This window comes from Topomyia yanbarensis, chromosome 1, assembly GCF_030247195.1.
Source record: "Topomyia yanbarensis strain Yona2022 chromosome 1, ASM3024719v1, whole genome shotgun sequence".
Lineage (NCBI taxonomy): Eukaryota > Metazoa > Arthropoda > Insecta > Diptera > Culicidae > Topomyia > Topomyia yanbarensis.
The window spans coordinates 151,244,298-151,509,152 of NC_080670.1; the positions used below are offsets into that span (position 1 = coordinate 151,244,298).

Below are 264,855 nucleotides of genomic sequence, written 5' to 3' on the forward strand. Positions count from 1 at the left end.
ATTTTAGTGTAGAATTCGGTCACTATAATAAGGAGATTGTTTTTATTAAGTTTTCCGTGGTTTATCGCTTGGTTACACAATTAGAAAAATGCTATTAATGTTGCCGGTAGATTGAAATCTGCATGTGTTACAGCAAATACGCGCGAGGAACGCATGGTTGTTTGAAACAAAAGTTCAACGCGGCAACAGATATTGCGGAAGACTACACACCAAAAAATAATGAAATTTACACGACCTGTAAATCAATACGAATGTAAACATACAAAGCTTGAATAAAAAATTTGTTTGAAAAATAAATTGAATTTGATGCACTCAATGGGAGCATCAAAAAGCATATGATTTTACACTTTCGTTCATCTGATAATACATGCTATTTGTTTTACAGCAATATTGGATTAAAATACATTAAAGAGCCATTTCCATTTAACGAAACTGTAATTTTCAATCAACGTTTAAAATTATAATCAAATTCGTTGAAGAAAGCACGACAAGTTGTGTGCATTTGTGGTTGAACTTAATTTTACATTTATATTAATGCTCCAAATATGTGCATGAAAATAAATTTAAAACTGCACAATATTCTTTTCTGTGTATTCTAGAGGTTCAATACTAACAATAAAGCGAATAAAAAATATTTCTTTTTTTACAAATTACACTAGATGCCTCCCTCAATTTTGAAAGATGGTCACTTTTCCCAGGAACGTCTTGGTGGTCAATGTAGTCAACACGACTTCGATGGAGCGTCAGCAACCTAGAACTACAAATGCAAAATGTTTGGCTCCTATTTTAGCAAAAAAAATCCTTTTTGTATTCGTCGCGGTATCGGTTTGAATAGGAGTTTTCTATGTGACCACACTCCTCAACCCATAACTCCGCAACCGGAAGTCGGATCGAAATGGCCTTTAATAACAGTTTTTGAGGATGCAACACCGTTCATTTGAGACTAAGTTTGGTCAAATCGGTCCAGTCATCACTGAGAAATCAATATATCTGTTATTCTGAATTTGGATATTTCCGCCGAGGCTTCCGGAACCGTCGATAGTGGCTAATGTGGCCAGATACTTTGAATGACTATTAGTGACCTAGAACTACAAATCCAAGCAGTTGTGGTCACATTTTCGAAAAACTTTCACCTTTTCACATTCATCGCAGTATACGTTGAAATCGGGATTTGATGTGAATTCGTATTCAACATCCTGTAACTCCGGAACCGGAAGTAGGATCAGTTAGAAATTAAATAGCAGCTGATGGGAACGTTGGACCTTTCATTTTAGACCAAGTTTATAAAAATCGGTAAATAATTCGCTGAGAAATAGGTATGACATTAACGAAAGGATTTAGCAAGTTCCCAGGGGCATCAAGAACCGTCATAGGTGGCCAATGTGATCAAGGTGACTTCGATGGGTCAATAGTGATGAAGACATGCAAATCCAAGTATTTTTGTGCACATTTTGATATGTATTGCATCATTTGAACATCATGTTGGTACCATTTTATATGGGAATTTGCTGTGTGATCGCACTCTTCAACCCGTAACTCCGGAACCAGAAGTCCGATCAATAAAAAAAATCAATGGCGACCTATGGGAAGGTTGCACTTTCATTTCAGACTAAGTTTTTTTCGGTTCAGCCGTCACTGAGAAAAACCGGTGAGATTGTTACATACATACATACATACACACACATACAGACTTTTCCGATCTCGACAAACTGAGTCAAATGGTATGAGAGATTCGGCCCTGCGGGCCTCGGTTAAAAAGTCGAAATTCCGACCGATTGCATAACCTTTTTATATGAAAAAGGTAAAAACATTTTAGTTGATTTCAATATAACAAACATGGGGATCCCCATATTGTTATAAATTTGGTATGTAGACTAGAACTAACTAGAAAAGTTTTATCCAAATTTTATCCATGTATGTGTAAATGGATGGGCTTGGATACTTTACTGATACAATAGCGAAGCGATTTTGAGCTTCTGTTCTGTACGAGATGAGAAGGTAAACTGAATGCCTAAAGTACAAAAGGTTGATACCCACATTTTTGTTTTTTTACACATAAAAAACATCCCCAACCCCAAATCAACAAACGTTTTCATTGTACGATAGTGGATTGAAAATTTCCTGGCCCCTAAATGAATAAAATAGGCACACAGACAAATTATAATTTATTTTCCAATATTCTTGCCTCTCAATACATTTAATCCTGTTTTGTCATCATCAAATATTAAAATAACGCTGTTTTTTAATTATTTTGTGATATCCGGAAATAAGCGTTGAGTACACAGAAATTATTCAAAAGAAACGGACGCTTTAAAATGTTAAGTTTGGAAGTTTAACGATTAATTAGACTGACCCATGTTCATCATCTTGGATTGTTGTTCTGATCATTTCTTTGTTATCAGATTGAATGACAATTAGTACACAAAGTTGAACGACCTTCTGTTCACGCCGAAGTTCTAATATGCTTGACGTCATTGCAATATACAGGAACTGAGTAATTTGGGATTTGAAAACAGAACTAATCTGTTTCGATAAACTATTGGAATAATTGTGATCTTTTCTTTTAAATGGATCTCGACGCAAACGGTTGGCAACATTGAGCGAAACCTCGTGAATAGATACTAGAAAAAAAACGCAACTTTCGTACCCATTCCAACCCAATGGATCTGATTCAACTACACCAAATGATTTATAATTAATTGCTATCATCGAAATAACTTCGCTATACTTGCAGGCTATATAATTACTGAGGGTTCGGCACATATCATAACCTACAAGACTAAAAAAAACCGATCGCCTGTCACGCGTGGTTTGTTCGTATGTAGTGATACATACGATAAGTCTGTTCGCAAATAAACCAGAGAATAAAATCGAGAAAAAAACTGAAACAAAAAGCATAAATGAAATGAAATGGAAAAACCGATGCCAACATAAACTAAGAATAGCATAGCAGCAATTGCAATCATTTGCATCAAACAATTACTAATAAACCATTGAAATTATCGCTAGCAAAGAGGGTTAGGTAGTTCAAAACTCAGGAAACCTGTTTCAAATGAGTAAAAAGCACCCTTAATTTAAAAATTATCTCAAAAACTCAACGTAGGGATTAGGTATTTAAAAAGTTAATCGATTAAGTAGTTTTTGAATAGCAATTAACACCGCAAATCGTGTTTTTCCAGAAGCGTTCTACAAAAAGCTTCATCACCGAGTCGCTTGTCGATATATTTGCATGAAAAAATTACAAAATGTTATTAAAATGATGCATTATAATACACAAAAGCTTTGGTCAATTCGCTTGACCCAAAGTTATAAAATTTCTAATGCGCGAAAGAGTGATTTTTTTCTTGCTGAATCCCTTACCCCCCTTAATTTGATTTCTACATCTAACCTCCGTCGACACTACATCGAACTATCGAATAGCATGAGTAATAATTTAGCCATTGTTAGTTGATTGTTGTTTAATTTTGTCAAATGTGCAGGGCCGGCGGATCACGCGGGTAGCATGGGTAGTACTAACCACTCGATAATAACCGAGGGGGGAATTACCCACCTGAAAATTTTGACAAACCAACACCTGAGATTAACCAATTTAAAATTATTTTTTTTTACAATATGAGATAATAATTAGGATTGGTTTGAAGTTTGAAATTATTTTTACTAATGGGAAAATATTTTGACACAGCTACATATTAGAACAAGGAATTCAAATCAATATACATAAATTAATAATGCAATTTTATTCACACTAAAAGATGCAGAAAGAAATATTTTTAAAGATTAGATAAGAGAACCTGGGGCTATTAAGGCAGTGGGGGTAATTCGGACCCCCTCGATTCCTCAGAAAATAGCAAGACTTTCTGACTATCGTACATATTCGTAGAACCGCTATTCTGAAACATTAATTTTGAGAGCTGAAGTTGATTCTTTGTTCATTGTAGAAAGGAGATACAACGTGTTTCGTTGTTTTGCAATTCTCAAAACAAAAATCATTATAATGGAAAAACCGTGTTTCAAGCAACAAATAAAAGTTAAAAAAAATAAAAGGTAAGGTGTTTTGGAACGCTTGTGGCTCTTATTTTATGGAATGATTTTTGTTTGGATGAAAATAGAGATATTTTCGAAACGCTCACCACTTTTGTGCGATATGAGCGTAGGCGTATGAGGGGCTATTCGGACTCCCTATTCCGTCAACCACCGTTCAGCGGCTTGCGACTGCGCACACCATTGCACACGCCAGAGCAAAGAAAATACATGGGCCGCCAATCGACAGCTGTGGCATACCAGATTAAGTTTTTGTAAAGCAATTTTTGTTTTTGCTTTTTAAGGAATGTCTCTTGTAACTAATTCATAGGTAAACATAATTCCATTATAAAAAAATTAAAGAAAACTGACGGTCTGAATTACCCCGTAGGGAGGTCCGAATTACCCCTACATTGTAAAAGGATGGAAAAACGTAGAGGTTTGCAAATCGTCACCCAGCGCTGCCATTGAGGAATGCAAATGAACCTTTCATGGCACCAAAATGTAGCTGAGGTGTCAAACTAACAATTGGGACTTTTCACCGATAACTTTTTTCACATCTATCCCCCTAAAATGGCGATTTGCTTAAGTAGGTCCGAATAGCCCAGGGTTCCCCTATACAATTTCAAAATTTTTAATAAGAACTATTATTTGATTAACAATTGAAAAATTGAGATATGCCTTTTTATTAGGAAGGCAAAAGACATATACAACCGGGACTGATTCCAACATCAGAGTAGCAGAGTTCGTTTCACGGAAAGTGAAGAGATAAAAGACGACAATGTCAGGGAGCACAAGAAATTAAGCTTGCAGCTTTTTGGCAAAAGGAAGACCATTGTCAGGACATCATGCGCCGAAACGCCGACTGGCCTCTCTGAATCTGGTTGGAACTCTCTTTGCAGGTAGCTGTTAACATATCAACCAAAAGAAAAGGGATAACTGAATTTGAATATTTATCGAGTTTAAAAATATATAGGAGAGACATATATGGTAGATCGAAGCTAGCCAGCACATCTCTGACTGGAACGAGGCTTAATGGGTTCGACTAAAAGAGATCTGGCGCTAGAACACTAAGCGCACGACCAGACAACATGTTTAATGTCACGATAACCGTCACTACAAGCGCAAACCGCCTCCGCGACCTCATTACGCCAGAGGTGGGTATTCAACGTATAATAACAAGAGATATCACCCGAAGTCACGACCCTCATCCATCCCCTTATACGAAGGTTTGTTGTTACCTTTGGGATTCCTAAACTTCCACCGTTTCCTCAAAATTTGCCAATTTTTTAGCGTCCTCTGACAAGAAATGTTGAAAAATGCTTTGAAGTTACGCGATCTTAAATATGACTATTAAGTGTCTAAAGTGTCCGCATTCTCATTACCACTCTATTTTAAGTGTCCGTCTTTCCATAACCCGGAATGGAGCAATGCGAAAGAACCAAGGAATGCTTTCTATGCTCCATTGAACGGACAGCCTCCTTTGAGCTGTATCGATATGGGCATGGTCGGTCGTTAATAGGTAAATCTAAAACCATCAGTTTAGTGGGGAGAATGTTGGCAGCACAGCTCTTTTATGATTACCCTCACCACAACTATCATAATAATTAGTATAGAAGTGATGCATAACTGTCATCATCTGACGAACGTTACGATGATATGAACACTATTATGCTTTGTGAGCATCTTTGCTGTCAGAAACGTCTACTGTTATAATGTGGATCTACATGAAATACTGCTGTCGCAGAAAAAGGATTCCTAGCTCCGTGTATTCCGATCAAAAGTGGAATCGAACACACAACGGAGGCCCTAGCCACCAGACGAAACATTGTGTCTCTCATTAATCCATCGACGAACCGGTGTGAATAATTGCGTTTTTCAGCTTTCATAATTTTTTTAATTTACGTTTCTAGCGTCACGTATATTCGGAAAAATTGGACTATCCAACGTTCAAAAAGTCCCTACAGGATCTTTTCGCATACGATTCTGAGCAATCTCTGTACACCACTGCAGTACCGTCTTTACTCATGGGCACACTGGACCCAGGCCAGGGGCCCGGGATTTTAGGGCGCCGTGATGAGGATAGGATGCAAAAAATCATACTGACTGTCTGCACTATTGGTACCATGAAAACTTCAAAAGAGAATAGCGGCCCAATCTTTATTTGTTTCAAAAATTTTTCGATGAATCTTGTTGGATTATTATATCGATCACAAGTAACATATTCCTGAGCTGCAGATTTCAGTTTCGGTTAAAACAGAATAAGGTCAAAGTCAAACTCGACCAACCAAAGAATCGTTATTCCTTATCCTTCAGTAAGAAACGCGAGGCTCAAAAAAAATCATCCTGATTCTAAAACTCTGGCTTTTCTGAAGCCACATTATATCCAGTTTCATCACAGGAGCGTGGTACTGCTCACGTTCAATATGTTAAGAATAACACTTTTGTAACCCCCCTAGTTTAAAAATATAAATCAATAAAAATTGATAGATTCGCTAAAAAACTTCGTGTTGAAATCGTAACCAAAGTATAATTTTAACAGTTGAGTTTTATTGGCATATTGTTACTTGGTTTTCGTAGATTGTCATAGTGTTATATCTGCCCTATAATTATGCATGGTCAAGCGAAACAGACAAACATATCCTTGGTACATGCACTTCTGATTTCAGCTAGCTCCGTTCGAAGTAAAACGCACCAAACTGAGTAGTATTGATGTAGTTTATATCATGTGTACCGTAAACCGGGGTGACTTTGATCATCGGGGTGACTGTGATCACTCGAAACTTTTTTCGTAGATCGCTTATTAAACCAGAATAGTCTACCGAATCATTGTAATTTGAAATGATTTTTACTCTAAACTTATAAAATACTGATTTGTTATACATTTTGAGTATATTTCTACATCAAAAGCATGGCTTGTAACAACTGCTCGAAAGTGGTTAATGATTCTGATCGAATCACATGTCGTGGATACTGCGGAAATTCGTTCCACATGATATGCGTCAAGATGGATTATGATGTTCGTGACGTCCTGGGAACCCACCCACGGAATCTATTCTGGATGTGCAATGGCTGTGCTGATTTATTCTCGAATGATAATTTCCGTAGAATGGCTTCGCGTTGTTGCGACATAGTGCCTGACGACAATTCTCTGAAATCTATAAAGAACGACATAGCTGATTTGAAAGATGTCGTCAAAGCTCTCTCGGTTAAAGTTGACTCTAAACCGCTATCCCCAACTATAACGCCTTGGAATCGAATTGCTGAATATAATCCAGTTTCAAACACGCCTAAGCGCAAACGCGAAGATGATTCGCCCAAAACAAAAATTCCTAATATTCGTGGATCCAAGGCTGCGTTTGAAACAATAAAAACAATTTCACCACCTGAGGAGCTGTTATGGGTTTACTTGTCAGCATTCGATCCCAGCACGACGGATGATGAAGTTTCTACCCTTGTGAAAGATTGTCTGGGGGAGAATCTGCAACCGAGAATAGTTCGTCTAGTTCCTAAGGACAAGGATCTCTCATCTTTGAGCTTCATTACTTTCAAAGTTGGCGTTAGCAAATCATACAGGGATAAGGCTCTGTCCAAAGATTCTTGGCCGGAGAACATCTACTTCCGTGAATGTGTGACCAATTCAAAAATCCAACGACCTATCATCAGGATTGCGGCGGAGAAGAATTCATCTGGTGGTGGACAGTAGCGCCAAGCTGTTCCCAATAAACTCATCTGTCCAACTTCTTGTATCCCGGCGAGCGATTTAGGTCTACCTGGCGAATCGGCGACTTCTTCTGTGTCAGGTAAAGCCAAGAAGGGTATATGTCCTTCCGAAGCAATACAAGATGCTGCACGCCCTCAATGCAAATTTCACTTACAGTCTGCTGATGAGCACAACTCTACCGCCGCTGTGAATCTTCAATGTCAAAAACAAAATTTGGATCCCATCGTAACGAGCTCGTCTCTTCACAGCACATTCGGCTCTACAACGATCACAGAAGGACTAAGCACTCTATGCTATGCTTGTATGACTCATCGCACCCTGGGACGCACTGCAGCTAGCACTATGGAAGCCCTTGATCCCCCTGCCACAATCGAGCCATTGCAGCCAGCGTTCACCAGTCGTCACGGTCCTGTGTGCAGGAGTGGTGAAGGGGTCTTCCAAATCGATACCAACGGCAATCAATCGCGGCACTCAAACCTACAAATATATTACCAGAATGCCGGTGGTATGAATTCAGTAATCGAAGATTATCTGGTAGCAAGTTCGGATGAATGCTTCGACATAATCGCCCTCACAGAGACGTGGCTTAGCGATAGCACTCTGTCAGTGCAAGCATTTGGTGCCAACTACGATGTTTTCCGAACTGATCGCAGCTCACGCAACAGTCTCAAGGCTACCGGTGGCGGGGTACTTGTGGCTATCCATCGTCGATTGAAAACGCAACTGATTGACGATACTTTGGGGGTCTCTGTCGAGCAGGTGTGGGTGCGAATCAAACTGGCTGGCTACGCACTTTATCTTTGCGTGGTTTATCTTCCACCGGACCGCACTCGCGATTCGACATTGATTGAGTCACATACTGAGTCACTGGAACGGATTTCCGCTCAAGCAAGCCCGGTTGATGAGATCCTGATTGTTGGTGATTTCAATTTCTCCGGATTAAAATGGCGCTCTGCTTCTGACGGATTTATGTTCGCTGATCCCGAACTGTCATCTTTTCATGCTGGTATCACCAGTTTGCTTGACTGCTACAGTATAAATCTGCTGCGCCAAACGAATAATGTGGTGAACGAGAACAACAGAATCCTTGATCTCTGGTTTTCGAGCAAATCTGACTACGCGCCAAAAGTTACCGCAGCACCGTTCCCCCTGGTAAAGACTGTTAGACACCACCCTCCCCTGCATATATTGCTTGAAGCGATTCGAGTGAAGCATGACTGCAATGCTTCTGACACCGTCAGCTATAATTTAAGAAAAGCCAACTATAATAGCATTATTGACTTCCTGTCGAATATCCACTGGACTGAAATTCTCGACAATGATGATGTCAACGTTGCAGTGCAGACCTTCTCCAATGTTATGAGCTATGCTATCGATCGCTATGTACCCAAAAGAAGTGGCCTTCAATCTAAGCACCCAGCGTGGCACACTGCCGAGCTGAGACGGTTAAAAGCGACTAAAAGAGCCGCTCTGAAGAAGTACTCCAAGTTTGGGGGCTACGTGCTGCGACAACACTACGTTCATGTTAACCAAGTCTATAAAAAGACATCGAAGCGTTGCCATGCCGATTTCTTGCGAAACGTGCAACGTAAGTTGAAGTCCGAACCTAAAACATTCTGGAAGCATGTAAACGAGCAAAGAAAGGAATCCGGGTTGCCTTCAACGATGAGCTATGGAGGACGTATGAGCTCTAGTTTACAGGAGATCTGCCAACTACTCTCTGAAAAGTTCGGGAGTGTTTTCTCCAACGAGAAGCTGACACCGACCCAGGCTTCACACGCGGCTCTCAATGTACCTCAATCATACCAATCTTTGAACTCTATCAATATCGACAATAATATGGTACAACTGGCGGTTAGGAAAATGAAGGCTTCAACCTCGGCAGGCCCAGATGGTATACCAACTATTATTCTAAAAAAATGCTCTGCCGGTCTAGTTGAACCTCTTTGTCATCTGTTTCAATTGTCGCTAACAACCGGAGTATTTCCCGAACTCTGGAAATCCTCCTTCATGTTTCCAGTTCACAAAAAAGGTGATAAAATGGTAGTTGACAACTACCGTGGTATTACAACGCTAAGCGCAGTTCCTAAGCTGTTTGAAATGGCTGTGTTGGAACCCATCTCCAGCCACTGCAAACAGTATATCTCCGAGACTCAGCATGGATTTATGCCGAAACGTTCAACATCTACGAATCTTCTGTCGTTCACAACATATGTTACAGATGCTATGTCGGACGGCCTTCAAACTGACGTTATCTACACGGACCTTTCAGCTGCTTTTGACAAGATAAATCACGCTATTGCAGTGGCAAAATTGGATAGACTCGGCTTTGGTACTAATATTCTCCGTTGGATGCAATCGTATCTCAGTGATCGTCGTCTAGCAGTCAAGATAGGTGATTGTGTATCCGAAGAGTTCTTTGCTTCATCTGATATTCCGCAAGGCAGCCATCTCGGTCCATTGATTTTTCTTCTGTATTTCAACGACGTTAACTTTTGTTTAGAAGGACCACGGTTGTCTTTCGCCGACGACCTCAAGTTATACCATAGAATCCGGAATACTGATGATGCAGCTTTCCTTCAACGCCAACTGGAAACCTTTGCGGAATGGTGCGAGATCAACCGAATGACCCTAAACCCCAAGAAATGTACAGTCATTACGTTCTCGAGGAAAAAAAACGCCAATTCGATTCGATTACTGTCTAGCTGAATCCACAATTGACAGAGCGAATTGCGTCAAAGATCTCGGAGTTTTTCTCGATGAACAACTGACGTTTAAACAGCATATCAGCTATATTGTCGCAAAGGTATCACGCTGTTTGGGGTTCATAATGAGAATATCTAAGCCCTTTTCAGATATTTACTGCTTGAAATCTCTCTACTGCTCACTCGTTCGATCAACTCTGGAATATTGTTCAGTTGTGTGGAACCCTCATTATCTCAACGGTGTCCATCGAATTGAGGCAGTACAGCGCAGATTTGTTCGGTTTGCCCTTCGTCGATTGCCATGGAGCAACCCTCATCAGCTGCCAAGTTATGAAAGCCGGGGTTTGCTTATTGGACTCGATACATTGCAAGTGCGACGGGATCTATTCCGTGCTATGACGATTTCGGATATTTTGCAAGATCGAATTGACTGCCCCGAGCTTCTCAGTGCGATAAACATGAACGTTCGCCCTCGCGCCCTTCGCAATAATTTATTCCTCCGATTACCTCTTCGCCGGACTAACTATGGAGTAAACGGTGCCATCATCGGTTTGCAGCGGACCTTCAACAGAGTTTCATCCGAGTTCGATCTTCACATTCCACGTAGCAGATTACAATTTGACTTTTTAAATAGATTAAGAAAATATCATTAGGGCCACACTGTGTCTGTTGATATTAATTAATTATAAATAAATAAATAAATAAATATTGTTCGATTTTTGGGTACAAAAACTACAAAAAACCGAAATTTGACTTTACCTTTTTTACGAAGCTTCGTAAAGTATCTATTTTTTATAAAACAAATAAATCTCAGATTTGAGCAAGAGTATTAAATTACAAGTTAGTTTTTATTTTCCTTTAAAGTTGGATGTGCCAAATTTATTTTTAAGACTTTGCTTATTTTAAATACAATTTTTTGTGAAACTAGTTGACAATTATTTCAAGCTAAAATTCGCAATAGTTTTTTTTTTGTTCTCTAGTCTAACGTGTTAAAATGGATGAAACTTTTTGTGCATTGATAAAGCACTGAAATAAAACAATTTTAGCAGTTTTAAAGGTTTCCAGAAGCTTTTAATCTAGTTGGACACAAACTATACGAATTTTGGTTACTCGAATCTTACAGTATTAAATATACTTTGTATAATACCAATTAACATCTATTTTATAATGAGTATCTTTCCAGAATTAGTTTAAACAAACACTTGAATGAAAAACATTGACATCAATAACTTAATGTGGGTGAACATGCAGGTTATCAAAGTCACCCCGGAATACGAAAACGGACTTCAATTTAAAATCATTTTTGGACAAATAGCTAGAGGCGGAGAATTTTAGGTAAAACCATCCAATCTTGTTCTCCATACATCAGTACATGGTTTAAAAATATTAAATATGAAAAAAAAAAAAAGTGTTGCGTCTAAAAATATGTAATGATTACTGCGAAAAGTGATCAATATCACCCCGGTTTACGGTACTTCTAGTATATTAGATATATTTTTGTTTCACAACCAATGGTTGTCCACGAAATTATTGCACTACGTAGAAATAGTGGGCAAAAATGGATTCGTTTTCTCAATCAGGAAAAATATTCAGTTTGTGATATGTAATATTTAAAAACAGTTTTGAATGGCACTCACAAATTTTTACGCAGTAGTACCTGTAACTTCTTTCCCAGCTAACTTCTACTTTCATAACATTTTCATTTCATTTTTAGCAGCATCGGATTTTTAGCTGCTGCTTCGTAATTGCCCAGTATCTTTCTATTTACTGATGTTTCGGGTAGTGTCACGTATTGCAGTCCTTGGACACAACATTTATTTTGATGACTCTATACAATTCTAGAACTGATTTTGCATAACAGCACGAAGTCAATTCAGGCCAAACACCGGAGAAAATTGTCTTGCCTAAAAGAGGTAGTCGACGTTTGTGAAGGCACTCTTTATAGTATGTTCCTTATCCTGGTTCATAATCCCGGTTGTAACATAAATCTAACCTCGTTTACTCCAACTGCAGGTCGCTTGCCAGACCTAACAATCCTGACAAATTTCAAATTATTGTTTGTTTGTATTTTTCAACGATAATAAATCTATCTCTGGTGGTAAATATCGGGCACTCTCAAAACTGTGGCGTTCACTACCCAGGCCCGTAGCCAGGAGTTTATTTCGGGAGGGGCTTAAAAATTATTGTATAAAGCTTTTTTATTTCGATTATACAGGTTTTAACCTTATGGTTATTCGCCTCTTTTTGGGTTAGAAAATTTCTTTAGAAAAATTTCTAACCCTACATGTGCGGGATTGATGAACGAACCGTGATGAGCTGCGTAAAAGGTAATCAATTTACCAACTACGCTTTACCCGCCCCTGCATAAAGCTTTTAGTTCTAATTACTTCATATTGTCACTAGAAACTAAACGAAATTTTGAAAAGTTCTTAATGAAAACAAAGCCAAATCTAAGACAATCCATGTTCTTTGTCACAAGAAAGGCTATAGTACATCAACGAATTATTGATGTTTAATTTGATTTTTATTATTTATTTTTATTCACAAGTTACAATTTACTCTCGTTGCAACAATGGATATTCTAGAGTTCTCAGTATTTATGACGCTAAATCGAAATGAGTAGAAAAATATCCATAAAATGTTCGATCGAAGAGAATGTCGAAATTTGCACAAAATCTTCTGATTTAGCAAACGAATTGTAGATGGTTCAACTTCTATTTTCTTGATCTGGCGTCCTAAAACTATTACCAGTTCTAATGCATCATGCTAACATAATTTTTTGGCATACCCCAGTTAGGAAGGAGGATCTTTGGTGATCAATAGGATCAAAATATATGGGTCATTCCACGTCTGATTTACAATCAAAATTTGAATTCCTTCCATTTTTTTTCTTTCATTCATTAGTTAAAGTAATTGACACGTATTTTTTATTTTGGCTAAATATGATTTTTTTTTCAAGTTATTAGTTTTTGAACTTTTGAAGTTTATAACATTGAACATTTTTCAATCACTTATAACTCGGAAACGATTCGATATATGGAAAAAAATATTAAATAAAAAAGTTGTGAGCTTACTGAAAAAATAGCAATTTCTTTTTGTTATATAACTTATGAAATTTGCAATTGTTTGAAACAAATTGAATTTTTTAAAGTTGGATTAATTTTTTACTTATTATTTTCTTTAAATATTAAAAATCATGTTAAAATAATTGTGCAAAAATTTGGGAGTGGATATCAAAAGACTTTGCGAGATATTACAATTATAAACTTAAAACAAGGCAATTTTACACCAAACGCCTAGTGATAGGCCTATTGTAATTGAAATATCTCGTAAAATACTTCGAATTTCTTTCTGAAATTTGTACACAATCTTCTCGATGTAATTATAAATTATTTGAAAAAGCTAAAAAGATTTTTTTGGCTCCACCCTGAAAAAAATTTGCTACTAATATTTGCATAATACATAAATTATTTAACAAAAACAAATATTACAAAAAAAAATCCGCCGAGATCTTCCGAAAACGCAGCTTTTATTATTTAATGCTTTTTTCCAGAAATCTAATAGTTTCTCAGTTATGAGGGAATGAAAAATGTCCAATTCTATTAAATTTATAAAACTTTAAAAAATCACTATATTATTAAAAGTCGATATTTGTATGTATGTGATTTATGGACTCCCAAACGGCTTAACCAATTGCCGTAAAAATTTATACATAGTAGGAATTTGTTATGGAGCGTGTTTGTGTGCTATTGGTGGGGATTATCTGCCTACAAGAAGGCGCTTCGGAACAAATTATGGTTTCCTCCTATTTCGTTGAAAGTCGCATCAACGTGCGATGGGTATTAGCTAGTACTTTATAAAGTTCAAAAACTCATAACTTGAAAAAAAAAAGTCAAATTCAGCCAAAGTAAAAAAATCGTGTCTATAATTTTCAGCTAAAGAGTGCCAAAAAATTGAAGGGAACTAAAATTATAGTTGTAAATCGTGGAATGACTCGCATTCTGCAAATTTAAGACTTTTTTGGGGGTATTCTCATGTCAAAAGCAAATATTTTCTAAAGTCCCCCGAAATCAAATTTATTTTGATTACATAACTATATTAAGAAGATTATGTGAAAAATTCAGAATGGAACTCGAAGTGTTACGAGACATTTCAGTTATAACAGGCCTTTCGCTGGGCGTTTAGTGTAAAATTGCCATGTTTTATGTTTATAATTGTAATATCTCGCAAAGAATTCCACTGCCAAATTTTTACACAATCTTTTTAACACGATTTTAATACTTAAAGAAAATAATAAATAAAAAATTTGGTCCAGCCTTAAAAAAATTCAATTTGTTTCAAGTAATTGCACATTTCATAAGTTATATAACAAAAAAATTGTGATTTTTTTTGGTAAGCTTATTTGAAAACGCAACTTTTTTATTTAATATTTTTTTCCATATATCGAGTCGTTTCCGAGTTATCAGTGATTGAAAAATGTTCAATTTTATAGACTTCAAAAGTTCAAAAGCGAATAACTTGAAAAAATATAATATTTAGCCAAACCAAAAAATACGTGTCAATTATTTTTAGCTAAAGAATGTAAGAAAACAGTTTGGAAGATGCTTGACGTTTATATTAAGCGCACATTGCTCTAATCTATTACAGAAATTCAATTTGCGTATGATTTAACTAACTTTCTTTATTCAGGCCAATATCTAGCATAAAATGAGTTTTGTTAGATACCATTACTAGCGATAAATGTTAATTTTGGGACAGTTTTTGTACTCAGTTTTCTATGAAACTTCTAATTTTTTATTATACAATTCGTTTACTTGAGTCGGTTCAATGCATTAGCTAAATGAAGCCTTGAGTCTTTAATATATTTCCACGATGTAAACAATGAAAATGATAAAACGCTAATGGTTGTCCAACAGATCTCGTGCGATTGACCTGTTTACTGATTGAGAAATATTTTTCATAACCAACCGCGTCTTGGTGGTCGTTCATATCTATCTTGTACACTTCCGTATTATTATCGTGGTAACTGCTATGGACATGGTAGTTCGCGAATATCTGATTTCATTTTTGTTTTGTCCCCTTACGGGCCACCAGTGTCGACTTCCTCAATGATGATGCTGACTGTTAATTTTGAGATACTAGACGCAGTTTTTGCCGTCAATATTATATGAACAGCAGCCACAAATTTGGCAATTGTTTGTTTTTCAGGTAATCGTATTGGAGACTATGGATGTGCAAAGATGTAACGTGTATGATGATATTATCGCATTGCGTTTTGTGCGTGCAGGGTCAGCTAGGACGAAATCCTAGCTGACCCTACCCGTCTAATTCCTAGATGAGTCCTTTATAATAAATTACATTTTTTTCCAAATGTGACAGGAATCTTTTAATGGCCACGGTTCAAAGAAGTTAAGTTTGTTTATTGGGGCTTTAACCTTCTGGTCGTTCGCCCGCGGTTCAAGTAAGAGGTATCAGATCTTGTAGACGAACATTGATTTTCTCATCATCCATATATATGAGAATCAACCACGTATTACAAGTTGCAAAATGACTGGTTTCGCCTAGGCTAATTTGTTGAGTAACATAAGTACTGAATGCCTGACAAGGTAGAACTCGTTAAAGGCGATGTTCGTAAGCATAACCTCTATTTTCATCTTCAGCAAATATTCCCCATCATGAAATTCGGTTATGCAAAAATTCCAGAAGTCAATAGCCTCCACGTTTGGCTGGAGCACCATTTCTTGCTTCTACGATTCAATCATCCGACGGATCACCCCAGCAAGAATTAAAGTAACAGTTTCTTTTGTTCTTCCGACGAGTCACACAATATGAAAGGAAGTGTGTTATCAGACTCGGCATACTGAGTAGATATCGTGACCGATGTCTTCGGTGGCTCGAAATAGCAATCTTCCTCACCATTCTCCCATTAATTTGTTGAAACCAAACAAGATACAATTTTTTTACGAGTTACCGAAAAACATGTTACTTCTTAAATTTATTTTTGAAAAGTTTCGGGGGGGGCTTTAGCCCCCTAGCCCCCCCTCTGGCTACGTGCCTGTCACTACCCCGAGTTGTTTCGAAGTTCGTGATAGGATCATATAGAATTCATGCGAAGTGCGTGCTGAATTTTCTAAAGTTCACTTGCATAAATTTTCTGGTTATGCTAATTTGTAGAAAGAACACTCGCTAAATTTCTCAAGCTTTTCAGAGATATTTCACCAAGTCTACGGAACATGAACAATATACGTTCAACTGTATTTCAACTAAATAAGGTTATTCTGAGTCGTTCGGACAAAGACTTATGGTGCAATATTTTCGTGGATAGCATTAAGAGTGGGAAACCCAAAAAATCTAACCAACAAAAAACAAATAGAGAATTATGAATTGTTCCAGTATTTTGTCCGTATTTTATGTATCAAACAATCTTATACTTCAACGGTAGATTTCTAAACTAATAATGTTCGCTCATCTATCAATGAAGATTGGCATCTATTGACATATATTAGCATATATAATAGATTTTTTTATTATTCATTTCGTTTATTTGATAGGCACAAATGTGTTAGCTTGGCGGTGTCAAATTCTTTTGTTTTTACTTTTTGGATATTTTAAAACTACGAGGTTACAATGTTGAAATATTTTTCTTAAAAGAGAAAAATTTTACAGCTATCTTAAGACTAGAAATAAGATTCTATACAAAAGAGAGGAGCAAAAGATTTTTTTTATGAAAAATTTTAAAACAAGGAATTCAATAGTAATAGTTTTTTAGGAAATATTTGCAGTTATCTTAAAACTAACAATATAGTTTGGTACACAAAAGGGGGAACAGATATTTATGAAAAATTTTACAGGTGTTTTAAAACTAGGGATACAAATCTATTTACAAGATGGGGGAAAATAGTTTTAACAAAGAGGTAAAATTACAACTATCTTAAAACTAGGAATACGGAATACAAATTTAAACTTTTTTACCGGAGACTTATGCTTGGTCAAGATATTCAGAGGGGGGCTTATTTCCTACCATATATAATAGATGTTGCAATATTTACGCAATTATAGATAGGCAAGCGCATTGTTTACGAAAACAGCCTTAAACGCATCATGAAGTACGAAGAATTCCGTTCAACTATAAGGGCCCCTTCGTCCAATAGTGCCCAGGGGCCCCGAGTGGTCTTAAGACGGCCATGTACCACGAAGTGGAGTGGTTTCGTCTGACCTTTAATCGCAGTGCAAATGCAATGTGTAAAACCTGAAAAAATGCAGAGACTGAAATGTAGGGATGGTTTTACAAGTCCCATTTGCGAATTCCTGCTAGTTGCTAAAATTTCCGAGACCAGGAACCAGCACCCTTCCATGGGCAACCTCAGGCCTTCACGAGGAAGCTTAAGAGAGAAAATTTCCTCTTTCGAAAATTTAGAGGCACATTGGAAGATGTTCCCACAATAGGATGGTCAGACTATCGCTCTTCAGTGAACAAGGAAGCGTAGAAATTAATCGTGGCTGGTGGAGTAGCCCTCTTTTGCATTTCTGCTCGGAGGCTTCCTTAAAAAAGTACCTCAATAATATATATGCGGGATATGTCGAGAGATCATGCGAAGTCTCTTCACATTTTCATTTAGTTTCACATTAGCTGTTGGCCCACTTGTTTGCAACGACAGCGGTTCATGCCAGCGTCACAAAAAGGCGAATAAGTCATTCAAAAGAATAAAATTTGGAAGGCAGATCCGGCGATGGGCTCAAAATTAGGCTGATGGAAAATAAGTTGTTTTCTTATACTCCTCGATTTTTACTAAACGAAATTGCTTGCAAGCCAGAATTTTTACTGACCAAAGCAAAGGATTCTTGAAGGAGCACACGCCGTACTTCGCGATTAAGGCCCCTGACGGAGACAACACACAGAGTCTCTACTTCCTGGGCAGGTACGTGAACAAAATACTTCTTCATACACGGCCGAGTGTTATTTAGTTAGATTATGCATATAGCGATGATATTAAATGGCTTATCTAATGTCCGGAAGTGGACCATCCACGGGCCGAATGGATGTAATTCGAATCGAAGAGGAGACTTATCGACATTATTGTTGCCATCAGATATCCAAATCGACCTCCATTGAGCCTGAGGGGATGTCGGTCGTTAGAAATACCTTCCCGTGCTATCATGCGAGCTTCAGCACCCGCGAAAAGAAGGTTTTATCGGAAAATTAATGCAACGAAATTTAAAAGAATGCAGTAATTGGTAACATTTGTAGTATCAGTAATCAACAAACATATTTTCGCTTAGCTGTCGCTCATATAGCCTGTGAACAAAATGTGTTTCCAAATAACCACCAGGTATTATCCGGAGAGTTTCATTTTCACTTACATACGCCATGTCTGAGCTTTCGTCACTACGGGTGGAAATCACTTCAAATCTTACTACCCACTCGGGAAATAGTTTTCCGCTGGCCCTGCAAATGTGCACCTATTACACAAGTTAAATAAAAATAGCGATTCATCATAATTTTATATGAATTTGGTAATATGACATTTTCGCATAAATTATATTGAATTTTGCAACTTCCCCAGATATCAAATAAACGAGAACAAAAAGTGAATGCAATCTATCAGATTCCCGACCCTTCCTGGCGGCGCTAATATTGAGAAGTGCATAAACGGTTCGTGTTTTGTAAATGTCAAGGATTTCAGAAACGAGCAAAAACTCGAAGACCAGTGGGTTTTTGACTTATTCCTTCGAAGTAGTACAGAACTGTATACTAAAATCACCAGTCGCGTGGCTCGTGATTTCAACCAAAATATAAACAAGTTCCTGGAGCGCTGCTCTCCGTACACGCGCTAAAAGCAGCATCGATCATGTGATATAGGTGTGGTAATGAAAGCCTGATTCTCTCATGAGTTCTGGTTCGTTTGAAATACAGGTTCCATCTAAAAAGTGGATCTACGGCTTATTCGAGAGGTATAGAGTATGTGTTCCAATTTTCGGATAAATCCTACAAAATCAATCATCTATATCTCATTGAAAATTAGTGTTTTTCTCTCGTAATTACAGTTCTTCGTAAAAAAATGCTTTGTTGCAAATCTTAGTACGAAAAAAGCATATTAGGATATTTACACAAACTAGAACAAAAAACGGGTCAAATATCCCTCATATTTTGTCGCATAATGCAGCTGATATTGAACCGATGCATTCTCACATACCACTCGCCTGAACTCTATATTGAATTATACGGATATAAGTTCTTGTTAAGTTCCGAGTCTTAATACGTTCGAAAGCTGTTCTTGCTCCGCGCACAGATGGGTCTTATAATATTGGAAGGATGGTGACATTGAACAATATCTCGTTGCAAGTCTGGTACGTAATATTTACTTCATGGTTACAGTTTCGCTACAGTTTGTGGAGAGAAAGATGATTACTGTCCAAGTTCAAGTAAAACATCAGTTGCCGTATAATATTGTAGTATTACTCGAACTGTGTACATTGTACACATTCCACTTCTATTATAACTAATATAGGACATGCATGACATACAATTATACCAAATAGCTTTCAATTAATACAGTATTTTCTAATCAATGGTCGCACGAAACAAAGATAATAAAAACAAACAAAGCTGGAGTAACGGATACGGAATCAACAAAGGCTAAATAAAAAAGCTGTTGAATTAACATAGTTGTACTGACACCTGTCATATTAAAGAAATGCGTACTGATAATTGTCAACTAGATAGTACAAACAAAATTACTTTCAGTATCAAATTATAAAGAAAACCAACCATTGGCAATATTGGGAATTGGTCGTTTCAACAGCATGCTTTTGCCTACTTCTACACCGTAGTATCTATTTTCTAGTTGAACAGGTTTTGCTTACCAGACACTGTTTTACTACGTCCAGACAGCAACTGGTATGGTTCAGTGGAACGGTATGTAATAAGTAATGGTTAACAGTTGCCGGGTCATATGGAACACTGGTGAAATTCCTCAAATTAAATAAAAAACAAGCAAACACATAGTTGCAATTAGCGAGGTTAACTACCCAAGCGCAAGCTAACAATAACAGCCATTCCAATAACAGAGAAGTTAACAAACGCGTGCTTCAATGTGAGCGGGATGCTCAATCCCGTAAATAAGTAGAGTTGGATTTTTGCCAACAAATCAAACATAAGCGCCCATAAGCGCGGAAGTCCATGGACACTTCCTTTTCCGTATGGCGTACAATGGACCGGGCTGAAAAATATGTTCGCTGCTTTACACTCCACCCATACCGGCCAAACAAGCATATCAAGTTTGCTGATTTCTTCACCGCGGTAGATTGATTGCATGCTGTGCAAACAGGTATTTTTTACTTTCAACTCAGGAATAGGAACCAGAGAACAAGTACCTACTAATTTCATTGATTTTAGATCGGTCGCATTTGGAAACTAGCCGCAGAAAACTGATCTTGCCCAAGGACACTTGTCCCCGATTAGACGTGTTAATGACTCAGTGATACATACATATGGGGCGGCAGCTCGTGTACCTAAACAGAGTGGTTACTCTATGGCAGATTTGTTTGCAGCAACTGTGGTATGTGGATGACTATACTTCTATGGAACCGGTTTTCGAAGTCACAAAGTACCTTTTCCTGAGAGACGCTTGCCAACCCATAGTCTATTTTTGGTCACGTTGCTTCCGCCATCAGTCAGAAAGGCACTCTTTAGTGGCATATTGGCAGTTTCGGGATTAATTTCCATTCTCTTCATGCGTCGCTAGTGTATTTATCGGAACGTTCCGATCGGATCTGATCCGTACTATACCTTGTACACTGTTATTTCAGGTGATGCATCTACATGAAGCGACAAAACTGTTGGTTTGAATTACTCTTCGTTGACTGTGTACATTAGCTGCAATTTACAGCTGCACATGAAAATTTCGGAGGAAAAAAAACAACAGACAAGAGATCATCATCTGTAAGAGGGTCTTTATTTGCTCTACATATTATACTTTTTCAGCGTTCGAGATTTAATAAAGCATTGGGTTTGGAAGTGCAAAAGGGAACTATCTCTCTAGCTGTGCATCGAAAATACAGCACTAAGCGTTCTGCTTCAGCGAACTTCAATGAGGGAATATTCTGTGCATGTGAAGGGAACCATACTAGAGGGAAGCTTTGAATGAACGAAGCCAGCTAGTTTCTGATCTTTTGGCAATGGAATCAACACCAAATGTTGAATTTTTTAAAGTCGCACGAAACAAACCTGACGAAAAGTTATAGGAAAGGTGATGATATTTGTGGGACGTACGGACATCCGTATACCTACCTATCGCAAGAAGGAGTGCAGCCCGAAGGTTTGTTCAAGCTGACACTAACGAAGATTTAAGATGAATAATTTGTAGACTTCGAGTATATGATTAAGTGTCTGCCTCGAATGAAAAAACTAAAATATTAGGCGTTTTTAAGGATCATTTGCTTTTACATCTAATCCGCAGTAAAATATACCAGCTCGTTGAACCCTTCCATGCCCAACTTTTTGCCTCTCTCAATAGAAAGAAATAGCTGCTATGAAAATCGACGTATTCACCAAGATCTGAAGGGCCGTGTGTAATATACCATTCGATTCAGTTCGTCGAGTACTACAAATATCTGTGTGTATGTGGGTCTGTGTGTATATGCCCGAAAAATGTCACTCACTTTTCACATAGATGACTAAGTTGATCTTCACAAATTTTGTCTCAAATGAAGGTACAACGTTCCCAATGTCTGCTATTAAATTTCTGATTGATCCGACTTCCGGTTCCGGAATTACAGGCTGATGAGTATGATGACGCAGTATTTCCGATTTTAACGAATTCCTCGTTGCATGTGGAAGGTGAAAAAATTTCCAAAATGTGACCATAACTGCTTAGATTTGTAGGATTAGATCAACAGCCATTCATTTTAACTTTTTGCTAAAATTAAATGACTTAGCCCATCAATACGTTTGCAAAGTTGTTGTACATTGCAAGCCCTTTTTGTTTAAATAGAAACTAGGGTGATTCCAATTTTAGCAATATTTAAAATTGAACTTTATAATGGTTCGAGATAGAGCTTGACTGTCTTCGATGAAATTGGAGAGCAGCATATTTTAGACGAATTTGCTGAAGACACTTTATACTTTCCACTGTACGAGAAATCCAAATGAAAGCTTTAGGGTATTCTTTAAAAAAACTGTTTTATTTCTACAACTACTAAAGTTTTTATTTTATACTAAAGTATCCATTGGATAACTTGAAGATTATTTAAGGCACCTAATTTGCTTTGAAACTTAACTACTAAACTTTCAAACAGCATTATCTTCGATTAGGGCACTTAACATTAAATGCCGTTGCTGTCATATGAAATAGCATGCTTTGTAGTACAGATCACCAAAAAATGATAAAAACGCTTTTCTAACGAAAGAAGCTAGAGGTTCGGTATATTGAGACGAATTATTCTCCTTTGAAAATATCTGATAGTATTTCTAAAGTGATCTTAATGAAAAATCAAAACTGCAAAAGTTATATAAAGAAAACCATTTTTAAAGAAACACCATCATTTTTTTGGCAAATTTGTTGTAAAATGAAAAGTACACGAACTATCTATAACTATAGTACACACTATCCAGTATATAAAAAATAGATTTTTTAAGTCAATTTCATGAAATTTAAAAAAAAACATCGTATTTGCCATATCACACTCTTATCAAGACCTAATTTATAATTGAAAAAGAATTAGTTTTTGTTTGCCCCAATGAGTGATATTGTTATTCCAAAGAACCCCTTTTTTGGCGAAAATGTGTGCATAATTTTTCAACGAAAATAGTTAGATATGTGCCATGAAACAAATTATACGCCTTGAAACAATCAAGTTATCTGAAGAAGTCTAATTTTAAATCAACACCGCAAAAGATTTTTAAATAAAACGGTTTTTTTTAAGAAACATCCTAACCTTTGATTTCAAATTTGTTGTGAAATGAAAAGTATGAAAGATAGGGCTTACAAGTGTTCAGCAAACTTTTCCAAAATATGTCGTTGTACAACTTCGCTAAGGGTCGCTAGAATGAATAAAATGTTAATTTTTTAATCTCGGTAAAATTAGAACCACCCTCACTGTTATTTTAACGAAAAGAAGGGGCTCACAAACTACGAAAACTTTTTCAAAGACTTAATATGGCTTAGCTGTTTAGTTTTAGTAAAATCTCAAAATTCCTGCTAAATTTTCATTCTGGACCACTGGGCATTGGCCACCATCTGCGGTTTCGGAAGCCCCGGCGGAAATATCCTAATTCATAATAACACTCTCATCGGTTTCTCGGAGATAGCTTGCCCAATTTGACAAAAACTTTATCTGAAATGAAAGGTATTTGACTATTAAATTTCATCCCGACCCGACTTCCGGCTTCGGAGTTACGGTTTGTGGCGTGTGATCACATAGGAAAACTGATACCGCGATGAATGCAAAATGGTTAAAATTTCGCCAAAATTATTGTCAAACAACTTGCATTAATTCCTAAATGGGAATTCGTTACAGTTCTAAGCCACCGACGGTCACCCGAAGTCTCACAAGTTTTCCGGTGAAAAAAATATCATTCACATATTTTTTTGCCTTTACGAAAAATGTCTAGTCGGTCAATTTGTGTACAATAGTAAAACATTTGAACAATATTTTCTCCAAATTTTCATTGCCAAATATTGAGAATTTGGCGAGTTACAGTGAATTCAAAATATAAATTCGTAAATATAATGAAAATGATCGTGCATTGTACGAGTTCATTCGTCGTTTTCTGCAACGAAGTATTTTCGCGCATTGTAAATTTTCGTTTATTTCACGAACTGAATAATGAACGCTTGGTGAACGAAAGTTTTCGTAAATTTTACTTATTTGGGGTAGATTGCACGAATATTATCGTTAACAACAAAATTATTTTAGTGAATGAAACGAAATGTTTCGTTTATTTTAACAAATGTTTGTGTACATTACGAACGATTTCGTTGGTCGCACGAAATCATTTTCGTTCATCTTAGAAAAGTTTTTTATGTTTATTACTATATTTGCTCCGGCTGAATATGGATCGAGCTCGGTTTCTTTGTAAATTTTCCCGGAAGACAGAAAAACTCAAACTTATTCATACAAAACCAACGAACAGTTCGCGATGGCGCAAATGAAACCGATCGAATCCGTACTGCTCCGGAATCTGGATCCACTGGAAGTGAAATTTTCCTGAAACCAGAGGACACGGATACGATTATTGACTATTTGACCGTCATGATGATCAACAATTATCTGATGTATAGCAACAACACCATATTCTACCTCTATTGAAGCTCGTTTGATGTTGACGGTTTGACGAATGGTGCTCGTAAGTATTATAAAGACTTTCGTATACATCAGCGAACATTTCTTTTGCCTAATGAAGCCGATTCGTAATAAGCCAACGAAAGTCGTTTCATGGTTTTTACGAAAAACTCATATTAAAAAATAAAAGTTTTTCAATTGAACTACGAATGATTTATCATATATTCGAAAAATTCGAATATTTTATGAAAATTGTCTGTACAAAGCTAATTCGTACCTATTCACGAATATATTCTCTCAGTGTGAGTCTGCAGAAAGCACTTCCGAAAAATGCGGTGTGCACCCTAACTGAAAACTGGACTACTCGCTTTGAAATTTCGCACATTTCTTCTTCACATCATTGCCCTGGTAACTCACAAATTTATTTTCATTATTTTTTTTATAAAAACATTTTAACTAATTTTTTAGCTTCAAAATGCTATAAAAATTTTAAAATCGAGAGAAAAATAAAAAACTTACTTGAGAAACATTGTGAAGAAGAACTGTGAGAAAATATTGTTCGAATGTGTCATTTTTACATGGAAATTTAATGAATGTACCATAATAATTTTTTATAAGCCCCCTTCTCCTTAAGAAAACCATCCTAATTACCAGCTAAGAAAATAATACTTGTGTGACTTGCAATTTAATAGGATAGTGACATATGCATATCAGTGATATTTAACATGTATTTAGTACATGTTCGAAGTTTACAAAAACTTTTTCAAAGAAAACAAGAGAATTAAAATGGTTAATGCCTGAGGGATGTTGTGCGGCCTCTCTATATGGACTTTTTGAACGGTCGACTCCCTAGCATCCGTAGTTTTCATCTAAAACAAGAATAATCAATTGATCCTCAATTGATAAGCCTACGGTTCGAGTTAAAGACGATGTTTCGAATATAAAGGCACGCGGACAGAAAAACAGTAAATTTGGCTGCACGGTTTACTAAGTTATTTTGTCTGCTAGTTTTGGCAACCAAGAGTTTTTGTGTAAACATTGAGTGTCTTCTAGTTTTAATGAATATTTGACAATTTCCTTTTCTGTTGTATTTCTTAAAATACACAATCATGAAACTCGGAAACAGATTGATGTAGGTTACTGAGCCTCTATACAGGTTTTTCGTTGCACTAGAAAGAATATATCGAGAATACGGTTGATGAATAAAAGCAGTATTGCCGCACAGTTAGCCACTTTGCTGGTGCCATACAAAACTAATATTTATGAAGAATGTTAGGAGAGTCTAGTCGATAAGTTTATAATGTTCAGACTTTGCATCTACCAGCCATATTGAATGAAATACTGAAAGTCGATCAATAGCTTTGTAATTTTTAATGTGTTTCAAATTACTCGTATTTTATTTCTATCACAAAACTTATTTAGTATATATGTGAATAAAGTTTCACTCTTTGCATGTAACCATAATTAAATGCATTGCTTTTTAATTAAATCTCAATACTCCCCACGTGTTACTTCAAATCTGCCATATTTATTATTCGCTTCAGTGCTCAATTGGAACCGTTGTTTTGGGTTCGATTGGGTCTTTTGGCTTCAGTCTTCGCGCATCTCTATAAAAGCACCATCTTTTGTTTGAGTGTGACGCTACCATACCATAAGGAGTGATAAATTTAGCAAATAAATCGTGCTTTAAAAAAACGGTTGGATTTTTAATCATTTTTGACCTTTTATTTTCAAAAAAAAAATTTTTTTCTGAAAGTGCAACTCCGTAAGATCTGAGCAATAGATCGGAAGTTACTGCACTTCAAACCGCGCCTCGTCTACCAATGGTAGCTTCAAATTCCAAACTCGATTTATTCGAGATGTTGTTTTTCCAAAAATGGATTTTCCGTGAACACGATTACCAACCCATCTTCTCTTTTCGATATTCTCATTGTTCGTAATAAATTTTTTTCGCGCCGCTTTCCACTCAACTTTGTATATAGCCCCTTAAACGTCAACATTGTAATAAATAGCAGAACGAGTATTGCCACTTAAACGGAGGGCCGGGAAAAAATATGGGATTTTCCTCCAAAATTTTAAAATCCCGATTTAGTACAACACTGCGTAAATCCATTCAACCTCAAACTTTCATTAAGGGAGTCAGGTATCTGTGCTCGATGAAAAAAAAACTTCCTTATCTATTCTTTTTACGATACAGATAATGTTAATATATTCATTCAATTTCCATGTGATAATGTTACAACTGTCACTCGTTCAGTTTTCAATATTTCTCAATGAAAAATTGATTAAATATTGTTCAATAATTGAACAATTATTGTTGGATTTTCATATGGAATAGAAATGGATATCATAGCACTCTCTGTATCGCCAAATCGATTATTTTTTACCGAATCAAACTTACTCCTAGTCGCAGAAATGTTTCTATGCTAAATCGCCAATATCCAAAATAATTAAATTTTACATTCCAACTACGAGACTTCTTCAAAACAAACATTTCCATCACTGATACGAGGTTCCTATCCGAAGCGGTGCCTAATCGCCCTCAGCTGCCATTACCGGCTTATGGTGTACGATTCCAATCCATCATTTCAATTTAGAAGGAGGGGTTCCGCGTGAAATTGTTACGCTCTTCACATTAGACGGATTATAGAAACAGGATATTCGGCATGAATTGTGCCGCCGAGAGTTGTGAAGCTGACATTTTTATTGATAAAATATGGTCGGTAGAAATGGCAGTTTAGTGGTAGAAGGGACAGATGAATCAACAACCGTTTAGAGAAAAAGAAGGAATGCTTCAATAGAGAACAAGGGATGACAACGGATGAAAATTGCAGTGAGCTGTAATGATGTATGCCAAAAATGGATTTTGACTTTATTGTTGTGCGTTTTTCATACACTGTTGGAAAAATATTGTTAAAAATTTCCCAAATAAATGAATTCTTTTAATACTAAATGACTATATGGTCAAGGCTTTTGTCCATCACATGCCATGTTTAATTTTCATAAGATGAGTCTGCAAAAACGATAAAATCAGAATATATCACAATTGCACATTATTAAGGTCCCTAAACCATACATTTACTCTACAGACGGTTCTCGATTTATTGACATTTTAATGCGTCTGTTACGTTACACAATTTTCGCACTGAGTTTGTAGGGTATCCGACGAATTTGAAAAACTCTGTTCTATTAGCTACCAATACTGCGTGACATTAGATCTAAATCATAGTTTGAAACACTAAGAAGCGATTGGAATATATTTTGCATGAAGAAAATTATTGTTTTCAGTTTTATAGGAGTTTTTAAATGATCTGTCACGTTACACTTGTGTATTTTTATTCAAGAAAGGATATCAGCACAGTCGTATACAAAATATCATTGATCTTGAAACTAAATAGTAATAGTAAAAAAATATATACGTTAGACATTCTATGCATGCTATCGGTGTGGTCCAAATTTTTTTTTCGATTTTTCGATCCGTCACGTTACCAGTTAATTGGTTTCTATTACTTCACAACTAACAGAAATTTTTGAGCGATAGTATCAAATTTAACTTGAACTACGATGCAAATGGCTTTTGGCTTCAGGCAAAAACCTGAAAATATTGATGTTATTCACCTGTCATCTCCTTGCGGTCTTTTGTTTATCTTCGGGTGGTACAAGAAGCATCAACAAATTTTAGTAAATGGCAGGCACGAAATTTTGTATGGACTCGTCATTCATATTGTTTGATATTGATACACGGCAAATGATCAATTTAGCGCAAAAATTGATAAAAAATGTTTCTTTGTGGTTGTCATTTTCGAAGCCTGGCCATATATAACTTCCTCGATATGATAGACTATAAGACTAGTTTCTTGCATCTACAAACTAAAGAGTGTTTTTATCATTTTTTGGTAGCGTATGGCATTCGATTTAATATTCTAAAATAATTTCAGACAAATGTCAACCGCGACTATGTTTTACAAAACCAATTCGAAAAATTACAGAATGTTATTGAAATGATTTATTATAACGAACAAAATTTTTGATCAATTCGCTTCACCCAAATTTCTAAAAAAAGCGCGAAAAGCTGTGGTCGCGATATATGTTAAGAATGCATTTAACAGCACCAGCTGGGAAGCCATCGCTGCGTAGAATGAGGGATTTCGACTATCTATGCCGCATCATGAAGAGCTACTTCCAGAGCAGAGTGCCGCTTTACGAGACGAGCGAAAGGCAGAAGTCAATGCGAGTCACAGCGGGCGTTCATCAGAGTAGGCTAGGTCCACCGCCGGGGACTAGATCGAGTAGATCGTGAGGACTGCCCAGTTTCGGCAGAATCTCTCTCGCCGGGGAATTCTCCATTGGAGTAGGCTAGATCCATCGTCGGGACTAGATCAAGTAGTTCGCGTACAAGTTTTTAGTAAAGTCGAAAGCTGAATGACACATCGGGAAAGTTAGCGAACTTGAACGAGAGGGGAACCAAAGGGCCTGAAGGAGTTGCGCTGCTAAATGGCACCGGGTAGAGAGCCAAAGGGCTCAACAAGTTGTGGTGCTAAAACCAAAGAAGAATCGGTATCGGAGGAAATTCCTTTGCCGGGGAACTTTCCGTCGGCGTAAGCAAGATTCACCGCCGGCACTACACCAAGTAATTGGCGAACAAGTCGGAAGCGCAACGAGGAAATGGGGTTGAATGGTGCGAGAAGGGAGTTGCGGTGCTGAATGGCACAAGGGAGCCGAAGGGCTTGGTAAATTAGACAATCTGAAGTTGGCCGCTCAGATTGTCTTCGTAAGGGAAGAGCAGTAAGTCTCGACCCACAGCCAGTTTTCCGACTGCCATGCAGAAATCTGTGCCAGTCTGTGTGTATATCACAGTGGTACTTCTACATGCAAAGTTGTGACAAAATTATAAAAATTGGTTTATGTTGCTAAAAACTGGGTTTTTAACTAATTTTGAATCACTCTACCCATTTCTGCAATCGGGTTTGAAATTACATATTCCCTTTTTTCGACTACTTTTATGAAGACACATTTGAAGGCGTTGATCGTTAAAGAGTGAAAATACACATTAATAATAGTAGCCAATTACAATGGACTACAGAAATGGTCAACAAAACTAGTAAAACACACTAATATGATGTTGTTTAAGCAATCAATTTGTAGGAAGATTTATGAGTTACAGGGCGCCTCCGTATGGGTATTTTTAAAAACATAAATTTATCAATTTCGGCGCAACAATGCGCAAGTTTGGCCTATATATCTTGAGTCAGACTCATGATAAGTGACCCATGGGAGACCATCTCAAGAATTGTAAGACATATAAAGATAAATTACTGATATGACAAACGTAAATAGCATTTGCACAATAAGCTCACATCTATAGTTTAGCATATTCAATTCCAAAGAACTCAAATTTATTCCAATCGGCAATGTAGTTCTTGAGATATCGCCATTTGAAATTCGACGGTACGAACAATTGAACCGAAATCCTCGACATCACTTGCTGCAACGACATGTTAAAAATTCACTATTCTTCCGATTATCGTAAAATTTTGAGATAATATTATTCAAACTGATAGAAAAATGAAATAAATATTTACAAAACAATTACAAGACATCGATTTTTGGAGTTTTATCACTCGTCATGTCACTGTTTATGGCGGAGAACTCGTGGTGTGCCGAGGGGTGGAGCTGTAACCTTACTGAAGGAACCAGCTACTAAGTAGTTGAATTAGAGTATATGCATATACACAAAATATATGTATATATTATCGGCCCGCCACCCCCCAAAAAAGGTTCTTGTTCCGTCACTGTAATAATACAAATAAAGTACTATCAAAGATCATTTCCTACTACCAAGATTGGACATATTTCGCATTTATCGCGTTACTTATCGTAATCAAAACCAAAGCAAAGCAATCTCATTCAGGATTTTCAGTTTGAATGTTTCAAATAATGCTTCCACCATATTTCCACAGTTAATGTCATATGTTACAGATAAAATTTTTCTTTCCCTTACTTAAGGTCAGACTATTACTGACTATACAACTCAAAAACACTTTAACAAGCCACATATTGAGAGGCTCAGCCTCTCACATACAACAGGACGAAGGTGGTGAGAAAAACTTGCGTATGAAGAAACTGCGGCTCAATCACCGCAAACATCCCCCTTCCTAGCAATCGTAATTTAATCGAGTACTAAACACTTCAATTCGACGATTCTTTCAAGAGACGCGTCTAATAAGTCTCGAACTTTATTATTTTCGATTATAACAATAAGAGGGTCGCGCATCAAGTTGGTCGATTGAAAATCATAGGTGCGTGCAGTTCCACGGCTATGCTACAATGAACCAGCTCAAGACCACCTAGAGGTGAGAAAATTTTTGTCTCGCTAAAAATGCGCTACTCCTTGCAGTGATGAGCAAACTTTTGACAAATAGCTTCTGTGACATTATGGAACGCCACTTTTTCGTTGTTCTCTGTGAGGTCTACTGGCTTGACAAAAGAACGATGGAACTCATTGAACTGTGTCGTTGAACCCGCATCCGATGCGAGAATATCCCTTTTGTTCGAGAGGATCGTTTAGCCGCTCCGAACGTCGGCATCATGGGAACCCACCAACGTTGATTGGGCTCAGAGATAACAAATGTTTGGGTACATCAGTAGATAAGCCCATTGTCACCCTTATCCCATTTTGTTCAGTATTGCCTGTATGTGGATCATGATTTAAACAGAAGATGGTAGGCACTTTTAACTATGGCGGTGTACCGCGTATAGGCTGTTGAGTCTATTTTGTCCCTTCAGTCTGCTGTGTCTGTCTATCACTACGGCTAATAATTTAAGTATACGCTTCGAATGTCGCTTCGCCCAACCGCTATTTTTACATTTCCGAAGCCAATTTATCAATTGTATGCCAAGTAATAACTGAAATAGTAATGACTTGATGCTACATTCCGTTGCGGAACCTAAGGGAAGGCTCTTTTTCTTTTGGACGAAAATTAGGCAAAGTTTGATACTTTTTTGAGGGAATAAGTAAAAAGCGTGAAAACTTTCGGTTTTGATGGTTAAATGTTTATTATTCATCCACCTCTGTACGCGAAACAGGGTCCGAAAAAACAACGAGCCTGCAGTCTCTTGTAGTAAACTGAAATCAAGATTCATTATAATTTCTTGAAGGTTATGAAATTTTGTACAGCTTACTACTACTGTACTAAACCTAGTATTAATGATTATTTATTTATATTTTTAGCGGTTTGTTAAATTGCGTTAAGTTTGGAATGAAGTCAAAGATAAAATTTACATTTTTTGATGTGTAGATTGAGTCGAAATGTATTAAAAATTTAATTCAGATGAAACTTTTTAAGGCTGTAAACCATTTAGCGATTTTATAAACTTTGAGTTAAAATTTGACAGTTTGAAAGTTATTTTCTCTCAAAAGTTGACATTTGAATAGTTTTTGTTTTTTAGAGTTAAGAGCTGCGAATACTATGAGTTAGTAGAGGTGCGAACAATTGTCGATATTTTAATATCAGTTCCTTTGCTTACTACATTAAGTATAACTGTCATAACCTCGAAAAGTGAATATCGTCATCATGAAATAGCCCAAACAAATCTTGACCCAAAATGTTCTCGTTTCCATCTTTCTCTCTTCATTTTCTATTGAAAAATATTGACAACTTCCATTAAGTACAGAAGACGGCCCCACCTTTTAATTCTGATTCATTTACAAACATTTTAACTAACCAGCGGTCAAATTTAACCATGCTCCATAGCACGCTTATTTTAAAAATAACTTTTGAAGTGTCAGATTTTAAGTAAAAAATTTCGCCAAATGGTTCACTGTCTAAGTTTTATCTACATGGGAAACTAAGTTATATAATAGTTTGATTATTAAGTGAAAAGCTTTTTCGCCCAAATATCCACTAGCTAAAATAAAAAAAAATCGACTACTTTCGTTTCTGTCTGATTTTTTTATGATAATTAATCAGCTTTGCAACCTTACTACAACCACAATCTTACAACCATCCTCTCTTCCCTACGCTGACCGGATGAAACTACACAATTAACATTTCTCCTGATGTTTAATTATGTGTCGTGTTAGAACTGTCCTCTGTCCAATTATGTTTAGTTCAAGAGAAGAGCTGACCGTTGATGGGAACACCTTTTTCCGGCTCTGCCGTACACATTTTACTCTCAACGTACAGCGCAATCAAAAGTGAACCCTTATCCTGTGAATACAATCCACAAAGGCAGACAGATCCTGTAAAATAATTGAACCGTACATCGACTGATAGAAAAGCTTCGAATCGCGAGGGTGCTGTATGGCGATCCGATGATATAGGAAGTCGATGCACCATCACTCGCCCGAGGGTGGTTTTGCGTTGCGCATAAGTGGCATTGCATCATCAGGATGGGTATGAACGGTGTTCCATCCGTCAGTTGTTCCGAAATGAGATGAGAACGAGAAGTGTGGGAAAAACATCGATATTTGACTACTAACAGGTGGGAATGTTTATGGGTGATTTCATATCATTTGCTGCGGTGATGATCGTGAATGTAATCGTTATTTTTCAGATATTTCGAGGCAAAACAATGCTCAAGGCAAGAACGATGTACTGGAATTGGACTGAGAAGCACTACACATCTACCTGAAGTAACACTTTTTGCCGCAAGGCACCCCATTCAACAAAATGAAACAGAGATGTAAAAAATAGTTGTTAGAAAAGATTAAGCTAATTAATGTTTCTCTTCAATTCCCACCCGAGGAAACTATGTTGCATTCTCTAACGGGGATTAGAAAGTTTTAAAGGCAATTTGGCAATAATTACCTTCCCTATTGTGTACCACATTTTATACAGACACAATAACGGGCATGTATTGCGAAAAGATGCTTCAATGGCGCAAGGCACAATTGCCAGAGAGTAATTTTCTGGTCAATTTATTTAGTTCCAAAATGGCGCATGGGCAGTTTTGTATTCAACGCAATAAGAAATTAGTGAAGCAACTAAGGGGCTAGTTCAACGTTTTGATTTTGCACAAAATTCCTCATTGTAACAATTAATGGTTCGTGTTTGTTCTAATTAAATAAACGATGTTATCTTTCCTAGCTTGCTGGTTAGAACGTTCGATGGTTTCCTGTCGGCTGTGTAGTTAAGGTTCAACTGATAAAGCTTAGCAAAGCGGCCATCTTGGAAAACAAAAAAAGCAGTTTTCTCTCGCACCGTTGGGGGAATCTTCATGAAAATTATTCAGTAATACTGTACCAATACCCCGAATATATTGATTTATTTTCATGAAGATATTCCCAACAGTGTGGGAAGGGACTGCTTTTTCCAAGATGGCTGCTTATTGAGGCGTTCTCAGTTGCACCTTAAATCGAATCGACTCGATCCACAGAGGAGTAACTGGGGTTGAATCATGGCCAAAAATTATTTACTGCTGCTACTGCTGTTATTATACCTTAAACTGAACTATAAAAAGACAATAACTAGTTTTTGGAGCAAATTGGCATCAATTTTCTATATCCTTTCGAATACTAGTAATTTCGAGGAGATCTTTGTGAATACATTTGTTTTTCCAGTTACATAAACAGATGATCAGTGGAAAACAGAGAGGGAAAGGGACGCCTGTGCACATATTCATAGAGATACATTTTTCCAAACATAGTATTTGGCCCTACAGAATTTCGGTGCACCTCAAATTAGTAAAAATTTCAATATTTTCAATCACTTGGAATTTGTGGATCGGACAAGATTGGAAAAGTTCGACAGTTTTTTAGATAGCTGTAATCTTGTTTTGTAATACTGCTTCAGCAACTTTGCCGGATCTCGCCGTTTAATATAACTTGTTTATCATTTAAGTTTGGCATAAAATGTTCAAAAAACATATTTTCTAAAGTTGGTGCAATGCACATCTACCCTACAATTTTCAGTTATTTTTAGGCTGAAGTTATACAAATGGTTGTGTTCAACATTGTTTGGAATAATATTGTTTTATTTAAAACAGTCATCATCACTAGAAAGTGATATTGCTGGATATATAAGGAAAACGATTAAAAAACCCTTAAAATATCACTTTTTTGCATCCATTTGGACATATTCCTAATTATGCCACGCTGTTCTGCAGACTTCTAGATATGTAAAAAATATAACGAAACAAAAAATCGAATAAAAATATTTTGGTTATTGGCCAGGAATTTGTTCTACTTACTCCTCTGTGCGATCTATTGTTTGCACTGTAAATAATCTACACTTTTATTTCGAAGAAGACATAAGATTTAAATTTTAAGATACATTGAGAATTCAAGAACTTTCCAATTACCCTTTATTAAAACTACACTTCAAAATTACGTGCACCACTCTATGACATGATCGACTGTCATCACATTTCAATTTTAAGTGTCAGATTAACATTCCTGACAAGTGACACCATTAAATGTGAAAACACTTTAACACACGTTAACTTTCAAGGCATATTTTGAAGGTTGTTCGTGGCAAGAAAATTTATTGAAAATATTTGTTTGCATGATTAATACATAATCTTGTGTTTGCAGGCAATGAAATCGATGGTTTTTACATAAACAGGTCCATTGTGCTTCTGCAGCATAAAAGATTTGTATTATTAGCGAAGAAGAGACGCGTTAGCGGTTAGGGGTAAACTTTAATTGATTTTAATATATTATGTAGGAATGTAGGAATGAACTTACTTATTCTTTCTTTTAAAGAGGTCTTCCACTCGCGAGACCTAAAACTGAGCACTTTTTTGGAATTAAATTGTAAAGCATCTGCTCAATGGATTTTGAAACTTTTTTTTATTTTAAAGATACATGTTTTGACTTTTCAATTCTACTTTTAAAGATGAAAAGAAAAATCTCCCGTGAAGCCGTGTGATGTCCGGCGGGCTGAAATCATTTTGCACTATTTCAGCCAAGAATAGAACCTCTGGGAACTGCTCCCATGTCGTAAGAGGCGACTAACAACATGCTAGGAGCTCCTAGGTCGAGGTATTGCTCCGTACCGAAGACTTAACCTGGACGGACCTTAAGGTTTTCCATATTACCTTCTTTTCACTCTGTATTTAGTGAATCACTGACATATACTCACCTTTTCTGATTCGCCATTCTCGATTGTGTACCAACGTTTTAAGTTTCTTCTGGCACTTGTATATTAGCCGTAAAGGATGAAACCTAATTCTACACTAAGTATTAGAATATATTAATATACCGGCACTTCCACGCCAAGGTTTAACTTCCAAAGCTTTGGTTTAAAAACCGTTTTTAAAAAATGGAAGCTTTCATGTAGGAAATTTATTGAATTGGCCTAAGATGGAGCTGTAGAATTGCACAAAAAGTTTTTTATGTTGTAAGCGATCTGTAGATGTGTTAAATTAGGTATTTTTTATTATTAAATCTGGAACTGTCGACAAATCTACATTTACGAATACCTCCAAAAGTGACTTCTTGAGGTCTCATGAAGGCCTGACACTAGCTTTATGATACTTTTGCTTTCCTAAACAGTGATAAAAATCTCAACATTCCAGAACTTCACTTTGTCAGAAAATGTAGGGCCAACGGAAGCTAAAACTTCGTAAAATCGCACTCCTGGTCCTTTTTTCAAAAACATCCAGTGCAGTACTCTACGTCACTCGTTCGAATTTGCAACGCTCATATGGTAGTCGGTATTTGCTAGTATTGCTGTTCTCCCATCCATTCTTCTTCTGGATCACCTATCGTAGTGTTTAGTGGATCCCCTGTCGAAGTGGTGGATCCCCTGTCGTAGTGTTAATTATATTTGTTACGCATAATAAACATGTCGTTTGCAATTGGTATTTAACCCAATTATGGGAACGTGTCGGATAGGGAGAGCGGAGATACCAACTTGTCATTAACATTTCGCAGTGAATTTTTTCACATTCATTTGGGATATCTTTTATACATTTGTACGCATTCTTTGTACTGCAAACTTTGAAAATGATTATTGAAGTGTTAATAAGAAGCATTACTCCCGATGGCCGGCTGTTCGGAGTTCAAATTGTTCGTTTCGAATTTTTGGAAATTGATCGCGAGCGACTTCGTACATATTCTCTATAGATGAATAGACCTCTATCATATTCCACGAGGCTTTATCCTTTCATTACGCCTTACGGAAGAATAATTCTTAAAATGCCTATATCAATGGATTCATATTTCTACTGGAGGTCGCACAACTGAAAACTTTGATCTAAAATGAAAAGACAAAGCGCGTGAGTACTTAGCACAATATCTTCCAAGATATATCCTGATTCACCTCCCTACCTACTAACACCAATCCTATCCTGTGGCACTTGTGGATGATGCAGAGAATTCCTCGGTCATAATAGTCACAAGTGTGGAACTAACGTTCCTTCCCATCCCAAAGTTGACCTGCATGGGCGTGGCCATCTACGTTATTGATCATACTATAATCGTAGTCTCTTTAGGTTGCACGTTGAGTATGATGAACTACTCTCAAGTATCATACAATTGGTTCAATATGCAATTTCAACAGGCTTTGATCAATCACGGGAAACTCACGGGCGGTCAACTAAGCTAAGCTAAGCTGAAAAGAAAAATATCTCGTGACCCTGAAACTTAATTGATGACATTGATGTTGTATCCCGCTTAAGTAAAGTTTTGGTAAATTGGGTTATCTGTAATTGGGAAACTCATATGTTTTATAATCATAGTCACGTTGGCTATGTTCTCCCGAGAGGGATTTTTTATCTTATGATTTGTAAAAGTTATGTAATGATTTGTGAAAATTTTCAATAGAATAGAGGCCATAGAAATGAAACGAATTGACATTTTGCAAATCCCTGTCGGGAAAACATAGCAGTGTGTTTTCTGAACAATTGGAGAAAACATTGTTGAAATCGGACCAGTACTTCTATGAAGTCTCACGTGACCGTTTAAAAAACACTACTTTCGGGAAAACGCGTTTAAATATAAAATACAGTGTATAACTCGAATATAGTTACTAGTTAATCTGCTATACCGAGGCCGTAGAGTTCACTTTCCACATGCCGAAAATGTTCTTGGTTGTCCACATTTTACTCCCTCTGTTGAATTCGGGCCTGTTTTGCCGCGATACCCAATTTGCGTTCAGAGCGAGTGATACGTTCACCGTTGAGTCGAGTAGCACATCTTCCAGCTTCAGTCCCCAAGGTAATTCCCATCACCTCCATAGCTTGTAAGATCGATGAAAATCCTTGGTTGAAGATACTGACTGCCAAAAAAGTCATAACCTTGACCACCTGCCTGCCAGAATTTGTGCATGTGTTTTGGCGCTAAGGAACAGATTCCACTATTCAGAGACTCATTGATGTTTTGGGTGTGAGCTCCTAAGCATCTTTCTAATAAATCATTAGATGATAGACTTTCGTAGATCCTGACATGTTCGAAAGTTTCTAAAGTTCCTTTTGCTTCGGGCTGACGCCACTTGCATCAACTGTCCTCGCCGAGTGAACACTTTGAGTGTTGGGGATTTTCGTTCGATGACGAACAGTATTCGATGGAAGCCCAGATTGCATTTCGCATATGTTCTATGTACAGAATTTGAGTTTCTCCGCATCGCCAGCCCATAAAATTTTGTTAGTTCGCTCATTAATTTGTCCGTCAACTTTCCCTTTCCTTTCCCACCGATATCCAGGGCCGTCGAGAGCCGCGTCGATCCACAAGGCTTGTATTACTGCCGGGCCCTTTTAAGTTAAGTTTTAAGAGTTAGTATCTCTTCAGCCATGGGAAACTCGTGAGTCCGTGATTTCTATTAGACTTCGGTTGACTCATACTGCCACATCTACAGATAGCGTGCCAGACAGGCGAATTTCGACAGCTGCTTATTCCGCTGTATCCAAATAGGGTAAAATTGCCATAGTTACACGTTTTTAAATTTGTGGGTATCCAGGAATCAGAAGCGTCTGGCTCAAATGGCACATTCCCAATGTAGATCGGAGATCTGTGCCTTGCCATGAATCGTTTTTTCATCATTTCCCTGATGGGAAAGATTGGGGAAGTGGTAAGGTTAGGGGTAAGGAAAATAGGATCTGCAGGTGCTACAATAGCAGGAATAATACTTCCAACCCACAGAGGGATTTAGAATATGTATTTTAACAGCGAGCGGATATATTTCGTTTCGCGCTTCTGTTTCATTGATGGCCTGGAACATAATCAGCACGCTATGTCTAACATGGTGAAGTTGTATGGTGTAAACATTGGCCATCTTTAGCTCCATTTGTACTTTTAACAATAGATTTTAAGGAACGTCTCGAAAAGTAAATAGGAATATATTTTGACCGCAATAGGCCACTTTCTGCTTGTAATCGTCTCTCATTTTTTTCGACACAGTAGCTTGGAACACAATACTTTGGTTCTACTGTGCAGACAAAGCGACACATGATTTATTTGCTGGTAGCGGTGGAGCAGTTTTTGGCTTTTGTTATAAATCAAAAAGATTTTCTATTTACATAAGTAAGCTGTGAGAATATGTGTGACGCGACAACAATATAGACACAGTGTTCGGGCCTAGGGGTGGCCCTTGGTGTAGGAAATTTGCAGCTTGCTGTTGATGGCTGGCTATGTTTACACTTGTCCGCAGACAAATAAAACTCTTGGATGGACCACTCAAAACAAACCGCAAACAACTTATGTGGACTGTATTTTGGAAAACCACTTGCTATTGAATGTGATGTGATTAGACCAAAAGCACTGTTTCACACTTTACACTTTATTTGGAATATCTCTTTAATCGCACTTAACACATTACTTGTCATAATAAAACTGATTGCTGCGATGCGCAGAACGCGCGTATTTATATTACACGCCACACGTTCTAGAAACGCGTGGCTCATCCGCGATGCTTGTCGATGCCATATCACACATCAATTGTTCTTCGTCTCCTTTCCGCATCGGGCGATTGTATATTTGGCTCATTCACGCTTGTTGAGAATGATGCATTGCCGCGCGTATCGCTGCTGCTGCTATTGTTGTTGCTACTGCTGTGTGTGAGATGATCGTGCGCGAAAGGGATATTTGGCGCTCATTCGAGAATGTTCTTGCTAGTTGGAGATGTTGCTCGATAATAATGAAATGGTGTGGACAATTTTATTTGGCAGTGATTAGCGCTGAACAGAGGCGCGAACATACTCCCCCGGGCTGGGATGGATTCCCAGAATTATTAGGATGTTCATACTTAGAAAACCGGTTGTCCTCAATCGGAAGGATTGATAGCTTCGAGCTGGGGTGTCTCAAATATGAATTTCCTATATCTCCAGCGACTACCCATCCGAAATGAGTCTCTCGAAGATCCGGAAGGTCATAGGCCATTTGGAAGAATCCCGATTATAGCAAACGGAAGAACTTTGATACACCGATGAGTATGTCAACATGGTTGGGCGTATGGAACTGCGGATCCGCCATTTTAAAACCTGCTGGTATCGGCCAATTGGATATATCGATCTTTGTTGTGGGAATCACTTCCGTTACTTTGGAAACGACCAAGCATTCTATCTCCATGCTAAAATTGCTGATTCTGGATCGAACTTCTGCGAGGATGATGTCTTTAGCATACTTTTTGATTCTCCTATGCCAGTAATAGGGATGCATACTGGTTTTCTTTCCAGACCTATTGATTCAGAAATTAGGTTTACCGTGGAACCGTTGTCCAGCAAGGCGCGGCAAGAAATAACTCCTCCTTTGCGATCTCGCACATTGACGACGGCCGTATGAAGCATAGGAGTTTTCTGTAACTGGGAGCGGTTGTGCGAAGATGGCTCATTACCAAATCGTTCACTGCTGATCGATTCACGTGCTATCGACAAGTTTGTTGGTTGACTCACAAAACTTCCCTGTGACGCAACATTCTACAACGGAGTTTCATAGTGCAACATCGTATGGTGTTTCTTTTGGCATTTGAAACATGACTTAGTGGAGTGGCATTGTATCGATCGGTGTCCAACTCGGAGGCAGTTAAAACAAATATTTTTTCCTCCTCACCATTGCGAAACGCTGGCTGATCGATAACTTTCTGAATGACGGACACTTGAAGTTAAAATGATTGCACTCACAGAAGTCACACCGAGATCCTTGTTTTGGCTGTGTTGTAGCTGTGTAGGCTCTATGGAATGATGTCTTGGTGGTTTGTGGTACGGGATTGACATGCTGTGGCTTGATGGAAAATTCGTTGCGTTGTGTTTGGTTTTGGCATCGCTCTAGTACGTAGACACGGTGTTTCAGGAAAGCAATGGTTTCGTCGTAGCTGGGCATATCTCCTCGCTTGATCATGGACTCCCAAAGCATCTCAGTTTCGTCATCTAGCGCTCTAGCCAGTATGTAAATCAGCATCTGCTGAGTTTCATAGTGCAACATCGTATGGTGTTTCTTTTGGCATTTGAAACATGACTTAGTGGAGTGGCATTGTATCGATCGGTGTCCAACTCGGAGGCAGTTAAAACAAATATTTTTCCTCCTCACCATTGCGAAACGCTGGCTGATCGATAACTTTCTGAATGACGGACACTTGAAGTTAAAATGATTGCACTCACAGAAGTCACACCGAGATCCTTGTTTTGGCTGTGTTGTAGCTGTGTAGGCTCTATGGAATGATGTCTTGGTGGTTTGTGGTACGGGATTGACATGCTGTGGCTTGATGGAAAATTCGTTGCGTTGTGTTTGGTTTTGGCATCGCTCTAGTACGTAGACACGGTGTTTCAGGAAAGCAATGGTTTCGTCGTAGCTGGGCATATCTCCTCGCTTGATCGTGGACTCCCAAAGCATCTTAGTTTCGTCATATAGCGCTCTAGCCAGTATGTAAATCAGCATCTGCTCTGAAACTCCAGTGAAATCCTGGCCAAGAAATTGGAGGTTCTCCACATGGCTGATGAAAGACTCGACGAGCGTTCGCAATTCATCGTAGCTCCCCTTGGACAACTTCTTCGTGTTAATGAGACCTCCAATGTGTAGATGAACTATGCGTCTTTTATCTTCGAAGCGTTTCTCGAGCAGCTGCCATGCCCGCTCATAGTTTCCATCGCTGATAGTTTTTGCGTCTATTATACCTGCTGCATCTCCGATGAGTGATTTTTCAAGATGATACAGTTTGATGCGGTTGGATTCGTTGGATTGATCCACCACATCCCGGAACATCACCTTAAATTTTTCCCAGTGCTCATACCTGCCATCAAATGTAGGAATTGCACGAGGAAGAGACTGTTGGACTAGCAACGGTGGTTGGGTTGCTGGTGGATGCGGCTGCTGAGTTGTTGGTGGGGCGAAATTCTGGAACCAGGATTCCAGAAAAATTTAAACTTCTTCATGAAGATCGACGAACTGCATGAAACACTCATCTTGTTCATCACGTTCACTTGTTGGGATTTGGGCTACGATCTCTTGGTGATGCTTAGTGAACTCGACATATGCACCTTCAACACTTTTCTGGCACACTTTTATCTGAGCTGGTGTTAGCTCTGTTTGCTCGGTTTCAGCTTTCTGCAGGATGTTTCTGATTCTGCTGATGATCCGTTGCGCCATTCCACGGTTGTGGATCAACGCATTCACAGGTTGCTCTTCGGCTTTTTCACCTTCCGATGGGGTAGCCTTCTTTGCTGGCGTTCTTTTCGTCATTTTGCACTTTTTTAACTCACTAATCACACCAGAAGTCACGGTGGCAATAGGAACGATGGACCTAATGTCCGGCTCGAAGGACCAATGTTCAGGCCTAGGGGTGGCCCTTGGTGTAGGAAATTTGCAGCTTGCTGTTGGTGGCTGGCTATGTTTACACTTGTCCGCAGACAAATAAAACTCTTGGATGGACCACTCAAAACAAACCGCAAACAACTTATGTGGACTGTATTTTGGAAAACCACTTGCTGCTGAATGTGATGTGATTAGACCAAAAGCACTGTTTCACACTTTACACTTTATTTGGAATATCTCTTTAATCGCACTTAACACATTACTTGTCATAATAAAACTGATTGCTGCGATGCGCAGAACGCGCGTATTTATATTACACGCCACACGTTCTAGAAACGCGTGGCTCATCCGCGATGCTTGTCGATGCCATGTCACACATCAATTGTTTTTCGACTCCTTTCCGCATCGGGCGATTGTATATTTGGCTCATTCACGCTTGTTGAGAATGATGCATTGCCGCACGTATCGCTGCTGCTGCTATTGTTGTTGCTACTGCTGTGTGTGAGATGATCGTGCGCGAAAGGAATATTTGGCGTTCATTCGAGAATGTTCTTGCTAGTTGGAGATGTTGCTCGATAATAATGAAATGGTGTGGACAATTTTATTTGGCAGTGATTAGCGCTGAACAGAGGCGCGAACACACAGAATACAGTAATAAGACGCAAATAAAACAACTGTGAGTACAGTAGGCAATTGAGCACTGCTGCTGTTGGATGAGCTGAACTGATTTCATTTCTTTATTTCGCACATTACAATTGGGTTCTTATAGACATCACACACATCTTTGGTGAGACCCAAAATAACAGTTCTGTCTCAACACAATGCATTTTTAGAGGGTACTAATACTAGTACGTGCTATAACAAGACAAACATATAAAAATTAACCATTTTATTCAACGGTTAGTTATGCTCAGTCTATCTTCTCATCTCGCCCAGAGTAGAAACTAAAAATCGTTCCGCTATAAATACACGGTAAAACGACTGCAGACGAATTGTGTTGCTATTGATTTTTGGAAATGTCCTGTAAGATCAGCTACTCGAGAAGTGAAACAATTACTAAACGTACAGAGATACGCTTACATGCATTATCTCCACACACCTCTGACATCGTGATTAACAAATTTATGTCAAGATACGGAGAAGTGCTATTCATAACAGCTGAAACTTTGAATTTTCCCGGATGTGCCTAACGTTGTTCTTATGGTGAAAATGCTTCCTTACAAACCAACTCCTTCATACGTAAGCATTTTATGCGGATCAACCAAAAATGGGACGTTTCATCAGATAACACTGATTAATGAATATGCACCCATAGAAGATTCCTATACACGAATTCTGCAAAAAGACACTACACCACGGAAAACTTTGTGCAAAAGAACAAAAAGCCCACCTGCTACCGTAAACAGCAGCACACCGTTATCTTATGCCAACCCACAAACGGCTACAAAATCAATATCTACGGCTCTGACAGGAACAAATATTCACTCAACAACAATCGCACCCAGTATCTCCACGCCAGCAACCAGCACAACTAGCAAAGAAGCGGACGTAGAAGAGGACGGATGCGTTTGTCCGTGCGCTCGCATTCCTGTTTGACGCTCTATTGCCTTCTTCGGACATACTTTGAATTGATTGATTGATTGATTGTTTTACTTGGGGTTTTAACCTTACTTTGAATTGGCTTCTCAATATTTCGTAGTGTATTCTTCGATTAAATTAATAAAACTCGCTGTTTGTAACTTGTCAACTGTAATGTCAACTATCAAATAAAGTTTTCTTTTTTTTTACGCTTCCATCATACAATAATTTAATAAGACGAATGATTACAAAGAAATTACTATTGATATTTTTATTGCTCTTCTATGAATACCGGACGTGTTCGCCAATCTACCGGGTAAAAACGCGGGCCCCCAAATGCGACCCGGGACCCAGGGCAATTCCCTGGCTGACTCCCCTCTCATCGGGCCTGCCGATATCTTTGTATTCTTTCTTTAGTTTTCGTAATCTGGTTCCCATAAGCTTCTCAACATGTCCGACGCTTTCTTTCTTCCGTACGATTTTCTCGTCCCCAAGAATGGACCGATGAATTATTTATACAATGATTTTTCCATAGACAAGCGCCATCGTTTTGCGCCGCTCAAAACTCAGAAACGGCCGGAAATGGGTACCTTTCGGTTCCCAGAAATATGCCAAGGAATATGATTTTCACCAAATCCTTTCTGTGACGGATTCTCAGAAATCAATTTTTTGAAACCGGTGAGTGCGGCCAAAATTAAAAGACAGGTGCACGCACTCTGCACACTTAGTTTAGCTCGGCAATTTCCCGCACAGCCGCATCATCAGTAAATATTTACTGATATATTCACGTGTTTATTTTTTGTCTGTAGTACTACCGCACAATTTGAAATACCAGGGAAGTAGTTTTTCCATGTGTGCTACGTAATGGATTTCACCGCTCCGAATTGTAACGTTCTAAATAAAATCGGTTGTGTCACAGAAGCCGGAATACTAACTAGAACCAGCCAACCATCCAGCTCAATTTACGACTGGATTTATTTTCATTTTCCCATCGTCTTACCTGGACTTACCTTCATTTTTCCATCGTCCGTATACAAGTAGATCTAGATTTTATTTTTTAGAATTGAACTTTTGGTGATTAAATAAAATTAAATAGGGTGATGAGCCTATTTGCACCATGTTTCTATTATCACCCTACCCATTTGAAGCCGTTGGTTAGAGCAGTGTCTGCCATCTTTGTTCAACGCATTGAGTCAAATGATAGCGCAACAATAGGGCCACCCGATTCGAGTTTTCATTGTGCTCAAACACGAGAATTTTACTGTTTTCAGCGCATTTGTGTTATTATATTGGTTCTTAACAACGAAGCAAAGCGGTTCATGTCAATTTTTACGCATTCCATTGATTGTAAGGCAAGAAATTACCGAATTAGTGAGGCACCTTGCTTAGTATGGTGAAAATAGGCTCATCACCCTATAATAACATTTTTTACAAGACAATTGTCTGATTTTGGATTTGTTTCTTTTGAGTACTGATATATGCTCTCGTAATAATTGATCAAATATAATAAAAATAAAAAATAATATTGAAAAGACTCACGAAGAAGATGATCCCAATACCCGAACTATTCATTATCTGTAGTTTTCGTGTCCACCTCATATATGACGATTGTCTTATAATATTTAGACAAGGAAGAATTTCTTGAAAAAGAAATCAAAATCTGTCGTTCCTATGAAATTTAAAATGACTGATTAGGGGAATTATGGTTAAAACCGACACCTAAAGCTTAACACTTTTCTAAGTTGCCACAAAAACAATAAAATTATAATTTTATCCAGAATTCTTTTTCAGAAAATTCTTAACAAGACGTTCAATTTTTTCAGCGCTTCAAAAAATCAATTTCATTAAAAATTATTGGTTGTAAAACTTGGAAAACAAAGTGACTTTTTGTAGGCACTGTGGGTAAAACCGACACCCCATAGGGGTAAAATCGACACCCCCTTTAATTTATTTTCTCTCCACTTTATTAAAATCTTTATCTTTTTTTAAAAATGAGATATATGCATGATTAATAAAGTGTGAGTATGTATGATGCAAATACGTGCTTTTTATTGCTTAATCATGTAGTGAGGGGAAGAAAGTTCGAAAGCGTAGTACTATAAATAAGAGTATTTTATGCTATAGGATTATTTATTGATATGAGTATTTCCAAATAATCGTTGCGCACATCATTGCAACCTCCAGTGTCATTTTTTCGTAAGAGAAGATTTGCAAGCTTTCTACGTTCTGCTAATCGGATTCATTCACTTATAAGTGACACACACACTTTTTAGTAAAACTATCTTTTTCAGATTTGATTTTTCGGACTCTGATCATCAACGATCTATTGGGATATACATAAGATCATTGCCTTATGTATATCCCAACACTAGAAATTCGGCTTGATAAGCTTTTTGCAGAAACAGCAAAAGCTTCGATAGAATCAGATAAGCAAAAATTCAAATTTTTGATTTTTAAAGAGACTTACAAGAAATAAACACAATAAAAGTATTTCTGTATATTTCTGCTAATACTATAGTGTTCTAATAGGCTAATTGAAGGGTCACAAAGATCCCCAGTATTTTGAAATGAATCGCAAGTATACACAACCATCTTACTAGCGTGTCGGTTTTACCCCAACAGCGCACATTTTTTTATAAAAGCAATTAAAAATATTGAATTTCTCAAACTCGTCTTCAATGCACCTAGTTGATCTTAGGAAAGGCCGATAATAATAGGTACTGAAAAATGTGATGATTTGAAAAGCTTTTGTTCGGTTAAAACCTTAAAATCTACCAACGAAATTTAACATCCAGACGAGTATGAACGCTGCTGTTGTATGTTTTGTTTATTTTTATGACATTCGGCGCACCAACGTAAATCCAATTTTCTGCAAATGCTCTAAATAAACGTACTAATAATAATGTATCATTATGAAATGAATAAAAATTTGATTTCTAGAAAAAGTTGTGGGGTGTCAGTTTTTCCCACAATTCCCCTACGTGAAAAACAAGAAAGCTATCACACGGATTTTTTTAAAATTGAAATGAGAAGAGTTTTTAACCATGTTGCTTCCTTGACCTGAGTTAAGGTATATGTCGACAGGTTATCGTAAGGTTGTTAATAAACAAATGCAAACAAATGTTCGGAGGATAATATAAGGATATTTTAATACAGTAGGAAACATTTTTCGATTTTCAACCTATCAAAAAACAAAGAACGATTTGCAGTTGTTTGGTTGCAGGAAATATCACTGAAAAACCCTTTATTTAGCAGAACTTTCCTACAACTGATTGTGTCACTTGCAAGCAACAATCTAAACAATTCCACATAGAATCATCGTAGATGATAAAGCATTTTGCAATCAATGTTTGATGATTAATAGCTCCAAAACAATTTTTTTTAAATCAGTAGACACAGAGTTGATTTTTTTTTATTTTTTTTTTTTTTTATTCATTTCGTTTATTTGATAGGCACAAATGCGTTAGCTTGGCGGTGCCAAATTCTTTTGTTTTTACATTTTGTATATTTTAAAACTAGGAGGTTACAATGTTGAAATATTTTTTTAAAAAAGAAAAATTTTACAGCTATCTTAAGACTAGAAATAAGATTCTATATACAAGAGAGGGGGCGAAAGATTTTTTTTATGAAAAAATTTTAAAACAAGGAATTCAATAGTAATAATTTTTAGGAAATATTTACAGTTATCTTAAAACTAACAATATAGTTTGGTACACAAAAGGGGGAACAAATATTTATGAGAAAATTCGCAGGTGTTTTAAGACTAGGGATACAATTCTATTTACAAGATGGGGGACAATAGTTTTAACAAAGAGGTAAAATTACAACTATCTTAAAACTAGGAATACAGAATACAAATTTGAACTTTTTAGCGGAGACTTATGGTTGGTCAAGATATTCAGAGGGGGGCTGTAGAAGCAGTTGTATCAAGGACAGGGGAGAGAAAGCGTAGATGGTGACCGGGAGAGAAGAGCAAAACTTGCAACTTTCGCTCAAACGGGAGATCAGCGAAAGATTACCGCCTCAGTCTAGTAGGTCGGATTGGCGGATGGTATTCTTCGGACCCGCGGGGAATCCTTCAAAAGTCATCGGACCTTGAGTCGCTCTCGCTTCAGTTTCCGTAGTGGTAAGTGCGACGGCGGTTACATAGTTGCAGTCTGAAGCTGATCGGTCCCACAAGGCAAGAGAAAGCTTCTAAAACGAGAAATAAAAAGAGAGGGGCTAAATTGGGATATTTGTCGTTTTTATGAAAGTATAAATAAGGGACATATAGGGGAAATCACGATTTGCCAGTATATCTCGGACTGGGACATTGGGTGGTCTACCTCGGGCCCGAAGGGAATCCTTTAACTGAGACCTGGCGTCCAAGTACCCGGCGCATACCCAGACAACGTGCTCGATGTCGTGATAGCCCTCGTCACAAGCGCACAGACTACTGTCCGCAAGCCCAATACGCCGCAGATGCGCATCCAAGGTGTAGTGGTTGGACATAAGTCGGGACATTACACGAATAAAATCCCGACCCACATCCATCCCCCTGAACCAAGGCTTCGTTGATACCTTTGGGATAATGGAATGTAGCCATCGTCCAAGTTCACCATTGCTCCACGAGGTTTGCCAACTGTTGAGTGTCCTCTGACGACAAATACTAAAAAATTCGTTGAAGCAGATTGGTCTTTCGTATATGTCACCATTTAATGCGCCCACCTTTGCTAATGAGTCGGCCTTTTCATTGCCCGGGATAGAGCAATGAGAGGGGACCCAAACAAAGGTAATTTGATAAGATTTTTCAGATAACGTACACAAGGACTCCCGTATCTTCCCCAGGAAATATGGGAATTGCTTTTTGGGCTTCATCGCACGAAGAGCCTCGATGGAGCTGAGGCTGTCCGAAATGATGAAGTAGTGATCTGTGGGCAGAGTGTCGATGATCCCAAGGGTGTACTGAATTGCAGCTAACTCTGCGACGTAAACTGAAGCGGGATCATTGAGCTTGAATGAAGCGGTGATAGTATTGTTGAAGATACCGAAGCCAGTGGACCCATCGAGATTTGATCCGTCAGTGTAAAACATTTTGTCGCAGTCGACTTCTCGGAATTTATTATAAAATATATTGGGGATCACCTGCGGGCGTATATGGTCCGGGATTCCACGAATCTCTTCCTTCATGGATGTGTCGAAGAATACAGTAGAATCAGAAGTATCTAGGAAACGAACACGGCTGGGAGTATATGAAGAAGGATTAATGCTCTGTGCCATGTAGTCGAAGTACAAGGCCATAAATCGGGTTTGAGAATTAAGCTCGACGAGCCTCTCGAAGTTTTCAATCACCAACGGGTTCAGAATGTCGCATCGGATGAGCAATCGATATGAGAGTTCCCAAAATCGATTTTTTAGCGGAAGAACGCCCGCCAGCACTTCGAGACTCATCGTATGGGTCGAGTGCATGCAACCCAAGGCAATGCGCAAGCAACGATACTGGATTCTCTCCAGTTTGATGAAGTGTATGTTCGCAGCGGAGCGGAAACAGAAACACCCGTACTCCATCACCGACAATATCGTTGTTTGGTATAACCTGATCAGGTCTCCTGGGTGAGCACCCCACCATGTTCCAGTTATTGTTCGGAGAAAATTGATCCTTTGTTGGCATTTCTGTTTCAGATACCTAATGTGACATCCCCAGGTACCTTTAGAGTCGAACCAGACCCCGAGATATTTAAATGTGAAAACCTGGTTGATCGTTGCACCCATTAATAGAAGCTGGAGTTGCGCCGGCTCACGCTTCCTAGAAAAAACAACCAACTCAGTTTTCTCCGTGGAGAACTCAATACCCAGCTGAAGAGCCCAAGCAGACAAATTGTCCAAGGTATTTTGTAATGGTCCTTGCAAGTCGGCAGCTTTGGGCCCTGTAACAGAGACCACCCCGTCGTCTGCAAGTTGCCTTAGCGTGCATGAATTGGCAAGACAATCGTCAATGTCATTCACGTAGAAATTGTAGAGCAGGGGACTTAGACATGAGCCCTGGGGAAGACCCATGTAGCTAAATCGCGATGTTGTTAAATCGCCATGCGAAAAGTGCATGTGCTTTTCAGACAACAGGTTTAGCAAAAAGTTATTTAAAATTGGCGAAAGACCATGCTGGTGCAGCTTCTCTGACAGAATGTTGATAGAAACTGAGTCAAAAGCCCCCTTAATATCCAAGAAGACTGATGCCATCTGCTCTTTGTTAGCATAGGCCATTTGGATTTCTGTAGAAAGCAACGCAAGGCAATCGTTCGTCCCTTTGCCTTTGCGGAAGCCAAATTGTGTATCTGACAGTAAGCCATTTGCTTCAACCCAATTGTCGAGGCGAAACAAGATCATTTTCTCGAACAACTTCCGAATACAGGACAGCATTGCAATCGGCCGATATGAGTTGTGGTCGGAGGCTGGTTTTCCTGGTTTTTGGATGGCGATGACCTTCACTTGCCTCCAGTCATGAGGGACAATGTTACCCTCAAGAAACTTGTTAAATAAATTCAACAAGCGCCTTTTTGCAGTGTCAGGTAGATTCTTCAGCAAGTTGAATTTGATTCTGTCTAACCCTGGGGCGTTATTGTTGCATGATAAGAGAGCAAGTGAGAACTCCACCATCGAAAACGGTGTTTCGTTCGCGGTATCGTGAGGAGACGCGGCGCGGTACGTTTTCTGTACCGGGACAGAGTCCGGACAGATCTTCTTGGCGAAAGCAAATATCCAACGGTTTGAATATTCCACGTTCTCGTTGGTACTATTACGGTTACGCATACGTCGAGCCGTACCCCAAAGAGTGCTCATCGCTGTTTCTCTCGTTAACCCGTCGACGAACCGGCGCCAATAACTACGTTTTTTGGCTTTCATTAGACTCTTCATTCGCCTTTCTAACGACGCGTACTGTAGATAGCTAGCGGGTAACCCGTCTTCCCGGAAGGCCTTATATGCAGTGGACTTTTCCGCGTACAGCTCTGAGCACTCTTTATCCCACCACAGGGTGGGAGACCGTCCATGGGTATTCGCGCTGGGTACTGGTTTAGTCTGAGCTTGATTCGCACTGTCGAGAATCAAGCCAGCCAGAAACCTGTACTCTTCCTCCGGAGGAAGTTCTTGAGTGGATTCGATTTTAACGGATATCGCGGTCGCGTAACTCTTCCAATCAATGTTCCGTGTGAGGTCATACGATACATTGATTGTTTCCGATGGTCTTGAACCGTTAGCAATTGAAATCACGATAGGCAAATGGTCGCTACCGTGGGGATCAGGGATCACCTTCCACATGCAATCTAACTGTAGCGAAGTCGAGCATAGAGATAAATCCAACGCGCTTGCGCGTGCTGGTGGTGTAGGAATCCGCGTCATTTCTCCCGTGTTTAAGATGGTCATGTTGAAATTATCGCAAAGATCTTGGATTAATGTTGATCTATTATCATCATGAAGACAGCCCCATACCGTACCGTGCGAGTTAAAGTCTCCCAGAACTAGCCGCGGTGCCGGTAAGGATTCCGTGATATTACAAAGCGTTCGGTGCCCTACCGAGGCTCTAGGAGGAATGTAGATGGAAGCAATGCAAAGGTCTTTACCTTTGATTAAAACTTGACAAGCGACAATTTCAATGCCTGGTGTCGAAGGGAGGTTAATTCGGTTGAAAGAATAGCACTTTTTGATCCCCAAAAGTACTCCTCCATAGGGGTTTTCTCGATCCAGACGAATTATATTAAAGTCGTGGAAGTTGAGATTTATATCGGAAGTTAACCAAGTTTCACATAATGCGAAAGCATCACATTTTAAACTATTTAGTAAAAATTTAAAGGAATCGATTTTCGGGAGGATACTTCTGCTGTTCCACTGTAGAACAGTGATCGAATCGGTGACCTCGTTCGATGACTTAGCCATCGAAGGATACGATCGCTGCAAGGAGGGGCCATTTAGTAGTCAACTGCTTCAAAAATGTTTGCACTATAGGGAGAAAACGTATCAGAAGGCTTTTAAGAGGATCAGTAACATTGAAAGCTGTGAAAATTAAGTCCACTATGTCAGAAAATTTCATTAGTCCGCTACTGGACTGAGTATCTGATTGAAAAAAGGGGACACTTGGGGTTTTTGGTGTCCCTGGAAGTGGTGGGTACTCCTTGTTAGAATTAATATTTCCAAGTCCTGGAGCAAATTGCTTCGGCGTTTGTGCATCACTTCCGTTGGATTTATTGATTGCGGTTGGCGCACTCTGAGTGGACGACACCTTGGCACCCTTACGAGGCAATGTAGGGGAGGCTAGATTTCTCCTCTTCCTGGATTCCCCTGGGTTAACCAATGATGTTCCCTCTTGTGGGTCGTCAGATTCTTGCTCAACGCCAGCCAAAAGAGCAAAGGAATTTTCGGAAGGGACAGATGGCGAAGCATTCTTTAGCATTTCTGCATAAGAGTGCCTCGAGCGATCCTTAAGGGAGCGCTTAATTTTATCCCCGCGCTGCTTGTACGCCGGGCATGACTTAAGAGCATGCGGAGGGCCCCCGCAGTAAATACACTTCTCAGTTTCTCCACCGCAAGCGTCATCCTCATGCTCTCCCTCGCATTTGCCGCACCGTTTTTTATTGCCACAATAAGTGGCTGTGTGGCCCAGTTGCTTGCAATTGCTGCAGTTCATTACCCGCGGTACAAATAGGCGAACAGGTAGGCGAACCTTATCCAGGAGGACATAGTTGGGAAGAGCAGATCCGGAGAAAGTCACCCGAATCGAGTCTGACGGAGAATAAGTTGTCTTATCATCTTCAGTTTTTGCGGAATACAATTGCTTGCATTCCAGAATTTTCACCTTTTGAAGTGAAGGGTCCTTAAAGCAGCCAACCCCGTACTTCAACAGGTCTTCGCACTTTAGACCCGGTTCGGCGACGACCCCATCGATCTCCACAACTCTACAAGGCACATACACCTTGAATTGCTTCGTAAAACGCTCGCTGCGAGCAATCTGGTTTGCCTGGTCGAGGTCATTTACTATAACGCGTATCTTATTAGCTCGAACACGTGTTATCTGAGCCACGGACGGGTAGTTGGCAGTCAGCTCCCGTGAGATTTCTAGAATATTGGGCGATTTCGTGTTGGGCCGGAAATACACCACCCAGGGTCCAGTCGAACTGGCTGGGTATGTTTTAATACGGGGAGGACTGGGGGAATCAGGGGAGGGAGTAATTTCGGGTTTATCCGGTATATCCATGGGAATATCATTCCCATCCAATGTTACTTCGCCCTCGGCCATTTAGGCACGAGGATAACACGTGGTGTAAACGAGAGATGAAACTTATATTCAGGGGAAAGGGCAGAAGTAGAGACCGATCGGGGAAAGGGAAATGAAAGAAAAAAACATACTTAGCTTATATAGCGGCGATTCCGGCTATTCTGGTATTCACTTCACCAGCCTGGGCACCGGCGAACAAAGACTGCCTCGAACAATGGTTGACCTTCACTGACAATTTATTCTTGTTCACTTTATGCACAGCACCAGAAAACGAACTGCTTCGATCGAGAGCTCGGAGAGTTATGACACAGAGTTGATGTCACAGTAGAAGTTGACTTTGGTTGATACAGAAAGTCCCTCCATTCGTGAAGTAGAATATTGATTGAGAAAAAATGTAGTTAGGATCCACAGGCATCTGCATCGGATTTTGTCATGTAATGTATATGATACCGATTTCATTAAGACAATTGATTAACATGGAATTCTTTATTCGCCGAAACAACGTGAACTGTGTGTGTGACTGTACAGAAAGTAAAGCGCTGCACAGAGGAGTAACTAGAACAAATTCCTGGCCAATAACCAGAATATTTATTTTTTGAGTTTCTCCTTCGTTATATTTATTTACATACCTAAAAACTGTTGAATAACGTGGCAAAATTAGGACTATGTAAAAAATTGTTAAAGACTTTTTGCATTAATGAAAAATGGTGATATTTTAAGGGGGTTTTAATCATTTTAATTACATATCCAGCAATATCGCTTTCTAGTGATGATGGCTGTATTAAATAAGACAATATTTTTACAAATGTAGTTGAACACAGCCATTTGTATAACTTTAGGCTAAAACCGACTGAAAATAGTAGTGTTGCTGTACATTGCACCAACTTTAAAATATGCGTTTTTATAAATTTTATTCCAAACTTGAATGATAAAAAAGTTACATTATACGGCGAGATCCAGCAAAGTTGCTGAAGCAGTATTACAAAACCAGATTCCAGCTATTCGAAAAACATTCGAACTCTTCCGATCTTGTCCGATCTACAAATTCCAAGCGATTTGAAAATATTGAAATTTTTAGTAATTTGAGGTACACCGTAATGCTGTAGGGCAAATACTATGTTTTTTTTTAAATGAATCTCTATGAAAATATGCACAGGCGTCCCTTTTCTTCCCCCTTTTCCACTAATCAACTGTTTGTGCAATCTAGGGCATTCGTGTTATTAGATTGGGTTTTACCAACGAAATCAAGATGTTGATGGCAGTTTGTACGCATTCTATCGATTGTTGGCTGAGTAAATAATGAATTAGTAATTTACCCTGTATTGTGATGGGTAATACAATATATGGTAAAGTACCGCAATACAATTGACCTTTCTATTCCCGTTTCGTGAGCAACACTAAACATTTTGCACTGCAAAACAGGTTGAGGTTATGTATTTCGTGAGGAAAACAAACCAAACTCTTTTGGTTTGAGTTTGCATCTGGGAGTGGGATTGTAAATGAGCTGTCAGAAATGTTAGCTGTGTGACGGAAAATCCGCAGCTACTTTTTCAAAAGCGGTATGGTTCTTTTTCTTCTTATCTTTCTTATTGACTAATCCATGTGCAGTTGTGTTAGTGCAAGATTGAGGTAAAATCGGATGGATTTTTTGCCAAATGAGGATAAATCAGATGGCGAATCATAAACATTGCGTGTACATATACGTCTATACACATTGCAACTGTGTTGGTGTCCTATATGTCAAATAAGTCAATTGAATACTTTACGGTGACATCACAAATGAACTGAGTGTTCATTTTTTACAGTTTGCTTGTACTGTTTACATGGTGTTAGAAAAATTCTTTACGATTTGCTCCGAGCGAATCTAGTCGTCCACAATTTTTTTTAAAGTCCATTTAAAGAGTACAATCGAACCGTCAAGAAAAGTGAACTTAACTGGTTCAGTAAAGAACCTAATACAAGCTCTACACGCCACCGAAAAACTACCTAAAATTCAGTACTTTTGACTCAATCTCTTGGTATCGCGCAGGAAGGTAAAATTAGGTAAACCGTGTTGAAGGTAGTTTCCATTTAACTACGGCAAAAATAATAACTCAACCTTGAGTTTAATTTACTTAAATTTAAGTTGAATTTACCTAATTTTGAGTATATCCCAAACAACTTAAAAGTACCTTACTGCACGAAAGACCTCGACTGAATCGAATCGATCGAATCTCTCGTTTTGTTTCTGACAACACTAATAAGTGCGAAAGCGACGCACAGCTCAAAAGTACCTAAATTTAAGTTAAAAGAACTTATTCTGTAGGTTATTTTATGGTTGCGTGTACTGAGTCCACTTGAGTAGGAATGGGCGATGCCTATGCGATTTTTTCAAAATTGACTTTTTCACTTCGAAAAATCGATTTTTTTGCATCCGATCTTTTCAGTTCGATATTTGACAATATCGATTTTATTGATTCAATAAAATCAATTCGGTGAAATCGATTTTTCTTTCAAAATTCCAAATGAAAACGTCGCGATTTTTTCACAATCGAACTTTTAACCTCGTTTTTTCATCCAATCTTTCCTGGTTCAATGTTTGACAACATCGATTTTTTTTTAATTAAAAAGAACGAAGAGCAAAATCGATCTTAATTTTTTAAAATGCCCATCACGATTTTTGAGTCGTGAAAATCGGGTGTTAGTAGAGTCAATCAATCTTAATGCGAAGGATACCTCTTATTCATTCTTTTCATGTACACTGAGAAACAAAAATATGTCCAATGCATAAAACTTACAGCAGAAGAAACGAGAGGCAGATAGAAAAGTATGCTATCGATGCATAAATAAAATTCTGCGTGTAAGCATGTAGATGATAATATGAATGCCAACGCTAGCAGCCAAAGCTTCATTAATATGAAATATTTCAAAAAAGCTTTACGCGCTCGAAAACTTTGCGCTTGGACCGTGACATAAAGCACGATCTATGTCACGAAGTATAACGCACGCTACTATAACTTCTACTTTATTTTGGGTAGAAATCGATTGTTACGAATTCGCACACTGATAAAAATTTGACTGTGAATTCTATTTGTTTCACATCGTGAGATAAACTAGCGTTTCATCGATTTGTTGCGAACGAAACAAAAATAAACGTCAAATCGTTTTTTCGCTTGCTCTAATGCAAAGTGAACAGGCACATAATTCGGCGCACGACTTGGTGGCGCATGGCTGAAATGTTATGATGTGGATTTTAGAAAAGATTCGCAATAATCTATATGAAGAAAAATGTTGTAGTTACCAAGCGCACACGTTTTATGTGCCAATTGTATATACTATTTATGTGCACACATAAATTATATGTGCGCATTGTTTTAAAATCGAGTTTTATGTGTCTGTGGTTATTAAATGCGAACGTAAGATGAATATTTCTTGTAAATTCACACATCAGAATTGCGTGCCAGCAAATAGTATTTACATGCTAGCGCTAATTTCAAAAATCTATGCGTAAAATAATTAGGTATAACAGGTATATTTTTATCAGTGTATGGCGAAGATCAAAAGAGAATATAACTTCTGCAATGAAACTAATCAATCACACAATAAAACCTTATGAAATTAAACACCACTTTCATGTTACAAAATAACACATGAATTTCCTTTGAATTTCACATGGAAATCCATTGAAACGTATTTCATGTGGTGTTTTAATTAAATTCAAAAAATTGCATATGAATATGACATATTTTCCATTGAAAATTCATTTCCATGCTATTGAGTGGTAAAGTATGAACTTTCTACACGTCCTTTATGCGAAACACATGTAATGCATTTCTACATTTTAACCTATTGATTCCATTGTTTGTTGCACCAAATCAATATGTAGGTAAAACCTGAGACGAGACATGCAGATACACAGAAAAAAAATGTTGGTAAAAATAAGAGTTTTTCACTCTTAACAAAAAACAACCAACGCATACTCTTAGTTTAAAAATAAAACTTTTGTTTTGAGTACTATTCTTCATTCGCTTAAAAGGAAAACTTTTACTTTGATTATTATTCTTGATTAATTTAAAAGTTTTACCTTCAATCTAATAGTTGGCGTTGGTTGTTTTTTGCTAAGAGCGGAACACTCTTACTTTTACCAATATTTTTTTTCTGTGTAGCAAAAAATCGAACGTCAAATGCAGCCAGGAGGTACTGTCAATGGAGCCACTCCATTTAAACTATGTGAGGCAAAAAGAGAGGCTATGCGAGACGAACGATAGAATGAACAAAAAAAGAAAATTAAAGCATGTATCGGCCACAGTTTGTAGAGAACAGTTGCGCAAAGAATGAAGTCAAAAAAGTTTACCTATCAAGCACATTTGGAATCTGATACTTCTACAGCCAATCTGGATTCTAATTTTACTCGATAGGTAGACATTTTTTGGCTTCAATCTCTGCACGATCTTTGCGTACCTTTATATTAACGCCTTTGCTATCGACAAGTCCCGTCACAGGGTAAAACTAAGTCACATTCACGTGCAACTCACATGGAAATTTTAGTCCGGATATTTATGTTTACTGTCAGAGGCCCGGACGCCTTGTTTAATTTTACATGTTTTAAACGAATACACTCAAAAATGAGAAATGCTCCCACTATTCTTTCTCTTCATCTGGTTCACCATACATGTACTGGTCCAAGACGGATACAGGTGTGCTCATTTTTTCTGTGTGTGTGAGTGCCGTTGTAATTTTTCTTTGATGAAGCCAAAAAAACAAGAGAATATGAAGAAGAAAAGCACAAACAAATTACGTAGTGGGCCTTTCTGTTGCCATAAGTTTTGTTTCGGTCATAGTTAGTTTATTCGATTTTTTCGAGGTGAAAAGTGTCCATAAGTGTTCTAGTCGGTAGATCCGAGGTGAAGCTAAGCCTTTTTCAATTTTCATCGTGCACCAAAGAATCAGCATGCTCGTTCGGCTGTTAATGTTTACTTCAGGGGCCCCGGCCGCCATGCTTAATTTTGCAAGTATAATACTAATACACTCAAATGTGTCAAATGTTCCCGCCTCCATCTTGGTACTGGTCGACCCCAAACACGTTTTACAGAGGCGCGCCAAACTGAAAAAAAAAAAAATTCGATTGAACATGTTGAAGGTACGTTTCATTAGAAACGCGCCATTCAATCATTCAAAAAATCTACTAATCGGACTGAGAACAAAGTGGGTTGATTATTATAATGATTTGTTACTGAACTCGACTGAATGCAATAGATTTATCCAGCTGGGTTAGTATTCCCTAGTAAACATCTTATGATTCAAGAGCCTAACGACCTGTTCAGGGTATCATCCAAACAATATGTGGAATCGTTGCATTATATGGGTTAAAGTTCGTGTATAATATTTTTTATTAGGGTTGTACTGATTTGACATTTAAATTGGGAGGAAAACAAAACTTTTACAGGCAAATAAACTGCTTCTGGGCCTGAGAGGAGGGCGGTAGTATAAAAAAAAACGAGATTTCAGTGTGTGTATTTTAAACGTCAGATAGGGACCATTCATAAATTACGCAACGCAAAAATTGCCCGAGATTGACTCCCCTCTCTCCCCATGTAACAAATTGTTACAAATTTCTTTATCCCCCCCCCCTATTACGTAACAAATTCCATGAATTTTTTTCTTTAGTAAAAACCTGTTACATAACGATCTAGCTTACTCCCCCTCCCCCATATGTAACAACATGCCACAATTTGTCGTATCAAGCCCCCCCCCCCTGAAAGCGTTACGTAATTTATGAATGGTCCCATATCTCAGTAGGAGGAAGCTTAATTATCCACAGAGTATCCAACTTTTTACGTGCCATAATGGCGGTCGATATCGTGCTGTTAGGAATATGTAAACAGCCCTTTTTGACAATTATCATTTACGCCATCCAACTACCAAGAGGAAGTGGTCCTACGATAGAAATGGCTGTTGTAGTTGCAGCTGTTTACACACATTTTCAATATGAGCCTAAGCGTCTTTGCCATGACCATAACAGACCGTAGCTCGCTTAGCAGAAAAACATGAAAATATGCAGCATCCCAACACGAATAGATAATGACACTATTGAAGTAAGGCTTTATGACCTGGCACAGTGTACAAATGCTAGTTCTAGTTATTTAACAAGCCGATTTTACAAAATAGGCCCCGAAACATAATGTATCCTGTCCCGTGTGAACAAACACGAAAACTGAAAAATGGCTAATTTTGTTAGTTATGATAGAGCTACTTGGTAGTTATGAACATGATATATGCGCTTTTTGTAGTATTGCCACAGACAAACAGACATAACACTCTGAAATTCACCATCTCCCATGTTGAAAACAGTCATTTTTAAAATATGTTGGTGTGCAGGAACGCCACACTTAGTGTGGTGGCGCTACGGTGCATTCTTAGAAGCTTGCACGTAGTAGTCGGGTAAATAACTTTGTAAAAATGGGTCGCCGGTCGCCGGAGTTCGTGATGTGTCAAAACAGAGAAGGTGCAACAATTGGAAAATCGTTTTTCCGGTTTCCACACAATCCACAAATGTAGGTAATTTATATGTAGTTTTGCTAATTTTCCATAAGATAATGTTACGATGTGTTGGTTGATAAACTAAATTAAAACAAAAAATACGATCGAAACGAACTTTAACGACAAGAAAGAGAAACCGTAAAGCAATTCATATCAATTTGCCCGAATAGAGTTGGCTTAGATGTTTAACATTTAGTATTTCCCATATTTTTAATTTTATGACTTGATTTAAACCTAAATAAACATCTATTTACATTAATATACATGCATTTGAATTTAACTAACCATTTTGTCAAATGCTTTTAAACAAACAAACTTTCGTCGAGAAACTTTTACCTGCCAAAGGTGACGAAACCACGTCGCTATCTTCGATCAGCTGAGCAAAGAAGTTGAGCAGGAATCACGATAGAAAAATGCTTTAAAAAATGTGATCGATTGAAATATCGGATTTTTGTTCAATGTGTTATGTCTGTTTGTCTGTAGTATTACCATGGCTGACATACAGTTGGGGTTCCTCTCAATCTAATTATCTAATGTCCATTTTTAAGAATATTATTCTAATCCATTACGTGCGTACGTTCTTTCAGAAGCGCCGCCGAAGAATAAACAACAGGTTAACGAAGTCTGATTACTACAATCTGTTTGCAGAATTCTGACTTTCCGATTCGACCAACTATCGGCTATATGCGTATGCACTTATTGCCACTAAGAACCCTTCATAAAAACAGCGCCGTACAACCGTGATTCGCTGGTTAGACACTTTTTAACTGGACCGCTTTTTAGTTGGACCTCCGCTAGTTGGACCATTGGCCAACTAAAAAGCATCTGAACGTCAAAACCTCATGTCAAATTGACTTTGACAATCTATCTAACAATCTTTTACACTGCTGTCTTCTTTATGGAGTTTTTGACATTTGTCAGTCGGTCCAACTAGCGAATTAAATTCGTTAGTTGGACATATGCTGTGGCTCAACCAACGAATCATGACTGTATTTCAAAGTAATGTAATGGACATTTCACAATGTTCATTGTGTGTAACCACCGATGGAATACAAGTGTATATGTATGCCACATCAACTCATTTCCACATAACAGGCAGAAATTACTTTGCATTTCAAAAGATTATACACTCAAGTTTTTTTTTACGCGTTTTTTTTTTGCGCGGTATTTTTTTACGCGGTTTTTTTTTACGCGGATTTTGAAATTTACGCGGTTTTCATTTACGCGGATTTTGAAATTTACGCGGTTTTCATTTACGCGGATTTTGAAATTTACGCGGTTTTCATTTACGCGGTTTTTGAAATTTACGCGGTTTTCATTTAGGCGGATTTTGGAATTTACGCGGTATCCATCAATGAGGTTCCCTTTATCGCGGATTCTTAAATTTAAGTGGTCTTCATTTACGCGGATTTTGAAATTTACGCGGTTTTCATTTACGCGGTTTTCATTTACGCGGCTCGTATCCCCCGCGTAAAAAAAAACCTGAGTGTATTGAAAACTAGCATTTAATATGTAAATGTGATGACAATATCGAAGACTGCATATCAAGAAAACTGGCAACTCTATCCAGAATCTATAGACAGTAACAGCAACGCCACTTGCGGGTAAAGGTAGTACTTCCCGTAGTAATACACACACACACACTTTACATTAAGCTTCGTACCTTCCTCCAATAGAGGCTGCATTACTTTCAAAACTCAGAACAATTTTATGTTTGAATTGCAAAATCCTATCAAATACCATTTAACAATTGGTCGGTGTTAGGTCTAAGTGACAAATTATTGATTTCGAGAAAAACGAATTTAAAGTTTGAATCGCAGCATCCTTTACATTATAATTGGAAATTTATTTTTGCCATAATCCTTGCTTATTGTTACATAATTCAAATCTGGCAAAAGTTGAATGTGGCTGAAGAAATTCTTTATCAAGTGCTATCATTATCTCATTTTTTTGATGTTTTGCGACTTAGTCCGGTCTGACTTAACACCGACCAATTATGGCCTATTGTTCATAACTGAAGAAAATGCTCGTTTCAGATATTACTGCCCAAATTTTAACGATTTACGTAGGGGCAGTTTGGTACATTTTGAATAACAGGTGTTCTGCCTCTAGAAGCAGAATTATCTCATGTGTATAGGGATTCCCATAGCACATGGGACAGTTATGCTTCTAGCGGCAGTGTTCAACGAAAACAAAAATTCTGATTTAGTTCACAGGAATCACAAGATATATTTTTTATATTGCTCTATTTCTACGTAAACCTGAAGAACACTAGGTAAGCATTTACGACACCTACACAAAACAAAACATTTCAAGGCAGTATTTCTATGTGCACGAGCTGCTTTTCTCAAGTTCAAGGCGAAATCTTATCTTTCAGTTCAAAGCAGTTAAGGATGCTTTTAATTATTATCGACGGTGCCTAATTGCTTATGGTATAAAATATACACAACGGACGGATTAATCAAGAGAGTAGTGGCACATTATCATAAGCATCATCACAATCGTTGCCGTCACCACCATCAACCATTACGACTTATGGCATCTCTCAGCTGATCTAACTCCTCTTTACGTACTATCCCAACATATAAATACTTGAGAACCTGCTGGCGATACGATCGAAGCGAGCTTCGCAACACTCCGTGCCGCAGCAACTCGAAGGTTGAACGCTTATTAACCAATAATGGCACTTATTTTTTAACTGAAGGAAGAATTCTTACACAGTGTACGGTGATTTGCACTCTCCCTCCTCTTGATACACGAATTCATACATTGTTTTCCTACGTTAGCTATAATAACATCTATATTATCTTAATTTGTTTATCCACATGCAAACCGCCGGTATTGGTCTGAAAACTTGAGCACACAAAAGCTTCCAATTGCCGCAATTTGAGCTGCCGAAGATCACACGTTTTTCGTTGATTTGCAGTTTCGTTTTAAACAGACGCACCGCCACGCCATGTGCCATTCAGGAGGTAGCCATAATTACCAATCGAACTCCTCGAACGATTCGCCTGTCCCCTGATCTCCATCACCAGATCCAACGATCGCAGTCGATGAAGCGATGATAATCTGCCTCGGCGAAACCTGCCAGACAGAAACAAATGATAAACAGTCAGACGAGATTAATGAAGAAATTATAGTTTAATTGTTTTGACAAATGAAACATATTACAGTCAGCCTTTTTACTTTACTACTAAAACATTCTGACCAATTATCAACGGTGAACTTTAAACTTACTATCAGTTGGCGAGACATTACTCATCAATGAATTTTCTATTAGTCATGCTTTTCAGTGGAACTGTTGGACCTTTTACCGATTTGGAGATGGCTGCCGGCCCTTTTACCATACAATATAGAAATTTTCTATATATTGCAGTAAAACTGTTGTTGTGTGCCACAAAGTAATTAGCAGATTTTAGAGCGCTTAAAAAGATAAAGTATTATAGCACATAGCACTCTCTTTTCCTCCATCGCACATAGCACACTCTTTTCCTCCATCGGGTACATGAACACTAAATTTTAGAATTTGATGCACAACAACACCGCACAGAAGTCGGTTGTCACGGTAAAGATAGATACGTCTACCTTTATCAGGACACATGTTGGTGAACTCGGGTGATTCGTAGTTATTCTGCCTAAGCTCGACCCTCATTAACAGAAGACAAAGATTAAGCCCGTACGATATTAAGCCTGTTCTAATGACCCTGCCACTTCTAGTTTTCGATCTGTTTACTTCACATCCTTGCTCTCACTTGAGTACTTTCCCTACCCAGTAATCTCTAGCTAATTGAATGTCGTTAAAATGTATAAAAGAAAATGTGACTAACATAGCCGAAATAAAAAAGGGATAATGCCAACAACATGCTTTAAAATTCAATTTGACAACGAAACAGAATATTCAATCGAGCGTTTCTGCGACCAAATTTTCTTTTGCTGTTGGTTTTGTGATAACAGTTACCAAAGGTATTATCGTTTAAAAAATACATGTACATAGTATACTGTTATTAGCTCTCTAAGTGTTGCATACTCTTGGAAATATTTGAAGAAAAAACGATGGTTATGCAAATTTGTTTTACTATCCTAGAAATATAAATATATTTTTTTTAAGTGTTAGCGCACTTATTGGGGCTCTGGTAAATATGTTTCATTAGAATGTCGTATAATGAATACAATTAGTGAAGGTAAATTTAGGGTATTCTACCTTTTTGTTCCGGACATCATCCCAGTTGAAATTTCTGTAAAGAGCGATTCGCTGAAGTTGAAGCACGGAACGAAGGCGGTATTGGGGCTTAGTTTCAAGCAATCGTTTTAGCAAATCCTGTGCTTCACCCGGAAGTGTAGCAACTGATTCGGGGATAAAACTTTTCGACGTAGACCACTCTCGCATTTTCCCATGCTCAATGAGCTCATCGACATCGTTAAACTTGTTTAGGTAACTTGATAAATCCAGACAAGGGTACTGAAAATAATAAAAAATAAGAAATTTAGAAAAATATGATTGTAGAGTAGACGAATATTTCTAGAAATGAATGAGGAGAAACATTTGTTCATTTAATCATGTAATGCATTATGTATGATTCGTATGGTACATAAACTTCTATCAACAGTACAGAACATCAACGTCACGTCACGGTTTTATATATTTCTCGACTGTGCATTCACACGTTCCGTGCGTCTAAACTTTCCATGCCGTTTATCTTTTATTTATCCATCTGTTGTTCATTCGAGTTGTTCATAAGGCAATTGATCGTAGACTAATCGGCATTGTAAAAAAAAATCAATCAAATTTATCGATTAACACACGCAGATGAAATCAGTGCTTGCTTAATGTCATCATAACTACAGAGATAGAACGGAAGAGTCAGAAAGAAAATAAATATGAATCAAATAACTTTGGAGATATGTTTCAAGCCAATATGCGTGTCTGTACAAATATTTTTGAAACAGTTTTTGGATATTGGTATTGAAGAATTTCCAGTGGATCCTGAATGGATCATTTCACATCATTACCGCCTGATTTGTGCCAGGTTCATTGAAATATTTAACTAGAACGTCGTTTCCGCACATGTCTAATAACTACAATAATCATAATTTGGTTTGCGAACAAGCTACGTTTACCAAATTCATTAGCACATTCAGCAAGAAGCTACAAATCGGTTAATACACGAAACAGCGAGGTATCCGATCGAGTTCTTGAGTTCATATGGCATCACTTCAATTGTTTCTGAAAATACTGTCACCAATTTTATTGCTGTGAAGCATTGATCTACTGAAATTGTGCAACGGGATCATGTTTCCAGTAAAAAAAATAATACCAGATCTTGCTGAAGCGACGAATCTTACATCTAAAGCGGTTAAGGCGAAAATATACTCATTGCACGCAATCCGCCTGCAGTTTGCAGTGAAGCATGCAACGTGTCATCACAGACCTACCAGACACTCGAGGCCAAAAATGTTAACTGTCTCTTCGAACGCCAATTAAACAGACTCATTACTTTTCGTGCTCACCGCAAGAGACGCGCAACCGTATGACAGCATCGACAAGAATGCCTAACTATGGAGCACCCGCGGTTATTACCTATCGTTGATATTATTATTGTGGCAAATAAACTGTTTTAGAAGGAAGCAGGAATCAAACTAGAGCTCTACAATTGAGTCCAATAACCGTTCGTGTTGAAAGCAAGACTCTAAGGGCCACTATATTTACCTACACATGACATTTAAACCGAAGGTGTGATATAAAGATCTGATATGCAAAGGAACGGAACCATCATCACGTCATCTCACATGCTTCTTGGTTGCGCGGACGAGATCTGCATCATTGGCATTGATAACAGAGCAGTGGAAGAGGCATTTTGACCTTTGAAAAGGTAGGCTGCGAGAATCGCACTGACGTTAACGTATGACTCGACAAAATACATGGTAGCTGGTTGAGAACGAGGTAGTATGAACGGTGATGGTTGGAAATGGGATGGAAATTGATGGGATACGGTACGAGATGCCCCCGGTTGTGTCTAAGGTTATGCGTTTAGTCCATAAAGTTCGTTTCGACCATTTATAAGCGAAAGCCTATACGCTATTCGTAAGGAGTGAAAAATACCTAGCATTCCATCCAAGAAAAAATATTGATTCGTTTTAAAACAAAAAAGTTATGAGCAATTTTCTGAGGAGATGTTTTATGACAAAAAATTATAAATTTAAATCAATGCAGATTCAGAGATTAACAACCTTTATTTATTATCTGAGTCTCTAACAAACATGACTATGGTATTCGTTGAAGCACCCCGAATTTTAATCATCAATTTAGCACAACTATTGGGTAAAGACAGCCTGCCATGTCGGTATACTTGTGGCATCTGTTGCTTTAGTTGTACTCAGTGATGTACCAAATCGGGTTTTTATAATTTTGGGGAAAAACCCAAGATTTTTTCCCGGTTAAAACGGTTTTTTCGCGGGAAGATTGGGTTTTTTGCAATTTTTTGATATTTTAGTAATTGAACATTAATGTATTGTTATCCAAACATTTTTATTTTATTTATGAGCATTATTGTCATAAAGTTTTGCATGTATATGAATTCTGAATGGTTTTCCTCGATTGAATCATTGTTATAGCGGTGATCCAACATTTATTTACAAATATTGTGGTTAAATAAGTGATAAAACTTTTCAACACGTTTTGGGCTAAGTCGATTGCGTTTCTTACTGTGAATCTACCTAAACGTACTAAACATTTTTTCTACTGTTGCTGATGTAGTTGATGCCGAAAGAATTCGGCTTGCGATTTGTGAGAGTTCAGCTTACTGTTCATACTAAAGACGAATGTCAAGGCCACTCGCTTTCTGCATACTTTTACTTTTCACCGAACTAAATAGGTATTTTCAAAATTTTGTGTGATATTTCGCTAAAAGTATAGCAACCCCTAAAATTAGTAACAAGCAGAATAAAAGTAGTTTGGGCATCACACGATTATTCTAATTTTCACTAGTCCGAGCAACAATGACTCTTGTTCCCAGTATTATATGAAACAAGTTGGATAAAGAAAAGTCCTTTGTAAGAACAAGTCCGGTTCTTACAAAGGACTTTTCTTTATCCAACTTTTAATCTTGAATGTAACGTTGTACGGAATTTCCTGTGAGCAAATTATACTGGAGGTTCATCCTTGCCTCCTTTCGGGTGAGATTATTCTAAGCGGTTCTCATGCTCAAGGATCTCTGTCCGATTTTTACGCTTGATGTTTATATTCGATTTTTACATGCTAAGATATCTGGAGTGGGTTCTACAAAGTATGTTTTATCCTTGCGACTTTTATTTTCGGTCTCTCAAATGTAAATGTAAGATTCTTTAACCCTCCGGAAGTCGCGCTTATGGCCCACTGAACGAGCAGCCGCTGGTGCCCTAAGACGATTTCGCTAGATTTTCAGAGCAGCGTGCACTCAGTGCACTAGCGCGACTGCCGAAATGAACAAACATTAAATGAACATCATACATTCGATAAAACGAAAAAAAAACCATATTTCGTCCGGGTTAAAATGATTTGGGAAAAAAACCCGGTTAAAACACAAAAATAAAAACCCGAGAAGATGGAATTTTTCCCATCGGTACATCACTGGTTGTACTACAATTTCCCGTTCGTCCCAAAGTGGTACGGATAGACTTATTTTTCGTTTCCAAAACTGATCACATAGGGTAAAGTGCCTATTTTCACCATACTAAGCGGGGTGTCTCACTAATTCATCAATTACTCGGCCTACAATCAATGGAATGCGTTAAAATTGACATCAACAGCTTTGCTTCGTTGTTAAGAACCAATATAATAACACAAATGCGCTGAAAACAGTGTAATTCTCGTGTTTGAGCGCAACGAAAACTCGAATCGAGTGCCCCTATTGTTGCGCTACCATTTGACTCAATGCGTTGAACAAAGATGGCAGACACTGCTCTAACCAACGGCTTCAAATGGGTAGGGTAATAATAGAAACATAGCTAAAATGGGCTCATCACCCTACTCCCTCATTCTGGCTAACAATTTACTCGCCTGCTTTCTGATTTTAGTTCACGCTTTTTGAAGCTGGCACTTGAGACTTAAATCAACATGATAGTTGTATTTTTTTTTTCTAATCTCTACATCTCTCTTGATATATTTTCTTCTTCACCCAATATTTTGGGATCGTTTAAACGAGTTTGCCACGTCAAAATGACAACAAATTACAAAAACTACTTTCAGTGGCAAAATTGAAGTAAGTACCCAAATAACCAATTGTTTAATTGATTGATCATAATTGTTTATGTTAAATATTTTTACTCTTTGTGATTTTTACTCCAAAATATCTGAAAAACAAATTAATAATTTCATATGCTATCACAATATATTAATGTGTAATATTCTAATCACTATTTTTGTTAAAATGGTACCCAATAACCTATGTCGATGAGGTAAAGAGGATAGATAGCACAACTAAAGGAACATAGACGTACAAGTATAGGAAGACCAGTGCAAGTGTTGGATCTTACGGAACGCTTCCTTTTTTTAACTTTTTGCAAAAAATATAAGTTTAAATCACATGTACAGATTTTTATTGGTCGTACAATTGAATAGTCTTTCATTTAAATACATCTACAGAACGTATACAAGCAAATTTGAATTAGTTTACTATTAAAATTGCTTAAGCTTTGGCATAATTCATACACTATTGGATCATGCCCCCTAAATATTTAGTGATACGAATGTCATATAATGATTTTTTCAAAATGGCCCACAAAATAATTCAAAATATGGACCTCGACAGGGAATCGTGGAATTTTACCAATGACATCACAATTTTCTTTCACTCAATGAATTAACACGAATCTTTTGTGAACTACACCTCTAATACTTAGTTTATGCATATTTTACTCTTTCACCAGTAACGGTACCAGTAATTCATCAAAAGTCCACACCGTGAACAGTAAAGGGTTGTACTGAAGATCGCAGGAATTCTCCATGCGCGGGGATCACTTTTGGTACAGACAACATATCACAGTTGCTAAATAATCTAAACAGCCGGAAGCGTTAAATTGTTGAATTTCATTCTGTCCCAGTTAAGGTGCGCTTTCCGAGCCCAAAGATAGGCCGGAGGGACACTTGGCGGTGCTATATAATCATGGTTTTATATGATTTGCTGTATGTTTTATTTTCTCGTTTGCTTTTCAATTGCCTGCTGCACATACACATAAGAAGTTGGCTTCCGTAAATTTTTGTTGCACCCGGACACCCAGTCAAAGGGATCGGATTCATTCAGTGTGTTGCATAAATCAGTTTGAGAAGTTTCACTTCTGCAGAACCTGAAATTGTACTCAGTCAGCATCGTGCCAACCGTATGGAGGGGGGAATGGTTAAACTGCGGCTTGGATGAGTAGTGAAAACTAAAGCGCTTCCAAAGTAAATATGTAGTATGATAACTGCAAAAAGTCATCCCATGGACGAATTTAAGGTAATGAATTACAGGAAAGTTTAAAATGGAAATATAGCAACGTGATGAAGAAATATGGCATTATAAACATATATCAAACTACTAACGAAGTCCTAAACGAAATTGATGTTCACTTTATTAGCTTTTACGTCAAAGAAGTCACGTAAGGTACTTTTGCATTTCCGCTTAAATTAGGCATATCTCTTCTTTTTGCGTTTATCAGCTGTATGTCATCAAACTGAAAATGACGAACACTGTTGAAGCAATTCAATTCACCGAAGATTGCTGTGCATGACGGTCGTATCATCTTCCACTGCGTTGAAAAGAAACTGAATTCCAAGCACATAACAAAGAGTTACTGTCCGACACGTAGTTTGTAGCTAACTTGGATGGTGAATTCCGTACTTACTCCCCTTCAATAGCAGCAAAATGCGTTTGACGCGACAAGCGGTGCAATGATAGCAATGATTGAGCTAGAACTTGAAATGTTGCCAAGTTCTCGCTTACGATATGGGCAGTATGAATTATCCAATTTATATGGATTGCATTGTAGGGATCGCATTATTGGTCTTTGGTGCGTACAAAATGGTACAGTTAAGTGATGCTGCTTCACACTATCAGCATGATAGTTTGGAATGTTCGCGAATGTTGCTTCAACAATATTCGATTAGTCAATCTATTGGATTAGCAAATTCGTATTATCCAGAAAACAGAAAGGAACAAAGTAACATAGCCACAATGCTTATTATATAAAATTATATCGACAGGCATTCGGCAGGTTGGCACTAATTAAAACGGTATACATTTTTTTCTATTTTGTACATACAGTGACTCAAATTCGATTTCGGTGGAAGAGGAGCGGGTACGGGTTAGGGAACACGTATCCGGCGGATGCTGACATTTCGTTGAATTGAGAAAACTGGTTTATGTGCTTGTTCAGTGTTTATTTGACCAATTAGGGATCTAATCAATAGGTCATTCAATGTGCGTGGGAAATACGCATGATCTTGTCTGAGTGGAATGAAGACTGTTGGATCGTGTATGAGGGTTGGAAAATGTCAATTTGCGAGAAGGATCGAAAACCAGTTACCAATTTGCGTCAGTCCTATCAGCATGAAGAACAAATGTGTTTTACCATATTCATTGATTTGCTTTTAATTTAATAGATAATGACGCTCATTATTTTTTTCTCATTGTATTGAGTACTACGCTATATTATGAATTGCCATGCTAACCATATCATGAGCATAATACCATTATAGCTTGATTATTATCGTAAAAGGTAACAAAACCAGGTATCCCTACTTTAATTTTTGCGTCTTCTATATTTCCTGGTTTTGACACGTTGTCTTTTTAGTAAATTAGTATCTTTTCGTTCTTATTGTCTTCAATCTTATTCTAGTAATTAGCATAAAACATGCGCGTGTGCCATCAGTGGCTGGTAGACACTAGGTCTACTAGGAGGATGAAATTACTACGATCTTGCTTCGGTAAGAGGCCGTGTGACATCCGGCGACAGAAGCCATGTCATGCTCCCATGTGGTTAGAATCGACGAAAACAGAACTCTATATACTTAATTGTCGGCATCTCTCAGTCATTCTAATTTTTTGTACTAAATTAGCAAATCAATTCTAATCATTTCTTTCTCTATTCGTGATAAAGCTATTTGCTTCTCTTTCTAGTACTTAGGATAATAATAAAGTACGCTCGCGTCAAATTACTAGTATGTCCGTCATACAAAGTAAGGTGACAGTAAATGCTGATTTTAGCCACCCAAAATTATTTCATTACTCGTCGCTAAAACACTTGATATTTTGATTATGTTATGGCCGCAGTTTGTTTTCCTCTCTTAATTCTTTTTTATTTTCGATATTTTTTGGTACTTTTCCTTTCGCTGGTTTGTATTCGGTAGAAATAATATTTTAATTAAGTACTAACATTCTTTCCCTTTCCTGCTGCGTTCTACGTTCAGGCCTGGCTGGCGCCGGTATTGATCAATAAACAATTTGGAATAACCAGGAATTGTGCACTGAAGAGTGATTCGTACTCCCAGGTATTATCAGCTATTGATTCTCTGTGCAGTACCAGCTAGTTCCGATCAATAACGATGTAGCAACCAGGGGTGGTCGCACAAGCTCAAACTCAAGCTAAGTGACTCAAATTCGAATTCGTTCACCTCTAGTGTATTAAGTTAATATTATTTCGTAACTACTACTATCAAGTATATGCATGGTTTTGTAAAAATGATAGTGGATAGTTTCTCGTCTTTTGTAACAAATTTGTAATTTAAAACTTTTTATTTCGTATTTTTTTGTTTTGCTATGGATAATTGATGTTATGATTACATAAAAGTGCTCAATGGAACACCAATTTAAGAAATTCCCTCAAATTCTGGTAATGGGTAGAGAAGGTAAACTCTCTGCCATTATAGAACGTAAATTACTTCATCGAAATGAATGTAAATTATTTCATCGAATATTTGAAATAGTTGAAAGGCTGCATTCGACTATCTAACAGGTCGTTAAAATGTTCGGTTTACTTTGCACGATAGGAAGCCACTGACTTGTTCGAGGTAATTTTGGCTTCACTTTCGGTGTACATTTAAACATAAACAACGCCTTTGCAATTTTCGAGCGGTAAATTAATGAATTACTTTACTAAATAACCCCTAACTGCGCCAATTAAAGAAATATGTTAACAAAAATTTTCATTGGAGCTCTTCAAAAGTATGTGCAAATAAACAATTTTCGAAAATTTGTTGTCTTTCCCTTCCAAAAAATAGCGAAAAACGGCTTCTTTTTGCCTCCTAAAGCAAACCACCCCCTTAAGCTTCGCCACGTGATAGTTGTGAATTTACTCGTCTTTCCGACGACGATTTATAAATTTCTCAGAACATTACGACGTGCAAGAATGGTAAATATAAATGCAAATTCCACACGCCAGCAATTCGTTTTGTCAAGCGTAGATATAAGTGAACGCGTACGGTTTTGCGACAACTTTAAATATGTGATTTTATCATTTTTATATGAGCTTAGGGTCGAGTTCTGGTGCTTCAAATACAATTTTTTGGTGTTTTGGTTGGTTCTCCATATTGACAATTTCGGGTTCGGGCCAGCATTCTCCAATTTAAAATTGTTGGGTTCGGGTCGGGTTCAGATTTTTCAATTTTAAAAACCTCAGGTTCGGGTTTTCAAGTTTTAAATTCTCGGTATTGGGTTTTGCAATTTTCATAATCTCGGATTCGGGTCAGATCCAGGTTTTTCAATTTCATCAGTAGCTGGTATACTGTCTTTATCGCTAGCTAAGCAGAACGTACTTTCGACATTAACGTTCCAGAAATACAGAAGTTCTGGTTTACCATAAGACCATAACGAAATCGAAATTTTGCTCCCAAAAGAGAAACAGTCTGATCACTGCACATACTTTTTAATCAAATTAATATTTTCACGAGGTACTTAATATCTAACCAAGAGGTACGAAATATGACAATAGTCTATACTGCACAAGTAGCCACAATAGCCTATATTTGAAACTACGTCAGTCTACGCCGATTATCGAATTAAGTGAATATATTATTGCTTTCGTTATTTCGACCAATCCAGCATGCATACCTACATACGTAAATCGAGCACAACGTCGGTAGTGTTTTGCTAAAGCTAAACATGAATCATTCACGTCTGATCGGAAGCTATCAGCTCTGTTAGAAAAAAGATTGTGCGGCCAACAAGCTTTGAATAATAATGCTTCTAGTGACTAATCGTTTTGCTCTATAATCGCGGTTCGTTTTCCGTGTAACTTGTACTGTATCTGTATGTGACGATCATTCATTTAACGTGCCCAGAAAAATAATGCAAAATTTTTTTATTATCAAACAGTTGTAGAACATGTTCCGCAGTAACTGACTAATTCTAATGATTTTTTTTTTCGGTACACTTTGCAGATCGTTTAACTTTGCTTTAAATTTATAATATATTCATCTATATTATTATATTCATTAATTTGGATATATTCACATATATACGAAAACTGAATCTTAATTTATAGTTATTCATAGTTAAATAAACTATTTACAATCACGTGGGAAGAAAGAGATAGTACCAGGCCATCTTGCGATTGGATTATTGGATGATGGAGTGGAGTGCCAACCTAAATTACTTGGTCGACTCCTTCCGTTTCCTCCTGAAAGTATGGATTTAATGAGACGCGCATTTATAACAAACAAACCATCAGGCGGGTTATAGCTGGTTTTGCGATATTATTTATTATGTACCAGAATGTTATTGATCGAAGATTTTTTTTCCCACGGAATGCGCGTATATATCTCTGTCCATGGGTCCGTCCAACCCTAGTTTGGCCCTTCGTTAACATCAATAATACGAAAGTTGCCTGATAAACAAATTCAGTCTACTGTAAGTGTGCCTACAGAGTGGAGGCGAGAAGCTGAGCAGGGGCTGATACTGACAGTGGGATGCGAGTTGCGAGAAATCAGCTTGCATCAAATCAGTTGGAGCCTGTCAGAGTAAAACCAGGTAGTCTGCGCAGATCAGCTCAGCTTTCACTCTGACATCATCCCTTTGGTTTGCAACAAGCAGGTTTCTCTCATCTCGCATTCTAATGTCAGTTCCAGCCCCAGCTCAGCTTCTCGGCGCCACTCTGTAAGTACCCTAAGTCTACCCGCATCCACTGGTAATGAATTGGTAGCTTTTCACAATATAGACATACAAAACGTACATAACCAATCCTAAGATAAGCACCAAGGATTGACCGAATTTATCCATATACGTTGAACATCGAAACCAACACATACTGAGAAACTGATTACATATGTATGACGCAGCCATGGACAACTTTCGAAACTCAACATACATTAATCGTGCACTGAATCCAAAATGACGAAAAAAATTAAAATAGAACAGCTATCAAGTAAAAGTAATTATTTTGCTCGAATGATCAGAAAAATTCATTTAGTAATACCAAATATAAATATGTATTTCATGTTAGTATGATCAATCAATTTCCAGATAATAATCCAACATTTGAACAACATTTTCATTACAAAATATTGAAAATTGAGTGTCCGCGAATTTCCGGAAGAAAAAAAGCATCTTTAAATGATCCACCGAGTTTTCCTGGATATAGAAATAAACGAGCCATGTTTGCTCTTTTATCAGAAGAGATCCGGTATTGCGGCGCTTATAAAAAAATCTCACTTCGCTGCGGTCGTAATGCGCAGCTTCAGATAGCCGCGTGACATCCGCCTATTCATTTCACACTTGTTTTTGTTTTGATTGTGATGAGCTGCTTTGAACAATTGTTTTTGTTTTGATGGCATACATTTTTGTTTCACATCATTATCGCAAATCTAATTAGTACTATTTAACGTTGTTTAGGATATATTTTCTTCCGTTATTTAGCAAACAAGTACGTTCCGATTTACTGTCCAAAACTGAGTATAGCAATGACCGACATCCGACGGAAAGTTTTCCATCAGCATGCTTCCTGCAATCACCTCGGTGGCACTGCTGTCATCTACATACATTTGTCTTGAAGCCAAAAATTTTGGTTCAATGGTTCCATTGGCTGTCAGAAAATGCGTTTAAGCTATGTTCATATCTAGTGGACTATGTTCAGCTATGTTTATATCTAGTGGACTTTAAAGTTCACAAAAAGTTCTTACCCGAGCAGAGGAAAATAACTTCAGAATACCAAATTCAAGTATTCTCTATCCAATACTTGAACAACACAATAAAGTATTGAAGAGCCTTGCATAAGAGGTAAAATACCTGAAATAATAACTGAGATATGTCCTACGAATAACTAGTTGATGATGAAACGAGTTATTATAATACCTGAATAATAACAAAACCGTTCGAACCTTCCAATAATCAAAATCACTGTATTAGGTATACAGTAAGATATTGATTCGGTATGTGTAAAAATCACTGAAATACATGAATAATACTAAAATAAAGTATTATACCACATTGAGGTATTAAGCAGGTATTGAAGAATGTTTCTTCATTACCTGCTTAATACCTCAATGAGGTATTAAATATCAATTAATACCAGGTTTTGGTATGATACAAGAAAGTAGTATGCTCGAGTTATTGGTCAGTTATTTTCTCCTGGTCGGGTAGAGTACTTTCAAGCAACTTTTGCTTTAAGGGAACTAGAAATCTGCTTTAAAGGTTATTATTACATCATATGGTTAGAAAAATACTTAAAAGGGGAAACCAGACCACCTCTCTTACATGAACTATTGATTGCTTGGGAAAACTCCGTGTAAACTACATTTATAGTTAGCGAATGCTTAACAACGGCATTGTTACGAAAATTCCTCTGTCAGAACGATACTTACTTTACTTTTTACCCCACAATAGAGAAACATAATCAAACATTTAATTGTCATAATTTCCATTAAGATGCTAATTATTTGAGAAGAAATCCAAATATTCGTATTTCGTACTACCGTTATTTGATTTTTTACATTTTGATTATTCTAATTTGATATACAATTAAAATAGAAAGAAAGAGAAACTACATGTGTCCAAACTAATTTGGTACCAATTTTTGTGCGACATATTTTGGACACCACTTATTTTATACTTCTAAGTAAAACTACAAAGGAACCTTTTCAAATACGTAAAATTCATAATCCAAAGAATTACTATTAAATTGTACTCTTTAATCTTATATGAAAGAACATAGCTACTACCGATTCTTCTTGGCAACCGTGGAATTATGAATTGTTTTCAACAACTGTGAGTTTTTATTGATTAGCAATTAAAGATAAACTAACGATGCTGTGACTTAAACAACAAACTAAAGAGTGGGAACGGGCATAGCGTAGTTGGTAATTCGATTGCCTTGTACGCAGCTCACCTGGATTTGATTCCCAACCCCGCACATAGGGTTAGAGATTTTTTCAAAAGAAATTTCTCTAACCCGAAAAGAGGTGAATAAACCCTAAGGTTCAAACCTCTAAAAACAAAATAAGAAAATAAAAACAATCTAAATAACGTAGTTTCCTTCATAGGGGCCCAAATTAGGTAGGATTCCCAACATGGCTTTGAGGCAAACATTTTAAGTCTGTAGAGCTATGTGCTACCGAAAATGCAGCAAGATACAAGCATAGAAGGTTTGTTGCTGAAACTTCCTCCAAGGAAATGATTTCACAATCATTTACTGAGCATTTTAATCCGATATATCCTTGTATATATCCGTGATCTCTATTAAGTTTGTAGTTTAAATAATAATGCTTTCGTATAAATCTCAGCGAACATACGCAATTTCATTATAATAGTGGACTACTGTTGTAAGTACTGTCAAATGTCACTACTGACCGAACCGAAACAAAACTTATGGCAACAGAAGGGCCCACTGCATCAACTGTTTGTGCTTTTCATTTTCATATCCTCTTGTTTTTTTCGGCTTCATCTAAGAAAAATGACAACCGCATTCACACACAGAAAAAAATGTGCACATCTGTATCCGTCTTGGGCAGATACAGCCATTCAAAGATGGTTGCTATGATTAATAATAAAATCCACTTGTTTTGAAGTCAAGCTGCTTCTTTAGTTAATTTCTCAGTGAATTTTCATAAACTTACAATGTTCCACGAATGTGTTCAGTAGAAGAATACCTTTAGAAATATATAGAGTTCTGATTAATTGATTGATAAGGTGATTTGCTAAGAATTTATTTTTAATGTTAACCGATTTTCCATACAAACTTCCAAATAACTTTGAAATTTTTGGAAGGTCCGTAGACGCAACCGATCGGTACCAAAATTTGCACAATTACTAAGTGCCATAAAAGGAATCACCAGAGCCTGGTGGAACTAAAAGTCAAAAATTGAACCAGTCTAATTTACAACTTGCCCTGCTCTAGACTAAATGTCTGTTATCGGTGCTCAAGCTAGATTCAATTGTTAAACAATAGTTTTTGACATTTTCAATGCCAGGTGTCAAAATAGCATATTTTCAACATTCCAGGAAGCCTTCCTATTTTATCTCCGTTACTGCATATTGCTGTATTTTTACTGTTGGTATTGGTGTTTGGTGTATAAAAGAGCATCGGAATAAATACATTACATGAATTGTTCCGAGTCTTCTTATTGAGCGATGAGCAATAATAAGTATCTAGGCTCTCAGTACAGTAAGATTCCATTTTTGGCATGCTCCATTTTTGGAAACAAAAAAGTTCCGTTTTTGGCAACAAATGGGCTATGTTTTTGGCAACATTATTTTTGTTCATAGTAAATCTTTTGAAAAATAATCATTTTGTTGTAATAATGGATATCGCTTTTGACTTTATTTCCAAACACAAGAGTCATATTTACTATATTTTATGGAGGCGGGTATAGTGAATAAAGTTAAATTTGTTGATTTTTTTTTCTATTATTTCATTCCATTTCACATATTCTTATATTATCAATGTTCTTGTATCATTTATGATGTCACAAATTGAAAATAAAAGCTTTTAAGGTAAGGTTCCATTTTTGACACGGTTCCAGTTTTGGCAACTGAAAAAAAGATTGTTGCCAAAAACGGAATCCTACTGTACTTGATAGGGGAGGACGGCTGTATTGCAAAAACGATCAAGACTTAGTAATGGATACAAGGAAAGATAAATCACTTGAATACCGGTACTAATTAAACAATTTATTTCACATTCGCACAATTAACATAAGCACTGATCCCAAACCTTTCACTCGAGTTGAAAAACACGAATTATCATGTGACACACCCCTAATTTAAATGACGAGTCACTCGCCACGTTGAGCACAAATTCTGAGAAACAACGATTCATTCAAGAATGAGCATTAAGACGTCGTATCTAGATTGCTGCTAGAATACTGAACACTTAACATAGACACAACAAATTTGTTCCTCCCTCCGAAAATCACTGTTCGATTTTCATTCTGAAACTGCGTGACTCCGATGATTTATGGTCACTCATGTTTAATTGTTGTTGTTTTATATTTATATACGGTCATAAACCTATTTCGGTCCTATTGGGGATAGTGCCGCGCGATTTCATTAATCATTCCTACAATCGAATGCGTATACATTGTCCTCAATTTCTTCACTTCATTCCAAAGAGCCAGTTTTATAATAAAATAGTCTAAAAACTGATTGAGCGCAATGCCGTTATACGCATATTTGTCCCAGGTTCTAAAAATTCGCTATTTACATCGGTCAACTATGTGTATAGCGGCGGTGCGGTCCGTATCTCACGAACCGGAACAGTATATTTGTACAAATAGAGAAAACATATGGTACTAATATCATAAACCTTCCTGACCTTGGGTAAGAAATCAAGATATGCACAACATTTCATTTATGAGAGAGTTGGAAAGATGCGCTGAATAAAATTTCAAAATCAAGCGAAGCAAAGCAATAAAGAGAATAGGGTAATCAGCCAATTTTCACCTCATTCTTATTTTTCCCGACCCATTTGAAGCCGTTAGTTGGAACAACGTCTGTTATCTTTGTTCAACGCATTGGCAGAGTTTTCAGTTTGTGTTACGCTCAAACACGAGTATTTAACCTCTTTCAGATCATTTTTGTTAATAGTCTGGTTCTTGAGAACAAAGCATAGATATTGATACCAATTTATCGATTGAAAAGCGAGTAATCAACGAAATCGTACCATACTCTCTATAATAGGGCCAACAGCTCCATTACCCTAGATACTGTTGGAAACAAAACGGACCAAATAAACAGGAATTATCGAGCCTGCCAGATTTTATAACTGCAGCTTGTAGGAAAGCGTGCGGTGCATAAGTGGAGGGTACAGTTCTAGGTATGGGTTTGCGCTTTCGGCCACTTTCTAGATAAGGTAATGAATCATTTGCTGATAGGGAGATGCCCGGTAACTAGTGCCCAAATAGTGTAAAAGCACGGAAATGGCTAAATATTGCACCAATGCGTCCGTTCGTGCAGATATAGGAAAATAGTTACTGGAAGGACACTTTAAACGTAATGATAATGGATGGAAAAGATTACCAAATCAGACACGTGATTGGTATTGCAAATTTGTTTTCAAGATCTGTGGCAATGCTTTTAAGAGAAGATAAGTTTCTAGTCTTCAGTCATGTTGTCGTACTATTGATACTGTATTACGATGCCTTCGGCAAGGAAATGTATGAAAGTAGGGAATGCATAGTTGATGAAACTTTTGTTTGGTATGCATCCGCTGACCGACATCTGCTGTGTAAGTGATCTACTCACAACTGTTGCTAAACTTGTTGAAATGTGAACGGATCCATCAGAGAAACCGACCAACTTAACATATATCTCTTTGCAGCCACCCTCGGAAGGTTTCTTCCTTGGTTTCTTCATCGACTTGTTTCTAGAGTGATTGAAATTGAATGACATTTTATGTGTCAAAACGCTTTGCAGTATTTTTTTCCTGAACAGGAAGTTTATAATTTTTTAGAGTAATTCAAAACCCTCATGGCAGGGGTTTGAGTTACCAAAACCCTCCCCTTACGCACGGGGCTGAGTTAGAAAGTATCCATATTATTGAATGAATTCTAAAAAATCTTTACAATGTGTAGAATAGGGCTGTTCGTTAACCACGTAGGCTCATGACTGAGACGGGATTCGAAAAAGTCTACAATTGTCTACGATATACGTGTATGTACATATATCCCTAAAATCTATGTTGCTTTATACTGTTTTAGGATGTTTTTGTCTCGTATTTCAAATCCGAAATCATATATTCCATTTACTAACCGTATCAACCTGATTAAATGAGTAGAATATCAATGCTTGAATCTATCTATTTTGAAAACGAGTTTCATGGCAGTGTGTTTTTACAATTTACATTTCAAACGCTGTATAAACCTTGAGGACCATAGTCTGGACTACTTTGCCAGTGTCTGCATACTAATGCTAATTTCCATGCAAACTTTAAACGCGATGCCGAGATGCTGGGAGCAACTAAACGCTTCCAAAATTTGCAGAATCCTTCGGAGTGCTTACTAATTATGACCATTTTCAATTTTTTTCCATACAACCTCAAACCAGTCTTGTAGGCACACTATGGTACCCGTTAGTTCTAATTATTGTCCAATCCGCCCTAATTTTTAGTGAGGGTGCTAACGCATCTTACACTCTAGACCATAGCTTTATTGAGCAGGAATTTATATGCACGACGACAACATTGACGTATATCTTCCCGATCTATCCCCACGTACTCTTGATAAGTCAAGCTAGAATACGAAGAGATGAATACCGTTAAGTTTGAAGCCTGGAAAATGTTGTGAAATTGCGGGTAACCAAACCTATTAATTCCTACCTGCGATTTCATAGCAAAAATAAGAATAATAGAACCTGTGTTTCGCCTACTACTTCCAAATCAACAGCCAGTACAGCCAACAATAAAGCGTATACGCGATCGTGACCCGTAAGTCCAACAATAAATCCAAACTACCCAATCGCGAAAGGCTATACAACAATCACGAAAATTATAACCAGAGAGAAAACGTACTAAGTGATCCCTAAGCAGCAGTAGACGACGCAGCTAGATCACCACCAAGAAAGAAGATCTCTACGTAACAAATCGCGTACACAAAGTCGGCTTGTCTCTAACATTCCGCTAAGAATCAATTTCTGGCTTTTGAAAGAACATGAATTTAAATCTGAAAAAATTCCCGGAAATTCCGTCCGACAAATAACGGTTGAATACCATAACGCGTTTGACGTCGCCGCTTTATTTCTGACACCGGTACATGTAAGATGCAAAAAACATGAGTTTCCAGTAGAGATGACAACTTATTTTTCCCTAGTGAAGAGAGAAAAAAAAAGTTCAGTTTCATTAGATTGCAATACAAATATTACTATAATAATTGCTTAATTTTTAATGACTGCACTAACCTACTAACATTATGTATGGCCTTGTTTGTATTCCCCTAATATTTTTTATTATATATTTTTTGTATATCAAAACCAACCTAAAAACCAGAAACAATTATCGAAGAACAAGAATGCTGAACAAGAAAAATTTGTATTGGAAACTTACGCTTGATTTGGATATAGATTTTGAATAAAGCTTGATCCGCCATTTTAGACCAGATCCAAAAATACGATTCAATTTTGTGTCTCCTAAAGAAGGTCACAATACCATAATACATTCCTCAAACATTTCAAAACATTTTGATCGTATAATATCTAAAGCTAGATTATTGAAAAGGGCGGTTTTCTGGGAAAATCCACCTTACATTTACGAGGAAGAAAAGGGGACGGATCAGAAAGTGTGAAATCCCATGTGCACCATCGACGCCACGTAGAAAATCTGATAAACCTTTTGCGTCGAATCCCCAACTGCAGATGTCTTACCATACCAGAAGTTTTTTAGCATCAGTCTGTGCTTATAACCTGACCCTATTGTAAGATTTACATATTGGAAGTTGATTGTGATTAGCTTTTAAATACACGTGTAAATGTACGTCCACTATTTAATGAAAATTTGTTTGTTTTGAAGTCGTATACATTTTCGGTGGCAAAATTATGCCTTTCTATATTTTCGATTCTTTCTCGAATGAATGTCAAACAACTTGAATTTTTCACACACAATACCTCCATGTACGCTACCCTAATGTTAGTAGCGCAATATTTAGAAAATTGGGAAAATAATATACTGGTAAATCAATACTCAATACAAACAATCGTAAAAAAACGCCTTTAAAATTGACAAGAGCTAGGAAGGTATGAACCAAAAGCTTTCTTAATGCTAATTTCCATGCAAACTTTAAACGCGATGCCGAGATCCTGGGAGCAACTAAACGCTTTCAAAATTTGCAGAATCCTTCGGAGTGCTTACTAATTATGACCATTTTCAATTTTTTTCCATACAACCTCAAATCAGTCTTGTAGGCACACTATGGTACCCGTTAGTTCTAATTATTGTCCAATCCGCCCTAATTTTTAGTGAGGGTGCTAACGCATCTTACACTCTAGACCATAGCTTTATTGAGCAGGAATTTATATGCACGACGACAACATTGACGTATATCTTCCCGATCTATCCCCACGTACTCTTGATAAGTCAAGCTAGAATACGAAGAGATGAATACCGTTAAGTTTGAAGCCTGGAAAATGTTGTGAAATTGCGGGTAACCAAACCTATTAATTCCTACCTGCGATTTCATAGCAAAAATAAGAATAATAGAACCTGTGTTTCGCCTACTACTTCCAAATCAACAGCCAGTACAGCCAACAATAAAGCGTATACGCGATCGTGACCCGTAAGTCCAACAATAAATCCAAACTACCCAATCGCGAAAGGCTATACAACAATCACGAAAATTATAACCAGAGAGAAAACGTACTAAGTGATCCCTAAGCAGCAGTAGACGACGCAGCTAGATCACCACCAAGAAAGAAGATCTCTACGTAACAAATCGCGTACACAAAGTCGGCTTGTCTCTAACATTCCGCTAAGAATCAATTTCTGGCTTTTGAAAGAACATGAATTTAAATCTGAAAAAATTCCCGGAAATTCCGTCCGACAAATAACGGTTGAATACCATAACGCGTTTGACGTCGCCGCTTTATTTCTGACCCTAGTACATGTAAGATGCAAAAAACATGAGTTTCCAGTAGAGATGACAACTTATTTTTCCCTAGTGAAGAGAGAAAAAAATAGTTCAGTTTCATTAGATTGCAATACAAATATTACTATAATAATTGCTTAATTTTTAATGACTGCACTAACCTACTAACATTATGTATGGCCTTGTTTGTATTCCCCTAATATTTTTTATTATATATTTTTTGTATATCAAAACCAACCTAAAAACCAGAAACAATTATCGAAGAACAAGAAAGCTGAACAAGAAAAATTTGTATTGGAAACTTACGCTTGATTTGGATATAGATCTTGAATAAAGCTTGATCCGCCATTTTAGACCAGATCCAAAAATACGATTCAATTTTGTGTCTCCTAAAGAAGGTCACAATACCATAATACATTCCTCAAACATTTCAAAACATTTTGATCGTATAATATCTAAAGCTAGATTATTGAAAAGGGCGGTTTTCTGGGAAAATCCACCTTACATTTACGAGGAAGAAAAGGGGAGGGATCAGAAAGTGTGAAATCCCATGTGAACCATCGACGCCACGTAGAAAATCTGATAAACCTTTTGCGTCGAATCCCCAACTGCAGATGTCTTACCATACCAGAAGTTTTTTAGCATCAGTCTGTGCTTATAACCTGACCCTATTGTAAGATTTACATATTGGAAGTTGATTGTGATTAGCTTTTAAATACACGTGTAAATGTACGTCCACTATTTAATGAAAATTTGTTTGTTTTGAAGTCGTATACATTTTCGGTGGCAAAATTATGCCTATCTATATTTTCGATTCTTTCTCGAATTAATGTCAAACAACTTGAATTTTTCACACACAATACCTCCATGTACGCTACCCTAATGTTAGTAGCACAATATTTAGAAAATTGGGAAAATAATATACTGGTAAATCAATACTCAATACAAACAATCGTAAAAAAAACGCCTTTAAAATTGACAGGAGCTAGGAAGGTATGAACCAAAAGCTTTCTTACCATTAATTTTTAAATCAGTCAGAAAACTCAAGAATCGGAGCTTTGTTCTATCTTAACGATTATATGTATACCTACTTGGTATGTGATCATTCAAACAGGATACAAAAACTCAAGTTGTTATATTGATACACAGCAGCTTCAATCTGGCAATTCAAGTAAAAATTAAGTGAACACTCGGATAAGGTATCTCACACCGACAGAACACTTTTGTAGCATGATGTATTGACTATCTTTAGTATTTCATACCATATCTTTAGTATTTCATACCTGTGGAACAGCTACCTCAAAAAAATAGAAAACAGTGGTTTTATAACAGACGATAAGCGGATACTATCTAGAAGTTTATGTACCATTATGTCATAGAGCATGTTATTTCAATTCTTGCCAATTATTCTAAGGCAGTCTCATGGACAGTCATGGAACCTAAAAACTTTCGGAATTCGTATTATCGCTGAGACACTAGTAATAGAAGTACTAGTAGATGGTAGTAAATTTAAATCAGAGAGTAAAACACATTGCCGCTGTCTGCAGCATTCTGTGAGACGTTGACCATTGTATTAATGAATTAGTAATTACGAAACATGGAAATGCCAATACCAAGTTTTAAACTTAGGCTCAATAAATCGTTTCGATTGTTTTTAAAGAATCGCACATTGCTGATTGAATACAATTTCGATTCAGCAAAACGACACAAGTTTGATTAATCAAACAAATGACAAATCAAACTATCAGCGAAAGCCCACCGCCTGACAGAAATTACGCCCAAATTTAAAGCTAGAATGCTAGCAAAAGGCATCAAATAGATACCGAACACTAAATCTTACCGACCGGCTCGATAGAGTAAGGAAGAGTGAAAGAGCATAAATATTTTCATGAGAATGATGCACTGAGAAACCAAGCTGAGCAAATTATCTTCTTAGTAGTTCTTAGCTAACAGTGTAACCAGATTTGCGGGTCATGTCGTAATGTTGAGAGCGATACTTATAAATCATAATTTTCACTTTCTTTATAGATGGAACAGCGTTTAGCATAAAATAAATTTTTTAAATAAGTTTTACAAATTCAAAATGTTAACAACAATACCATAAAAGCTGAAAGTCATGCTCGAAAACAGTGAAACATCTAGAACTATGTAAGTCGATTTAATTGAAAAGCCGTTCGTTGCGCGTATGATTTGACACCCCATTGTTGCAGACGGTGTTTACGTACCAGCACTTGTTTGAAGCTAGCAAATTATCATCGTAACCAGCTGCAAGCCATATCAATCTATAGGATAAAGTACCCATTTTCACCATACTAAATACGGTGCTTCACTAATTCGTTAATTACTAGGCCTTCAATCAATGGCATGCGTACAAATTAGCATCAACAGCTTTGCTTCGTTGTTAAGAACCAAGGTAATAACACAAATACACTGAAAAGGGTGAATTTCTTGTGTTTAAGCGCAACGAAAACTCGAATCGAGTGCCCCTATTGTTGCGATACCATTTAACTCAATGCGTTGAACAAGGATGGCAGACGCTGCTCTAACCAACGGCTTCGAATGGGTAGGGTGATAATAGAAACATGACGAAAATAGACTCATCACCCTATCACCTTCAAATTTGGAATACATTCTGTGAAAGGTTAAAAATTCGACGGTGCTACAGTCAGTTTGTACTTTTCAAGTGACCCAGTACAGGTTGTAGATTTTATTACCTGTGGTTCGGAACATGAATACCCTCAATATCTTGGTTTATACCAAAAATAAACTATTTTTGGGACGTTCGGCACTAAAAAATTAGCTAAGCTGTCAAAAATGGCCTTTTTAACGGTATGCTATGTAATGAATGAAAAATGTGAAAATTACTACAGCGTTTTTGTAAAGAATCTTCTTTGTTACCTATTAACGAAATTTAATTAGCTAGAGATTACTGAGTAGGGAGAGTTATGAAAATTTAAAGCAATAGTATTAAAGCGAGAGCAAGATTGTGAAATATATAGAACGGAAAACTAGAAGTGGCAGGATCATTAGAAACAGGCTTAAAATCATACGGGCTAATATTTTGTCTTCTGTTAGCAGGAGTCGAGCTTCGGCAGCATAACTTCGAGTCACTCAAGTCTACCAACATGTCTCCTGGTAAAGACAGACTTGTCTCCCTATACCGTGAGAACCGAGTCAGTTTTTATTATTATAGAGATTTTAACCTTAGGGTTATTCGCCTCTTTTCAGGTTAGAGTAATCTCTTTTGGAAAAATCTCTAGCCCTATGTGCGGGGTTGGGAATCGAACCCAGGTGAGCGGTGTACAAGGCAATCGATTTAGCAACTACGCTATGTACGTCCCCCTTACCGAGTCGATTCTCACGGTAAAGGGAGACAAGTCTGTCTTTACGGGGAGACATGTTGGTAGACTTGAGTGATACGTAGCAATACTGCCTAAGCTCGACTCCTACCAACAGAAGACAAAAGATTTAAAGCCTGTTTCTAATGACCCCTTCTATTTTCCGATCTGTACATTTCACATCCTCGCTCTCACTTTAGTACGGTTGCTCTAAATTTTCATAACTTTCCCTACTTAGTAATCTCTAGCTAATTGAATGTCGCTAAAAACTAAAAAAAATATAGGACTACAGTCATATTAGTCGAAATACAAAAGGAAAGAAGCTTCTTTGTTTCAATACAAAATTTAGTATCGATTGAAAAATACCAGTTATTTCTTTTTCCTAAAAGTTCGTGCGAGCAAATTTCTTATTTAGGAAAAATGTATTACCTCGACTATTTTTCAACCGATTTCGATGATCAATAGGATGCAGATATAAATGTAAAATTGAATAAAACTTTAATTGAAGCAAAGCAAAATGAAATATTTATTTTTGTATTTTTAAGATAGGATAAACATGCTCAAGAAAGGATTCACTGGAATTGAACTTGGTTCGTCTCTTAGAGCCCATCAAACAGATTTTTGTCTGCTGACAAAATCGGGGGCTGATGAAATCGGGTCTACACTGTATTGTATTCAGAATAAAAATAGACATCATCATAGCGTGTTGCTAAGTAATAGAACATAAGATTATCGCGTTAAAACCAACTGTCAAAAACACTTTAAGAAGAAACTCAGAAATTACCGATAGTTGATGAGTACATATCACAGTAGTAGACGAAACAGCAATGTTTTAGTGAAAAAGCGACGATTTTAACAGTTCATTTGACTCGAAAATTATGCCTCTTCTGGTCTATTACTACAAGATACTATTCTGTTACATTTATTTTTGCATTATGCCTACCTCGTATACTTTTCGAAAAACCTGCAACACGGTTTTAACTACCGTGAGAGCATCAATCTACCGAGATGATGCTACTGCTATGTTGGGTAGACATATACGACATCCAAAGCATGGTGCAAAAGATGAAAATTTTCCGTTGGAAGAGAGGAAACCGACCGACAACGAGAGCTCAGCCGGCCCATAAATTGTGGGTAGGTAGACTGAAGCTAGCTTCGGGTGGCCTGAGTGCAGTTCTTCAATTCAGGCTAGAACCTATAAAAGCAGTGAAGAGCATTGGGGTTCGAGTCAAACTCTTCCTCGTTATCAAAGCGTATAGAAGGTGATTATCGTTCCGGTGTTCTAAGTTAGTTTACCGAATCCGTTTTATTTTAGTGCGTGACTTTCATTGATAATAGTGTTTCAAATCGATTTAGTAGCATATTTGAGAGCTTTAAAGTAAAACCAGGTGAAATCTAACAAGCTTTTTTTGTATTCTTTTACGGAAATTCGTTCAAAATTGGAAATAGTCAGCTTGGATTACCACTTTTCGACCGGTATTTGAGATCAAGTGAACCAACATCAATTGGAAGGAAACGAAATCTGCATTATTGTGATACTATTTGATAAAAATTTCATTACATAAACCTCGAGAAGAAAATCTCAGGTGAGTACAGCACGAGCATATAGATTTAAATCTCATGAAAAGGATGTAAATTGAGACACAACACGTTTTATTGATCGAAATTTGAAGTGCTGAAAGTGATACGTATATAATGGAAAATGCACAAAAGATCAATTGTTATAATTTATGTTCATTATACAGAGCGTGACTAAGGGTTGCTCGCTCTAGCAAGATGAAATCTAACAAATCTTAAGATCCATAAAGACGTTCCTTAAAAGCAAAACTGAAGTATATCTGATATGCTTTTTTTTCCTCGTTGAAATATAATAATTATTCTTAAACAATCCAAGTTGCAACGGTTTTTCGCCTCATATTATTGGGTGTTTTATTGTTGTTTTCATATGAAAAACTTTTGAGAATAAAATATAATAAAAACACAAAGCTCAATACTGCATCACATATAATCATCTAAACCATCTCTCCAATTAGCACTATTCTTCTTCGACACAATAATTTCTCGTGCGCCCAGGTGGCACGACCTCAATTAAGCAGAACTGACGGTAATCAATTGATGTATCAAATTTAAAATTCACTCGATGCACCGCGAAATCGCTAAACATCATGAGTCACTGATAATTCCAGTACGAGCGCTGCATAAACGAATTATCATTAGCAAGCAGTCGGAATAAGAACTCTGGAAGCCACCTACCAACATCCGTTTTAAAGTTCGAGTCTATAGTTTCGAGAAAAAGCACGCGACGCATAATGGCGCAGCGCAAATCAATCTTGAAAGGTTTCCTCCTGCTTCCTCTCTTGAGTATGCCGTGACGATTGTGGCCGACTGAAAATTAGCAATGCAAAACACGCGTGCACTACCCTTGCTGTCGACGGTAGTTCATTGCTGAGTCATTTCGATAATAAATTAGTAAACTAAGGTGGTGGCAGAGTGGAACAGAATTTGTTGGTGTTTTGGGAGATCCACTGCAGTCAATTGATCCCAATTTGAGATGAAACATTTGACATTATGACACAAGAAAGGTGAATATTAAGTGCGGTTATAAATTTGTTTTTACGTGTCAAAGGAACATTTTTCTAGTGCGCTAATAAGTTCTTTATCAACGCCAATTTCAGACATTGGTAAAGGCGATATAGATTTTGACCAAAATTACATATTTATGTTTCTAATATTAAAATTGCCCAATCACTCTCGGCTTCCTAATAGTGTCAATAATACTGGGACAATTAGAAACCATGCTTTCGTCAATAAAATGAAAAACCCAGATTTTGAGTAGAAAATAGAGGTTATATTAAAATATTCCATTTTACAGAACTTGATCTTGTACTAACTACATTATGATTAGCACAATAATCATTTTCCAAGCAACGAACATTAAACGAGATAGAGATAGATTTGTATGATTGCCTCATATTTTACAAGTTTCCCCCAATTACGTGATTCTTTGGAGCGTTAAAAAACAGTTCAATAAACAATGTTAAAAATATCCATAGGTATTGTATGAAAATCCATCAATTTCGACTGTCCATGTCTTCAACATAGAACGAAGTAACCGCGTTCTCATTGCTTTCATGCATTGCAACTTTTTAACGAAACGAGGCTACTATATTGCTTTCAAGAAGTTCATGGTGAGGAGTAATTACTATTGTTTTCGATGTTTTTCCAGCATTCGAAAATATTTTTTCTAATTATTTAGTCAAATGAACGGGTCATTCCGCGCGAAGCGAGGCATGTGTGTCTTTTTTTTTGTTGAACCAACTTCGGAAGCCGGGTGAGCCAGAAATAGCTGAAATAAATTTGCATTACTTTTAATTTTATACAACCGAAAAAGAGACAGTCAGTTGTGCATATTTTTGTTCACCCATTTGTGTGAAACATATTCGTAGCAGATTTACGAATTAATTCGTTCAGTGATATGAGTTTTTGTGCATAAACGTCTTGGGTAGTCTCCAGAAAAAAATATTCATATTACGAAAGATACGTGTAAAACTTCTTCAATATAAAGGAAAACCTGATCTTCAACATTGTATCCTTAACAATGTGTATTAGTGTAGTCCAGCTACTCCTGACTCATCCATTAAGGTCAATATATAATAATTCAAAATTTTGTGCTGGTGTGACCCAATATAGTATATACAGGTGTGGCTAAGATGACACTTTGGTTTTCGTAAGATGAATCTAACATTTTAGCAAAATAAATCGATTTGCTTTCGTCATACCATTGAATCGTGTGAACGCTATGACGTCAACCTGTTGTACTTCTGGATTGTTTACATAATTTTGGTTTCCAACGTTAGCAAACTGTGTATTCTGCCACACCTATTTATACCACATTTGATGGGATAAACCCTTGATCCATTGGATGAATTGTCAAAAACCTTAAATTTATTTTGATTATATCTTATGTTACTACTTGCTGTACAATAAATCTTCGAGATATTTTTTGCAGGACACTGTTCAAGAAATTTAGAAAAAAAAGCATTGTTTGCCTTTTCATTGCGCACTGAGAACTTTTACGGGTGAAAATTTCTTTCGGGGCGAATAAGCATGTGCTTCGTCGCCTACTGTAGCTTGGGGATCATTTACTCTCGTTGTCGTAATCGTACCTTCCTCGCTGATGGTGTTGGCTGTTTATTTCGAGGACCTGGACGCAACCTATGTAGTTGTCATTATTGCTTGTTAAAATCAAGGAACATGAAAAATCTGTTTTGATCAAGATAGGTGCTTCTCTCGCAGTGCTAGGAGCTGTTCAAGGAGCGGACATAGCGTAGTTGGCAAATCGATTATCTTGTACGCAGCTCCGTCTCCACAAATAGCACAATCCGTCTCCATAAAAAGCGTGAGTTCCGATAAAATGTAACTGACTATCCCCTCCCTTACCGGAGAAGGTAATATTGGTTTTTATTTCCGTAAACCTACGTAAAGGTCTAAAATTTTTAGGTTTACTTTTTCCAAAGTTACAAAAGTTTTTCAGAGATGAGTTTTTTGGTCAAGTCTCACCACCATGGGGAGACTTGACCAAGGCCTGGGGAGACTTGACCAAGAGAATTTTGTAAAATCAAAACAATAAATTAAGACAAAACATGCTGTCTTCATATTTTACATATTGTCGAGATCCTTAAGCACCAGTAAAAATATAAAAGGTTTGCATTTCATAAATTTCGATTTTTTATGCATTTCCTTTCAAGCATTAACTGTACTGCTTACATTGCTTGTTCACACGTCACGAAATCAGTCATATTACTGCTAACTTTGTTTACTAGTACCAAAAGATATAGACTGATGTTTGAGGTGGGATTTTTAGTGACGTGTTTAACATTAACAGTAGGTACCACAGCATAGTAACTATCAGAAATTTTGAATATTTATTCCGCTTATTTCCACTTGGTCAAGTCTCCCCATAAAATCTTGGTCAAGCCTCCCCAACATTAGTTGTTGTGTAGAATGTCGTGCAAATGTTAGTAACATCTATTACAATGTTCCGATTTATGTAAAACTATTTCACCATTTCATAAGGAATAATATATAAGTAATTAAAAAGTAATTATTAGTCCAGTAGATATGTCCATACAAAGTTTGATAAAAAAAATTACATCATTTAACACAAATTTATTAAACACGGAACATTTTCTATAAGGAAAGTATTTTTCATTCCAAATTTTCAAAATTACCTTTAGGGGTCGAAACAAGTATAAAAATATTTTTGAAAAAAATTTAGGAACCTAATAGAACACGTCATAGCTAATAATAGAATTTTGCGCCTCGTCAAGTCTCCCCATGTTCCCCTACTAAGAATACCGACAACGAAGTACAATAGACTTGTTTTGTCATGTGTTTGATATGCGCCAGAAAGGCAGCAAGCATAAACTCTCTCATCCTCCGGCGGATTTAATTATCCGGAGGAAATTAAGTGACTGCTAATAACAATTCTTATGAAAATGTAAGTTTCTATTGTCGAACTATGGGGACTCATTTACTCATATGAGTGATAAATGAATGCCTGAATGAATAACGGTAGCCCCTTGTGATTTGAATATTTGCGTTGATAGTAAGGAACAGTGGTGCAAATTTTCATTTTCAAATGCCAACTTTCAGCTCAATCAAACCCAATCATGATTCAAATTCAAAGCCACCCTTAATCATTCACTTTCAAGTTGGCGGGATTTTCATAACCAAACCGCACGTCTTCAATTCAAAATGATGCTTTTTCATTCACCAGCCAAAGTTGTCATCTGCTCTGTAGAGGCAAGTTTAGGTTAAATGTTGACATATTTTGCGTTTTCAAGCTTACACGAACAGTATAAAGTATGAACAGAGTAGTTTTGCTTGTAAAACCTAGTCAATATCCCAGTACAGAGATATTCACAGGGTCAATTAAATCGAAAATGAATGGAAAATGATTGAGCAGCTCGGCTGTTTGAATGAATTATGCTAACGAAAAACTGCAGATTGAACATAGTAGCGTATGATTTGAAATTTATTCTTCCTTCAAGTTCAAAACAACCAGGTGAAAATTTGCAGCTCTGGTAAGGAATAAGTCGGTTAACCCGCATGCCAGATTTTCTTTGAAAAATAGTGGCAACCCTGCCGCATAATCACCTCACAGGGGTGGATCCAGGAAGTATGAACCCTCTCAGAAAATTTTCAACTTGTTGATAAATTTTAAATTAGTTGGAATTTTAAAATAAGTTTCAAACTCAAAATCATAGCGCACTAAAATTTTCTCTTATTTTCATTAAATGAGGTTATTACGTATTTTCTATTGTACAATTGTCTGTGTCAATTTGTTGAACGGTATCAGTACTATCTGGTTGATATGATGAAACTGGATACAGGCGACTGCGTCTAATACGAGGAAACCAAAAATCAGTATTTGGCCGAAGCTCCACCTTTTGGGATTCGCTCATCTCCTAAGATGCACAGAATTGAAGCTTTCCTCTACTTATGTCGTTTTTTATTGAAAAAAACTGGGTTTGCACTTTCTTGCAGAAATAGGAATGAAACACGCCAAGTGGCCTGCTCTTCTGCTAGAAAATGCAATACCAGTGCAATCCACTGCCCCGGTGTTTTTCAATGAAAAACTCCATTTTATTGCTTCCCCTGTATATCTATCTATCTATATATATAAAAGTCAATGTTTGTATGTATATGATTTATAGACTCCTACACGGCTTAACCGATTGCCGTAAACATTTGTACATAGTAGGCGTTTGTTATGGAGCGTGTTTGTGAGCTATTGGTTAAGGATTATCTGCCCGCCAGATGGCGATTCAGAACAAAATCCTATTTCGTTGAAAGTCACAACAACGCGCGATGGGTATTAGCTAGTATCTAATAAATTGACGGTGATAGAGAATCGATTACTATGATTTGATATCCTAGAATTATTGTTCATTTTAACTTTAACTGAAAGGAATTAGACACGCTCAAAAGTGTAAAAACCGATTGAAAGAGAATATCGGAGACTGCGCTTCGGACTACATTTGATGTCAAATACTAGTTTTCCCAAGCACTATTCCAATTTCATAGTCATTGTAATTGTTTCATGACTTTTAGCTTCCTAGTTCTGATATTGTGTTCGCTAAACACCGGGAAAGTTAGTAAGCTCATGAACAATCACTGTAACTGTTAGTTTGGCGTAAGGGCAGATTAAGCACTAGACTGCCCAGAAAAATAATGAAATTTGAATAGAAGAAAGTGTAGTTGAAAACGTCTACACATTTCTGTAGTAGGGATTGAATGATGTCCTTTACTCAACCCACAATCAATATAAATATCTTAGCAGAAAACAGTATACAATAACAAACCTGTTGTGCATTTATGGCGTACGAATTACGTACGAACCCTACCACTTGAACCATTGAGAACTGACATACAAACAAACTGTTCAAAATGTGTAAGAAATAAAACTGTCGATTTGAATGCTACCAGCAAGTAGCAACTTGCCGCTAGCCGGCGCTACGATCGGCCAGCAAACGTTATACGGACGTTGCGCGTAAACTTGAATACAATGGTGATTCATGCATGCAAAGCTGTATGCAATGGTGATTTTCAACGTATTTTCATTTAAATGTTTACACAGGTTTTTCAGAAAATTTTGTTCTGGCTTATATATCTGTTCTCTGTGGTTGAACAGAGATAGCAGACATAATTTCAACATGTTAAAATTTCTACGGTAGTAATAGGAACATGATGAATATTGGATTGTTCACCGAGACGTAATAAAAAAGGCAATAAGAACATCAAATCTTCAAATGCTTACACAAAATCTCAATATATTTTTCAGACAAGCTCACGCAATAATAATGCTATATTCCCTGTTGATCCACTTGAATAGTACAGCAGCTGCGTTAATTACCAAGTGGCCGAGCTTTACTCATGTCATTGACACTTGTGAATACTTGCAACCACGTGATTCCTTTCTGCGAAACAGAGCGCAGTAAATTATCTATCGGGCATAACGTGCGCACTTGTTAGTAAAATGCGCAGAACCACTGGTATTCATCCATCTACGACCACGTTCTCGCTCAAGGCCACGATCATGATCCGCGAACATCTTCATCGTACACGGCCCAAAACGACCCACACAAAAAACGAGGAACGGCAAGATAAATTAAACTGTACGTTTATTCGAGGCTCAGCCTTCCGAGGAATCCCCTTCTACGGCATCTGCATTTTTTTGCTGTTGCTTGGCCATCTCTCGAGGAAGCAATTTGTTCATTTTCCGACTCACTACACCGCACCGGCACAGTAAGAATCCAATTTCAAAGGTCGCGGCGATTCACTTGGTCCAATTAAGATGAAACTATGAACGGGCGAGCCGATAAAGTCGTCGATCTTCTTCGCCAATCGCCAGTAATTGCAGACTGGTGGTACAACAGCAGTTCGTCAAATGAATGCCGTTCAGAGATGCCACCCGTTTGGATGTTTTGATTCCCTCGTTGCTGCTTTCTGATCCGATTGGGTAATAGTTACCTCGAGGTAATGGTGAGAGTTTTGCGCTCAAGTGCATTAGGTGGTTTTGGGCATTGATGATTCCAATTAGAGGGCAGTGATTCTGCATTCTGCGATCGCGCAAAGGATCACTACGAAGGTGAGACAAGTGAAAGTTGCAAAGAATACCAAAGGGTGCGAGCAATTTTAATCACATATCCAATATGCGTGCATTGCACTTGATTCACAATGGAAGGACCATTGTGCATTTTTTACGAATCGATAAATGTCGTTTTTCGGTTAATCTTCTGATTATGCCATTGCCCCCAAATGGCGATTTATCATAAACTGCTAATAGTCGATATTCAGGACTTAAGTAGAATTAACTTCGTTGATGAATTCGTGAAAAATAAAATTGAATTATTCGTGATGACTTGTATGATTACAGCATGATAATAGATATAGATCAGTTATAATAAGTGATTACATTAGTTGATAACAACACACCAAAACGAAATCCAATTCTTGATACTAAAATTCTTTTGCGGAATGTTTCGACAAACAAGGGCGATAAGCACATTATCAAGTCATATTATCTATCATTTTATAACAATTATTGACACGGTAAAATAATTCGTGCAAACAAACAGGAGCTTTGTTTGAAAATTTTAATTTTGAGTATAACTCAACTCAAAAGTACCTTACTGCACGGAAGACCTCGACTGAGTCGAATCTCTCGTTTTGTTTTTGACAGCACTAATAAGTGCGAAAGCGACACACAACTCAAAAGTAAGTTGAAAGAACTTATGGGTTGTTTTATTTTTGCGGGTAGAAGGCCCAAACACCTTAACCCTCGAAAGGCAAGGGGCCTTAGAGGTCCGGCGCATTGCAATGCTCTAGTTTTACCGCACCAATAATTATAAATAGAAATGATCGACCGTTTGCGGGTTTTCAATTATTTTACTCATAAAACGACCACTTTTTATGTCTTTTGATTTCAAAAATCCAATTCTCGTTAGAAACAAAGTCGACTGTTATTGTAAAAATATTAGGAACAATACTTTTGGTAAAAACTCTGAGATTCATGTAAAGAAGAACTGTGCAAAATTTCAAAACGATCCACTAGATTTTGAGCTATGATATACACCGCTTTCCTTCGGATTCAATTTTTTGCATTTAAAATTTTGATTTGATTGGTCACGGCTCTTAGCGGTAGCTTAACGGAACCGTGCATCTTTGATATGTTTACACTATGCAAAAAATACAAATGAACAAAATATTATTGATTTCCCGTTGGATCTCGAGCACTCAGTTTTCTAGTATGAGCGGAGACATTCTTTCGCGACGGGGAAACGTTTGTCTTCTCGCCTACTGCGTCAGTGGGGGCCTTAGATTCTTGCCTGTACGTCACGTTAAAATCATGTGGCCTTATTCTGCGCGGCGTGTGACGTGAGGTGACTAAACTCACCTCATTTTTAGAGTCGACTCGGGTGAGGTGAGATTCTCCATTCCGGATAAATGGGCGTCTGACATCAACCGAAGTGTCTCTTCAGAATTGGGTGAGAAACGTCACATAGAGTGAGGTCAGATTAGTCGTCTCACATCACACGCCGCGCAGAATAGGGCCGATTATCATTAAAGCTGCCTTGGTGATCGCTATCTGATGTTCTTCACTGCTTCTTACGCTTAAGGGTGACCACTGTAAATCCGTCATCATTGCTATTAACTTTCTCACCGATGTTACTCACAATTGATTTTCAGGTGCTAGATGGTTCTTTTGCGATTGGCATTACAGCCTGAGCAGCTGCCATAAATTTAACCACCGTTTGTGGTTCAGGTGTTCGTATTGAAAACTCTGCTTTGGTTTGGTTTTCCGTCGATGAGTTGACAATCGATTGAGAAGCATTCTCTTCTGTATCTTCCGCGCAAGGTTTCTGTGGCTGTTCTGATTACAGTACTTGCAAGTAAGACTTTGCCCCTCATGGGTGCATACCATATTCTGTTTAATAGTAATTCCGCGAGTTTTGAGCTTTATAGTGTACTACTTCTCCTTATTGCGACATGTATTTTACAATTAGCTCGTGTAGGGTACGCGGTGATAGGTCATGTCGTCGCTGTTGTGCTATCTTATGACAAACGCCATTTAGCACTTTTCGAGAAAAACGATTTTTAAATTTTGAGATTGAATATCTTAAAATTTATAAATGTTGGAAGCTTTTCGGAGAAGGCATTCGATGCTTCTATCTTTTCTGAAGTAATCTCTCGATTTGTGCGAAGATCGGTTGACTATATTTACAGTTTTTGCTTAAAATGTAAACCAAAGTCGCTCACATACGTGTCATAAGTGTGTATTGATGATAAAATATGTATGACGTGTCACAAATGTGTACATAAGATTTCATATAAAAATGAATTATAACTGATTCGTAAAATTATGCGCTATAGATCACTATGTCCAATATTATACTTTTCCATGCGATAGCAGAAATATCAGGTTACAAAATAATGGTACTAGAACACAAAGTTTTTCCAAAACAATGAACAAAAATTGGTTTCATTGACAATTTAGAGGCAATGTATATCAAACAATGTTATTGTTGACAGGTGACTAGACGAAACAAATGTTCTTCTTGCATAATCCATCACTACATTTCGGTATACTTTCCAAAACAAGTGGAAATCTCAAAAGGAAATTTGTTCAATAATCATGAATATTTAAGCCAACCATTCCCAGAAAAAAACTATAGTAGGAAAAGTTTTGTTCCCGAGACAAGAACCTAGTTAATGCTTATGGTTGATCTGCATAGAAATTACCTATGTCATCAGAGACATCTGTTGGCTTGCCATAAGCTTTTCGGCTTATAGCAAGCCAACAAACTAAGAATGTTGTCTCTTTTTTCTTTGTCATAAGATAGCACAACTCGATGACTCGAGAAATTGGCGCTTGTCATAATCGCGTTTCGCTATATCTCAGTAACCCAGCAGAATTTCAAAATTCTGAAAACGCGACTTTATGGAGATTTTAAAACTTAGTAACATGGCATATCTAACTCAGTTCACCCCAAAATGGCGTTTGTCATAAGATAGCACAACAGCGACGATGTAGCATTACCTCTATATAGTCATTTTATGTATACACTTTCAACCACGTGTTTTAAATTGTTCTGCAAAATGAAACGTTGAGTGATAGCAGTACCGAATTGCGGAGATGATGATACTGAAGATTTCTCTTTCTCTCAAGCCTACGCTGCGTTTTCGCCTTCAGAAGGTATTCCACGAAAACTCGGTCGTATTAAACAAAATTTAAAGTCAACGACCGTCGGGTCAGAATGGTAATATTATGAAAACCATATAAATATATATATATATATATATATATATATATATATATATATATATATATATATATATATATATATATATATATATATATATATATATATATATATATATATATATATATATATATATATATATATATATATATATATATATATATATATATATATATATATATATATATATATATATATATATATATATATATATATATATATATATATATATATATATATATATATATATATATATATATATATATATATATATATATATATATATATATATATATATATATATATATATATATATATATATATATATATATATATATATATATATATATATATATATATATATATATATATATATATATATATATATATATATATATATATATATATATATATATATATATATATATATATATATATATATATATCAGTGTCCCTATTGTTGTGTTCCATTTGACTCAATGCGCTGAACAAAGATGGCAGAAGCTGCTCTAACCAACGGCTTTAAATGGGTAGGGTGGTAATAGAAACATGGCGAAAATAGGCTCAACACCTTAGATGATCCCTTGTACCCTTGTTGATAAATGACGGTTCGTTGCTTAGTTGGGCCATCCCCGATCGTTCATGCCGGAAGTAAACGAGTGCAGTTTGCTGAATTAGACATCCCGTCGATTGCCTTTAGAAGCGGAACGCCACAAGTCTGCATTCAAGTATGTGACGTTTCTTGAATTCATTTGACTAGTCATTCTGATCACCTTGTGTATTATTGCTTCAATTTAGTCGGACAATGTCGACTTTCGGGAAGGCAACACAGCCCACATCCTCAACATTATTTGCCCTCTGCTTATCTCGAACGTGTCATTTTTCGTCTGTTGAATTCTTATGCAGGTTCAGTTAACTGTAAGTCTATCGTTTGGAATCGGTGACGCTGCACAATCGTGCGCTAATTTTACCAGCACAATTCGGTCCTTCGAAGGTCAATGATGAGATTGTATGCGTCTACGAGAACGTGAATATACAAGTTTCTCTAAGTGTTCTTAAGAATATTTCTTCGTGTAAAATGTCATACCCCATTCCTCAAGCTGAGGCCAGTATGAGTTACAATTGGTCCATGCCGTTGGTGGCTGAGAAAAATCCTAATACTCGAACTTCATGTTCGTCGTACTCTATACCTTCATTCATTCAGAACTTTAGTATTGTCAGCTATCTCATATTTTATGCTATATTAGTACTTACTATACATAACTAGTAGTTCACGTAACAATAATAAAATCGCACGCGAAAGTGATGCACAAAGAATCGGCCTTCTATTATTATTTGCTTAGAATCGGCATTCTGTTGTACTAATGCTACGGAAAAAACTCAGTTTTCCATTCCTGTTTTGATATTATTTTTGCAGTTTAATATTAATAAAAGCCCCTCTTACTACGAAACCATTATACATGCATATGTATAATAGGGTGGGGCAAAATGATCGTTTTTTCAGCACAGCACTTTTTTGGTTCCTTTTGGGATCCCAAACAACTGTGCAAAATTTGGGGTCGATTGGTGTTGACCCGGCGTGGCGCATTGCGTTTGAAATTTGTATGGAGATTAGTATGGGAAAACCTACATTTTTGCATTTTTAATTCTACAGACTACAATTCTTCCTGTAGTAAGCCAACAAATAGATAGAAGTATAGTCCAGGATATGCTGAACAACTTTGCCGAAGGATGTATGGTGTTAGAATGTCTCTAAGCCAAGTTATATCTGTTCAAAGTTCAATGCATCGAATTAAATGCCAAAAATCATTTATATTGCCAACACTGCGGGTGTACCAATGGAATTTCATATAGAATTCCAAAATAACATTATATATTTTAGATTTACCACATTGGTATGTTTGGATGAATTATTCAAAAGCCTTAGCTCAATTTCATGAGCGTAGGTAGTTTAGCAATAGGGCGTAGTGAGGGGTGAGGGGGGGGGGGACTTTAATATGTAGAAACTCGAACTGAAATGTTGTCGAGTTGGAATGTTCAGACGAATTATTTCAAAATATTTACACAATGCCCTACGCATAATAGTAACGATGAAATAAAACATACTCTATCCTTTTGCCTTGACTTTTATCAATAGAAGTTATGTTACAGACTGAATCAACTGATGTTGAGTTGATGTGTCAGAGGATTATATTTCGGTATAATATGCATGATTTGATAGCATGCTCATTTCTATGCTGTTCGATCACGAGGCGTGAAGCTAATTTCTGGATTTCAACATGAAATCTACCCCATCCCTACATTAATTTTTGCTTCAGGTGATCGAACAGCATCGAAATGAGCATCCCATCAAATCATAGTGCGTATTAAACTGAAATATATTCAATGCAATCCTCTGACATATCAACTGGACATCAGTTGATTCAGTCTGTAACGTAACTTCTATTGATAAAAGTCAAGGCAAAAGGATGCAGTATGTTTTATTTCATCGTTACTATTATGCGTAGGGCATTGTGTAAATATTTTGAAATAATTCGTCTGAACATTCGAACTCTACAATATTCCAGTTCGAATTTCTACATATTAAAGTCCCCCCCCCCCCCCTCACCCCTCACTACGCCCTATTGCTCAACTATCTGCGCTCATGAAATTGAGCTAAGGCTTTTGAATAATTCATCCAAACATTCCAATGTGGTAAATATAAAATATATAATGTTATTTTGGAATGCTATATGAAATACCATTGGTACACCCGCAGTGTTGGCAATAAATCTGATTTTTGGCATTTAATTCGATGTATCGAACTTTGAACAGCTATAACTTGGCTTAGAGGCATTCTAACAATATACATTCTTCAGCAAAGTTGTTCAGCATATCCTGGACTATACTTCTATCTATTTGTTGGCATACTACAGGAAGAATTGTAGTCTATAGAATTAAAAATGCAAAAATGTAGGTTTTCCCATACTAATCTCCATACAAATTTCAAACGCAATGCGCCACGCCGGGTCAACACCAATCGACCCCAAATTTTGCACAGTTGTTTGGGACCCCAAAAGGTACCAAAAAAGTGCTGTGCTCGGTTAATGTGGCTATGATTACGTTTTTCCATATAACAACGCCCCACCCTAATGTATAATACATATGTATATTACAACTATCTATAAAAATATTACCTGACACAAAAAATTAAGGCGCACACTCTTGTGTAAGATTTCGCATTTTATTCAAGCGATTGCAGAATAAAATTAGCACCGACACGACAGAACCCACGTAAAATTGGTCACGTGATAGTAAAATGAACTATGCCGATTTATTAAAATATAAGCAATGCTCCTCATAGTCGGCCGTCCCGAGTTCAAGTTGCTTATTTGGCCAATCGTATTAATTCGACAAAAGATAAATTTCCAGAATTCTCGGCAACAGGCTGCGTAGAGCAATTATTACATGATAATGCTATTATCGTACTTATTAAAAACTCTCCCCTTCCCGCGATACATGTCGAGATGTAGAGGATTCCTCGTTCTGTAGCAGCGACATGTATCGAACTAACATTCCTTCCTTTCCCATAAGATCTGCATACTGCCGCGGCGTCAGTATTGAACAGCACGCAGGGATCATTATAGATTGTACAATGTGGCTAATCATGTTATTCCCAAGCATGTTGTTCCAATGAACATTTTACAATCTCAATTTGTTCTGCTTGCTTATGCTTAAATCAATATTATTGCACATTGCCTTTTAGTTCCTTAAAATACTTGTGAACATAATATTATTCCTATCGACATCAATACTTCTCGTGTGTGCTCGCATAATTAGACCTACGACCAAAAATATTCAATTTTCGCTACTTTAGTAGCGCATGTTATTTATAATTTTATTATGCAAAAAACGCTTGTTCGTCATTATAAATACACATAGTTTTCTTTCTAGAAAGTAGGGCAATGGCCCTAACTAATGCCGCTTCATTATTCATGCCGGCTGATTGTCTGAACATAAAGTCCTATATGGTCCTGCATCCTAAGTGGGCCATCAACTTCTTCTCAGCGAAATATAATCGGCATTTTGTATTAAATTACCTTCTAATAAAGCTACACAGCATGTGTAGAAAAATAGCCCTACATTATGCAGAAAAATAAGAATAATATATGATTTGCATTGGTGCGTTTAGGTGACTAGGCAAAGAGGTGGGAGTGAGCAAAGGTAGTAGAGATTTGTTGAAATATAAAGCGAGTTGAACCTTCCGGAAGTCGCCTAAACGAACAGTCGTCCCCGTCCGTGCTCTAAAGCGATTTCGCTTGTTCCTGAACGCGCCAGCCTGCCCTGCCAAAAGATTAATAACGAAAAGTAAGAGGCTGTGCATTGTTGAACTTTTTTTTATGCGGAACGCGTGTTCACATTTTCCCCGTGTAGGCCTCCCGTGTTAGCTTAATAATGGATTGAACTTCAAGAATTTTGAATCTATACGAAAATGATAGAAAATAACAAAGCTAATTCTTTCAATTCAGATTATAAATTTTTTGAAAACGACGTTTCCCATGGTAGACGGCCGCCAAAACTGGAACTAAAAACGCGGAGGGGAGGGGTAGTGTACAAATTCAGTGTTCAAATTTTCATCACATTATTTAATATAATGCATTGAAACGAGAAATTAGTCGATGCTCTAACTCACAGAATCATATGGATAGGGTGATAATGAGAACACTAATTTCAAAACATAGCCTACAGTTTACCCACGCTAACATTTTTCATTTAATACATATTCTCATAATTTGCCGCAATATTGGTAAACATCAAATGACATCAGGAAAGACTAACCTAATTCTTTTTTCCTCTTTTCCAGAATGAAACTCCAACTAGTACTATTCGCAACACTAGTTGCACTAGTTCACACATCACCCCTGCCTCAGACTCTCGAAGGCATAAAACCCGTTGAAGTGCCTGCAGAACCAGCAGTCGAGATAGTGCCCGCTCCAGAAGAACCAGTTGCGAATACAAACATCAGTACCCCAGGTGCCACGGAATCTACTATCGACTTACAAACAGAAGCACCGACTACTACGGAATTGTCCGCTGATCCCGTTCCAGCCGAGCGGTTCGAAACTGCAGAAGATGAAGCCAATAAAGTAGAGGAAGTTCGAGATGTACAAGCTAGAGCAGCGAGCGATGTAGTTGCCGCGGTACCGGTTAATGAGGCAGAGACTGCCCAAGTTAACTCCGACAACAAGGATGATGCTGTTAAAATTGCGGATGCGGTAGAGCCCGCAGCTGTTGCTTCGGATGAGATCGCTCGTCCCATTCGCACTAGCGACGAACAGGAAGAAACTAAAGAAACTGACGAGACTCAAGAAGCCGTCTCTGTAACCACTCTGGCTACTACTGTAGAAGAGAATGCAGTTGAAGCAAAGACAGTTGCAACCGACGAAACATCCGCAGAGGTTGCTAAGCCCACAACCGAAGCAGTTGGAGTTTCAACTGCTGGACCTGCCATAGCTTCCACTACCGCTTCTGCAGAAATGAAAACTGAAATTACTACCGCAGCCGTTGTACCTGCCGTCGAATCTGCCGCCGTTGAACCCGCAGCTGTTGCACCTGCCGCCGTTGTACCCGCTTCCGCTGTATCCGCCTCCGTTGTACCCGCAGTGGTACCTGCCGCGACCACTAAACCGAAGGAAGATAGCTCAGAGGAAAGTAAAGAGAGCCAAGAATCAGACGAAGACAAATCATAAACGCTGCACTATTTATGATCTTCAGAATGCGAGTTATTGTGCCAATTACACTTACTTCCTTATTCAAACCTTACTCTTTCTGTCCCCCACCAGAAACAATAAATTTTCAAAATCACAAAACTGTCAATGAACACATACCAAGTATAGTGTATTGTTAAACTGATACAAATTGCTGCACATCTAAAATCTGTTATGATAGAACTCACGGAGAAACATCTTTTGTTACGTCTAGGATGGGTTAAATAACTAAAAATTCGTTATATATTTGATAAAACACTAATAAATAATGAAACTAAGAACAATTGGAAGGAACCAAAACAATTCACGCATTGAGCTAAGACAACATTTTGGTATAGGTTCTAGTAGCATAAACGTACGGTACCTTCCCTATTTGATATATACCGAATTAGTCTAGTGAGATGCAACAAACTTAACAGGTGTTTAAAATGCAAACTTAGACGTTTGAAGGCTTGTGAGTCGGAAACACTAAGGTCGGATAAGAGGGGAGAAACTGTAGTGAATCGCAATATGTAAGAAACCAGTGCTTGCCTTTCTTCCAAGTCATCGAATTCAAACCCCTAATAGCGAACTTCTGTGTAGACTGAAAATTATACATAAAAGTACATGACAAATGTAAAAGTGAAGTGTAATAAAGTAAAATATATCTTAAGTTATTTATCCCACGTGTTTTAATTGAAAGAATCTCTTTTACCTCGAACCCCCGAATAGGTTTATAATGATACTTTCGCTCAAAAATCGTCCAAATTCAATGCATTATTACCCATTCCAGTCACATGACTAAGTTTAATTCAAAACCAGAATGAACTGAGAAAATATTTTCAGCTCTATCCAAAAATTTTAAAAGGGCCTAACTGCTAAATGTAAATAAATCGAATTTTCATGTTTTCTATTAAAAATATCTGCCCGAACACGTACACAACAGAACAATAGACTATGAAGAATTTTGATAACGATTTTACAATTTACAAAAGGGCCTAAATGATTTTTATGACTTAACTGATTATAAAACGGCTTAACTGATTTCAAAAGGACTGATTGAAAAGGGCCTAACTAGCAAATGATTGCTAGCGTTTACGATGACCACACGGTACGCTATGCTAGTTTTAACCCTGCTTTAGTTTTTATTCAAAACTGAATATACTACCGCTCTACGCATAATTGTCCCATGTGTATATGGAATCCTATAGCACATGGGACAGTTATGCTTATAGCGGCAATATATAACTCGGAAGAAAGTTGAATGCGGGTGACCAAAGTTAGTATTTCTTATGTAAAAAGTTCAAAGAATAGATTGAAAAAAGTTATAAATAATCTCACGAAACGTGTATACCCATTTTACCGAAATACATACCCATTTATTTTTCGAAAAGACGAAAAAATCATTTCTTTATCTGAAAGTACAATTCCTTGAGAATATTTTCCCAAATTTTTAGTAAGATCCGAGCGATAGATCAAAAGTTACAACGCTTCAAAGCGGGGTTCGTCCACCAAGAGCAAATGAAATTTTAAACTCGATTACCTCGAAATATCGTTTTTCCAAAAATGGCTTTTCCATGATCACGATTGCCGACTTTCTTCATTTTTTTCATTTATTTTTTCTCGTATCTGAACGATTCCTTTTTTATGTATAATTTTTTATTTTGTGGATCAGAATTTTTTGATGAAATTTTTAGATCAATTTTTTCGGAAGAACACTGATAAAAATCCAAATGTTAAATCGCTTCAAACCACTTGAAATCCGTATGAAGAAGAAATGCTAATGTTATCATGAGCACACATACCTTCTATGTGCCAACTGTATAAACTATGTATGCACACACATAAGTTATATGTGCGTATTGTTATAGAATCTGGTTTTATGTGCATTATAGTTATGAAATGTGAATGTAAGATTAATATTTCTTGTAAATACACTTATTAGGTTAATGTGCCAGCAAATAGTGTATATATGCCTCAGCTAATTGCAAAAATCCATGTGTAAAATCAATAGACATAACGTTTACATTTTTTTGAGTGAACGTTCCCGGATGCAGGTAAAAATATTATTTAATCAACTAATCGATAAAGTACGAGGAATACTCATATACTAATGGATTTTTTTTTGAGTTTTGGGATTTTAGTTGATCTGTTGGACTTTCATCATGATCACCGCCATCCTCCTTAATAAAAAAAAGTTTCAGCTTCATGTATTTACATAAATTCAAACGTTGTTCAAACTTTTCTCGCGTAAAGGCTTCATATTTCGGTTAAAACTAAATGCAGTAGTTCTTAGTCGAAAAAGTCCGGGGAATCTGTTGCAGATAGTTGGAATGACCGCACGAAACACGGGTACCCGTTTTACTCCAATTTTTCTCATAATAAATGTGTAAAGTTGTACAGATTCATTATTTCCCCAATTCTTCCCATAATACTAGTGTTGGTACCCTAATTCTTCCCAATAATACGCCAATTCATTCCATTTACAAAATACCCCAATTCTTCCCATAACACAAGTGTGAAGTTGTACCTTAATCAACATTTCTGAAAATGGGCTGAAAGTGGCTGATCAAAAGTAGTTTTTATGTTAAATAGTCTAGGGAACCGATTAAAGATAGTTACAATGACCGCAAAAAAAACATGTGTGCCCGTTTTACCTCAATTCCTCCCATAACTCAAGCATGAAGTTAAACCTGGTACCAACTTTCAGAAAGAGGTTGAATGCGGCTGTTCAAAAATAGTAATTCCTGTGTTAAAACGTCCGGGCCTAGATTGGAGGTAGTTAGAATGAACGTGTGTACCCGTATCACCCCAATTGAATTAGGTATAACTTTCCACACAAGTGCCAAGTTATACCTAATTCAAGATTTCAGAAACAGGCTGATCAAAAGTAATTTAATGTGCAATAACCCTGGGATACGATTGAACATAGTTAGAATGACCGCACACAACGTGTGTACCTGTTTTCAGGGGCGGCGAAACACTTTACGCCCGAGTGGGTAGAAAGCATAGGGTGAGGGGTCCATTAATAAGGATTTTTTCCCTTTTCGCAATGCATACGCTTACATTACATTCACATTAAATCACGTTCGTTTATGCAAGTGAAATTGTGGTACATCGATGTTTTCAAATGTGTGTAGCGCGAGATATATGCGTTGCACATCTAAATTTTTTGAAATAGTCTAAAATTTCGAGTGGGTAATTATCCACTCGGTTATTTTCGAGTGCTTAGCACTACCCATACTACCCATGCTTTCCGCCAGCCCTGCCTGTTTTACCCCAATTCATCCCATAACATGACTGTACTTCTCGGAAAAAGGCTGAATGCGGAGATTAAACGTAATATTTCTTATTTAAAAATCCCAGAGATTCGATTGCACAAAATTACCTTGATCACACGAATCATGTAAATCCATTTCATTCTCATTCTTTCCCTAACACATATGCTACCACTTAAATTAGCTTTTGACCACTAAGGCAGGCTTGGATTTGAGGTTAAATGAGAAAGCTTGTTTCGTGATGTCATTCTAACTATCGATGATTTATTCCTTGGACTTTGTATATAATAAATACCAATAATAAAAATATATAATAAATATTTCCAATTAGCCATAATCTTCCTTCCGGTAGATATAGTCATGCTCAACTGCAAACTTCAGTTATGTGAATAATGAGGGTAAAATGATTACGAACTTCCAGACGATCAGTCTAGCTATCTGCAATCGATTCTCTGAACATTTTTATGTAAAACACACTACTTTTGATCAGCCGCGATCTGCCTGCTTCCGAAATTTAATCAGGTTTATCATTTCTCGGCTTTTCACAAATAACAAATATTACTTTTAATATGCCGCACTCAGCCTGTAGAGCAAGCACCTTAAGTAATGGGAACTGGGGTAAAACGGAAGCACACGTTTCGTGCGATCATTGCAACTGTCTTTAATCGATTCCCCAGATAAGAATATAAGAATTAATACATTTGATCAGTCGTATTCAGCCTCTCTCTGAAATGTGGAGCCAGATTTAACTTCATACTTGAATTATGAGAAAAATTGGGATAAAACGAATCCACACGTTTTGTGCGGTCTTTCTAACAATATTCAAGCGATTTTTTACTTAAAAATACTTCTAATCTGCTGCACTTAGCCTTTTTCTGAAATGTAGAGCCCGGATTAACTTTAAACTGGAGTTATGAGAAGAATTGGGGCAAAACGGTTACCCACATTTCGTGCAATTATTCCGATCATCAATGTATTCCCCGGACTTTTTGCATAAAGATTACTATCTAGTGCAGCCATATTTAGTCTCATTCCGAGATGTAAACCCTGGTTTAACTTCTAACTTGAATTAAGGGATGAATAAAGCTAATCGGGTTCATACATTTCGAGCAGACACTCTAACTGTTCTTTGTTGTAGACCAGTAAGAAGCGTAGCCCCGATTTTTGAGAGCCGTATGTTTAGTAGCTTCAAAACTAGCAAAGTATAGGTATAAGTTTTCATATTAGTTAACATTGTAATTAAATTGTACATGCTTTTCAGTGGCCTCACTGTTCCTACGGTCTATTAAATGAGGTGTACTAAATTTTTGCTTAGAAACTTCATCTGTTATAAAGAAACCAAATTAGTTTAAGTTTAGGTATTTAAAAGTTATGTTTCACAGAATGTAATGATTTTAGCAGCAAAATGGTTAGCACGTTTCTGTAATTTCACTTTGACGTTTGCTAAAGTCCCTCCCCTATATATTGGCGAGCTGATTGTTATCGGTGATCAGGGTTGCCGGATCCTCAGATGCGTTTACATCCTCCTCCGGGTGCCTCTTGCTATTTGCCGAGACTGCACTCTCCATGCCCACGTCCAACACCGCCAACATTGATGCTGGTCGTCGTAGAATACCTCTCGGAGTTCGAAGGACAGCCTGGCGAACCTTCCATTCATTGTAGCCCATTACCTCAATCACGCGTCCGCGCAGCCACCCGCTGCGTTTTCCCTCGTCGACAATCAAGACCAGGTCACCAATCTTAACAGCTCGCGTTTCGCTAAACCACTTAGGTTGCCTCCGAATATCTGGCAAGTATTCTTTAAACCAGCGTTCCCTTAACAGCTCAAACATTCAGCTGCTCTTGAATTCGCTCCCAGGAAGCGCGTAGAAATTTTGGCTGGCAGTTTATAGCAACTAGCGGCTGCTTAACTCCACTGGAACGTATTCACCAAACACTCTACCTCCGTTACCAAAGTAAGCAGTCCTTCGTCGTCAAGCTTACCGTCCGCATACGCATCTCCCATAGCAGCTTTAACAGAGCGTACTTAACGGTCCCACACTCCACCCATGTGCGGGGCTCCAGGTGGAATAAAGGTCCATTTGGTCGATGTTTTTGTAAATGTGGCCGACAGTCCTTGGCTAATCTGCTCTCGAAGAATTCTATCGGCTCCTTGAAAGTTGGTCCCATTGTCTGTGAAAAACTCAATCGGTGATCCGCGACGAGAAACGAATCTTCTGATGCACGATATATAGGATGCGGTAGACATGCTATAAGCGATCTCCAAGTAGACAGCGCTGACAGTTAGGCAAGTGAATAAATCAATTCATCGTTTGACACTTGACCTTCCAATCTTCACCAGAAGTGGACCAAAATAGTCTATCCCTACATAGGTGAACGGGCGAACGTGATTAGCTAAACGCGCCGTGGGTAACGGAGCGATCGGAGGATTCTCGGTTGAGCTTTGAGAATTTTACAATATTGGCACGCCTGTGACACCTTCCGTACTAAAGTTCGAAGTCTTGCGATCATATAACACTGTCGCATTGCGTTGAAAACCGTTTCCATGTTAGCGTGGCGATAATAACAGTGATACCAATCAGTTAAGAGCGTTGTCACGTTATGTTCCATCGGCAGTAAAATAGGAAAACGTGTATCGAACGGTAAATATGTAGCCTTTCGTGCCCGGCTACTCTGTCTCAACAAGCCCTTGTCGTCCAGCATCGGCATGAATTGGTACAGTACGCTCTCCTTCTCTAGCGACTTTCTTTGATCTATAGGTAGACTTCTGTTATTCCGCAACGTTATTACCTCATCTTTATGCGTTTCGAACTGGACTTGTTTCAGGATGGCTTCTCGCGCGGCTTTAAGTTCCTCCTGCGCTAAAGGCCTGGATAGTTTTCGGTGATTCTGCCGAATATTATTTAGGAATCGAAGAACGTAGGCCATCGTGCGATGCATCCTTACCCATCGGGAGAAACGTTGGTAGAATATGAGAGGTTCAGTTACTACGTGATGGAACACCGACGGGCGCATTTCTTCACTTGTGGCGACCGTAAGTTTTATTGTACAAGGCCACTCGTCCTCCTGGAGATGTAACAAGTTCGATCTTCCAAGCCACTTGCTTTCTTCGTTAAAGTACGGGCCACTTCCCCACTTGGTTGCTTCATCGGCCGGGTTTGACTTAGAAGGGACCCACCTCCATTCATCAACGCTCGTCGATTCAAGGATCTCTCCTACCCGGTGTGCCACAAACGGTCGATAGTTACGTGGATCCGCTTGTATCCACGATAGTGCGTGGGTTGAATCCGTCCACAATGTTCGTTTGACTATAGGAACACTAAGAGAATCTTGCACAAACTTCATCATCTCGGCCCTCGGGCAAGACGTGCGCAGCGTGAGACGCACCAATACAGGCGAAATGCTTTTGGTGCTGAAGCGAGGCGCATAATCCAGCGCAGTCTATAAGGCCTTGGCACCAGAGGTCCTGGGTGAAGGCGCCCAGGTGAGGTCGTTAGGGGCGGAAATGACTCTCCAGTGTAAACAACTGGACGAGTTCACGACCGAAGACGATGTCGTCGCAGCCGTCAAAGAACAATGCGACGCAACAATAGAACGAGCCTCTGTGCGCTTTAGAGGGGGACCCTCCGGCACGCAAGTAGCGTACCTCAGGCTACAGAAGGCAGATGCAAAAAAGGTTACCGTCATAGGTAAACTGAAGATCGGCTGGTCAGTATGTCCAGTTAGCATACACCAGCCGCCTTCAGTGGATAGGTGCTATCGGTGCCTTGAGTCCGGCCATAAGTCGTACAAATGTAAGGGTACAGAAAGGAGCAAACTATGTCGTCGCTGCGGCGAGGAGGGGCATAGGGAGCGGGGTTGCACTAAGCCACATAAATGCCTTATCTGCACCGCTAAGAAGCAAGCCCGTAATCATGCTATGGGTGGACCTTCGTGTCCCTTCGGTGAGGCAAATAAGAAGAAGCCGTGAACGTCACACAGCTAAATCTTAACCATTGTGCAGCAGCCCAACAGCTGTTGTGGCAGTCGGTCTCGGAGTCGAGGACAGATATCGCCCTCCTATCAGACCCGTACAACATCCCTGCCGGCAACGGCAATTGGGTGTCGGACGGGTCGGGGATGGTGGCAATCTGTACAACGGGACGGTTCCCGGTTCAAAAGGTAATACACTCCTCCGCCGAGGGTGTTGCGATTGCCAAGATCAATGGTGTGTTCTATTGTAGCTGCTACGATCCACCAAGGTGGCCCATAGAACAGTTCAACCAGATTACCGACAGGCTCTCGTCAGACCTAGTGGGCCGGAAACCGGTAGTTATAACAGGAAACTTTAACGCTTGGGCAGTAGAGTGGGGCAGCCGCTGTACAAATACTACTACAACATTGCCGGAACTCAGCTGCAACGCATTAACCACGTAAAAGATCTAGGTGTTATTCTCGATGAAAGGCTAACTTATACCAATCACCTATCAGCGACCATCGACAAAGCAAATCAACTTCTAGGTTTTATGTTCAAAATTTCTAGCGAATTCCGGGATTCCGGTGCGCTCGCAGTTGGAATTTGCAAACATCGTCTGGTGCCCTTATCATGCAACGTGGAGTGAAAGGATTGAAGCTGTCCAGCGCAAATTTATACGATATGCTTTACGTCAATTGCCTTGGAATGATCCGTTGAACCTGCCACCATATGAGAACCGTTGCAGACTATTAGGACTACATACTTTGCAAGAACGTAGACATACTTCACAGGCCATTTTCATATCAAAGCTTCTGTTGGCTGAGTATGATGTTCCCGATCTCCTTGGACAAATCAACCTCTACGCCCCAACCCGTGTTCTTCGCCCTCGGACATTACTACACATCGAAATGCGAAACACCAACTACGCTGCTAATAGTTCGATTTTAGCGATGGTTCGTCGCTTCAACGAGCTTGCCGAGCACTTTGACCTCAATTATAATTCATCACAATTTCGTCACCCTTTGCTGTTACATTAGGTTAATTATTTTTAGTTTAGTTCATTAAGACTTAGTGTCAGATGAACACAAATTTTAAATACAAATACAAATACAAACATATCGAGCTGGGTGGGCAGACCCCATGGGGAAGTTAACTTCCATCTGACACAATTCCTGTCAGGCCATTGCTGCTTCCGACAGTACCTCCACAGGTTCGGGCACGCGGAGGTCCCCGGCTGCTCTGACTGCCCAGGTGTAGACGAAACTGTCGAACACATACTGTTCGTATGTCCTCGTTTCGACGTCGAAAGAAGAGCAATGCTTGACGTCTGTGGCTGGGACACAACCCCTGATACCCTTATTCAGTGGATGTGTCAATCGGTGGAGAAGTGGAACGCAGTCTCGACTGCAACCACCCAGATTGCCTGTAGGCTACAGGGAATTTGGCGCACCGAGCAACAGACAACGGGCACGACTAACTGATTGGTTAGTTGGAGCAAAAAAGGCCGAGCGCAAAAAAGTAAGTGAATGGTCTGTTCTTGCTGAGGCAGGTTTAGCGCAGCGACCGGCAACTGCATAAGGGGTAAACCCAGCCACCCCGAAGCAAGGCAGAAGAGCGAGTGTATGGGCGTTTATGTGGACTGTTTCATGCCAAGATGGGAGGGTCGTAGCGTAGTATGTTGGGACTTAGATATCGATGTCTCATGGCGTGGCAGAGGAGCGAAAGTGTGAGCATCCAAGTCAGTATCACACGGTATGTTAAGGGTGAGCACAAAAGTCAGCCTCACAAGGTATGAAAACGGTGAGCACCCAAGTAAGCCTCACATGGTATGCCAGAAATGGGGCCTAAGAAAAATGTCCCACATGGGATGCCAAGGGGAGCGACAGGGGTGTAATAGAGTGGTACGATTGAGAGTGAACCAGGTGATAGGGTGAGCATCCAAATCAGCCTCACATGGTATGTTAGAGGCTAGCACAAAAGTAAGCCTAGCAAGGAATGAAAAAGGCGAGCACACAAGTCAGCCTTGCAAGGAAGAAAAAGGTGAGCACAAAAGTAAGCCTCATGTGGAGTGTTAGAGAGTGAATCAAGGTGTGACAGGGAGAGCTCCCAAGTAAGCCTCATACAGGACGTATGAACGCGTGAGCGAGTGTGAATGAGTACATCAAGTACAACCATCCCCCCAGAAGTAATACCGAGAGGTAGTCCCTGGGGGGAACAATGGCGGAGCCCAATGGAGTATTAATTAATGGCTGCGTCATCACTAGAGCCCGACACACCCCCAGTACACCCCGTGTGGTAGCTTGGCATCTACTAATAGCACGTGTACTGGGCTAGTACGTAAATGTATTCTCCATTGTAAAAAAGGCCGGTCCGCCCTCGGAGCCAAAAATGATCGTACCTCTAATAACAGCGAGTTGATGAGTACCTCTGGTCGTCCAAAACGCATACGTAAGGTTTCGATGATGTGTGGGCCGCCCCTGGTAGCACTAATCGGCTACGGACAGTATCAAGAGCGTGGCCTTTTAGACATGCATATATCCGTAAGCTTCTGTCGTATAGTTATTATTAGAGATGAAAATCGGCCATTCCAACGGGTCTGGGTAAGTTTCGGGCCAGAGATTGTCGTGCCAACAGTTGCTGCGTAGGTCCAACGTTCGTTGGAGGAAATTGGTTTGAAGCACAGTTCGATTGTGATGAATGGTCCGTATGATTCGCCCCGGAAAGGGATCGACACTGTTCCGGTATATCTTCCACAACGCGCGCATGACCTTTGCGCTGCTGCTGGAAAGCATTACTGTTATTCGCGTTCGTACGCGCTTTAGGGACGGCCCCCAATAATTTCATCTGTAACTGAGGGTTCAGTTTGTTCACTGCTTCCGTATGATGTTGCATCCCAATTTGCAATTTGACATCACTTCCATCTTGTATACTCAACCGACACAAAACGTTGCATAATGCAGGGCTGATTTTTGGAGCAACTTGTTTTCTCATTCAGCCCTTCGTTATGCAAAATTCGATTGGCTAAGCGCGGTGGCCGGGAAAGGCCGCGTGGAATTTTGGGCAAATGCGCCAATACTTTTCATCATGCGCATTAAGCCTACTTCCGGGATATTGAGAAAGGTTAAACTAAAAACATTTAGGGAAAATTGGGATAAAACGAAATAAGACATTTTAGGCGGACTATCCTACTATGTTCTATAGAATCTTTGGACTTCTTTTGCATAAAAAACACTCACTACGCGAACTTGCATTCAGCGTTCTTCCAAGTATAGCCAGTTACAAAGTGGAATTGGGGCTAGCATGATAGAAAACATTACTGTGATTTTAAATACCTGCAATCGATTCCCCAGATATTTTTACATAACCTTTTTAATAACCGCACCTTTTTGATAACCGCACTTAATCTTCTATCAAACTACTGAATAAAGCGGTTTTTGATGCTTTTTCCCACCCTTGTTCTGCGCAGTATGTGGTGAGAAAACTAATATCACCTACTGCACACGATTTCCTCACCTGATTCTGAAAAATGTGACACCTGGTAATGGAAAATCTGACATTACCCGAGTTCACTCTTAAAATATGACAAGAAAAGTTACGTAGAGTGAACTGAATAAGAGTGAGTATAGCGTCGTTGCTCCCCCACTGGGTAATAAAAATGTGTGAATCTCAGAGCAAAAAACTAGGAGTGGGTAATGTCCGGGACGTAACCGCGGTGTTGACGTAGGACTAAACTTGGGCATATCATATGACATTCATGGATAATTTGAGCCAATGCACTTTTTGAATGAATGTTTACTGGAAATTTCATGTCGAATGAGATTGCCACATTCACTGATTTTCTAGGACTTGCAAAAACCTTCGGGTTTGTAGATTAATTTGATAAACATTTGCTTATATGAATCACTGGTAAATGTATACAAGAATTGACAGGCGCAAACTTATTAAATGGAACTTTCTAATTCAATTCTTTCTCCATTATGTTTTCATCCTAAAAAGAACGGTTTGTAGATAACTATGTTTGGTGATACCAGACGAGAATCCTTGCTAACGATTCGAACCTTGCCCGAATTCGCTTCTGCTGCGTACATACACGAACATTCCCCTTTCGCAGCTCACATCGAATGAGCATTGTATGTCGGAATGCGATCTCTTTTATAAACTTCTTAGTGCAGATGGTAGTCCATCCCTTTGTGCGACAAATGAAAATATTTTCATCATTCGTTTTGGCGTGGCATTCGCTTAGTAGCAGGGTTGCCACATTCACTAATGTTCTAGTAAGATTTGCATTGTAGATTAATTCGATAAACATTGGTTTATATGTGTCATTGATAAAGTACAGCAGACTTGACAGGCGCAAACTCAATCCAAGTTATTAAAAGGAGCTTTCTAAATAAATTCTTTCTCCATTATATTTTCATCCTAATAAGAACGGTTTGCAGATAACTATTTTTGGTGATACCAGACGATTACATACACCAGATGCGTACATACACGAACATTCCCCTTTCGCAGCTCACATCGAATGAGCATTGTATATCGGAATGCGATCTCTTTTATAAACTTCTTAGTGCAGATGGTAGTCCATCCCTTTGTGCGACAAATGAAAATATTTTCATCATTCGTTTTGGCGTGGCATTCGCTTAGTAGCAGGGTTGCCACATTCACTAATGTTCTAGTAAGATTTGCATTGTAGATTAATTCGATAAACATTGGTTTATATGTGTCATTGATAAAGTACAGCAGACTTGACAGGCGCAAACTCAATCCAAGTTATTAAAAGGAGCTTTCTAAATAAATTCTTTCTCCATTATATTTTCATCCTAATAAGAACGGTTTGCAGATAACTATTTTTGGTGATACCAGACGATTACATACACCAGATGCGTACATACACGAACATTCCCCTTTCGCAGCTCACATCGAATGAGCATTGTATATCGGAATGCGATCTCTTTTATAAACTTCTTAGTGCAGATGGTAGTCCATCCCTTTGTGCGACAAATGAAAATATTTTCATCATTTTTTTTGGCGTGGCATTCGCTTACTAGCAGGGTTTCCACATTCACTAATGTTCTAGAAAGATTTGCAAAAACCTACGGGTTTGTAGATTAATTCGATAAACATTGGTTTATGTGTCACTGCTAAAGTACAGCAGACTTGACAGGCGCACACTCAATGCAAGTTATTAAATGGAACTTTCTAATTCAATTCTTTCTCCATTATGTTTTCATCCTAAAAAGAACGGTTTGTAGATAACTATGTTTGGTGATACCAGACGAGAATCCTTGCTAACGATTCGAACCTTGCCCGAATTCGCATCTGCTGCGTACATACACGAACATTCCCCTTTCGCAGCTCACATCGAATGAGCATTGTATATCGGAATGCGATCTCTTTTATAAACTTCTTAGTGCAGATGGTAGTCCATCCCTTTGTGCGACAAATGAAAATATTTTCATCATTCCACATTCACTAATGTTCTAGAAAGATTTGCAAAAACCACCATTCAAAGCACGGCTAATTAATGCTTTTACAAAATCATTTCTATCAAAATTTACGGTAAAATCTACGGAATCTACTACACAATTGTTTTAATTATTTCCCAACAAATCGCGCAAAAATCTGTTCCGTACAGCACAGCGCAAATAATTGACGTTGGAAAACAAATCGGCAACTTCAGCTGCCAAACACTTAGAAACGATCGAAGCATTTTTCCGTTAATATCACTTTTCTGACTCAAATTGTTGTAGGTATTTTATTGCTTCCGTCCAATTGGTCAGTTTATTGGTTTTATCGCACATTTTTCGGATATTATTATAGAAAATAACTAACCCGATAAGAGGGAAGTTATTTTCCAAAGCACGAAATGGAAATTTCAATTGTAATTCTTCTGAGAACGATTTTGTGGTCCTAATAAGGACCGTTTGTTGTGAATATTATTTCGCCGTTTCCCGCTCGGCATGATGATTATTCGCTTGGCATGGATAGCGCACAGATTGGTATTTTCCAACAAACTAACCAGGTAGGCCTCGCTGGCTTCTTAAAGGGCCATTACGGCTGAGCTCCGGAAGAGTAGGTTTTGAAATTCTGTGCAATCTCACGGACCAGGCACTGGAAGAGCAGCTTGCGAATTAGTAACTCTGTCCACTTCTGAGAGCAATTAATTTCACGCAGGGCGACGACTGTTCTTGGTTGGCAGCGATAAGGCAGTAGCTATGATTTGGTTGGTGGTCAAAATGCAGCTTCTCGTTGAGCAGCACACGTACGTGTGTTCTGCTCTGTGGCTTACACACGTCTGGCTTTGAGAAAAACTGTGACACCCATATTTATAGGTTTTAGCATTAATGTTGATTCGCATTAAAAGTAGTTTTTGAACTTTTTAAACAAGTTTTACATAGCAAACAAGGTATCAATAGCAAGCGTTGAACGTTTTCCTTTCGATTTATGAAACAAAATTAGTAATTCCTTGAGTAGGAGAAAAGTTATTAGAGTTCAAAGTGTACGTAACGCATCCGTTTTGAAAATTTTGAAATGACACCCAGTATAGTAAAGAAAGACGTAAGTCCTACGTCAAAAGAGAAGGGAAGAAGACCATTGTGATTAAGGTTCAACTGAGATAGCCTAGAAAAGTGGCCATCTTGGAAAACGAAAAAGCAGTTTTTTTTTCTCACACTGTTGGAAATTTTTTCATGAAAATCAATCAATAGTACTCTACTAATGCCCCGAATACATTGATTGATTTTCATGAAGATTTTTCAAGCGGTGAGAAAAAACTGCTTTTTCGTTTTCCAAGATGGCCGCTTTTCCAAGCTTTCTCGGTTGAACCTTAATTTAGCTTAGCTTAAGTAGACTATCCGTAGTTATACTTTGTGATTGACCGAATGAGTCAAAATGCACAATGAACCGAATAAATCATGCTTGGGAGGAACAAATCACTCTCACTGTGCATGTTTCACTAAATCAATTTTTTTAGTAAAATAATTAATACTGTTCTACCAAGGAAGGGAAAGAATGTTAGTTCGACACTCGCTGTTGCTAGAGACTGAGACCTCTAACCATAACTCCCATGTTTGTGTAAACAAGGCAATTGAATGGATTATAGGCTTGCATGCACTTCCGACGGTGGGTTTGCCAACACCTCGTCTGGCTTGTCCTCAGCGGCTTTGACATCACTTGGAAGACCACCATTGCACTTTACAAGTGTTATGAATATTTAGGTTGGCTAATTGTGGTTAAATAAATGTCAATCCGCTCTCAGATTTCATTTATTTTAGGCAATGACATCAATTTGACAATATACCGTATTTATACTATCTTTCTTCACTAAACTATCTAAAACAGACAATCCTAACATATTTTCAGTTTCAAAATAATTTCATGTTTATACCAAACGACCATTGTACCAAACGACCACCATTATACCAAACGACTATTATGCCAAACGACCATTAAGCCAAATGAACATTACACCAAATTAAGGCATGTGTCACTTGCTGTTATGCGAAATGAAAAACTTATCTATAGAATCAAATGCAGTAATCAATTACTTCTGTGATCGTAACCTTTTTTAAAGATTCCTTATAATGATTTCAATCTTCGACCATAACCAAAATGGAGACGAGCCTCGGATTTCTTACGCAGACAGTGCACGGCATGAAGAGTGCTCGAAAATATTTATTTTCTTTCAATCTAATATAGGCACCGCATTGTTCACCTGATCCCGCACAACAGTCCCATGTGCAAAATTATCAAATCATTATTTCTTACGTACCCAGGTGAGCGGCTTACGACTTACACTACGCTATACGCGGAAATATTTAATATCCAAAATCACAATGGTATTCTGATTAAATGGATTGTGTAGATAACAGAATAAAGAAGACTTCTAATTAAATTTTCAGTTTATGCTGCTGTGGGGTAAAGCATGTTTTCATCTAATTTAATTAATTTTTTGTCATGCCATAATTGTGAAGACTTTGTTGCAAGTACACATATTGCCTATAATCGCAAGTCAATCCCATGTAGATAGGGAAGCCCATAGAGCATGAGATTGACATGTGATTATGAACAGTTTAGGTAATAACGTGCAAAATAACAAAAACAATGTCAACCCGATTGAAGAAAACGTATTTTAAATTAGGGCGTATTTTGTAGAACAGACTGAATCTTCAAAAATTTGTGTCCATATTTCTGAAAAAAATTTGTTCAAACTTTAAACGAACAAATTTAAGTTAGGAAACATATGCTCAAGAAAGGACTTATTTTCTTTGCAGGGATCCGCGCGATTTAAAAAAAATAACCCATACTTGGACCTACATGTAACGCCGTTTTGGTTTTCTTCCTATTTAATGACGGCATCGCGCGTTTGTCGCAAACAAAAATCAAGGTGACAATTCATTTCAAACAATACCACTTACCTCTCCAATATACATCCGGCACGCTAAAACTCCTAATGCCCACCAATCAATTGCATGTCCGTACGGTTCCCGGGATAGAATTTCCGGAGCTGCAACGATAAAACAAAAGGTCGCAAAAGGAACTCGGATTAGTAGAAACAAAAAGCCATTCTACTTACCTGGAAAAAAACAAAAAATCGATTAAAATATTTCTAAGTAGCAATAAACCGTATTACAAGAAAGGGCATTCTTTTCACTAAATGTTCATTTTCAGCTATTTTGTAATCTTTTTATTGTTCATTCAAACTCAATTATTGAGTCATATTATTTTCTATTTGTGAGTTGCTTTATAATTCGCAGAAAATACATATACATAGAAGTTGAACTCATTACTAGTCACTATCATAATGTTCTCTGTCAATGACGTAAAAATGTACACGTTTTGTTTCGGTTGCATTATCTACATATTGTGGTTTATTGAGAAAAATTTGATTCTCTGCCTCTGTGCTTGAAACATTGCTCACTATCGCTCATCCTTCTTTCACACCAACTACTTTCGATCTGCACATACCAATATGTTTCTTCTGCATAATTACAATAACGTCTTTGTTTTCTGACTTATTAAATAACATTGAAGTCACAAATCAAACTAGCCTAAGACTGAACGCTATATCTTCAATAATAGGAGACAAGTGCTAAAAATAAAACTTGCCCAAGCGTGATTGATCTTTTGTATTTTATCATTATGATTGCCAAGGGCTCTGATCTGAGAAGATTACTACAGTTCTTGAATTTTTTTGTTGTATATTTGCCGTCATCGGTGGCTGGTAATATACTGATGGAAAACCTGCTTTATATGCTAGTTTTCAAAATATTCTCACCAATCTACGTAACGCCATAACCATTCGATTAATTAATTAATTGCGCTTTGCTTAACTGGTATGCCAATATTACAATAATGCTCCAATTACAACCAAAACTGCTAAAACTTTCTGATGCTACATGCTTGTATGCTCAATGAATACTATTCGCAAATATTGCACCAGAATTGCTTTCCTACCCGATTTCACGCTTTCTGGATATTGAATTACTTTCCCATGCCTTGAATATAAGTCGTTTTCTTGACATTTCTGCATTGAAAAGAAATTATATTAATAGGTATATCCTTTTTCAATTCTCGTAAACAACATATCCTTTTTCAATGTCTGATTAATATTAAATAATATTAAGAACATACATCATATTGAAAGAAAATTAAACTTCTTTGCTTTATGAATTGAATTTCGGTCCCATTTATAAAAAGTATTCTTAGACCAAATCGTTATAAAAAATCAAACGACACGGTGGGATTTTTTCATCGATCTTAATTAAATTTTCCGGAAGGAAAAAGTAAACGTTATTTTCAATATAGAAGCTTCTTCGAAAGCACATTAACAATGAGTGTAGTGAAAATGTTCGGAATTCAAGAGGCACAAAACAACAATAATTAACAAATTTCGAAGATAGAATGTTCGAAATTTAATCCTTCTATTCTAGGAAAGCATTCCTTCCACATGCGCAATTGAAAAAAATCGTTTGTGTCATAATATAAAAAATTACTCCTATTTATCCTTCATTTATCTTCTCGAGAACACAAAACCACCAAATCTTACGCTCGCAGAAATCCAAGATCGGCATCCTGCAAGTTTCCCAACGATTGCAATCATCACCACCATAAACATAGCTGCCTTCAACAGTCACAACGAAAGCGTTTCTTTGAAAAGTTTTTTCACAGTTTTTCCCACAGAATTAGTACTGGGACCGGTGGTAGTGAATTTAAATTGAAAAAGATACGGTTGCACATCTGGAAAAGACGTATCAAAAACAGAGTCCAGTTCCGTTTGGTTGGGCGTTTTTGGCAGGTACTCGTGTCGATTCATCACCTCGGTGATGTAGACAATTTTATCCGAGAGCATGTCACCTACCCTCTCCCTACAGATCTGACGATCGTCCTCATTTGTAAGATTTATAAGCTCAAGCCGAATGGTCCAAACTTCCCAGGGAATACATTCGGTCATGAACGCCCACCGCGCTTTTTTGCGTTGGAAAAACTCTAGACTTATTTGGCCGGTACCTGAACTTTCATTACTCCGCAGCTGCCGACTGAATTCACCAATTTCTTTTTTGATAGTTTCATCCAATCTCGGCGAAGTACAGCATACGTAGGTAAAATCTATAAAGTCACAATCCACATCCATGTAACCGATGGTTCCCACGGAATACATCGCCTCTCCACTGTACAAAAACTTCCCAAGACTACGATGGAATAGAATCGTGTGAAAGATGCTCGAGACAGCTTCGTCCACCTGACGGCCCTCCATTGTGAGATCGAACGTTTGCGAACGGGCGTTCATTGCGCTGTTCTTCTACTCCAAGCTGCAACCCACCACCGTTGTAGTATGTTTTATTGTAAGTTCCCCTAGCTTCCCGAATTCACAGTTTTCGTTTTTTAACCATTTAATCAATCACTTTCACCCAACTCTTAACATACTGTTAAATCGCTCGAAGTGGAGGTTCTTTTTCAGTAGTATTGAAATGACAAATTAAATTAATGCTTTACCCATATACTGCAAAGTGCCGCAAAGCGTGTGAGTACGGGAACCAATGCGCAGCCACTTGCTAAGCCCAAAATCAATCAAGCGGATGTGGTAGTCTTGATCCAGCAGTATGTTCTCTGGCTTCAAATCCCGATGTATGATTCCGGCCTGATGAAGAAAATCTGCAAACAGAATGAAAGCGTCAATGATACATGTATAGGAGAAGCTTGATTTTTTTTTGCCGAAGTCTCTTACCAAGTGCTAGGGCGATTTCTGCAACGTACAAACGTACAAGCTCCAAAGGGAAATGAACTATCTTTTGGAAGAGCTCTCCGTTGGGGTAAAAGAAGGAAACTGTAAATAGCAAATGAAACAAATATTTTTTTAGTTTAGTGACATTAAGTAATTTGCACACTTTTCTGACAATTTTTTTGACTCTTTTGTATGCGTAAAAATATATTGTTGCAAAAAAGGTATTACTCAGGTGTATGAATAGTAAACGCAATAGATGTAAAAATTGACCACATCGTGGAACCCAGCTATATAAATACAAGAAAGATTTTCAATTAGTTCTTTTTGCTATGACAATTGTATGTGACGCTAACTATAAATTGTAATTTAAACCTATGCTGCTTGAATACAGTGACATTTCATATGATTTTTGTTTGTCTTGTCTAAAGTGAAATCCTTCAATGAAACAGCACTGATCAGTTTTTCTAACTCTTCATCATTCTCTATCACTTCAGCATTTTAATTTTTGAGTCACTTGAATTCTTTTAAAAAATAAACAGATACAAAACCGTACAAAACAGATCAAAACATTATTTTCAAACGAACCTATTGATATATCTTACGTTTCATTCGCCTTTTTACACTATACTGCTCACACCTTAAGTCCAGAAGCTGTTTCATAGTTCCCAATTACCCGTGGAGATGATTTATTTACCTCCAAATTGAAATGTTGAAACAGCTCAACACCAACGCAGCGTGAAACTTTAGTTATGTGGAAACCTATCCAGCTTTTTACCTGCCATAATGGCGGCCGGTATCGTTCAGTTCGTAATTTATTTATTACCTATGTATTATTTACGACTACACTGAGCAGAAAACTATAGTATTTGTGATGCGAGGTTTGTAATTGTTCTAACTATTCGCCAAAATAGTAAAAATGACCATGAGATCGGTAGTATTAAACATCTGTATCATAAAAAAATACTAGACGAATCGTTTACCCCTTAACTATGCTGATGGTACTTATGACGTTTCGAAATGCTCACTTTAACAATATTTGTCATTTCAAAACTGAAAATGAAATAGTAAGCATCACTATAAAATGTAAAGTAAAAATTAAAATACCACGTAAACATCTTAAATATAACCAGTTTCATTGTCATAGCTACATTTCGTTTGATTGTTCTAAGCACAATATAATGATTAGTGGCGAAGACTAAATAATATATGATTGTTATAAGAATTTCAATGTTAAAATAACAAAATACACTGTTTATGTGAACGTAAAATTTTTAAGAAACCGAGAAAATTTAAAGTTGATCAAATTCGCTTTAATTCATCCTTATTATCCATCTTGTTATATTTGCCTGCGTCATCTTCAAGCCAACAATATTTCTAGATACAAATGTCACAATCCTAATGTTTTAGTTATTACAAACAGGTCCAGGTCATAGTAACTATGCTTGTTATACCAATCATCCCGCTTACAGTGGTTATTGATACAACAGAGGGTTCAATTTTACTATTATGGTAAAACCTGCAACTCTCTTGGTTTAGTTATAACAATTAGATCCAGGTCAAGATAACTTTGCATATTGTTATTCTGAGCATCCCCCTTATAATGATCATGCTTACAATTGAATTGTCAATGTTACTATTATAACCAAAGCTTATCTATAGTGAACTTGAACATGCATTATATAGTTAATCCTCAAAAAGGGAAGCTAAAATTAGAAGTTTAAAAATTAACTCTCCTAAGACCCAATGAAATCAAAAGCCTCTTTTTGGCGTTTTATCTGTCAGAGAATCAAAAGTCCGAAAGCGCTCGAACATTTACAAGGTCAAGCCCGATGAGAGGGGGGGGGGTCAGCCAGGGCGATTGCTCCGGGGCCCGAGTCCTATATAGGGGCCCGCATTTTCTCCTGAAAGTAAAACTGAGAGGACGGAAGATGGGCGAAAAATTCCAGTGGTCATAAAAGAGTACAATAAACAGTAATTGTAATTACTTTGTATTCATTCGCCTTGTCGAATTGTTAGTTCCGCCTATGACCGTATAGAGGGCGCCAACACTAACTTTTAAACGGAGAGAGATAGAAATTAAGTGTCTTCTACAAAGTTGTAGAACGAGCATTTTGCAGTATTTCTTCCGAACCTCTCGATATTCTATCTCTCTTCTATAAAAAGTTAGTGTTGGCGCCCTCTATGCGGTCATAGGTGGAACTAAAATTTTCTAACCAAAACATAACTCGCATTAAATACTAAAATTTTCCTTAACATACTATTCGGATAAATTTAACCATTATTTCACAAAAATGTATAGTTAGCGGGACTCGAGTACTACTACACAACCATGCACTGCTAGCCCCATGCAAAACTGACTCGGACATCACTTCGTTAAAAGTTCAATAACTTCTTTTATCACAGCCGGATTGACCAGCAGTCTTCGACAAAAATGTACGCAATTCAATTATCTCTCTTATTTTCTTATTATTTACCTGGCGGTCAAAATGCGAGATAGAGGGTTTTCTTCATGTGAATTGTCGAAAAATCCTATACAAACTTCAGGCACGTTGGTCCGGTAGCTAGACTTGTCCGATTTGCTTCAAATTTGGAGCAAGTGCTCCTGGTAGGACTAGGAATCGAGCCAGGGGTGGGCCGATTGAGTTTTCAAAAATTCATTATTTTTCTAGGCAGTATACTGGTTATCCTTTCTATATGCCAACGGCTTTTGCTACATCTACGATGAAAAATAGCAAATTCGACAATAGAACTACGATTATTGTCGTTTTGAAAACGATTTCAAAGGTATCAAATCAATTAACTACACTATCCTACCCAATGGTACAAGCTACTTTGTAGTAACTGGATAGATTAGATATTCTGATTGCTACATAATTAAAATTACTTATATTTGGGAAACAACTTTATTTAACGGTTTAATCCGCGTGGTTCTTTGAAATAACTAGGCAGATTTTAAATATTTGATTTTATGTGGTCCTAATTTAATTATTTGGATAATTTACCTAAATTTAATGAATTTTGCAAAATTAATAACAACTGTAGCTATAATTAATTATATGTAATGAGCCAACAACCATATACTGCATCGGTCTGGAATGACGCTTGTTTGGCAAATCAAAACAAGCTGAACATTTGGGAAATATTGAGCGAAATTTGCACCTGTGGTAAAATATTAACACAGTTACTATCGTCATTACATTGTCAAAAGCTTAATTAAAATATTTTTTTTAGCTTTTAGGCACATGGACAAGTTTCCATTTTTTTGTACTTTCTCATCCAAATATATTTTCCGTTGGGCTCTGCCTGCACGAAGCCAGAGAGGTGATTGATTACACCAACCTCCGCTGGGATTAAAATCAGACTTAATGGGATGAAAAGCAGCCACTCTTACCATTCAACCACCGGCGACACGAACCTAATAACCTAATTCTATACCGTTTATTCAAAACGTAATATCTAACAAATGTAAACAAACTGAGTTTATTATGCCAAATAAAAGCTAAGCATTGACTCTTTATCGTCCACAAATAATAGAGAAAAATGATAACTCTTTATATGTCAATTTAATCCTAAGTCAAAATGTCACATATAGTATACCAAAGCTTTGCTAATATTTTGTAGATGTGATGTTTTGCGTTGTAATGTTTCTCCAAATCGACTGTAGTTAGTATGTTTTTCCAATGCCAAACCTCATATCTACACTCTCGGTTGCAATACAGCACATGAAATATATCACAACTACAAGCCCGTCTCTCTAAACGTCACAGTAAAATGTACCATCTACAAACGGTGTTGCCAAGACCACATATGTAAAAGAGCATAATAGCAAAAGTGATCGGCAAAATGTAATAAAATAATAGTTATCAATTATCTCCCTATTATCTTCGCGAAAAACATGTAATATGCTTATACGATACTGCAATGAGTAAATGCAGAGATGATAGTAGAGTTAATAGGCTTCGGTGTGCTTTAATTGTTAAATAAATTTGAAAGTTGCAAGGAAATTTGTGCACGCGATTTTCTCCGTTTGACGTTTCTGTTAGATATGATGTAATGAAAAAATGCACTAGAATTGTTCTTTTTGGCAGTTGAAGTATTCCACTTACAAATAAATGTTTACAGTTCTTTCGTGCAAACATATAAAGCGAAAATAATTATTTATTAGAAACCAGGACTGTTCAAAAAATTATCGTGAAGAAAGTTTGTACTTACGTAGAAAAATCTTTTTCTTATTTTGCCAATAGCGCAAGCATTGAGCTAGGAACGGATGATGACCACAAACAGTCTGTATGTCAACCTCGTCCTTCAACTGACCAATAGCACCGCTATTGATAATCTGGAGAATATACATTGAAATGAAAATTCTGATTACATACGCAAGATTTCGTGATTCTTGGAATACTTACCTCAGATTTACTTAGAACTTTTAGTGCATACAATGTTCTCTCTTCACCACTTGTCTTCTGCACTTTGTAGACCTTTCCGAACGCACCGTTTGCGATATGCTCCAAGATCGTGTAGTTCCGCTCGGCGTTGCAGTCTACCGTAAAATGAGGCAAAAACAACGCTTCAGCGCTTGAAACCGGCCAGCAAGTCTTTGACAGCAGGTGCTCGTCTGCTAACGTTGATTCATGCCACCTAGACGAAATTCAAACGTTGCGTTCGATTAGGTTTATTGATATGCGAGACTACCGATAATGATGATGATTTGTTTGTATCAGATTCAATATTGGGTAAGCCCCATGCCCCATAACAATTTGTAGGCTGAGTCACGTCGATATTCCGAACTGGGTCAAACGTTATCAAAACGTACTAGCGATGGAATCGATAAGCGCGCAACTTCGCGATCATGAACTGAAAGGTATTCTTTCAATATCACCACTGCAAACCGTTTTGAACCCTTCCTTGCACCTATGATTAGATAATTCCACAGATAACAAACATTTATTAAAAACGTGTGTAGGCACCTAAAACTTCCATTTCGAATGGAGCGAGCGACTAAAGCAAACTGAAGCACACGTTTGTAGGTAGTTCTAAGATCGATATCGTGTAGCCGTAATAGCTGTCGAACTACGTGTAGCAAACAATTGAGTAGATGGCAGTAATGAGTTGTAGGTTTGATGAATGTTATTCTAGTTAAAATGTCTGTTGTCTGTGCAAATTGCAACCCGAAAAAGTGGGGAATTACGCTAACATTAATCCAGCAAATAGATACATACCCTTTTCGTGATACACGACACCAAGGACGGCTTCGAGAACTATTGTTGGGTTGTCTAACGTTGTCGATGTTATGATGAAGTGTGCAGGATAGCGAGCGAGTAACTCTTTCAATATTTCGGTTTACTCGATCCACGACGCCATCCCAGCTGAACGAACGATTTATCTGCGTGTAACATGAAACGGAATATGATGAAAAAACATAGCGAAATGTTACGATTGTTTCGTGAAACACACATTGTTTTGCAAATCTTATAATGGATTACCACACATAAGAAAGAAAAGTGCAACTCCGAACAGATGGTGATTTCTTGTTAGAAGTTTGAAAACGAAACTAAGGTCTCATTTAATCGAATATTAAAAACTAATGCCATTTTGGAACGATTGAATTTCTTGATGAAACTCAACATTAATATTACGTGTGTTCGGCAATATAACGACCGACCAGGCGACAGATTCGTTGTCTATTTCCTACCCAAATCCTTGAGTGTCGCAAATTAGTAAGAGTCTAATGCTAATTTTTCATACGTGCGCGAAATAGTCAAGGTTAATGCCAATAAACTTCGCGTAGTCCTCTTAGACCGTAAACAGGCCAACGCTGTCGCGAATGAACCACGACTTAATTTAGAATCTCGCGTGTACATTCTGGCAAACGTCGTAGAGGTAGACGGTGTAATTACCGAAGAGTCTAACGAAGAGGCTGAACTAAAGAACGGCGTGAGCATTTTTAAACACAACCTCCGCAGTATCAGGCACAGAAAATGCAAAAGTCATAATTCCTTCGAAATTATTTCGAGCAATATTCGAAGGTGCTGCCTTACAAAACTACATACTGCTGGGCAAGCATCGACTTCCGGAAGGCTTGTACGTACCCAAAATCATGAATTGCACTAATTGCAAACAGTTGGGTCACATGAGCACCTGCTATTGCAAAAGAGAGCGACGATGCACACACAAAATACAAACGAGTCCCGTACCATTACAAAGAATTTTTTATATTTATCTCACGATGATGTTTATAGCTCTAAAGGAGACAATGATTAGGTACCCGTTGTTGGTGCCAAAGGAAGAGAAGTGCTATCTCCTTCCCGAAGCTCCCACGTAAAAAGAAACGGTACAACGTACATTCAAAACTATATGCCCCAAAGAAGCCACCAACTAGCAAGATAGTAGCCCCTGGTTTTAAGGTTCAAGATAAGGTCTTTTTGAGTCCTCCACTTCAGACAGACCGCCGAGATCGATCCCGACAAGAGAACAAGACTGAAACAGGTCTGATCTCTTAACAATTATGCTATAGATTTTCATTTTTTTAAATCCTGGCTCAATGCAAGGGTATTATCCCTGCCTGGCTCCTTACTATCCGCGAGTTGGTTAAGCAACTCATCGCTAAATGGGCCCCTCCTGTCCCCACTAATCAGTTTTGTTGGCTAATACGTCGGACTAAGTTGAGGATTTCGTCGTCTTATAATGGAACAGTAGAAGTCTTTTTCCAAAATTAGACACATTCAAGCAACTTCTGCACCACACAAATTGTGACATTTTCGCTATTTCTGAAACATAGTTTAGGCCCGATTATATTCTGAATCTTCGTGACCCCAATATTATTCGACTAGATAGGGACGATCACCGTGGAGGGGGACTTTTGAGAATATGAAAATGTTACTCCTTTTACAGAAACAACTCCCTGTCTTCGCTGTTATTGAAGTGGTGGCATGTCACATACATATGCGTTGCATCAGTTTATATTCCACCAAGAACTCCTTTGAACTTCCAGCAGCTCAAAGGTGCAACTGAGGTTCTCTCTGCATCCTATATGGTCTTAGGGGACTTCAACTCACATGGTCTTGCTTGAGTGGAGTCTTACGATGAATTTCAGGCTCCTCTCATTTCCGACCTTTGCGATAAGTTCGGCATGGCTATCCTCAGTACTAAGAAAGCCACAAGAGTCCCAGCTCCACCCACTCGAGAGAGTAGGTTGGACCTCTCCCTATGCACGAACTTACTGTTGCTCGATGGAACTCGGCAAGTTATTCAAGACTCTCCCAGTAGCGACCACTTGTCGACGGCTATCAATTGTCAGTGTACCTGGTCCAGCGGTGCTAGTAGATATTTTATATGATCTTATCTGAAAGTAATATGCGGAAACAGTTGCTGGGTCAATTGAGTCTTCCTAAGTGCTGCCATCGTTAGACGAGTATAACATCGTCCTCAGCCCATTCTACGACAATGCAGTTAAAGCTCAAACCATGCATTTCTCTAAAAGCACATCCCCCAAATCGATAGAGCGACAAAGAGTATACGGAATTGCGTGAAAAAGTCGGATGCATACTATAGTTGGTGGCGAAAAAGCAAGCAGAAATTGCGTGTCGAATATACCTCACTTGAGCACAGACTAAAAGCCTCAATAAAGAAAATAGAGAGGCTACTGGCGTCATTTTGCATTTTGCTTATAAACAGAAATATCAATGAGTAATCTTTGGAAGACAGCCGTACGTAATCGCTGATAGACAATTGAGGATACGATCAGATTGCATCCGCGTTCTTTCATTCTCTTTCAACAGCCACATTGGTGAGCCTGACGTGATACGGAAATACTCATAGTCGACGACAGCGGAAATCCGATCGTGTTTAATTAGCACTGGCTTTGCTTAAAAAGGTGAGACGTCGCCGGTGGTTGAGTGGTAAGCGTTGGCCTGGGTTCAATTCCAGCCGTGGTCGTTGAGATTTTTCTAAGGTCACGTCTTCCTTCGGAACGGAAGTAAAGCCGTTGGTCCCCGGTCCAGGAGTTGATGGATCGATATCTATTCCAGATAGAGTGGAGTCACCTCTCTGGCGTCGGTAAAGAACAAGTAGAATCAAACTTCTCTATAGTTACTAACAAATATCCTCCTCCCGTGATACTCGTGGAGTGCGCAGTAGTATATACACGGCCTCTAGCAAAAGCAAGTATCGGACTAACATTCCTTCCCTTTTCTTCCGCAATCTACGTTCGGGCCTGGTCGGCGCCAGTATTGACCAATAAACAATTTAGGATTACCAGGAGTTGCACATTGAAAGATGATGTTTCGCTACTCCCAAACATAATTAACTACTGATTCCCTGTCCCTTCAGCTAGTCCAGATCGATAGCGGAGTTGCAGCCAGGGGTGGTCGCACAAGCTCAACAACTTTATGACAACAGGTCGATAAGCAACGTTTTGGATTGAATTGGAAGAATTACTAATTTTAAGAAAAACTAGGAGTTTTAGTTAATGTTAGTTCAATTGAGCAAATGTGAAACCTTCCAGTTTCTTCACAAGGCAAGGCTCAACTGCTCATTGTAATCAATGCTATTTAGAAATTGTAATGTAGTACCTATAATTTTAAAAGCGACATTGGTCATGATGTTATGCCCTGTATTTATAAAGTGAATGCACGTTGTATAAACAAATTGTTATAGTGGAGAAAGGGTAGACGGAGATAGTGAAAGACTTGACATTCTTTATGATGATCCCTTATCTGGAAAAGTTCATCGGGATTCACCCTACAATCTAAAACATTATTCAATTCCTAGAAAACTCAATTCCATAATTAACTAACTTGTCCTGATACTAGGTGTAAACCAACAGAATACCGTATGCAATAAAATTACAATTACAATTACAATTACAACTATTTTCTAAACTAAAACTTTTGTTTTTTCTTGCAAGAGGCAAAACAGTCAGGTTCTATTCATAACTTCTGTCAAAATGTATGATCTGAGAGCAGTTGGGGTTAGAATGGCAGTCAGCTTCATGGTCAACAAAACTAACATTAATAGTTTTGAGATAAGCAAATAGCAGCAAACTAAAATTATGATGAACAAACCTGTCTACGATTTTGCGTCGATTCTGTAGCAGTCGACGGCAATGATGATGACAGCAACGACGAGAATGATGATGGTTTCGCAGCAGCAGCTTCCTCCTCAAGCTGAACGACTGTTTGGTCACTGCTGCTGTTTCCCATATAATGGAAAAGATACTGCCTTTCAACTTTTAAGGCAACGAAAATGAGCCAATCGCTTTAATTTGTTCACTCCCGACGAATAACTACATCACTGTACTGAAGAATTCCCTTTAATTTATGTTTTAGTAGTATTTTCAACAGAATAAACACGACACAATCTCACATTATAGAATATGAAAAATAATCTTCACTATTTTCGTTATGTTGTTCCGTGTTGTGCTGTTAGCTTTTGTTCGCACAGAAACGTCGCATAAAGCAAAAAATGTTTATGTCATGCATGACAGTGTAGCGTTGTTATCTGCGCCAGAGTTGCCAGGCTGTTTCCCAATTAAACCTATTCCGGAACCGGTTCGGAATTCTGAATGGTCAGCTCAATCGGTTTCGTAATCGATTCCCTCTAAAAACGGTTGGTTTCAAAATCGTCCAATGAAGGACGTTCGTTGGACCAATTTGGACAACGTCCAAATAACCGTTCAACAAACGTCCATCGTTGGACCCGTGTTGAACGATTTTGAAACAATTTTTTGGACGTCTCAGTGGGTTGTTTCATTTGAGCTGGATTCCATACTGTCTCCATTCAAACCATTCGGAATTTGATTCGGAATCCTGAATGGAGTCAATATGGATTCCAACTCAAATGCAGCAACCGATTCTGAAGCCGATTGAGTCGGAACCGGTTGTTGTATTTGAGTTGGAATCCATACTGACTCCATACAGAAATCCGAACCGGTTCCGGAATGAGTTTAACTGGACAGGTTGCAACACTGACGCCAAGTTAAACTCTGCCCACTGAGAAACCCAAAAAAATTGTTTCAAAATCGTCCACGGGTCCAACTATGGACGCCTGTTGAACGGTTATTTGGGCGACGTTCAAAGTTGGTTCAACGAACGTCCTTCATTGGCGGATTTTGAAACCAACCGTTCGGGTGGTATGGGCATCACTGTTTGCTACATTACGGTCGTCAGTAGAGCTGATAGTTTTTTTTTGATTTTTTAGTGTTTTACACTCGCGATTATTTTTATTCTCGTTTTATCTGTATATCGTTTTATTCGGTAGTACGTGTGCATTGAAATTTCGTGACTTCAAGCACGATTATATCTGCCGGTGTGATTCGTGAAAGTGATTGTTTTTGGTTGAGATTTTTGTTTTCACTTGTCATTATCACTGCACAGACGTTACGCTTAATTTTTTCGCCTAAAGCGACATCTGCTGGTGGGTAGTTGAGTTGTCACACGTTGCGTGCAAGTTTGCTTCCATTGACGCACGTTACGTCTCCTGCGCATATTGCATACCCGCTAGGCGTTATTTATACATCAAAACCATGGCTTGTAACAACTGCTCGAAAGTGGTTAATGATTCTGATCGAATCACATGTCGTGGATACTGCGGAAATTCGTTCCACATGATATGCGTCAAGATGGATTATGATGTTCGTGACGTCCTGGGAACCCACCCACGGAATCTATTCTGGATGTGCAATGGCTGTGCTGATTTATTCTCGAATGATAATTTCCGTAGAATGGCTTCGCGTTGTTGCGATATAGTGCCTGACGACAATTCTCTGAAATCTATAAAGAACGACATAGCTGATTTGAAAGATGTCGTCAAAGCTCTCTCGGTTAAAGTTGACTCTAAACCGCTATCCCCAACTATAACGCCTTGGAATCGAATTGCTGAATATAATCCAGTTTCAAACACGCCTAAGCGCAAACGCGAAGATGATTCGCCCAAAACAAAAATTCCTAATATTCGTGGATCCAAAGCTGCGTTTGAAACAATAAAAACAATTTCACCACCTGAGGAGCTGTTATGGGTTTACTTGTCAGCATTCGATCCCAGCACGACGGATGACGAAGTTTCTACTCTTGTGAAAGATTGTCTGGGGGAGAATCTGCAACCGAGAATAGTTCGTCTAGTTCCTAAGGACAAGGATCTCTCATCTTTGAGCTTCATTACTTTCAAAGTTGGCGTTAGCAAATCATACAGGGATAAGGCTCTGTCCAAAGATTCTTGGCCGGAGAACATCTACTTTCGTGAATTTGTGACCAATTCAAAAATCCAACGACCTATCATCAGGATTGCGGCGGAGAAGAATCCATCTGGTGGTGGACAGTAGCGCCAAGCTGTTCCGGATAAACTCATCTGTCCAACTTCTTGTATCCCGGCGAGCGATTCAGGTCTACCTGGCGAATCGGCGACTTCTTCTGTGTCAGGTAAAGCCAAGAAGGGTATATGTCCTTCCGAAGCAATACAAGATGCTGCACCCCCTCAATGTAAATTCCACTTACAGTCTGCTGATGAACACAACTCTACCGCCGCTGTGAATCTTCAATGTCAAAAACAAAATTTGGATCCCATCGTAACGAGCTCGTCTCTTCACAGCACATTCGGCTCTACAACGATCACAGAAGGACTAAGCACTCTATGCTATGCTGGTATGACTCATCGCACCCTGGGACGCACTGCAGCTAGCACTATGGAAGCCCTTGATCCCCCTGCCACAGTCGAGCCATTGCAGCCAGCGTTCACCAGTCGTCACGGTCCTGTGTGCAGGAGTGGTGAAGGGGTCTTCCAAATCGATACCAACGACAATCAATCGCGGCATTCAAACCTACAAATATATTACCAGAACGCCGGTGGTATGAATTCAGTAATCGAAGATTATCTGGTAGCAAGTTCGGATGAATGCTTCGACATAATCGCCCTCACAGAGACGTGGCTTAGCGATAGCACTCTGTCAGTGCAAGCATTTGGTGCCAACTACGATGTTTTCCGAACTGATCGCAGCTCACGCAACAGTCTCAAGGCTACCGGCGGCGGGGTACTTGTGGCTATCCATCGTCGATTGAAAGCGCAACTGATTGACGATACTTTGGGGGTCTGTGTCGAGCAGGTGTGGGTGCGAATCAAACTGGCTGGCTACGCACTTTTTCTTTGCGTGGTTTATCTTCCACCGGACCGCACTCGCGATTCGACATTGATTGATTCACATACTGAGTCACTGGAACGGATTTCCGCTCAAGCAAGCCCGGTTGATGAGATCCTGATTGTTGGTGATTTCAATTTCTCCGGATTAAAATGGCGCTCTGCTTCTGACGGATTTATGTTCGCTGATCCCGAATTGTCATCTTTTCATGCTGGTATCACCAGTTTGCTTGACTGCTACAGTCTAAATCTGCTGCGCCAAACGAATAATGTGGTGAACGAGAACAACAGAATCCTTGATCTCTGTTTTTCGAGCAAATCTGACTGCGCGCCAAAAGTTATCGCAGCACCGTTCCCCCTGGTAAAAACTGTTAGACATCACCCTCCCCTGCATATATTGCTTGAAGCGATTCGAGTGAAGCATGACTGCAATGTTTCTGACACCGTCAGCTATAATTTTAGAAAAGCCAACTATAATAGCATTATTGACTTCCTGTCGAATATCCACTGGACTGAAATTCTCGACAATGATGATGTCAACGTTGCAGTGCAGACCTTCTCCAATGTTATGAGCTATGCTATCGATCGCTATGTACCCAAAAGAAGTGGCCTTCAATCTAAGCACCCAGCGTGGCACACTGCCGAGCTGAGACGGTTAAAAGCGACTAAAAGAGCCGCTCTGAAGAAGTACTCCAAGTTTGGGGGCTACGTGCTGCGACAACACTACGTTCATGTTAACCAAGTCTATAAAAAGACATCGAAGCGTTGCCATGCCGATTACTTGCGAAACGTGCAACGTAAGTTGAAGTCCGAACCTAAAACATTCTGGAAGCATATAAACGAGCAAAGAAAGGTATCCGGGTTGCCATCAACGATGAGCTATGGAGGACGTATGAGCTCTAGTTTACAGGAGATCTGCCAACTATTCTCTGAAAAGTTCGCGAGTGTTTTCTCCAACGAGAAGCTGACACCGACCCAGGCTTCACGCGCGGCTCTCAATGTACCTCAATCATACCAGTCTTTGAACTCTATCAATATCGACAATAATATGGTACAACTGGCGATTAGCAAAATGAAGGCTTCAACCTCGGCAGGCCCAGATGGTATACCAACTATTATTCTAAAAAAATGCTCTGCCGGTCTAATTGAACCTCTTTGTCATCTGTTTCAATTGTCGCTAACAACCGGAGTATTTCCCGAACTCTGGAAATCCTCCTTCATGTTTCCAGTTCACAAAAAAGGTGATAAAAATGTAGTTGACAACTACCGTGGTATTACAACGCTAAGCGCAGTTCCTAAGCTGTTTGAAATGGCTGTGTTGGAACCCATCTCCAGCCACTGCAAACAGTATATCTCCGAGACTCAGCATGGATTTATGCCGAAACGTTCAACATCTACGAATCTTCTGTCGTTCACAACATATGTTACAGATGCTATGTCGGACGGCCTTCAAACTGACGTTATCTACACGGACCTTTCAGCTGCTTTTGACAAGTTAAATCACGCTATTGCAGTGGCAAAATTGGATAGACTCGGCTTTGGTACTAATATTCTCCGTTGGATGCAATCGTATCTCAGTGATCGTCGTCTAGCAGTCAAGATAGGTGATTGTGTATCCGAAGAGTTCTGTGCTTCATCTGGTATTCCGCAAGGCAGCCATCTCGGTCCATTGATTTTTCTTTTGTATTTCAACGACGTTAACTTTTGTTTAGAAGGACCACGGTTGTCTTTCGCCGACGACCTCAAGTTATACCATAGAATCCGGAATACTGATGATGCAGCTTTCCTTCAACGCCAACTGGAAACCTTTGCGGAATGGTGCGAGATCAACCGAATGACCCTAAACCCCAAGAAATGTACGGTCATTACGTTCTCGAGGAAAAAAACGCCAATTCGATTTGATTACTGTCTAGCTGAATCCACAATTGACAGAGCGAATTGCGTCAAAGATCTCGGAGTTTTTCTCGATGAACAACTGACGTTTAAACAGCATATCAGCTATATTGTCGCAAAGGCATCACGCTGTTTGGGGTTCATAATGAGAATATCTAAGCACTTTTCAGATATTTACTGCTTGAAATCTCTCTACTGCTCACTCGTTCGATCAACTCTGGAATATTGTTCAGTTGTGTGGAACCCTCATTATCTCAACGGTGTCCATCGAATTGAGGCAGTACAGCGCAGATTTGTTCGGTTTGCCCTTCGTCGATTGCCTTGGAGCAACCCTCACCAGCTGCCAAGTTATGAAAGCCGGGGTTTGCTTATTGGACTCGATACATTGCAAGTGCGACGGGATCTATTCCGTGCTATGACGATTTCGGATATTTTGCAAGATCGAATTGACTGCCCCGAGCTTCTCAGTGCGATAAACATGAACGTTCGCCCTCGCGCCCTTCGCAATAATTTATTCCTCCGATTACCTCTTCGCCGGACTAACTATGGAGTGAACGGTGCCATCATTGGTTTGCAGCGGACCTTCAACAGAGTTTCATCCGAGTTCGATCTTCACATTCCACGTAGCAGATTACAATTTGACTTTTTAAATAGATTAAGAAATTATCATTAGGACCACACTGTGTCTGTTGATATTAATTAATTATAAATACACACTTAAATTCCATTACCTACCAGTTGGTAATTTTAATCTGCAATCCCTTATTCGCTGCCGGAAAACTCGGAGCGCTGATTTTCTTACTAAAAATTAATGGGATGAAGACTTTAGTTTAGTCGGCTTTGGGGAATATCTCATTACCCAGTTATTAAGCTCAGCCGAAAATTAAGATGGAATGCTGCCTGGTTCTAAATCGTATTCCGGCTTTAGCGACACAACCGATTCTAGTTAGAATCGGTTGTGTCACTGGAGTCGGAATACGAATTAGAACCAGCCGGAATACCAGTTCATTTCCGGCAGAACTTTACTGGGTATTTTTGAGTAAAATCCGCTTTCGTTTTTCGTTAGAGGGTAGCGATGCACAGAATTCAGATTACCTACTGCTAGGTAACGCACACAGAAAAAAAATATTGATAAAAGTAAGAGTGTTCCGCTCTTAGCAAAAAACAACCAACGCCAACTATTAGGTTGAATGTAAAACTTTTAAATTAATCAAGAATAGTAATCAAAGTAAAAGTTTTTCTTTTAAGCAAATGAAGAATAGTACTCAAAACAAAAGTTTTATTTTTAAACTAAGAGTATGCGTTGGTTGTTTTTTTGCTAAGAGTGAAAATCTCTTATTTTTACCAACATTTTTTTTTCTGTGTGCAAGTTCCCCGTGTATGGATAGTTTTCTTCATATTTTTTCTGTTCATTTTATTTTTTGTTAATTTTTGATTATAGAGGTTAAGTTCATTTTATCTTTCGTCTCACATAGCCGCTCTTTTGCCTCACATATTTTTTGCATTTGACAGTACCTCCTGGCTGCATTTGACAGTACCTCCAGGCGTTTGAGTTTTTTGCTATTCACATGTCTCGTTTCAGGTTAAACTCATTCCGGAGCCCGCAGCCGGTTCGAAATTTTGGATGCAATCAGGGATTCCAACCTAAATACCTTTTAGCCGGAAATGAGTCGGATTTCTTGCTGGTATTCCGGCTTCAGTGACACTACCGATTCCAATTAGAGCTATACTACTGATGCCAGCGTGTTTTTTTGCGTTTTTTCTAATAGTGCCATGCCTGTACTCTAGTATAAAGTGTGCACTTCATTTAGCCAACGAATGTGGGAAATTGTGGAATCGTGTGTTTGTATAGTATAGAACAAGACCGCTGATATATAGTCTTAATGAACGTCAGATTGTGGCAAGTTTTGGTGTGCAATACCAACTTCACCATTGATTCTTCCTATAGTTTGGTGGTAATTACCTAATATACTGATAAGTTTATGTGAGTAGATAATGAATCTGAAAATAAGCATTATTTGTAATTTTCATATCAGGCAGTTAAGGGCGTTTTAATGGTGCGTTCCGTGGGCGATTTGGTGGCGATTTAGGGGCGGGTAGGGCGGTAAATCGCTCAAATGTTACATTTGAAATAGCCCCCTAATTGCCAGCAATTTGCTAGCAAATTGAAGGGCAATTAACGCATCCGAGCTGGCAAATAACCTCCCGTTAACCAACAACTTGCCTTTTTTGAATCGAAAGTAAAACAAACATGCTCCAAGGCGAAAACAATGGAAACACCAACTACAATCCTAATCTAGTGCTCTGTATCTACTATGGGATCTTGGCATATATGATGATGAACCAATTTTCGCCATGTTTCTATTATCACCCTACCCATTTGAAGCCGTTTGTTAGAGCAGTGTCTGCCATCTTTGTTCAACGCATTGAGTCAAATGGTAGCGCAACAATAGGGGCACTCGATTTGAGTTTTCGTTGCGCTCAAACATGAGAATTTCACTGTTTTCAACGCATTTGTGTTATAATATTGGTTCTTAACAACGAAGCAAAGCTGTTGATGTCAATTTGTACGCATTCCATTGATTGTAGGCCGAGAAATTAATGAATTCGTGAGCCCTGCTTAATATGGTAAAAATAGGCACTTTACCCTATTTAATTTGGACATACCTAGTAAAGTTAAGCCGGAAATGAGTCGGAATTCCAGCTGGTTCCAGTTACTATTCCGGATCCAGTGACACAACCGATTCCAACTAGAATCGGTTGTGTCACTGGAGCCGGAATACTAACTGGAACCAGCCAAAATTCCGGCTCATTTCCGGCTGAGCTTTATGGTATGTTCACATTAGCGCTGATATCAAGTGATATGCGAATTACCCTGATATCCGACGATATTAAGTGCCATATTACTTAATATCCCATACAACTCGAATGTCATCTCATATCATCATTATTGTGTGATATCCGGGATATCATGAACGAAATCAAGTCAGACTATCAAAAGTAGCTACTGGCAACGCGGATAGCGGCATTGAACGTACTCATTTGCGAAATGTCATTTGAAAAATTCGGTAGGTCGTGGCAAGCGTTGACCTGATTTTCGCAAATAACAACAAAAACCATAAACAAATTGAAACTTTTTAAAATGGCTGATGAGAAAAGACGAACCAAGTTATTAAAAAAGAAGACAGTGTTGTCACCGTCTCAAATTCAACTGTTAGTGGAATTATGGGGGGAAAAGATTGCCGATCTTCGGGGCTGTCGAAAAAACAGCCATGTATACGAGGAAATGAAAGAGTCATTTAAACACCACGGCATCGAAGTCACAACAGACGAAATAAAGAATCGCATACATAACTTAACTGCACGTTACAGGTTGGTAATAGATATTCTCCTTTACCTCCTTTATGACGATAATACGTGTGTTCCATATATAACCGTTACAACGTATCGAATTGGAGTTTGTTCAAATCAAACTCTTGGTGTTTTGTTAGCCTGAAGAACATCAATCTCGGTTCTAGTGGTGCTGGCTAGTTTTATAACCATATCGTAGAATCCCCATTTAGTTTATCACCAACTCCTCATTAACAGCGTTTAACAAATATTCTCGAAATATTCTAGAGTATTAGAATTAAAATCCCTTTCTCCCGAACTACACAGGACCCTGCATCTTCCACTCTTTGCTTACCCTGCTTCATAATTAAACTGTCCTACTCTCGCTGTGCATGGTCAGATAGTTCGGGTGTTGATATTAGCCACAGAAACTGGAACAAATACTCAGTCAAGTGGTGAAGTGATTCGGCTCGCCGTTGGATGCTGGTAGTTGCTTTTCACCTGTGAGGTTAGATCGATGCTATGATGCACGACGCGGCGTTCGTTGAAAACCACCCGGATGATGGGCGGTTGCGTTCACTGCGGGCAACCGGTGGGTGGTGGTGAAACGTGCTGCTTCATTTCACAGCTGCTGATGTACTGTAGACAATTGAGAGCGATCCTGTTCGGCGCGGCATGGAATGAAGTACTGCGAGCGATAATGGCATACACCAGGTGCTGCACATGAGCTTGAACGACTAGGCTATATTAGGGGTTCCTGCAAAGCTTTTAGCTGCGTAAACCGTAGGCTAATCTCACTGGCACGCAATGGTTTCAAACCCAAAACAGATGGTTAAAAGTGTTTTTAGGATTCAATGACATAGCAAAGTTTATTGAAACATGATACCACATTTAAATTAGCTAATACCTTAACATTTCTTAAGGAGGATACTACATAGGAAACATTTTTTTTATTCAACGATAAATAATTTTTTTCTTCTGCAATCTTATATAAGGGGCCATGCATAAATGACGTAGCATTTTGGGGGGAAGGGAGGGTATGCCAAATTTGTGACGAAGTGTGACGAGGGGGAGGGTAGGGTCAGAAGTTGTGCGACGTAGCATTAAGTTTAAAACCCATTGTTTAGAGAAAACAATTTAATGATCATCCATTCCCAATAGAAATAAATTTAAATTCAAACAAGTTACGGTTTTTCATGAGGTAAATTTTACGATTCGCAGAATTGCAAGTTCGCGAAAATACAAAAAGATTTTGTATGCGGATTTAACTAGCTACATTAGTTAGCTAATGTTGCTAATTAGTAGACTTAGTTTGAAAGCTGAATTAAATTTTCACTTCGGATTCAACCAAACAAAATTTAGTAATTTAGATGAACGTATGCTTCTTACAATCATTGGCGGCTGCACGATTGTGAACTGAGAGAACTTCTCTTCATGCTCCCTTTGACTTATAAAATTCAAAACAAAACTATCAACACTATATTTGTCATGAAATGGGCTTATTTTACACGCAATTTGCTGTTATAATGAAAATGTTGATAAAAGTCGTCAAACATTTTGAAAGGACATGTAGGTATTTAAAATAATTGAAAAACATATGTAATTTTTTTTCATCTCCCGGGCGCTTTGCATGGGATGAGGGGGAGGGGGTAGGTAAATGCTACGTTATTTACGAGGGGGAGGTTAGAATTTTGTGACCAAATGCTACGTGGGGGGAGGGAGGGGTCAAAAATCGTCGAAAAAAAGCTACGTCATATGTGTACGGCCCCTAATAGGCTATTCGGAGAAGCTCGGCTGAATATATTGATTGATCTATGTATTTAAATGATTGATGTATTGGTAGAGGTACCTTATTATTAGTTTTATTGGTGTTTTCTCCATGCAATGAATTTACACTTATTTGCACTTTGCACTTAAAATGCTTTTTTTCAAAATGATTTTTTCAAGATTGTAATACCTTGTGATCACTACCTAAAGTAATTTTATTCGTTGTAGCGTGTAGTATAAGTTTGTGCATAGGGATGACGGAAGGTTTTGTTTACTTTATCTTCCACCCTCCTGTCTGTCTTGTGTTTTTCTCAATATTTGTCTTTAGCGTTTCTAAAGTGAACTAAAATTACAAAAGTTAACTATATGGAGAAAATACCAAAAAATTAGTTTAAGGAACCTGCACCAACACATCCGTTTTATTGATAAATAAAAAAGTTTGCTGAAAAAAGGGAGTACACCCTAACAAAAAAATTAAGCCGTAACCCATTTAGATGGGGTGATAGAGAATCATTTTTGGGGAAAAAAATTGTTCTACATATACCTTCAAATCTCAATCATTACAGCGTTACCGATTTTTTCATACTTCAAATTTCCGTTTGATTAGAACTGTTTGAAAGCTATAAAAATTCCTACTAGACAAAACCAGCATCTTTCAGGCAGTGTAATGAAGAAGTTTTTGATGAGGTATGTAAATTTTCTCAAGATAATAACATTAACATAACAATATTATCCAGAAGTAAAGTTTTAGAACGATCCATTTTTTGTAATAAGTACTCTATTCTAAAAACTATACTTTATATCCCCATTCCCAAGGTTCATTGCAAAACTAAAAAACTACTACCAAATCATGTAAAAACATAATTTAGTTTAAGAGTACTAAGTGACTACTAGGAAAGTAGTTCAAAATTAGTAGGGAAAGTGGTCGGTTGCCGGCACTGGACGGTTGTCGACCCTACGTAACTTTTGACAGAAAGTAGACATGGACATTCTGATAAATATTATTTATGTGTTATATTCGCACGGTCTTTTTGTGCCGATTCTTCTGTACTACAACCAATATATTTTTTGAACAAATGAAACTCTACTTAAAAGTTTTTTTTTGATGATTTGCTTAGTGTTATAGAGTGAAGTAAATCGATCGAAAAAGTATGCACATTTAATATTTATGAATTTATTCTATTTTGTGATTCAACATTCAATGGCACCGAAAAGTTTGTCACAATTTTTTTTGTTCAGTTTTCAAAAACGTTATTAAAATTGGTTGTTGGCACCCCATTTTTTATGACAAATGCTGAGGTCTCTATAATCTAATCAATATGGGTATTTTTGGATCGGGTTTTACGAATAGATACCATAGATCGACCTTTAACATCATTCTGAAACCCAGGAAGGCAACGTCCGGTTTAGCGTTTAACATTTACATAAAGAAAACCCACCTGGTCGTGTTTTCACCGCTGGGTCGCACTTTATATACCAGATTATCACGACAAAAAGATTGAGTGGGGTGTAACGAGGTTACCCTGTAGCCTCCTCCCCCTTTGGCTTCTATCTGATTTGTCTAAAGCTTTGGTCAAAAAATGGGCTGCCTGAAACTCACTCAATTGCAGTGAACGCGATCCGTCAGTGCATTAGCATAGCAGTGCGTAATATTCGCATCAGTTTTTCACACCCACAGATTGTGGTTCTGATGGAGAATAATGTTCAAAATGCCTTTGATGGTTGTTGAAATGAATAAATTTCCTTTTCCCTTTGAAGATGATTTTCATTCATATTTTTCCATTTTTAGTGTATTTACAGCCGACCACATTTTTCAAAATGGTAAAAAAATTATCATTTTACGAAATTGTTAATAAATTTTTTCATGTTGACAGAATAAATTAATAAATAATTAATAAATTCTTTCATGAGATATTAGCTAAGGCCTCTAGCTTTCCATTGGTACGCTTTTTCCTATATATTGTGCAATTTTAGTAATGTTGTGAGCTAAAAACAAAAGCGTGCCGACAACCGAACACATTCCCCTACTTTTGTATTTTTCCTAATCATAGTTTATCAAAATTTTGAATTACAATTGTTTATTTTATACTTTTAAAATTTCATACAACATATTTTTTGACACTTTATCCCTATCTTTCTTTGTTTTGCTGCAATTTAATAGTGAACTAGTAAACACAACATTTCGTCCCTTCAAATGCAATGGGTTCGCAATTGTCGTTTTTGCATATACAATGATGCGATTAAAATGATTTTGAATCGAAAAAAGAGAAAACGATATAATGACAAAGACAGAATGCATAAACTTGCTGAGGCACATAAACTCGATGAAATTATTTGTGATCTTTGTTATTTACTTTTATAAGAAAATATTTGAACACTAATAATAGCACTAACTAAAAATTAATTTTCATATAAAGAATACTTAACTTTAAATTGAACGAAAACTCGTTAAAAAATGCAAACTTTTGAAATAATTTGCTTCTAAAAGGTTAATTAAACTCATAAACTTAAAGATATGAGAACACCATTCAATAAAAAAAATTCTCGCCTTTTCAATGAAACTAAATGATTTGAAATACAATGCATGCTTTTCGAGCTAGGAATATTTTAAGACAAACAAGTTATTTACAGAAAAAGTTCAACAACTCTGTAACTGTTGATATGTTACGGTATAAGTGGAAACACTTACACCCTGTGTAAGAGTGCAGAATCAACATATGATTGTTTAATTTAAAAAAAGATTTCCAAATATGGGAGTTTCCCCTTAAGAAAAGTTAAGATGCTAATCGATTTAGATCGGTTTCCAAGTTTCATGAAGCTTTGTCCAAGAGTTTATTGTAGATATATTCAAAAATATATGAAATATAATACACCAACTGAAGACATATAATTATATTTGTATATTAAATAATTGAAAAGTTTTTATTGGATTCATAGGAAAGAAAAAACATCTATCGGTCCGTCGGGTGGATCGCCATCGCAATGGCCACATTACGATAAAATTCACAGAATTTTAGGGAGTTTCCGAATAAATAACATCGAGTCAGTTATTGAGGATAGTATAGTAAATGATACGGATTGTAATTATTGTATTTTATATAAGGGATGGTTTTAGTCTACATTTGATTCTTTCTTCAGATTCTGCTATGTACCCGGAGGATTGGCTTGGAGTAGAGGAATCTGATGCGGAACAGCAAGCAACAGGACTGTCACTGGCCAATGAAATCCAAGACCAGGTAGCAAGTTCACCCGTGGAATTCTCCGCAGGCACATCAAAAGTAGCAATTTCACCCGTGGAACCCTCCGCAGGCTCATCGAAAGTGGCTTCAAAGAGAAAAAGGAACACATGTAATGAATTAATTGACGAATTCAAAAGAACGAACGAAAGAATCGAAGTAGAGTTAGCACACATGAGGGAAACAGATGAGAAATTAATTGCTTTGGAAGAAGAAAGAAACGAAATATTGAAACAAATGAGCAATAGTTCAACTGCACTAAGTAACGCAATTATAAACTATTTAAATAAATGATATGACACAACGGATAGATAAATACCTACATCCATATATACTTATACTACATACTTGAAATACAATGAATTTGATTTTATACCTAAGTAATTACTAATTGCATTCCGAACACCTTGACCGGCGGAATTGAAGTCCGAGATGAGAACATTTTGATCTGGTTGTTGCCTGAAACTTGTACGTTCTTCTTGTGTCAATTCCATCAACCATTTACTGTTAAGACAATCATTGGATTCGTTCAGGAAATTGTGCAGTATACAACAGCTTTTAACCACCAGAGAAACATTATCAATGTGATTGTCCATCCCTTTTCCTATGCGCCTGAATCTAGCTTTCAGATCACCAAATGCATTTTCTACAACACGTCTAACTTTGGATAAGGAATAATTAAATCGTTTTTCCTTTGCATTTGATGCAGCGCTGAACGGGAACGGTTTCATGAGATTTTCTGCTAGCCGAAAAGCCGAATCACCTACAATCAATACTGGTACATCAACTCCACAAATCTTCTTCGACAGGTTTTTGAAAATTGGTTTAAGGTGTTCATACTTTAGGGCACAGTTTTCATATATTTGTGAATCGTTGCATCTTCCCGGACTTCCGACGTTTACGTAAAGAAATCTGTATCTACAGAGAACAATCATTTTACAAGGCATTTCAAACGGAAATCGATGAAAACTGTGTTTCTTCATTCCCTTGGTCGCCAGAGGAAAGAGTGACAAGAATTGCAATAAAACATGGTGATGGCATCCCTCATGGCCGAAGCTCAAAAATATGGCGACTGATTTATGAGATTGCTAAGCAAGTTCTGTAATGCAGAACCAAAATGTTTGACAACAAGCATCCAATTGCTAGTTAGATTCTGCGATATTTTCCCAAAAATATGGCTTTTTTTACTTATTAAAAGCGTACATGCTTGTGACTTTAAGAAATAAGCTTGGAAATATGGACAAACCTAACGACCACTAAGTAATTATATATAACATATATGCATTGCAAGATATGGTAGCCTTACCTGTAATCTACCAATGCAAGCAGTACCGTTGAGTACCACCCTTTGTAGTTGTGGTAGTCTACTGCATCATCAGCGTTAGGTCTGACCTCAATGTGACATCCATCTGTGGAAAAGTAGTACTGAAGAAACAACAGAAACAAAGAACATCATAACAATTACCAATGGCACCATAGCATTGTGGAAACCCAAGCTTTTCAAACCCTGCAATCCTCTCTTTCAGTTGTTCTTCACTAATAGGATACGTGTTTAAAAAATCTTTCTTCATGACTCGCCACACTTCGTTGCAAAAATCTAATAAAATTTGGCATACTGTGGATTTACCAACACCAAACATATTGGCAATTGTTCTGTATTCAGCAGATGATCCCAGGGCGTACATTGCAATTGCGACTCTTTTCCGTAGCGGTATACATTTGCGGAAGTTGGAATCGAGTTTTTGCATGTGTTTAACTTTGTCACACAGTAAGTCAAATGTATGTGGAAACATTCGAAAATTTTCTTTAAAAAAATCTTCTCCATTATTCTGTGCATCTTCTTCTCAAAATGTGCTTGACCTTTTCTGGAAACGTAAATTATGAAAGAAATGTGTAGTGAAACATTTTTTCGATCGAGAAAAATTATAACCATTTAGGTGCAGAAAGGTTTGGACACAGCTTTTAGATATTGTCACTATTAGAAATCATTTCATAAATATGATAAAAATGTATTTTTTAAACTTTTGAATACCTTTGACCATATTCGTCCTTTTCCTTGGAGCTCCTTCAATTGGTCCAATAACAAGGTTCTTTTTCTCTGTAGCAGCTAAATATTCAGCATATGACTTTGCCGTTTTCGTTTGAGACACGTAGCACGCACAGAAAACACTTTATTTACCGAATTAAACATATATGTACTCAATAATGCAGACGATGAAACTACTTCTTCGTTTAAATTGTTCATTTTTTCAAATTATTATGATTGAAAATTTATGACATTTGAGTTGTCATGTCAACTGCCAAACGATATCACCTCGCATTAATGTGAACACTTTGACATGATATCCATATCATCTCGGTATATCAAGTGATATCAGTGCTAATGTGAACATAGCATTACTTTACTTTATATTTGCATCCTCCTTATCATGTTTATGCTATTAAACTGTAGATGCCGCAGTAGGTACACCCCTTAAGAAATGATGGCTTCAAAACCGTCCAATGCAGGTCCTTTGTTAGACCAACGACTTGTATGATTTTGAGGCGATCTTTGGGCATCTCAATGGGTAATCAATAATATCTGGCATCCCAGATTAATCTGCCCTGTCAGCAGAGATGCCAGATTTGCAGACAAGTCTGCAAATTCGCAGACTTTTAATTTAAGCTGCAGATTTTTTCGATGACGCAGATATTTGCAGATTTTTCCGTTTGGTTGCAGATATTTGCAGATTTTTTAGTTTGGTTGCAGATATTTGCAGATTTTTGAATATAAAGTCTTTTGGTTACACTAGCTTGCCGCACATTTTTTGTACTTCCCAGACTTTTAAAATTATTATTGCAGACATTTGAAAAAAGTACCTGGCATCTCTGCCTGTCAGTCGATTTAATTTAGCAGATGTGCGAGGGTTAGTTTGTTTTTTTCGATGTAGAAGCGGTGAACGACAGTCGTATTCTCAAGATTTTGGCTAGAATTTCTTAGATTCTTTCATTTTCATAAATTTACTGTTCAAAGTTATAAACATAATATCTAGTACCTACTGTTAGTTCTCGATCAATTGTGAATCCAACTTGAATCTGACTGGATAGAATCTGCTGTCAAAACAAGATGGATGCGATGAGTTTAAGTTTGGACGAAATAATCAAAAAGAAGGCGGTCGGAAAAAGGACTAAAGGTAAATCTGCTGAAACCAAACGAATCGCTAAGGTAAGCAATTCAAGAAACGGCACAGCCGGTGGTGACCGCTCTCGTCCAAACAAGAAACTTCTTGTTAAGCAAACTGGACGGAAAAGAAAAACAGAAGTTAAGTCCCGGATGGGAACCGCTAAGCCAAATGTAGTAGTTGATGCAAGGATGAAAATTATCCAGAAAAAACGATCACAAATTCGAGATGCAAGAGATAAACTGGTTGAAATTGCCCGGAATAGCGGCGATGCTAGACTGAGACTCTTAAAACGGAAAGGAAAGCTTCCTCCTGGGAGTGTTCTCTCCAAAAACAGATTGTCAGGTAAGACCTTCAAATGTTTTTTAAAGCTTCTCTAATAATCAATACGTTGTTTGTTATCAGGGAAACCATACCTTGATGACATGGAGATAGACTACGGCATGGAGGTGGATTTGCGTCGGCCGATTGGTCCTTTAAAGCGAACTGTTCGAAATGAAATGTTTACTGTACCGAGCACAATGCCCCCCTTACCCACGTTTAGCCGTAACGTGCGTAACTCGCCTCCGCCACAGACTTCGTCATGGAATAGCGATCCGTTTGATTGTTACGAAGTTCATACAGCTCGTCCCGTCGTACAGAAAAGCCATGCTCCAGCACCAATCCCCCACTACGACGATCTTCCCCCGAGACGCGGATTTGCCAGAGTACGATCGCCTCCACCGTCACATCCGATGTACGCTGAAGATCGACCTCATCTGTCATCCACAATGCGTGCTCGTTTAGAACGTGCCCCCAATCCAAGCGAGTCAATGGGTATTTTTGCCAAAATGTCTCCAGATGATCATATCGGTAGTAGCAGCCGGCATCTTCATCACCATCCTCATCATCATCAGCAGCAGCAACCGCTTTCTCCATCTCCATCGCCGCCAATCTCCGGATATAGAATCGTCGTTAGCAATCTCCATTCCAGTGTAACGCAGAATGACATAAAGGTAAGAAGCCACCTTCTCATTCTCTTCGTAGAAACATACTGGACTGCTAGCTGTATGATGGTTGTCAGGATTTTCGAATATTAGTAGCAGTACAGCGTGGCTCAAGAGCGAGCGATATGACATAGGCCCTTGGGTGATGTAGTATTGTAACGGGAACTATTGCTACATGACACGACATTGATGAACATTTCTGGATTACTGTTTCAAATAGACGTCAGCTTCTAACTCAACCACTGCTATTTCTTACATTTTGACTCAGTTTTGCTTCTAGCAAAAACCACAGTTTATAGAGAATAGTTGCGCAAAGAGTGAAGTCAAAAAAGTAACTATTGAACACAATTGGAATCCATCTGTGATACCTCTGCAGCAAAGCTGGATTCTAATTTTGCTCGATAGGTAGACGTTTTTTGGCTTCACTCTCTGCACACTCTTTGCGTACCTTTATACTAAGGCATGTGGCGAAAACGACTAAAAAATGTTTACTTTCTCTTCTGATATTATTCAATCAAATAAATTTAAGTTTGTCTCTCTACTCTGCCTAGTACGTTTATTAGAGCGAGTAAGGGCGCTATAACACTGGCTCATTAGCCAGGGCAGGGCTAAATACTTCTGTCCCATCCCAGGGACCTAGCACTAAAGGAGTGACATTAACCCTCTGAGCAAAGTCACTCCCAACAATTTATCAAACTCCCATCAAATTGAAACGGTTGTGTACGGTTGTCCGCGTTTCTTCCTTATTCAAGATTCAAAATAATCCGTTGATTACATTATTCATTGAATTTTGTACGCTGCACAGTTGACCTGGCCGCTTTAATGCTTTTGTCGTATTCATTATGTGCCACAAGAAAAATTGTGGATGAACGTCTGCAATTTTCCAGGATCCCTACATGTATTGGCTGTGTATGTGTAAACTAGACTACTTTGCCTAATACGTTAATCAAAATAGCATAATTCGATCCATACGAGAAAATTATCGGAAAGTTTTGTAATGAATCCGTAAAAACCAAAAAAGAATCAATTGGTAGATAGGTTGATATTTGAAAAACTACTGGAGATTTGTCGAATATCCAGCAATGCTTTATAAACCGTTATCAATTTCCCCGGATGAGCGAATAAGCAGGCATGCCGTGTACTAGTGCCATAACGTAGCCATCATTCATTACCTTCCTTGCCCACGGGTTTTAGAACACTTGCTATGTTTACCATGCTTGCCACAATCCGTTCCTTTACACATCACCAAGTTGGCCCAGACAACTTACGAAAATAATTATTCGCAGGAACTTTTCGAAGACATTGGAGATCTACTAGAATCACGTCTCGTGCGACCGGGAGTAGCTGAAGTTATTTACCGCTCTTTAAAGGATGCGGAGGAAGCGGTCGACACGTACCACAATCGTCAACTAGACGGTCAACCAATGAAATGTTTGTTGGTAAAACCACGATCTTTCAACAAACCAACAGCTCCAGCCATCAGCTACTCAAGGTGAATTCAAGGATTTTTTTCCGTCCTAAAGCAATTTTGTAGTGCCAGGTTTCCATGATTGACAATAAAATTTAATTCATTTTGCTACCACAGCTCATCAAGACCCCTGAAACCTTCTTCACAATCATCGGCATCCAAAAAACCGCAGGTTGAGATAGATATCGACGCCTTGCACACGGTCCTTTTCAGACGAGATCACTAGAAAAAAAACGTTCATCAGCATACATTTTCACACATGAACTTGCTGGCCAGACAGACATCCAGGTATTACACTCTTGACAGGTTCGTTTCGATTCTGCTTTTTGAGTACTTACAATTAGTTTTCTTTTTTTACGAATTAAATCAAGCTTGATCTTGAACAGATTATAACGTCAATTTCAGTTCTGTTCTGTTTGTCACAATATTCAACATTTATTTAAATTACAAATTGATCAAATATTCGTAAGTGTTGTTTTACAGCTAATCAGGAAAAAACAATAAGGAAGCAAATGCAAAAAGAAACGAACCTTTGAATTATACTTATGTAATAAACTTAGATAATATGCAACGCACTTGGGCTGTATATAGATATCACTGTCCATGGAAGCTTGTCGATTTTTCGCAATTAAACCTTTTATTCGGGGCTATATGTCATTCCAAAAGGTAGAATTGATAGATATATTTTAAAATGTTTCGTCACTAGTTCAAAGTTATTTATTGCGAATTTTAGAAATAGCTGATTGATGAGCGGGGGTTCTTCCATTAATAAGTTGGCCTGCTCCGAGAAATATTTTTTTATTGCATAGTCGACTATCTAAGAATACTGTATGCGTGATTTGTACCATATAAAAATTAAAAAAATCAGTTTTGATTTACGGGAATCCGGGGCTATTCGGACCTACCTCATCCTTTTAGGTGGATAAATGTGAATGAATTTATCGGTCAAAGGTCCTAATTTTTAGTTTGAAGCCTCAGCTACATTTTGGTGCCTAAATGTTCATTTGCACTACTCCATGGTAGCGCCAACGACACGACGTGAAACTTCATGAAACATTTCAAAGAAAAAGTTGAAACATGTTCTTCGTTCGATGAAAGCTGATAACAAAGCATTTAGCAATCCTAAGAACAGTCATATTTCCTTTACACCAACTGTAAAAGGTATCAACGAGATACTGTAGCTCATGGCAATCGGCCTCTTTCCTTATAACTAGAAATATTTTCAAGTCGTTCGCGAAGAACAGTTTTGCTCCACGCATTAAGACGAAGACAACATCACGAACAGTGAAAATAGTAGCGGACCAAGCGTACTACCTTGTGGAAATCCAGAATGGTTGGAAAAGAATTCAGAAACATTGTCACAAATTTGAACAACGACTTCACGATGAACAAGGTATGATCGAAGCCAACGGCAGAATCGGGCAGTGCTTCCAAGTTTATCAAGCTTCGTTAACAATATCTCATGGTTAACCATGTCAAACGCAGCCTTAAGATCTATGTAGATCGTATCCACCTGGAGTTGTTTGGAAATTTGTTCGTTGCAGAAGGACGTGAAAGCTACTAGGTTCGTCTCCACCGATCGACCGGTGAAGAAACCGTGCTGACAAGTGCTAATGTAGTGTCGGCCGTTGATAAGCGATTCGAAAACCTTTGACTCAACTCGCAATGAAGATATTTCACGATAAATTTGGATTTCTTCGTAAGTTTTGTTTGATGCGGTTCACATAGGGGAAAGTGAGGCAATATCGCCATGTGGGGCGAGTTGAGCACCCCCGTTTTCCGAGAATCTACGAACAATTTTAGATTTTTTTGTTTGCACGAATGCTCAGGCAATCACCATTAGATGATGTAATACTTCTATTGGGACATAAAACAAATCATAAATCACAAAAAATACAAAAATCTGACAGGATGTCAAAGAACTGAAAATGTTATAAGAATCAAGCTATATTAAATAAGCATTCGCATGACGTATGTATGTGGTAATTGAAAATGCATATATCTCCGGAATATTTAACGTCTTTCTAACTATTTCAAACAAAGTCTTGTTAAATTATGATTTTGTAGTTTCCCCAAAAAAACTGCGAACATAGCTCTACAGCATGGGGCAAAATGAGCACCACGCAAATCTCATATGAGTTTATGTATTTAATTCTGAAAAGTTATCTGTATGTAAACAGCTTATATCTGAAGCTACTACGAACAATGAATAATAACATTTGCTCGTGAAAGTAACTCGCAAATATATCATTTAAACAAAATGGAAATTTGAATCTAATAGTTCCGAAAATGCTGTTAAAAACTGTAAGAAGAATTTCAGGGCAACTGAATGTCACTAAATAAATGGAAAATATGATTCTTATTAATTATAAGTGAAATAAATTTAAAATTTTGTGATAAATTATAATCTTTTGCGACATGATCATATTGCCCCTTAAGATTGCTCATGTTGCCCCACAAGGTTTTTACCAAGCTAAAAAATCGATGATTACAAACAACGATTATTTTCAAAGATTTTGAATTTTTCCAGCGCGTTTAATAACTACATGTGAAGAATATGTTGTATACTACCAATAGAGGGAAATTTGGGATTATTTGTATGTTTTGCTGTATATATTTTTGCCTTCAACCTTAGGGTGCTCATATTGCCTCACTTTCCCCTATTTTTTGTACAGCGGTTAACTGCGGTACTCATTATTGGCTATGGAAAGAAGCGCTTAAGAAAAGGATATCGTCGATTTGTGTACGCACGAAGAGCTTTGGCACGAGTACGTTTTGGATTCCGAAGCATGGCGGTTGACATTTAGGCACGGATGTATCCACACAGTCAAGCAGTAGTCGGTTGTAAAGGTCAACGGCAGAATCTACATCCACATGATCATGTAGTACAGTCCAGTCGATCTGCAGCAGGGAGTGTAGCTAGAGAAGTTTTGCGAAAAATTACGACGATCTACAACTAAAGCTCGACAACTAGAGGATAGAAAAACTCTAGAAAGAGAACTGCGGAGACTCCATTTTGGATCGATTGGATTCGCGTTTAGCTGTCAAAAAACGAATCCAATCGAACATTGCCTATCCTTATAACATTGGACGTGTTGCCATACAATGCCGGGGCATACGTTGCCAAAAATGCTGTTTTTCTCTCCGCAGTTCTCTTACTAGAGTTTTTCTAGTCGAGGACGACTGGCTAGGGTAAGCGTATCGACACCCAGAAGCTACCCACATAAGTCCTGGTTTATTGAAATCACCAAGGACTATCATCACATCGTGTGTATTTCCCTGAAAAGAAATGCATTCGATAGAGTCTAGATGAAGCTGCATAATATTGAAGTCAAGACGTTTTTCTGGAAAAATATAAACAGCACCGATAAAGTAGCTCTTCATCGACGTGGTAATCTTCGTCCAAACAGCTTCAATACGTGATGAACTATCCACACCAAATTCACAGAAGACAAGTGCGGAAGAAACAACGATCAAAACTTCTCCGCCGCGACCGTGAATGCTGCTGCTATCGCATCGATCCGAACGATAACCCATCCCCGAAGAGCTGCACAGATGTAATACGATCAAGTCAAGACAGAACGTAAATATCGTAGTCGCCATCAGCTGCAGCCAAGTACACGATTTTCGTCCTTAGCCCTCTTACGTTTTGGTAGTACAACCGCAAACCGTCAACGCCAGTTAGGTGCCCCGGCATATTGTTCGAACGTAATGTACTCAATGACAAGCTAGAAACCAAAAGGTTTTCAGGAAGCAGATAATCATATACAGCAAAATACTCGCCTGAGTAGGGGGTTTAGAAGACCGTCTCAAAAACTCCGAACACATTTAAAATGGATGTGTTTCTTAATGGCTTAAACTACGTCATCGATCGAGTTTTCATTCACCGCAATCACGGCCTCAATACGTTATAAGAACGCACGACAGTTTCTTACTGTGACACGACTAGGTCTAATAATGTTGCCCGGGTCAATATCTCTCCAGGTTTAGAACCAGCCTTCCAGGCTAGGCCTCCCGAAAGCGCAGTGCCACTTCTGAGGTGAGGTATGGAGCTGTTGTATAATAACTTGCTCTTTAAACCACGGAAAAACGCGGAGGTACTTATTAGAATGTCGATGCAGAACTCTGTGCCACAGAGAACAGACATCCATGATCGAACAAAAATATTCAAAAAACGTGTGTAAACATTTGAATAAATATACGATAAACACTAGCGCCGCCACATCAACCTATCCCAACTATCCGTCAAATCCATTCCGAAACCGGTTCGCAATACTGAATGGAGCCAGTATGGAATCTTGCTCAAAGAAAACAACCGATACTGACTCTATCGGTTGATGCATTTGAGCTGGAATTCATGCTGGAAGTCCGAACCGATTCCGGACTAGTTTGACTGGGTAGAGGAATAACCGCTGTCAATTCTGTCGAGCTCAGCCACAAAAACCATGACGACAGTAGCGCACCTGGTTTGGATATCCCAACTACCTTCGAAACCGTTAGAGATTGTACACAAGTTGAATGCTGAAGATGGACGTCTGTTCTGTGGCTGTGCTCTCTTTGTCGCCTTCTGGAATGTACACCGGGTTCAGTGTTTAGCACCATGGAACTAGCACTAGGGATCTTTTGTCTATTACACAGTTTTGTACCGGAAGAGAGCTTCCGCAAGGATCGGTTGCCTTTAAATCATTTCTTTAGGGGTTAACTTTTTGTAGCTAATAAGGTGTTAGCGGGTCATATTGACCCCGATTTCGAACTCAGTTTTAAGACACATTTTTCAACCAAATCTATATGAACTAGTACTTAAATTGTTTGTTAGAGTTTAATTTTTTAGTTTCTGGTGGATATTACCATTTTTGACCTGGTTGGTCAGTGGGAATCGGTGCCGAATAAGGTCATGTTTTACATCCATAAATGTATTCAGAACCGTCATCATAAATCCCAGCTTTATTGACAGAACACTAATAAACAAAAGCAAAACACAAATGAGAATTTATATATTAAATTTGGATATGATACAACCTTTATGTCTTCTATGTCCCAGACTACGATTCCGATGCCGATTCCGGAGGTGCAATAGTATTTCTCATAATATTGATCAAGCGACAATGTGGTCAATCAATGAAACTGATTCCAAGAATTTGTAATATGCTTGAATCTTTATATAAAATCCCATCTAAAATGATATTGATGCCCTGATTCAAATACTGACCCTAGATTCTACGTGAAAATAATCCGGAAGATCTGGAACATCTGTATAACTGTTTCCGTAATTCATTAACATAGTCCTAGAACCACAGACTAACAGACATAACACTTTGAGGGAATTCTATCAAAAAACATCGATCCGGCATTTTTCCAGAACACTAGCTCCACCTTTTATTCATGGTCTCAAACACTCATTTACTGGTGGGTTACCCCTCAGGTTCGGGAACAATTTTTCACTAGTGGTCTATCCCCATTATGCTTGTTCATATGTCGGTGGCGCCGTAATTTCAAATGCGGCATCAGTCCCAACTACAAATATATTTAAAATGCCCGTTAAATCGGGCGAAGCATTTTCGAGTGTTATGTCTGTTAGTCTGTGCTAGAACTCCGAATTTTCATTGAATTTAAGAAACAATAAAAAACACCTGATTCTGGCCTGGCTGTTCGGCCATCTATGGGAGCTGTCCATCAATGTCAGCTTCTTTCTCCGAACAGCCTAGATAAGCCGTGTAGTGTCGGTAGTGGTTGTTTCAACCGGCTAAGAATTACACTACGGACTACCTGTTCCGGTGGTAACACCAAACAGGGAACCCCAATTCCATAGTGTCATGCGACCCGTGCTATGGGTAAAATTGTTGAGGGGGTTTAAAATATTCTCAATGGCGAACGGAGCCTGGGAAGAGCCGGGCGAACTCCGCAGTAACTGGCTGTGGTCCACTAGGAGGTTGATAACTCTATTATCTTTCTCCGGACAAAACCAGCCTAGAGGCCGTGTGGCATCCGGCGGATTGAAGTATGTCAACCAAGAATTGATCCACTGGGTTCCTGTTCCCATGTCGTAGGAGGCGACTAAAACAGGAGTCCTCAAGTCAAAGTGTTACTCCGTGCCGAGGACTGAATGGCTGGCAGGACTAAAATATGCCAGTCGCGCACGGAGTGTCGTGGGTCTTACCCTTGCTGTGTTATGCGAATCTCTGACACAGTGGACGTTCGTTTCTTCGCAAATCGTGGGATTCAAATGATGTTCATGTCCCTAATACCCATTTCGGGGTTCGCTATATGCGATTATAAGCCAACGTGTTTGGTATCTTCTAGTTGCTGTACAACAAGTGCTGATGATGAAATGTGTAGTGCTGTAATCGAATATGGTTAGAGTAGCACAAATTAATCTTCAGCATAAACGTACAGCAACTATGAATCTATCTCGCCTTGTGCAGGAAGGGAAAGCTTCCATAGCTTTGGTTCAAGAACCGTATTTCCATAAAGGAAACTTCTATGTTGGAAAGCTACTTAACCCCGTCTTCGTAGCTTTCAACAAAAATGGCATGACAAATCCACGTGAAATGCCTCGTGCACGTATACTTGCGAATAGTGCAATTGACGCTTGTCTTATATCGGACCTCACAACTCGTGATATTTGTACTGTCATGGTAAATATGACTGTTGACAACATAAACAAGAAATACGTCTATTGTTCGGCATATTTACCGCATAATGAACCATCACCTTCTGATGATTTCAAAAGAGTTGTATCATACTGTGGCAAAAATGGGTTTCCTCTCATAATCGGCAGTGATGCAAATTCCCACCACATAATTTGGGGCAGCTCTGATATCAATTTGAGAGGCACCGAATTGATGGAATACTTAAGTAGTACAAATCTGCACATTCTTAATGCAGGAAACCGCCCAACTTTTGCACGAGCTGGCAGAGAAGAGGTGTTAGATGTAACTCTCTGCTCTGACAGAATTACGCATGAGTTGACAAACTGGCTCGTACCAAACGAGCTCGAACCGTCGTTATCTGATCATAAGTACATCGTCTTTGATCATTTAAACGTCTCGCTAGATATCGTCACCTATCGTAATCCCAAATCTACGAACTGGGACCTCTACGAAGAGGGCTTGGCGACTAGGTTTCATGGGTATCTTCCGACGATTGAATCTCCAAGTGATCCAAGGTCGTGGATAAAACAAGCTCACTCATAGTAGCAGCATACCAAGAGGCTTGTCCGCTTCGAGTTATGCGTGCTTCTAGAGGAACACCTTGGTGGAATACCGAACTTGTTCGACTCAAAAAGTTATGTAGGAGAGCTTGGAATCACAGACGCAGGGACGGGTCGGAGGCATTTAAGTTGGCTCGCAAAGCATACAGAAATGCCCTTCGATCCTCTGAGCGAAGTGGTTGGAAAAGCCTCTGCACAAATGTCTCAAGTCTCAACGAGACTATTAGATTAAATAAGTTACTTTCGAAATCGAAAGATTTTCATGTCAGTTCCATTAGAACTGCTAATGGTGAATACTCATCTGACGAAGATGTAGTACTCAACTGACTTTTGACACACACTTTCCAGGTTGTACGGAGCCATCACTGACGACTGCCCCTGAGTTCTTTTCAGGCAGTTCTGATTCTTGGGCATTTGCTCGTAGAATTGTGACAACCGAATCGATCAAATGGGCGATTGAAAGTTTTGCTCCGTATAAGTCTGCGGGAAAGGACGGAATTATTCCAGTTCTACTACAAAAAGGATATGAACACTTCAAGCATATTTTGAAAAAGGTTCTTACTTGCAGTCTTGCAACAGGATACATTCCATTAGCGTGGCGGGAAATAACTGTCAAATTCATTCCCAAAGGTGGCCGCGTCACTTATGAGGAGGCAAAGAGCTTTAGACCGATCAGTCTGACCTCCTTCCTTCTCAAATCAGTGGAACGTTTAATCGACCACTACATTCGGGATGGTAGCTTGGGCGAGCACCCGCTGCATGGAATGCAACATGCATATCAGCGGGGGAAGTCTACTACCACCCTGTTACACAATGTTGTCTACAACATTGAAAAAGCTTTTTCACAAAAGCAATCAAGTTTAGGAGTTTTTTCTCGATATTGAAGGTGCTTTTGACAACGTGTCTTTCGAATCCATTTTGGAAGCAGCACGAGATCATGGAGTACCTTCATATATCACGAACTGGATACACGCAATGCTTAGCAACCGACATCTGTGCTCATCGTTAAGACAAGTAGAGATGAGGAAACTGAGTGTCTGCGGATGTCCTCAAGGTGGTGTGCTGTCACCACTTCTATGGACCCTTGTCGCCGATAGCTTGTTGAGAAAACTAAATGAGCTTGGGTTTCCGACGTATGGTTTCGCCGATGATTATCATATAATGATCACCGGTATTTGCATTAACACACTTTTTGATTTGATGCAACAAGCCTTATATGTTGTTGAGCGGTGGTGTCTTCATGTTGGACTATCAGTCATTCCAAATAAAACCTCAATGGTGCTTTTCACGCAACGAAGGATTACAACCGGAGCTCGTCCATTGCAGTTTTTTGACTCTGAAATTATTGTCGAAGATCAAGTTAAGTACGTTGGGGTAATTCTCGACTCAAAACTTAATTGGACAGCTCACATCGATTTCAGGATCAAGAAAGCTTGCATGGCCTTTGGCCAATGTAGACGGGCTTTCGGCAAATCTTGGGGACTCAAACCCAAGTACATTCAGTGGATCTACACAACAATTGTTAGACCAATACTGGCATACGGGTGCCTTGTTTGGTGGCAGAAGGGAGAAGTCATGACAATCCAATCAAAGTTAAACCATCTTCAGAGGATGGTCTTGATGGCGATGACTGGTGCGTTCTCGACAGCACCTACTGCTGCTCTCGAGGCACTCTTGAACATAAAACCACTACATGTGTTTCTGAAACAAGAAGCACTTTCTTGTGCATACCGTCTTAAGGTTACTGGGCTCTGGAACAGTAACCCAATAGATCGTGTAACTAGCCACACAAGACTGTGGCCCCAAATGGTTACTTGGGATGAATATACACTTGCTCCCAGTGACCTTACACTCACATGTAGTTTTCCTTCTAAAACTTTCAATGTGAGAATTCCTCTTCGTGAGGAATGGCTGTCTGGCTGGATGGAGCGACAACTTGAAGAATACGTAGTTTGTTATACAGACAGTTCTTTGTTGGAGGGCCGAGCCGGTGCTGGTGCCTATTGTCATGAAATGAAATTAAACCAATCTCATTCGCTTGGTAGATACTGTACCGTATTCCAAGCAGAAATCTTTGCGATTCTGTGTGGCGTACAATCCGCACTTCAACAGGGAATTTGCGGTAAAAGAATCTATTTTTGCTCTGACAGTCAGGCTGCCCTGAAAGCACTTAGTTCGGCAGATTCGAGATCGAAATTAGTAATCGCATGTCGAACTCAAATCGAAGAACTTAGCATTTCAAATGCTATCTACCTTCTATGGGTACCCGGTCATTCCGGTATTACTGGAAATGAATGGGCGGACGAATTGGCTAGAGCTGGCGCTGCGACTGATTTCGTTGGTCCAGAACCAGTTCTACCACTGTCAATAAGTTGGATAAAGCCCAAGATTCGCTCTTGGGCTGCATTCGAACATGCCAACCATTGGCGTAGCTTGCAAACTTGCGTTCAAACAAAGGCTTTTCTGCCGGATGTGAATCCGAAAATGTCAAGAAATTTGTTGCATTATTCCAAGCACAACTGCAGTATTCTGGTCAGGGCACTGACTGGACATTGCAAACTCAATTATCACATGGCTACTATTCAGCGCGCTGAGTATTATTCATGTGATCTTTGTGAATCCGATCACGGAACATCATATCATTTGATATGCAATTGCCCTGTATTAATGCAATTGCGCATCCGGATTTTTGGTTCTCCATACATAGATGAACCTATGTACAGAGAGCTGAAATTTAAGGATATGCTTTTGTTCCTAACCCAGTGTGGTAAAGAGCTATAGTTTTTTAGCCGTATTTGAATGACAATATCTCTTCGGGGGTGTTGTCGTTCTGTTATCTCAATATCCCCTCGGGGGTGTTGATATATCCGCTCACTGTTTGAGTAGAGGTTCTAAATCCCTCCGGGGGTTGGAAGTTTTATTCCTGCTGTTGTAGCACCTGCAGATCGTTCAGCATCACTCCGGGGGTGCAGAATGCTCTGTTTTAATTATTCTGTGTCGTTGTTTTCCTTACCCCTAACCTTACCACTTCCCCAATCCTTCCCATCAGGAAAATGATGAAAAGACGATTCTTGGCAAGGCACAAATCTCCGATCAACATGGGGAACGTGCCATTTGAGCCAGACGCTACTGATTCCTGATTCCTGAACAGACATAACACTTTGAGGGAATTCTATCAAAAAACATCGATCCGGCATTTTTCCAGAACACTAGCTCCACCTTTTATTCATGGTCTCAAACACTCATTTACTGGTGGGTTACCCCTCAGGTTCGGGAACAATTTTTCACTAGTGGTCTATCCCCATTATGCTTGTTCATATGTCGGTGGCGCCATAATTTCAAATGCGGCATCAGTCCCAACTACATATATATTTAAAATGCCCGTTAAATCGGGCGAAGCATTTTCGAGTGCTATGTCTGTTAGTCTGTGCTAGAACTCCGAATTTTCATTGAATATAAGAAACAATAAAAAACACCTGATTCTAAGACCAACTTTATAAATTGAACAGTTCAGTGAATGATCCGGATTTTTTGGATGGTCTTTATGTGACCAATAGGGTCAACCTTTCACTCCAAGATGTTTTCGAAAAAACTTCAGAATTCTAGAATTAGATTCGTGAAATAGCCAGTTTTACGAATGTTCCGGATATTCCGGATGATTTCACGTAGAATCCAGTGTCAGTATTTGAATAAGAGTATCAATATCATTTTAGATGGGATTTTATATAAACTTTCAAGCATATTACAAATTTTTGGGATCAGTTTCATTGATTGACCGCATTGTCGCTTGATTAATATTATGAGAATACTATTGCACCGCCGGAATCGGTATCGGAATCGTAATCCAGGACACCAAAGATCGGTCGTATCATGTCCAAATTTAATGTATGCATTCTCATTTTTGTTTTGCTTTTGTTTATAATTAGTATTCTGTCAATAAACCTGTGATTTGTGATGACGGTTCTGCATACATCTATGGATGCAAAACATAACCTCATTCGGCACCGATTTGCACTGGCCAACAAGGTCAAAAACGGTAATATCCATCAGAAACTGAAAATTTAAAATCTAACAAACAATTTAAGTTCTAGCTCGTATAGATTTGGTTGAAAATTTGTCTTAAAACTGAGTTCGAAATCGGGGTCATTAAGACCCGCTAACACCTAATTCGTAACTTTTTTTATATAGCCCTTCACTGCGGCTAGAAGCATAATTGTCCCATGTGTATAGGGATTCCCATAGCACATGGGACAGTTATGCTTCTAGCGACAGTTCAGTAATGAGCTAAAATTTTGAACTCTATTGAAAATCGTTGCTCCCCATGAAAGAGGAAAAGTAAAAAAAACAAATATGTTATTCCATTCATCTATAAAATCCATAGAAGATCATCCGCATCTAATAGCTGAACACTACGAAATTGAGGAAACGAAATGTTTCAAATATCTAGGTCTTTGGTTAGATTCTACACTCTCCTGGAACGACCATCTAAAATCTCTCGAAAAAAAGGTGGCTGCATTTTGTGGGGCTATGCGTCGGGTTTGTACTCTTCTACCTCTGCACGTGCTATTGAAGTTTTACTATGCACACTTTCATTCATTACTAAACTATCTTGTTTCAGTATGGGGGCGTGCCAGCATATCAAATCTAAAAAAACTGCAAACTTCAGAATCGATGTCTTAAAATTATTTTTAAGAAACCAGTTATGTATTCAACTATGCTACTCTACAGCAATAATTCACATAACATCTTGCCATTGCTTGGTTTGACAGAATTTCAAACAGCAATGTATGTTTTAATGCTCTGCATAACCCAATAGCGCATAATAATTTACACTTCACCACAGGCACTCGTGTGTATAATACCAGGCAAGCCAATAATTTACAACGCTCCAGGGCCTCCACAAACCTTGGTCAAAAACGTATTTCATTTATCGGGCCAACGGTCTATAATCGGCTTCCTAATAATTAATACATATAACAAATCGCATCCAATTCGAAACAAGGCTGAAACGTTTTTTAAAAAATAAAATACTTTCTGTATTTATCACAAATACTGTAGCGGGCCCCTTAAAAGGGACATCGTTCCAGTGGGTGCTCGATGCAGTTATTTTTCTTGCATTTGACTCTTAATATCTTTATTGTGCCGGTTACTTTCACGTATATTTTTTTGTCTTTTTTATTCTCAGCGTATTTGCGAATAGTTTTTTCTTCTTGTGTTGCCGTTTTTGTCGCTTAGAACTGATGTGTCCACTACCAGGGGGCTCTTTGTGCGAGCCTTTTGGAGTGGGGGTGCGAGGTGCGCCATTTAAAAAAAATTTAAAAAATCTAGATTTCTAGGTGCAAAGTTATCGCATTTTGAAAGTTCATTTGGGGTCATGTTGACCCCAACACCTAAAGAATGTTAATATTGAAAATATCGGAATTAAAATATTGGCTTCGTGTCGTCTGAAATGTTTTCACTTTATCCACTTCGGTCAAACGCGCGGGAAAAAAAGAGCAGGAAAATTCTACTGTCGCGCCATCTGCATGTCAATTTTGTAAACAAAAGTGTGAAGTTAGCAGGAAAAAACGAGAGCTTGAAAAAAAGAAAAAAAAATTCCTGCTAGGTTTGTGAAGTGAGTGGGGAAAAACAACAAAATGGAATCACATAACTGTTAGTAGGCGGAGCTTAAATACCAAAATAAGAAAAAGTTATTTTTTTCTTGCTAGGCTCGTGAAGTGAGCAGGAAAAAACTTCATAATGGTGTGTAATTTTTGGTGGTCGGCATATCACTTTAGGTTCCGTTAGATTAGTAAACAGGTAAGAAAAAAACATCGGTTGAGGATTGTCAACAATTATTTGACGAACAAGGAATAAGGTTCAAGAATAAGGTAAGACGAATGCTCTTAAAAAACTTCTATATTTATTACTGTTTGTGAATTATTTCCAGAAATTCTACTAAAACCAACAACGATACGGTTTTTACAATGTAATGTTGATTGAGTTCGTTTATATATACTCAACCACAAGGCGTCGCTTTGAGCAGAGCTCGTTCTCCGTAATAATGTAGCATAGGACTGGCACTTACATGTTGCATACGTTTTTTGCGAACTGGACAAACAAGTCGTGATTTACTGGAATGCTTTATTGCCCCGAGGGAAGGATTTTGGATGCAGTGCTAGATGCAATAAACCGGTAAAATATCCTAGCGACTTGGGAGAAAAAGTTATGCAGCCCATTTTAATTGATCGTGAGAATTGATTGTTAAACAAAGTCAAGATAATATTAATTCCCGTACTGGCTTGCTGCATAAGCTAATAAATATTGAACAGTGTAAAGGCTACTAGGAAGGCGTTGGAAAATGTTTCACGATATCCGTTCCGAACAAGATATTGTTTCCAGCGAATAAGTTTCTGGACGAGCTGAACTACTTTTTATACAGTTTTGTCGATGGTGTCATCTGCTATGGTGCGGATGGAGAATCCAACATAGATTTGATTACAGTGTTATTCTAAACTAACATCTGTTATCAAGGCGGAAAAGTTTCTTCGCAACTGCTACTACAAAAAGTGAGTAAAGGTAAGTTTGATGCCATTTCTTTTTTCAGTTTTTTGCTTGAGGCAAAACAGTCAGATGCTATTTCGAACCTAATTCAATTTAGAAGTCGAGCAAAAACGGCATTTGGTAATTATTGGTCACAAACGATCGGAATGCGTGTCGTTAAATGTCTTCCATGTAAAAACAACTATGCAAAGAGATAATTTAGCGTTTCCTATCATGTTTTATTCTCCCAGTCAGAAGATAGCTAAAAAAGAATTTCTTACACTAGGTTTTTGTTGAATCAGTAACTGCTAACAATCTTCACCATTTTTCTGATCCGCAACTTTAACCCATTATTGCACAAATTATTTTAGTAAGTACAGCCGGGTCTCCTACTACGTGGATTTCTACCGCGCGGTATTGGCTAGTCGGAATCCCATAGGTTGCGGGATTTCGGCTGATTGGGACAGTGATCGATTATTTCGTCCTTGCGGTTCTTTTGCAAAGTTGTTATGATTACTTGGACCTACAATTTAGATATTAGGATTAAGGATATCCAAATAGATGAGAACTATTCCTCTAGGGGTGCTATGAAGAGAGAATTAATAAGTCGAGTTTCCAGTCGTAAATACGACTATCACTGAAAAGGTTTAACAAGAATGGGTGCTAAATAATTCTGGATTCTGATTGTAGTGAAAGGTGGTGTTTCTTCCAAAGTTGTCAAGCAAGTCTAGAGCTTTTTGATGATGAAAAGAATAACTCGAAATTGTCTCATCAGACGACGCTATTAGTGCAAATGCAAATATTCAACATATCCTTTATCAAATATCGTGATTATTTAGAGGGGTACTGTCTTCAGCAAGGTTGCTCGAGAGATCAAGAGCTACCCGATGGTGACAGATTAGTTTCGGACGCTATGCACTGCTGAAATATTTTAAAAGTCTAATAAATTAGGAAAAATGTTTTCGGCAAATTTGTTGCGGAAGGCAAGGGCTACTCAATTAGACAAATTTTATTGGAATAGACCCTGGCAGCGCTAGTGAACTTTATTTTCAACCTCTTTATGTTGAGATCATGATAGATTAGAAGGGAGGTGTTTGTGGCTTTGTTAATCGCCTGATCGGATGCTAAACGACAGTAAATAAAACATTTCAGAACTAATCCACTATGCCGTACTAGGGAGAATACACTTTCTATATTGCATTTGAATGCCAATGTAGAAGGCTTGGAATAGCCGATAGTGACATTGACAGTGCTAGAGCCTATCAAACATATTTTCATATGAGGCTGACAAAATCAGCACAAAAAGCCGTCAAAGTTGGGGGTAGATAAAATCGGGGGCCGAACCAGCGAATTTAGGTGAAGGGAAATTTTGCACACGTGTATGACCGGTTAGTGGGTTACCAATAGAGGAATTCCACGAAGATCCGTCCGAAAATCTCTAAAATTGTGATCGACCATCTTAGATTCCGATGAAACTTTACAGGCTTAGCCGGCATGGAAGACTAAACATTTTCCACAATCAATAAGATTATTTTGACTCAAGCGCAATTTGTTAAAAGGGCGTAGTCGTTTCTACTTGCAATAATTTCAAAATTTGTTTGTTCGATTACGCTATTTTATACAGTAAAACTATCTGAGAACGAATTACAGGTACTGAACACTTCTGCATGAAAAAATATACACTGCAAAACTTTTTGTGTCATTTATCACAAAAACAAAAAAATATGATAAAAAGTCAAATTACAAAAAAAAAACCTTTTTTCTAATTTTTTATATTCTGTCAACAAAAACCTAAAGAGAAAAGAAATATCTTAAATGTAATTTCATGATGGAGAAATTATCAGTAAAAAAGCTTTCCCAACAATAACTTTATACATGTTTTTAAATTTCATACTAATTGACATACAAAACTGTATTTTTTACAGAATAAAATAAATTTTAAATCCAAATGAATTTAAGAAATATCTTCCAAAATGCGATAGTTTTCGAGATATTTGGATTTTGCTCCAACAAAAACAATTAATTCATGTAATTACATCCTTTTTAAAAGTCATTCGCGTTATCTCATCATAAATTGTCAAAAGTCTAATGCTTATCGTTTTAAAGGCATAAAAGAAACTTTTTCAGTGTATTTGGATCATGGAGAAGCTTTTAATAAAAACCTGTTTTAATCCACCTAGCGGTGCAATTGTGTCTTTTTCAATCATGAACACTAGAATTTTTTAGTTGCTGATATTTATTAAAAGCTTTCAAATGTATGCATTACAATTTTATTATACATGACTTATATATACAAAAAAGAAATCAATATTCGAGTTCTAAAATTTTGCAAAAGAAAAAACAGCCACGGTAATATTGAATTGAAAAAACCTGGTTTGATCCACCTAGAGGTGCAATTGTGCCTTTCTCATTTCTCCAAACTATGATTTAATAGCTGGTTCGTACAATATAAAATTATGGAAATGTCTTCCATTCTTATTACACTTGGTACTTCATCGCGGTATCGGTTTGAATCGGAGTTTTCTATGTGATCGCACTCCACAACCCGTAACTCCGGAGCCGGAAGTCGGATGGAGATGAAATTTAATATCAGTTTCCGGGGACGCAACACCTTTCATTTGAGACCAAGTTGATCAAATCGGTCTAGCCATTTTCGAGAAACCAATATAACCGTTATTCTGAATTTGGATACTTCAGGATCCGTCGATGGTAGCCAGTGTGGCTAAAGAGACTTTGAATGACTGTTGGGGACCTAGATCTACAAATTCAACAGTTGTGTTTACATTTTGGAAAAAATTCACCTTTTTACATTCATCGCAGAATTCGTTAGAATCGGGATTTGCTGCGTGATCGTACGTATCACCCTGTAATTCAGGAACCAGAACTCGGATCCACACAAAATCAACAGCAGCTGATGGACCTTTCATTTAAAATCAAGTTTGTCAAAATCGGTTCAGAAAATTCCGACAAAACCGATGTGGACAAATCAACAAATTTTGTTTTGTAACCGTACTCTTCAACTCGTAATCCGGAACAAGATGTCGTTTGAAAATGAAATTCAATAGCAACCTATGGGAATATTATACCTTTCATTTGAATCTTAGTTTGTAAAAATCGGTTCAGCCATCTCCGAGAAACCGATGTGGACATTTTGTTAACAAATCCGCACATACATACATACACACAGATATTTTGCGATCTCGGCGAACTGAGCCGAATGTTATATGAGACTCGGCCCTCCGGGCTTCGGTTAGAAAGTCGGTTTTTGGAGCAATTACATAACCTTTCTATCTATCTTCATGTGATTATATTTTGAAATGTTGGTGGAATGGGTTTGAAAGTGAAGGGAATGGGGGGTTAGTAGAGTGGGAGTGGAGGATGCGTCAGAAATCCTTCATCTTATTTCGGTATACGGGGTGGATCAAGGAAATGCGGGTGTGAGGGTGGTCCAAGGGGAGGGGAGTGATGAAGGAGGGAGGTGTAAGGGCAAGGCGGGGGGGGGGGGGGAGGGGCGGCGACGCAATACTCAACTGCATATTTTGCCTTCCATCTGAGACTTGGTTTGAGAATATCGGTTCAGTCATCACCGAAGAACCGATGTGATTAATTGTGGAATATGCCTGGACTTCCGGAATCGTCGATAGTGGACAATATATTCAAAGACTGTTTGATTGGCAATCAGTGATCTAGATCTGCGATTAGAAGTAATTTGGTGACCATTTCAATAGTTTTAGCCTCTGAGGTATTACGATTGTACCGATTTATATGGGAAATTCCAGTGTATCCTTACTAATACCACTGTAGCTCCGGAAGCAAGAGTCAGAACCGAATAAAATTCAGCAGCAGTCAATGGTATTACTGTATCTTTCATTTGAAATCAAATTTGTAAAAATCGGCAGAGAATTCGTTGGGGAATGGGTGTGATATTAGCTTAGGAACTTGGCGGGTTCCCCGGGGGCGTCATGAACCGTCATATGTGGCCAATGTGACCAAAGCTGCTTTGATTGATCATTAGTGATGCAGACCCGCAAACTAGAGTAATATTACATCAATTTTAATGTTTTACATCATTTGAATATCATGGTGGTACCAGTTAATATGGGAATTTTCTGTGTGACCGCACTCTTCAACCCGTAACTACGGAACCGGAAGTCATATCAACTATAAATTCAATAGCAGCTTATGGGAGCGTTATACCTTTCAGATGAAACTAAGTTTGCGAAAATCGGTTCAGCCATCTCTGAGAAAATTGTGTGAGTTTAAATGACACACACACATACACACATGCACACATACATACACACACAGACATATGCCGATCTCGACGAATTGAATCGAATGGTATATGACACTCGACCCTCCTGGCCTCGGTTAAAAAGTCGATTTTTACAGTGATTGCATAGCCTTTCTTTATATGAGAAAGCCAAAAAGATGAAAAATGGCGTTTTCCGTTTGTTTCTAGTATGTAAGGATCGGTTTTTATAAGCATTTGAAGATTTTTGTGTCTTCAAAAAAGTTGTTTTTGATATCATTATCAACAACTTTACGGAATATACCAAGCCTCTAAATAATGTTTTGAGTTTATTCTCCGTAGTTATGTCCAAGAGAATTAATTACCAAAATTGTTTTTTTCAGGAGATGCTCTGTATTATCACAGAGAACAGACATACATGATCGAACAAAAATATTTAAAAAACGTGTGTAAGCATTTGAATTAATATACGAAAAACACTAGCGCCGCCACACCAACCTATCCCAAATATCCGTCAAATCGATTACGGAACCGGTTCGAAATCCTTGATGGATTCATCATGGAATCTAGCTCATAGAAAACAACCAATTCCGACTCTATCGGTTGACGAATTTGAGCTGGAATTCATGCTTGAAGTCCGAATCGGTTCCGGACTAGTTTGACTGGGTAGAGGAATAACCGCTATCAATTCTGTCGAACTCAGCCACAAAAAAACATGACGACAGTAGCGCACCTGGTTTAGATATCCAAACTACCTTCGAAACCGTTAGAGATTTTACACAAGTTGAATGCTGAAGATGGACGTCTGTTCTCTGTGGTATTATGTTGTATAATTTCGATCGAAATAATGCGATCTGGGCCGTAAAAAATTGGTTTCGAGCCTTTATTTCAGAATTTTTGACATGCAAAGTGCATAACTTGAGAACGTGACCTTGTGTACTAATTACGCCATCAAATTAGCGCTCAAATATACGTCATAAATAGTCCCTTATTTCACCTTTTTTATTTTGCGAAATTTTCAATTCCACCTGGCTATTTTTATAATTGATAATTCAAAAAATCTTTAAATGCTCTTAAAAACCTATTCTGACATACTAGAAATAAACTGATATTGCCATTTTTCATCATTTTCCTTTTTTCTACACGAAAAACAATATGCAGTCTCAACCCACTCAAGTTTTTCTGACAAGTAACATTGTAAATGTTAAATTAAAATGAATCTCTTATTTTAGAAAATGCGTGATGCTTTATTGTTGAAAGAGCCTCTGATATCAGTATAAATCAATTATATTTCAATGAGAGTAAATAAAACTGGTTAATTTTTATTTTATATCGAATTCAAGAAGTGTGCGAAGTAGCCGCCAGCTAGTCCACAAAAAAATATTTTTGAACTTTTTTATGTGTAACCCAATTCTGCTCATATTTGGCATAAATAATACATACACGATGACGATAAATCTGTGCTGATATGATACAAATCCATTGATTAATAAAGGAGTTATAATTCGCCAAAATTGAAAAGTTGATAAAAAGTGCGCAAAGAAGCCCCGCACGACGGTAGTTTTGAATATTTTCAATGCGCAGAGGGGGTCCACCGTCCACAGGGTGCACAGTGTTTCTAAAGTGGCAAAAACGTGATCGAAATCACTTTGGCCCCGTGAATAAGGATTTTGGGGACCTACACCGGCATTGGGTGTACATATATCATACACTCAAGCAAAACGTATAGCGAAATTCATAACATTTATATTATGATGCACAGAAACGTGACAAAAATATATTTTCATATGATTTATATGAAAATATACGTTTTTTTTATTATTACCTTAATATTTTATAAGATATTGCATATGCTAGTCCGTTGAGTTTCATGCGAGCGTCTTATGGTTATCATAAACATAAGAGAAATGTATCATATTGTTTATTCATAAACAAAGATGCTTTATGAAAAATTAAATCATAGCAAACCGATTTGACCAAATGAATGCCGTTTCATAAGATAATCTTATGGTTTACATAGGTGCCACTTGTGGCTAAAATTTATACGATATTCTTATGAAGATAGCTATATTTTTTGATTGAGTGTATGTTTCAGCCCCCCCCCCCCCTTCCTCTATTCACAATGTAACAACATGCTTCACACTCCATCCTTTTACCCTGAAATGTGCAGTGTAATTTATGAATGGCCTCATCATAGAATTATAGTCGCTTTCTGAATATATGTTTTAGCATGCGAGATGCGACTAATGGTTATCCTTGGATTTGATAGGGTTGGCGCGGAAATTTTCAGTTTGAAATTCCATGCCAAAATGGTGTTTTTTGGGCGCTAAAACATTCGATAACTCCAAAAATGTAAGACATAGAAATAAACTTGCCTTACAAAATTTGTGTGTTTTCTTATGCAGAACAAAATTTTAGAACATTATGAAGTACTATAAAATCACCAGGAAAGGTTATTTAGAAAAAAGTAATTTTCAGGTATACCATAGGAAACTCCAAAAAAATCTATTAAATTGGACAGATAGATACATAGTCTATTCAGAAAAGTTATTGCTTATGATATTCTTTACAACTTTGCTGAATACTTTTATTTTATTTTCATAAATGACTAAACAAAAATTTGCTTCTCAGCTTTAGGGGGATTAATCGTCAAACTAATATTTTTTTAAATGGGAAACATTTTATAAATAAACTTTGCTGAAGACACTATAGCTAAGAAATCGTTTTTTCATGGTCAAAACAATTTCGATCGAGTTTTTGCCACTTTGGAAACACTGTGCACCGTGATTTAAAATTGCCAAAAACTTTCCCTTCAATATAAAACACTTCCCCGAGAAGTTGAAAACGTTAGCATTTCGATTGTTTTGCATTTCGATTTGTGTGCTGGATCGCTCTCACTCTCAAAATCTCTTGGCTAAATCATTTTAATAAGTTCTTTCAATAACAATGTATAGTTCCATCAATTTCGATTTAGCATCGTTTCTATCGTGCCTGATTTTCTCAACTTCATGATCCTGATAATAAAATTTTTATCACGTGGTCACATGCGGTGATATTGGGATTTTTTGCTCGCACTTTATAAAAAATCTCTGTTTTTATGGCTGTGATCATAGCTCAGCATGATTATCACTGATGATTTTCGATTTTTGGTTATTTTTCCAGCCCTCCAGCTGTTGAATCATAGTTTGGATAAATGAGAAAGGCACAAAAGAGCGACCGAAAATAAGAGAACAATAAGAAGCAAGAATAGAACACACTTTGTAAAACCCGCTTCAGATATATGGGAATATAAAACCCGGATAAAAACTTCAAGCATAAAAATCGGACTGCGACTCTTCTCTGTAAGAGTCAGCATAAAAACCGAAAAAAAAATCCGATATTTTTTTAGCCAATTTTTAATCTTCAATGTACGGATACTTCTGCGCACGACGTAGGTATTCATTTTTAACCAGTTTTCATATTGAACGTTCATCCTTGCCGAATTTTGTGGTTGAGAATTTTTTAAGCGATGCTAAAGGATAATTATTATTGTCCGATTTTTGCGCATGAAATTTGTTTCCGATTTTTATACATCTAAAATACTTAAAGCGGTTTTATAAACCATGTTCTGTCCTTGCGACTTTTATTTTTGGTCGCTCAATTTCACCACTAGTTGAATTAAAACAAGCTTTTAAATATTCTTTCAGGTGCTGCATTCTGTCATTACAATCTGCAGATTATCATGGTGCAAATAATAGAGAACAGCAAATGTAGCCAGGGACTTCGACCAAGGTACTCGCTACCGAGTACTGGGCATCGTCCGTTAAATTCGCATGGATGGACATCTCAAGTGCTGTCAGTCCGGAAGATTTAGTCTACCCATGTATTTTGCATTTCATTCAGGTAAGTATGGAACGCAAATTCATTGCGTATAAATTAGCTAATATTCAGGAAAATACCATTTTAGAATTGCCCGAGCTACCCCAAATGTCCGGACTATCTTATTTACCCAGACCGAAATAAGTCAACCGAAGAATACAGAGTAAAATATACTAAGAAGTATGTCGTGAAAAATGAGCAGGAATTAATCATTTTTCTACGCAGATGCAGGAGGAGATTCGGAATCGAATGGACGACAAGATGGGGATGACAAAACGAATTGGAAGGTGGGATGATGGAATAAATTGCTGATGGTACCGAGCCCATGTGATAGAGATTGTTGACGACAGTAACTACACGATGTTCCTGATCGATAAGGCTTACATCATGAATACACATTACTCTAACGTGCGCAATCCCAGCCGATTCGCAACAGGTTCTCCCGACTGCCATCCGATTCTTCATAGCCTGCATTGGACCGACAGGAAATCAAGAAACGTGGTCATTATCTGTTATCCACGTATTCAAGGTGGCCATCGAGAAGTTTGAATGTTTTTCCATCTCACTTCATGGTCGAAGCGTGAATGACTCAGTGCCGGTCATTCCATGCGCTGGATGTTGAAACGGAGGAACCTCTCGTGGAATTAAATTATTCCGGTTCATGTGATACGTATCAGGAAGACCCCAAAGACGACCAATTCCGATCGACCGGTGGTTGCCGACGAAACCAATCAACAAGACCATTTTCGTAGGTGTAGCCACCAATGTAGACAACAATGGTATCATCTACCTGCAACTTCCAAGAGATAAGTTCTACTCGAACGGGGAACCGTGTCTGGCTAAGTCACATTGGCGACCAGTTCTATCGGGCGGTGATCCGTAAGGTGATCAGTCCTTGCTGGTACAAGGTCAAATTGGTTGACTATGGCAATATGGAGTGTGACGTGCAGCATCTGCGAAAGAATGTGATTAGCGGCCGCATTTCGATACTGGTCAATAAGTATCGGCTGACCGACGTTGCGCCGATAGATACGGACTTGGTTTGGAAAACGGACATTCTGAATACGATGCATTCGTTGATCGTTGGCAAACAGTGTCAGGTTCAGGTAGATACAGACACTGCTAGGGTAGTGCCATGCTACCTGAAGGTGACCAGAGTGGTTTCGATTGACCTATCTGAGTACCTGCTAGAGCAACAGTAGGTCGAAAAGAAACACGCCGGTTTGTTGATCATCTATACGGCCCGTACATGAATCTTTTTGGCAACAAAAAGCCAAAAGGAGGACGGTTGCTTATCGGTGCCAATTTGTACTGGACCCTGAAAGTGACAGTGAAAGTGTGGACATCCATTCCAATAACCGTGGTCGTTTTAGTAGACAAGAACTGGACGATCTGTTCGACCATTCCGGAGACAACGCTACCGGAATCGATTTGAATAAGGTGCAGTACTTTTACAGCTTTGGTGATGTTAAGCAGGAACTCGACTCGAACACGGAACACGATGAAGTAGTTGACACGGATAAAACTAGTGACGAAGTTGGTGCTGGTTGTCTCAAAATGAATGCGTCCTGAAATGTTTCGTTTAATCCGAACGAATTCGATACTTCGACCCAAATATATCCACCACTTGAACTGACCCGTCCGACTTTGCACGAATTTCCACAATTTCAGCTGAATGAATCCTCGATGGCGAAAATGTTACGTTCGTTAACATCGAAAGTTTTCCGATATCGAGAAAAATATTCCATACCTTGCGTTGTTCCAACAAAACAGTTTCTAATGACAGAGTCTCATCGAAGAGTATTTTTCCGTGCGTGCGGAAGTACGAATTTTCTATGTTGATTACCCTAACAAGGAGACAATCAGCGTGCGAGATATACTCAAATGTCCGGTTAGTTAACGGCGTGTTCCACTGCGAAACGTTCAGGTGAAACTGCACTCAATTCGAGGTAATCTACGAATGCGTGAGTCAGACATAATGATGAAGCTGGTCGAGGTAATCGAAGGTAAGCAGATAAAACGCCAAACACTATACTATTATACGCCTCTCGAGGCCGAACTGTGCACCGATTCCAAGTGTACCAATCTGATCTATCACAATGGGAGAAATTCTTTTTAGTGGCCGATGATGCCAAATCATCGTCTCGTAGTCGAGAGAATTAACTATGTAATTTTTAATGAAGGGGGGAGGGGGGTGCAAATGGTTTCAGCGTGCAAAAAAACACTTTTTGCGATTTTTTTTTGAACTTTGCGTGGAAAAATTACAGCATGTTATTGAAATGATACACTATGATGTACAAAAGTTTTGATAAATTCGCTTCACGCAAAATTCTAAAACGATTCGCAAAAAAAGTTTTTTTTCACGCTGAAACCCTCCCCTTCCCTTAAGGCTCAAGTTACCTCAAGGCTTGGTAGTATGCGTAAGAAAAATTGTGTTCAGCTTTGCCACCGGATTACCCATTTAAACCTTTTCAAAACTCTAAAAGAAGAATATCAATCGATTGATTAGATCATCACGATTCAATTCATGCAAAATACCTGCTGGAAAAACCATCGGCTTAGCTGAATGGTGCTTTTGAAAAAGTGGCTGTGGTTTTTTCATTGCGCAGTTTTGTTGCGTACCCCAGCACAGTGTGGTAGTGTGACAAAAAATCACAGCCACTTTTCCAAAAGCACCATTTAGCTAAACCGATAGTTTTTCCAGCAACTATTTTGTATGATTTGAATCGTTGTGATCTAATAAATCGGCTGATATTATTTTTTTGGAGTTTTGAAGAGGTTTAAATGAATAATCCGTCGGCAAAGCTGAACACAATTTTTCCTACCCATACTACCCAGCGTTCAAATCTAACACATGCTAAAAAAAGGTAGCTTGAACCTTAAGAAATTTTCCAATGTTGTAATGTCCGAAACGAGGGGCAAGCACTAAATCTCCAATACGACGCAGGGCTAAAAGTAATACCTAATTAGTTACTTTAAGTACCATAAAGTACATTAAATACCGCAAATATTTAAAAAGTACGCATCAAATTTATTGTACTTTAATTACAAAAAAGATTTTAAGTACAGCAACTTCGTACTTTAAATACGCAAAATATTTTAATTACCGTCAATATGTACTTTAAATACATTATAAAACATTGAAATACTCTAGCTCTGGATGAGTTTGAAACGCAATTTATCGGAAGACACTTTGATTCAATAATATTTATCTGGTGCATTCTTTCTCATTGTGGTAATAAGGAAATCTTAGTGGAAAATCGGAGAATCGAGATAAAACGAGTTTTATCCGGCTGAAACCGAGAGGGTACCAGTTAATTTCGCTATTCCTGCCCTTGTGTTCAAGCTAAGCTCTGGCGTAGCGTCGCAGGAAATGTTTGCTATGTAATCTTCAGTTAATTACCTTCCAGGACGCGGCGACTGGGTTGTAATAAATGATCGTAGTACTGTGAAAACGTGTCCATTTATTTTAAATAAATGTATTTATATTTGTTTAAATTGCAGGTATTGCTGGACATCAGGGATGGGAGAAACGTTCAACAAGTGCCAATAAATTTTTATAATGTACCGAGTAACGGAAGAAGTGGGAGAAACTTCGAACAACCAACAAAGTTTTAACGCGTGTTGTGGATATGAGAAGCCGATGGTGTCAATCGGTGTCTTGAAACATCCATCATTGATGAATAGCTTGAATAGTTCTTCAAAATCTCTCACATATTTTAATTTCGATAACTTTAGCACCGATATACAGAAAAAATACTGAAATAATACTGACGAAAAGTTCAATTACTTGCGAGAATAAATTTACGTATTTCCGATCCGATTCAATGAATGCTCAGTACCATGCACGGACACAAATATTCTTTCATATATTTTATATGCAAGCATTCACAAGTGTGTAAACGAATATTGGTGTCCGTACACGGTATCGGATAGGTGTAAATAGTGCCTTACTCTACGAGCACAGCCTGCGGGTCTATAAGTTAAAAGAATGTAATCGCTACGTTTCTTGTGTATGTATATCTTATTGATCTTATAAAACTACACAAACTGCAGGGAAATTAATTCTTATTTCTAGTGTAATCGCATTGTTGCAATGCCTAAACATGTAATGTATGTAGCGACAAACATAGACTTCTTTATCAAGACTATACACGGCAGGGCACCTCATTCAACGGAATACTCAGTCAGCACCAGCATCATACTCGTAGTGTACAGAACAATACAATAGTTGTAGAAAAAGAAAGAATGTAATGGAGATGCTGGCCGATTTTTTTTAAACGGGTTACTGTGAGGTATATAAATAATACGACACGCAACTTATGTTTTTAGATTAGGTATTCAAATTACAAAGAAAATTGTATAACTAGATACTAATTTAAATTTTCAAATAATAAAGTATTGTCAAATCAAAATCTTCGAGCAAATTTGCATTCAATTTTTTATGACATGCATACTCAAAGAGAAAGGAAGTAGTTAGTTTCTCTAACTAATCTGTTCATGAACATATTTGCCCACACATGGTCAAAATGTATATGTATCATGAAACTAACTCCTTAGTGCTAAATTGGTCGGTGTTAAGTCAGACCGAACTAAGTCTGTGGACTAAGTTTCTTCAGCTACATTCGACTTATGCCAAATATGTAATATGTAACAAGAAGCAAGAATTATGGCAAAAATTAATTTCCAATCATAACGTAAAGGATGCTGCGATTCAAACTTTAAGCTCGTTTTTCTAGAAATCAATACATTGTCACTTAGTCCGGTCTGACTTAACGCCGGAATACTAGCAGGAATAAAACGCCAACATATTATGATGTATATATTTTCGATAAGGGATCGATGGATTGATCAGGTTGCCTTCGTTGCTTTCTTATTATTTAATTCTGGAATGCTAAAATTTCGAATCTCTCAAAAACATCAAATGCCCTATTTTGCATTACATTGCTATTGAAATCGAATATGTCAGGTATTCTTAATAACAATAAAATCAAATGGCGGGAGTTTACAAACCAAATACTTTCGAAAAATCAGTCGTAACGCTTATTAAATGTTTAGAATAAAAGGGTGGTGCATGACCAATTTTTTTCTATTGTTACTGAATTGATATTTTAATTTCCTGATAAAAGGAAAATAAAGAGTCAACAGGAAAAGGCATGGCAAAAATTTCTTTCTGTTATAATATAAAGTTGGCAGAAACCCTTGCGATATCTGTACAATTTTTCCTGCCAAGTTGGCAGGAAAAGGCGGGCCCTTGTTTGCTTTTCTTGCTAGATTGTGTGAAGTTAGCAGGTAAAGGCGGGCCATACTGTTGTTTTCCTTGCTAGATTGTGTAAAGTTAGCAGAAAAAGGCGGGGCATATATTACTTTTTCCTGCTAGAATGTGTGAAGTTAGCGGGAAAAGGCGGAGCATATATTACTTTTTCCTGCTAGAATGTGTGAAGTTAGCGGGAAAAGGCGGAGCGTATATTATTTTTTCCTGCTAGAATGTGTGAAGTTAGCGGGAAAAGGCGTGGCTTCGTAGTGTAATTTTTGACATGTAGGTGGCGCAGCGATCGTTTTTCCTGCTGGCCTTTTTTCCCCGCTGTGTTGATTCCAGTACTTTATCCGCCCATTGACAATAATTATTTTAGTAGGTATTTATTTGTTGTAAACACACATGACTGCGGTAAGCTTCCACTGAGATAAATAAACTATTGAAATCCATAAGAATTCCTTAGGATTTTGCATATGGAAACCATTAGTTTGATTTGTGACTAGAAGGAGAAAATGACCATCGTTTTTATGTCATGCTTGTAGAATTTCTAAACCGTTCATAGTATTCTCTGGGACAGTGGAATAAGGGATGGCTTTTTTCAGTATTACTGCAAAAGCGCAACTGGGTCGTTATTTCATGGATTCTAGTTTTATCATCGCACTATTCATATACGCAGGGAACTCATGCGTAGGCCGTAGATTCCATGCAAACAGGTGGCTGTGTCATCCAGATGTTTACAATTATGCGTGATAGAAAAACACGAACTAGAATAGATTTTTTTCAATGAGAGTATCTTGACAACGTTTCGCCAGGAGGCCATCTCGTTCGCTGATCTAAGATTAGCAAAGGTAGCGCAAATTTCGCTGCAGATAGCAAAGTTCCCTCTAAATTGCATACTATTTTAACAATATTAATTTATGCAATGTTCAGATGGCTCCTAATTATTCATTTTTGTTTTTGAAATATTTGATTTCACAATAAACGATATTCACCATTTAGCACCCAGCAGAAGCAGATCATTCAACTATTAAAGAATACGGTAAAAGTGAAGCAATACTGGCTCTCCTCTCATCTCCTTTCATGAATTATTATCCTTTCCTGACCCAAGTTCTTGCCGAAAACATGTTATTTCTCATATTTTCATGTAATCAAAGCGTCTTTGTAAACTTATGAAACGAAATAGTATCTTTTTAATTTAATATTCTAATTTAACAAACATATAATACTCTTAGTAATGTTGCTGTAGCTCTGTTTGCCGTATCGGTTATCCTCATTTCTTTCCAAATTCCCTAGCACCACTGAAACTTGCATCGTTTGCGTCTTCCTCTGACTGCACAATGTTTGTCACGACTCTTGTCTCAGTTTGATTCACATTTTCTGTAACACCTGTTGTCTCCTGTACAATTGACGTCGTAAATCTGCCTGATCCGATTCGATTGGTTGCTTCACTAGAAGCAGTACTTATATCCTGTCTCACTTTATTCTTGTTATATTTATTAGCTAAATCGTGCCCACATGACTGTGGTACTGTCACAGGTGGAAGAACCAGTGCTGAAGACGATGGCCTTACAACGTCACTAGCTCTTCTTGCAATATCATTGATTTGCAATTGATGATAGTCGGTTTTGCCATGAAAACTTTTGGTAACCCTTGTGATACGTGGAGGTTCAATAAAGCTCTCTCGTATCACCAATGCTCCCGGAGTAGGCGCATTGTTCAAACGGGCAACCATGCATTTATTAGTCTTCGAACATTTTTCTGGTTCTAATTCAAACTTACTAGCTAAGTTTTTTTCAATATTTGGAATATCTTTCTGCAGTTCATCAAAAGACATATGCATCCGGTTGGGCTGTTGCTCGTAAGAATTAGCGTGCTTCAAAACTCCGGAAGCGCGATCAGTAAACTTATGCGATTCGTGGGAAAAATTCTTCGCTTCTGTTCGAGAATCTTTCTCATACAAACTTATTTGTTTCTGGATGCGATTACTACGATGTTGGTTTTCTATCTTTGGTATTGCTCCACCTGAAAATGGTCCTGGACCGGTTGGTGGTGCTGAAGCTGGAGGGGGAGGAATGTCACTTTTTAAGTTGCTTAGCTCATGTCGGACATTTTTTATATCGAACAAGAACTCCTTTTGAAGCTGTTTTCCACTATTAGTTGACCCTAAGGTTAGGTTAAGATTTGCTATTGTCTCTGTATCGTCGCTTGCGCTAGTTACTGCTAGGTCTCCTGTACTCAAGCACGTGTCGGTTGAAATTGTAGCATCTTCGTCATCCTCCTCATTGGTCTGTAAAAAAGTTTATATGATGAACAAAATGCGTCCTGCAAACCCAACAGATACTAACCAAATCATAGTTGGTATTTGTAGAACCCCTCGTAGCATCATTGGTGTTGAATTCCCAATCTGAACAGGTGCTGATAGGAGTTAGATCCCCGCTGATATCAAGAGTGGCATCTTTGCTAACAGGTGGAATTTTAGCTGGACTTTCCAAACTAATGCTAGCAGCTAACTGATCATAGTTGAAGTGCGATCCCAATACGTTCAGATCGTTATCGATAATAGGGAAAATTTGCGGCAAATTGTCTCGGTTGCCTCCTCCCGCTACTAGTGCGATGCTTCTGGTGGTATGAAACAAAATAGACCACAAATAAAGACTGTTTTCAACCTGAGCTTGCTAATGCGATTTACCCATCCGTACTTGTAATGCTGGCCGACATGTCGCTACTCGGACAGCCACGAGAGAAGAGATCGCTATAATTTGGAGATGATGGTCCACCGCTGGATATGGCGCTGATACTACTAGTCATACTCGATTGGCCACTCCAATCTTTCAGAGGGTGGACGGTACAGGTTTATCGATAAGAATGAAAAAGGAACGTTTTGTCTATGTATGTTGGATATATGAACGAAACATTCAACTTATGACGAACTACAAAAGGAACATCCAGAGCCAACATAAAGATAATATGCAGTATATTAGGATTTTAAAATTAATGCGTGTTGTATTGTGAAATGGAAATGATAATTGGATGAAAAAATCCAAAAGATTATATTGTCCCTTTGTGAATGACGCTCGGAGATGTATATGGATGTTATTATCGTTGTGTTTTTTTATATTCCGGACAGTTAACAAGCTTGCATAGAAAGACGCGCAGATGTTTTATAAGACGATTTATTTGGAAGAAAGATTAAATGCTTTCGGTTTGGTAAATATACCCTGTTCGTTTTTTAAACTATTGACAAAACTGATAAAGTTGATTCGTACTACACAGGAATGATCATAATCATAACGGTGATACATACTATTCGCTGAAAGGTACAATATAACGTAATAGCTATCACAAAAACTCATGCACTTTGACCGCAAATCAATAGATCTTTGTTGCCTTTAAAAAGTGAATATGATAAACAAATAGCTTTGCCAAGACAAACTAAATAGTGCAGATGGAGAAGGAGACAATGCAAATGATGTTGACTTCGAGAGGTACGGAACCAGATGGTCCATATATCGAATAAGATTTTCGACGGTTTCTACAGTCAACCAAACTTGCGTAGCCTAAAACTGCTTTAAATCGCTTGTACCTCTTGTTGACCTATACGTAAGGCATGGAGATAGATCATCGAATACTTGGTTGATAGAAGAATAGTGTATTCAAGCTGAAAAATAGAAAAACACTTGCGAGGCACAAACACATGATGAACGAGGTGTGCCAAATCTTCAAACATTTTGCGATATCGGTAGAGTAATGAATTTGTGATTTTTATGCCTTTTCATGCATATACTTCTAGTAAGCATTCAATGAGTGGATAGACCGAATATGCCCAATGCATAAAATTTACAGCAGAAGAAACGAGAGGCAGATAGAAAAGTATGCTATCGCTGCATAAATAAAATTCTGCGTGTACGATGATTGGAATATTAGACTTCACTGCGGGTGTCCAAAATGAATATTGAATTTAAAATGCGCTTATCGTAAGTAAAGTTTCAGCAATGAAGAGGTAGCACTGCTATTAAAACAAGATGCAGTCAAAACATTCCAATAGGATTGAATAAATGAAGAAAGCATTGTTCGTCTATTTATATTGCATTTTGGAACATTAATGCTTTATATTCAATAAAATCAAATCATTTGAATGATAATTTAAAATCGAAGATTATAAAATTAACAATAACAATCCCTCACAACGCTGATTTTTTTGAATATAATTGGGCAATCCATGAGACGTTTCTGATCAGCTGATTATTTCTTCTTTACATATTTTGACGTTACTCCGAGGGGTGCGACGTCCGACAATATCGTTGGTTCGATCCAACATCAAACGAATCGGACTAACAAAGTTGTTTGTCGGACGAGTTTTTCTGTTCGCAGGAGTATACTTGTTGACAGAACCCACCGCTGAATTGTCAAACAAATATCTAATGGATTGCCTAATACGTTATAACGTTACAGGAGAAAATGCATGTCGAGGAGGTGTATTTTAATGTGAATGTGGTAACGGAATTAAATAAACGAAAACCAACGACTTGGTTGAACGAACGATATATAATTATCTCTTGTAAGTATAAGTTACGAATGACAAAATTGTAGGCTTACGGTATGGAATGACAGTTTACCGTTGAGGGGTCATATGGAGGATTTGAAGACATTTTTTCAATAGGTCTAATCTGCAAAAGAGAGCCTCTCTTTGATTACTTTCTCTTCCGCGAATTACTCGGTCACCTTTCTAATTTCCCTTCAACTGTATGCATAATAAGTTAGTAAAAACCTTGGTCTTTCGTAACATACTGAAATGTTTAAAGTGTTATGGTTTCGCAGTAATAATCGAAAGAGAAAAGGAAAAAAGAGGGCTCTCATTTGTAGATTGGATCTATTGAAAAAAAAATCTTCATTTGTAGTGTAAGGGATAGGAAATTGACATTTCGAACAACCCCGCTCAATTTGCGAAATTCATCATCCCTAGATTTGCTTGATGTTTCTGGAAAATCCTAGCGGGCAGACCCTTGGTTATTACATCTGCCAACTGCTCGGCCCATTAGAACATACCTCAACTCAACGCGTCCTTGCTAACTCTCTCCACGTACGAATATTTGTTTCGCATCAACATGCTTCAATCGACCCACTCCGCGCTCATCCTCAGCTACATGAATCGTTGATTAGTTGTCCTCGATATATGTAATTGGTTAAGTTTATTTTGAGCGGGAAAATGTTGCCATCTTGTGTTGGCAGTACTTGAAAATTATTTATTTTTTGTGCATCAAAACTAGTATTATAAATTCCATTTCGATCCCTATTCATCTTTTCATTGCATCAAGAAATATTTCCGAAATATGGCTATTTTTACGTGCCCTGCAGTGAGGTAACCCCTTAATAAATTTTACACGGTTTTCTCCGTTTGCTACATGCCTTGATAGGCTGATCCGATTAACCACCCGGGGACAACATCTTGATACGACAAAGGATAATTTGGTTTTATTCAGAAGTGTACGGTACGGTAAAACAAAATGGGTGAATTTTAAAATGAATTGCGGATGATGTCGAGTTAATTACATTTGATTCTTAAAAGCATGAAAATAACGTAGAATAGAAAAACTACTATAAGTTCTTGTGCGATAGCATATATTTCATTCAATGAGAATATCAAACACGAAAAAGCGCGTTTGATTCGTGTATCATGAGTTATCGGCAAGGAATAATTATGAACTATATCTACAGAAATAAATAATTATTTTTTATTTACTAAATAGAAAAATAGATAAATCTGCAGCGTATCGCGGAAAAAATTATAAATCTCTAGATATTAAAACTGACATGACTCCGTACGTATAGTAATTTTCTAGAGTCCTACGTCCATGAACATTGAAAACGTACTCATCATAACACTTCCACCAAGCGTTGAAAATAAACTACTCATTGCGACAACTACAGCTTTCAGCTTTAACAAACTACTCATAAATACCGTTCAAATCTTAGAACATGAATAGTAGATTGGAAAATAGTTGAACTAAACTGGATTACTGTAGCAGAATAGATATATGGCGACACGTATAAAATACTGGTAACACATACCAGGTCTATTACTTACTCGCCAGAGGCAATACTGGTCGGTCGGGCACCGCTGGGCTCGGTGTCGGGGTCGGAAGTGGTGTCGACGGATATTTCGGGGGAGACGATGCTGGCGTCTTGAACAGTGGTCCGGTGGTCATTTTCTCCAGAAAATGATCCAACTGCCGCAGAGAGAGTGCATTATGGAGCGTCTCGAGTGGACGAATCGGAGGCACACCACCAAATCCTTCAATCGCTTAAACCGAATAGAAGAGGGTAGGGGAGGTGATGGTGATGCAGTTACAGGTCATATTGTGTGATTAATTTGTTTTAGAGTAGCAAAGATATGGATTGGGTTGTGATAGATGAATGTGTTTTTTAAAAATTTAGAGAAATTAGAAATTGAACATTAAATTTGTAGTAATTCTATTCTGTAACAGATTGAACATAGAACAAACCAAAACGGATAATGGAATAGCTTAATCGAATTGCGCTTCGTGTTATGTTTTCCTTCGAAACAACCTAGTTCAAATATTCATAAATAATTAATTAAAAATTGTTTATGTGGTGCTTATTTCAAGTTTGCTGACGAGATGTACAGATGTTATTCATGCTCTACCTCGTCTCTCCACAACCCTCTTTCCGCTAAACGCGGTCGCCGAATGGTTTCACTATTTTGGACCAAATATAATAAATTTTTGCTCGATATCTTTAATACTATCAAACTACGACTAGAACTCCACAAATTTATCAAAAATTCTATCTATGAAATAATCTTAGGCCAATTAATTTTATGGATCTCATTATCACTCCAGTATAGCGAATAATCAAACATCAATATAAATAACGAGCAATATACTACACCAATAATTGCAAGTAATGAAATTGGCGTGCAGAACTGCTTTTGCATCTCGCCGTTGGGCACGACAGTGACACTAATCATAACACCCACCCGTTTACAACAGAAATCAAGAAATGTAAATAAAGTTGTCAGATTTTTGACGAGCCTGATTTAAGAAAAAAGGGATAATTATGAGACATTCTCGTTTTGCATTGAAAAACACCAGAGCGGTGGATTGCACTTCTGCTAGAAGGTGCAAAACCAGCGCAATCCAATGCCCGAAAAACGCCATACGAAACTTCTTTAGAAAGCTATAAATTTTCAATACTCGGGTTTCTTTAAACCGAGAACTTTTCACAGCTCAAGCAATTTTTGAATTCCTTTATTAAAATTTACTAAATTAGTAAATTTAAGCAGTTTTTGAGTTGTAAATGAGCATGTTTGAATTGTAAGGAAGTTTTGACGATCAGTTCGAAAGATATGTGTGTCTTTTCAACAAGAAAATTTGACAAAATATGTGTGTCTTTTCAGGTACCACAATATAGAATGGCATGTATTTGTTGTTCAATCAACGCATAATCATTCCAAACACTTGAAATTTGTACTGTTCTTTTAACAAACAACTTGGGCAATACACCAAATAATATTTCCGGGGAAAAAATGTTTTGTTACTAACCAAAGCAGTTAAAAATTTCATGTGTAATTTAAATTCTTATCCCATAATCAATGCAATCGAGTAACAAAAATTGATCGATACTAGATAGCTACCAGATTTTTATTGTTGAAGACGAACTACTGCAACCAGTATTTAGATTTATTGTGGGACGCCCTTAATCTAAGTGTACTAACTACTATGACTATTGATGAGTGATTGTCGTTATTGAGATACACAACTCTTCCCAGTTAGGAGCTCTACGTCGTATGAAGCTTATTACATGTTTGGGATCTGCAGTTCAAATATCAAAGGCTCCAGTGTTCCTTTTCCGAATACTCGTAGTCTGCGTTGTATCAATGCACTGCATTCGCAGATCAGATGTTTAGATATTTCACGTTGAGATCCGCAAACGCGGCGTGTATCGTTTTTAAGCTTACCAATTTTCTTTAAATGATATTTACTCGGACAGTATCCGGTAAGTAGTTCTGTCATGGTGCATAGCTCTTTTTTGTTTAGTCTAAGCAACTCCAGGTTTTTTTTCTCGTTGGGTGAGATGAATTTCTTTAATTGTCCCAGTCCAGGTGTGGTACTCCAATTGTTCTTTATAGCTGTGCCCTCCCACTTTTCAGTTCCATTTTGAGGGCACTCGATGAGACTCAACAGAATGGTTCTGGGCCGATAAAATTAATGGAAACCCTCTAATCTAAGTAATCGGATTTTTCATTCCCTGCAATGTCCTGGAACCCAGTATATATTGACATAATTTTTCTCTGCCAATTTTCGGAGTGCAAGAATGCCCTCCCATACTAGTTTTGAGCGACACGTAGGGGCCCTTAATGCATTGAGAGCAGTCTGACTTTCTGAGAAAATGCAGATATTTCCATACTGGTATTTTCTTTTCAGACACATACGTAAATGTATTCTAAAATGAAAATATATTCCTGCTTGAAACACTGTTGGCCAGAATGCCATGGACATACTAGCGTTTATTCTTGGTCCTGTAATATGTACTCATCTGTGTAGCAAATTACTGAGCCTGGACGGAGACTAGGGCCACCTTGATCCCAGGTTGAGCGTTCAGTCTCAGTAATGTTGTAGATAGTTTCAAACTTCGGCATCGCATGCAGCCAGTCTTCATTTGAAGAGGTTATTTATAGGAAAATCTTTCAGAACCGCAAGATGTCCTGAAAAATCTTCAGACAACAATTGTTTATAGTGATTTATTTTCAATCCGATTTTTCCCGCCTCAAGTTGTATCACCTGATCCATCGGCATGAGATGCAACATCGCATCTAATGCTTTCGATGGAGTACTTCGCATGGCACCGGTTATTGCTCCACAAGCAAACTTTCAACGTTTACCTAGTTTTATTGAGTTGATGTCTCTTTTGTTTTAGGCCACCAAACTAGCGAGGCAAATGTCATTCTAGGTTTGACTATTGTAGAGCACAACCAATGAAACATACTTGGTCTGAGGCCCCATTTTTACTGCGCACCCAAAAGGTACTAGTGCCCTTACTTATAACCTGCTTAATATGTCCATTCCAGTTTAGTTTCTTATCTAGTGTCAGTCCCAGGTACTTTATCTCAAAGGATATTTCAATTACTGCTCAGTGGAGCAAGTATGGATATGGAATACAGTGGAGACCCAATTTTATCAGCACCCGGTTTTATCTGCACCCGATTTTATCAGCCCCCGATTCTATCTACCCCCGATTTTATCAGCTTTTTGACCTGATTTTGTCAACCTCCTCACATGAAAATTGGTAGTTGGTAGTTTGATGGGCTTTTGCTGAAGAAACCCAGTTGAATTCGAGTACATCCTTTCTTGGGCATATATTTCTTATTATTTTTTTTAAATTTTGTACTATCAGACCCCCTCAGTCAGGGGAACTTACAGTAAATAATCAGAAAAGGTTGCGAGGCTATATCTAAGGACCAAAGAAGAATATTTTGAGAGCTTCGGTTTATTAAAAAGACAGAAAAATATATGTCCCGATTTTATCAATGTCCCTGTTTTATCAGCTTAAAATTCGCCAAGGGTCTGATAAAAACGGGTCTTTACTGTATCTATATTGTTGGATAATAAATACTCTATAAGACACTTGCCATTTCGTTAAAATCAGTGCATCCCCAGATCGCATGATGGCCATTTGCATCGCAACCAATAATAAATTACTTCTTTTCCTACAGCAGCCAACAAGCTCATTTTCTGGAGGGGTTTCAACTGATTCCCCTGGGAAAGTAAGCAGAAGCGGTTATAATATCAGTCCTCACTCTCGTTGTTGGTTTATTTAACTATATTACCACTGTCTGTTTTCACAAATTCTGTTATTGGTGTAAAGTTAACATTTGCACTTTCCAGCATAGCCGCAAGCCACCTATATATTTTCTTTTGTACAAGGCGCGCCATCTGGATGTGTCCTAGTTCAACATTGAACAACTCAACCATTTGACAGATAAACACAATTCTGAAAAGTGCCATTTTAGCTATCAGTCGATTTACACCAAAAGAACGCGCTGAAATCGTAGCGCTTTACATTGAAAACGAGTGTGCTGCAAAACAATCATCGGTCCTTATTTTTTCAAAGAAGGAGAGACCATCGACGGCGCACGCTACCGTTGGATTTTGGTGGACATTGTCTGCCCACAAATGCAGAAAAAGGTCTGAAAAACTTCTATTTTCAACAAGACGTGGCACCTTGCCACACCGCAGCCGCAGAATCAATTTCTTGCAGAGCAAATTCCCAGGACGAGTTGTCTCAAAAAATGGTGATTTGGAATGGCCTCCTCGTTCTCCGGATTTAACGGTACCAGACTTTTTTCTGTGGGGTTACTTGAAAAGTAAAGTTTATTCTAGCAAACCTAAGAACCTTGACGAACTCAAAGCTAATATACGAGCTAAAATTCCTGCGATTAAGCCCGAAATGCTGTCATGCAAAATACTCTGCTGCTTTTGTGTATCAAATGGAGGTGGTCATTTAATCGACGTTGTATTCTAAACCTTGTTTATAATAAGTAGCATAACATATCCTTAAAAACTTTACTTGTGAAAATCGGCTGAAAAATGGCGAAGTTCAATGTTGAAAAAGGATACATCCAGCTGGCGCACCCTGTAAATCTTTGACAAAGGATTCCAGTTGCTCCTTTCGCACGATGCAGATTCGCTTATTTTTGTTTTTTTTGTTTTGTAACTCATTTGAGTCCCATGACATGCGAAGAAACAGATAATGTAATGTTTGGTATTTACGCAAAAAGAACTTAGCGTCGGTTTTGAGTTTTGAGGAGAAACGAGAAATTGCTAAATATTAGGTCTCGGGAAACAGCTTCTACGGGATATATAAAACACTCAAGAGCAATTCGATCAACACTTCGTATTATCACTAGTAACAAAAGAAAGAAGTATATAACAATTACCTGAGGGTGACGCCGTATTCGGAATCATGTCGCGAAGATTCGGAGCTGATGAACTTCCACTGATTACCGCGGTGCTGAACAAACTGTTTGTGCTGGTTGCCATCTTCTTACCGAAGCCACCTAGCATCTTAAAGTAGCTCATCTGGCCGGCAATGCTGTGTCGTTGACGTCTTACAGCTGTGCCGCCAGTAGACGAATGAGATGAACCATGAGAGGACGAAACTGCACAGCCGTGCCCACCACCAACGGCAACATTACCGCTACCGGACGGATTTGTACTGCTGTCTGTCGTATATGATTTGACGAATTTCGAACAGTGAGGTTTACAGTTAGGTGAAAGGTTACTGTTACTGCTGTTAGTTATGGTAGAATTAACAGCGGTAAGGGTTTGATTATCACTACAACTAGCAGCCATGGTGACATTATTATAGGATTTAACCGGAAAAATCTTGTTCAACAAAGTTGTAAAGCCCATGTCTGAGTCAGTCATACTTTCATTTGGCGGCGGAGTTGTTAGGGAAATGAAAGTGATTGTTTCCCCAGTATTGTTAGTCCGTTTCGTGAAGTCCATTTTGGGTACAGTAAGATCACTGGAACCTCGATAAGTAATCTGTGGCTCAGTGGTTAATTTTGGTTTTAGTTGGATGGGTGAAGAATCAGTGAACAACTGGGATTGGGTCAAGGAGTTAGGACTGCGATCTAAGGATTTAACACGAAAAAATAGGGTAGTGCTGGAATCATTCTGGATAATACGTGGCGTTTCGGCGTCTGTCAAAGATTCCAAATCATTGAAGCTTCTGCTAATAAGAGGAAGAGATAAATAGAGTATTGAGTTGCAACTGCACTCATTGAACGGAACAAGCAAATTATCCTTTTCTGGATCATTGGAAAATGTGTAAGAGCGAGCTCTATTGCTTAATGGATACTTGTAGTGAAAGGGGTCTAAATCGTGACAGGCACTGTAATATCGAGACGTTTCAGAATTCGTGTCAGAAAATGAAGAAACATAGAGCTCTTGGTCCGCCAAGTTAGGCGTAAATTCACTGATTGAGTCGCATGAATTAGACTCTTGCATGAACAAGCATTGACGAGATAAAGGTCTTTCGTCCGTTACAACCGTTGCATCAAGACAACGATTGTCATATCTATTTGTGGATGACACCTGAGTACCAATGAGGAACAATTGGTTATCTGGTTCTTTGATTGTTTGAAAAAAGTCTATTGAAGAGAGAGACGTTTCGTTTGTTGCCGATTTACAGTAAGAATTGAATTGCAAAGTGACAGACAGCGTTTCACCTACGTTTTTATATTCAGTTCATTAGAGACACACAAACATATCAGGGTTAAAGGGAAAAAACAAGAAAACCATGAGACGAACAGCAAAAGATTACCAAATCACCACGAAAAAAAGTAAAATAGTTATCATTCAACAATTCGATAGCAGATAATATACAGTTGCAATTGTTATTGTTATTTAAAAAGTTTAGACATCAACACAAAAATAAAAAACAAACGATTCACAAAAAATTGTATACACGAAAATAGAAAGAGAAAGAAGAACGAAAAGAAAATACAATGAAACTGAGCCCAGAACCTTGTTGTGTTATATGTGAGTAGTGAAGGAAGTTTGTTATATGTTAGATTTGTTCCAGTACTCGAAGAAACTGGAAGTACTCCAGAGTAAACTGAGTGAGAATTGTTTTTGTATTCGCTTCTCATGGCTTTTTTGCCTCCTGTAGCAAAGCAGATGGTAATTGTACCAAAACGCGGCTTTTTTTTTTTTTCAAAAAATGGGTTGTTTTTTTTTGGAAATGGTTCTAAATGGCATGTTTACGACAGCTAATGGAAAAAAATCCGGGGGGGGGGAGTAAAGTTTTAAAGTGCTTTAAACTGAAAACATAAGTTGTTTCTACTAACCTTACTAACAGTGGTATTGCGCATAACAAAATGACATTTAGGGCAAAGGCGGTGTGATGCGGCTTGGCCGCAGAACCGAGGTCAAGGATTCGAAGCGATGCAAAACGCAGAGGATCCGCTGGGCGAGGTGGTTTTCATGTCACCATCGAAAGTGCAAACAAACCTGTGATCCACTCGTTTGCCTGTTATATTCAAACATAGGGACAGCATGCTAAAAAGCGATGTGGCGTAGCCACAATAGGCATTAATAATATTTTATTTAGTAACAATAGTAACAATTTATTACAAAAATAAAACATTGTCACTACCTAATGTGGCTACGCCACATCGCTTTATTCGTGTGCTGTGCTTAAGCTATTCATGTTTAAATATACCGAGTAAACAAGTAGATCACAGATCTTCGACGAGATAAAGCCCACCTAATCCGGTGGATCCTCAGCGGTTTGGCGCCGCTTCGGAATGCGGAACAATCCGCATCACCCTACCTTCGCCCTAAACGTCACTTTCTCATGCGCATAACTCCTGTTAGTAGGGTTAGTGGGAACAAATTATTTTTTCAGTTTAAACTACTTTAAAGCTTTCCCCGCCTCGAGTTTTTTAATTAGTTGTTGTAAACCAGACCTTTCCAAAAAATACCCGTTTCTCGAAAAAGCCACGATTCGGAACAATAACCACCAAAATAAACAGGAGCGGACGTTTGCTCCGACAAGCAAGAAGTACCAGCTGGAACAACCCTAATGTTAAATCGAAAGGTCTAATGAAACAAGAGCTGATAATCCATACCCATTATAATATAGACATGCTTGACACTCATATGATCGGATGAGTGTAAATGTAAATTTTGAACGGAACCTGTACCATCTTTTACTATGAAATTCTTCTCAATGCCACAATATAGACCGATGGACATGATTAATTTTATATTAACTGCGCGATGATCAACCATTGATATGATTTACATATAAACATTAATTGTTTGTTTCTATGTGTAATATATGCTGGAAGCACGTACAACACAGATAAAAAGCAAGGAAAGTTAAATACATGGAAAATGAAATGTTCTTAAGTTAAATCTTGTGGTATGTTTCCAGTGTGATTTCATTAACGTTCGTTTTAAGGGTGTTCCGCGGAAAACATAAACCAAAGCCGCTGTAGTAGATAGACTAAGAATTCGTTCGCCTCATAAAGCACATTTTTGAACCAGTACCACACATCAGGTATTTAAGACGTAACTATCCATTGAGCTTTTGACTACTAAGTAAGAACCCGTAAAGGCGAAGTTGAAAATCTCCAACCGATCAATACATTTTAGGTTTTTACTTCGCAGTCAATTCACTAAACGAATACTTTCGCTAATTTCATATTGGGGACGCAACAGAAAAATATCAACAACACGGTACAATTGTCAGCCAGATGAGACTACTGTTAGTATATATTGGTTATCAGTTTGTTTTGAAGAGCAGTTCAAAAAAGTTCAAAAGGCACTCAGATTCACTCGTAGGCCCGCGGATGATGTTGATTTGAAATAGATAAAAAATATTTATTACAGTGTTTGCATGTTGTGTTGTATGTTTTAATTTACAACTAAGGATATGGAGTGTAAGAAAAAAAAGTGTGAACAAATTTTGATGAAACGTATTTAAAAAAGGGTTATTTTTTTAAATTCCACTAAGAGTATAAAAATGCTTAATTTTGATGAAAATTACTTTACGAAAATATTAATTCTAAAGAGACGGAAAATCCATCTCTGTGAGAATCAATAAAACCTTGAAATAAGACTTTTCATAAAAGTATTGATCCAATTTTAATATTTTTTTTAAATTATTCAGTGAGCATAAAAACATTGTAAAAGTTGCACATTCGTCATATTTTTTTTTAATTTATGTAACATTTGTTGACATATTAGATAATAAAAAAAATGGAACGAACAGAAATGTTGTAAATCGTACAGTGAGAACAGCGGTATGTTTACTGAATAATTGAAAAAAAATTGTGAAATCAGACCAATACTTTAATGAAAAGTCTTACTCGACAGCAGGTTCAACATCAATTCAATCAATGTTCTTTTCTGGTCTTCAAAATTTAAAATTTAAAGCCAAACATGTAACTTTGCCAGTTATCCCCCAAAAACAGCTCAATTGCACGCCTCTAGAGTAGAGAACCGCCTCAAATGCACTGCACCAGAAATACAAAGTAAAACATAACCACCAGTAATAATGAAAATTGAAAATAACTTCAATGAGAAATATGGCATAGTGCATCTTGCATTGGCTTGCTGAGCCAAGCCAAATGTTTCGATTTCATTAGTTCTCATCAGCTTAAAATGAACTCCTTTTCTTACGGAACATCACACTTGACTAGGGGTGTGCTCAGGAACACAAATTATGTCCCCGTTTTTTTGGAGCTAGCGTCAATCCGGCGCTAGATTAGTTCTGTCACTAAGTTAGTGCCGGACTCTGATGAGACGAAGTAGAAATCCAAATTCCAGAACTAGCTATAGTTTAGTTATAGGTTTTGTGCTCTTCACGCGCAAAGATGGTTTTAAACAATGTTCACCTTAATGGAGAAAAAAAGTTTTTACCAAAATTGTTCTCCGCTAAGGAGCATAGTGCATCTTGCATTGGCTTGCTAAGCCAAACCGAATGTATCGATTTCATTGAATTCTCATCAGCTTAAAATGAGCTCCTTTTCTTGTGGGATATCACGCATGACTAGGAGTATTCTCAGGAACACAAATTGTCTCTCCCTTTTTTGAAGTTAGCATCAATCCGCCGCTAGCTTAGTACTTTCACTAAGTTAGCGTCGGATACTGATGAGACGAAGTAGGAACGAAAATTTCATAACTAATGATGTTTTTTGTTTACATCGCATTTTTTGTGATGCACAGATGCTAACAACAAACTGTCATGCTATTGTTGTTCAGTGTTTTTGGCTATTTCATAATGGAACGACTTACAACGGTTCACCGTCCACAAACTGTTCAATAGTATTACGAAAATCCTCCATTATTTTCTACGAACGCCAACAACCTTCTGTTTAAGCGTTCTAGAATCGAAAAATGGGTCCACTTTGCCGTTTTCAATGATTTTTTTCGCTTCATATGCCAATATGATCTCAATCTTGTTGAACATCGTTGTATGGCTGCTTCATCCGAAAGAGAATATAAGGTAAGCGGCTTTCGTATGCATCGTGTACTAGTCGTTGGCAATGCTACCAACTTTTATTGCTATTCTCCGTGATAATCTGGCTTGCTTCAAATGAGAAACACTTTTCATGTTGGCACACTCTTTCCAGGATATGTGGTGCTATCATCAAAAGTTTTGTTGAGCTATTACCAACGGCTGTCTCTAGGCTCATTCCAGGAAATTCTGATTTTTGGCCTCTTAGACCATGACCGAATAAATCAAAAGAACGATTGAATGTTCCGTATAAGTTTTACTCCAAAGATGTTTTAAACACTTCACACATATTTAAAAAAAAATCACGAGAAGGCAATCTTTCAAGAGCACGACGGGCAATATTTTTTGAATAATTGGTTTCAGTGGTTTTACCCATTTTCTTCTTAGTGGAGGAAAATTGATTTTCACCTAAATTTTTCTCCTTAGGGAGAAATATAGTATAATAGTCAGCTTAAAAATGAACTCTTTTTGCGGACATCAAGCTTGACTAGGGGTTTGCTCAGGAACACAATTAATGTCTGTTTTTCTGGTGCTAGCGTCAATCAGGCGCTAGCTTAGTTCTGTCACTTCTCTAGTAACAATTGAGGTTTAATAGTAGGTTTATAGCCACTGATAAAATTTAGATTACACTTGTAGCGTACTATAAAACTTTAATTTTTACTTGGGTAAGTTAAAGTTAAATTAGATTCTTTCCTAAAGATGTCTGTTTTGTATAATGAAACAAAGATCTTTAGACAAGTAAAGATCTTTGGTCGATCTAGTAGCATTTTCATTTTTGACACTATACCGCTGTAGCTAGTGCTACAATCATTCATACATAGTGTAATCAGTTTATCTTTTTTTACGCTACATTGGTGTAGCAAAAAGCTGTTTCATCCTTAAAGCATTGCAAAGTATAACTGATCACTGCATTCGAGATGTTCATTTGGGAGTATATACGTTGTCGGAAAGAATTCTGCTTTAATCTCAACCAAGAATTTATATACATTTTGGCAACTTTTAATTGCTTTAAGGAGAAACAAACATTGGTGCGAGATAGAAAACGAAAAAAGCAGTTTCTTTCGCACCCTGTGTTAGATCTTCATGAAAATCAATCAGCTTATGTAGAATATTGTTACATTTTTAGTTTTCGATTTTCGCACCATCGTTCGTTTGTCCTTAAAACCTTCGATCCTGTGGTTTTTACAAAAGCTCTTAGTAGTATTGAAACGATTTGTTCAGACAAAACACTAAAATGAAGCCTCTGAGCATCGAACGATTAAAGAATTCAAAATGACAATCGATTTACGTAAACCCCAAAATGTGCAAATTTCGAATAGGGAATCCCAGGGAACGGATATGGCAGTTATTTATGTCCAATGTGTGGGTAATAACGTGCAGGATCTATTCTGAGGGAAATTGCTTCTAACTACACAGAATATAATACAAATATGAAACACCCCGATCAGAACGACCTAACAAAAGAATAACATGCCGCGATATACATAAGAGTCCTACCTGCATAGGAAACCCATAGCAAATGGGACTGTTATGCGGATAACGGCAGTAATGGTGGAGTGTATTTTGTTCTTATAGTGTATAACAGCCCTCACTTTATAATCATCATAAGCAAATAATGCCGTGTCAAATAAACATACTATGAAAAAAACAAAAGTAAATAAAAAAAATAAGCAAAAATATTTGTTAGGAGATTTGACTAAATAAGGCATCAGAATACTGTTATAATTGTGTTATTTCATTCTGATCGGGTCTACCACTACGCATTTGTCGCTGCTACGCAGTCATTGTATGGATTTATACAGCTACAGACAAATAGATGATTATAACTATCTTTGCGAATGAAAGATTTACAAAAAAATCGCCGGCATGGACAATTTTTATCATGAGCATTTCTTTAAGAAACATACGGCACAGAAGCTATTGGATATGGGATGCTATTCCCGTGCACTGTTTGCGTTACTAACCTTTGGTGCGACCATGTTTACCATGCTCAAAGGACCGAGAAGCACGTGGTTCGTCTGGACTAAGTGGTCTTTGACCAGATACTTGCTGTGCCGCTAGCTCTTCGCTTAGTCGTTTAGCTAGATCCATGGCCTCGTGCCCTGCTACTGTATGACAAGAACCAATGGGTATCGGCTCTGAAGATTTAATTTTGCGTATCTTTTTTTCTTTGTTTCGCGTGGCATCTGTAAAGAACTACGAAAAAGCATAATCAAAATACGTTGTATCGAGGTAAAATATTTAGTTATACACTATCTTTAGGAAGCGTTTGTCCAGATTCGTGAGAATTTTCTTCCTCGGTATCGTTTTCTTCGTCGATACGCGATGTGCTTTCTTCATCACCACTCTGTAGTGACAAAAATAAATTATCATAGATAAACTCGCAAACAACTGCTAATTGAGCTTACTGCATTTTTTGATGTTACTGAATCATTGCGGCTGTGAGGCCTGAACCCTGGCCCTGGAGGTAAATTCTTTTGCACACAACAATTCACACCAGGACTGAAGTGCAATTCTACATGGAACCGTTCTTCTGAGCAAGGATCCTTCGTAGGGTCTTCATATAGCATTATCACAATTTGCGACATATAGTTCAGTTCTGATACCATAGAAACATACTCCATAGCTCGGCGCCACTGTTCATCAGTCAATATATTCAACAGACCACCATGGCGTAGTACTGTCAAAAGTGAATGCACATGACTTTCACTGGTAAAATAAAGTCTTGTCCGGACATGTCTTCCAGGGCTTGACACACCGTGACTATATCGAGGATTCAACCGATTGACACTTTCATCACCAGCTTCTTCTATATTTCTCTGTAAATCAGCACGGATCTTTTTCAATAATGGCGTGCAAATGCCCTGCCCGATTGTCAACTTTTCCTGTACTGTTAACCCATACTCCTGGGGTATCACAACGTCTGCCAAATATTTAGCGTATATGTATAATTCTTCGGCCAAATCGAACTGAAGCGTATGCTGATTATGCTGCAGATCGTACTTAATGCAATCGTATATGTCTGGAATTTTCGAAATGTCAAAGTCTTTACTTTTCGTACAGAAATCTTTTTCAATTTTGCCCCATCGACGACCCATCAACTCCCACGTTTCACCATGATAAAGCACAGCTTCTCTAGTTTTTGGATCATCTCTTTTAATGGCTACCACGTTTAGTAATGATTGTATAAGCGAGTGGACATGCGCACAACATTTCACTGGATTTTTAACAAAATCCATAGCTAGGTTGATACTAATTACGTTACCTGGATTTATCGCGATACGGTCTTCGATTGTAAACTCACGATCGATTTGCATTAGTTCATGTAGTCGTGATTTGGCCATATTTTGATATTTGCTCGAATCGCAATCATTATCTAACAACCCATTGGTATTTGCGCTCTTCACCATCTGAACTAGAATCGGCGTCAGTTCTCCTTCTAGTGCCAGCAATCCTTTTGCAAATGCCGCTGCTGTCATTTGAACTCGTCCTTCATCTGATGCGTAGATCTTCAAGTCATGGCGAAACGTTGAATGTAGCCTCAGCAAACCCAAACCTTGTGCTCCAAGACCTTCCTTTCCATCTCGACTTTGACCACCTGGATACATACAACGAAAGATCCTCCCCAATTCTTCGGCTTGAATCCGTCCGGCTGGGGTTAGCTCTCCGCCCCATTTCAATATGAGAACCAGAGAAGGTTCCTTCGGAGCATCTACTGTTCCGCAGTGGCACGATTGCAAAAAAAACGTAAACCGTATTAGAAAGCATTTTCGTTTTGGCGATAGGAAATTGAAATAGGTAAAAAACCGCAAAGCGATAGAAAAGACGCATACTTTTTAATGAAAGAGGCAAGAAATAGATTAAATAAGCCTAGCATTGTCAAAACGCAAAACTAAACGTACTAGAATGTTGTTTACCATCGTCAGAGCTTGATCCACGGGGACGTCCTTTTGGCTGATATTTCATTTGTACTTTACGATTAATACCGGAAAAGTGACCATACCTTCAAGAAAACAAAAGGTAATCACACTTAGCCAGACATCGAATAACTTTACGCATACTCACATTTCCAGTACGCTTTTCAATTGTTCCAACTTGCTCTGCTTTTCTTCAATTTCCGAGTCTGCTGCCTTGGTTTGTATTTCAGCAAGCAACGATCGAGCAATATCTAATATTTCTTGTAGCTGTTTGGGTCTCTTCAGTTTAATGTGACCATACTTGTACCCATCATATTTTTCAAATATTTCGAAAAATTTTGGATGCCTTACTTCCACTTTCATTTTTTGCTTCGGTGTTCGATCACCATGGCGTATAACAGCGGTAACACATCGAAGCTCCATCATTTTACCGAATGTAGTGGGTACAATCGGGGGATCATCTAGCTGAAACGGAACAGACCATGGTATGTGCAATGTTGGCGCCAGTTCTCGCAATATCATGTTTCCCATTATTCTTGCACAATCATCATAATATTTGTTAGAGTTTTTAACAAAGCTAAACCCGTTGACATCACAGACAAAAGACTTTCCGTTAGCTCGCAGTAAATCAAATCCGCAAACCGTTTGTTTAAAAGCGAGGCAAACCTTGCGGGAAATCAACTTTTCCGCGTTGTTCAAAATAACCGGATAGCGAATCTCCTTGCCATCACTATCACGTTCAACCTTCCCATCGAGAGCTGGACTTTTCCTTGCCTCAGCATGAGCATAATCGGGACCAACAGTATACACTTTAACGTCGGTGCCATCGGTCGGCATGAAATCTTCATAAATGAACGAACCCGTCTTACGAACTCGAGACTCCGGCGAGTATACACTACTTCGGCTACCAATCTATAACCGCAATTAAATTCAATCTTAATGACAAAAAGAAAACGAAGAGAAAAATACCTTTCGGAATAACCGTTGGCTGCCTCCACCAGCGGAGGTAGGGTAATATATGTATATATTGTGATCTTCAGCGGACACTGGCTTTTCCACGAAAGGTTTATTAAAGATGATTCCATTCACCTCCACGTGATCCTCGGATTCTACTAGTTCATGGTCTACAGTAAGTAAACAAACGTACAAAAATGTAAAGTAATATTGACAAAATATGTATTAGGGTGGGGCAATGTTGTATGGAAAAAAAAGTAAACTTGACCAAAGCAAAAGAGAATAAATCAATTTTGGTTACATTTGAAGTCCCTAAGAAGTGTTCCAATTTTGCAGTCCACAATAGTAAATGACAGTCAAGTTTCGAATATAACTTTCATGTTTCTCATTTTGTTTTTTGTTCCTCATCGATGTTTTTGGATTTCGATAGAAAAAAAACATTTTTTGTCCTCTATTTCGAACCATCGAATACCTTTTTCTTTTTAAGCTGTACGCACACAAGGCGACAGGACACACGCCACAAAAAATTCACTATCGATTTTACTCTAGCTATTCCAACGCGGTAACAGCAACAACGTTGGAATAGGTAGAACAAAATTCATTGTGAATATTTTTGTGTCATGTCGCCTCGTGTGCAAACTTCTTTAGAGATATTCTAGCCCAGTACACGGCAAAATTGTTAGGTACCTCCTGGGTTATATTTTTACGAAATACGTTGCATTCTTCCTGAAAAACTCTAGAAAAGGGAATTCAAAAAGTAGGATTTCCCAGACAGAATTCAAATGTAATACTGGGTGCCAGGCCATAAATAGATCCCAAATTCTTCGTAGCTATTTGGGGTCTTGCAAAAACCAAAAAAATGTTTTGAAAAAATGATCGTGTTGCTGCACCCTTATATCTACACTGTAACCTACGCTTCGGATCCGACGAATCCCTATCAAGAACGGCGTATCGTGGAATCTCAATTCCTTCCTTTTCTAGTATAGAATACACACGCCTCCGATCCTGCAAAGAAAACAAAAAAATATTCCCCCGTTCAACTGTACTTCCGCCACCGGCTAATACAAACGATCCTTACTACCTGTATGTCAAACTGCATATGTAAATTGTTGATGACGTACGGTTGACGTAAATGTGCATACTGAATAGCCTTCTCCAGTGGAAAGCCTTTCGAATGGAATGAAATTAAACAATCACATATAGGCCAATTCTCAACCGGTTCTTTCAGGATAATCTCCTCGCTGAGTACGATCATGCGTATAAATTCGAATTCCTGTAGGCGAGTCAGTATCTCTTTCATGGGCTTGGATTGTGATTTTTTCGCCATTGCGCAAACTGCCACAACAACCTGCTTTCCGGAGGCGGATGAATCGTCCGAATCGAGACCATCGGTAGACTCGAGATCTCCCTATAGAGAGAAAAAAGTACACTTTAATCGTACCACTGTGGAAATTTTTATCAAAAAAGCAATAAAATACAAATAATCAAATTCAACAAAGACAAGTTTTGTTTAGATTTCGTTTTTTTACATCTGATCCCTACTACATTTAACACTATAAAACATTCTAAGAGATTAGTACGATTGTTCAACACGACAAAATTATTATAAGACTGACAAACTATCTTCCTTTGATTTTTCTAATACAGTAAAGACCTTTTGTTTACCCCCGATTTTGTCAGCTTTTTGACCTGATTTTGTCAGCCTCACATGAAAATTGATAGTTGGTAGTTTGATGGGCTCTAGTAGACGAACCAAGTTGAATTCGAGCAAATCCCTCTTGAGCATATTTTACTTATCCGAAGTATGCGAAAATAAAAATTTTATTTTGTACTGTCTGACCCACTTAAGGGAAACTTAAACTAAATAATCAGAAAGGGAGGGAAGCAAGATGAAAAACGCTACAACTTTGCTTTTACTGTGTGGATTTCTATAAAAATTTGGGATAACACTTGTAAGAACTACTACTTTAATCGTTGTGTGTTCAACAAAAAACGCTTTTAACCGTTATGTTTCCAACAAAAAAACACCTTCAACAGGCCAACGAGGGTACCCGGGTACCCACAAATTGAAATGCTCATAACTATGCCTTCCTTTAACCGGTTTGGACACTTTTAGATGTTTTGGATTCAGGGACTCGTCAACTTTTTGATACTGTAAAAGTGAACCCGATGAATGGATCTGGTTCTTAGTAATCCGGAATTTTCGGAGTAATGTTCCAGTACTAGGGCATGATTTGTAAATTTTAGTACTGTGCTAGCAATATGAGTATCTAAACTTTTCAAATTGTCTCGGAAGTAGGCTATTTGTGACGGGCAATTTGAAAAATAGAATTGGAATGGAATGGCCACTCACGGCTCCACGTGAACCTGCTCTGGAATGTCCGTTTTAAAGTCAAATCACCAAATGGTTCCAAAACCACGAGATACAGCATACTGATGCAATTTCAAGAATTTTGATACCCATATTGATAGTATTTCATTGAAATTCACAAATATTATCCCAGAACTGGAACATGATTCCGGAAAACCGGATTCCCGGGAACCGAATGAAGTAACCCGATTCATCTCTTCCAAGTCTAAAAGTGGATGAGTTTCTGAATCCAAAAACCCAAAATCATCAAAATCGGTTGGAAATTACCTTAGCTATTGGCATTTCATTTTTGTGGGTACCCGGGTACCCACGTCGGCCTGTTACGTAGTAAAAAAAAGTCAGGATCCCCTCACACCACTCTTACTATATCAACAATATTATTAACCCAAAAGCTTGATTTAGTGATATTTAAGACGTCACAAATTTTTAACTTCCAGCTATGGATAAAACATGGAAATTTCATTATTTGAAACCTAAAAAAGTACCCGGGTACCGCGTCGGACACATAACGGTTAATAGGCTGACGAGGGTACCCGGGTACCCACAAATTGAAATGCTCACAACTATGGCTTTCTCCAACCGATTTGGACACTTTTAGATGTTTTGGATTCAGAACTTGTCCACTTTTTGATTCTGTGAAATTGAACCGGACGAATGGATCTGGTTCTTGGTAATCCGGATTATCCGGAGTAATGTTCCAGTACTAGTGTATGATTTGTAAATTTTAATAATGTCCTTGCAATATGAGTATTAAAACTGTTCAAATTGTCTCGAAAGTCTGTTATTTATTGTTACGAGTCCATATTGGAATTTGAACTCGGATGACCACTCACGGCCCCACGGGAAACTGCTCCGAAGTGTCCGTTTCGTGGTCAAATCACCAAATGGTTCCAAAACCACACGATACAGCCCGCAGATGCAATTCCAAGTATTTGGATATTGCCAGTATTCCATTGAAATTCACAAACAGTATCCCAGCACTGGAACATGCTTGCAGAAATCCGGTTTCCTGGGAACCGAATGAAGTAACCTGATTCATTTCTACCAAGTCTAAAAGTGGATGAGTTCCTGAATCCAAAAGACCCAAAAGTCTCGAAATCGCTTATAAATTGCCTTAGTTACTGGCATTTCAGTTTTGTGGGCACCAGGGTACCATCGTCGGCGCGTTGCGTGGTGAAAAAATTCAGGAGCCCCTCCTCACTCCCTCCTTACTATATCAACAATATTATTAACCCAAAAGCTTGACTTAGTGATGTTCTAAGATGTCACAAAGTTTCTATTTTCAGCTCTTGATAAAACATTGGAATTTCATTAATTGAAACCTAAAAAGGTACTGGGGTACTGCGTCGGACACGGTTAAGATAAAAGAATAACAAAATTTTCGATTTTTTGACCGACCTCAACATATATGCAACTCGTTGAAATAATGTGGGACCTTCCCTAACACGTGAGAATATTGGCTCACCCTGTGATATACTTTTTATATAGGATAGTATATATATACCGTTAATAGATAATACTCGTACATTCATACATTCGTCACAGTAACAGATGAAATCATCCTGCCCTGTGTCATCATAGAAATAGTTCTCGTCTTGACCATCTCCATATCCATGGGCATCAGAAAACTCCAGCTCGCCATCAGCTTCAGTTACGAATTCCTTACTACCACTGGATTCTTCCTTAACATCATTTCTGTTATGTCTAAACTTTCGTCGTGGTCTCTTCAACCGCCACCAATCTCGCAACCATGACCATTCCATTTTCAAACCAGATCTTGATCGGTCTAAAAAGCACTTCTATACACTTTATGCACTATTCTTCACTAATGTTTCTGTGAATTCACATCATTTATTGCACCTTATAATACATGCTCGCTCGTAGTGAATCAAAAATAAACTTTGCAAATGTTGGGTGTCACACTCTTAATTATCAGAACTGTTTTAAACCGTTCTCAGTTTATTTTCTTTTTGTTGTGAGCACTATTATGCTGTTTTCGTAATTTTATTCAAAGGGAAGGAATGCTTTTTGTAGTATAATCTTATCTTTAACATGTTATAAAAATATTTCATTGTGGTTTTAAACTGTAATTTAATTTATTTTATATTGTAGTATATAGAGTTCAACTTTAAAATTTATGGAGATCGGTTACAATTCATAATTATGAAAAAGGTTACATGGAAATTGTTACAATGTTGAACAATGAGCACCTTTTTCGATTGAAACATTGGTGGAAAATACAATAAAAATGGTACATTAAGTGAATTGTCAAGGCGTCTTTCACTCTAGAAAACTAATTTCCAACAAAATATACGACGAAGTAGAGTAAGGTGGGTCAAAAGTGCGCACCTAACAGTTTTCGTAAAATAACTATTGGTAGAAAGCACTAGAAAATCAGCATGATTACAAATTAATACTCTCATCACACATCTTCAAAACGTAATATTAGGTATCTCTTGGTTTTGCTTGTAATCCGAGAAATAATTATTTTCTTATGAATACTCAAATGCGCACTTTTGCCCCAATTTTAGGATATCCATCCCCTTTTACTCTTCCTTCATAACTAAAATGTACTGTTCCATCTGCCTCGGTTGATGTTGGTCAGTTTTCCATTATGTTGAAAAAACTTGAATGTTTCATCTTTTAGACAATGTTGTTCATGATCAAACTGTCACCCCTCGTAACATCATTATTTGTCATAGTTGGGTGGATCACTACAAGAATTCTTTTCGAATATGGTATTTATATTGGAAATACATCTTTATTGACATATTCATAGTTTTTTGTTTCTTTTTTAATTACTCTGAGCTTTCGGCACTATATATTTTCCCTTGGAACCAGTTATGCTGATGCTTTTGTTCGTAAACCGCTCATATCAGTCGTAATTTGACCGGTGAGCTCGCAATTATTGAAGATGCTGGTCCCTTCTTTAAATCATGGAAGAATTAGTTCAATTTTTTTTATAAAATGTTTCATTCGCGTCTTTTTATTGGGGCGGATATGCTATGCGCATTTTTACCACACCGTCAGTTTTTTAACTTATTAAATTGTTACGAAAATTACTGATTTTTTTTCATCAAATTAAATATTTCTCGCAACGAACCATATGTTGAAGATTTTTAGGGTACTGTAGTTTTATAGATCCTGATTTATTCAAACAGCCAATTTATGATTCCCAAAATTCAAAAAATTACATCAAAGCAACGAAAGACGTTCCTTCCCCCTTCAAGTCACTATATTCAAACCTTTAATGCTTATATGTGCGATTAGTTGACTTAATGATATACTAAATCCATACAGAGTTGCCAGGTTCTAGCGCTTGTGTGCTCCTAAAAGTCCTATGCGCACTTTTGCCCCACGCGCACTTTTATCCCACCTTACTCTAGATATTTATACATATTATTACATCACATTTCTTGGCTTCGAGATATGAGATAATAGCAATATTATTTCAGTGCAGTGATAAGTTCAGGTTATATTTTACTTCAATTGTAAACATATTTGTTCAAAACTATCGGCTAACTTACACTTTTATTAAAAATAACATTACGTTCGTGAAATGCAAAGTGCACCCAAACAATGTCTAAATCGAATACATGTGTTGCACGTTAAGCTGAGACATATGTTCATTCAATCCGTTGAACCATTTATGATTTACAATTACATTAGTTACCAAACACTAGTTTAGGCATAATACGCAATTGGCGATTCTACGTTGAAACCGCTCGCAGATAGCGCTGGGAGGAAAGTGTTGTTGATTTTATTCTGTTCTGTCATAGTGCATATATTTTCTGTAAACATTGGTAAAAAATGACTTTTAAACACCAAATTACCGATCAATTTGTTGATAATTGTTTATGAAAATGGAGGAAAATCATCATTTTATCAGATGATGAGTAAACATCTTGCGAAAAGAGTGTAAAACATAGTGGTTTCTAATATTATTCGCAGAGCTATATGCGCGCTGTTTCGAAATGTAATTTGTTGAGCACCGTAGCCGCCGCAACAGCATTTCCCGTTCGTCCTAAGTTAAGCTAAACCTTCATGAGATGGTGTAAATTCATGAAACTCTCCAGATCACGCGAGGAAAGAATATATTCGGCGAATAGGAAAGTGTCAGCTTTGTATCATGCACAGCCGATCCTTCTCTCCGATAGTCTTCACTGAATCTCCTACGTAGTTCAAAATATAAAGGAGTTTGACATTGGTGCTGATTGGGTCTCGGTTTCGAGTTGGAACTTTATTTATGGAACGATTTTTTATAACCACAACAATACCCCGATTACATTTCGATGAAATGTATGAGTGAAATAGTTGCAAATTGCTGTAATTTCAGAATAATCGCAAATAAAACTAAATTTCTTACTCGTTTCATTCATATTTTGGCAGTGGTAAGCTTTTTCCGAGAAGATAATGAAGATTTTGTTGTAAGCTACGACTCACTTACGGGTGAAAAAAAGCAAACTGTATCACTTTGCCAGTTCATGAGCTGAATCATAGGTGTCGCATGACTAATTTTGGCTTTGCCGCAAATCGCCAATCAGGAGCTGGACCATTCTGACGTAAAATTGTAACAAAAACGACCCCCCCCCCTATTGGCGATTCTACGTTGAAACCGCTCGCAGATAGCGCTGGAAGGAAAGTGTTGCTGATTTTATTCTGTTCTGTCATAGTGCATATATTTTATGTAAACATTGGTAAAAAATGACTTTTAAACACCAAATTACCGATCAATTTGTTGATAATTGTTTATGAAAATGAAGGAAAACCATCATTTTATAAGATGATGAGTAAACATCTTGCGAAAAGAGTGTAAAACATAGTGGTTTCTAATATTATTCGCAGAGCTATATGCGCGCTGTTTCGAAATGTAATTTGTTGAGCACCGTAGCCGCCGCAACAGCATTTCCCGTTCGTCCTAAGTTAAGCCAAACCTTCATGAGATGGTGTAAATTCATGAAACTCTCCAGATCAGGCGAGGAAAGAATATATCCGGCTAATAGGAAAGTGTCAGCTTTGTATCATGCACAGCCGATCCTTCTCTCCGATAGTCTTCACTGAATCTCCTACGTAGTTCAAAATATGAAGTAGTTTGACATTGGTACTGATTGGGTCTCGGTTTCGAGTTGGAACTTTATTTATGGAACGATTTTTTATAACCACAATAATACCCCGATTACATTTCGAAGAAATGTATAAGTGAAATAGTTGCAAATGGCTGTAATTGCAGAATAATTGCAAATAAAACTAAATTTCTTACTCGTTTCATTCAAATTTTGGCAGTGGTAAGCTTTTTCCGAGAAGATAATGAAGATTTTGTTGTAAGCTACGACTCACTTACGGGTGAAAAAAAGCAAACTGTATCACTTTGCCAGTTCATGAGCTGAATCATAGGTGTCGCATGACTAATTTTGGCTTTGCCGCAAATCGCCAATTCGGAAATTAATAAGCTAGTTATTAAACTGATTGCCGAGAGCACAGTTTGTTTTTGTTTGTATCTGCCGCAATATCCCATCCCGCGACAATGCAATATAATTAGATGTGTGGCAAGATAATTTTTCTTCGAGTGCAATTTTGAGGTCTTGTCCAAACAGCTGTTGTGCTTGGTAGGGAAAGTGAGGCAATATCGCCATGTGGGGCGAGCTGAGCACCCCCGTTTTCCAAAAATCTTTGCACACCGGTTTTGCAAGAATCAAAAACCGGTATTTTCGGTATTTTTGTTTGCAAAAACTCTTTAAATATCTTTTCATTGTTTTTTTAGAATAGAGCTATCGAAATACTATAAAAATATATTCACCTGCTAGTGTTAGCAGTAAGTACGCTTATTTTGGGACACTTTAATGTTTTTGTATAAACAGTGGAATGCAGCTCGATCTAACTTTAGCACATGGCTGTATTAAATTAGTGAATCAGTTTCCCTTCCTTCTTCTTGTCGACAATTCTTGCTAATAGTAGTAATGCCATTACGTGCGCGAATGTTAATTGTATAAAAGTCTGCATCTTATCCAATCGTTCGTGGAGAGAAATCAACTCATAGTTGTCGTTTCATTGGTTATAATATTACGATGACTATTATTTATAGTTCAAAATCTTCAATTACATAGCTATTAGCATATCAATCATTCACATGTCGCTTGAATCAACTAAAGAACACTCTCTAAAATGAGTTGTCCGGAGTTGAAGTTGCATTTTTAACAATCTGAGAATCTACTATAAATTCTCGGCAGCTAGCTGCCCAGAGCAATAAACATATGATAGCACTTCTCCAAGTTGCATAGATTTGTGCAATTATTTACCCCACCCCTCTGACAAAATTGCTCGTGGAGATACAGAGGTATACATGGTCTCCATGACAACATTTGTTACACTAACATATCTTTACTTCTCAGATGATTATAAGGACGCGGCCGACATCGTTATTGACATTGTAACGTACAGAACTTTCGACACGTGCATATTGAGGATGTATAGCTACTCCCAGTTTCCATTCGCAGATTATCTGTGCAATTTTGCTTGTTCTGTTCAATCACGGAGTAGCAATTACGAATTATACGATCATCCTGCTCATGCTCAATTGGAAAAGGAAGCAAAGAAACGCTGGTTTTCAAGATGAAGTGGAATTGATGCTCAAGCGGTTTTATATACTAAGTAGGTAAACCGCTTGAGCATCAAGTATTTTGAATAATGGTGACAAAATAGACCGAGATAAGCCTGATCTATAGCAAATCTTAAACGTTTTTGATGGGCTGGAACTTGGCTCAAACATCTTTTGAACACTATTTTCAGTATATATTGAAGCATTTGTAGTAGGAGAAAACAGCAGCTTCAGGTCTGTTTTCGAAGAAATGGTTTGTCAAATCTCGGAACGTCTACTGCATCTAGCTAACCTGCTATGCTTTTTGATACAATAAGCGAGTTAGACAATATGATGACATGCTACGATGCAGAAAGAAGCTGCCAAATCACATCAGGGGTTCTCAAGTAACGTGTGTTGAACGATTACTTTGTTAATAAAGTATGAATTGGCACCAAACCAAGTTGAATACGACTGCGTTGTAAATTCCATTTAATTTTCATTTTTTTCCTTTTGATTACCGGTTTTTTTCATTTTCAATACCGAAAATACCGGTTTTTTAAAATGCCTCGGTTTTCCTAACCCTAGTTGTATTCTACCAATAGAGGGAAATTTGGGATTATTTGGATGTTTTGCTACAGATATATTTGCCTTCAACCTTAGGCCAGTGATGCTAATTGATGAAAAATCTATTGATCAATAAAGAGAGGCATGAAAATGGAAAAATGAAACAAACTGTGATGTCATTGCTTACTACTCGCCTACTACAAAATAAAGCTACTAAAGGCTGCAAGCTAAATTGTAGCTGCTCTGATTCGTAACTAAGAGTAATACTTTATTCACATTAGCACTGGTATCACTTGATATACTGAGATGATATGGATATCATGTCAAAGTGTTTACATTTATGCGAGGTGATATCGTTTGACAGTTGACATGACAACTCAAGTGTCATCAATTTTCAATCATCATAATTAACAGTTTAGCACAATAAAAAGTTTCATCGTCTACATTTTTTTTGCGCATATATATTTAATTCGATGAATAGAGTGTTTTTGTTCGTGCTACGCGTTTCGCGAGAAAATGTCAAAATTTTCATGGAAAATGAATATTTTGCAATCTCATTTCACAAGAGGTACATACAAAGCTTTAACAGGGAAACAAACGTCCCTGCATTGGTTTCTTCGCTAATTATTTATTCAGATAACAGACCGTAGGAAGTGAGCAAGTTTTTTCGTTCCTGGTTTTCCCATTATAAGCTGAAGCAAGAGTCAAGCACTATATGATTACAAACAATTCCAGCCAATGTTGTAATCTTTATAATCAATTATTGTGGAATCGAAAGCTGTTGTGAAATCTGCGTTTCAAGGAACTACGGAAAAAGCCCTAAAATGCATGCTGGCTTGCCAAATTTCTTTTGGGATTAGAAGCCAAAAATGGGGCATTGGCTGTGCACTTTAGTTATAAGACCAGTGGTTGCATATGCTTCAATTGTGTGGTGGCCCAGAGTGGAAAGCGAAAAGGTTTGTCTGTAACTACCAAGGTATAATCGACCCCAATGATTCCCTTGTAATCAGTGTTAAACCTAGTTCCACACTAAAATGGAGGTAGAACGTAATGTCTTGCGGATACATATACAGTTCATCGATATTAAACGAGGGATATTATGAAGCATTTCAAAATCCTGGACCTAGTATCGGAATTGTTGTACTTAAATACACTGTTATTCTTTTAAGTAGAGGTATATGCAGTTAAGGCGAAAGTATCTGCTTCGAAACAATCCAAGGAGTAAAGAGTTGCTCAATTTGCCAGATAGCTATGCTGGGTTAAGAGCTCTGCGTTCACGTAACTTCATGTTTAAACTCATCTATGGCATCTATCACTGTTTGTTGAATTCCAGTTGTCTGTAGAGCTGAAAGTTTTTTTTCAAGTTTTTAGTATTTTTACAATCGCGTTTATCTTAAGTTTTGTTATTTTTGTGTTTCGAATTCATCTCGTCAGTAACTAGCACGATCGGGGTGTCTAGTTAGACGATGTATCTAAACGAGATGAACCCAAATTAGCACTAGTTAGACACAAAAAAATCCAAACAGTTCACACGACATATGTGAACGCTTAAAGCCAAATGTCCCGAGTGATGTCTCGGGAAGCAAATATAGCCCTTGTTTTGCTGACGAGAAAGCGAAGACTACCTCTTGTCTTTTGGTTCAAGAAACCAAACGCCTGGTATTATGTAATAAAATTGGACGAAACCGTTTTGTGCGTTAAGGGCACAAGACCTAATATAAATTAGGTTTTTTTTTGTGTTTCGAATTCATCTCGTCAGTAACTAGCACCATCTGGGTGTCTAGTTAGACGATGTATCTAAACTAGTACCCAAATTAGCACTAGTTAGACACAAAAAAATCCAAACAGTTCACACGACATATTTGTGAATGTCCCGAGTGATGTCTCGGGAAGCAAATATAGCTCTGGTCTGCTGACGAGAGCCCAGCACGGATTTTTCACTGATCTAAAGGCAGCTTTTGATAGAGTTAATCATGAGATACTGATAACAAAGCTTGATAAGCTAGGGTGTTCTACTAGATTCTGCCTTTGACTTCGATCCTACCTTGTACACCGTGAAGTCGTTGTTCAAATTGGCGATATTGTTTCAGAATCCTTTATCAACTCTTCCGGAGTTCCTCAAGATAGTACGCTGGGTCCACTGCTTTTTTCACTGTTCGTGAACGATGCAGTTTTCGACGACTTAAATTTTTTTCTTGTTATACGAAATGAAGCCGATTGCCGTTAGCTACAGCATCTTATCGACACCTTTTATAGCTGGTGTATAAGAATCATGATGGTCCTTAGTGTTGCAAAATGTTTTGTCATCAGCTATTTTCGAACGAGAAATATGCTTACCTTGAACTATAACTATAGGAACTCAGCTGCAACGCGTTGACCACGTGAAGGATCTAGGAGTGATTCTTGATGAAAAGCTAACGTATACTCATCACGTCTCTGCGTCCATCGACAAAGCCAATCGATTACTGGGATTTATTTTCAAAATTTCCAGTGAATTTCGGGATCCTCTGTGTTTCAAGACTTTTTATTGCTCAGTGGTGCGCCCGCAGTTGGAATTTGCAAACGTCGTTTGGTGCCCCTATCAAGCAACGTGGAGCCTTAGGATCGAAGCAGTCCAGCGTAAATTCATACGATATGCGTTACGTGGATTGCCGTGGAACGATCCGTTAAACCTGCCATCGTACGAGGACCGCTGTCGTCTTTTAGGACTTAATACTTTAACACATCGGAGACATGCAGTGCAGGCTACCTTCGTGTTAAAGATTCTGCTGGCTGAATATGATGATCCGGAGCTACTAGCGCAAATCAGCCTCTATGCACTAACTACGCTGCCAAAAGTCCAATTTTAGCAGAGTCGTCGCTTCAACGCGTTTGCTGAAATTTTCAACTTCGTCATGAATTCTTCGCAGTTTCGTCGTCGTGTATTGTCACTAGTTTAATTGTGTTTAGTTTAACTTAGTTTAGTTTAATTCAGTTAGACAAATTGTCAGTTGGACTTTTTATACAAATACAAATTTGCCAGACAGCTATGCTGGGTTAAGAGCTCTGCGTTCACGTAACTTCATGTTTAAACTCGTCTATGACTGTCGGTTAGTTTTGATGGATCTAACTGATAGGAGAGCTGTCTCTCATTTCATAGGTCCTGAGCTACGCTTTGGATTTGGACCTAGCCAGTCTAAGGAAAAAAATCGAGGACTGGGAGCAACACTACCCTACCGCCTTGTTCACAATCAAGGCTATTTATCAATACTCAAAGAGAAAGACTTAAGAATTCCTCGCTGTACGGATACTCGACCCGAACTTAATCACTACCCCATTAACAGGTCATTGCTCTATAATAGCTCATTTGGTTATGTTAGAAAAGTCTCAAGATAGTGCTCGCAGGAAATGCCATCAAGCGGAAGAAATATCCAAACAAATTCTATGCGACTGTCCATCTCTTGCTAGGACCAGAATGAGCTCAGGCTAGAGATCAGAGAAATTTATTCACGCAACATATCAATTTTTCACAGTATTTTCTAACACCACCTATCATCAAACAAGGATATGTCTTCCATTAGTCCGATGCATCATTAGGACATATATCCATTGTAGTTAAGCTGGTGTACATACACTTCTGCGTTACAAATTTTTTTAAGGTTTCGGTTGCTTCTAGATTTTTGTTTTCGTTCCGGGGATCCCACGAATACGACGAAAGTCGACGCAGACACACTGTAAACAAAATCAAAGCTCTATACAATATTCATTCGGTATTGAATGGCAGCATGCCAATAACAAATTGATTAGACTCACGATTGAGAATTTAGCGTTTGTGAATCAAAAAATTTATATGTAATTCGCCAATTATCAAGATCAACTTATGACTTTTAAACAGCCTGTACTCAAAGCCAGCATAGACATTGTGTAGATATAATCAAAGAGTATGTTTACTCATTTCCCGTCCAAAACACCAAAAATTAATACCATGTTGTTCTATGAGAACTTCTTAACCCTTGTGAAGGCAAGCTAAAATCATAACATTAAAGGGCAAGCCGGGCCTCTCAGGCCCGTCTAAATTCAAGCTCCTTTTTGTCGTTCTCATATAGAAAGGTTATGCAATCGGTGGAAATTTCAACTTTTTAACCGAGACCCGCAGAGCCAAATCTCTTATACCACTCGACTAAGTTCGTCGAGATCGTAAAATGTCTGTATGTGTGTATGGATGTATGTATGTGGCAAACAATCTCACCGATTTTTCTCAGAGGTGGCTAGACCGATTTGTACAAATTTAGTCTTAAATGAAAGGTACAGCCTTCCCATCGGTCGCTTAGGATCGAAGCAGTCCAGCGTAAATTCATACGATATGCGTTACGTGGATTACCGTGGAACGATCCGTTAAACCTGCCACCGTACGAGGACCGCTGTCGTCTTTTAGGACTTAATACTTTAACACATCGGAGACATGCAGCGCAGGCTACCTTCGTGTTAAAGATTCTACTGGCTGAATATGATGATCCGGAGCTACTAGCGCAAATCAGCCTCTATGCACTAACTACGCTGCCAAAAGTCCAGTACAGCCTTCCCATCGGTCGCTATTGATTTTTTTTATTGATCCGACCTTCGGTTCTGGAGTTACGTGTTGAAGAGTACAATCACACAGCAAATTTCCATAGAAACTGATACCACCATGATGTCCAAATGATGCAATATATATTAAAATATGTGCAACATTACTTGGCTTTGTATGTCTAGATCATTAATGACCCACCGAAGCAACTTCAACCACATTGGCCAGCTATGACGGTTCTTGATGCACCGGGGGAACTTACCAAGTTCCTAAGATAATGTCATACCTATTTCTCAGTGAATTCTTTACCGATTTTTACAAACTTGGTTTCAAATGAAAGGTACAGCATTCCCATTGGCTGCTGTTGAATTTCTAATTGATTCGACTTCCGGTTCCGAAATTACAGGATGATGAGTACGAACACGCAGCAAATCCCCCAGTGTATAAGGCGATGGATGTAAAAAGGTCAATTAATTTTTTTTTCCAAAAGGTGAGTACTCGGAAGATCACGTCGACTGCCGATTGGTTCTGAGCTCCATTTCGTTTGAACACGACCAATAAATGTTTCTGGGTTGCTATTAATTTCTTCTGATGCATAACCGGAGTACATATTCAGATTTTTCTTCCGAGTCTGCATCAGATTCATCGTCGGAAGCAATATCATTCACATCTTCCTCGCTTTGCAAATTAGTTTCGGAATCGTCTGCTGTTGAATTTTCTCGAATTTCTTCCATTATTTCAGATTCTTTGAGACGATTGAAAACATGGGAATATCGTCTTATAGCCATTTCAATTTTTTGTTGCTTCTAGATCCTACAATTTGAATAATTACGACAACTATAACACAAAGAATAGACAACAAAAATAGACAAAAACGACAGAGTTAGGTTATATTGTATCCAAATAATTGTCAAGTAGACCACAGTGGGTGAAATAAAAGTATTTACCCAAAAAAATATGACACGTCATTATCGTATGCTATTTTTACATTTATTATAAAATAAATGTATAGAATTCGCTCAAACTTTCAAGATTTTTTTTTTCTTATAAGAAAAGGTAAAAAGATAAAATCAATCAAAACATGAAAAAATACCTGCTAATATGAAGATGAACTCATCAAAATGTTTTTTTCAGATAAATATTAATGTATAAAACCCGTGGTATTCCTAGTAAATATTGCATGCACACCGGGCCTGCCAAGCCCGTCTTGCCTTTTTGTCCATGTAAAAAATTCAAACTTAGCTGCGCATCACTCCATAGATGAAAATTTCACAATTCTTTATTTTTGTTATAGATTTTAAAGCTACTTATCAAAATTTCCATGCCCAAGCTTATACTGCATACACATTTTTTTGTAACTAAAAAATTGTAACGTGCCGGGCCTCTGAGACCCGCGTGCCTTTTTGAGGGTTAAATGAGCTTAGTGTTGCTTGGCGCACGAGCCAACCAGCATAAAACTGTGATAGCGTCACATGATCCTTTTGAACCCGCATCGTGAATTCGAACATAGGCTGAAATGCATCGCAAAATTTGGAAATAAACTTTCAATGGAGTGATAAATCTATGAATTATTTGAATAATAATTAAAATATTGAAAAAAAATATTAAAATATTGAAGTTAATGTGATCATATTCTCCTGAAACACTGAAACTTACTAAATGAGGAATCTTGACTTTGCAGAATCGATAAGAAGGGCGTTTCCTTCAGCAATTACAAATACTTAAGAAGAATGTACCGTACATTCCATCTTGTCTCAACCACCTTAGGTGGAAGCGGAATTTTAGGCAACACAAAAAGTTGTCTATACTCTTTATGCCGCATGTTGATGCAAACCTTATTGATTTTTGCTAGTCGACTTTTATACAATATGACCACATCCCAAACATCCAACTGCGTCGTATGCGCTCCGCATCTTACGCTGTTCAGAACACCCAAGTCAACGCTGTTTTGTTCGTCAGCACTTTGGTCAAAACTGTAAGTGATAGTACCTTCTTGTTCATTATCAAAATCGTCGCCAATATCTTGCAAATTTTCAAAATTCCAATCGCTTTCGTCTTCATCACTCAGCGTTCGCTCAACTCTCCTTTTCAGCTGTAAACGAGCCATCGATAGCTGACTTCAAAATATCCGATTGTTGCGGTAGCATTGTGCTCAAAGGTTCGCTTGTATATTTTGAGTTATTCTGCATCGTTAGTTTTAGCAGTTTTACGGCCGCACACATGTTTGCGCCATTATCATGAGCTATTGTTAACATCTGGTTGGAAGATAACCCATAGACCAACATTACCTCTTCCATAACAATTTTTAAATTTCCCTTGGTCTGCCGTTGAATCATTTCTTTTACAGCTAAATATTAAAAGAATATATCCCATTGTACATTTATATTGAAATTACTTAAATATGTTTACGATAAAACATATAAAAACTAGAACACATGTTCCGAACTCTCAGCACTACTAACCAAGATGACGAATTTGAACACGATCTTCTTCATCCATGAACTGTACGTTTACTCCGGAAACCGAGCGCCTGCGTCTAGAGGCTGAGTCAATTTTCAAGTTATTACTATTTTGCCATTCATTTCTGCTTTTAGAATACTTCTCATCATTTCAGCAGCCATTCGAATGAGTTGCTACATTACGTGCTTGTTCATGCGTAGACCGGCTGCGTCCCAAAATGGACCTACAAGTAGCTTCATTCCCAGCCAGTCAGGATAGCGTAATGGCAAATTGAAGCTTGTAGCGAGTTGCAATGTATTAAGGAAAATATTTTTCTTGGTTGTCTCAACTAACAGTTTTTGTTTTATTTAGTTGGCTGGCGGTTCACCTGCTGTTGGTGTTGAGGTTAGTTCAGTTAGTTACTTCCAAACCAAGCCGCCTCGAGACTCCGGGATGATGCGTAACTACGTGGCATTTAAAGTTTCCTGCGTTGAAAACCGTTTGGACGTGTGCACATTTCCGGTCCTCGTCGTCAGCAGCAATACAGCGGAATTTACAACCTTCACCGTTCCTTACTTCTTCTATTATCTTCAATATTTTGTTCTTCTGGGAATATCGAAATGACTTCATCCTGCTGTCTGAATGTCTCAGTCCAGTCTAATGATGCTGAATTTAATTTTTTGATTTAATTTGCATCTGCTATTAGGTTCTTTACAGACACAGTTAACCTCACTTTTCTTGACGGTTCGCTTGTACTGTTTGCATGGACTTTGTGGAATTTGTGGACGACTAGACTGGCTCGAAGCAAATCGTAAAGAATTTTTCTAAGTCCATGTAAACAGTACAAGCGAACTGTCAAAAATGAACACTCAGTTCATTTGTGACTTCATCGTAAAGTATTCAATAGGGTTCAGCATTGAGTGAATCATAGCTGTCTTTTCGACGAAACAAATCCGTTACATCATAAATAGTGTCTGTGTAACGAACAGGATTTTTTTCGCTATTATAATTTTCAACAACATTGTGGTTACTAAGGAACCTATATGAACGTAGATTTTTGTAGGTGTTTGAAAAGGGTGACTCCGATCGTTAAAAATGCGCTGATGAACGTTCAATGTGATGAGATTTGTCTTCACTGACCTTAGGGTGCCCATATTGCCTCACTTTGCCCTATTATAGAACTTTTTTAGCTCAACGGAGCGAAAGTCATTGTGTTTCAACAAGCATTTTTCGCTGGAGTGAAATTATGTACACCAACGAGATGACAATTGGATTCATGCGGTGATATTTGTTTTTATTTTTGTAGAAATTTGACTGATGTCATCAAGACATTCCAAACGATAATATGAAGTAAAACTCCATGTCGAAACTTAACATTTTGCACTAATTTACAGATATTTTCTAAAGCAAAATAATATTTAATGTTAGAAATTTAGTTCAATTTAATTCAATCCAGTTTTTACTGTAGTGAAAACATGGAGGTTTGATTTCGATATTAATTCATCATAAAACGATTGCCAAATTAGAATAAAAAAGTTTATTTTTACAACCATAAGCAAAAAACAAAAGAGTAATCATGTCCTATGCAAAACAATTTTGTTGATTTAGTTGATTTAGCATGAACAGAACAAACATCCTTGATATGTTTTGTTTGTTTAAAAAAATTTATTACGTTTATTGAGTTTTGTTTTACTAAAGTGACAGTCGAACAATTCGTTAAATTCCGTTAAAACAGTGAATCAACGAGGAATCCACGGTGGAAGATGTTAGAACGTTGTATCTTAGAGAGAACGCTGACTGTATAAACACACAGTGCGTACAAGATAGAGTAATAGCAGTTACACTTTTCCGCCTGCTACAGGTATCATTCTTAACCGAAATTTCACATTAACATTAATAATAATAAGTGTGACAAACTAGTCTTGCACGAGTTTATCTTTCTATTACAACAACCAGACGAGCGAACAGATCAATACACGCACAATATGATATAATTTAGTCACAGTATTCTTCACAGCATTTGAGTGACAACTCCACAACACAAGATTTCTGCAAGTTTCGTCTCACGTGGCCTAGTGTTATTCGGATTGTACATCTTTCACTACAGGCAAATGGCAAGATACACTGTGTACACAAATAACTATCTTCCTGGCTTCCGTTATCGCACTCGAACTGATTTTCTGTGTGCACTCACGATCCAAATAGATTATTTACTGCCGTTGGAAGAAAACAGATTCCATCGAAAATAAAAATACGATTCATGAGATGCTTATTTGAATACATATACACCCATCCAGCGTTATGTTCATAACCACACTGAGGAGAGTTAGGGACCTGATAGAGTGATAGTACAGCGCTGGCTTCCTTGTGGTCGTCAGCACAATAGGGATTGTCAGACAGTTTATACAAACTTGCACAGTGAATTGATTTCAAAAGGACTTGTTGACGATAATAAAAAGTGTAGTATTTTCGATGTACCCTGAATGTCAGTGATGAGTAACTACTACCTACACGTTGTCAAGGTTATTATATCGTTATTTACATTGTTTACGATAGACTTAAAAAAAAATGAAAATGATAAATAAATCTCTGGGCCTCCCACGCCAGACATCACATGGCCTATCTAAATGCCGTATATAGATTATACAGGTAGACAGTAGCCCATGGTAAATCTTATAAACGTGTTGACCCTATTATTGTGCGCGGGTATATATAAACAACTCTCTCGCTTGAGAAAAGTGATGTTTGCATAACTCCACGGTCGCTTGAATGTTAAAAAAATGCTAATTGCACAGACACAATTGTTCACGGTCACAGTGAATCACAGTAAATAGTAAAATTCTACCGAACCTTTCTCTAATACTACTTATTTAATATTTAATACGTTAATTTGACTGGGTGATTTATAACTTTATCTTGATTTGTTTTTCTTATTTCTTGTTATTTATTATTTCTTCAGACTGAAACCATAAATACCATATATGTTATTTCCAACATCATACTGTTTTTAAAACTTTTCTTAATTTATGACGGCGGTAGATGCAACCCCTGGGAGAACCTTGACTGATTGCAGGGTGTACCGGAAACGAAAACGTGTGATGCTGTTTTTTATACCAATGTCGTGAATGAGGTGAATTAATTGAAAAAAAAAACGCATTAATACGGATAATTGATTCACGAAGTGTTTTCATCTATTGTGGTAATCGAGTTTCCTGGTTAGGGTTGCCACCTCTTATGAGACTTTGACCCGGAGATTTTTACTGACTTCAAGAGAAACACGATAAACTAGACATAATTTTCAATTGAAGCGATTGCTCGATAAAATATAGGAACGCTATCACCGCTTTCTAAGACCTAATGAGCTCAAAAAGACATATCGTCGCTGTTGTGCTATCTTATGACAAACGCCATTTTGGGGTAAACTGAGTTAGATATACCACATTACTTGTCTAATCTCTACAAAGTGGCGTTTACAGAATTTTGACATTCAGCTTAGTTACTGAGATACAGCGAGAAACGGGCTGAGAAATTTTTAATTTTTTGCTTCAAATGACTGTGTCTGGGGATTGGCTCAAATTATCTAGATGTATAAGGGGTTTTTATACTTATGTAAAACTATCTGAAAACACAATGGCATAATCATTTTCAAAACAAAAATGCACGAAATGTGAGAAAAAAGCAATTTATGTTTTAAACTGGAAATATAGCATATTTGGCAACACTGTACCCAAAAATAAATATTTTTCTAGATTCCCTGACTAATTTCATTCAAAATGCATCTTATCTATTGTTTATAGACCAAATGAAGCCAAAGATGTGAATAAAGATAAATATTATTGATTGGTAATATTGATGATTTTTTTCTATGAAAAATTTTCCATGCACGGTTATGACACGCCATACAAATTTTGTCATCAATACATACCTATGACACGTGCGAGCAGTGTTGCCACAATTTAATCTGTACCGGGAGTTGAAAAATCTTTTCTATCTGTACTCTTCCATAGAAAAATCTGTTCCGGATTCTGTACCCAAACAACAACAATGTTGTTTTAAAAAATCATTTTTCTTATACATATTTTTCATTCGGAGAAATCAAACCAGAATGCATAAATACCAATTTAGGAAATTTTCAAATTCTTTTTCCTTAAGTTGTAACTAAACTGATCGTTTTTTTTGTTTTTCGGAAAAAATAAATAAAAATTGATGACTTCGCCTAAGTCACCTCGGAGCGAAGGGTTAATCGAGTAAAATAAAGCTGAGCCCAAGTAGGGGCAAAAGCTTACACTTTTTATATTATAAATACTAATGCTATATTATATTATCCACCATCTCACTCGGAGTCTTCGAGTCAAACCCAGACAGATGGCAACCCTAAAACTGATTATTATCAGTACACATTTCAAGAATTTTTTTAATTCTGTAGGTAAAGGTAAGTTGGCGGAAAACTCCGTTTGTTTTAGACGTATGGCACTGTCTCTCGTTGTGTACTTCAATTAACTCCTCAATGCCCTACCTACTACAGTCCAGCGTCCAACACTCGAAGTGTAACCAATTAAAAAGGTCATAAATTTGGTTTGGAATATTATTTTCATTTACTTTAAATTACAGAAACAAAAATTCCGAATCAATTGACCAGGGAGGCCAGTTGTTGTGTCATATAGAAACTCGAGATTTCTCAGTCGTTTTCCGAGATTTTAAGAAAAAGTATTTTATCAATTCGCCATCTAGAAGCGTTTGATTGTATCTTATATATCGGTGAACTCGATATAAGACCTATTTGAGTCGTCTTGCGCTGCACGTTGACGTTTCGACCCAAATAGTCGTTCCTGAAGGTGGGTGCCGCTCAATAAAATAATCAAAACTATGCTTTCATTGGTAGGCTTTGATGTACTTCAGTCTACTTTTTAATATCGCCCAGAGCAGAGCGAAAAAATCAGTGCTCGGTTATAGACATCACTAAAGCAAGTTATCTATTTCTACCACTTTGTTGATTATCCACTGCACAAATTGAACAGTATCGCAACCCCCCGGCTGTGCCGCAGTGAAATGGAAAAGCTTCTACTTCTGTGGTAAGAAGTGTCTTTACTACGAGAAATACCATTGCGACTGACTAAATAAACTAGTATTAGACCAAACGTACGTTAGGTCAAACAGTTACTAAAGATGAGAACGTATCATGGAATTGACTGAATCATATTGCTAACGTACAGAAGCTTAACCGAGGCTAGAAGAATGATTGTGAAGAACATCATGCAACACACCATCAAATATAACAAAGATTCTCAAATCTATGGATGATACTGTATTCTAGGTAAGTCGATCACACTAACTCGGAATTCCTTCCTTTCTGTTGAACTATGCATTATTCGAAGAAACTTCTGCCCAGATATTTCCAACAGGTCATGTTGGGAGAATCTAGATGATGAAGCATATTCCCTCTAATCTGAATTTGAATGCAAACCACTTATAAAACAATAAACCTGTCTAGAAACTCGGGTTCGATCCCTACGTGCCCTTTTCAGATCGAGGTTAGGTACTAAGTCAACATTCGTCAGTTTATAGATTAATATCTAACATCAAAATGAATACAGGTGTGACCTAGGCGACATACATTATCAGTAGGGGAACTGGTGGTAAAATGAACACGTTAAGCAAAGTCATTATTTTCTAACTAATAAGTGATTGAGATACTACAATTACCTTATATGTTTTTTGTTAGACATGTTTTGTACATATTTGATGAAAATACTTCGGCATAAACACAAGTTTTCAAACTTTATTCTTGATTTCAAAACATGTCCAAAAAAGAGACATGTTTATAGCGTGTGGGTAAAATGAACATGTGCTGGTGGTAAAATGAACACCTTCTGCAAAATGTCCTGTATGTATGCAATGCTTAGCGTTGAAAAGCATTTTCCGAGCAAGGCTGATGTCCCAGCGGCTCATGAGCATTGCATACACACAGCGCATTTTGTAGGCAAAAAAACTTCCCATGGAAAAATTAAATTTTCATGTAATACTAACCAATTTACAATTCTGTGACATCGAAACTCATCTACAAACTTGGGGTTATCCATAGGTGTTCAAATTTTAAGGATCTGTTGGAGAACAATGAAGATATTGCAACTTGAACTTAGCGATTAATTTTGAGACTTGGTACTTGGAGCAGCAAGGTGGTTCATATTACCCCCACTACAACTTGTTCATTTTACCCCCTAAGACATTTTATTTTCAAACTGCCGTTCCGATTTAGCCAATTTGTCCTGATCCCTACTTATTGCTGTGGTATATCAGCAAGAGGTTCATATACTGTCAGGTAACACCATTTTCACAATAAAATTAAAATTTCACCGCAAAAGACCTTATATTCTACATGCCGAATTTAACATCAGCGACAAACATGAGTGCCGATTTTGGTTTTCATCATATTTATTTTACATTCGACAGCTTTTTATCAAAAGAAATGATTTCAATATCCTTTGAATACTTGGCAGGTCATGTTTCTGTGAAGTTTGTTCTAAATTTAACTAACATTGACTTGATTTGGCTACCTGTTCATTTTACCCCCTGTTCATTTTACCCACAATTCCCCTATACAGCGAATGATGGGATTCCAAATCCCAAATAATAAAATAATACAGCGGTGTACGTTCTTTTATAGGTTAAGATTAAACTGCAAATCGACGTCAGCCAAAAACTAATTATATCGGTTAATAATCGGAACTAAACTGAACTTTGCTTATGAAATATTCTCAAAAAATAATGTTTCCATCATTTTCCGTTTGTGGTAAACACTTCAAAATTTAATACAAAACCGTTGCAATTATTTTTTACCAAATTATGAACATGTTTTTATAGAATTTTGGATGGATGCAACATTTGAAAAAAAAATATATTTCGGGACGTTTTTTTTTCATTTTTTTATTGGAATATAACGGCTAAAACAGTTTTCATTTTCAGGTGCTTTAATCGAAGATAATATTTAAAAAGCTTATCATAACTTTCAAATCAAAATAGTCTTGAAACATATCATGCGCCCTAAAATAATTTCTAAGAATACTTTTATGTGAAATAATGATTGTTACATTTTTGTAAAACTGTTTTAAATGAATATACCCTAAGGTTTATTTTTGATATCTTGTCAATTAAAAATATATATTGGCATACTTTTGTATAAAGATGTGTTGTACAACTTTATTGTAAATAGGATAGACGAGTCCTCATCTCATTAGTCAGGATGTTTCACTATTTCGTTGATAACTCGGATAAATATCACTTGATTGCGCATAAATAACTTTCAAAATTTTTGCTTCGTTGCTAAGAAGTAATACTATGAAAATTTTTGAATTGAAACCCTTAATTAAAAAAAAAATCTCTGTATGCAAAGTTTGAAATAAATCGGTTAAGTAGTTTTTGAATGGCAGTCAACACCGCAAATTGTGTTTTCCCAGAGACATTCTACAAAACCTGTTTTAATCCATCTAGTGGTGAGATTGTGCCTTTCTCATTTATCCAAACTATGATTTAATGGCTGGTTATGTTCAATACAACATTGTGGAAATGTCTGTTACATTCTTATTACACTTGATGAGCATATATAAGTACACGACTGTGACGAACCTGATAAGCAACATGTTGATACTGACACACTTGAAACAAACAAAAATATAATATTTATATAGCTTAATCTGCGTGAGCTCAATGTTGTCTTCATGTTAATTTCATGGTGGAGAAGGGAAGGGATATAATTAGTGGGAGGGGGAGGATGCGTCGGGAATCATCTAACTTATTTTAGTATACGGTGTGGATGAAGGGAATGCATGTGGGATGTTGGTCTGAGAGGTTGGGGTGGGTTGAGACGTAGGAGGGAGAGGGGTAGATAGAGGGTTCAACACCAAACTTCATTTGAGACCAGGTTAGTGAAATTTGGTTCAGTCATCACCGAAGTTTTTTTATTTTTATTAACATGGCTTCAAATTTTTTTCATTCGTTGCGAGGCTTTAGGTCTGGATTGGCCCGGAACCCCGGGACTTCCGGAATTATCGATAGTGGACAATACATTCCCTATAATTTTTGATTCGCCAGCAGTGATCTAGGCCTGCGAATCGAAGTAATTTGATGTTCATTTCAATAGATTTTAAACATATGAGGTATTACGATTGTACCGGTTTATATGAGAAATTGCTATGTGACCGCAGTACCCAACCTGTAACTCCGGAACCAAAGGTCAAAACTGAATGAAATTCAATAGCAGTCAATGGGAGTACTATATCTTTCATTTGAAATCAAGTTTGTAAACATCGGTTAAGAGTTTGCTGGTAAACAGGTGTGACATTAGCTCAGGAACTTGACGAATTCCCAGGTGGCATCAAGATCCGTCATAGGTGACCAATGTGGTCAAAACTACGTTAATTTGTCATTAGTGATCCAGACCCGCAAATCCAAGTAATGTTGAACGTATTGGAATATGTATTACATTATCCGGACATCATAGGGTTACCAGTTTATATGGGAATTTGCTGTGTGACCACACTCTTCAACCCGTAACTCCGGAACCGGAAGTCGGATCAACTAAAAATTCAAAAGCGTCTTATGGGAGTGTTATACCGTTCATTTGAAACTGAGTTTGTGCAGTTTCAACCATCTCTGAGAAAATTGAGTGACATTATTTGATACACACATACATACACACACAGACATTTTGCGATCTCGACGAACTGAATCGAATGGGGTATGAAACTCGGCCCTCCGGGCCTCGGTTGAAAAATCGATTTTTGGAGTGATTACATAGCCTTTCTTTATATGAGAAAGGCAAAATTTGCTCCACTCAAATTTCTAAAAAAAGTTCGCATGCAAGTTTTTATTTTTGCGCTGAACCCTTATCCCTTCCTTAAGAAGTTTCTCCAATTATTATTTCATAGGTAAACATGATTCCGCTGAAAAAATGACAGTCTGAATTGCCCCATAAGAAGTAATGAATTACCCCTGCACATTGTAATAGGATGAAAAAACGTAGTTTTGCAAATCGTCGCCTAACGCTGCCGTGGAATCGCGCAATAATTTTTCATGGCTTTAAAATATAGTTGAGGTTTCAAACTAACAATTAGCACATTTGACCGATAAATTCTTTCACATATATCCACCTACAAAGGCGATTTGCTAAGGTAGGTTCGAATAGCCCCGGGGTTTCCTTGGTTTCCTTTGCGTTAATGAGAGATGTACTGTGGCGATTGGAGCAACTTCATGGAACAAACTCATAGGAATATTTGAAGTTTTTTCGACTTTTTAGTGGTCATCTAAATATAACGAGTTTTAGCTTCCGAATTTTTTAAGAGACTTATAGTATTTTCGGTTTTACATGGTACTACACCGGTGTGGTACAAAAAATACTTATTACACTTAAGTTCGAATGAGTGTAGTACTGACTACAACGATGCAGTTCACCGTCAAAAATGACAACTTTGCTGAAGACGTCAGCCTATTTGATCTGCTGAGAAAAAAATCACTGAAAAATCTCACTTGTAGGATTGTTTACTAGAACATAGCACCAAATGACAGACTTTGATACTATTCCCGTAGTCCAGTCGTTTGAAAGAGAATAAATTGAATTGAATCTGGTCTGTAATGACTTTGTGAAAAGTTTAACTTTCTAATTTTTCGAGTCCTTTCTATGCACATGTATGAATCAACGTCCTACATGTCGGTCTACTCCCGTACCGCAGCCCAACGTTGCAGTTGCGTCAATATGGTATCATATCGCCCTCGCCGATCAAAAATGCATTGGCACATAGTTTTAATACTTGTCAAAGTTTCACCATTGCATTGCCATTCACAGTTAATCACTAACAGCTTTTTATAATGGCGAAGTAAAACAATATAGATAACATATTGCCACACGTGAAAACTAATTGAATCTATAATTAAATAATAGCATGAATAATACTTGCAGCACATTTTCGCATTTTCAAAAATGATTATGAGGACAATACATTTTTTCAGTAAGCGTTGTTTGATTATATTGTGCTTTATTTTATCAATGATCATTGCAACTATAAAGTCACCATAATAGCAATATGTGAATGTAAACATTTTCTATCAATAGTTGAGAAGTGCATTTCAACCTTGGCCTAATGACCTAATTTACCATAACGCAGAATCGTAACTTTACTGAAAAATAATCTAAGGTACAAGGTAAGATGCAATAATTGAAAATTTTACAAAAAGACATACAAAAGTTGTTTTTTATATTCCGCTACCGTAATTAGTTTTCTTTGGAACTACTAATTTGATAAACTGCATGTATCATACGTATAATATACACAAATAAAACAATCCGATCATAGAAAAAAAAATGCCATTTTGCATCTCATACGTACCCTTCCGATGGTAATGATAGCACCATCGTCACCGACGTAAAATCCAGGTCTTCCGGATGGCGTTTGACATGCACTTCCATTCTCCTCACTGCCGTTATTGTTGCTTCCGCTACTGCAGCTATTGGCCTGTTTTAAGCCCTGGTATCCTGACTCCAGCTCGGTGTAGGACATTTTTTATGCGTAGCAATTTTGAATTCAAATAGCTTGACCAAATTTATGCACGCCAGTGCTCAAAAGATAATTAATTTCTTATCGCACACGTTAGTTACATACGAATTAGATTAAACCTATACGATGATGGATAATAGTTAAATACAATTTATGATGATGTTAACAAAAAAAAGATTGAATGGGACAGAATTACTGCACTGTACAGGCATCCACACTGTTTAAAAAACAAATATTGTTTGTACACTGCAATATATTGTTTTAATTAACGAAGCACTGCTTCACAATTTTTTTCGCTTACATAAAATAAAAGCAGCTCGTCCTGCTCACCGAAAACTTCCGACATCTTTGATTCACTTTTTATGAATGGGAATCAATGCGCACCAATGTTACATATGAAAAAAAAACAAAACAGAAGATATAAAAAAAGAAAGACAACAAACTGTCAAAGCAGAGAAAGCAAAACAAACACGCGACAACGAATCCACGAGATGTCACGCACACCAACAAATTATGTGGAAAACCGGCTCTTGAGTTTTACGGGTTTTAAGTGCCATTTACACAATCCGCCAGTCTGCCGTCATACCGTTTCCCATAGTAAAGTTTCACGGGAATTCGGGATCCTAGTCGAACCATTCGGAATCTGAATCGGAATCCTGAATGGAGTCAGTATGGATTCTAGCTCAAATGCAACAACAGATTCCTAAACCGATTGAGTCGGAATTCCCTCTAAGAACGGTTGGTTTCAAAATCGTCCAATGAAGGACGTTCGTTGGACCAATTTGGATAACGTCCAAATAACCGTTCAACGAACGTCCATCGTTGGACCCGTGTTGAACGATTTTGAAACAATTTTTTGGACGTCTCAGTGGGTTGATTGGTGCATTAACCCAGTGAGCAAATTTTCTGGCAGCGACCGCTCTGCTAGATTTCTGTAAGTCTTGGTTTGGCAGCCCTGTCAGATTTCTGCGCGTATCCTGTCGGGTTAGTTGAGCTAGCGCGAAAACGCGGTTTCGCTCGCGTTTTCTGGCAAATTTTGACAGGAACCGAGCAAAACTCTGGCATAACTCGAACATAAATTGTGCAAAGATCCTGACAATTCCTACCTGGTAGAATTCAGCACGAATCGAGCAAAACATCTGACAAAGATGTGGCAGGAAGCGTGCAGAGATCTTGACCGTACATTTCTGAGTGGATTCTGTATTAAAGTGAGCAGCATCGGTTGGTTTAACCGCTTCTGTCAGAAACGGTTGTTGCATTTGAGCGAATTCGTTGCCAGAATTCTCGCACAAATCGCGCAAAATGCTCGCAGAAACTCTGCCAGCATCAATTTCGCTTTGCTCAACTTTTGCTAACCTTCTGCTTGCCACGCTGACCGGGAGCCAGCACTCCGGTTCATTTTCCGGCTGAACTTACTGGGCAGCGATAGTTTGAATGGAAACCCCCTAGAAAAATTAGTTTCAAAATCGTTCAATCACAGAGAACATACATCCATGATCGAACAAAAATATTTAAAAAACGTGTGTAAACATTTGAATTAATATACACTAGCGCCGCCACACCAACCTATCCCAACTATCCGTCAAATCCATTCCGGAACCGGTTCGAAATCCTGAATGGATTCAGTATGGAATCTTGCTCAAAGAAAACAACCGATTCCGACTCTATCGGTTGATGCATTTGAGCTGGAATTCATGCTGGAAGTCCGAACCGGTTCCGGACTAGTTTGACTGGGTAGAGGAATAACCGCTGTCAATTCAGTCGAACTCAGCCACAAAAAAACATGACGACAGTAGCGCACCTGGTTTGGATATCCCAATTGCCTTTGAAACCGTTAGAGATTTTACACAAGTTGAATGCTGAAGATGGACGTCTGTTTTCTTTGGTTCAATGAAGGACGTTCGTTGGTCCAACAAATACCGTTCAACAGACGTCCATCATTGGACTCGTGTTTAACGATTTTGTAAGTTTAGCCGGAAAATGAGCCGGAATGTTGGCTAGTACTAGCTAGTTTTCCGGCTCCAATGCATTAAAATGGTTCTAATTAGAATCGGTTGTGTCACTGAGCCGGAATAGTAACTAGAATTAGTCAGAATTCCGGCTTATTTTCCTGGGCTGGGGATTGAAATCAGTGCTGCCATTTCTATATACGTATTGGTACCATCAAAAAATCCGAAAGGTCTGTCAAAACTGTGAACTAGATAAAATTGGCAACCCTAGTCGTTTCCGTAGCAACTGTTACATCAAAATATTCGCCAAAACAACGCAAACGAAAGAAATAAGGCGAAGCGTTGGAGTTTTATTTTAAATTTTCCTAGAAACAAGAATATTCAGGGAGTTTCCAGTAAAACGCGTTCAATGAATTCACACTTTATTTCCTTCTTTAAAATTAACGGTGTTCCGATTCTTCCACCACTGGTACGAGAATTCTTATGGAGACAAGAAATTTAGTGCTTACCTTTTTGATTTTAGATTACTCCTGAAATCCGAGCGGAAACAATTCGGTATCGCCAATGCGCACAAGATGTTGAACATAGAATTCAGGAATCAAAAAAGGTATCGAAATCTACTGAGCAAACCGAAGCAGAACCTCTGAAACTGGCTCAACAGAAAACCGCAATTCATCCGGGCGAACCGTTTTCAATATCACGCAGAAATTCATTTACAATAGAGTTAACAAATTCTGGTGTTTCCACTTTGCTCGAAAAATCGCCTGATCTTGATAAAGATGTTCATAATAAGTCCTATCACTCAGAAGAGGAACCATCACAACCACGACTGATTAGATCGAATTCATACACTTTAGAAAGTCCTAGTCCATTGCTGATGAAGCATATGCATAACCAATGCCTGAATATTAAAAGTACAAATTCGTTGGAAGAAATATCCAAAGAATGTTCCAAACAACACATTAAACGGTTGGATTTCGAAAGTGAGGCTCAACAACTTGTTCGAGTAACAACACCTAAGCCTGCTGGTAAACCAAAATGGACAACTTCCAAAAAAGTACCGGTCAAATCAGCCACACCACTAAAAAAATACAAAAGTCCGTACGAATCATCTTCGAAACCAAACATTAAAATTCCTACAAAGACAAAAACTAAAGTTCCACGAAAAGAAGTTACGGTAATATTGCAAGAAATACTGTAACATTGTAAGAAATAATGTTATTATAAACTAAATGTTTACTTTTTACAGAACGTACGGGACAAGAACGAACAATTGATTAGTACTTGTCAACGACACATTAAAGAAATTCAGGATGAACACGACCAGCGGTTGATGGAGCTTTTGAAACGCCAACAAGATGAGCAACATGAACTCCAGGAAAGTTTTCATCGTCAGCAGGAAGAGTTAACAAAAAAGCTAGTTCCTACAAAAGTGGATCAGATTCATACTTCTACACCGGTGTTTACAAGTCCTAATGAATCGACATTAGAAGAAGTCCAATACGTGCCTCCATCGTTTAAAACGCTGAATATAAGTTCAAAGCAATTCGTTCATAATGATTCCCAATCCAGTATAAGTAACTTGTCAAGTCAAACACTGTTTGTTTCTTCAAATTCCAGTCAATCAAGTGGAGACTTTGAAGACTCGAATGAAATGTACAAGACCTGCGAAAACAATAGTAGCAGTAATCGTTTAGAAGGGCATGATCATTTTAAATTAGACGGCATACGAAGTTATATAGAAACTATTGGACAATCAATACAGGACAAAGATCTTCAGGAGCTTAGCCAATTCCGGAAATTGGACGATCGGCTGAATGATCAGAGTCGAGTGTATCACCACGCTGCCAGTTTAATAAACGCCTACGCTAGGGGCTACCTTACACGAAGACTTTTTCAGACAGAACGCGTGCAGAAGGTGGTTGAAATCATCCGTGATACTCTTCTTTTCATTTTGGATATGCATCACGAAAATCCGACAACTCGCCGGATACGAAGTCCGGCTGATATACAGTTGAAGAGAACTCTTGTACACCAGTTGACGTCAGCCTGTAATCAGTTGCATCGAATTTTCATTGAGTCTACCGTTAAACAGCGTATGGAAATCATATGCGAAGATCGAGAAAAAATGAGACGTAAACTGGTAGGACGTCCCAGAACGTCCAGCTCGGTTGAATCGAATAGATCGGCGCATTCTAAATCGAGTCACAAACAGTATCGCAAGCTTCAGATGTGTTCATTGTGAGTATTAAATTGGATTGTTTGCATCGCAATTTTAAACTTTGCACTTTTCACGCTTTGCATGGATATATTTGCTTTCGCTTGATGAAGATATTCCGTAAATATTGAAGGAGCCGCAACCAGCACCTTGAATGACGATGACGACCAAGAGGATTTTCATCAGGATATATTAAACAGAAAAAGTACATTCCAGTGCAAGCCGGCTGCTGAGCTGGATTTTAGCATAGTTTCGACTCGGTCATCGCCTGCATCGCTTTCGCGCATCTCAGATAAACAACTGCTGAAGACTTCACCGACTCTGTCTGCTACTGTCGTCACGCGCCTTGTGAGCGAAGTTAGGAGAGCAGTCTCCTCAACTAATGCCGTCACCTATCAACCCAAAACAAGTATACGTGCAAAAACCTCTGACACTACGTTTGCCGGTAGGCCGCGTCACAGAACAAGCTGGGAACAAGGATATTAAAGAATTTATCACTAACAGCAATAAGGTATCTTATAGATTAACCATGTATTTTCATAAAAAATGTTTAAATTAAAATGTACTTCGGTATTTCATTTCTGTCAGTGCTATTACAATTCAGACGATAGAGTTCAAAATAATGAATATTTGGAATAAGTCACATTTCGTACGAAACTACTGTACTGTTCACATCTTACAGTTTTTGTAGGGATTCATGTTTTTCAGCTGCTCAGGTTCGTAGCGCACCCGAATGGGCGGCATTGCAGGGGTCATCTCGATGATGGCTGGATCGTGAATATATTTTTGATCAATTGATTTATTATTTATGGGCACATTGGAGACAAGATGCCTTGGGGTAAACTCCTTTTCTCTGTGATCCAAGTAGTGTTCGCGTTTATAATTTCCGACAGTTCTCAATAATGGCAACACAGGCCTCCCTTTTCCCTTGGAGTCGGTTATCAGTTCTTCTGCATAGTTTATGAAATGTCTGTTTTCCTTTTCAGCACTGTTTCGCATGTACTGAAGCTCGGCTCGTGTATCGGATTCAACGTTTTCGCGCGTTCTGCGTTCTTCTATTTGATCGAGCAACAATTTGCGATGAGCATGAGTTTTGATAGTTTTGTTCGTTACTTTGCGCTGATCAAAGCCGAACGTTACATCAACATTTTTCAGTCGGTCTGCCATTTCTTTGCGCTCAAGGACCTTCTGTTCTGCAATTCTAGCTTTTTGCCAATTCATTTCATCTAAGTGTGCTTGAATTCGAGCTGCTTTCTGTTGTTTATCAGATTCAATTTTTTTGCGTTCCCTTTCATCAGCCACCGCTACTTTCTGCTGGATTGCTTTTTCGCGATTTTTCTCTTCCGCCGCCAGAAGCTGATTCTGACGTATGATATCATCTTGTAGGAGTTGGGTGTTATCCCTAAATTTATGTTTAGTTACATGAATCTCTTTCATTTTATCAGCGATTGCCTTTTGTCCGTCATTGTAAATCTGATTCAATGTATCCTCGATACCTGATTCACGCTTCAATCTTTCCTCTCGTTCTTGCGCCATTCTCATAGCTTCCAAAGCATGTTGCCTTCGCATTTCCTTATTCTTTTCATACATTTTTTTCTCCTTCTCTACTTGTCGTTTAACCTCATCTTCCAAAGCTTCGTTCTGTTTGCGTTCCTGGTCGATCATAAAAGTACGGTCCAGTTTCTGATCCCTACGATCGTTTTCGATTTTTTCTTTGAGTTCCTTTTTGTAGCAATCAAACCTTTTGCGGTCTTCCATGTAACGCTCTGCTTGCGTCTTTATCCACCGGTTCGCCTGCGCAATATCTTGCTGGTCCAGTTCTTTACGGCGCTGGTTCATCTGAATTTCCCGGTCGGCTTTAAACTTGCGTTGATACTCACGTGCTTTCAGTACTTCACAAAATTTGGCAGCACTTTCCAGTACTCTTGGGCCTTCCTTTTCCTTTTGAATAACCTCTTCAGCTTTCTGAATCAGCTCCTTTCGTTGTATTTCGTCGGAGATTTTAAGTTCACGATAGTGTATTTCATCTAGAAAACGGTATCGAAAAATGATTTGTTAAATTGTCTTTTGTGTGTATTTTTATTATGATGTGCAGATAGAATTTTGAATTTTATATTTATCGCGAAGCGCTCTTGTCATATTTCGGCATTTTATAGCGTTTTATCGGTGCTAAACCGTTGTAGTACAAAAAGGAGATAGACTGATAGCCGTAAGCTCAAACGCGTACTAACTATTTTTAAACCGGACTAACTTTTAAACCGGCCTAAACTATTTGGTAAGCTTTAACCCAACGATGCTGTCATTTATATGGCTGCGTTCTGATCTGCGATACACGACAATGTTAAAAAAGCAACAAATTCATGTTAAAGAAAATGAGTAAATTAGACTACATGGAGAATTGTTTTTATGTCGATATTTTCTGGCAGTAAAATAGCTTTTCTTCGTCATATGTCTCGTTCCATAGCGTGTGAGAACCATTTTGTCAACATGTAACTGATATGTTTCTGAACTTAGAACTTTAACTTGGTGGATAGTTTATAGTTGGCCTATGATGTACAGCATTTTGTAGTGACATAATATTTAATGCGCAAAAGAAAATAAGTTTGAAGTGGTTGAACCATCGTGAAATATTTCAATTTGAATTCAAAATGAACTGTGAATATCATTCTAATTGAACACGATACCTGTCGACACGGGAAGAGGGGGGAATATTTATATTCACTTCGAGCTAATTTTCACAAGTTTGGAATAAATATCAATTATAAATAAAGGTTAGATCACACTCTGTGAATTAAAATTGTACACGTTTTTTTCAGCGAAGCTTAAATAAAAAGTAAACAAATGTCAAACAAAAAATTGACAGAATGATCATTTTAAATTCACAAGTGTTATATTTCACATTGTTGATTGCCTATTTCTATAATGCACCAATGCAGATTGGAACGATTTTATTTGCTAAAAAAATGTCTACGATTTTATAAATAAACAGTAATGAAAGTTTTGAGCATCCTAGCAATATATTTTTACGAACAAATATATTGGTCGCCGTTGCGTTCGCAATCAATTTTAAAATATTTTTATTTGGATGTTTTATGTGAGTTTATTCATATAGGAAAAATGCGTATAATTAAAATCTTTTATTTAATCTTTGCTTAGGGTATTTATGGAGTTACTTTGTAAGCAGTTGACATTCTGATTCAATTTGAGAACTGGTAGTGAAAATAAGAAAATTTATAAAATAGTGCATTTTACGATCTACATCCGATTGTCATTTATTTGGATCTATCCAATAAAGAAAAACTAATTTTTTTCGTTGTTCACTTTCTTTGATGTGTGAACGTCAGATATATGTGCAATAATTCGTGATAACATGTTATTGATTTATATTACGGAATAAAATGATCCCACTTATTCTCACAGCGATATGTAAAAGAAAATAATCAAAACAATTCTTATTGCAGTTTTGATTCTAATTCGCAAAAACAACTTTGATCTGAATATGCGATAATGGATTCGATTTATCCAAATGCTCTCCTGTAACTCTTCGATGAGCAATTGGAATCAAGCGTGTAGAGAGAAGGAAAGAAGAGAGAAATAAAAAATACAGGTAAATATAGAGCACTCTAGTTAGAGTGCGCCCAAGACGCGTTTGACGTATCCAAACGAGCAGAAATCTGACGTATTTCTATTGTGAATACGTCAAATTTCATGTTCGTTTGGATACGTCATGGCCTCTTGGCCACACTCTGAATAGAGTGCTCTAGGTAAATATAGTTCGACGGTGCTTGTCTTTCCTACCTGTTAAAACTGGCTTTATTGCGAGCAAAGAGAGCCATATTGATCCAGAAGAAAGCCGAAGAGAGGATTGAAAATAACGAAGTATGTGCAAGAGGAGCATGTCATATTTTTGTCTTTTTCCGGTAACATGATGCTGCCATTTGCATTACTGCGTTCTGGTCGGCAATACACGGCAATGTTAAAAACCGCAGAATAAGGTTAATAGAAAATTCACTGTTTATGCAATTTAATAGTCTGATGTATTTATATTTTTAAAATAATTTTGGAATCCTCAATTTAGCTTAAACAAAGTAACATTAGAATTATTTAAGATTCAAATGGCTAATACTACGTTCACACACCAAGTAAAAACGTGTTTTAACGCTATCTCGATGACATTTTTCTTGTTGCTAATTATTAAAACATGTTTTAACTCTGTAGTGTGAACATGGTATACAACGTTATTTCGCTATTTTGCTAATAATGGTGTATACTATCGTGAACGTTACAGAATTGTATTGGTAGTCTCTAGCCACTCCAAGGATTGAAAAAGCTTCTCTAACATTAAATTTAGTAGTCAGACAGTTCAGCCAAATCTGACTATTTCAAATTAAATCAAATGGTTACAGAACAATAATGGAAGCTTGCCTTTTTTAGAATCGTTTGTATTAGTTGCTGTTCTGCAGCACATTAAAAAGCCAAAAACAATTATTTATTTGCACATAATTTGATAATTATGTGGTCATTGGAAAAGAAAACTGACATTTTATACTGGTGGGGTTTATTATACCATCCTACCCAACTACTCCACTAACCATGTATATAGAATTTGGCAGACCTACTTTGCTGAAAATGAAGTAATTCAAATTATTAGCACGATTACCTAATCAATGCTGAAATACCAAAAGTTCAGTAATTGAGCTGAGAATTTGACAACTTCAAAAGCTGATTTTCAACGACGTAAATCTGTCAAATGGGTTAAATCCAAATTGCTGAGCTTTCAACATCTTGTATAATAAATTACAATTAATTACTTCCTATAGTCTGCAATCTGTCTGATAATCAATTGACAGATATAATTTAACAAATTGAACCTGATACTTGATGCAGACAGTGAATCTTCAGGAGGCACCTCGACAAAATGCGGTGTAAACCGTAACTCAAAATTTCCTGGACCAATCGTACTGAATTTTGCACAGTTTTTATTCTTCACATCATTGCCCAGGTAACTACAAAAGCTTTTTGCAAAATGCTTGATATTATTATTTTTCCATTAGCATTTTCATCGTGTTTTAGCACTTTGGCTTCAAAGTGCTACGAAAAGTTCGAAAATCGACCAAGAAATAAAAGCTCCATTAGTTTCTTGTGGAGTGATGTTAAAAACAACTGTGCAAATGTATCAACGATTGGTCCTGCAGAATTTGAGTTATGGTGTACACCGCAAAACCAGTTTTCGACGTGCCACCTGACTGAATAGACAATATTTGCATCGAAAAAAATTAAGGAATCCAATTTTTGGCCGATAATACTTTACACAACCCCCTTAAGCTTCGACACGATTTAGGCGATTCTTCCGCATTCAACTTTTTGTGTCATTTTTCCAAGTCATTAGTCCAGTCTCAGCTTTCACAACTAATTTCAAACCCTTTGCATTTCTGTTCTATCACTAAGAATTAAACGACAAATTGTTCTACAGTGGAAATGCTAATCGTCCAAGATCTGATGAAAAATTATAAATAGTGAAACAATATAAGCAATCTTCGATGTTATTTAAATAACGATCAAAATGAGAATATTTGTAGCAGATTGTTTGCCGTCATAGTGTTACTTAGGTTGTATGGCATGGCTTTATTTACAATCTTTTATTTAATCTTAGTTTGGATTCTTTCGAAAGCAGTAAATTATAAGAAAACTTCCACTTGCTTATTGTGTTCTTTGTGAGAAGATATAAGTAGAAAAGAGTACACAGTGTGATTATATATTCTTTTCTTTTCCTCTAGATAAACTAACTAAAAAATTGTGGGTATATTAAACAGCTTCACTCATTTTGATAGCCATAAGTACACTAACAAACGAAAACAATTTTTATTTAATGCAGCTTTGCATCCAATTTTAAATTTTCGTTCTACGGTTTGTTTCAAAATGATTCGACTTCTGCTAACCTGCAATATAACTCTTCGACATGGCATTTTCAAATGAGCGTGCAGCACCTTATGGATAGGACGATAAAGAATATCAAAAAAATGACATTTAAAACTCGATTATACCTGTTTTTCGTACGGGATAAACCTTGCTTACTTGCCCTCATATGTTTTGTGTGCGACATGGGCCATAATATTGCACATAAAGGTCGAAAAGTTGATTCAAATTATTGAGATGTATGCAAGAGGAATATGGCGCCCCTTTACACTGTTTTCATTTGGCTTCAGGATGCAGCCATTTCTGCGATGACAGGTACTAACGTCTTAGACCGGACTAAACTGAGGCCTAAAATCAAAGATAGTACCGTGCGGCGGTACCAACAAGCTTCAAGCTTACCGCTATGAGAGTGCTGCAGCTCATGTAGAATTAGTTGTAACGCAAGCCACCTTGATGAATGGCGGATCCAGAAACAGTAGGCGTTGAAGAGTAAGGAACTAACTCCCTTGAGAAGTATTTACAACAGACGCGCGAACTTTAAGAGTAAATTAATGAGACTGGCACTGGATCAAACATTCGTATTGCTACTAGAGGCTCAGTCTTTAGAACCAAGAAATTGACTCTAAGCAACAGTCAAATATATCTTTGAGAACGGATAGCAACGACCGAGCGATTGATGCTTCGTTTGTGTCTGGAGTCGACGAAGCGAAATGGGTGGAATAGTTTCCGACTGACAATTCACAATATCAGCATGAATCACATCGAAAGGTATCGAGGGACCCAATATTCCAGGCAGACGAAATTTCACTGGTCTCGGTGTGCAAATGAAGAACCAGTCGCTGGGCGGAGGTCAACCCCGTAGGGTCGCCTGTGAATCAATTAGCTGCTAGACAGATCTGGTCAAAGAAATTACCGATATTTTCGGGTGCACCAGAAGAATGGCCGTTATTTTACAACAGCTACGTATCCGTTAACGATGTGTGTGGTTTCACCGACATCGAAAACCTCATTCGACTTCGTGAGTGTTTGCAAAAGCCAGCGAGAGAAGCGGTTGTAACGAGATTATTGTTTCCGCGTAATAGTCTACAATCAATTCTTTGATACTCCGAAGCGACTATACGAAAGACCAGAGCTACTGGTAGAAAATTGCTAGCGAAAGTCCGGTGTGTTGAGGCACCAAAACCAGAAGGACAGGACACCTAACGCTATCAAAAGAGCTAGTTGATAAGCTTCCACGCGAGTTACCACAATGGCGCAATCAAAGGGAGAGTAAGCAAGAAAAGGGCAAGTCGTGAGAAAGGAGGTCATCTGCATACCCACAGCGACTCAGTAGAGGCGGAAAAGGTGAGAATAGAGAAAACGACTTGTTCGATATGCGTAAAATCACAAGATCTGGAATTGCGAGAAGTTCAAACCGTTGAAAAGTTGAGGCTCTACAAAGTTTGCTTGTTTGACAACGTAAAATGGCTGTGCTGGTCTAGGTACCGTTTGAAGCATCATCCACTTCTCAACCGAGGAACATCAGTGATAATATCAATAATCTCAGAGTGCCACATGGTCAAACTCGTAGTCAGTGCTCTTCAGAGTAGTGCCAGTTACGCTGCACAACGGAAACGGGTAGCTACGGGACATACGCCTTTCTTGGCAACGGTTTGTCGCTCACGCAAATAGAGCAGAGTATGCCACGATTTCTCGAAGTTGGAGGGGAACCGGAACTACTTCAGCTGAAGTGGACTTCAGACGTCGTCCGAAACGAATGCGACTCAAGAATGAGATTTGAAATCTCGGGGAAAGGATAACGGATACGGTATGCTCTGCAGGACGTCCACACGAAGCAAAGCCTGCCCTTTGAAAAATTTAATCAATGCCTCCCGCACTGCAAGGACTTCCTGTCTCGTCGTACTGCGATGCAGTGCCGAAAGTTTAATGGGTCTGCAGAATCTCGAGCTGCTTGCTCTTTTGGAAAGTCGTGTCGGAAAGGTTGTTGACCCGATAGCAGTCCGAAGTTTGCTGGGATGGACAATGTATGGATCAATAGGAGAAGGGGCCTCGCAAAACTTCGTCAACAAACATGAATGTAGTTGTGAATCTGATCTCGAACTAAACGAGATGGTCCAACAACGTTTTGGCACAGAGAACAGACATCCATGTTTGAACAAAAATATTAAAAAACCGTGTGTAAACATTTGAATTAATATAGGATAAACACTAGCGCCGCCAAACCAACTTATCCCAACTTTGCGTTGAAAAGCTTAGAAGCTAATTTGATCAGAAATCCAGGGGTGCGGGATAATATTAACCAACATATTTCAGAATACATCCAGAAACGTTACGCACACAAAGCATCAAAAACAGAGCTTGCAGACGCGAATGCATTCGGGATTTGGTATCTATCATTGAACGTAATTCAGCAACCTCGAAGGCTGAAAAAGAAGCGACTTGTTTGGGATGCTGCTGGTCGAGTGAAAGGTGTGTCGCTAAACTCCCAGCATCTGAAAGGACCCGATCTTCTCACGACACTGCTCAGCGGTTTTTCTTTTGTTTCGATCCGGATAAGCCAGCTAATGGCTACGTTATGAATGTAACCACATTCGGGGTGACATGCTCACCACGCTCAAAAAATGAAAAAAAAAAAAGGGAAAAATGTGGAAGAGTTTGCGGAGCTGTATCCTGAAGCTGTGAAGGCCATCATCACTAAAACCAACTTCGGCACTGCGGACTCAGCAATGGAGGCATCAACTCGAACGGTGCAAGTGAAAACTGTCCACAGCTATACAGCGTTCGAGACGAGCAGCAGTCGCGAAGTTCTGGAGATATTTGGAGAAAACAGCGTTCATCAAGTCCCTCTGGTTTGTTTGCATCAAAGAACAGATATGGGACCGTAACAACGAAATTTTCTTGATCTCTGCCGGCATGCGAGAAACTTTGGAACCATACATCTTAGAAGAAGGAAGACCGACCAAACGGATAGCTCTGCGTTGCATGAGTCTATTCGACCCACTTGGACTCTAAGCCCCTTACCTAATACACGGTCGTATGCTGATCCAGGATACTTGGCGCTCTGGTATTTTGTGGAATGAAGAAATCGATCCGGGTTTTGAGAAACGTAGGACGAAGCGGGTTACGGATATGCAGCAATATTTCCGAGCGGTTAACAATGGCACTGTGCAGTGTTCCCTAGTGATGGCCAAAAGTAATGTAACGCAATTGAAAAAACTCTCAATCCCGAGAATGAAGTTACAAACCAGAACGAGAGCGCGATTGACGTAGTCCGTTAGCGTCAGCCACACACTCAACATTACCAGCCTGTGCACAGACTCGATAACAGGCTTTTCGTGGATCCGTTCGGATTACAGACTATATAAGCTGTACGTAACCCATTGCTCCGGCGAAATACAGTATAAAACCACTCCACAGGACTAGCATTGAATACCGACAAAAGAAAACGTAGCTGATGCATTAAAAAGCAGGGAAATGATACGGATCCTGATTCCAATGGAAGGTGGTTCAGCGCGCCCTTATTCCTGAATCCTCCTGAGGAGGACTGGCTGAAGCAGATGCAGATTCCAGCTGATACTGTTGAAGAACTCCGGCCACTATACGTTCTACATCACATTTCCTTACCAAAACAGCCGCTGGACGCCATCTCTAAGAAACATCTCTAAGTGAAATATTTTGGCTCGCGCCGTAGCTCAAGCATTCCGGCTCATTTCTAACTGCCAGACGCGAATGAAGGACTTATCAGCGTAAACAGTATCTGCAACAACGGATCAGCCCCGACTCATAAAGCACTCCATGTCGGCGGTGAAAGTACCCTTACGACAGCAGGAGTACTTGAGGGCAAAACAGTTTTTGAGGTGAGTAGACCAGAGTGAATTTTACTCTGATGAGATGAAAACATTGCAGAGCAATTGAGACCTACCACTCGGTGAACAGAAGATGATGACGAATCTAGAAAACTTTACAAGAATTCAACGTTTGCCGACCAGTTCGGCGTGCTTTGAGTTGACGGTTGAACAGCAAACGCTGAGTTCGAGCCACTTGACGCTCGATTTCCGATTATTTTGCCGATGCAACACCATGTTGCTTCTCGAATCCTGGATCACCACCATCGTTAGCTAGACCACGCAGGAAATGAGATGATGGTGAACGAGCAGCGACAGCGATGTGAAGTGAGACAAATCTGATCTGCGGTTGGAAATGCCATTGAAAGCTGGCAGAGGTGCAACATAAATAAATGTGAGAAGAAAGCTCTCAGAATGACTCTGCTTCCTGAGCAACGGTTGAAATCACACGCTCGACCGTTCAGCTACGTTGGCCTGGATTACACGGAGCCATATGAGGTTAGTGTAGGAAGAATAAAAGAAAAGAGATACGTAGCTGTGCTTCCATGTCTGGTGGTTCTGGTTCCATCTAGAGGTCGCCCATAGTCTCTCTACCGACTCGTGCGTGATGGTTATTCGTTGCTTTACCCGCCGCCGGGGATCAACGGTTGCGATATTCTCGGACAACGGTACTAATTCGATTGTCGGGACCAGCTGAGGCTGCCAACTGATCTAGGGACAGCGATGCGAATTAGCTCTATGCGATCTCAATATCTAGCAGACACGATCTGAGATCGATGGTGGAAGGAGTACTATCCGACCATGAACAAACAAGTAAAATGGCTAGCTGATACAAGCTGATACAGCGAAAGTTGGCGATATCGTTCATGTTACCGAAGGAACCTGAAGAAATTGGATGCGCGGACGGATCGAAGAGTGATCAGTGCATCAGATGCCAGAGTTCGGCAGGCGATTGCGGAGACGGCTTCAGGGAGGCTGAAAAGGCCGGTAGTAAAACTGGCTGTAATGGAAGGTGATGGTGGTGAACCCAACACATGTCGTGGAGCGTCCCATTTGGATTCACGGGGTGGGGGATGTTCTGGCAACCAGAAACAATAAAGCGAAGCACGTGGCGGTGACAGACCAATAAATTTAATAGAAAACGTGGCAAGCTGGGATTTGTGCAATAAATCTCAATTCTCAACAACGATCTTTGAACCCTGTTTTGGACCTGGTGAAAGAAAAGCAACTAGATAAGAATAGTTAATTTACACTTAAGCTCTTCGGACATAACCCCAAAATACTGCATGGTTTTTGTTTTAGTGTGTTGAAAATAATGCCGCAGATACTGTTAGAGCGAAACCTATTTTCTCGGTGCAAGCATAATTGTAAGCCGACCACCTTTTCCCTACTGTTAATACTAATGCAGATAAATTCTTTTAGCTTTAAACAGTCGCTATGAACACGCGCTGTTGTAAGGATCATCCGAAATATATTCCAACAACCCAAAAGTTATTGAGTAAGAAAAAACTCACCGATCTTTAGAAAAAATGTTAATGGTCTCGAGAAATCTAGCACAATATACTACTCACCCTCCTCGATTTTTTCCTGTTGCTTCCTCAGTCTTTCCGACTCCTTCTTCTCTCGTATGTTCTGTACGGTGTTTTCCCATTGTTTCGTCATGGCCAAAGATTCATTCTTAAGGTATTCCTTAAACTCCGTTTCATTCATTTTTCTATCGAACGCGGCAGTCGTTTGGGGATGACTCCGGGCTCCATCAGCATTCGCCAATAATTTATTCCATTTTGTTGCGGATAAAAGCATAGCTTTCCGTCCTGCGTTGAGTGAGCCTGCTATAGCTGCTGAGGCCGGCACATAACACGGCTGGAGAGACTGTGGTTCCACCGGCTGATACAGTTCTTTGATCATGATAATAGCGAATTTCGACTAGAACCCAAACTGAACACGGCACGATTAACAAAGGCAATGAAAATTTTCACTTCAAAAATATCAACGCTTGCTATGATCCGGTTAGAAAAAACGGCAAAACTTGATCTCGTGTTTCGATTATTTATAAGCAACGACAACAAATCTAGTTGATGTCATGGCAACGCACAAAGGGCTATTAAATACAAAAAATGCTGTCAACTTTTAAAGCCAACTTGTACCTAATAGGTATATCACTATCACCATTAAACATTTTGTTAGAATTGATTTGGTGGATAGTGGTTTTCAAAACATCACTCGTCAAGTAGTTGGAATATATTTCCAATTTACATGTATTTCTGAGGTAAATAATTCCAATGTCTATTTTCGGCCAAATATTTTCATGAATGAATCATGCTTCAAAGATTTTCTATTTTTCAGCACAATCGCAATTGTAAACTCGATACGTACAGTACAAACAGATGGGGGTAAGACATAATAGTGACCGCCAAATCAAATATTTCGAATTGTATAACTATAACTGTGCAAGGGCATAACGATTTACATAATTGCGTCAGTATATTCACATAAATTAAGCTTAGAAACTAATCCGTTAAGTTGAATTACTTTGCGGGTTGCTTTCGTTTTATTTCGTTAACAGAACATAGGAGTAAGAAATATATGTTGCAGCACCGCATATGAAAAGCCATTCCTCAAATCCACAGTTGATCCGTTAATTCTATGTAAGCAAACGTCCCTGTGCAATTTCATAAATCATTTTCTGTCGGAAATACGGCATATGTTGCTGGCTGAAACCGATTTCACGGTTTCTAGATTCGTGTTCTGCGAACATACAGCTAAACACACCACAATCGCTTCCGTTCATTTGCCGGGGACAATCGCGAATGTGCTCTTTCGTGAAGTCGCTGGTATTGAACGGTTTCTTTCGCTTATCCAGTGATTCGTCTTTAAGGTACTGCTCTAACGCATCCAATACTGGCTTGTTCGGTGTGCCCATTGAATCGTAATAGCGTATGGATTGATTCTTCAGATCAATTATTGCCATACACCAATGTACGCGTCCTACATGTACCGGCACCGGAATTATGTCGTACGTGAAAATATCAACCTTTCTAGTCCATCGTTTCAGGCCGGCATGACCGGATGCGAGTAGTTTCGGTATGAAAAATGTGTTCATGGCGTACACACGCGGGAAGTCTTCATTAGCGCGCAGTTCGCTTCGTTCGATCAACAGGTTCATATAGAAGTTGATGACCTCGTCGTTGAGCCAGTTGTCGCCAATCAGTGTAGCCAAATCGTTGCGGGTAATGCTAATGTTAAATTTACTGATGATTACCTGTAAACATACCATGATAATAACATAAAACATGAGAACCGTTTCAATCTAATCTTATTATTCCTACCTCGGAACTGGGACCACCATACAGTGATCGCTTAATTGCGCTCTGATGTTCATCAGTCAACTCAGGATAGCTATCTTCCTCTTCCGGTTCTTCCTCATCCAGTACAATCGTATCAAATTTGAGCATAAAGTCGCCCAGTTTACGCTCAAACGTACCTTCATACTGCTGAGTGTTTTTCTTCAACTCCTTTAAACTAAAATCAGGGGGAAAGTGTTTACTGTGATAATGTTGTCGAATATCATCGATTGGCTTAAGAATGCTGCTGAACAAGAGTTCATTAAGTGAGTTTACATGATGGCATTTTGAACAGCAACCGAGGAGGCAAAAAGGAAAAAAGAGCTCATAGTAGCAGCATTTTAATTTTACAATAGATACTCACTTCTCGCGTTCCTGTGCGATTAAACTTTTCCTTTGGGTGGAGTTGCTATTATACTTTCGCTGAACATTTTCAACAATGTCTTCGCGAAACTTACTGTTCGTTTGAAGCTTCTCGCGTAATGTATTGACTGGATCGACTGTAGGTGCTGGGACACTGAAACAATAAATTCGGTATAAAATGAACGAATTAACAGAAAGCCAAATGTATCACATTTTTCCCAACATGTGTGCTGTGACATTTTTTATATTTGCGAAGAATTTGTCAATAAAATAACCGAAACACAGAGCCAAGAATAAAAAAATTCTCAAAATTCGATTAAAATTAATCATTGCTTTACAGTGATTACTGCGATTGGAATAGAATGTTTAAAAACGTGGTTACATTAACTTCATTGATCCTAGGGGTTTTTCATTGAAAAACCCCGGGGCGGTGGATTGCACTGGTGTTGCATTTTCTAGCAGAAGAGCAGGCCACTAGACGTGTTTCATTCCCACTTCTGCTAGAAAGTACAAAACCAGTGCAATCCACCGCCCCAGTGTTTTTCAATGAAAAACGACACTAGTTTGCATGCAGTCACACGATTTTGACCTTAAAATGAAAGAAAACTTACGCTGTTTCATCATTCGCCACGTTATACTGGGACAGATCCATAGTAGTGAAAAGACTTGTGCGTTTTTTCCTTCCTTCCGTGTCACTTTCTTCCATTGATAGATCAATAACCGGAATCGAACGTATCGTACTAGAAGATGGCACCAGTTTCTGATGCTGGTAGTGTCCATCTCCCTGACTGGCATTCAGCGCTGTGGACGAAGATAGATTGAAGTCATCTGCTAAAAGAAGAGAGTTTTTCCGTGTACTAGTGGTAGCATTTTTGTTCGGTTCCTCTGGAGAATACAGATTCGGCAGCAAACGCTTCAGCAGTGCACGATAGTTATTCATCTCGTCCAAATTGTAGGTCTGTGCGATAATCGAATTACGCTTTGTCGGCTGTGTTTGCGATGGTTGGGCTGTAAATTTAAACGGTCTCTTGAAAACTTCCTGGCGTTGGTGGTCACTGGAATTTCCGTTGACCATCTGAGTTCTGATCGGGAAAAGCGAAGGTATTGGTGCAGCCAACGGTTTCAGTTTGGCCAGTGGGGGTGGACGACGCATGTTTGCCACTGTACTTGCTACACCTTGGGCTTTGCTACCTGGCTGACTCTTCTGCTGGCGATTGATCCAATCCAAGTCATCTTCATCATCAGAGAATTCAATATCGGCAAACTCTAGACGTGTTTTCCCTGCGCTTCCGCCGAAATACGCACTCTGTTGAACGGTGTTTTCCGTTCCCGCCATTGATTTGTGACTATACTGCGTGTGCCTCAATCTATCCGTGAGAGACTCCGATTTGGAATGCAAATCTACGAAGACACAAAACAAATGTTATTGACCAAAGATCCTATGCAAAAAAATCAATTCATAAACAAGTATAAATAACGGTATGTCAGACTATTGTCTAAACTAGCGGTATAAAAATTGCATGTTTGCATATCGTCGATTGGAACGCATTAAAGGAACCGTATATTACAAAAATGCCGTTCCGGCACATACCATTACTCAGAGGCGTCGAAATAAGTATAGGGAAGTCATCCGCTACTCGACGATACTTAGCGAAATGGGTTGATGCTTCCGCCGATTCGTTGCTGCTGAAAAACGCAATGAGGAAAGGGAAATTTGCTGTTGATGAATATTGTTGGGGATGTTCGCCGGTCAAAAACCGGGTGAGTTTTTCATGGTATTAGTAAAGCTTGTGGTCCAAAAATGACAACGGCTTACCTTTTTCGCTTACGACCTTGCAAATATTGCTTGATACGACAAACCAACGATGACATCGACATTCCGAAGATCCTTCGATGATACTGCCGAGTTTTAGAAAGGGAAAAAATCTAAGAATCCGCAATGCAAAGCGTACACGAGTGACAGATTCTTATAACACATACAGGCAAAAACGGGACACGCACTTTTTCTACAGCTTACCAAATTTTGGAAGCACGTCGCTAATAAAAATACTCTACACTTTTCAATTTCGTTTGCGAAATTTATAACTATAACCCATTATACCGTGTAAAACCAACAGAATGTAGTCTCTCGGAACAAGCACTTTTTGTGAAAGTTGTAAATTTGCGAAACAAACGCTGTTAGACGTGCAGCAGACGACGCGAAAATGTTCCTTTTTCGTCTGACTGATGAAAAGACGAGGGAAATTTCAAAGCGGCCAGAGCTGCCAAATTAATAAATTATTCATTGCCACACTGAAAAAAAGTTCATAAAATATCCTTTAGAATTTCCCTTTACCCAGAGAAGTTGTTTCAAAATCGTTCAATACGGGTCTAACGATGGACGTCTGTTGAACCAGTTATTTAGACGTTGTCCAACGAACGTCCTTCATTTGAAACCAACCAAGGGGGCACCCCAAGGGTTGAGTCGCTTAGCACAAATCGAATTGTGCTCACAAACAAACAGCGTGGTAGCAAATACAAATATGTATTTGGTATATGTGTCGACTGACTGCAGAAAACACAATATGCGTCACATATGTGACAAACAATAACAAAATCAAATAAACATCATTTAGAACAGGTGGCTAAATCATCGCATTGGGAACACCGTGTTTCAGACACAATCTCGGGCGAAATCTCGTGACTCATTTCCCGAATTGTGAACTGACCTTAAAACCGAAATACGAACTAGAACCAGCTAGCATATTGATCTTTAGGTAAAAAGAAGAGTTTTTCACTCTTAGGTTTGACACCAACCGACATAACCCTACAAAATTCAGCCAGATGAACTCCGTTTGACAATTCTCGATGGTTTGTTTACATTGGAGTTACGTGAGTGCGAATGTTATTTGACAGATCCAAATTATTCGACTCGTCATTTTGAAACAAATTTACATCACAGCATTGCGAACGGCGGGTGAGATATTAGTAACATAAAAACAGCCTTGATTTTGAAGCACACGGTAAAAATTCAAATGGTCGCAGACCAAACGCATTAACCCAGGACAATTGTGGTCTTCTGGCCGCAGCAGGATATGCGCATGTTTTTGTGGAAAATCGTTTTCAAATTGACATTCTGACGGATCTCAATGACCTGCAAAAAGTGGGGACCACCACTAGCGGCGATATAGTGATACTTCGTCACTCAAAGTTTGTCAACAAAGTGCACGAGAAAGAGAACTGTTTTCACCGGAAGAAGCAGAATACGGAAACAATAATTGTAACACTTCTGCCGGTGGCAGCAGTTCCGGTAACAAAGAGCTCCGCACAAAAATCGATTGTTTCCCGTTATACTCGCCCATGCTTTCAGTACCGTAAGTAATGAATGTTTATTTTTAGATCCAATACCGACGGGTGTTCCCAGAGCGCAGAATTACACTACCCGGATCGAGGATCGATACCAGTAGCGGAAGTTCCACTAATGAAATGTGATACTTTTTCTGATGAAGAAGAGCTTAAGAAATCTCAACATAGACGCTGATGTGACTACGAGCGCATTGAAACAAACGATGCATCAAATTGGTATTTTTTTCAGATGGGATTCTAGAAATTTATCCTCGTCAACCAAATTAACCGTTTGCCATTCAACAAGCATTGTCGAAGAGATTGTCAGTCGACAACGTCACCACAGCATCACTGTTATCACGAAAATTACGTTACAGCTGCAAAAGGCGGTTTATACGAATTGAGGTAAACCTTCAAATACATGGACCAAGGCCTTGAGGAAAACATGATCGCTCATAATGTTCCGGACGTTTTAAAATAATAAATTTTTACACTACTATCTGGAGTACTACAATATGCTGTGTAACAAGTGTAACGATTTACCAATGAATAAATAAAACTCCGATTATTGCAAACATTATTTTATTTTAATGATCTCAATTATATGATCCATATCCACACAGACCTACCCACAGAATCGGAGTGTTTGTTGGAGTCATCAGGTGAGCCAAAACGCAACGATTACTTTACAACCTACGATAACGTCCGTTGAAAAACTTCACGTATCCTCCGGTCGGGGTATGCATTACTCTCGCATCCCGTTGGCACAAGTAGTACTCCCGCATCCTGGTACAGGTTGAAACATCCCACATGGCAACAAACCTGTATGTACTACAGCTGTCAATATTGCTACTAGAAGACCTCAATAATCGCATGCGAGTGCATTGCCTTCAAAGCTACATTTTCGCACTTGTCATGAAAGTTCCACAGGAATATTTTCCGATCGAATTTGAACGAAGCGAGGTGCTCATATTCCGGATAGAATTCCGTAGATTAACCATGATTAACTTTCTCCTACGTGATCTTCGAGCTGTTTGCTCAATATTCTGAAAGAGTGGAAAAGTAAGATTGGTGTGAAGATTAATGTAATTGCTGTTTTACTCATACCTGCTGTTCCATAAGTTGTTTACGTTCTACGTCGTTGGCAATCGAAGCGGTTCCTGATGTTTTATTTCGAGCCGGAATGCGATCTTTGTTTTTGATTTAACAATGTCAACAATGAAAAATCTTATAAAATCACCGCACACTGAGAATAAGTTCGAATATAAGTTCGAAAGTTCTTGAATGCATAAGTCTATAAAATTATAATTAATCTATAATTCTACAAAAACATTATAATTTTATAATAATTTATAATTTATTAAAAGTGTCACGCCCCTTGATCTCACCCCGGTGCCTCAGTACAACGCCGTAGTGCATTGAATTGCCGTCAATCCATACACAATAAGGCGTTCTGGTATCTGGTTTGAACGTTGTGTTGTTGTTTGTGATGCTGGAATTACTTTTCCTGCAGGATCTGAGTAACGAAATCGACGAGTATGTTGTTAATTTCTGGGTTCTTAACTGCAATTGTTATGGTTCTTTTTTGACGGTTTTGGTAGCTGCTGGATTAGAAGTTGCTTTTGTTGTTGATGCCGCCGCTGTTGAATCAATTGAATGTTGAGATAGGTTATCCGATCCAGAATGTTGGATCGATATTAGTAAAGAAATGTTTCGTGGCATCTGGTTGTTGTTGGGGGAATCTGTGGTCTTGATTTGAGCAATTTTAGTACCGCTGCTTGGTTTATGAGCTTGCAGCAGCTGTTGCTGATGTTTAACACGGGATGATTGCGTAGGTGTAACGGCTGGATTTGCATTTGTAATAATTCTTTGGATGTTGATTTTCTTCCCAGACTGTGAAGTGGTGAGGACGTACGGCTGCAGAGCTGGTTTGTTTTCGTTTAGCTGTGCCTGTTGCGTGGCAAGAAAATTTACCATCCGATTGATTAGCTGAATTTGCTATTTTTGACAACCTCCAACCCGTGGGATAAATGGATTGTCAGCAAAAAAAGAAAAAAATATAAATATTTGGATACTAACCTTTTTTCGTCAATGCGACACCATTTTTTCATTGTTTTTAACCACTCGCGTAACTAAGACTACTCTATGGTAACGGTTGTTCGAATTTTTTTCGAGCTTTCAACCCTTCGAATATAGTTATAACTTTTATAGACTATTATAAATAATTATAAGGGGATATAAAAAATATAAAACGAGGTGAAATATTTTTATAAAAGAGTGTCACGCCCTCGGCCTAAAGGCTAGTTTACAGTTCGGAAAACGTGTCACGGGATTTGGGTCCCTGCGTATTTTAAATGGAGCTTGGAATTTCGAATCCCGTGGTGGAAAATGAGTCTACACAAAAATGACAGTTTTTATGAAGTGTGAACCCAACAGCGGGAGTCTTCACGGGATTTAAACGCTCTCCACATGAACCGGAATTTATGTTGAATTGTTCCGGCCGGGAACAGTGAGACAACCGATTCTATTTAGAATCGGTTGTGTCGGAATACTACCAGCCAGAAATCCGATTCATTTCCGGCTGAACTTTACTGGGACGGTTTGTCCGGAATTGCCTCGAAATGAATTTTGACAGTTGCCCTGTCAAAAAAAAGCGGACGAACATGGTCAGGCGATTTAAAAAGTTTGACGTTTGACTCTACTCGCCTGTGCTAATTGCCCCTAGGAACATTTGCAATTTGCGAATGCGATTTAAAGGCAATTTTAATACTAAAACAAATTTTCTGGCGGCTGAAATGGGCTTGTTTTTTGCGTTTTTCGAACAAGACGGTTCATGATTGGCTTAAGCTTAAAATTGTTTTGTGAACAATTGGTGTGTTCTCACTTGTATTTTGTTTGTCTACCCAAGTAACCAATAAGCATGCTGAATGCGTCTTAACGGCTACTTGATAAGCACTTAAGTCGTTTTAAATGCTATTTAAAAGTCGCTTTTGGCAAAATATACGGCTACATTACTGCTGTGCTATGAAAATGCTTTTTTACTACTGTTGTGCACTCAGAATGCTGCTTACTGGCAAGAAGTTTTTAAACAGTTTTTCAAATGCTGATTAACAACAGTTATGCATAACGAATGCCAGCATACTGCAAGAAGCATCCGGAATGCAAATTTTACGCTACTTTACTGCATACACTAATGCTTGTTGGTTACCTGGGTAGTGCACTTCATTTAGCCAACGAATGTGGAAAATTGTGGAATCGTGTGTAAGTATAGTAGAACCACAGAGAACAGACGTCCATCTTCAGCATTCAACTTGTGTAAAATCTCTAACGGTTTCGAAGGTAGTTTGGATATCAAAACCAGGTGCGCTACTGTCGTCATGTTTTTTGTGGCTGAGTTCGACAGAATTGACAGCGGTTATTCCTCTACCCAGTCAAACTAGTCCGGAACCGATTCCGACTTCCAGCATGAATTCCAGCTCAAATGCGTCAACCGATAGAGTCGGAATCGGTTGTTTTCTTTGAGCTGGATTCCATGCTGATTTCATCCAGGATTTCGAACCGGTTCCGGAATCGATTTGACGGATAGTTGGGATAGGTTGGTGTGGCGGCGCTAGTGTTTTTCGCATATCAATTCAAATGTTTACACACGTTTTTTAAATATTTTTGTTCTATCATGGATGTCTGTTCTCTGTGGTAGAACAAGAACAACATGGTCAGGCGATTTAAACAGTTTGACGTTTAACTCAACTCGCCTGTGCTAATTGCCCCTACACTCAAAAAAAAAGTAAACGTTATGCCTATTGATTTTACACATAGATTTTTGCAATTAACGGAGGCATATAGACACTATTTGCTGGCACATAAACCTAATGTGTGTATTTACAGGAAACATTAATCTTACATTCACATTTCATAACTATTAGGCACATAAAACCCCATTCTATAACAATATGCACATATAACTTATGTGTGTGCATACATAGTTTATGCAGTTGACACATAGAAGGTATGTGTGCACGTGATAACAGTAGCATTTCTTCTTCATATGAATTTTAAGCGGTTTGAAGCAAATAGAATTAACGTTTGGATTTTTTTCAGTGTAGGAACAAATGCAATTTGCGAATGCGATTTAAAGGCGATTTCAACACTTTTTTCTGGCGGCTGAAAAGGACTTGGTTGTTTTTGCGTTTTTCAAACATGGCGGTTCATGTTTGGCTTAAGCTTAAAATAGTTTATTTTAAACAATTGGCGTGTTCTCGCTTGTATTTCGTTTGTCTAGTGCACTTCGTTTAGCCAACGAAAGTGGGAAATTGTGGAATCGTGTGTAAATATAGTGGAACAAGATCTCTAACCTAAACTCTTAATAAAAGTCAGATTGTAGTATGTTTTGGTGTGCAACGACAATTTCACCATTGATTCTTTCTATAGTTTGGTGGTGATTACCTAGTGTAGTGATAAGTTTATGTGAGTAAATAATGAATCCGAAAATAAGTATTATGTGTAATTTTCATATTAGACGATTAAGGGCGATTAAATGGTGCGTTCCCTGGGCAATTTAGGGGCGATTTAAGGGCGGGGCAATTAGCGCATCCGAGTTGGCAAATAGCCCCCCGTTAGCCAGCAACTTGCCCTTTTTGACTGGGATACCAATTTCACCTTTGATTTTTCCTATAAGTTGTTGGTGATTACCTACTACAGCGCAAATTCGTTAGTTGGGTGTTCGCTAGTTGGGCTGTTCGTTAGTTGGGTGTTCGCTAGTTGGGGCATGCCCCAACTAAAAGACACTCTTATGTCAAAACTGAAAGTCAAAAACTGATCGACGTTTGAATGTCATTGATTTCAAGGGGTTCATTGGTTGATTTCTGTGGCGATCCAGAAAAAATCATACTTTTAAATTCAATGGAATTTTATTTTTTTAATTCATATTTCGGAATGATTTTAGTGAAATAAATGTGTTAAATATTTCGCTTCTTCCATTCAGCATCAATTAGTTTGTGTCGCAGAGACGTTAGTTTAGTAACTTTTGAAGGTCATCTCTGATGTATTCAATCAAATTATCCAATCTTTTTTACGCTAGTGGCAACGTAGTATGTTTGTGCTTTATCGGCTTTTTCCCGACGGTGTATCCATTTCCTGTTTTATGTGAAGGAATTTATCAAAAAATAATTGATGGCAAAAAGAACACTAATGACATACTTTGTCACAAAAAAACAACTTTAAACTAGAAGGAAACAGCCAACTTTTGTGAATTGTAAAATATTTCTGCTTGTTTTTTTATGAAAGAAAACAAAAAATCAGCGTTTCCCTTGGGTAATTTTTGTCAGCTGTCAGTTGCCCCAATTAACGGATACGATTCGCTAATTGGGGCGCAGTCGTGACCCAACTAACGAATTTGCGCTGTATACTGGTAAGTATATGTGAGTAGATAATGAATCCGAAAATAAGTATTATTTTTAATTTTCATATTAGGCAATTAAGGGCGATTAAATGGCGCGTTCCGTGGGCGATTTAAGGGCGGGTTGGGCGGCAAAAAAATGACGGTGACAAATCGCCCAAATGTTGCATTTGAAATAGCCCCCTAATTGCCAGCAATTTGCTGGCAAATTGAAGGGCAATGAACGCATCCGAGTTGATAAATAGCCCCCCGTTAGCCAGCAACTTGCCCTTTTTGACTGGGATGGCTTAGGCCCTCATCAACGACCCCTCATCATACTCAGTCAAGAGGGGCAAGTTGGTCTGAATCCAACGTCAAGCGAATAAGTAAGAATCTTCGTTTGAATTGCAGCGACAGATGCGACGGAGAGCTGGAATGCATACTGAATATTGTTTTAACAGCAGATCAGATGTTGTCAGAGCTTTCCGGTTTGGTGCAGATATTTTTGACCGATAGCTCCAGGTGCTGGGACGGTTTGATCAATGGCATTATTTATAAACATGATCACATATGAATCGACTCTTATGTATTAAGTGATTGTTTAGTATCTTAGTGGTTGAATTTCCAATATTTACAACCAGTCTCAGATCGCCATTCAGTGGAATGTTGCATTCATGAATTTTCGTCTGCTGCTACCACCATACATTTACTTCAATTAAAAGGCATATTAGGTTAGTAAGATTACACTCAAAGATTAAATAATAAAAATATGTACACTTACATATCCAAATTCTCTATAAAACGATGCAAGAGCACCAATTGTAGTTTTCTGCTACATCTCCTCCATCTTTCACCCTAGACACTTTGTTTATATATATTTACCCGCATCTAGGCCTGCGTTGATTGTTTTTGAGCCCACTCACCAGACACGTCATACTGGGGCGCCATCAAGCGGTGAGTGAGGTCAAATCTGAAGGGACCGGGAACACTCAAATGTGAGCCACATATTTTCAAGACGTTCTTTGTTCGTTTTACGTCTTTATTATTTGTCTTTGGTACAAGTGAGAACACACCAATTGTTCCAAAAACAATTTTAAGCTTAAGCCAAACATGAACCGCCTTGCTTGAAAAACAACCAAGTCCATTTCAGCCGCCAGAAAATTTGTCTAAGTATTGAAATTGCCTTTAAATCGCATTCGCAAATTGCATTTGTTCCGACGGGCAATTAGCACAGGCGAGTTGAGTCAAACGTCAAACTTTTTAAATCGCCTGAACATGTTCGTCCGCATTTTTTGACAGGGTAGTTTGTCGAGAAATGTCTTCAAATCTGGCATCTCTGGCCTCGAGTCAAAAACGTCAAAACGCAACAACAAGTAACAACAATCACTATTTGGATTGTTCTGTTTTTTTGGGTTTTATTAATGTCGTTTTCGCTTGAGGCAGAAACTAACTCAGTTTTGGACCTAACTGCTGTCAAACCGTTTGTTTGAAGCTAGTTTCGAACCTAGGTTATGCGCCACTGAACTGAAAACCGAGTTGGGTTCCAACCTGAAATATATTTCGGTTTCGCTCACACCACCGCTGTTTTGCGAGAACCCAACTCAGTTCCATTAAAAACGTTTGTTTGAAGCAACTAACCTGGGTTAGTGTCTAAGTTCTCAATCGAAAACGACATAAATATAATTCAAGCAAACTTATTGAAAAGGACCTATGTGCAAATGAGAGCCTCTCTTTGTTTACTTTCTCTTCCGCTAATAACACGGTCGCATTTGCGTTTGCTGCTTAACTCTTTGCATATTATGCTAGTCGAAATCATGCTCTTCCAGAGTGTACTGGAATATTATTGGAAAGATTAATGGTAAAGCCGTGATAATCGAAAGAGAAAGTAAACAAAGAGAGGCTCTCTTTTGCACATAGGTCCATTTCAAAAAGTGCGCGAGAATTTATTAAATATAAACAGGAACCATTTCGTTAAAACTTTTTCAAGGTCAATGAATCACATGTAAAACATTCCTGTGAGTTATATTAATTTTTACTTAATTGTCCTATATACATATATTCTTCGCAGTTTTGTGGTTCTAACAAAAGTTCAGAGACTAGGTGTGAACTGATGCGTACTCGATAAAATCTCTTCATGCTCATAGTGCCTCTTTTTTCTAGTCCCACCACGTAGTTTTTAATTTCGTCTGAAGAATGCCTCGCGAAATCGTCACCCTTCAGTTAGGAAATTATTCTAACTATGTTGGTACCCATTGGTGGAACATTCAGGAGGCATCATTCACCTATGACTCAAGTGCAGAACCAACTGAAATCGACCATGATGTTATGTATCGCGAAGGCCAAACGAACAACGGTCAGACGACGTTCACGCCACGAATGCTGCTACTGGATCTTAAAGGAACATTGAAATTCATGCCAGAAGAAGGAGAGTTGTACGAGAATAATGGTAGTGGTAATCGAACTGAAGATATCTTGAATGAGATTATATGGGACCGCAGTAAAGTAGAAGTGATTACAGAAAAACGTGCGGAAATGAATGAATATCAACAAGATTTAAGTCAACCAGGACAATCTGGCAGGAAACAGGACAAAGACTACGATTTCAAAAATTCAGTTAAAGATTGGATTGATTTCAGTTATTCTGGATACCATCCTAGAAGCATTAATATCGTAAATGAATATGCCCATTCCAAGGAGGAAAATCGATTCGATACCATCACCAACGGAATGGAACTTTGGAGAAAATATGATGTTCAGGACGAATTTACTGATAAAATACGTCAGTATGTGGAGGAATGCGACGAATGTCAGGGCTTTCAAGTATTGTTCGACTGCGTTGATGGTTTCGGTGGAGTAGCAATCAAAACTCTTGAATATTTACAAGATGAATACGGTAAATCAAGTTTGGTTTTTCCCGTGATTCCACCAGCAACTTTGAATTATAAAAATGCTGATGCTACGATGAGTGCTTCCATAAGAGTTATAAATATAGCATTGGCTTTCTCTGAACTAATTGAATGTTGTTCGCTGTTCGTACCACTCTCAACCATGGGACGCTGTTGGAGGGATGTGGATAAACCGCGCAGTTTTCCCCATATTTCATATGAAGAAGCAAACCTCTACCACACTTCTGCCTTATTAGCCACCTTCCTTGATACTGCTTCTCTTCGATATCGTATGAAAAACCTATCCGGTGAAAGTTATCTCGCTGGTTTTTGTAGTGATCTCTCTCCTTATGGAAGAAAAATGGCTGCGGCAGGACTAAGTTTACCATTACCAATGCATAGTTCTGAAGATCTTATTGACTTCCTGGACAGAAGTGAGAAACTGTTCTACACGCAACTAACTCCGAATGCGATGATTGGTACAAAGTATGTGGTACAATCTGTCGTGGCTAGAGGAATCCCCAGAAGTCGATTAAAACGACCCCCAACTTCAAAGTCTGCTCAACGACAGCAGCGTATGGCTGCTTACAGGTGTGATTCAGTCAGTGAAATGCTGCAGTTTTACTACCAATGTCAGTTTCACGCCAGCATGACCCACGTGATGGGGTGCAATGCATCGATGGATGTAATGCAACCGTTTCCTATTGATTGGTTTGATTCACGTGTCGGCCCCGATGGTTTTCTACAGGAATTTGATCTGGGTGTAAAACAGAGTAAGTTCTTAGTTTGTACATTTCTGCAATTTACTAGAATCTTTTGCAATATATTTCAGATATTACCTCGATACCAACGCATTCACTGATGCAATCTTCAGGTGATTTATCTGGCACACTCGATAGTTTGCACAGAGAGGTAAGTCGAATCAAGCTAGCAAAGATTCCACGTTTTAGCGAGCATGGTTTAGAATACGAAAACTATAGGGAAAGTTTGGAACGGTTAGTAGAATTTAAAGAGAGGTATGATGATAATTATGAAATTTAAACACAATATTGTTGTTTTTTAATTAGTAGAGTAATTTTATACTACATCAACGCAGTGTAATCGTTATCAGCCATCTTTAATCTAGTTTTGCGATAGAATGTACAATTTGGCATCGATGCATGAAGTGTATCAACCTCTTGTTCGGAGAATCTTGTTCTATCGAGAAAAGATTTGCGTAGCTCCAACGTTTTTAAATTAGGAAACCCTATTGACATCACATGCTCCAATGGATGGCGATTGTCGGGGGGTATCACATCTGTGGGCTTCAACTGAAAAGTAAGATTTGAGTAACTTATTTCTAATATCACATTCCTCCCGTTGTTGCTAGAATAAGTACCGAATCAGCGTCTAATATCAATCGTTTGATAGTCGGGCAAGCAGGGATCAGTTTGTTGGTATTAAGTCCAATGCATTTCAATCTTAACTCCGTAAGTTTGCCCAGTAAGGTTAGTAAATCAAAAATGGATACATCGAGTATTGCCTACAGAAGCAAATAAGTCTAAGTAACTTTTCTCACTGTAAATAAGTTAACATACCCAATCAACAAGTGCTAGTCGCCTGAGGTTGGTTAAATTTCTACAAACTGCCTGCACAACACCATTTTGATTCAAATTATTGATACCGAAACGAAAACGATCCAATAATTCAAAATTGGACAATTGCGGCATTTTCTGGTGCAGTTTCTCGAAAAAAGCGTCTGGAGTATTGACGCGTACTGATAGGAAAGTTAGTTGGTATAAAGAAGGAAAACATCCTGCCATAGTAATCATAGCTGAATCAACAGTCATCTTATGTAGTATCAATTTGCTCAAGCGGGTCAATTGCGATAAAATCGTAAATGTTGTGGGGGGAACTTCATTGGCATCCAAGTTGACGGTTTTTAATTGGGTACAGTATTTGGCTATGATTTGAAGCGTATCGCAACAAATAATATTATCGAAAAGACATATTTCAGTCAAATTGGAACAAGTTTCGATGAAATATCGGATATGTTTATTTGCCGATGGATTACTGATAGGAAACAGAAGTCGAAATTTTGTTAAATGAGGAAAATTTGCCATACAGAAATTCAGTTGATCGCGTTCAACAAATCGCGCATCGACACAAAGATGTGAAATTTGATTGATAAAATTGGTTACTATGCTAGGAAATCCTTCTTGACCATCTGCTATTGGTATCCCGATGCTTTTAATTTTTGGTGTGATGATAGACCAATCAATCCAATCTTTTTCCAATCCATGTGTATAAAAACATATTGCTTCCAGTTTTGGCAATATCGGGAGCTCTACATGCCCCGCGACATTATCTTCTATCTCCAGCATGGTTTTTATGAGAAGATTTTTCACGTTGACCAATTTGTTCATAAATTGTACAAAATATTCGGAGGAAATTTCGGTGTGCAACAGACGAGCGTCGGCATCCTGTTCGATACTGACGTACTCTAAACTGTTTTGGAATTTATCTAATATCTTAAGTAAATATTTTTCGTCGTCCTCCGAAAACTTCAGTACGAGATTCCTATAGCAACGCGAACTATTTTTGAGAACAATCCAATAATCCCTGGGACTAAGTTTGGAACAATTTACTTCTAATAGAACATCTACCAGCGTTATCCGAGAAAAGGCAAATTGGGCCCATCGGTTACTGACACGAGAAGCAACTTTGCGGTCTTCTACGTTAAGGTGGGTTATGATTTTCTCAAAGATCTATAAGAATAAGATTTTTTTGTAAAAAGTATACTATTGCATAAGGCATCCATACTTACCTCATTCGGGAGATCATCTATAGACAGTAGATATAAATATTCTTTAGATGATTTTACGCCTACAACATACATTTTACTGTATACTGCTGTAGCATCGATCAAGAGTTGGAATTACTAGTTGTTGTATGTATGGGCATTTGTCAGTTATGCAGTTCGCGCACGCGTCTATCTGTTTAACTAAACTAGGGATGTCCTAATATATAAATCCTATTTTCAAAATTGTGATATCTATTATTTTGCTTTGTGAATCTGTCACAAAAAATCGTTAAGTTTGTGATTGTAGTTTTTAGTACTAGTGTACCATTGTTATGTGCTAGTCGTATGCCTATCTGTGTATGTGCTCTGAGTACGTTTTCAAGCCGAAACAGAACAACGACCTTTACCAAAAACCGAATCATCCCAGAGTTCAATTCTTCACTGATCCAATCCTACATCTTCCTCACTCTCAAACCATTTAGATCAAACTATTTCGTTTCGATTCGTACCTATCTGTGAATAATTATAAAGAGTTCCCCGCCGGTTAGTTCTTGCCAGGATGTAGAGAACCCAAAGCAACTAGGAGCTTACTCCCGCTAAGGTCTACACGCAGAAAAAAATAGCATATTTAAACCAAAAATATGTGTTATTGAATCCAATCATTTATCGTTTATCACTTTAACAAACAAACTTATTGGTTTGAAAATATTTTTCTATTAGAACAACAACAAATTTTTGCTTTCAATAAATACATTTTTAGTATCAATAATTTTCTTTTAATTTCAATAAAATAATGATTGAAAAACGGAACGATAATTTTGTTTTATTGAAACAATAAATAAATTTTATTGAATTCAATAAATAATTTTATTGTCTCCCGACCAATAATTTAATTTATTGAATTTAATGCATAATTTTATTGAACCTATAAATCTTTTTTCTACGTGTACGCATTCGCGCAATTGAAAGAGCGGTTGAAATTTTTCAGTACATGTGCATGAACGGGATTATTTGTATGCGTGTGTTTAGTGTTCATTGCCCATGCAGGGGTTTATTAGTTGGTTTTTTGTGGGGTTTTGACGTCTTACATGCAGCGCATAATACATGGCACGCAAAATACATTATGGATCTATTTTGATGGAAAGAATGTGTCAACTTTATAAACTATCATGCACATTAGTGTGTGTGTGTTTTGTAATAGAATCTGGTTCTATGTTTCTTACACACAGAAAAAAGGTGTTGGTACAAATAAGAGTTTTCACTCTTAGCAAAAAACAACCAACGCATACTCTTAGTTTGAAAATAAAACTTTTATTTTAATTACTATTTTTCATTAGCTCAAAAGGAAAATTTTTATTTTGAATATAATTCTTGATTAATTTAAAAGTTTTACTTTTAACCTAATAATAGGCGTTGGTTGTTTTTTTGCTAAGAGCAGAACACTCTCACTTTGACCAATATTTTTTTAGGTGTGTATATGTATTACATTTGAAAAAGATGGCAATGAGCGAAGTTAAATTCTCAAAGTTTTTTCTGCATTTTTACCATTTTATTTTCATTGATTATAAATCGCATTGAAACGCATTATAACTAACTGTGACCAGTCGCATAATGGCAGAATAGCAAAAAATTCAGTTTGTTTACATTTGCGATTATTAAAAAACCTATTTTAATCCACCTAGCGGTGCAATTGTGCCTTTCTCAATCATGAATCACGAGAATATGTGCGTTGTTTATATTAATTAAAAACTTTTAAATGCATATATTACATTTTATTATTATACATCACATGACAACTATATACAGGAAAATAAATCATTATTCGAGTTCTAAAATTTTGAAAAAGAAAAAACAGCCACGGTAATATTGAACTGAAGAAAGGTGCGAAATCGGCAGTCCCAAAAAGTCGATTTTTATAAAAAAAAATTTTTCGAGATAACATAAAATCTCGACGTTTCATGCATTTTAAAGATGTGTGGCATCAAAAATACGAATTCGATTTCTTTCCCTTTGGAAAAAAAAATTTGAGTTCCGGCTTATATGCACTGAAAAAAAATCCAAACGTTAATTCTATTTGCTTCAAACCGCTTAAAATTCATATGAAGAAGAAATGCTACTGTTATCACGTGCACACATACCTTCTATGTGTCAACTGCATAAACTATGTATGCACACACATAAGTTATATGTGCATATTGTTATAGAATGGGGTTTTATGTGCCTAATAGTTATGAAATGTGAATGTAAGATTAATGTTTCCTGTAAATACACACATTAGGTTTATGTGCCAGCAAATAGTGTCTATATGCCTCCGTTAATTGCAAAAATCTATGTGTAAAATCAATAGGCATAACGTTTACTTTTTTTTGAGTGTGGGAATTTCATATGTGACCGGACGATTTAGTCTATATTTCCGGACCCATATAAGCGATCCGTACGAAATTTTATAGACATCTGTGGGGATATTATAGCTATCATTTGGAACTAAGTTTGTGAAAATCGGCCCAACCATTTCAGAGAAACTGATGTGAGTTCGTAAATTTTGAAAGGTGGCCGCTTTTCCCGGGCACTTCCGGAACCATCTATGGTGGTCAATGTAGTCAACGAAAGTTTTGTTGGCCGTCGGTGACCGAGAACAGCAAATTTAAGTTGTTTGAGACACATTTTAGCGAAATTTTTACATTTTTTGCTTTCATCGGAGTATCGGTTTGAATCACAATTTGCTATGTGATCGCACGCCCAGGCCTGTAACTCCGGAACCGGAGGTCGGATCGGGATGAAATTAAATAGCCATTTACGGGGACGCAATACCTTTCATTTGAGACCAAGTTTAGCCGAATCGGTCTAGCCATCTCCGAGAAACCGATGTGACTGTTATTCTGAATTTAGATACTTCCGCCGGGGCTTCCGGAACCGATGATGGTGGCCAATGTGACCAAAGAGACTTTGAATGGCTGTTAATGACCTAGTACTACAAATCGAAGCAGTTGTGGTCACATTTTGGAAAAATTTTCACCATTATACATTCATTGCAGAATTTCTTAAAATCGACATTTTCTGCGTGATCGTACTCATCACCCTGTAATTCCGGAACCGGAAGTCGGATCCATTAGAAATTCAATAGCAGCCTATGGGAACGTTGCACCTTTCATTTGGGACTAAGTTTGTAAAAATCGGTTCATCCATCTCTGAGAAAAGTGAGTGAGATTGTGTTCGCGTACACACACACAGACGCACATATACACACACATACACACACACATACATACACACACAGACATTTGCCGAACTCGACGAACTGAATCGAATGGTATATGTCACTCGGCCCTCCGGGCCTCCGTTAAAAAGTCGGTTTTCAGAGCAATTGTAATACCTTTCTATTTTTTTTTTTTGTAAAATACGTTTATTTGTCATTTTATCAATGTTTAAAATTAGTTTATATTAATTTACAACTAATGTCTCTTGGATATTAAAGGCTAAAATATCCACATCTACCCTATCATGTTGACTATTTTGAATGAATGAGATGTAGCAACATAATAGTTTGAGAACCTTTGTTCTCGTTGTCATCTCGAATCGCTCTAGTGAAGGCATCAAAAATTCATTTACCAGCAGCCGCCGTCCTCCAGTCACTGCCAATAGTTGTTGTTGAAACAGAGTGTACGCATTCCCCACTCTACGACATTCAAAGAATTTGTGCTGTAAAGTTTCGATTTGTTCACCACAGTGTGTACAGTTTTCTCCGTCCGTTCGTCTCATGGTGTGTAAAAGTTGCCGGTGCGGGATCTTTTTATTTGCCCACATATACAGGGCACTGCGCTGTTTAGGTAGCAGCTTTGGAGATGATATATTTCTCCATATCCGTGTCCAATTTGCAGCGGGATTGGCAGCTTCAACTCTAGCTCGGTCTGTGCGTTCAATATAGAAGCGGTGGATGAGATCGGCGGAAGGGTGTGTGCGGATTTGAAAAGGGAATGTTGCAATATTTTCTAGGATAACTTTCAAACAGGGAAGAGAGCTTGGTCGGGGGGGATTTTCTTGGCTGAGGAAGGAAGAGTAGTAGGGAATGGATTCGATCTCCTGTAAGTGGCGATTGATTAGCAGCGCTTTACATTTCATCGCTGGTAGTTGCAAAGTTAGACCACCATCGTCTTTACTGCGTGCCAGTTGCTGCATCGGAACCGTTGCGCATGAACCACGGAAAAGATAGGAGCGCATAGTAGCAGTTAACTTTGCCACGTGCGCTGCCGTCGGATGTAGATTTGCTGCCATGTACCACATTTTAGACGAAATAAATGTGTTCAACAGCGTCACTTTTTGATGTAAAGCCAGAGTGCGCAGCGAGTGCATCCATATCTGCCGTGTGAAATTCGTGACAAGACTGTCCCAGTTTAATGAGACCATTAATCGGATCGAGTTGGCAAAAATTACTCCTAGGATTTTAATGCTGTTGTCCGTCTGAAGCCATGGCACCGTTATAGGATTTGTCGTTAGACTCAAATCAATAGCTGTGGTTTTTGTTTCATTCAGACGGGCACCAGCTACGCGTTCGAACCGCCTGAATAAAACCCGCATTTCATTCAGCTGGTCTGCGCTGCTAGCAATTGCACTGATGTCGTCCGCATATGCAACGATTACGTCTGCTCCACACACCTGTTCCAAACTCTTCAATAACGGGTGCAGCTGAATTATGAACAGGTGCATCGCAATAGGATCTCCCTGCCTTACCGATCGCTGAATGGGGAAGGGTGCAGAAAGGTGTCCATTTATTAGCAACCGTGACGAAGAAACTGCTGCTATATGGGAAAGCAACTCAACCAGCGCAGTACAGTGGCGTAGTAGCGGGGGGGGGGGGGGGTTTGGGGACGAAACCCCCCCCCCCCCCGAAATATTTTGGAGAATTTTGAAAAAATTCAATATGTTAAACAAATTTCTGCCTAAAATTTTAAATAAAATTCTCAAAGTTTCATTTGCAAAAGTCATCTTGTGAAAATACTTCCTTGTAGTGAAAATTGGCTGCAGACTTGACACCTACCTGACGGCACGTTGTGGAGGCTAGCTCAACCGCCGAGGCCTATAACAAGTAGATCGCGGCGAAGCGAGGAGCTGGGAGCTTGTTGGTTCACGAAGCGGATATCGGTACGGAGAGAAATTTCGCCACATTCTGTAGTCCTTGACTGACGGCGAACATGGACTGAAGAGTGTGAGAGAAGTATCCCCATAGAGACCACCAGCAGGGATGCCACATTGAAATCTGTGTTTCGGTCAAAAAAGTCTTTTTACCATCTGTGATGACTTAAACAGGAGAAATATCTGTGAAAATCTGTGATAAATTTCCAAAAAATCTGTGAAAAATCACAACATTTTCAAAAATCTGTGAAATTTTCATCAATATGCCAAAAATCTGTCATCTGTAAAAAAGAATCTGTGATCAAAAATTGTGAAAAAAATCTGTTACATTACAGAAAAATCTGTGAATATGGTAACCCTGACCACCAGGCGATTCGCTACCGCATATGCCAATGGAACGCTGCTGCAGCACGAAGAATTACGAGCCGCAAGCTAAAGTGGAAGACGAAAGCCTTTAACGAAAACCTCTTTGTTGAGTTACTTCGGTGAACAACGGAATCAAGTACGTTGATGCAGCTGATCTAACAAGAAGGATTTGACGGCTTGTGACGTTACAATGTCACGAAAACTAGGGCCATGCAGTAGACGGCGTGCAGCTTACGGGTTGAATGAGTAGCTCAGTACGCTACACGCTGCTTGTCTTAGATCCAGAAGGCGGACTCAGAGCGTAAGATCGGAAAGTGAGAGAGGAGCGCAAGCGACGTTTTGAGAAGGTAGGGACTCTTTAAAACGGGAGATCAAGCTTAGCAAGCCAATTGCCATAAGTAGCTGTGCTGAGAAATAAACGCCAATCCCTGGGGGACGCGTACTGAGTCGTTATGACGAAGACGAGGGTCCGTCAACACCAACTGAAATATATCCCGGGTAAGCTAAAGATAATCGTTGAGGGTCTCTTCCCGAATCACGATTCAACTACCTGGTCACCTACACCGTACGGCGAAGAAGAAGGAGGTAACACAGCCGAGTGGTAAGTGACTAACGACGAGCTCAAAGAAGCGTCGATGTGACTAAAATCAAAGAAAACCCCCGGTCCGGATGGAATACCAACCGTGGCGCTGAAAGCTGCGATCCTGGCATATCCGGACATGTTCAGGATGCTACTGCTGAAGTCTTTAGATGATGGTAATCCCCGAAATGAGGAAGGTGCAGAAACTGATGTTGCTGCCAAAGTGTGGGAAGTCACCGAGCCATCCAGCCTCGAATAGACCAATGCCGCAGCTTGGCATAAAAGAATGAGCCAGTTCCTTAAGAGATACTTCCAGAGTAGAGCACTGCTGTACCAGACGATCAAACGGGCAATAGGCAATGCGAGTCACAGCGGGCGTTCCTCAGGGCTCCATTCTTTGTCCAACAGTTTCGAATGGGATGTACGATGGGGCTTAACACTGCGGCTTCCCAGGAAAGTGAAAATCGTTGGTTTCGTGGACGATGTGTCACTAACGGTGAGACACTTGTAGAAATGGAGGTTTCGGTGACGGAGACAATGAAACCGCAAAAAGCTGAACAGGACGCTTCGACTGCTGGTCGTACGAGTTTCGATTGCGTACCGGAGGCAGTATGCCTTGTCGCCGAGATGATCCCCATCTGCATTACCCTGACGGAGGATATCAAGTGCTACAAACAATGAAACGCCAGAAACATGAGGAAGATGATGAGAAGCGATTCGATGGTGACGTGGCAGCAGGAATGGGACAATATGGACAAAGGAAAGTGGACCTACCGGCTCATCCAAACCTGTCGGCGTGGGTCAATAGAAAGCACGGAGTGATGACTTTCCACCTGAAACAGCTCCTATCGAGCCACGGCTGCTTAAGGACTATCTTCATCGGTGTGGGTACGCAACGTCAACACTGTGCTTGGAGTGTGAGATCGTCGAGGCGACACCGGAGCGTCTTTGAATGTCCGAGGTTTGAAGTCTTTGAATGTCCGAGCAGAGTCTTTGAATGTCCGAGGTTTGAAGTGACGTGCAGCGAGCTACTTAACACGGGAGGACCGGACATCAACCCGAATAATGTAGCCTACATAATGACAAGCGACGTAGAGACGTGGAACGCAGTAAACAGATATATGATGTGGATCAGTGATTCTCAACCTGGGGTCCGCGGACCCCTAGGGGACCACGAAGTCATTGCTGGGAGTCCGCGAAGAAAAATATATTTTCCGAGCGCATATTGAAATTTCAAGTCATGTTTCCTAACAAATTGAAAATAACATATTGATAGCATACAAAATTGATGTTTATCTATGGGGGTCCGCAGCAACCCAGTGTGATATCTAAGGAGTCCGTGGTACGAAAAAGGTTGAGAACCGCTGATGTAGATCATGACCGTCTTACAACGGAGTGGACATCGAACAACGATTTCGGGAGAGCAATCTCCGCCAGGGAACTCTCCATAGGAATAAGCTAGATTCACCGCCGAGGATTAGTCGAGTAGACTGCAACAGAGCAGCGAGTATGAGTCGTCGAAACGCCAGCGAACCGGACGTCACGATCCATGCGGATTCGTCAGACCGACCACGGCACCGGTTGTTCCGATAGAAAAATAGCGAAAACCAAAGAAGAATCGAT

At 38.2% G+C, this 264,855-nt stretch overlaps 12 protein-coding genes and 2 long non-coding RNA genes across 35 annotated transcripts; 7 read left to right on the plus strand and 7 right to left on the minus strand.

Annotated features, from left to right (window-relative positions):
- Positions 1-62,019: 62,019 nt before the first annotated feature.
- LOC131677293 (serine/threonine-protein kinase S6KL) lies at positions 62,020-131,574 on the minus strand. The gene is made up of 9 exons (XM_058957016.1): positions 131,185-131,574; positions 127,342-127,505; positions 126,529-126,760; positions 126,335-126,458; positions 122,126-122,224; positions 121,894-122,052; positions 119,316-119,404; positions 63,961-64,218; positions 62,020-62,843 (listed from the first exon to the last, which is right to left on the minus strand). The coding sequence occupies exons 1-9, from the start codon at positions 131,320-131,322 to the stop codon at positions 62,742-62,744; spliced, it is 1,365 nt and encodes a 454-aa protein (XP_058812999.1). The 5' UTR covers positions 131,323-131,574; the 3' UTR covers positions 62,020-62,741.
- Positions 87,235-104,346, plus strand: LOC131677222 (protein SON-like). 2 transcript variants are annotated; one of them, XM_058956935.1, is made up of 3 exons: positions 87,235-87,373; positions 87,561-87,697; positions 102,783-104,346. In XM_058956935.1, exon 3 carries the CDS (start codon positions 102,784-102,786, stop codon positions 103,666-103,668), a length of 885 nt encoding a protein of 294 aa, XP_058812918.1. In that variant the 5' UTR covers positions 87,235-87,373; positions 87,561-87,697; position 102,783; the 3' UTR covers positions 103,669-104,346. The 2 variants fall into 2 exon arrangements, with proteins under 2 accessions (XP_058812918.1, XP_058812924.1); XM_058956941.1 differs by having other exon boundaries at positions 87,258-87,373; positions 87,565-87,697.
- LOC131677249 (autophagy-related protein 101) lies at positions 119,570-121,881 on the minus strand. Its single transcript, XM_058956974.1, has one exon. The coding sequence runs from the start codon at positions 121,685-121,687 to the stop codon at positions 121,031-121,033; it is 657 nt and encodes a 218-aa protein (XP_058812957.1). The 5' UTR covers positions 121,688-121,881; the 3' UTR covers positions 119,570-121,030.
- A 7,706-nt stretch (positions 131,575-139,280) lies between the features above and the next one.
- LOC131677231 (uncharacterized) lies at positions 139,281-146,216 on the plus strand. Its single transcript, XM_058956952.1, has 3 exons — positions 139,281-139,513; positions 144,176-144,318; positions 144,377-146,216. Exons 1-3 carry the CDS (start codon positions 139,284-139,286, stop codon positions 144,766-144,768), a joined length of 765 nt encoding a protein of 254 aa, XP_058812935.1. The 5' UTR covers positions 139,281-139,283; the 3' UTR covers positions 144,769-146,216.
- Positions 145,777-146,516, minus strand: LOC131676012 (uncharacterized). Its single transcript, XM_058955137.1, has 3 exons — positions 146,507-146,516; positions 145,940-146,314; positions 145,777-145,883 (listed from the first exon to the last, which is right to left on the minus strand). The coding sequence occupies exons 1-3, from the start codon at positions 146,514-146,516 to the stop codon at positions 145,777-145,779; spliced, it is 492 nt and encodes a 163-aa protein (XP_058811120.1).
- An 838-nt stretch (positions 146,517-147,354) lies between these two features.
- On the plus strand, positions 147,355-150,660 carry LOC131677203 (polymerase delta-interacting protein 3-like). The gene is made up of 4 exons (XM_058956912.1): positions 147,355-147,980; positions 148,041-148,630; positions 149,908-150,113; positions 150,207-150,660. The coding sequence occupies exons 1-4, from the start codon at positions 147,581-147,583 to the stop codon at positions 150,313-150,315; spliced, it is 1,305 nt and encodes a 434-aa protein (XP_058812895.1). The 5' UTR covers positions 147,355-147,580; the 3' UTR covers positions 150,316-150,660.
- Positions 150,661-162,831: 12,171 nt separating this feature from the next.
- Positions 162,832-171,817, plus strand: LOC131677304 (uncharacterized). 2 transcript variants are annotated; one of them, XR_009303323.1, is made up of 3 exons: positions 162,832-163,169; positions 163,229-163,857; positions 171,760-171,817. It is a non-coding gene; the product is annotated as an uncharacterized LOC131677304 (long non-coding RNA). The 2 variants fall into 2 exon arrangements; XR_009303324.1 differs by having other exon boundaries at positions 163,229-163,847.
- Positions 171,818-171,853: 36 nt separating this feature from the next.
- On the plus strand, positions 171,854-176,241 carry LOC131677299 (uncharacterized). Its single transcript, XR_009303321.1, has 3 exons — positions 171,854-171,955; positions 172,020-173,937; positions 175,436-176,241. It is a non-coding gene; the product is annotated as an uncharacterized LOC131677299 (long non-coding RNA).
- Positions 176,242-178,346: 2,105 nt separating this feature from the next.
- Positions 178,347-216,902, minus strand: LOC131677311 (inositol hexakisphosphate and diphosphoinositol-pentakisphosphate kinase). 8 transcript variants are annotated; one of them, XM_058957106.1, is made up of 15 exons: positions 216,677-216,902; positions 202,010-202,269; positions 199,194-199,520; positions 199,027-199,117; positions 198,128-198,282; positions 197,307-198,070; positions 197,159-197,244; positions 195,650-196,956; positions 195,493-195,588; positions 195,206-195,437; positions 188,146-189,441; positions 183,274-183,480; positions 179,878-180,016; positions 179,534-179,807; positions 178,347-179,475 (listed from the first exon to the last, which is right to left on the minus strand). In XM_058957106.1, the coding sequence occupies exons 1-15, from the start codon at positions 216,702-216,704 to the stop codon at positions 178,459-178,461; spliced, it is 6,279 nt and encodes a 2,092-aa protein (XP_058813089.1). In that variant the 5' UTR covers positions 216,705-216,902; the 3' UTR covers positions 178,347-178,458. The 8 variants fall into 8 exon arrangements, with proteins under 8 accessions (XP_058813089.1, XP_058813080.1, XP_058813048.1 ...); XM_058957097.1 differs by having other exon boundaries at positions 195,650-196,953; positions 197,144-197,244; XM_058957065.1 differs by having other exon boundaries at positions 183,274-183,489; positions 195,650-196,953; positions 197,144-197,244; positions 199,191-199,520; positions 216,677-216,881.
- Positions 216,903-227,377: 10,475 nt separating this feature from the next.
- On the plus strand, positions 227,378-229,884 carry LOC131677356 (centriolar coiled-coil protein of 110 kDa). 2 transcript variants are annotated; one of them, XM_058957117.1, is made up of 4 exons: positions 227,378-227,574; positions 227,629-228,282; positions 228,355-229,346; positions 229,437-229,884. In XM_058957117.1, the coding sequence occupies exons 1-4, from the start codon at positions 227,515-227,517 to the stop codon at positions 229,807-229,809; spliced, it is 2,079 nt and encodes a 692-aa protein (XP_058813100.1). In that variant the 5' UTR covers positions 227,378-227,514; the 3' UTR covers positions 229,810-229,884. The 2 variants fall into 2 exon arrangements, with proteins under 2 accessions (XP_058813100.1, XP_058813106.1); XM_058957123.1 differs by having other exon boundaries at positions 229,457-229,628.
- On the minus strand, positions 229,836-241,172 carry LOC131677407 (golgin subfamily A member 6-like protein 26). Its single transcript, XM_058957216.1, has 2 exons — positions 240,656-241,172; positions 229,836-231,350 (listed from the first exon to the last, which is right to left on the minus strand). Exons 1-2 carry the CDS (start codon positions 240,990-240,992, stop codon positions 229,993-229,995), a joined length of 1,695 nt encoding a protein of 564 aa, XP_058813199.1. The 5' UTR covers positions 240,993-241,172; the 3' UTR covers positions 229,836-229,992.
- Positions 241,173-241,602: 430 nt separating this feature from the next.
- On the minus strand, positions 241,603-245,013 carry LOC131677370 (sentrin-specific protease 1-like). 9 transcript variants are annotated; one of them, XM_058957172.1, is made up of 7 exons: positions 244,809-245,013; positions 244,608-244,690; positions 244,383-244,474; positions 243,403-244,192; positions 242,793-242,945; positions 242,414-242,672; positions 241,603-242,346 (listed from the first exon to the last, which is right to left on the minus strand). In XM_058957172.1, the coding sequence occupies exons 2-7, from the start codon at positions 244,667-244,669 to the stop codon at positions 241,729-241,731; spliced, it is 1,974 nt and encodes a 657-aa protein (XP_058813155.1). In that variant the 5' UTR covers positions 244,670-244,690; positions 244,809-245,013; the 3' UTR covers positions 241,603-241,728. The 9 variants fall into 9 exon arrangements, with proteins under 9 accessions (XP_058813155.1, XP_058813130.1, XP_058813163.1 ...); XM_058957147.1 differs by having other exon boundaries at positions 244,383-244,477; XM_058957180.1 differs by having other exon boundaries at positions 244,793-245,013.
- Positions 245,014-253,429: 8,416 nt separating this feature from the next.
- On the plus strand, positions 253,430-255,421 carry LOC131677416 (protein misato). 2 transcript variants are annotated; one of them, XM_058957238.1, is made up of 3 exons: positions 253,430-253,504; positions 253,650-255,147; positions 255,207-255,421. In XM_058957238.1, exons 2-3 carry the CDS (start codon positions 253,683-253,685, stop codon positions 255,413-255,415), a joined length of 1,674 nt encoding a protein of 557 aa, XP_058813221.1. In that variant the 5' UTR covers positions 253,430-253,504; positions 253,650-253,682; the 3' UTR covers positions 255,416-255,421. The 2 variants fall into 2 exon arrangements, with proteins under 2 accessions (XP_058813221.1, XP_058813211.1); XM_058957228.1 differs by having other exon boundaries at positions 253,451-253,589.
- Positions 255,422-255,423: 2 nt separating this feature from the next.
- On the minus strand, positions 255,424-257,503 carry LOC131677428 (uncharacterized). 3 transcript variants are annotated; one of them, XM_058957250.1, is made up of 4 exons: positions 257,181-257,496; positions 255,952-257,121; positions 255,753-255,896; positions 255,424-255,684 (listed from the first exon to the last, which is right to left on the minus strand). In XM_058957250.1, exons 1-4 carry the CDS (start codon positions 257,250-257,252, stop codon positions 255,457-255,459), a joined length of 1,614 nt encoding a protein of 537 aa, XP_058813233.1. In that variant the 5' UTR covers positions 257,253-257,496; the 3' UTR covers positions 255,424-255,456. The 3 variants fall into 3 exon arrangements, with proteins under 3 accessions (XP_058813233.1, XP_058813240.1, XP_058813248.1); XM_058957257.1 differs by lacking the exon at positions 255,753-255,896 and having other exon boundaries at positions 257,002-257,121; positions 257,181-257,503; XM_058957265.1 differs by lacking the exon at positions 255,753-255,896 and having other exon boundaries at positions 257,020-257,121; positions 257,181-257,501.
- Between the last annotated feature and the right edge of the window lie 7,352 nt (positions 257,504-264,855).

Bases quoted from the DNA above. Each gene is read 5' to 3' on its own strand.
- LOC131677222 (XM_058956935.1), top strand. From the start codon at position 102,784: ATGAAACTCCAACTAGTACTATTCGCAACACTAGTTGCACTAGTTCAC.
- LOC131677249 (XM_058956974.1), bottom strand. From the start codon at position 121,687: ATGAACGCCCGTTCGCAAACGTTCGATCTCACAATGGAGGGCCGTCAG.
- LOC131677293 (XM_058957016.1), bottom strand. From the start codon at position 131,322: ATGGGAAACAGCAGCAGTGACCAAACAGTCGTTCAGCTTGAGGAGGAA. The intron at 126,459-126,528 runs GTAAGTATTCCA...TATATTCTCCAG, and splicing joins AAGTTCTAAGTAAATCTGAG to ATTATCAATAGCGGTGCTAT. The intron at 62,844-63,960 runs GTAGAATACCCT...TCTGTCTGGCAG, and splicing joins ATGATGTCCGGAACAAAAAG to GTTTCGCCGAGGCAGATTAT.
- LOC131677231 (XM_058956952.1), top strand. From the start codon at position 139,284: ATGGCTGATGAGAAAAGACGAACCAAGTTATTAAAAAAGAAGACAGTG. The intron at 139,514-144,175 runs GTTGGTAATAGA...TTGGATTCATAG, and splicing joins AACTTAACTGCACGTTACAG to GAAAGAAAAAACATCTATCG. The intron at 144,319-144,376 runs GTAATTATTGTA...TTCTTTCTTCAG, and splicing joins TATAGTAAATGATACGGATT to ATTCTGCTATGTACCCGGAG.
- LOC131676012 (XM_058955137.1), bottom strand. The intron at 145,884-145,939 runs GTAATTGTTATG...ACTTTTCCACAG, and splicing joins ACAATGCTATGGTGCCATTG to ATGGATGTCACATTGAGGTC.
- LOC131677203 (XM_058956912.1), top strand. From the start codon at position 147,581: ATGGATGCGATGAGTTTAAGTTTGGACGAAATAATCAAAAAGAAGGCG. The intron at 147,981-148,040 runs GTAAGACCTTCA...GTTTGTTATCAG, and splicing joins CTCCAAAAACAGATTGTCAG to GGAAACCATACCTTGATGAC. The intron at 150,114-150,206 runs GTGAATTCAAGG...TTGCTACCACAG, and splicing joins CCAGCCATCAGCTACTCAAG to CTCATCAAGACCCCTGAAAC.
- LOC131677311 (XM_058957048.1), bottom strand. From the start codon at position 216,704: ATGTACAATCCGAATAACACTAGGCCAC. The intron at 202,270-216,676 runs GTGAGACGAAAC...AGTGCTTTTTAG, and splicing joins TCCGAATAACACTAGGCCAC to ACCGATCAAGATCTGGTTTG. The intron at 195,589-195,649 runs GTAAGCTCAATT...TTGTCACTACAG, and splicing joins CAGTAACATCAAAAAATGCA to AGTGGTGATGAAGAAAGCAC.
- LOC131677356 (XM_058957117.1), top strand. From the start codon at position 227,515: ATGAATTCACACTTTATTTCCTTCTTTAAAATTAACGGTGTTCCGATT. The intron at 227,575-227,628 runs GTACGAGAATTC...TTTTGATTTTAG, and splicing joins TTCCGATTCTTCCACCACTG to ATTACTCCTGAAATCCGAGC. The intron at 228,283-228,354 runs GTAATATTGCAA...TACTTTTTACAG, and splicing joins TTCCACGAAAAGAAGTTACG to AACGTACGGGACAAGAACGA.
- LOC131677407 (XM_058957216.1), bottom strand. From the start codon at position 240,992: ATGATCAAAGAACTGTATCAGCCGGTGGAACCACAGTCTCTCCAGCCG. The intron at 231,351-240,655 runs GTGAGTAGTATA...ACCGTTTTCTAG, and splicing joins ACAGGAAAAAATCGAGGAGG to ATGAAATACACTATCGTGAA.
- LOC131677370 (XM_058957147.1), bottom strand. From the start codon at position 244,669: ATGTCGATGTCATCGTTGGTTTGTCGTATCAAGCAATATTTGCAAGGT. The intron at 244,193-244,382 runs GTATGTGCCGGA...GTGTCTTCGTAG, and splicing joins TTCGACGCCTCTGAGTAATG to ATTTGCATTCCAAATCGGAG. The intron at 242,347-242,413 runs GTAGGAATAATA...GTATGTTTACAG, and splicing joins ATGGTGGTCCCAGTTCCGAG to GTAATCATCAGTAAATTTAA.
- LOC131677416 (XM_058957238.1), top strand. From the start codon at position 253,683: ATGCCTCGCGAAATCGTCACCCTTCAGTTAGGAAATTATTCTAACTAT. The intron at 255,148-255,206 runs GTAAGTTCTTAG...AATATATTTCAG, and splicing joins TGATCTGGGTGTAAAACAGA to ATATTACCTCGATACCAACG.
- LOC131677428 (XM_058957250.1), bottom strand. From the start codon at position 257,252: ATGTATGTTGTAGGCGTAAAATCATCTAAAGAATATTTATATCTACTG. The intron at 257,122-257,180 runs GTAAGTATGGAT...TTATTCTTATAG, and splicing joins TAGATGATCTCCCGAATGAG to ATCTTTGAGAAAATCATAAC. The intron at 255,685-255,752 runs GTACTTATTCTA...CTTACTTTTCAG, and splicing joins TGATATTAGACGCTGATTCG to TTGAAGCCCACAGATGTGAT.